At 42.7% G+C, this 236,646-nt stretch overlaps 7 protein-coding genes across 24 annotated transcripts in view; 3 read left to right on the plus strand and 4 right to left on the minus strand.

Annotated features, from left to right (window-relative positions):
- Positions 1–23,265: 23,265 nt before the first annotated feature.
- On the plus strand, positions 23,266–104,373 carry LOC110491061 (synaptotagmin-6-like). The gene is made up of 7 exons (XM_036946970.1): positions 23,266–23,573; positions 93,914–94,355; positions 95,603–96,161; positions 97,964–98,084; positions 99,443–99,614; positions 102,189–102,339; positions 102,597–104,373. Exons 1-7 carry the CDS (start codon positions 23,417–23,419, stop codon positions 102,666–102,668), a joined length of 1,674 nt encoding a protein of 557 aa, XP_036802865.1. The 5' UTR covers positions 23,266–23,416; the 3' UTR covers positions 102,669–104,373.
- A 4,827-nt stretch (positions 104,374–109,200) lies between these two features.
- On the minus strand, positions 109,201–115,949 carry LOC110492068 (olfactomedin-like protein 3B). The gene is made up of 3 exons (XM_021566060.2): positions 115,647–115,949; positions 112,649–112,955; positions 109,201–110,668 (listed from the first exon to the last, which is right to left on the minus strand). Exons 1-3 carry the CDS (start codon positions 115,755–115,757, stop codon positions 109,884–109,886), a joined length of 1,203 nt encoding a protein of 400 aa, XP_021421735.1. The 5' UTR covers positions 115,758–115,949; the 3' UTR covers positions 109,201–109,883.
- A 30,763-nt stretch (positions 115,950–146,712) lies between these two features.
- Positions 146,713–176,461, minus strand: LOC110492069 (adipolin). Of its 3 annotated transcripts, none has more exons than XM_036946974.1 (8): positions 176,276–176,461; positions 160,548–160,652; positions 160,042–160,153; positions 159,524–159,714; positions 158,372–158,480; positions 158,045–158,138; positions 151,381–151,459; positions 146,713–148,077 (listed from the first exon to the last, which is right to left on the minus strand). In XM_036946974.1, the coding sequence occupies exons 1-8, from the start codon at positions 176,387–176,389 to the stop codon at positions 147,979–147,981; spliced, it is 903 nt and encodes a 300-aa protein (XP_036802869.1). In that variant the 5' UTR covers positions 176,390–176,461; the 3' UTR covers positions 146,713–147,978. The 3 variants fall into 3 exon arrangements, with proteins under 3 accessions (XP_036802869.1, XP_036802868.1, XP_021421736.1); XM_036946973.1 differs by lacking the exon at positions 176,276–176,461 and adding an exon at positions 172,192–173,583 and having other exon boundaries at positions 159,524–159,711; XM_021566061.2 differs by lacking the exon at positions 176,276–176,461 and adding an exon at positions 172,192–173,573.
- Positions 176,462–176,467: 6 nt separating this feature from the next.
- On the plus strand, positions 176,468–187,838 carry LOC110492070 (45 kDa calcium-binding protein). 3 transcript variants are annotated; one of them, XM_036946972.1, is made up of 7 exons: positions 176,468–176,490; positions 183,132–183,506; positions 184,291–184,427; positions 184,793–184,906; positions 185,161–185,319; positions 185,560–185,735; positions 186,219–187,838. In XM_036946972.1, exons 2-7 carry the CDS (start codon positions 183,187–183,189, stop codon positions 186,393–186,395), a joined length of 1,083 nt encoding a protein of 360 aa, XP_036802867.1. In that variant the 5' UTR covers positions 176,468–176,490; positions 183,132–183,186; the 3' UTR covers positions 186,396–187,838. The 3 variants fall into 3 exon arrangements, with proteins under 3 accessions (XP_036802867.1, XP_021421738.1, XP_021421737.1); XM_021566063.2 differs by having other exon boundaries at positions 176,484–176,576; XM_021566062.2 differs by lacking the exon at positions 176,468–176,490 and adding an exon at positions 176,539–176,876.
- A 561-nt stretch (positions 187,839–188,399) lies between these two features.
- LOC110491062 (coiled-coil domain-containing protein 42) lies at positions 188,400–190,400 on the plus strand. Its single transcript, XM_036945775.1, has 6 exons — positions 188,400–188,480; positions 188,638–188,742; positions 188,862–189,062; positions 189,306–189,527; positions 189,727–189,891; positions 190,192–190,400. The coding sequence occupies exons 1-6, from the start codon at positions 188,400–188,402 to the stop codon at positions 190,273–190,275; spliced, it is 858 nt and encodes a 285-aa protein (XP_036801670.1). The 3' UTR covers positions 190,276–190,400.
- Positions 190,401–190,554: 154 nt separating this feature from the next.
- LOC110492071 (homeodomain-interacting protein kinase 1) lies at positions 190,555–211,158 on the minus strand. 8 transcript variants are annotated; one of them, XM_021566065.2, is made up of 18 exons: positions 210,624–211,158; positions 209,387–210,156; positions 209,066–209,257; positions 205,724–205,905; positions 205,381–205,504; positions 205,051–205,170; positions 204,777–204,869; positions 204,396–204,577; positions 196,769–196,919; positions 196,463–196,667; positions 196,027–196,145; positions 195,630–195,758; positions 194,525–194,691; positions 194,108–194,245; positions 193,767–193,928; positions 193,346–193,548; positions 193,045–193,178; positions 190,555–192,903 (listed from the first exon to the last, which is right to left on the minus strand). In XM_021566065.2, the coding sequence occupies exons 2-18, from the start codon at positions 210,152–210,154 to the stop codon at positions 192,511–192,513; spliced, it is 3,462 nt and encodes a 1,153-aa protein (XP_021421740.1). In that variant the 5' UTR covers positions 210,155–210,156; positions 210,624–211,158; the 3' UTR covers positions 190,555–192,510. The 8 variants fall into 8 exon arrangements, with proteins under 8 accessions (XP_021421740.1, XP_036802866.1, XP_021421739.1 ...); XM_036946971.1 differs by having other exon boundaries at positions 204,783–204,869; positions 210,624–211,156; XM_021566064.2 differs by having other exon boundaries at positions 194,525–194,694; positions 210,624–211,156.
- Positions 211,159–215,111: 3,953 nt separating this feature from the next.
- LOC110492072 (arf-GAP with coiled-coil, ANK repeat and PH domain-containing protein 3) overlaps positions 215,112–236,646 on the minus strand; it is a 109,242-nt gene continuing 87,707 nt past the window's right edge. For 2 of the 7 annotated variants that reach the window (XM_036946980.1, XM_036946975.1), the window contains 19 exons: positions 235,617–235,800; positions 234,732–234,776; positions 234,509–234,604; positions 233,824–233,898; positions 231,580–231,591; positions 225,876–225,991; positions 225,496–225,547; positions 224,940–225,040; positions 224,582–224,693; positions 224,155–224,363; positions 222,586–222,750; positions 221,988–222,205; positions 221,736–221,837; positions 221,504–221,605; positions 221,068–221,297; positions 220,567–220,676; positions 220,174–220,284; positions 219,907–219,968; positions 215,112–216,476 (listed from right to left, as the gene is read on the minus strand). In XM_036946980.1, the coding sequence (XP_036802875.1) occupies positions 216,370–216,476; positions 219,907–219,968; positions 220,174–220,284; positions 220,567–220,676; positions 221,068–221,297; positions 221,504–221,605; positions 221,736–221,837; positions 221,988–222,205; positions 222,586–222,750; positions 224,155–224,363; positions 224,582–224,693; positions 224,940–225,040; positions 225,496–225,547; positions 225,876–225,991; positions 231,580–231,591; positions 233,824–233,898; positions 234,509–234,604; positions 234,732–234,776; positions 235,617–235,800 (2,209 nt within the window). In that variant the 3' untranslated portion in view covers positions 215,112–216,369. Of the gene's footprint in view, positions 216,477–217,406; positions 219,969–220,173; positions 220,285–220,566; positions 220,677–221,067; positions 221,298–221,503; positions 221,606–221,735; positions 221,838–221,987; positions 222,206–222,585; positions 222,751–224,154; positions 224,364–224,581; positions 224,694–224,939; positions 225,041–225,495; positions 225,548–225,875; positions 225,992–231,579; positions 231,592–233,823; positions 233,899–234,508; positions 234,605–234,731; positions 234,777–235,616; positions 235,801–236,646 lie in introns of those variants that run through there. The other 5 variants (XR_005036524.1, XM_036946979.1, XM_036946977.1 and 2 more) reach the window with 5 other exon arrangements.

A 236,646-nucleotide genomic window follows, 5' to 3' on the forward strand; every position in this document is an offset into this window, starting at 1 on the left:
TGTGTGTCTAGTTTGTCTGTTTCTGTGGTTGGCCTGATATGGTTCTCAATCAGAGGCAGGTGTTAGTCATTGTCTCTGATTGGGAACCATATTTAGGTAGCTTGTTATGTGTTGGGGTTTGTGGGTGATTATTTCCGTGTCTGTTTCACCACACAGGACTGGTTTCGGTTTTCACATTTATTGTTTTGTATATTTGTAGTGTTTTCTCGGTATTAGTCTTTATTAAAGATGTTTAACCCTAACCATGCTGCGTTTTGGTCTGCCTCTCCTTCCCAGGAAGAAAGCCGTTACAGACACTTCATGTTATCTCTGAGACCCTTGGGATGATAAATCAGAGCAAGATTTCAGAATATAAGTACACATTTCACCTTCCAGAGGTGAATTTATCAAACCTATTGCGGTGAAAAAAAAAGTTTTGTTGTTAGGAGCTCTCCTCAAACAATAGCATGGCATTTTTTTCCCAGTAATAGCTACTGTAAATTGGACAGTGCAGTTATTAACAAGAATTTAAGCTTTCAGCCGATATAAGACATGTATAGTGGGAGAACAAGTATTTGATACACTGACGATTTTGCAGGTTTTCCTACTTACAAAGCAAATAGAGGTCTGTAATTTTTATCATAGGTACAATTCAACTGTGAGATGATTTTTAAGTAATTAATTAGCATTTTATTGCATGGCATAAGTATTTGATACATCAAAAGCAGAACTTAATATTTGGTACAGAAACCTTTTTGCAATTACAGAGATCATACTTTTCCTGTAGTTCTTGACCAGGTTTGCACAAACTGCAGCAGGGATTTTGGCCCACTCCTCCATACAGACCTTCTCCAGATCCTTCAGGTTTCGGGGCTGACGCTGGGCAATACGGACTTTCAGCTCCCTCCAAAGATTTTCTATTGGGTTCAGGTCTGGAGACTGGCTAGCCACTCCAGGACCTTGAGATGCTTCTTACGGAGCCACTCCTTAGTTGCCTTGGCTGTGTGTTTCGGGCCGTTGCCATGCTGAAAAACCCAGCCACGACCCATCTTCAATGATCTTACTGAGGGAAGGAGTTTGTTGGCCAAGATCTCGCGATACGTGGCCCCATCCATCCTCCCCTCAATACGGTGCAGTCGTCCTGTCCCCTTTGCAGAAAAGCATCCCCAAAGAATTATGTTTTCACCTCCATGCTTCACGGTTGGGATGGTGTTCTTGGGGTTGTACTCCTTCTTCTTCTTCCAAACACGGCAAGTAGAGTTTAGACCAAAAAGCTCTATTTTTGTCTCATCAGACCACATGACCTTCTCCCATTCCTCCTCTGGATCATCCAGATGGTCATTGGCAAACTTCAGACTGGCCTGGACATGCGCTGGCTTGAGCAGGGGGACCTTGCATGTGCTGCAGGATTTTAATCCATGACGGCGTAGTGTTACTAATGGTTGTCTTTGAGACTGTGGTCCCAGCTCTCTTCAGGTCATTGACCAGGTCCTGCCGTGTAGTTCTGGGCTGATTCCTCACCTTCCTCATGATCATTGATGCCCCACGAGGTGAGATCTTGCATGGAGCCCCAGACCGAGGGTGATTGACCGTCATCTTGAACTTCTTCCATTTTCTAATAATTGCGCCAACAGTTGTTGCCTTCTCACCAAGCTGCTTGCCTATTGTCCTGTAGCCCATCCCAGCCTTGTGCAGGTCTACAATTCTATCCCTGATGTCCTTACACAGCTCTCTGGTCTTGGCAATTGTGGAGAGGTTGATTGAGTGTGTGGACAGGTGTCTTTTATACGGGTAACGAGTTCAAACAGGTGCAGTTGATACAGGTAATGAGTGGAGAATAGGAGGGCTTCTTAAAGAAAAACTAACAGGTCTGTGAGAGCCGGAATTCTTACTGCTTGGTAGGTGACCAAATACTTGTGTCATGCAATAAAATGCAAATTAATTACTTAAAAATTATACAATGTGATTTTCTGGATTTTTGTTTTAGATTCCGTCTCTCTCACAGTTGAAGTGTACCTATGATAAAAATGACAGACCTCTACATGCTTTGTAAGTAGGAAAACCTGAAAAATCGGTTTGGGATCAAATACTTATTCTCCGCGCGCTATACAGTATGTACCGACGTTTGTTGTTTCTCTAAAATCTGCGATCCTGACACACGGCGCTAAATGATTTACAACTGCCCTGTTGACGGGACGCCTATCCCTAAGAAGTTTTTAAGCATCTCAATCGCGTGAAGGGGAAAGAGTTCCATTAGGGCATTTAGCGACCCCCGTTACAAAATGAATGACAACTCAGAAATCTCTGCAATGTACACAAACTAAGGACAACACCATCTATATTGCTCAATGAAACTCATATCTCCCAATGTCACAAACCGAGGAGCAAATCAAATTTAATCAACTCAAGCAAACCACCAATAGGTCAACCTGTGCATGAGAGGGAGCCAAGCTTGCAGAGTAGCCTATGCTAGTATTTCAGTATAATAAAGGCTATTTATCATAATGTGCAACTGATTATTTCTTAATAATGTAATCTTATCTCGTAATAATTAAATCAACAACAAAAAAATCGTAGTGGCAGCAATACACCTAAAACATGAAAATTAGCATTTTATTTTTTACATGTAAAATGTTCCTTCTTTGAGACACTAGATGGAGATATTCTTCACTTTTAGTTTTTTGGCACCCTCGTCTTTCTTGAATGCTCAAAATTGAATCAAGAGCTGTAGGAGAAGCATTGGAAGGTAAAATGATTTATTTCCAGCAGAAATTACATGAGGCTGTGTTCAGTGAACAAAAACAATTCCCAGGCAGATCTTTTGCTTGCCTCTTTAAAATGGCTCATATTGTAGTGCAATATTTTGTAGCCAGTGTCCAAAACTCACAAGCCCCAAGATCACACGTTTACATTTCTCTTTCAAACGTATGGCTTCTAAGTACACTGCCAGTGATATTAATTGTATCTGTAAAAAAAGATATATTCTTAGCTTGCATTCATCACATTCTACATAGAGTAGATGTATAATAATTTATTCTGGCAGCAGGATATTACCAGAGGTAAAAAGCCCATCGTTAAGAACTTTGACTGATGGCCTCCTGACATCACTAGACACACTGCAATATGTCTCTGCTTGATGGAAATGTACGAGAATACCTAACAACAATTAAAGGGCATGTCATGAAAATAGATTATTCCCTATTCAGTTAACATTTTGTCAAATGTAAAAAAAAAAAGAAAAAAAAAAAAGACTGAGCATTTTTTGGGTGCTTTATGTGTAGTGTTGTCATTGACATATAATTATGCATTTATAAAGATGCACATTAGACTGTGGTCGTGAATCAGCCGAATGGACGCGACGTCAAAAGAGTGATTATACACACACACACACACACACACACATCTGTAAACCACACATAATTCCAGTTGGTAGTGGGATGTTACAGCAGGACTTGCTAGACATCAATCCGGATGACGTTGTTCCCATGACGTTGACTCCAGACATTTAAGAATTCAGCACAGTCGAATTGTTAATTATTATTAATATGACATTGCAAGTGTGGGATTGAATATCAATACACACCTCTGGAGGGAGAGGTGGTAGAGAGAGGGGGGGGGGGGGGGGGGGGGGAGAAAGAGAAAAAGATGGACAGAGAGAGGGAGGGACTAGGAAAAACCCAGTATGGGGTAGGAGCAGATAATCATAACCTGCTGAGCTAGTACACTTTAATTTCAGACAATAGTAATCATCTCCCCGTGCTCTGATGTGCTTTGCTTAATTAAATGCCATGCTAATTGTTTCATAGTATGGCTCTTCCATGGGGTGGAAGCTTTAGGGAGTTTGTAATAACACACCTTGGCTTTCCTCTATCAGGCAGACAAAAAGTGTGAATTCCTGTGAATCTCCAAGGAAATGCTTGTTATGTATGAACTCATGTGGGGTGGATTTTATGGCTGCCAACTGGAATATAGGTGGTTTCTTCTATGAGCTCCCCATCCAAGTGGAGCACCAAGGGAGCATTTTCACTATTCATCAATGCCGAACAACACCTTGTTGATTTGGTCATTTTAAACCTGCCATTGTAGATGCACTTGATGTCTTAGTTCAATAAAGAGGAATAAGCAGTATGCGGATTTACACCACACTGCTTCAGCACCCTCTGCAAACCAGACCCGAGTTTAAATACGTGTATATGAATATTTGTTATAAAAAAAAAACATTCTGTGTATTTGAGTATTTTAAAATACACAGCCCAAAACAAGTAATTTTATTTGAAAGGTTATTTGGTTAAATTTTTTTATTTTTTTTTAAACATTTTTCAAATACTATTAAATACATTTCAAATTTGATTTGTCACATACACATGGTTAGCAGATGTTAATGCGAGTGTAGCGAAATGCTTGTGCTTCTAGTTCCGACAATGCATTAATAACCAACGAGTAATCTATCTAACAATTCCAAAACTACTACCTTACACACAAGTGTAAAGGGATAAAGAATATGTACATAAAGATATATGAATGAGTGATGGTACAGAGCGGCATAGGCAAGATGCAGTAGATGGTATCGAGTACAGTATATACATATGAGATGAGTATGTAAACAAAGTGGCATAGTTTAAAGTGGCTAGTGATACATGTATTACATAAAGATGCAGTAGATGATATAGAGTACAGTATATACGTATACATATGAGATAAATAATGTAGGGTATGTAAACATTATATTAAGTAGCATTGTTTAAAGTGGCTAGTGATATATTTTACATCAATTCCCATCAATTCCCATTATTAAAGTGGCTGGAGTTGAGTCAGTGTGTTGGCAGCAGCCACTCAATGTTAGTGGTGGCTGTTTAAAGAGTCTGATGGCCTTGAGATAGAAGCTGTTTTTCAGTCTCTCGGTCCCAGCTTTGATGCACCTGTACTGACCTCGCCTTCTGGACGATAGCGGGGTGAACAGGCAGTGGCTCGGGTGGTTGTTGTCCTTGATTATCTTTATGGCCTTCCTGTGACATCGGGTGGTGTAGGTGTCCTGGAGGGCAGGTAGTTTGCCCCCGGTGATGCGTTGTGCAGACCTCACTACCCTCTGGAGAGCCTTACGGTTGTGGGCGGAGCAGTTGCCGTACCAGGCGGTGATACAGCCCGACAGGATGCTCCCGATTGTGCATCTGTAGAAGTTTGTGAGTGCTCCTGAGGTTGAAGAGGCGCTGCTGCGCCTTCTTCACGATGCTGTTTGTGTGGGTGGACCAATTCAGTTTGTCTGTGATGTGTACGCCGAGGAACTTAAAACTTACTACCCTCTCCACAACTGTTCCATCGATGTGGATAAGGGGGGTGTTCCCTCTGCTGTTTCCTGAAGTCCACAATCATCTCCTTAGTTTTGTTGACGTTGAGTGTGAGGTTATTTTCCTGACACCACACTCCTAGGGCCCTCACCTCCTCCCTGTAGGCCGTCTCGTCGTTGTTGGTAATCAAGCCTACCACTGTTGTGTCGTCCGCAAACTTGATGATTGAGTTGGAGGCGTGCGTGGCCACGCATTCGTGGGTGAACAGGGAGTACAGGAGAGGGCTCAGAACGCACCCTTGTGGGGCGCCAGTGTTGAGGATCAGCGGGGTGGAGATGTTGTTGCCTACCCTCACCACCTTATCATAAATACCTGGGTTAAATGCATGGGAATGTATTTAAGTATTTTCAAATACTTTCCAAGTGTATTTCCAAATACATTCCAATATTATACTGAAATAGTATTTCAATCCAGGTCTGCTATAAACACATTGACATAATCTGGGTAGACATGCCGGAGAGAATGTACATAGGGTGGAAGACCAAACATACAGTATAATAGTGTTTGTTGTCTTTGACATGGAAACACTGCTTTCACTTAACAGTGGTTCCTTCTTTTATGCATACAGTGTCACCTAAGCAAACCTGTTATTAAGATAACATTCATATTTTAATTAATACGTAATTCCCTTCAAGGCAGATTATATCTCACCAGCCCAGGTCAGGAACAAAAAAAGAAAGAGACAATGAATTTAAGACCCTTTGTAACATCTGAGTTGTTTGGATTCAAAATCTGAGTTGTTGACCAATAGTATTACTGCAAAGTTAACCTCTAATCAGATATCCAACCTACAGTCCTGTAAAGACACAGAACCCTTGCTTCTCAGAGGTGTGACAATAGGGGTTGGCAAGAGCAACACAGAGAATGCTGAATTCCTAACACAATACAGTTGATAAGATTCCCTTCGGGGGCTGGGCCGCCCTACTTAATTTTAGGGTCAGGTGGGTGACCCGTGTGCTCACTTGGTTGTTTGTTGTTCCATGCAGCCTGAGCCCATACAGTTAGTTCTTTGTCAACCATGTCATAAAAGGATGTTTTTAATTTAGAGGACAAAACAACTGCTTTTGTTTCCTGATGCCTCATTGGATGGCAATCAGAAGCCAACGATCTGTACCCTTGTGGTCGATTGCTGTCTGTCAGCCCTTGTTTTAAAGACTTGGTACTCATTATCACCTACGTCAACAAAACAAAGGAGATGATTGTGGACTTCAGGAAACAGCAGAGGGAGAACCCCCTATCCACATCGACAGGACAGTAGTGGAGAGGGTAGAAAGTTTTAAGTTCCTCGGCATACACATCACGGACAAACTGAATTGGTCCACCCACACAGACAGCGTGGTGAAGAAGGTGCAGCTACGCCTCTTCAACCTCAGGAGGCTGAAGAAATTTGGCTTGTCACCAAAAGCACTCACAAACTTTTACAGATGCACAATCGAGAGCATCCTGTCGGGGCTGTATCACCGCCTGGTACGGCAACTGCTCCGCCCACAACCTTAAGGCTCTCAGGTCTGCACAACGCATCACCGGGGGCAAATTACATGCCCTCCAGGACACCTACACCACTCAATGTCACAGGAAGGCCATAAAGATCATCAAGGACAACAACCACCCGAGCCACTGCCTGTTCACCCCGTTATCATCCAGAAGGCGAGGTCAGTACAGGTGCATCAAAGCAGGGACCGAGAGACTGAAAAACAGCATCTATCTCAAGGCTGTCAGACTGTTAAACAGCCACCACTAACATTGAGTACATGTAAAATGTAAAAAATCTATCACTAGCCACATTAATCAATGACACTTTATATAATGTTTACATACCCTACATTACTCATCTCATATGTATATGTATATACTGTACTCTGTACCACCTACTGCATCTTGCCATCTTTATGTAATACTGTGTATCACTAACCACTTTTAACACTGCCACTTAATATAATGTTTACATACCCTACATTACTCATCTCATGTATATGTATATACTGTACTCTATATCATCTACTGCATCTTTATGTAATACATGTATCACTAGCCACTTTAAACTATGCCACTTTGTTTACATACCCTACATTACTCATCTCATATGTATACTGTACTCGATACCATCTTGCCGTTCTGTACCATCACTCATTCATCTATCTTTATGTACATATTCTTCATCCCTTTACACTTGTGTGTATAAGGTAGCTGTTGTGAAATTGTTAGGTTAGGTTACTCGCATTGTCGGAACTAGAAACACAAGCATTTCGCTACACTCGCATTAACATCTGCTAACCATGTGTATGTGACAAATAAAATTAGATTCGATTTGATTTAACGCCCCTTATTCCCATATGCATTACATGTTTAAATACAAATTACACACACACACACACACACACACACACACACACACACGGGATGGTATTCTTCCTCTCAATACAACCATTCAACGCTTGCCTGAACAGTCTGGTCTCATGTAGTTTGTCATGAAAAAAGCACACAAGTCTGCTTTATTATCCTGATAAATCATGTCTGATGTCAGATTTGCTGATGGTGTACTCGTCATAATCAGTAACTGAATGAGAGCATGGTGATGTGCATAACGTCTGCAGCCACCGAGTCCCACTGCAGGGAAATAAAGGAATAAATATGGATGGAATTAGGGAAAATGTTCCTCTGTCTTTGAAATTACATTTTGAAGTTTATACTGCCTATTCCGAACACCATCAAAAAGCTCCAACAGAACATTAGAAGTCTTTATATTATGTCCAGTCCCTTAACTTCGTAACGTCAGCAAAAATCTTATTTTTTTATACACACATTCATCATATTTCCGTCTTGTCTACTTCAGACATGGGGAATAAAGAGCCACTGCTGCTTCCATTGAGGCCTCCCACCCACTGCAGAAACTCAGCAGACGTTCATCCCTTACATTATCCCTATCTCCTCTCCATTAACACTGCACAATCAATCATCCATGTCACATAATGTATGCAACTGTAGAGGATGGCCCAGGGTAACCTAGCTCAGAATGACACATTTAAACAACAGAGAGGAGGTTTAACTGCCACATTGACTATACCCTTCCAGAGGAAATCTGCAGTTGATACATCCATTTTTGGACTTATAAATTAATGAAATGCAGAGGCACAACTTTCCCGTGGGACAGGGGGACATGTCCCCGCCACATTCTGACATTGCATTTTTGACCCCCCCCCCCCCCCCCCCCCCCCCCCAGTTTTATCATTGTGATGCAAAATGAGGCAACATTGTGCTTTAGGACCATGCAGATGCCTCCGGGCGGTCGGGTAGGCTGTTTGGAGTATTTATCCAAATGGATTTTTTTTTAAAAATATCCCCCCCCCCCACTTCTAAAACCAAAGTTGCGCCCTTGATGAAGTGCACCCATTGATTGTTGAAGAACTTAACTTACAAATGCCTCATGAGCTTAGTTCAGCTGTTGTAGCCCATCAGAATCCGAAAGTTTAGTTTTTTTTACTCCAATGTTTGTAAACAAATTAAAAGTAAACAAACACGGTATAGCCTCAACATGATTAAAATGTTCATTTGAACACCTTGCATCTATGGCACTGTCTGAATTTGAGAGTGGTTACATTTCTCCAGACACATTACTCAGCTTTATACCGAAACAGTGGTGAGGATTACGTTTTTCTATTGTTTTAACTCCGGATTACTCCTTCAAGTGGAATGTTTGTGTATTGACTGTGACTTTTGGAATTAAAATCTGATACACTCTCGTGTAGTTTTATGCAGTTTATGAAGTCAGTCATCATCATTTTCATAATTACTTCCAATGTACTAAAAGATTTATACGTTTTGCCATAATGAGAGATAATGAGGGAGGAGATTTATAAATGGAGACACTATCTTTGACCCATCTCGGAATGTGGAACTTGCAGAATTCAGAACACGGAACACTCTGAACACTCTCAACAAGTGAAAGAAAGTCAAGATATTTTTTATAAACTCCACGAAGAAGTCAAGTGACTGTATGATGAGAAGGAAGTTTGCCGAAAAGAGAGACATGAAAGGAATCACTGAGAGATGTCTGAACGTCTTGTACTCACCATGTTAAACCGACTCAGTAGGGTGCAGTGGTGCATGTGCTTAGCTCCAGGCCCTGTCATGGCTGCTGCTGTGACTCACTGGAAGCAGAATAATGTATGTCCACAACAAGGTACACTGACTCACTGACTGACTGAGCCGGCCAAACACAGGGCTTCAGCTAAAGGTCAAGAGGTCAAATAATCAGTGTCGGTGGAGCAGACATGGCAAAATGTCACAGTGACATTATATGTCAAGCACCGGTTTAAATTCCTAAAGGAGCATTAGAAACTACCATTGCATATTGTATTAAACTTGGAAATCATTGGGTGAAAGCTACTATGTTGCTGGAATGTTCTCACTGGTTTACTTATTATGCAAAACCACAACACTGCTGGACGGCATGTTATGCTACGTCAACCATGTGAACAGCTCATAATCACGAGGGAAATGTGTTCCCTGCGTTCCTCCCAACAGACTAATTCCCTGCATGTGGAATGAAATGACACCGACATGACAGTGGCTCTGCTGCTAAAGTGTTCATTCTGGTTCAGTTTGTGGAAAATAACAAGACATTAAACTCCAGGAGGCGTCGAGAGCTGGATGTTTCTGCTTCACAGACTGTCTATGGAGTGCAGCTTCGCCTCTCATCACTAGAGATATATATATACACACAAACACACACACACACACACACACACACACACACACACACAGTCTCTCACACACACACAGTCTCACACAGTCTCTCACACACACGCGCACACACACACACACACACACAGTCTCACAGTCTCTCACACACACACACAGTCTCACACACACACAGTCTCACACACACACACACACGCACACACACACTCTCTCTCACACACACACACACACACACACACACACACACACACACACACACACACACACACACACACACACACACACACACACACACACCCCGAAGACACTTGACACTTACCATAGTGGCTCCTGCCATATTGTAGAGGCAGCTGTGTTATTAGGACGTTGGATGGCGCTTGTTGAGTCTTGGTGGGCTGGAGAGTGACTCAACTGGTCATTAGCTAGGAATAAAAGAACCCTGCAGCACTAACTACTGGTGTGTTTGGTGTGATGATTATCTGCTGCATGGGTGCATTTAGGTTTCAATGGCTTTCGTGCGAGCTTACTGCCTGCCTTGTGCTGTATTGTAAAATGTTGCTCATGGCAAAACATTGTATATTATGTTTGAGTGGAGCAGATTCATAACACAGCAATATTAAATAATTAACTGGCTAGGCACAAAAAAAACATGACCTCAAATTGTAAAAGTTACATCAAAACAAGATGACTTGTGAGATGTTTTCATCCAGTAGAAGATGTGATTATTTCCTGCCAAACACACTTTAAAATTGAAATATAAGTGTTTGCGACAGTCTCAGAGAACAGTGAGGGTTGGGTTTATCCACACAGAAAGAAATCTCATACTTCTGCCTCGGAGCCGACTATCAGATCATTCTGCCCCAGTAATTTCACACACCGAAAATGTGAAATTAGACACAATGCATCAGGTAGGGAGAGCAGGGTCTGCACTTTTCCAAAAAGGGTTCTTCCTAGAACCCTAAAGGTTTCTTCAGCTTACAAACACCCTAGTGCCTAATTCGCTGCACAGTCTGCTCTTCATTGCTGCTTAGTTGTGTCCAATGTCATCACCACACTCCCAATGGGATGCTTCAATGAATCCCATATCCATTTGACTCCCGAGTGGCAGAGTGGTCTAAGGCACCGCATCGCATTGCTAGAGGTGTCACTACAGACCCTGGTTCGATCCCAGGCTGTATCACAACCGTCCGTGATTGGGAGTTCAATAGGGTGGCGCACAATTGGCCTAACGTCGTCCGGGTTTGGGGGAGGGTTTGGCCGGGGCAGGCCATCATTGTACATTAGAAATTGTTCTTAACTGACTTGGTTAGATAAATACATAAATGTACATAAACTCTGAGGAGTGTCTGAATTGGCTCAGACTTATAATTGTTTGAATCAGATGTTTTCATGAAGTGGAATGGAGTCTGCTGTGAGAAAGAATTGGACTGAAAAGGTTTTGATGTTTTTTCCTCACAAGATATTATATTTGAATTTCTCAATGGATAGTAAGTAGGCTTATCTCATGAGTAATTTAAATCAAATCAAATCCAATCAAATTTGATTTGTCACATACACATGGTTAGCAGATGTTAATGCGAGTGTAGCGAAATGCTTGTGCTTCTAGTTCCGACAATGCAGTAATAACCAACGAGTAATCTAGCTAACAATTCCAAAACTACTACTTTATACACATAAGTGTAAAAGGATAAAGAATATGTACATAAAGATATATGAATGAGTGATGGTACAGAGCAGCATAGGCAGGATACAGTAGATGGTATCGAGTACAGTATATACATATGAGATGAGTATGTAAACAAAGTGGCATAGTTTAAAGTGGCTAGTGATACATGTATTACATAAAGATGCAGTAGATGATATAGAGTACAGTATATACGTATACATATGAGATAAATAATGTAGGGTATGTAAACATTATATTAAGTAGCATTGTTTAAAGTGGCTAGTGATATATTTTACATCAATTCCCATCAATTCCCATTATTAAAGTGGCTGGAGTTGAGTCAGTGTGTTGGCAGCAGCCACTCAATGTTAGTGGTGGCTGTTTAACAGTCTGATGGCCTTGAGATAGAAGCTGTTTTTCAGTCTCTCGGTCCCAGCTTTGATGCACCTGTACTGACCTCGCCTTCTGGACGATAGCGGGGTGAACAGGCAGTGGCTCGGGTGGTTGTTGTCCTTGATGATCTTTATGGCCTTCCTGTGACATCGGGTGGTTTCGATCCATTTTAAACAAAACAGCACATTTAGAATAACCCGCGTTTCCTCTTTCATGAAGAGGGTATGATGACCATTGTTTTTCCCTGTGACTCTAGAAAGGTATGAACTCTCAGCAGTCAATCACTTATTTGGAATCATCATTGTTATCTATTCTTTGCTGTTATCTTAGAGGATTTTTTTTTTCTTGTTGAATTCTTGGAATATAGAACCCCCTCACCCCTCCCTCCTCTCCCTTTGGGATCCGTTGCCATGGTGATGACTATAAGCATTTTATCCTGAGGAATGCGAAATGTAGCCTCTCATTTCCTGTTGTAGCTGCTGGTACCAGTCATTGGTATGAGGCTCCATGCATCTTAAATCCCTTACAAGACAAAGCATGAGCAAAGAGATGCCTACTAGTCCAGAGGCCTAGAATCCTAGGAAATTAGAAAACCATACAACCATTCTCCAATGGACAGGATACAGCATTAGGGATTTCGTTCCATTTATAACATCTGAAGGTGTAACTTTTTCAAACCAAAACTAAACACCATGGACCTATAAACAATACCAAGTTTACAGTAACCTGATCACCCAGGCTCGATATCCACAGGGTGTCACAGCATCTAAAGGCTTTGGATGAGACTCATTTAAATAAGAGAATTCCTGAGAGGACAATAAAACCCTTTGCATAGAGTCATTTAGAGTTCACCCTGCACATATACAACTTTCCACCGATATCATACATCTATATAGATGGCATAAACGTTCTCCTCAGAGGACAGGTTTTAGACAGATACCAGACATGACTGCTATAGTATTATTCTATCACACGTTCCAGTAATCAACCCTCTGGATACTGTAGAGAGAGAGAAATACATTTTGGCCCCTCAGAGAGGGGAAGGTCATACTAACCCTTAGGCATTGTCTTGGGCCATTTGCCATGCAGCCGGTAGTGACAGAGAGCACATAAATTAGGGCTAAGCCTAAAAGGGTGCTGGCTGACTGGGGTCGCTGACTGGAGTACTTTAATTGTTAATAATAATAACAATTATTTAGCTTGAGCTTATTTTCAATTGTGTACATTTTCACTAACTGGTTTAAAGCAATCTTTTTAAGTGGTTGTGGTAGTCGCACAATGTTTCTGTGCATATAGATGCGATAAAGTGATCAATGGAATTCGACCATAACATTGGAAATGCCACAGAAATGCCACTCATGCAGAACAAATAGGAATAGCTGATTGGCAGTGGAGAGGCCAGGTGCGTCAGTGCACATGAAAGAACAGTGAAGACATGAGACACGCAGCTCAAAAGTCTCCCCTAATGATCTTGTTTAGGGACAAAATTCTACTCTAGGCTGCAGTGAAACTGTAATTTGAATAACTGCACAAAATGTTCCATTCCATTCGCTTCATTTGGATCAGCTTTACGTGTCCCCAACCAATTGTGTTTTTTTGTTAGTTTATTTCCATTGTTTGTAACTTAATTTTTTAACTTATTTTGTACATAATGTTTACTGACACAAATCCTTTTTTTCCTTTAACGAGTCTGGCGAGCCTGACGCAAATTATATACTGCTTTCTCGGGAACAGGCCTAGATCCCGTGGTTTGTGTGAAGAGGAAAAAGGGGCCAGAGGGCAAGCTGCCTAATGAGAATTCGATCGAATAAACCCCCACTTCCTTCCATTCTGCTAGCAAACGTGCAATCTTTGGAGAATAAAATCGATGACATATGCGGAAGATTAAACTACCAACGAGACAGTCAAAACTGTAATATCTTATGCTTCACGGAGATGTGGCTGAAGTACAACACTATCAACATACAGCTGTCTGGTTATTCGCTGTACCGGCAGGATAGAACAGCAGGTAAGACAGTCTGGTAAGACAAGGGGCGGCGGACTACGTATTTTTGTAAACAACAGCTGGTGCACGATATCTAAGGAAGTCTCAAGCTATTGCTCGCCCGAGGTAGAGTATCTCATGATAAGCTGTAGACCACACTATCTACCTAGAGGGTTTTCATCTGTATTTTTCGTTGCTTTTTACATACCACAACAGACTGAGGCTGGCACTAAGACAGAATTGAATGAGCTGTATTCCGACCATAAGCGACTAGTAGCGACTAGTAGCCGGGGACTTTAATGCAGGGAAACTTAAATCAGATTGACCAAATTTCTATCAGCATGTTAAATGTGCAACCAGAAGGAAAAAAAACCCGGACCACCTATTTACTCCACACACAGAGACGCATACAAAGCTCTCCCTCTCCCTCCATTTGGTAAATCTGCCATATTTCTATCCTCCTGCAGGAAGCACCCGTGGCTAGATCAATAAAAAAGTGGTCAGATGAAGCAGATGCTAAACTACAGGACTGTTTTGCTAACACAAACTAGAATATGATCCGGGATTCTTCTAATGGCATTGAGGAGTACACCACATCAGTCATTGGCTTCATCAATAAGTGCATCGATGACGTCGTCCCCACAGTGATCGTACGTACATAGCCCAACCAGAAGCCAGGGATTACATTATAATTATAATTCCAGCATCCAAACTGTGCAGCAGCCATTTTTTATTTTTATTTTTTTATTTCACCTTTATTTAACCAGGTAGGCAAGTTGAGAACAAGTTCTCATTTACAATTGCGACCTGGCCAAGATAAAGCAAAGCAGTTCGACACATACAACGACACAGAGTTACACATGGAGTAAAACAAACATACAGTCAATAATACAGTATAAACAAGTCTATATACGATGTGAGCAAATGAGGTGAGATAAGGGAGGTAAAGGCAAAAAGGCCATGGTGGCAAAGTAAATACAATATAGCAAGTAAAACACTGGAATGGTAGATTTGCAATGGGAGAATGTGCAAAGTAGAAATAAAAATAATGGGGTGCAAAGGAGCAAAATAAATAAATAAATTAAATACAGTAGGGAAAGAGGTAGTTGTTTGGGCTAAATTATAGGTGGGCTATGTACAGGTGCAGTAATCTGTGAGCTGCTCTGACAGTTGGTGCTTAAAGCTAGTGAGGGAGATAAGTGTTTCCAGTTTCAGAGATTTTTGTAGTTCGTTCCAGTCATTGGCAGCAGAGAACTGGAAGGAGAGGCGGCCAAAGAAAGAATTGGTTTTGGGGGTGACTAGAGAGATATACCTGCTGGAGCGTGTGCTACAGGTGGGAGATGCAATGGTGACCAGCGAGCTGAGATAAGGGGGGACTTTACCTAGCAGGGTCTTGTAGATGACATGGAGCCAGTGGGTTTGGCGACGAGTATGAAGCGAGGGCCAGCCAACGAGAGCGTACAGGTCGCAATGGTGGGTAGTATATGGGGCTTTGGTGACAAAACGGATTGCACTGTGATAGACTGCATCCAATTTGTTGAGTAGGGTATTGGAGGCTATTTTGTAAATGACATCGCCAAAGTCGAGGATTGGTAGGATGGTCAGTTTTACAAGGGTATGTTTGGCAGCATGAGTGAAGGATGCTTTGTTGCGAAATAGGAAACCAATTCTAGATTTAACTTTGGATGGGAGATGTTTGATATGGGTCTGGAAGGAGAGTTTACAGTCTAACCAATTTAATGAATGGAAAAAGACATCTGTTACATCACACCAAAAAGTGTATCATTTGGAGATTGTCAAGACAAGCTTGGATACTGGGTAGTTGTGCAAGGTAGGGAGGGATGTATTTTCTGTTGGTCGATATTGACATAGTCTATTTGATCATGGTGTTGAAAACGCAAACCGTGATATTGAAGCGCCCAAAGTCTGTATGCTTTGCTTATTGGTTATGTGGTGCATTGGTGGAAAATTAATTGCATAGGCTGATCATTGTCTGCAGCTGGCTCTGATCATGGTGTAAATGAAACAGGCAGGGAGAGTGAACTCATCCGTGGTGGTCGACAAACCCTTCTGGCCCATAGTCCTGCATTGTATCAACTGTGCCACAAAAGCATGCTGAAGTGGCAAAGTCCACATTTATAAACACAGGATCACTACAGTTATTGTTATTTGTGGTCGTGAACATTATTTTGAGGGGGGAGGCTGTGCAATTTGTTTTTTACAGTACAAGCTGAGGGTCATGTAAAACATATTTTATACGTTGGGGACGAGTTGGACCAGCAAACAACATAGCTTAGTATTTTAATTATATATTTTATACAGTGATGTTTGCTAATCTTTGCTCATAGTTATCGAAATGGGATTTTAGTAACCACATTAAATCATGATGTAATTTTACGAAAATCTACTTTGTTCGAACAGATTGTTTTAACGGCTGCCAATGACGTCGTCCTTGCGCTCTTTACATAATGGCTGCTGACAATACATAGGCACATACAAAGTTTTGTAGGACTTTTGTGTCTTTACCTATGTCTGCTCTTTACAGTCAGTGTTCAAGGACGACAGTCATCAAACCACTGAATTATTGATTCATGTATTATTATTGATTCACCATTTATTTTTTGGGTCGGCAGGTAGCCTATAGGTTAGAGCGTTGGACTCGTAACCGAAAGGTTGCTAGATCGAATCCTCGAGCTGACAAGGTAAAAATCTGTCGTTCTGCCCCTGAACAAGGCAGTTAACCCACGGTTCCTAGACTACCATTGTAAATATGAATTTGTTCTTAACTGACTTGTATGTACAGTAGATAAAGGGTTTTGTGAATATAGGATATTCCGTTTTGTATACAGATGTGTGTTTTGGTGGCAATTGTTATTATAAAAATGTAAAAACCTTTATTTATCACCTTCAGGTTTCTTCAGCATCCTGTGTTCAATACACCAGAGATGATGGTTAGAATGACAAATAGATTGTTAAATGCTGTGATGAGGACTTGGTATTGTGATATGGCTGATAATGTTCCTATTGAGTTGACATTTAGAGGGAGTAGGGAATAGCTCCTTACCAGACAGATCATGATTATTGGTCCTCGACCAATACGGGTAGAAGGTTTATGATCATTCTAATCAATGCAAATCTCCTGATATACGCTATAATCAAATACATTTTGTCTTAGTACAAACAACACAAGCTTTCAATATAAGTAGACTTACTTCCTGCAGTGGAGCTGCACAGTCATATCATTAAAGTTGAGAACTCAAATTATTCCTTTTAAAACAGACAATATTGCCATTATCATTCTTCTTACACCATGATGTGGAGATAATGTAATTCTGTTCTGGGTTACCAATCCTGGAAAATGTTTAATGTAACATCCTTCTATTCCTGAATTGAGACATTATTGTGTGTCAATTGTCAACAATCGACCACACCATAATAATCTTCCCTCCGATGACATGTAGGACACGTTGGTAGAGGTACTATGAAGTAATACTGTGAACGTCTCGCGGACTGAGACGCGTCATGTTGCTGTGACTATTGTTATGTCTCTCTCTACACCAGGATGTAATGCATCCCCCATACATCACTGTATACAGTCTTAGACCCACATGTACAGTAGCCTACATGTAATTAATGATATTTTATGAGTACGTGAGTCACCCTGAGCAGTTCACTGAAACAGTATGTCTGTATTCAACTGCAAATCCTACGAGTTTATGTAATCTTCAATGACAGGTTAATGTGTTCATAGATCATTTCCCCCCCCTCATTTGACCTATTTACTAGTAGCTAGTAGCCAGGGAACTCTGACATATAGTCTGGGGGTGTCAATAATGAGCTTAACTGTGAGTCAAAATTGAAATATCTTCTGATTCCACTAAAGCTAAAGTTCAAAACGTGTGACTAACATACTGTGACAGAGTGCCGTACATGCGAATACTCACTCAAATAATTAATTCCCATTCAACATCCTATTTTCCCTCGCCCCTTAACCTAACCCTAACCTTAACCCCAAACCCCTTAACCTAATCCAAAACCTAACCCCTAATTATATCTCTAAGCCTAATTGTAACCCTAATCCTAAACCTTACCCATAAACCTTAATTAGCCATTTTCCTTGTGGGGACCAGCGAAATGTCCCCACTTGTCAGAATTTTTCCTTTTTTTTTACTATCCTTGTGAGGACTTCTGGTCCCCACAAGGATAGTAAAACCAAAAACACAGACCGACCGACACACACACGTGTTATGCTCTATCGTCGTGGGGACCTAAAGTTTTCCCTAACCCTAGACCTAATCCCAACCCTTATCATAACACTAAACTTAACCCTAACCCTAATCTTAACCAGTAACCCTAACCCAAACCCTAAATCTTAACCTAAACCTAACTCCTATCCTAAGGGGTCAGCATGCTTCAGTTCGGCTGGCTCGGCTAGGTGAACCGAATGAGTGTGCTCGCATACTCCCTTAAAAGACATTTGCTTGAAGAACAAGAAAAAAGCAGCAATAGTAGTTTGTCCATTTTGAGAAGCCGTTTTCAGTATTTTTCCTCAAAATTAATTTATGAATTTAAGATAACTCAAGAAATCTGTCATTAAAGATGTTTGGTGCAGAGTTTCTTAATGAAAAAATGTGCATGAAAATGAGTCTTCTCTCATTGAATGACAACAAAGACTTTATTCAAGAATCCCAACTGTTGACCAATCACCAACGAAGGGGCATAGACTTCGACGACAGACTTTGGCTTGCCTCAAGAAAAAAAGTTGTGCCAGGTGCACAACTTTTTTTCTTGAGGCAAGCCAAAGTCTGGGTTAGGCAAGCCAAACAGCTTAAAAAACTCTTGCCCAAGTCCAAAACGAACAAAAACATCATCAAAGTATGTGCACAAACTCTTCCGAACTGTATCGGCTGGGAAGCATGTGGACGCCTTAACCCCAAACCTAACCACTAACCCTTTACCATTACCCTAATTCTAACCCTAATTCTAACCCTAGACCTACAGTAACCCCTAAACTTAAAATAGCCTTTGTCCTCATGGGGATGTGGGATATGTCCCCATGAGGGAGAATTTTCCTTGTTTTACTGTCCTTGTGGGGATTTATGGGGATTATAGGTCCCCACAAGGATAGAATAACCAATCCCCCCCCCCCCCCTCCCACACACACACACACCATATACAAAAATCATCACATGGCTATCCCTCAGGTCAAGTTCATAGGAGTGCTGATGCTGATTAGCATAGCTTTGACTGAGCGGCCCCTTTGTCATGCATTTGCCACTCTGAATCAAGTTCAACACCTACAGCCACAGACCTGTCAGAGCACAGAGATTTACCACGCATGATGTTGACACAAAACCCCATTTACATATCAAAGTGAGGACCTCGTGCAGCAAACTCCCTCATTTACTGAGAAGAATAATGCCCAAGCACACCTGCTACACAGTGATCAGTATTAGTAACCAGTCCTCATTATTTATAGATAGCCTAGCCTGACATCTTGGCCAGAAACGTAAGAGAGTGTGTCCCAAATGGTATGTATTTCCCTATATAGTGCACTACTTTTGACCAGGGCGCATAGTAATACACTAGGGAATAGGGTTCCATTTGGGATGCAGATTTTGAATACAAGGATGGGAAGGTTTAATGCTGAGGCTGACTGGATTAGCTTTGAGTGCTCTTAGCAGTGGCATGGAACCTTGATTAACACTTGCATTTGTCATTACCATACAGCAAAGTTTCCTTTAATGCTAAGTAGTTCTAAATAATTCAGAGAGTAGAATTATAGTATTTCAATTCAGTCAGTTGCTATACAATGCAATATTGTGATCTTAAAGATGAATGAATAATGAAGAAGCTGGGTTATACATTAAATCTGTTATGTTTAATCAATGTTGTATTCTGTTTAACATATGGGGGATGGATGGTCATTACAGGGCTGGTGGTTCACAGGAGATGGAGAGGAAATGGGGAGAACGTGGTTAGAAATGTAGGTAAATGATACTTAAGTTGTTAGTAGTTTGTTTCGGGCCCAAGCTAACTTTGTGTATCACTTTAAGAACAATTTGCACCCACACTATTTGTGGACCGAAATGCCCCTATGAACAGCCCATATGTTATAAATGCCATGCTGCACTGTATTGTAGGTAGTACGCCTAATGAACGTTTTGAGATGAATAGGGTGGCATAGCTGTTTGTGTTGTATCCAATTCACCTCGGTGAAGCATATTACTTCAGTCAGCTGTCACAGAATTATTAAATATGGGTATACGTGGATTAAAAAATATATATATATTGCAATGGCACTATTTGTTTATATTAAGTCTGGATACTGCCAGTCAGCAAGGCTGTAGGGCAAACAGGACTGTCACATCCACAAGTCTATTTCTCTCTCAAGCGCATTAGCAAAATACAGCGCCGTCACACCAGTCTATCACCATGCTTAAATGAATGGTTTTCAGCAGTGGCAGACATGAGGCTGCTCTGTCCCGATAGTAATAATGTTATATTATTTATATATAAGCATTTTAATCTTTTAATTAAGTAGGGACAGACACAATTGTCTTCCCTTTATACAGTGTATAAGCAACAGTCTGATGCATTATACCATTAGTATACCTTATACCTTTAGTTTACGCCACTTTCCAGTGTTTCCCACTGCTCCCATATACAGTAATACCGACCTTATGGCTTGGGCAACAGGTGGCTGGTGAGTGACCCTCCAGTATTAGCAAGATACACCACAGGTAAATAAAGATGACCGGATCAGCTTGAGCAGATGGAGAAAGTAATTGACTCCTTTGAAGAGGTGCCTCCGGAAATTATTTGTTGTCTGAGCAGATCCAATCCTCATTACCTGGGAGTAACCCATGTATCCAACCAGGACCGGAGGAGACGAGGGGGCGAACAATGACAGAGATAAGCGTGCTATTATCCTAGCAACCATCTGAAGAAACACCTGCCAAAAATGGACACGACTCTTTCAACACAGCCCTCTGTCTCCAGCCAGGTCACGCCATTTGTCTCGGCTCAGTCAAGTAAGGGAATCTAGGCCGGTCCAGCCTCAATATGATTTTGTATGTAGGCTAGAGGAATTGTTTGCTCCATCCCATTCTTCATTAGGTTGATTAAATCCCAATTTAATAATGTTAAAGTCAGTATCAATGTAATTAAGGCTCAGCGTCAGGGAAGTTCATGAAGAGTTTTACTATGATTGTGTGGAGACTAAGTCAAGTCAATTAAAACACGTTTCTACTGACTGTAGATTCATGCAAATGAATGATTCATATAAAATATATCTCGAGGGTCCAACCCTTATCATAACAATGATCTGAAAATAAACCCAGTATTGTGTTCAGTCAACAGTTGAATCAAATATTACCAAGAGAATGTAGCTGTTAGTTTTAAAGGAATCCTAACACAGCAAATATGGGCAGTGTTCTAATATAACATATCGATAAAGCATCTAAACGTACACCTGCTCATACAGACACACTCACAAGATCGTCTCGTTTACCAATACACACATGTGCAGGCAAAAACACTTAAACGGCTATTAAGATGCAGCCACTTGCAAAAATCACTCCGAAGTCGATACAGACAGGGATTAGGTCGGGTGATATGTCTCCCATACGCAGTCAGTCCCTCTTCCTCCTCTCTCCTCCTCCACCCTCCTTCTAACTATTGTAAACACTCAGCACGCTGAGCAGCAACCTGAATTCAGGGCTAGACGTAACATAATAAAGTTAATCCGGGACACTCAAATTAGTATAATATGTTAAGGTCCGTATGGTATGTAATTCATTTGTGGATGTCCATCATACATTTCGTATGATATGTTTTGAATTACAATTCAAATGATATGTTATGAATTGCATTTCGTTCAATATGTTATGAATTTGCTAAACATATATGTTCCGAATTCCAATTTGTTGTGGCTATCGTTAGCTAGGTGGCTAACTTTAGCTAGGTGGCTAACGTTAGCTAGGTGGCTAACGTTAGCTAGGTTAGGGGTCAAGGTTAAGGTTAGGTTTAAGATTAGTGTTAAGATTTGGGTTAGGAGTTGGGTTAAATGAATTTAGTTTAGGGGAAAGGTTAGCTAACATGCTAAGTAGTTGAAAAGCTGGTAATTAGCTAAAATTGTCTGTGATGAGTTTCGAACACACAACCTTTGGGTTGCAAGATGTTCACATTAACCAACCCATCCACCCTGATCAACTACTCTACTTTTGTTTTTGCCTTAAGTAACCTTCTCTAATATGTAACCATACCAAACATAACATATCACACTAATTTGAGTGTCCCGGATGTACTTTTACTATGTTACGCCTAGTCTGTGATACCAGGCTATAAGCACAAGCAATCGCGTTATGGAGGGGAGAGAGGGAGAGGAGAGGAGCAGTGAGCAGTGCCAGACACAGGGGATTTATTTTAGCCCAGGGATGGAGCGATACCGGAGGGGAGTGAAACCAGAGGGGAGACCCGGAGCGGAGGGATCAGCCGACCTGAGAAAAACAAGCAGCCCACTGGTCCTAATGAGAGGCTTTTCATTACTACACACACACACAGACAGAGACAGAGGTAGTGGCATGGCGTGGGAGGAAGGGGGAGGGGGGGAAACAAGGGGAGGAGGTATTTAGTATCCATATGAAGGTGTTGCTGGGTAAACTCATCTGTTGTGGTTCTTATGAAGGGGGTTAGACTGAGGGAGGGATGGGAGAACGGGGGAACGGGGGAGTGAGGATGCACAGTTCCTATTCAATTGTTGCCGAGTGAACTCATCTGTTGCGTTCCATTTGCCAGAGCTTCAGAATAAATGTGATGCAATTATTCTGTCCCTAGAATACCTGGGGGCATAAATGATAAATTAAGCCTTAGCCTACACACTTGTACACATATGCTGTCCCCAACCGTAAGCCACATGTGGGCATACACACATACATATACACACACAAAATACACATGCACACAAACTTGGCCAAGATCAGACATACACACACATTTAGACATGCACATACACACTAACCTCCACACTGTCACACACACACACACACACACACACACACACACACACACACACACACACACACACACACACACACACACACACACACACACACACACACACACACACACACACACACACACACACTCTTGAAAGACAGTACAAGACAGAACAACAAGAATCAGCCGTACGGACAGAGACAAGTCTCGTTTATCTTCTGTCTATGCCGGGCGGCTGTGTGTCCGATTGCCTGGGTGCAGTGCTGCATGCGTTATGTGGCGTGAGTCTCCTTAGAGGATCACGTTGCTGAGATACAGTGCTGAGCGACAGAGGATGCAGCTGGGAGCATGAGTCCTGACGGAGAGGAGCATGACATGTTCTGTCAGAAAGCTGTGACCCTGATTGTTGACCTCTGCCTCCAGAACCACCAGTTATTGGACCAGGACACCTGCCAGGACTTCTTGTTTCTGTTGTCCAACCAGAACTCGGACTACAAGGATCCAGGTAAGAACATTTAGAACATTTTAATAGAACATTACGCACGTTCTATTATGGTGTCTATATTCCAGAATATTCCAGGCACTATGTTTCTGCACTGTGTGAGTTGGTGACTGTAATTGGTTTTCCCTGCTGTCACTACTTTTTGTTTCTGAAACAGTGAGCTCATATTTGTGACAGTAGCGCTGAATGTGCCTTTCTTGAGGTAACAACTTGTATATACAGTACAGTATGATTGGGACTTTGATTTAATTACATTTTATATGTAGATGCAATTTTCCAGAACTAATGTATTTTTTTGAAGAAAGAAATCACACATGCACGCGCACACGTTCATGCTCACATTCGGTATTACTTTTTTTCTTTCACTTTTGTTTTTTTACCACCCAGTCGATGGTTGCTTGGGTAGGGGTCAGGCTGTGCCTTGGACCCATCTAAGGAGTTTGTGTGACCGCAGGGCAGAGCAACCATAAGTATAGAAAAATATACTCAGAGTGACTTTTTAGTTTGTCTGGGTGAACAGAGCTCCTATAACACTAACAAATCAGCCTTTAGCTGATTAATGACTAAGCCTTTAGCTGATGCTGTCCTGATCACTCAACCTTAATATTAGCATTATACAGTTGTACACCCACAACTTCCTGCCACTGAATTGAATAATATTCCGTGGTGTAAAGTACTTAAGTAAAAATACTTTAAAGTACTACTTAAGTAGGTGTTTTTTTTTTATATCTGTGCATTACTTTACTATTCATATTTTCGACAACTTTTACTTCACTATATTCCTAAAGAAAATAATGTATTTTTTACTCCATACGTTTTCCCTTACACCCAAAAGTACTCGTTACATTTTGAATGCTTAGCAGCACAGGACAAATGCTTTATTTGTAAATGATGTCTGAGTGTTGAAGTGTGCCCCAGGCTATCCATGAATGAAAAAAACAAGAAAATGGTGCCTTCTGGTTGGCTTAATATAAGTAATAAGAAATGATTTAAGGCCTCCTGAGTGGCGCAGTGGTCGAAGGCACTGCATCGCAGTTGTTAGCTGTGCCACTAGAGATCCTGGTTCGTCATCTGGGTTAGGGGAGGGTTAGGCCGGCAGGGATGTCCTTGTCTCATCGCGCTCTAGCGACTCCTGTGGTGGGCTGACACGGTCGCCAGGTGTACAGTGTTTCCTCCAACACATTGGTGTGGCTGGCTTCTGAGTTAAGCGGGCATTGTGTCATGAAGCAGTGTGGCTTGATTGGGTTGGGTTGTGTTTCGGAGGACACATGGTTCTCGACCTTTGCTTCTCCCGAGTCCGTATGGGAGTTGCAGCGATGAGAAAAGACTGTAACTACCAATTGGATACCATGAAATTGGGGAGAAAAACGGGTAAAAGAAAAAAATATATAAAAAAATACACTTTGACTTATACTTTTGATGCTTATGTATATTTTAGTGATTACCTATACTTTTGATACTTAAAACCTTTTGTGACTAGGGGGCAGTATTTTCATTTTTGGAAAAATAACGTCCCGCAGTAAACGGGATATTTTGTCAGGACAAGATACTAGAATATGCATATAATTGACAGCTAAGGATAGAAAGCACTCTAAAGTTTCCAAAACTGTAAAAATATTGTCTGTGAGTATAACAGAACTGATATTGCAGGCGAAAGCCTGAGAAAAATCCAATCCGGAAGTGACTCATCTTTTGAAAGCTCTGCGTTCCAATGCGTCCCTATTGAGCAGTGAATGGGCTATCAACCAGATTACTTTTTCTCCGTATTCCCCAAGGTGTCTACAGCATTGTGAAGTAGTTTTACGCATTTATGTTGAAGAATACCCGTAAGCGGCTACATTGCGCAACTGGTCACCTGATGGCTCCCAGAGTGATTCTCGCGTAAAATACGGAGGTAGCCATTATTCCAATCGGTCCTACTGAAAACCCAATTGTCCCGGTGGATATATTATCGAATAGATATTTGACACCTTGAGGATTGATTATAAACAACGTTTGCCATCTTTCTGTCGATATTATGGAGCTAATTTTGAATATTTTTCAGCGTTTTTGTGACTGCAATTTCCGGGCAATTTCTCAGCCAAACGTGAACAACAAACGGTGCTATTTCGCCTACAAAAATAATATTTTGGGAAAAAAGGAACATTGGCTATCTAACTGGGAGTCTCGTGAGTGAAAACATCCGAAGCTCATCAAAGGTAAACTATTTAATTTGATTGCTTTTCTGATTTCCGTGACCAAGTTACCTGCTGCTAGCTACCTGCTGCTACCTGCTGCTAGCTGTTATGCTAGGCTATCGATAAACTTACACAAATGCTTGTCTGGCTTTGGCTGTAAAGCATATTTTGAAAATCTATGATGACAGGGTGATTAACAAAAGGCTAAGCTGTGTCTCAATATATTTCACTTGTGATTTTCATGAATAGGAATATTTTCTTGGAATATTTATGTCCGTTGCGTTATGCTAATTAGTGTCAGTCGATGATTACGCTCCTGCACCGGGATGGGGAGTTACTAGAGATTATTAAGTATATTTAAAACCAAATACTTGTAGAATTTTACTCAAGTAGAATTTTACTGGGTCTTGTCATTTTCTATTAAGATATCTTTAATTTTACTCAAGGATGACAATTGAGTACTTTTTCCACCACTGACAATATTGACACTTGGATGGAAAAACGTAATGAGAGGACTCATGAGAATCTAGACACACTTTACTTTAGTGAAGAATCTCACAAAATGCTGACAGGTACTTTCAAAAGTTCTCAAATGTCCCACTGTGATCCGTTATAGGAGTCATCCCAATCATTAATTATATCATGTACACACTGTCTATTTTTCCCATTAACATTTATAATTTATCTGAGGGCCTATCATAATGAAAAAGATGACTCATCCTACATTACAGTCATCTGCATATTGTTGGGCATTGAAATGGCTAGGAAGAGTTCTGCTCATACATTTAACATAAGTGTGCAAATGTTAGCTTTTGATGACATAACCTGTAGGCCCATACATTGCAATCTATTCCAGAGAGTTTTAGAACAACATAGCCATTTATATAACAGCTCATTATAGGAAGTTGACTGATTTACTATTCATATATTTGACCATTAATTGTATTCATGATTATAAAAGATATTGAAATATATATACGATGTTAACTTTAAATGGTTTTGTAAATGCTTATGCGTTGATGAATACATCAGTGAAACATAGAGCTACAGTATAAGACATGTTTGAAGAGCCAGCCAAAGAATTGGGACTGTAGGCAGGTACACAGCAAATGTCATTCAGCTATGTTTCTGCTAAGATGAGTCCCCCGAGGGCATGCGTCACACCATTCCAGACAAAATCCTGTGTCACTCCGCATTATCCTCAGTGAGGGAATCGAACATACTTCACCGTGCCATGGGCGTCCGCCACTAAGCTGTAGGGGCATTAAATGCCATTGCATGTTATTCACTCATCACTGCCAATCTCTTCTGCCACATGAAGGCTAAACTGAAGGCGTTTGTCTTTCTTATTGTGTGGGAGAGATGTAGAGGGGAGATATAGACAGAACTCAGATCAGGCGAAAGCCTGACACTTGCTACCTGGGACTGTGTTGGGCAACTGTAGGATACTGTTTACTGTATATTGACATACCAAAGGAGAGGTGACTTAGAACGGTTTATTATAAGACATCCACTTTGTATGAGAGGCTATATATCAAATCAAATGTATTTGTCACATGCGCAGAATACAGCAACTGTAGACTTTACTGTGAAATGCTTAAGGTGGCAAGAAAAAGTATGTGAACCCTTTGGAATGACATGGATTTCTGCATAAATTGGTTATCAATTTGATCTGATCTTCATCTAAGTCACAACAATAGACAAACACAGTGTGCTTAAACTAATAACACACCAATTATTGCATTTTTCTTGTCTATATTGAAAACGTCATTTAAACAAATCTCGGTATGCGATTTGGAGTGTGTCCAGTTTTTCTAGGATGATGGTGTTGATGTGAGCCATGACCAGCCTTTCAAAGCATTTCATGGCTACAGATGTGAGTTCTTGAGCATGTGGACTATGGTTGTCTGCTTGTTAAATGTGGATATTTTAGACTGGGTCAAGGAGAAGTTGAAAATGCAATTGAAGATACTTGCTAGCTGGTCAGTTCATGCTCTGAGTACTCATCCTGGTAATCTCTGGCCCTGCGGCCTTGTGAATGTTAACCTGTTTATTGGTGTATGGTGTTACTCACATCGGCTATGGAGAGCGTGATTACACAGTCGTCCAGAACAGCTGATGCTCTCATGCATGGTTCAGTGTTGCTTGCCTCAAAGCAAGCATAGAAGGCATTTACCTGGTAGGTTCGTGTCACTGGCCAGCTCGTGGCTGGGTTTCCCTTTGTAATCCATGATAGTTTGCAAGCCCTGCCACATCCAACGAGCGTCAGAGCCGGTGTAGTAGGATTCGATCTTAGTCATGTATTGGCGCTTTGCCTGTTTGATGGTTTGTCAGAGGGGGTGTCTGGATTTGTGTCCAACCCCTTGAAATTGGCAGCTCTAGCCTTTAGCTCAGCGCAAATGTTGGCTGTAATCCATGGCTTCTGGTTAGGATATGAATTTACAGTCACTGTGGGCACTGCGACGTCGATGCACTTATTAATGAAGCCAGTGACTGATGTGGTAAACTCCTCAATGACATCGGATGAATACCGGAACATATTCCAGTCTGTGCTAACGCAACAGTCCTGTAGCTTAGCGGCCACTTCATCGGACTTCTTCTGTATTGAGCGCATCATTTGCTTGTAAGCATGAATTAAGAGGATGGAGTTATGGTCAGATTTTCCAAATGGAGGGCGAGGGAGAGTAGAGGTGATAGAGTTGTTTCGCTACTAATTGCACAGGAGACAAGCTGGTAGAAATTAGGTAAAGCGGATTTCAGTTTCCCTGCATTAAAATCCTGGCCGCTAGAAGCGCCGCAAATGGGTGAGCATATTCTTGTTTGCATCGATTTGTGATGATAAAAAGACAGCTACAAAAAATATAGATAAACTCTTGGTAAATAATGTGGTCTACAGCTTATCATGAGGTATTCTAACTCAGGCAAGCAGAACTTCGAGACTTCCTTGATATTAGAGATTGCGCAACAACTGTTGTTGACAAATAGACAAATAGAGATTGTGTGTCACTGGCCGACACGATACACTATAATGTCAAAGTGGAATTATGGTTTAGAAATTTTTACAAACGAATTACAAGTAAAAAGCTGAAATGTGTTGAGTCAATACTTATTCAACCCCTTTGTTATGGCAAGCCTAAATAAGTTCAAGAGTAAAAATGTGCTTAACAAGCCACATAATAAGTTGCATGGACTCAGTCTGTTTGCAATAATAGTCTTTAACATGATTTATGAAAGACTACCTCATATCTGTACCCCACACTTACAGATAATTGTAAGGTCCCTCAGTCGAGCAGTGAATTTCAAACACAGATTCAACCAATTCAAGACCAGGGAGGTTTTCTAATGCCTCGCAAAAGAAGGGCACCTATTGGTAGATGGATACAAATTTGAAAAAAGCAGACACTGAATAACCCTTTGAACATGGTGAAGTTATTATTAATTACATTTTGGATGGTGTATCAATACACCCAGTCACTACAAAGATACAGGCATCCTTCAGTTGCCAGAGAGGAAGGAAACAACTCAGGGCTTTCACCATGAGGCCAATGGTGACTTTCAACAGTTACAGAGTTTAATGGCTGTAATATGAGAAAACTGAGGATGGATCAACAATATTGTAGTTACAGTGCCGTGCGAAAGTATTCGGCCCCCTTGAACTTCGCAACCTTTTGCCACATTTCAGGCTTCAAACATAAAGATATAAAACTGTATTTTTTTGTGAAGAATCAACAACAAGTGGGTCGCCAGGTGTATGATGTTTCCTCCGACACATTGGTGCGGCTGGCTTCCGGGGTAAGAGTGCATTGTGGCTTGGTGCGGTTGTGTTTCGGAGGATACACAGCTCTTGAATTCCACCTCTCCTGAGTCCGTACGGGAGTTGCAGCGATGGGACAAGACTGTAACTACCAATTGGATACAACGTCATTGGGGAGAAAAAGGGGGGTAAATAAATAATAAAGATTTCAGACAAGGATATTTTCTGGTCAATTGTCACTGCCAGGCCGGCTGGGACTGGACGATACTATAGCTATGCGACATAGCATAATCATCAGAGTGCTCATAGTATGTGTCATAAGAGTGGGAGGCTCTTGTGGACAGTACAACAGAATCATCTGATTCAACATCTACAGTGCCTTGCGAAAGTATTCGGCCCCCTTGAACTTTGCGACCATTTGCCACAGTTCAGGCTTCAAACATAAAGATATAAAACTGTATTTTTTTGTGAAGAATCAACAACAAGTGGGACACAATCATGAAGTGGAAAGACATTTATTGGATAATTCAAACTTTTTTAACAAATCAAAAACTGAAAAATTGGGCGTGCAAAATTATTCAGCCCCTTTACTTTCAGTGCAGCAAACTCTCTCCAGAAGTTCAGTGAGGATCTCTGAATGATCCAATGTTGACCTAAATGACTAATGATGATAAATACAATCCACCTGTGTGTAATCAAGTCTCCGTATAAATGCACCTGCACTGTGATAGTCTCAGAGGTCCGTTAAAAGCGCAGAGAGCATCATGAAGAACAAGGAACACACCAGGCAGGTCCGAGATACTGTTGTGAAGAAGTTTAAAGGCGGATTTGGATACAAAAAAAACCTGATGGAGTCTGCAAAAGACCTGAGACTGGGACGGAGATTTGTCTTCCAACAAGACAATGATCCAAAACATAAAGCAAAATCTACAATGGAATGGTTCAAAAATAAACATATCCAGGTGTTAGAATGGCCAAGTCAAAGTCCAGACCTGAATCCAATCGAGAATATGTGGAAAGAACTGAAAACTGCTGTTCACAAATGCTCTCCATCCAACCTCACTGAGCTCGAGCTGTTTTGCAAGGAGGAATGGGAAAAAATGTCAGTCTCTCGATGTGCAAAACTGATAGAGACATACCCCAAGCGACTTACAGCTGTAATCGCAGCAAAAGGTGGCGCTACAAAGTATTAACTTAAGGGGGCTGAATAATTTTGCACGCCCAATTTTTCAGTTTTTGATTTGTTAAAAAAGTTTGAAATATCCAATAAATGTCGTTCCACTTCATGATTGTGTCCCACTTGTTGTTGATTCTTCACAAAAAAATACAGTTTTATATCTTTCTGTTTGAAGCCTGAAATGTGGCAAAAGGTCGCAAAGTTACCGAATACTTTCGCAAGGCACTGTAATCTATAATATTAACCCAAATGACAGTGAAAAGAAGGAAGCCTGTACAGAATAAAGTATTCCTAAACATTCATCCTGTTTGCAAAAGGAACTAAAATAAAACTGCAAGAAAAACTGTCTTGAATAAAAAGCATTGTGTTTGGGGCAAATACAACACATCACTGAGTACCAATCTTCATATTTTCAAAATGGTGGTGGCTGCATCATGTTATGGGTATGCTTGTCATCAGCAAGGACTTGGAGTTTTCTTTAGGATAAAAATAAACGGAATAGGGATAAGCACAGGCAAGGTCCTGAAGGAACATCTGGTTCAGTCTGCTTTCCAACAGACACTGGGAGACAAATTCTCTTTTCAGCAGGACATTAACCTAAAACAGCTTGACATTAGAGTATTTTCTGTAGATCGTTGATAAAAAAAAAGACAATTAAATACATTTTAATCCCACTTTGTAACACAACAACATTTGGAAAAGTCAAGGGGCGTGAATACTTTCTGAAGGCACTGTACATACATTGAATGGTATACCTTGAAAAAGATGGCTCGAATGGGTTTATATAAGATATCCACTTATTATTAGAGGCTATCCTTTTCACCTTCTAGAACATGCTTTGAGGATAATTTTTAGTGGCAGAGGATTTCAGCAGAAATGTAGTGACTTGTACACTCTAGATCCATCATTGTTGTGTAGAAACTCTTTATAGTTCATGTCTTAAAAATGTTTGACAGTGACATGAGGATTGAAGCTGTTCAGTGAAAGGAAAATGCCAATGGGAGGTCTTGATTCAACTCATTATTGTTATTTGTCACTCCCAGGGAATGTATTTTAAAATAACCTTATTGTGTTGTGTTTACCTTTTTGCTGCTGCCTTTGGAGAGATAGGAGGGTATGAAAAAGCTAATGTATTTTTCTGCTGCTTTTCATGGTGGTGATTGAAGTCATTTTCTTCTTTGTGACAAAGCTCAAGAACTACGGCTTTGGGTACAAACAATCATATATCTTCAACTGTCAGATGGCAGACGCACAGCAGCAGTGGTAATGTACAGGCAGGGGAATTTCCCAGAGAGCACTGTGCTTCTCGTGTAGGTTTAATGTTAGTCTTTCCTCATTTATTCAAATGCTGTTAGATTTCTAATCATTTCTAAATGTATCCTATGTGCATTCTTTACAGAACAGGGTCTTGATATTGCTTTAGAATATTGATCTTCGTGTATGGTGTTGATGGGGCTAATTTCTTGAAATTGAGTTTGGTTGTATTCCTATGAAAATGGTCATATAGAGGGACACACCTGCTGCTTCGTATGAAAAAGAAGACAACGCTGTTTAATAAGATGAATGAGAGAACAGAAAACCATCTCAGACAGATACTACTGAGATAACATTAGATTTCCCAGTTGGCAACTTCCTGAACTGACATTTGTTCAGTTGATGATACAGGCTAGAAATGATACAGACTAGAAAGTGTGTCACTCAAGCTGTGGCGCATTGGTCAATGACTAGTAGCGAGCTTTTCCCATTCACTTGTGGAGGCTCGCACACACATGAAATGTTTGACTGATTTCACCGTGAATTCACGTTATTTGACAAGTCAACCAAATGTAAATCAAAACACGACGTTGAACTGACGTCTGTGCCCAGTGGGTCAGGCTTAATACATATGCAGGTCTCATTACTAGGCACAGCTTCAGGTGGGTGGGCTTGACAAGGCTTATGTGATCACATCGTACAGTATCTCACTCGCCTCTGTCATTGTATTACCTTTATGACTTTGGTGCCATTTTTACGAGTATGTGGTATATTTTCACAACTCTAAGCACAAAAATCTAAACCGATCATCAAAATGGCTCGTGTGTCATAACTCTACGCACATTTTCAATTGACTGTAGAACAAACAAATTCACAAAGTCACTTGTTCACTGCACCAAATCACTCTTTCAATTTGATTACAAGTATCTGCTTTTCAAAATGCAATATTCACATTACTTTATGATTTGTTAACAATATATTTAACCAACAATTCATTAAAATGTGTATGTGTGCCATTCCGATGGTGAATGGGCAAGACAAAATATTTAAGTGCCTTTGAACTGGGTATGGTAGTAGGTGACAGACCAGGAGTAGGGGTTTGTGTCAAGGATTGCAACGTTGGAGTTCACTCTCAAAGGTTTCAAGAATGGTCCACCACGCAAAGGACATCCAGCAAACTTGACACAACTGTAGAAACTACTGTATGAAAAATGGTTTACCATTGACTATTCTTTGTATTCAGCACTTCATAAATAACCGTTTTGAAATGTGTATGTTGTATTTTTTGCTTTCGGATTAAATGTTAGCGAAATGACTAAACAGTGAGCCTATCATTAGCTGTTGTATTGGTGACTAAATTAAATGTTCTCATGGTATTTCACAGGAAACTTGGATTTTGCATGATTGACTCAGGGTTAAAAGGTGTGTTCAACTCTGATGAATGCATAATCGAAGGTTCTGAACCTAAGATGGGGGCATTAAAAAAATGTTATCAGTTTAGACTTTCGTACTTAGAGTTTTGAAAATATATCACTTACATCTGAAATATGTGCCAAAGTGATTGGCATCACCTGGGGTGCATCCCAAATGACACACTAAAAGTGCACTACTTTTAACCAGGACCCATAGAGTTCTGGTCAAAAGTAGTGCAATATATAGGGAATAGGGTACAATTTGGGATGTAACCCAGATCATTTATTTATGATGTTCTGGTCACCCCTCAGTCATCTATTGGCAGGCCAGGAACAGATGACGCATTGCAGGTGAAATCCAAAACAACAAGACAAGAACATCAAACTGTGGAGATTACTGTAGAACACCCCAGAAGAACTACCCTTCAATCATTTATATTCATACACCCACACTGACTTTGTGTTTTACAGAGACAACATTTCACAGTGAGTACACAAACACACAAAAAAAACTTTGAAAGAAAAGTGAGACAACATAGTGATTGATGCCTATGCCTCATTATTACGACATGAGCACTGCTGTGGTAGATCTTCCGACAAATACAGAGTCTGATCGGTGACAACATCACGGGTGGATTGCAATGAAGACGCTGAACTTCGCGTGGAGCACTGTGTTAGCACTGGTTCTTAAACTTAAGGCTAGGCGTCCCGCTAGCGGGAATGGAGCACTGTGTTAGCGCTGGTTCTTAAACTTAAGGCTAGGCGTCCCGCTAGCGGGAATGGAGCACTGTGTTAGCGCTGGTTCTTAAACTTAAGGCTAGGCGTCCCGCTAGCAGGAATGGAGCACTGTGTTAGCGCTGGTTCTTAAACTTAAGGCTAGGCATCCCGCTAGCGGGAATGGAGCACTGTGTTAGCGCTGGTTCTTAAACTTAAGGCTAGGCGTCCCGCTAGCGGGAATGGAGCCTGTGTTAGCGCTGGTTCTAAAACTGGCGTCCCGCTAGTGGGAATGGAGCACTGTGTTAGCGCTGGTTCTTAAACTTAAGGCTAGGCGTCCCGCTAGCGGGAATGGAGCACTGTGTTAGCGCTGGTTCTTAAACTTAAGGCTAGGCGTCCCGCTAGCAGGAATGGAGCACTGTGTTAGCGCTGGTTCTTAAACTTAAGGCTAGGCATCCCGCTAGCGGGAATGGAGCACTGTGTTAGCGCTGGTTCTTAAACTTAAGGCTAGGCGTCCCGCTAGCGGGAATGGAGCCTGTGTTAGCGCTGGTTCTTAAACTGGCATCCCGCTAGTGGGAATGGAGCACTGTGTTAGCGCTGGTTCTTAAACTTAAGGCTAGGCGTCCCACTAGCGGGACAACTTCCGGTGACACTGGAGGGCGCAAAATTCTAATAAATAATCATAAAAATTATGGATATTAAACATTTAGGTACATACAAGTGTCTTATATCGGTTGAAAGCTTACATTTGTGTTAATCTAACTGCACTGTCCGATTTACAGTAGGCTTTACAGTGAAAGCATGCCATACAATTGTTTGAGGACTGCGCCCAACATCAAAATATTTTTCCACCGGCACAGGTTTCATAAATTCACAAATAGCGATTCAATATTCACTTACGTATCTTCCTCTGATTTGTCATCCAAAGGGTCCCAGCTATAACATGTAATGTCGTTTAGTTTTTTAGTTTAGTTTATTAATTCGACCATTTTAAACAACAAGCACACAAAACTTAAAAGCCATACATGCACATGAATAAAATCATTGAGGGTAACACACAATAAAGTCTGGGACTTATTTCCATTCTGGTCCTCTTGAGACAAGATGGCTAGACAAGATCAAACACAGTATGGCAGTGAAATAATAAAACAAAAACATAGAAGAAGAACATCTCTCATCATTCCAGTTACATCATAGGGGCACAGAAGACATCATGTTACGGTGCGTGAATGAGGACCCAAAAGCGAATTAACGTAAACAGAGCTTCTTTAATAACAAAACAAAACGTAGGCTCAGATGGACCGGCAGGTTCCGACAGGACAGGACAAGGTTGCAGCAAACATGACGATAGTCTGGTTCAGGCATGAACAACACAAACAAGAATCCGACAAAGACAGGAGCAGAAACAGAGAGAGATATAGAGGACTAATCAGAGGGAAAAAGGGAACAGGTGGGAAAAGGGGTGACGAGGTAGTTAGGAGGAGACAAGGCACAGCTGGGGGAAAGAGGGGGAGAAAAGGTAACCTAACAACGACCAGCAGAGGGAGACAGGGTGAAGGGAAAGGACAGAAACAAGACACAACATGACAGTACATGACAGTACCCCCCCACTCACCGAGCGCCTCCTGGCGCACTCGAGGAGGAAACCTGGCGGCAACGGAGGAAATCATCGATCAGCGCACGGTCCAGCACGTCCCGAGAGGGAACCCAACTCCTCTCCTCAGGACCGTACCCCTCCCAATCTACTAGGTACTGATGACCACGGCCCCGAGGACGCATGTCCAAAATCCTACGGACCCTGTAGATGGGTGCGCCCTCGACAAGGATGGGGGGGGGGGGGGAAGACGAGCGGGGGCGCGAAGAACGGGCTTGACACAGGAGACATGAAAGACCGGGTGGACGCGACGAAGATATCGCGGAAGAAGAAGTCGAACTGCGACAGGATTAATGATCCGAGAAATACGGAACGGACCAATGAACCGCGGGGTCAACTTGCGAGAAGCGGTCTTAAGGGGAAGGTTCTGAGTGGAGAGCCAAACTCTCTGACCGCGACAATATCTAGGACTCTTAGTTCTACGCTTATTAGCAGCCCTCACAGTCTGCGCCCTATAACGGCAAAGTGCAGACCTGACCCTCTTCCAGGTGCGCTCGCAACGTTGGACAAAAGCCTGAGCGGAGGGGACGCTGGACTCGGCGAACTGAGATGAGAACAGCGGAGGCTGGTACCCGAGGCTACTCTGAAAAGGAGATAGCCCGGTCGCAGACGAAGGAAGCGAGTTGTGGGCGTATTCTGCCCAGGGGAGCTGTTCTGACCAAGACGCAGGGTTGCGAAAAGAAAGACTGCGTAAGATGCGACCAATAGTCTGATTGGCCCGTTCTGCTTGACCGTTAGACTGGGGGTGAAAGCCGGAAGAGAGACTGACGGAAGCCCCAATCAAACGGCAAAACTCCCTCCAAAATTGAGACGTGAATTGCGGACCTCTGTCCGAAACGACGTCTGACGGAAGGCCATGAATTCTGAAAACATTCTCGATGATGATTTGTGCCGTCTCTTTAGCAGAAGGAAGCTTAGCAAGGGGAATAAAATGAGCCGCCTTAGAGAACCTGTCGACAACCGTAAGAATAACAGTCTTCCCCGCTGACGAAGGCAGTCCGGTGACAAAATCTAAGGCGATGTGAGACCACGGTCGAGAGGGGAAGACGAGCGGGGGCGCGAAGAACGGGCTTGACACAGGAGACATGAAAGACTGGGTGGACGCGACGAAGATATCGCGGAAGAAGAAGTCGAACTGCGACAGGATTAATGATCCGAGAAATACGGAACGGACCAATGAACCGCGGGGTCAACTTGCGAGAAGCGGTCTTAAGGGGAAGGTTCTGAGTGGAGAGCCAAACTCTCTGACCGCGACAATATCTAGGACTCTTAGTTCTACGCTTATTAGCAGCCCTCACAGTCTGCGCCCTATAACGGCAAAGTGCAGACCTGACCCTCTTCCAGGTGCGCTCGCAACGTTGGACAAAAGCCTGAGCGGAGGGGACGCTGGACTCGGCGAACTGAGATGAGAACAGCGGAGGCTGGTACCCGAGGCTACTCTGAAAAGGAGATAGCCCGGTCGCAGACGAAGGAAGCGAGTTGTGGGCGTATTCTGCCCAGGGGAGCTGTTCTGACCAAGACGCAGGGTTGCGAAAAGAAAGACTGCGTAAGATGCGACCAATAGTCTGATTGGCCCGTTCTGCTTGACCGTTAGACTGGGGGTGAAAGCCGGAAGAGAGACTGACGGAAGCCCCAATCAAACGGCAAAACTCCCTCCAAAATTGAGACGTGAATTGCGGACCTCTGTCCGAAACGACGTCTGACGGAAGGCCATGAATTCTGAAAACATTCTCGATGATGATTTGTGCCGTCTCTTTAGCAGAAGGAAGCTTAGCAAGGGGAATAAAATGAGCCGCCTTAGAGAACCTGTCGACAACCGTAAGAATAACAGTCTTCCCCGCTGACGAAGGCAGTCCGGTGACAAAATCTAAGGCGATGTGAGACCACGGTCGAGAGGGGAAGACGAGCGGGGGCGCGAAGAACGGGCTTGACACAGGAGACATGAAAGACCGGGTGGACGCGACGAAGATATCGCGGAAGAAGAAGTCGAACTGCGACAGGATTAATGATCCGAGAAATACGGAACGGACCAATGAACCGCGGGGTCAACTTGCGAGAAGCGGTCTTAAGGGGAAGGTTCTGAGTGGAGAGCCAAACTCTCTGACCGCGACAATATCTAGGACTCTTAGTTCTACGCTTATTAGCAGCCCTCACAGTCTGCGCCCTATAACGGCAAAGTGCAGACCTGACCCTCTTCCAGGTGCGCTCGCAACGTTGGACAAAAGCCTGAGCGGAGGGGACGCTGGACTCGGCGAACTGAGATGAGAACAGCGGAGGCTGGTACCCGAGGCTACTCTGAAAAGGAGATAGCCCGGTCGCAGACGAAGGAAGCGAGTTGTGGGCGTATTCTGCCCAGGGGAGCTGTTCTGACCAAGACGCAGGGTTGCGAAAAGAAAGACTGCGTAAGATGCGACCAATAGTCTGATTGGCCCGTTCTGCTTGACCGTTAGACTGGGGGTGAAAGCCGGAAGAGAGACTGACGGAAGCCCCAATCAAACGGCAAAACTCCCTCCAAAATGGAGACGTGAATTGCGGACCTCTGTCCGAAACGACGTCTGACGGAAGGCCATGAATTCTGAAAACATTCTCGATGATGATTTGTGCCGTCTCTTTAGCAGAAGGAAGCTTAGCAAGGGGAATAAAATGAGCCGCCTTAGAGAACCTGTCGACAACCGTAAGAATAACAGTCTTCCCCGCTGACGAAGGCAGTCCGGTGACAAAATCTAAGGCGATGTGAGACCACGGTCAAGAGGGAATGGGAAGCGGCCTGAGACGGCCGGCAGGAGGAGAGTTACCGGACTTAGTCTGCGCGCAGACCGAACAAGCAGCCACGAAGCGACGCGTGTCATGCTCCCGGGTGGGCCACCAAAAGCGCTGGCGAATGGAAGCAAGCGTACCCCGAACGCCAGGGTGGCCGGCTAACTTTGCAGAGTGAGCCCACTGAAGAACGGCCAGACGAGTAGGAACAGGAACGAAAAGAAGGTTCCTGGGACAAGCGCGCGGCGACGGAGTTTGAGTGAGTGCTTGCTTTACCTGCCTCTCAATTCCCCAGACAGTCAACCCGACAACACGCCCCTCAGGGAGAATCCCCTCGGGGTCAGTGGAGGCTACTGAAGAACTGAAGAGACGAGATAAAGCATCAGGCTTGGTGTTCTTAGAGCCCGGACGATAAGAAATCACGAACTCGAAACGAGCGAAAAACAGCGCCCAGCGCGCCTGACGCGCATTAAGTCGTTTGGCAGAACGGATGTACTCAAGGTTCCTATGGTCAGTCCAAACGACAAAAGGAACGGTCGCCCCCTCCAACCACTGTCGCCATTCGCCTAGGGCTAAGCGGATGGCGAGCAGTTCGCGGTTTCCCACATCATAGTTACGTTCCGACGGCGACAGGCGATGAGAAAAATACGCGCAAGGGTGGACCTTGTCGTCAGAGAGGGAGCGCTGAGAAAGAATGGCTCCCACGCCCACCTCTGACGCGTCAACCTCGACAACGAACTGTCTAGTGACGTCAGGTGTAACAAGGATAGGTGCGGATGTAAAACGATTCTTGAGGAGATCAAAAGCTCCCTGGGCGGAAACGGACCACTTAAAGCACGTCTTGACAGAAGTAAGGGCTGTGAGAGGAGCTGCCACCTGACCGAAATTACGGATGAAACGACGATAGAAGTTCGCGAAGCCGAGAAAGCGCTGCAGCTCGACGCGTGACTTAGGGACGGGCCAATCAATGACAGCTTGGACCTTAGCGGGATCCATCTTAATGCCTTCAGCGGAAATAACAGAACCGAGAAATGTGACGGAGGAGGCATGAAAAGAGCACTTCTCAGCCTTCACAAAAAGACAATTCTCTAAAAGGCGCTGGAGGACACGTCGAACGTGCTGAACATGAATCTGGAGTGACGGTGAAAAAATCAGGATATCGTCAAGGTAAACGAAAACAAAGATGTTCAGCATGTCTCTCAGGACATCATTGACTAATTCCTGAAAGACAGCTGGAGCGTTAGCGAGGCCGAAAGGAAGAACCCGGTATTCAAAGTGCCCTAACGGAGTGTTAAACGCCGTCTTCCACTCGTCCCCCTCCCTGATGCGCACGAGATGGTAAGCGTTACGAAGGTCCAACTTAGTGAAAAACCTGGCTCCCTGCAGGATCTCGAAGGCTGAAGACATAAGAGGAAGCGGATAACGATTCTTCACTGTTATGTCATTCAGCCCTCGATAATCTATGCAGGGGCGCAGGGACCCGTCCTTCTTCTTAACAAAAAAAAACCCCGCTCCGGCGGGAGAGGAGGAGGGGACTATGGTACCGGCGGCAAGAGCTACAGACAAATAATCTTCGAGAGCCTTACGTTCGGGAGCCGACAGAGAGTATAGTCTACCCCGGGGGGGAGTGGTTCCCGGAAGGAGATCAATACTACAATCATACGACCGGTGTGGGGGAAGAGAGGTGGCCCTGGACCGACTGAACACCGTGCGCAGATCGTGATATTCCTCCGGCACCCCTGTCAAATCACCAGGCTCCTCCTGTGAAGAAGAGACAGAGGAAACAGGAGGGATAGCAGACATTAAACATTTCACATGACAAGAGACGCATGACAAGGGAAGGATTATGACAAACTAGCCAGGGATGGCCCAAAACAACAGGTGTAAAAGGTGAACGAAAAATTAAAAAAGAAATGGTTTCGCTATGATTACCAGAAACAGTGAGGGTTAAAGGTAGCGTCTCACGCTGAATCCTGGGGAGAGGACTACCATCCAGGGCGAACAAGGCCGTGGACTCCCTTAACTGTCTGAGAGGAATGTCATGTTCCCGAGCCCAGGTCTCGTCCATAAAACAGCCCTCCGCCCCAGAGTCTATTAAGGCACTGCAGGAAGCTGACGAACCGGTCCAGCGTAGATGGACTGACAAGGTAGTGCAGGATCTTGAAGGAGAGACAGGAGTAGTAGCGCTCACCAGTAGCCCTCCGCTTACTGATGAGCTCTGGCTTTTACTGGACATGAAGTGACAAAATGACCAGCAGAACCGCAATAGAGACAGAGGCGGTTGGTGATTCTCCGTTCCCTCTCCTTAGTCGAGATGCGGATACCTCCCAGCTGCATAGGCTCAGCACCCGAGCCGGCAGAGGAAGATGGTAGTGATGCGGAGAGGGGGGCAACGGAGAACGCGAGCTCCTTTCCACGAGCTCGGTGACGAAGATCAACCCGTCGCTCAATGCGAATAGCGAGTTCAATCAAGGAATCCACGCTGGAAGGAACCTCCCGGGAGAGAATCTCATCCTTTACCTCTGCGCGGAGACCCTCCAGAAAACGAGCGAGCAAAGCCGGCTCGTTCCAGCCACTGGAAGCAGCAAGAGTGCGAAACTCAATAGAGTAGTCTGTTATGGATCGATTACCCTGACATAGGGAAGACAGGGCCCTGGAAGCCTCCTCCCCAAAAACAGATCGATCAAAAACCCGTATCATCTCCTCCTTAAAGTCCTGATACTGGTTAGTACACTCAGCCCTTGCCTCCCAGATTGCCGTGCCCCACTCACGAGCCCGTCCAGTAAGGAGAGATATGACGTAGGCGACACGAGCAGTGCTCCTGGAGTAAGTGTTGGGCTGGAGAGAAAACACAATATCACACTGGGTGAGGAACGAGCGGCATTCAGTGGGCTCCCCAGAGTAACACGGCGGGTTATTGATTCTGGGCTCCGGAGATTCGAAAGCCCTGGAAGTGGCCGGTGGATCGAGGCGGAGATGGTGAACCTGTTCTGTGAGGTTGGAGACTTGGGTGGCCAGGGTCTCAACGGCATGTCGAGCAGCAGACAATTCCTGCTTGTGTCTGCCTAGCATCGCTCCCTGGATCTCGACGGCTGAGTGGAGAGGATCCGAAGTCGCTGGGTCCATTCTTGGTCGGATTCTTCTGTTACGGTGCGTGAATGAGGACCCAAAAGCGAATTAACGTAAACAGAGCTTCTTTAATAACAAAACAAAACGTAGGCTCAGATGGACCGGCAGGTTCCGACAGGACAGGACAAGGTTGCAGCAAACATGACGATAGTCTGGTTCAGGCATGAACAACACAAACAAGAATCCGACAAAGACAGGAGCAGAAACAGAGAGAGATATAGAGGACTAATCAGAGGGAAAAAGGGAACAGGTGGGAAAAGGGGTGACGAGGTAGTTAGGAGGAGACAAGGCACAGCTGGGGGAAAGAGGGGGAGAAAAGGTAACCTAACAACGACCAGCAGAGGGAGACAGGGTGAAGGGAAAGGACAGAAACAAGACACAACATGACAGTACATGACACATCAAACATATTTTTACTTTATTTTTAAAGCTGTCCAGAGAGGATGTTGTTTTTATAGGCAGAGGCAACTCATTCCATTCTGAGGCTCCAGTATACAAGAAAGTACCTTTCTCAGCATTACTCCTGAACCTGTATAAGGACACATCAGCAACACCTGATCTGGTGCTGTGATTGTGTGCATCCCTAACACGAGGAAAGTAATCACTTAGATATCTGGGTGCAGGACCATAAATACTCCTGTAAACCAAACCTAGTCTAATCTGGGACACCCTAGCCTCAACAGGCAGCCAGTTTAGTTCCTGAAAGCAGCTCCTGCTTATGTGAGTACGTGGACTCACCTTCAAAACTACCCTGATCAGCTTATTCTGGGCTATCTGGAGCTTCCCCTTCATAAGTTTAGATAAGCCCCCAAACCAGGAAATACTAGCATAGTCAAAATGGCATTGATTGAGGGCAGTAGCTAGCACTTTCATGGAGTCCTTATCAAGCAGCTTGGACCTTCTAGCCAAAAACATTAACCTTCCCTAGCACCTTATTGGCCATGCTCACACCTCCCAAGCTTCCATCAACGATACATCCCAAGTAGCTAACAGAGGTTTTAGTAGTCAGCACCTCACCCCCTAACTCCACTCTGATTTCAAACGACCTACACAATTTAGGTCTGGATCCAAAAATAATTGCACCATCGATTTGAGTAATCCACCCGTTCAACATGCCAAGATAGGATTCAGAAAATCTACCCCTAAACTTTGTTTCAACAAGTCAAAATACGTTTATATTTAATCCTCAGATACCCTAAAATGTAATCAAACTGCACTGCTCAAAAAAATAAAGGGAACACTAAAATAACACATCCTAGATCTGAATGAATGAAATATTCTTATTAAATACTTTTTTCTTTACATAGTTGAATGTGCTGACAACAAAATCATACAAAAATTATCAATGGAAATCAAATTTATCAACCCATGGAGGTCTGGATTTGGAGTCACACTCAAAATTAAATTGGAAAACCACACTACAGGCTGATCCAACTTTGATGTAATGTCCTTAAAACAAGTCAAAATGAGGCTCAGTAGTGTGTGTGGCCTCCACGTGCCTGTATGACCTCCCTACAACACCTGGGCATGCTCCTGATGAGGTTGCGGAGGAGACAGGAGACCCTCAGGAGACCATCCCAGACCTGGACTAAAGCATCCGCCAACTCCTGGACAGTCTGTGGTGCAACGTGGCGTTGGTGGATGGAGCGAGACATGATGTCCCAGATGTGCTCAATTGGATTCAGGTCTGGGGAACTGTTGGGAAATTATGATTAAAAGACTGAACAAATCATTTTAAATGGAATTGTAACTAAGTAAACTTATACTCTGTTTTATTATATCTGATTAACAATATGAGTTCATAAGAAGGGATTGTGTGACACAGACAAGGAGTAATTCAAGTTAATGAACACCATTCCAACTAGGAAGAAACTAATGGGTTGGGGACTATGTAAACAAACAAGGTCGTTAGCCTATGGTTGACCCTACAGAAACTTAGCTCTGGGGTTTTTAGATAAGACAGTGAGTGCATTCCTAAGTTTTCTGTTAATTAGAACTGTCAGTTCAGTGGTGATCGATAATGTTGAGGGGTCAAAAGTTATCTGGGAGTGTGTTAGTAAGTTAGAATGAACTTTTCACCTCACTTTGTCCCGGTTGAGAGGAGGGGATTCTGTTAAAGCAATGAAATGACGTCATGATCTGTATATAAACTGTTGTTTGTGATTAAGTGGGAGCGTGCTCCGAGAATAAATTATATTACCTATTATTGAAAGACTGGTCAACGTCTATTTTATGCAAACAAGAAATCTTAGAAATTCTCATAAAATAGATTAAGGGCTTTCAATTGATGAAAGCACATTGGCATAATTCAATTACAGTAACAGGAACGGGCGGGCCAGTCCATAGCATCAATGCCTTCCTCTTGCAGGAACTGCTGGCACACTCCAGCCACATGAGGTCTAGCATTGTCTTGCATTAGGAGGAACCCAGGGCCAACCGCACCAGCATATGGTCTCACAAGGGGTCTGAGGATCTCATCTCGGTACCTAATGGCAGTCAGGCTACCTCTGGCGAGCACATGGAGGGCTGTGCGGCCCCCAAAGAACTGCCACCCCACACCATGACTGACCCACCGCCAAACCAGTCATGCTGGAGGATGCTGCAGGCAGCAAAACGTTCACCACGGCGTCTCCAAACTCTGTCACGTCGGTCACATGTGCTCAGTGTGAACCTGCTTTCATCTGTGAAGAGCACAGGGCGCCAGTGTCGAATTTGCCAATCTTGGTGTTCTCTGGCAAATGCCAAACGTCCTGCACAGTGTTGGGCTGTAAGCACAACCCCCACCTGTGGACGTCGGGCCCTCATTACCACCCTCATGGAGTCTGTTTCTGACCGTTTGAGCAGACACATGCATATTTGTGGCCTGCTGGAGGTGATTTTGCAGGGCTCTGGCAGTGCACCTCCTGCTCTTCCTTGCACAAAGGTGGAGGTAGCGGTTCTGCTGCTGGGTTGTTGCCCTCCTACGACCTCTTCCACGTCTCCTGATGTACTGGCCTGTCTCCTGGTAGCGCCTCCATGCTCTGGACACTACACTGACAGACACAGCAAACCTTCTTGCCACAGCTCGCATTGATGTGCCATCCTGGATGAGCTGCACTACCTGAGCCACTTGTGTGGGTTGTAGACTCCGTCTCATGCTACCACTAGAGTGAAAGCACCGCCAGCATTCAAAAGTGACCAAAACATCAGCCAGGAAGCATAGGAACTGAGAAGTGGTCTGGTCACCCCCTGCAGAACCACTCCTTTATTGGGGGTGTCTTGCTAATTGCCTATAATTTCCACCTGTTGTCTATTCCATTTGCACAACAGCATTTGAAATGTATTGTCAATCAGTGTTGCTTCCTACGTGGACAGTTTGATTTCACAGAAGTGTGATTAACTTGGAGTTACATTGTGTTGTTTAAGTGTTCCCTTTACTTTTTAGAGCAGTGTATAATATTTTCCACCATAATTTGCAAATAAATTCATGAAAAATCCTACAATGTGATTTTCTGGATTTTTTTCCCTCATTTTGTCTGTCATAGTTGAAGTGTACCTATGATGAAAATTACAGGCCTCTCTCATCTTTTTAAGTGGGAGAACTTGCACAATTGGTGGCTGACTAAATACTTTTTTCCCCCACTGTATATCCTACGAACGGGACATTAAAAACGAATATCTTATGTTTCACCGTGGAGTCGTGGCTGAATGAAGACATGAATAACATGCAGCTGGCAGGTTATACACTGTATCGGCAGGATAGAACAGCAGCCTGTGGTAAGAGAAGGGGTGGTCGGTCTATGTATATTTGTAAACAACGGCTGGTGCACAAAATCTAATATTAAGGGAGAACGTTTTCCTGTTTGCCTTAAGCGAACATGAAAATGCTCATCCAGAGGTGGCGCTCCTAGTGGCCGGGGACAAAACAGTACAGGACTGTTTTGCTAGCACAGACTGGAATATGTTCCGGGATTCTTCCGAGGTCATTGAGGAGTAGACCACATCAGTCACTGGCTTCATCAATAAGTACATCGACGGCGTCATCCCCAAAGTGACTGTACTTTCATACCCCAACCAGAAGCCATAGATTACAGGCAACATCCACACTGAGCTAAAGGGTATAGCTGCCACTTTCAAGGAGCGGGATTCTAACTCGAAAGCTTATAAGAAATCCCGCTATGCCCTCCGATGAACCATCAAACAGGCAAAGCATCAATACAGGACTAAGATCAAATCATACTAGACCGGCTCCGACGGATGTGGCAGGGCTTGCAAACTATTACAGACTACAAAGGGAAGCACAGACAAGAGCTGCCCAGTGACAGGAGCATAACAGACAAGCTAAATTACTTCTATGCTCGCTTCGAGGCAAGTAACACTGAAACATGCATGAAAGCATCAGCTGTTCTGGATGACTGCGTGATCACGGTCTCCGCAGCCGATATGAGTAAGACCTTTAAACAGGTCAACATTCACAAGGCCGCAGGGCCAGACGGATTACCAGGACGTGTACTCCGAGCATGCGCTGACCAACTGGCAAGCATCTTCACTGACATTACATTTTCAACCTCTCTCTGTCTTGTTAAAAGCAGACCACCATAGTCCCTGTGCCCAAGAACACTAAGGTAACCTGACTAAATGACTACCGACCCATAACACTCATGTCTGTAGCCATGAAGTGCTTTGAAAGGCTGGTCATGGCTCACATCAACACCATTATCCCAGAAACCCTAGACCCACTAATTTGCATACCGCTCCAACAGATCCACAGACGATGTTCTCTCTATTGCACTCCACATTTCCCTTTCACACCTGGACAAAAGGAACAGCTATGTGAGAATGCTTTTCAGTGACTACAGCTCAGCGTTCAACACCATAGTGCCCTCAAAGCTCATCACTAAGCTAAGGACCCTGGGACTAAACACCTCCCTCTGCAACTGGATCCTGGAATTCCTGATGGGCCGCCCCAAGGTGGTAAGAGTAGGCAACAACACATCCGCCACGCTGATCCTCAACACAGGGCTGGTTGAGAGAATGTCAAGAGTGTGCAAAGCTGTCAAGGCAAAGGGTGGCTACTTAGAATCTCAAATATAAATTCTATTTAGATTTGTTAAACACTTTTGGTTACAACATGATTCCATATGTGTTATTTCATAGTTTTGATGTCTTCACTATTAATCTACAATGTAGAACACTGTAAAAATAAATAAAAACCTGGAATGAGAAGGTGTGTCCAAACTTTTGACTGGTACTGTAAATAGCACTTTTCAGTAGTGCTCAAAGCATGCCATTCCATGAGCCCAGAATTTTTGCTCCAACTGTAATCAATGAGCCCAATCAGTCCTCCATGACAACAAAATCATAAACAACAGAGTAGGGCTGGCTAATAAATCCTTAGTTTTGAGGTTATGCTCAGGTAAAGCAAAATTGGCTAATCTATACTTCCATATTTCCAAGTCCTATTCTTGAAGATCAAGATCATATTGGAATGACTGAGATACTGATAATTGGTTTTTAAAGATACGATTAAATTATATCATATGTAGTAGAAATCAATGGGTTTAGAAGAAGCCTACATAACCAACCCATAAAGTAAAATTTAACATCCATATGTGGCCAGCTATGTAAACTTTAACATTGATTTATCCTACAATAGCTGTTGTTCAATTGTTAACTGGTCTTCTAATGCCTCTTAAGGGGAAAGTAATCCAAAAGTAACTGAATGTAATCAGATTCCATTCAGTTTGGGTAATCCAAAAGTTACATTACTGATTGAAACTTTGGACTGTAACGGATTACATCTAGAAAGTAACCTACCCAACCCTGCTTACCAGAAATTCGACTTCCCCGTTCACCATTGGCTCCAATTTCAATAATTTGATTAAAATGTTATATGCCAATCCTTCAGCCATAGTTCTAACAGGCAATCACTGCCCTACTCTGTTCAGAATGACTAGAAGCAATAGACAGTACAATCCAATTTTTCCTTTGCTATTTTTATTATCCATGGCACCCAAGGCAATAACACTAATTTGCTTAAAATCTATTGATCACTTCACCTAATTATATGCAGACTATATTTCAGTAAATCTAGACAATGTATCTGAATCGCATCCAAACAGATTGAAGTTTATAAATCAATTCAAATTCGTCTCAAGTTATAAAAATGGATCTAACCAAATTAGCCTTGCTGCCTCTCAAGACCCTGATGAAGGATCTCTACTTATGGAATCCCAATCGTTTCCCAGTTTAAATACTTGGGATTAGATATATTTCCTTCTTTAGATAAAACCATTGACAAAACCTTTACAGAAAGCGCAAATCAATTCAATACGATCTCGTTAGATGGAATAATATCCCAGTTGCTTTAACAGGCAGAATATTTATAGTCAAAATGAATACTTTGCCACGACTTCCCATGGCTATTGGGATAAAATTCATAGTACGGTTTCAAAATGAAAATGAAATCTGTACCCTTGCCGATATCATATAATGATTTGAGAACATTCTAAGATTTGAAAGATACATACTAAACAGATATAAAGCCCTCCATCACCCCCCCCCCCCCGACAAATCAGACTATGCCTCCATCTTACTTCTTACATTCAAGCAGGAAGTACAAAAGGTAAGATCTGTTCACCGCTGGTCTGACCAATGAGAACTTATGCTACAAAACACCTTTGATCACATGGACTGGGAAATGTTCAAGGTCGCCTCCGACAATGTCAATGTGTATACAGACTCAGTCACAGGGTTCATCAGGAAATGCACAGGGGATGTTGTCCCAATAATGACTATCCCAACTAGAAACCTTGGGTAACTAGCAACATCAGCACAAAACTGAGAGGATGGACCAACGCATTTACAGTGCCTTTGTAACAGGTATGAAAAGGCTAGCTAGTAAGAGGGGTGTGCGCTAATAGCGTTTCAATCGGTGACGTCACTCCCTCTGAGACCTTGAAGTAGTTGTTTCCCTTGCTCTGCAAAGGCCGCAGCTTTTGTGGAGCGATGGGTAACGGTGCTTCGAGGGTTACTGTTGTCGATGTGTGCAGAGGGTCCCTGGTTCGAGACCAGGTAGGGGTGCGAGGAGCGGGACGGAAGGAACACTTGCATTCATGCTGTTGACCCGGATCACTGGTTGCTGTGGAAAGGGGGGGAGGGGGTGAGTGAAATGGTTAGCGGGGTGCATGCTAATAGTGTTTCAATCGGTGAGGTCACTCACTTAGACCTTGAAGTAGTTGTTTCCCTTGCTCTGCAAGGGCCACAGCTTTTGTGGAGCGATGGGTAATGATGCTTCGTGGGAGGTAGTTGTTGATGTGTGCAGAGGGTCCCTGGTTCGGGGTGAGGAGAGAGACAGAAGCAATTCTGTCACACTTTCAGAAAGTATTATACCCCTTGACTTATTATTTTGTTGTGTTACAGCCTGAATTCTAAAATCTACACACTGAATTGTGATACAGTGAATTATAAGTTAAATAATCTGTCTGTAAACAGTTGTTGGATAAATTACTTGTGTCATGCACCACGTAGATGTCCTAACCGACTTGCCAAAACTATAGTTTGTTAACAATACATTTGTGAAGTGGTTGAAGAAAGAGTTTGACTCCAACCTAAGTGAATGTAAACTTCTGACTTCAACTGTAAGTCAAAACTGTAACTAGGCTGCTCAGGAACAGTAAATGTTGTCTTGTTAAGCAGCTCCACTATATATTTGGCCTTGTTTTATGTTATCGTCCAGGTGATTTTGTCTGTGCTTAGCTCTATTCCATTTATTTTTATCCCTAATCCTTGTTGATGACAAGCATACCCATAACAAGATGCAGCCACCACCAACCACCATGCTTGAAAATATGAAGAGTGGTACTCAGTGACATGTTTTGTTGGATTTGCATTCAGGACATACATTTTAATTTCTTTGACATTTTTAGCAGTTTTACTTTAGTGCCTTATTGCGAACAAGATGCATGTTTTGGAATATTTGTATACTAAACAGGTTTCCTTGTTAGGTTAGTATTGTGGAGTAACTACAATGTTGCTGATCCAGCCTCAGTTTCCTCCGATCACAGCCATTAAACTCTGTAACTGTTTTAAAGTCGGCATTGGCCTCATGGTGAAATCCAGGAGCGGTGTTCTTCCTCTCCGCCAACTGAGTTAGGAAGGATGCCTTCATTAAGTTTGCCTATGACATGACGGTGATGGACCTGATCGGCGACGAGACAGCCTACAGGAGGTTAGAGCCCTGACGGAGTTGTGCCAAGAGAACAGCCACTCTGTCAACATCAGCAAAACCAAGGAGATGATCGTGGAAAAAAGGGGGAGCACATCCCTATTGTTATCGACAGGGCTGCAGTGAAGAGGGTAAAAAGCTTCAGGTTCCTTGACAAATGACCTGACATGGTCCAATCACACCACAGCCGTGGAGAAGGCACTACAGTGCCTCTTCAACCTCAGGCAGCTGAAGAAATTCGGCATGGGCCCCTCAGGTCCTCAAGAAATTCTACAGCTGCACTATCGAGAGCATCTTGACCGGCTGCATCACTGGTACAGCATACATCACTGGGAGGGAGCTCCCTGCCCTCCAGGACATCTACTCCAAATCGTTAAGCACTCCAGTCACCTGAGCCACAGACTGCTCACTCTGTTACCATCTGGCAAGGGGTATCAGAGCATCAGGTCTCGGACCAACAGGCTCCGAGACAGCTAGTACCACCAAGCCATCAGACTGCTGAACAGCTAATCCCAGCTGTCACCCTGCACCTTAGAGATTATTTGCAATGACTACCCACACATCCAACCCTTACACACAAACCTATACACAAACACATGTGCACTCTCAAACACACACACACCCAGCCAACACTCCTGTCCTATTAGACAGCATATTATTTATTCCAATGCGTGACCAAGTCACTACCTACTTTATATTTGTGAATACAGCCCTATATTACTATCCATACTGCCTCTTATTACTTATATTACTTGTTATCTTTTGACCTGACTCTGTTTATTGTTATTGGCTGAATTACTGCATTGTTGAGGGAGCTACTACATAAGCATTTCACTGCACCATTTATACCTGCTGTAAACTGTATGTGACCAATAGATTTATTTGATTTGAAGAATTATATGACCTGTATAGAAATACATGCATGCCTGTATCTCAACTAGAAGAATTGCATTATCTCCTCAATTTTCTCATTTACAACTCACATCCGTGCTTTGAACTCAACTCATTTTCCCAGAGATGTAGATTAGTCACCGCCTATGCTGCTGACAACGCCACGGAGAGAGGTTGGGATTGTTGACTTGGCTCGAAGCAGACAGAGTTTGCATCTCAAATGCCACCCTATTCACTTTATAACACAATGACCAGGGCCCAAATAGTGCACTATATTAGGGAATGGGGTCCCATTTGGGACACCAACAGTCATTCTATTCTGTTTCCCCATCATCAGGACTGCTCTATGCAGCCTTTCATGCTGAAAGCTATAGCTCCAGCTAACCCTCTGGGGGTAACTCCTGCAATGCTGCAATGCTCACTGAGTTGATGTAGAAACACTTACAACCAGACGTGGGCCCCCACTTCATCAACCACATTGATGTGCGAACATTAGACACACTTGATTTTGTCTTAAAATGTTAATGTATCCAATCAACTTGGATTTGATCTTGGAGTAGGCAACATTTCGGTGAGACTTAGAGTAGATGCCTTAGCCAAATCTGGCCTCTTCTTAGTGTTTTGGTGAATCTTGAGGATGAGGCTGTAGCCAAATGTAGCCCATTCTTCTTACATTGGTTTTGCTTGCAGTGAGGTGGCATGGTGTTATGGCTGTGGGCAGAGGGAAGTAAGAGAGCTGTTATTTACATGCACTACATTAGAGCCCTGGGGGTAATACAGGGGTATGGCAGTATAATGAAGAGGAGGTTAACATTGTCAACACCTTATTCGCTAATTGGATGAAAACGTTGTATGCGTGAAAGAACGTAATTAGTTACAAAATATCACAGCTTTTTCAGGGGCAAGCCAAGGGTATAATGTATTACATGTTGCTGGATGGTCAGTGTTGTCTATTGTTTAAGCTACACAGCAGAGCTCGTCTTGTTTTATCATCTATCATTACGGAGTGGAACTGAAAAGCAGATTAAGCATGCTTTCATTTTATTCAATCATGTTTGATAAATACTTACAAATTCTCTGCCATTTATATGCACGTATATTACTCTTACTCAAGATATGTAATGTTCGTGCTCAATACTTTGTTGTAGGGTAAGTTCATAGAAACGGGGTTACTCAGCACACCTCCTGCACCCGTTGCCATTGGCCCTTTTATTTCCTGGTATCTTTCCTGGTTCCAATTCTGTGTTTTCCCTTATAGTCCCATTAACTGTCCCCTGAGGAAATCTTACTCCAAAACAAGTGTGTGTGGAAAGAAGCACTTTTCTGCTTATGAGTGAGCCAGAGCATTTGAAGGGGTGGTGTTACATTAAAGCTAATGGCAATATGTTTGTCTCACTTGCAAAGACAAAACGGAGGGGCAAATTAAGGTTTGTTGTGACATATTATTTCTTGATTGTATTAGAGCTCTGTGCAAACCGGCTAAAGCATGAAGTGATGTTACCCAAGCTGACAGGAATTGATGGAATGACCTTCTAGCTTGTTAAACTCCTGATAACCTCTCCATGGGACACTGAGAAACACGTGGAAAGAGACAGTTATGCCTCTATGATGAATTTGTCACTTATGTTCTACCTACAAAACACGGAGGTTGCATGGCCACAGGAGATTTGCGAAGCATACTGAACGAAAGGTAACTAGGGAAACAATGCATTAAGTAATGGTATTGGCTACATACAGCCGGATCTTGGATTGTCATTTAGCTGTGTTGATCTTGGCTCATTTTACGTAAATGCTGGAATTATGAAAATGTGTTACCCTGTTCATTGGCTATGCCATTTATAGTAATTTTGTTTGCACATTTAACAGTCCAAAACATAAAAATAAAAATCACACTATTGTAGTTCACATTATCAGCTTCCAGAAAATGTGAAAAACCAGTCAAACCAATTTACGAGCTGTCAATAATGACCTGGGCTCAGTGTGGGAAATTCCTTCATGTTAATATATCACAGATGACAATCTGCCTGAAAATGAATTGCCTTCTCCACAAGGTAATCTGCAATGAGGTGTGTAATTAAGAACATGATGAGGACGGTGCTACGCGACATAATTTGTGTGTTTTTAGTTTAAGCGATCACTGACTAAACAAGTGGAAAACTGATGATGCTCTCAAACCCTTCAGATTATGACAAATACATTGGAAGAGGATAGTAATTAACTGCTGCACTGAATGTTTCTAGTACTAGGATGTTCCTGTAACAGATTCAAGTTGAGAATATTCGAGCAACGCTCAGAAGCCCAGGAGCATATTGAATTAGTCAGGAAATGAAGTGAAACATAATCCGTGACAATAAAAAAATAAAAAATAAAATCAAGCTTAAAAATGTCTCCTTTAATGTTAATATCAGTTTAGTGTGAATCCCTTTTAACGTCACCCAACACAGGATTTAATGTTCTCCAGCACACAACATGGGACCCACCCTTGGCCCTGCTCTAGTTTGCTAACCCCTCTAACGGACTCTACTGCTATGGGACAAAATAGGGTGGGGGGGGGGGGGGGGGGGGGGGGGGGGGGAGACAGACAACGTATAGAAAGGGGGTGACAGTAACCAGGCTTCGCCCACGGAGGGGAGAGGGAGCTGCTGGATGGTTGACCGTTCACACCCGGTCGTAAATTCAAAGAGAGGGAGACTCTCTCCCTCTTTATCAACCAAAGGAATGCCTTTTTCTAGAGAAACCTCTGCCCGCCCAAAACTCTAAAGTCCATAAAGTGAATGGAACAATATCTCTAATGGAACGATGTGGGAAAATGTAGAAAACTAATGTAATATTGGTTTTTTATTTTGTAATGTTATAAAAAAAAAACGGTATGGACTACATAGTGTAACTTGGAAAGGATACCCCTTATATCTGTCAAGTTTTCATACAATGTGTTTTGCATACAATGTGAAAATAACGTGTTTTTGTTGAGATAGGAATGTGATTTTCTAATAATATCCTTTGCACATTAAGTGGCCACTCCCCGAGTGAGGTCAGAAGAGCGTGTCAGAGGGACAGAGCCATCTCCTTTGGCCATAGTGCATAATAGCCTTGGCAACGAAATTAACATTAGACCAAGAAACGTGAAGCGAGAACTACATGTTTTAAATGGTCGAAACTCTGAACCTCAACACAAGGTGAAGAAATAAACTCACCTTCCTTTAGACCAGAGAGAGGAACAGCTTCAGCTCATGTCTATCATGTTCCAAATCCAACACAAGGAGGAAGAGGCGAGAAGCTCACCTCAGACAATCACTGGGACAGCTGATGAGATGGCATCAGATATCAAGAAAATATTACCTAAACAACTATCCTACTATGCTCATCACCAATGGGAATCATTGACACGGCTGATTAGCCTGTCTTCAGAGGACCAATCTTCCAGAACGAGTGGAAGGGAACAGTTCCACTCGTTCTGCCCCAGACTACATGACAAGTCATTGAAGCCACAGACAACTACGGACATTGACCTCGTGGACAATCAGAGCCTTACACCCACAACTTTCCGAGAAGGCATGGTTCCGACTGAGATACACGACGAATGAAAGCATTTCACACAAATACATTGATTTTTTATTCCAAACAGGCGGCGGTTCATGTGCAGAAATTACACCAATTGCTCTGGTAATAAATAATGCGCAAGGCTGAGGTTTTTGCAGATCCAAGGTTATGAGCATTCAGAATAAGTATCTGATAAGAGGTAATGATTAATAAGGTAACTATATTTATCTATGTTATAGGTAAAGACCTTAGTTTTATTCGGGAGATGGTAACTCTAAACAACTTCTACCGTGGTGCCCCAAATCCTAATTATTTAATTGTTACATAATCATTTAATCAGGTAACAATTAAACAGTTAGTGGATTAAATAACAGTCATCAGAATGTGGGGATAGGCTCTCGATTTCTAGGGCCCAACGATGCCCCACAAAATAACAGTCTGTATGGTGATATCCAGATCCGCACGGCTCCCTGTCCTGGACCTCGAACGGTCTGAGACTCTGCTTGGCGACGTCACCGATGGCCCCGCCTCAATCAATAGTGGCTTTAGTGCCATCAATAGTGGGGCTTTCAGTACTGTGGAAGAAGATAGCCCAGAGAGAGAAGAGTAGTGTAAGGGGAACAGAAAAAATCACATCCCTTACTTGGTGGAGTTAAAGCTCCTAGATCTGCACTGTACCAATGCCTCTCTCAGTCCTCTGCTTTTGGATCACCTCAACTCCACAGCCCCAGTTCGTCAACAGCACAGCCGCCCACTTTCTCACTTGATTTCGCCAGGAAGACTTCTCATCCCGCAGACACTGGTCCAGTGCAATCACAGCAAACACCCAAGACATGGCCACTTGCATATGGGACCGATCCCCAAAAAGAGACATTATCCACTCAACTCCCAGCCCCGAACAACACAAAACACAGGGCTTTTAAAGGACAGCTACCTGTCTGATTAGCTAACTCGCTGCTGGTGCGTCTGATCACACCAGCCCTGCCACCCACTTATCCACATAACTACCAATCCATCTCGTGACATTATCATACAATCAAGTTGGACAAAAGTGAAAAATAAACTTCTGCTCTCTGTTAACTGTTATTATGTTTTGTGCCTGGTTTGTTAATGCAGTTAAGCCTCCACATGTGTTAATGTTAACACATTACAGTAATAAATAACACAAATATATGAGAACAATATTTTTTGGTGAACAAATTTTGGCGTTATAATAACGTTGCAACGTAGCAACATGGAAAATCATTGTGGAAATCAGTTGCATCTAAAGTCAAAATCCACAATGCAATGCTCTCTCTGTAGGCTGGCTGGCTAGCTAGCTAGGATTGTCTGACATTCTGCTGGGTGGGGCGTTATGTGTTCCTTCATTCATTGGATTCCTATCTCCTTTCTATAATATCTCTGGTAATGGCACCATGCAATGCACCCTGGACGAAAGAGGCAGACAAATAGGAAAAATATGCTAGAGACGTCCTTGGCATTCAGAGCAGATAGGAGGGAAAGATGGGTCATCATAGGAGCACAGCATACAGAAATCTGTGGAGGTAGTCAAAGTCTTTTTTAACTGTAATGCAGTTCATTGGTGATGATGACATGAACATGTGTTGGGGTTGACATCCATACAGCATTATACTTTGATTTTAACCTCAACATAGTGTGAAATACACATGTAAACAGCCTAAATGTAAGCAAATTTTGCCTGTGGGGCAATGAGGAGATTCATGATCTTTCCCCACAGTATCATTCCCCCTCTCGTTTCCATGGCATTTCCATTGTTTAGGTTGAGTTCCAATGACCTATTTACCACATCTATTTAGCTTATCCAGTTATTTTTGTCTGGTTTCATGGTCAATAAAGACATGGGATGAAAATGTATTTATGTTGTCCCATTGTAATCCCATTTTTTTGTTGGTTTCATGGTCAATAAAGACACGGCAAATTTAATAATTGAAATGTATTGATCTACTGCTTAAATCTTTTAACGACAACTGCTCAGCAATAATATATCCCAAAAATATTGTAGGCCTATTTATTTAGACAGCATGTTTTTATCAAACAGGGCTCACATGCATTGAAATAAACAAACACTGCAAAAAGGTAGAATATCCATGTATTGGTCTTTTTTCCGCTTTCTATGAAAAAAGCCCCTTGGTAGAGAAGATGAGTAATGTTAATGTCAGGGACCGCAGCACTGCTGTAGTCACAATGTCACATATAATCTACACTGTCCGCTTCAGTGGTTTCCCTGGTAATTCATATCACAGATTACTTTCAACTGTGAGCAACACTGAATTAATTGCAGATTTGTTTGCTCGTACTACAATATAGGCTGGTGTGATACATATCATAGGGCCATTACAGCTTTCACTGATTACATTTGGAATGAATAGACCCCCCCCCCCCCCCCCCCCCCCCCCCCCCGTCTATTGTCAATTGGTGTGTTTCTGAAAGTCACAGTTTGTTCCAAACACTGTTTAGAGATAAACATTGGTTAGATACTGTAGCTCTAAATCCCCTGAAAGGAAAGGGCTGTAGACATTAAAGCCACCCCCATCCTCCATTGTGTATGAACTCCCTCTTATCATGCCCTTCTTTCGCTAATCTCTGCACTGCCTCAGTCCTCAGTCCGTTTTTTACTTGGGTCTGTCCTCTACCTTCTTCTCTTCTTTCCCAAGTTAACACACTGGTCGGGTTTTGTCAACAGATCGGAAGGATTTTGAAGGAGGCTATATTAAATCTCTCGAAAGGCGTCTTTGAATAACTGAGTGGATTTCGATTTCGATTTCGATTCGTATTCTCAGAGAGCAGTTCCAAGAAGGACACATCTCAACCCTGGGCTGAGCTTTCCCTTTGAACCTCTGTTCTTTAGATTCCTGCGGTAGGGTTTCAGGTACAGAGTGATCCGCAAGCCGTTCATGCCTAAGATGACAGAGGCTGTTGATGTATTGTTCAGTAGAAAGATGAATGGTGTGGAGCTATATGCTTAGAGAGGCCTGACCCGGAGATGTGCCTGTAGTTCTACTATGTATTCAGGGCAGAGCGCCTTCCCTCTACTCGGATTGGCAGGCCCCATGCTTCTTCCATGATCAACTGACAGGTACCATGTTGAATCTCTAGCTACAGACACAATGAAAGAGGCAAGTAAATCCATGCACAAGGGCAGATCATGAATCAGGCAGCACACCACTAGCACATGGCACACCCCCTCTACAAGGCAGGGATACGCAACTGTCCCTATGAGTCATTTCAAGTTGATAGGAAGTACGCTTGGAGAATGAATTATAATACCTGCCACTAAGTGAGACATTGTTAATAGGATGACTTGTCGTCAAGTTTAGTCATGGATTGTATTCAGCCAGTGAATTTGCTTCATACGGTATATGGCACTGTAAAGGGTTCAATATTAAACCCTTTTGTAGTCTATATAGAACCTTTTGGCTGTATACCTATGGTCAGAATGTAAGAACCCTTTTTGGAAAAATATTCTATATAGCCTACGAGGGTTCTACAGGTAACTGCCAAAGTAAAAGCATCGGCAACATAAAGTGTCTTAATAGGGCGTGGGGCCACCACGAGCCACCCGAACTGCTTCAATGCGTCTGGAACTCTATTGGAGGGAAGCGACACCATTCTTCCAAGAGAAATTCCATAATTTGATGATTTGTTGATGGTGGTGGAAAAGGTTTTCTCAGGCAGCGCTCCAGAATCTCCCATAAGTGATCAATGGGGTTGAGATGTGGTGACTGAGACACACACACACACACACACACACACACACACACATACTCTTTAACCCATAAGAGTCAAAGCCCTATCTAAGCCGGGGGGGGGGGGGGGGGGGGGGTCGATTAAGCAATATGGAATTGTTTTAAGAAGGTTATACCAAGGGTCATTTTGCTATTTGAGTTTGAATTTGAAGACCACTTGAATTATAAAAAAAAAAATTGAAAGAATTCTTTGATAAAATATTTTATTTGGCCTTACTGCTTTTAGCCCATACAAACGACAGACGCATTGAATAACATATTCACGACATGGAACAACAGATAGTCCCAAATACATTTCAAAAGGAAGTTTGTCCTAAAATGTCTCTCCTATATCTGAGCGATATAAGGAAGGTCATGTTTATATTTATTTAACCCCATATTTTTGGCATTAAATAGTCTCCATATATACTTCCATTCACTTGTTTTAACTGGTTCCAGGGGCCTTCGGACGAGTCTTGTGAGGTGTCCTAGAGCAAAACAACCAACATGTTTGTGAAAGTCTCACCTTTGCTCAGAGGGGTCATATTAGTTTGGACGCGACAGAAGTTGGCAGATTGGCTGTACCGACTTCAGACGAGTCTCCTGACACTTGTGGAGGTCTTAAAGCAAAATGGAGAACACCATTGTGTTCGTGAGAGTCTCGTCTTTCCATAATAGTTTGTAGGCCAAAATGTTTGGATGCTACTGACGATTTTGTGAGAAGACCGATTTTCATGGTCCGACAAACACCGCTCTAGCTCTGTCACCTCTCACCACAGATGCGGAAATTTGACATAGGCGGATGTGGTGGATTAAAACACATTCCATGCAAAAATGGACATCTCTAGTTTAAACTGATGGATTTTTATGGTGATTTTTTTTTAAATTCGAAACTATTGTAAACCTATGCTCATTTCAGACCCCTCTTTCAAAGTGGACATTTTTATACACTAAGCATGGTGGGATGCTAAGTGCTTAAGTAACCTGCTTCCTTTACTCAAGTGTTTCCTTTATTTTGGCAGTTACCTGTATATAGAACCTTACAAAGTGCCATATATGAAGCAAGCGATAGAACCCTTTTTCGTTCTATATAGAACCCTGTTTTCTAAGAGTGTACTAAACCTACAATATTCTAGAATATTCTATTTTTGGACTGAGGGTTAAGGCTTTGACTGAGGGTTGAGGCTTTGTCATTGACCTATCACTTCAAATGCACAGTTGTGCCTTTACTACCCTGTCAAGTGTCAGTCCAGCTGTTGTCAGCTCACTGTCATAAGGTCCCTGCCCTTTTGAAGTTTTCTGCCATGAATAGTTTATACAATAAATAGCACATTTGACTCCATATCAATTTAATTTAGTATAACATATTGCTCAGATGCTCTGTGAATTGACCTGTCTATTTTCCATTAGAGGTGCAATTTCATTACATTTTAAACATGTTTGGTGCTGCTGTAAGTAGAAAGGCAAGGACAGTGTCTGTTTTTACATCTAGTAGAACAACATTTATTTGTTGTGCAGCATCCTTCAAAATGCCAAGGCATGTGTCTCCAGTAGCCACTGCTTCTAAGAGTTGGCAATGTGTGATAATGTAATCTTGTGTATTAATCAGTGTACTAGGCATTGGTGTTGGTGGACATACTGTACTGCAGACCCAAGATGGTAAATGAAACTTGCAGTGGTTCTAATCTCTGCTCTGACACCACTGAGTAATGTTCACCATAACTGTTATTACCCTGTAGTAATGTATAGTGTGTGTGTGTGTGTGTGTGTGTGTGTGTGTGTGTGTGTCTGCAGCATGTTGGTAATATGTCAGCAATGGTACGGCAGAGACTCCTCCAAGCAGGCCATGCAATAGTGGTCGAAGTTGGCATATCGTACATGACATTAGGTCCATTTTAATCTAAACTTTAACTCATACGTCTCCATAGGGAGACTCCACTGCAATGCTAGCAGTTAATGTAAGCAGCTAAGGGATGCTCCTCTCATCTGCTCCTTCAGTACAAATCCCTCTTCTAAGGGTCCCAGTTTGAGCACCTGCCACCGTATCATAAATGAATGCATCTTTAAATCTGATAAATCGGTGTATTTTCCCGTGTGTAGTTGGGTATTTAATTGATTTCAGGCTACCTTCACTGTGGCTGCTGGCTGCTGGTAAGGATGTTTCTCTCTGTGCAGAGTCGACTGCATCGAGGCTGCTCAAGGCTAAACTGATGCCAGTGGTGTAGTGAAGGGTATATACCGTATTTTTCACTGGGCATTGCGTATACTCCCTTCTTAATCCCCAGGATGCGTATCCTAAGTAGTGTAGTGGAGGTATGCACCGTATCAATTAATACGGCTGATGGAACAGATCAGAATGTTTAGCTTAAGACGTTCATGAACTGTTATTTGTTCGCATTTTAAAGGCAGCATTGTGCACGCGGTGGTAGGTCCAAGCATGAATGTGCACCGATCATGCAAGTGGTTTCATGGACAGAGATGGAAATATCCATTAAGAATTTAGAGAGGGTAGATCTAAAGATTCAACAACTATCATGGTTTTCTGTCACGACTTCCGCCGAGGTCGGTCCCTCTCCTTGTTCGGGCGGCTTTCGGCGGTCGACGTCACCGGTCTTCTAGCCATCGCCGATCCACCTTTCATTTTCCATTTGTTTTGTCTTGGTTTCCCGCACACCTGGTTTGCATTCCCTCATTACTCGTCTTGCATATTACCCCCTGTTTCCCCCCATGTCTGTGTGTGGAATTGTTATGTGTAAATGTATGTGTACTCCAGGTTAATTCGCGCCGGGTTATTGTAACCTGTGTGCGTTTAGTTTTCTTAGTACCGTGTTCTGTTCGACCTCAATAAAGGGCTCCGTTTGCTCCCCATTTCTGCTCCTGACTTTGCTGCAGCCAGTTACGCACACCTGTACAGTTTCTAATGTGACTAGGATCATGCCGTTGGCTGCTAGACAGTGAAAGAAAGTTTAATGCATGTGCGGAAGTCTTTATAAAATAATTGTGTCTACATTTCTATGGTGGGATTTTGTGTATAGGCTACTTTGAGGCAATGTAAGACATGCCTCATAATATTACAGGCCTAATCTTCTCCTGGTAGATGGAAAGCCTTTCCCAAAAATATTATCTTTTAAATGTTAACTAGCTGTGCCTGGCAGAAAGATATCATGATTATTTGCATCAATCCATTTGACCACTTGTTTTCGAACTCCATCTCATGTTCTACAGAAACATTGCTAACCAAACAACAGCGCTAGTTGCCTGAACACTTGTCTTAAAGGGTAACTACATTAAAAAATCTCAAAAGTGGTTTCCTAATGTGGTTTTAAGCATTGTTAAAGACATAGAACATCCACTTGTCTTTTTACTGAAAGAAAAAGTGTGACTTTCAGAGCGAAAGCCTCTGATACCCGGGAATTTCTGACTCAGTTAACAGCCTCATTTATCTGTTTCAATAGTAGGCCTACTATTAGCTTACTGCAAAGTACAGCTTGGGTTGGCCTGACTCTGAAAGACCAATATGGGATTTATCCTTTGAGATCATTCAGCGTGTGTCACTGTTTCTCATATAATTTCTCACAAGGGGCGCATTTCCTTTGCCGGGCGGGCCATTGGGGAATTGTTTGGCAAAATTAAAGTATACCCACTTCTTCAGGCACCACTACACCAATGACTGGTGCTAAGCTCAACAGAGAGAGGGGGAGGCTAGGAGGTATTGCTATCTCTCTCTCGCTCTCTCGCTCTCTGTGCTGCAATATCTTCTAATCTCAGACAGAGCTATCGCTGCAGACTGAGGCAAAATGTCTCCCAAGCACGTTCAATCGATGTTGTATGGTTCTTGATTTGGCATGTGGATGTACATGTATTCCTCACAGCAGATCATCTCGATTCTAGAACACTAAGGGGAACAAATGGCCACAGTGTTCCATGTATTCATAGCATCATAAAGAGTCCCTTTTATCTTCATCTGACACATTTGCTTAATCTCATTCAATCTCAAAATAAAACAAACCTTTGGAGAATCTGTTATCTGGGCATCTATTCAAAAAGATGTTTGATATTCATAAGAGAACGTCTCCTTTATTGATATTCATTCCGTCTAAACTTCTGTGTGTCTTCCTCCTCCTTTTGTCACGCATATATTCTGTGCACAACATACAGAGTACTATTTACAGAGTATGTTATGTTATGTTTTGTCACCCACTACAAATTCACATCTATTCTCCACACACATACTCTCTTCATTTGATCACTCTGTTGTCGCAGATTATTTGCCTGCATAGCAGGAAATGCTAACTGTACTGTATTCAAGGTTAACAAGGCTTCTAAAGTTTGTAATTTCCAATTTAAAATGTCCATTTTGAAAAAAGTCCCGTAAAACCCTTGGCCTACAATTTCCACACCTCTGCAGAAATCTAATTAACACAATCAAAAAATCCCTATCAAAATCTATTTCTTTAAAACTAGAGACATCCGTTTTTTTTGCATGGGCTGTGTCTCAATCCACTGCATCTGCCGATATATAGCAGTGTTTGTCAGCCCCTGTGACATCCCGAAAATCGGTCTTCTCACAAAAAGTCTGTAGTTTCCGACCGGTTTGGCCTACAAACTATTGTGACCACTCTATAGAGACTCTCATGAACACACCCACAAGCCCATAGGATGCCCACAAGCCTCACGGGACTCGTCTGAAGGTCCCTGCTACCAGTTTAAAAAATGAATGAAAGTACAGTGCTTTCGGAAAATTATTCAAAACCCTTGACATTTTTTACATTTTGTTACGTTACAGTCTTAATCTTTTTTTCTTCTTGTATTTTATCCCCCTTTTTCTCCCAAATTACAATCTTGTCTCATCGCTGCAACTCCCCAACAGGCTCAGGAGAGGTGAAGGTCAAGTCATCCTCCCGAAACATGACACGCCAAGCCGCACTCCGTAACACCCGCCTGCTTTACTCGGAAGCCAGCCGCACCAATGTGTCTGAGAAAACACAGTTCATCTCAGTCAGCCTGCAGGTGCCCGGGCCTCCACAAAAGAGCTCCCCAGCCAAACCCTCCCCTAACCTGGATGACGCTGGGCCAATTGTTTGCCGCCCTATGGGACTCCTGGTCACGGGCGGTTGTGACAGCCTGGGATTGAACCAGGGTCTGTAGTGACACCTCAAGCCACTGGGCCAAGCCACTGGGCCACTCGGGAGGCCCGTTACAGCCTTATTCTAAAATGGATTCAATGAAAGAAAATCCTCATCAATTTACACACAATAAACCATAATGTTTGCAAATGTATTAGAAATAAAAACAGAAATACCTTATTTACATAATTATTCAGACCCTTTGCTATGAGACTTGAAATTGAGCTCAGGTGCATCCTGTTTCTATTGATCATCCTTGAGATGTTTCTATAACTTGATTAGAGTCCACCTGTGGTAAATTAAATTCATTGGACGTGTGTTGCAGCACCGAAGGTCCCCAAGAACACAGTGACCTCCATCATTCTTAAATGGAAGAAGTTTGGAACCATCAATACTCTTCCTAGAGCTGGATGCCCAGTCAAACTGAGCAATCTGGGGAGAAGGGCCTTGGTCAGGGAGGTGACCAAGACCCCGAAGGCACATGACAAAGCTCTTAGAGTTTGCCAATAGGCACCTATATTAATCTGAACCTAGAGGAAAGTCTTTGTCCTCAGGTCTGGAGCGAAGCTGAAGTAATTCCACTACCCAAGAGTGGTAAAGCGGCCTTTACTGGTCCTAACAACAGACCTATAAGCTTGCTGCCAGCTTTTAGCAAACTGTTGGAAAAAATTGTGCTTGACCAAATAGAATGTCATTTCTCTGTAAATAAATTAACAACAGACTTTCAGCATGCTTATAGAGAAAGGCACTCAACATGTACTGCACTGACACACATGACTGATGATTGGTTGATAAGAAGAAGTTTGTGGGAGCTGTACTGTTAGATTTCAGTGCAGCCTTTGATATTATTGACCATAACCTGTTGTTATGCTATGGCTTTTCAACCTCTGCCATATCGTGGATTCAGAGCTGTCTATCTAATAGAACTCAAAGGGTTTTCTTTAATGCAAGCGTCTCTAATGTCAAACATGTGAAGTGTGGTGTACCACAGGGCAGCTCTCTAGGCCCTCTACTCTTTTCTATTATTACCAATGACCTGCCACTGGCATTAAACAAAGCATGCGTGTCCATGTATGCTGATGATTCAACCATATACGCAACCACAGCTAATGAATTCACTGAAACCCTTAACAAGGAGTTGCAATCTGTTTTGGAATGTGTGGCCTTTAATAAACTGGTCTTGAACATCTCTAAAACTAAGAACTAAGAACATTTGGTACAAATCATTCCTTAAGTGCTAAACCTCAGCTGAATCTGGTAATGAATGGTGTGGCTGTTGAACAAGTTGAGGAGACTAAATTACAAGGCATTACCTTAGATTGTAAACTGACATGGTCAAAACATATAGATTCAATTGTTGCAAAGATGGGAAGAGGTCTAGCCGTAATCGAGATGCTCTGCTTTTTTGACATCACTCTCCAAAAAGCAAGTTCCGCAGGCTCTAGTTTTGTCTAATTTTGATTATTGTCCAGTCGTGTGGTCCAGTGCTGCAAGGAAAGACCTAGTTAAGCTGCAGCTGGCCCAGAAGAGAGTGGCACGTTTTGCTCTTAATTGTAATCAGAGGTCTGATATAAATACTCCACATGCCAGTCTCTCTTGGCTAAGAGAGACTGGCAATCCCCGGTTTAGACAGCGATTGGACTCCAGAGGGTTAATTATAATCCACTAAATAAATCACATTTCTTGTTGCTGTAGGGTTATTTTCTGCTGTGAGAATCTGGTCAATTTAAGATTGTACACCTGTACACACCACTATGTGAAAGCAAACTGAAGTGACTTGAGTGGGGGGTTGATCACAACAGGAATTAGGCTATTTGTGAAGTGAGTGACTATAACTGCTCTGGACTGAGTGAGGAGGGATCTGCCCCTAGACATTTTCTACGGTACAATATCCTGCTGACTGGCTTGCTCTCGCCTCGCAGTGCCATAGAAACGGCGTTCCTGAGTGCAGTGGAAGCGCATTCTGTCTAGGAGCTAGCGAGGGAGGGGATCGAGAGGAGAGAGAGAGTGTGAGAGAGAGAGGGACTGAGTGAGTAAAGAAGAGAGAGTGAAAGAGAGAGGGAACAGGGAAACATAGTGAGAGAGACAGTCACCGGTGAGTACCATGCAAGCTGTCACTTTATATTGGATGAGTTTGTGAAAATCCTTTGCTTTGAGCTCTTTCTTTCTTTTGATCTTTGATTTCTCCAGGTGGTTTTCTCTGATGGTATGGCTGTGTGAGAAACAGGTTGTCAGTTTTGGGGGGATGAGAGGAGAGAGAGAGAGAGCCTAGCCCTGTCTTGTCTGTGTGATGCTTTGGTCTTCGAGGCAAGCGGATGGACGGTACACCTCTGGCTTTTGTTTGCTGAATGGCTCAAGTTCATTATTGTTGCATAATTAAATTGTGTATGCATGTGGCACAGTGTGTGTGTGCGTGTGCATGTGCGTGTGCATGTGCATGTGTGTGTGTGTGCGTGTATGTGTGTTTGCCTCTTCAAAGAGGGGGCTATCCACTGATCCTTTTAAGCGGGGACAGACTGCTCACTTCTTATTTGTTGATTATGTTTTGCCACTATTTCAATCCAACCAGTGTCAAATCAGTGTCTTCTTGGCTGTGAAACAAGTCTGACCTTCTATTTCGAATAGTGTCTCTTTCTCTTCTGTATCATTTATGAAGTACTGTGTAAATATTTGATAAGAATGATTTTCTACTGCCACAGCTTTTGGCCGCATCTTTTTTCACACCTTAGCTTCAACCTAGGGTGAATTTGCCAAAATCTGACTTATTTTCTGTCTCTTGTATCTATGTAACTTTTGTATATCTCGTGTATTTACTGTATTTTGATCAATATACAGTACCTGCAGAGTCTATATCTCTTGTGTTTTCTAATGTATCTCTTGTGCATCCATAACTACGTAGTCAGTGGTCCTGTACAATAGTACTGTAGCAGGGGCACATGTTTAGCTGCATAGCAGGAAATGTACAGCAGAGAGTCAGGTTAGTCACAGGTGTCTGCTATTGTTTCCTCCCATCAGGTAGTTAACCCATGTTCTCTGTGGACACATGAGCCGTGCATGGGTTTCATTATCAAACCTCAGCAGATGGATCAGGGCTCTGTCACATTGATTAACGCTCATGGTCTGCTGCCAAGCTAATGTGAGAGACGGACCAGGGTGCCCTTTGCTTGCTTTCATCTGTAGCTAGCACATGTACAACACAGATCGGACAGAACATCATTATGTAGTTCACTGTGTATTAGGTTATAGAAGTCACTGGGGTAAGGTACTTATAACTATACTGAACAAAAATATAAACGCAACTTGTAAAGTGTTGGACCCATGGTTCATGAGCGGATATTGAAGTCGGAAGTTTACATACACTTAGGTTGGAGTCATTAAAATTCGTTTTTCAACCACTCCACAAATTTCTTGTTAACAAACTATAGTTTTGGCATGTCGGTTAGGACATCTACTTTGTGCATGACACAAGTCATTTTTCCAACAGTTGACTGTGCCTTTAAACAGCTTGGAAAATTCCAGAAAATTATGTCATGGCTTTAGTAGTTGGCTAAGGTGTATGTAAACTTCCGACTTCAACTGTAAATGACCCCAGAAATGTTCAATATGCACAAAAAGCTTATATATTACCAAGATAATCCATCCACCTCAGAGGTGTGGCATAACAAGAAGCTGATTAAACAGCATGATCATTGCACAGGTACACCTTGTGCTGGGGACAATAAAAGGCCACTCTAAAATGTGCATTTTTGTCCCATAACACAATGCCACAGATGTCTCACGTTTTGAGGGTGCGTGCTATTGGTATGCTGACTGCAGGAATGTCCACCAGAGCTGTTGCCAGATAATTTAACGTACATTTCTCTACCATAAGCTCCCTCCAACGTCATTTTATAGAATATGGCAATACATCCAACTGGCCTCACAACCGCAGACCACATGCAACCATGCCAGCTCAGGACCTCCACATCCGGCTTCTTCACCAGCGGGATCGTTTGAGTCCAGCCACCTAGACAGCTGATGAAACTGAGGAGAATTTCTGTCTGTAATAAAGCCCTTTTGTGGGGAAAATCTCATTCTGATTGGCTGGGCCTGGCTCCGCAGTGGGTGGGCCTTGCTCCCAAGTGGGTGGGCCTATGCCTTCCCAGGCCCACCCATGGCTGCGCCCCTGCCCAGTCATGTGAAATCCAGACCAGGGCCTAATTTATTTATTTCAAATGATTGATTCCTTACATGAACTGTAAACTGTAAAATCGTTGAAATGGTTATTTTAAATTTAAATTTTATGAATTGATTTGCATTGGTATTTATAGGGATAGGATCTCTTGTTGGCAGTGGATTGTGTCTATAAAGAATTTTTCTGCCAACCTCAAATTGCTTTAGATTGTTTGTGGATGGCTGGGCATTCAGTGAAGAATGATGATTGCATCTCTGTGGTAGGTATTGGTCCCCCATAGAGATAAGACTTTTTTATCTCTGGGTCCCCCACATACCTTCACCTGTTCCTACGGTGCTGTTCCAGGCTGCCCGTCACTCTGTTCCCAGCAGAGTACAGCAGTAGGAGGGAGCCTAAACTAAATAAATCCTTTCCTGCCTAATCAGTTTTCCTTTGAGTCATGCCAAAGACTGGACCCTGGTGGCGTACGAGGCGGGCAAGCGGGCAAGAGGCTGGCGGCGTGTGTGCAGGCAGGCAGCAGCCGTGACATGATTGTGGTTGATTAGAATGACCGCAGGGGTCTTTCTCTCTCTCCCTTTTTCTGAGGAAGAAAACAGAGGGATGGATGGTCTTTTTTCTTCATGCTGCACATTTGACAACTTCTTGTTAAAATGTCACTTGCCTGTAAAAAGCCCCAGTGAGGCAGCTCAATGTGTGACTAGTGATGCACAATGGAGCAATAAACGTCACTGAGTAATGTGCGTGTGGTACGGTTTTCCACAGTTTCCAATGGCCTTTTGGAGATACAATCTGTGGATGCAGCGCTGACGCTGTCAAACGTGCCCTTCTGGGTGATACATGATGAAAGGCTCGATGGTGATGGTAGCCATTCCTCGAGTTCATTTTCACCTTCAATGCATCATGATGACGTTGCCCTCTGACTCCGACCACTGTGGCCCTCTCATTGGTTCAGAGACTCACAACGATGATGCATCAACATCATCTCTGTATGCTGGCTGGAAGTTGTGTTTCACGGCAGAAGACCAAGGTCAGATTACATCAAGGCCATTGTAACAGATGTCATCGTTAACTCTCTTGCGTTGTGTAATAAAGAAAGGAATGCCGGCCAGTGGCCCCAGTTGGTCCCAGCACATTAGATGTGCAATGCTTGATGTTGTTGATGGCTGTAGATAACATTAACCCCTTGGATAGAATTTTCAGACTGGGATTTGCAATAATCAATGACAAAAATGAAAACAATATGACAAAATACAACATGTGTAAGTACCTCATAATAGATAGTGACAGCACATTAGATGTGCAAAGCTCAATTTTGTTGATGGCTCGATTGCATGAATCTGTAACTCTGTATTAGCAGGGAGCTAAATACAGTTAGAGACCATTACATTTAGAGCATGCTAGCTAACGTGTTCATACAGCAATAACATACAAAAGCACATCACAGGAAGCCCCCAATATCTAACAAGTACCATACACATATACATCAGGAAATGTACACAGAATATAGTATTTCAGACTGGGAAGAATTGGCATTCGCAATCTCCCTCAATCTGCAAGCGTAGCCAATGACAGTACAGTTATTGAACCAACCATTTGGAATACATAAACACTGAAAACATATTGCTGCATTGGGAAGTGGAAACATAACCAACCCTTTTACACCGCTATAGAAAACAATATTTAACAGCAGTTTGGAGTAGTGGCTACTGACTAAGGAATGGCTTATTCAAAGACGTTGTGAGTTTTTCAACACAGGATTTCAATGGACTGAAAAATGGATGTAAGCTGTCAAGAAGGAGGCACATGAAGGTTGTCAAGCGTCAGAATTCCAAACTGACCATGACTGGTCCTGTTGAATACGTTTAGAATGAACATGAAACACTCTTGATCAAAAGGAGTAAGTAGGCTACTCGTCTCATTTTGAACTCTGCAGTGGACCTATATGCGGTGTGGGAGTGTAATGATTGTCGTTGGGAGAAGGAGAAGAGGACCAAAGTGCAGAGTGGTACGTATTCATAATGATTTTAATAAAGATTAATACTGGAACAAAAACAACAAACCGACAAACGAACAGTTCTGCAAGGTGCAACAAAAACACTAAACAGAAAATAACTACCCACACCCATAGTGGGAAAACAGGCTGCCTAAGTATGGTTCTCAATCAGAGACAACGATTGCCAGCTGCCTCTGGTTGGGAACCGTATTAGGCCAAACACATAGAAATAGAAAACATAGAAGACAAAACATAGAATGCCCACCCCAATTCACGCCCTGACCAAACTAAAATAGAGACAAAAAAAAGGAACCAAGGTGACGTGACGTGACCAAGGTGAACCAAGGTGACCAACGTGACAGCACCTCCCCCCCAAAGGTGCGGACTCCGGCCGCAAAACCTAAACCCATAGGGGAGGGTCTGGGTGGGCATCTGTCCGCGGTGGCGGCTCTGGCGCGGGACATGGACCCAACTCCACCATAGTCTTGGCCCACTTAAGGGGCGCCTTTGGAGCGGCGACCCTCGCCTCCGACCTCGGACTGGGGACCATTGCAGCGGGCCCCGAATAGACGGGAGACTTCGGCGGAGCCGGAGTGAAGGGCGTCTCCGGCAGCTCCTGACTGACGTGCGGCTCCGGCAGCTCCTGACTGACGGGCGGCTCCGGCAGCTGGAGGGAGACTCTGGAAGCACCGGACAGGCGGGAGAACCTGGAGGGAGGAGACGGAGAGACAGCCTGGTCCTCGGAGGAGGCACAGGATAGACCGGGCCGTGGAGGCGCACTGTAGGTCTTGAACTAAGGACCTGCACAGGACGCACTGGGCTGTGCAGACGCACTGGAGACACAGTGCGAAGAGCTGGCGCAGGATAACCCGGGCCGAGGAGACGCACTGGAGACCAGACGCGCTGAGCCGGCTTCATCCCTCCTGGCTTGATGCTCACTCTAGCCCGGCCAATTCGAGGAGCTGCGATGTAACGTACCGGGCTGTGAATGTGCACTGGCGACACCGTGCGCTCCACCGCATTACACGGTGCCTGACCAGTACGACGCCCCACCCGGTAAGCACGGGGAGTTGGCTCAGTACTCCTACCTGACTCCGCCAATCTCCCCGTGTGCCCCCCCAATACATTTTTGGGGCTGCCTCTCGGGCTTCCTTGCTCGCCGTGTTCCCTCAAATCGCTGGCTCACTTTTCCTGCTGCTTCCACGCTCCTGGCTGCCTCCACCTGTTCCCATGGGAGGCGATCCCTTCCATCCAGGATCTCCTCCCATGTGTAGGATCCCTTGCCTCCAGAATGTCCTCCCATGTCCATTCCTCCTTATAGAGCTGCTCCTCCTTACCACGCTGCTTGGTCCTTTGGTGGTGGGTAGTTCTGTAATGATTGTCGTTGGGAGAAGGTGAAGAGGACCAAAGTGCAGCGTGGTATGTATTCTAATAAAGATGAATACTGGATAAAGATGAATACTGGAACAAAAACAACAAACCGACAAACGAACAGTTCTGCAAGGTGCAACAAAAACACTAAACAGAAAATAACTACCCACACCCATAAAACATAAAACAGGCTGCCTAAGTATGGTTCTCAATCAGAGACAACAATTGCCAGCTGCCTCTGGTTGGGAACCATACCAGGCCAAACACATAGATATAGAAAACATAGAAGACAAAACATAGAATGCCCACCCCAACTCAAGCCCTGACCAAACTAAAATAGAGACATAAAAAAGGAACTAAGGTCAGGACATGACAGGGAGGTTGAAACCTAAAGAGATAGTGAGAGGAAGCAGAAAGCCCATGACCTGAACTTTGAGTAGCCTCACCCACAGCCGTTGATTGAAGTGGTGTCAATCATCGCAACACTATACTGAGAGCATTTGAACTAGTCTAATGCACCACATGCTCTCGTCTTAATGCATCCTCATGCTGTCATTTGCAACATCCCCCTGTGAGGATGTCCCTTTATCAGTGTTGTGCCTGTGCGACTTCGGGGTCGTTGTCACGCTGGCATAAAATGTCGGGAGACAGGTGCAGGAATGCGTAATGTTTTTTAAATTATACCCAAATTACGGCGAAAACCAAACAGACACTATACAAAACAAAAGGGCACACTTATACTAGTACTAATCAGTGGGAATGGGTGACAGGTGTGCGTAATGAAAGTTCCCGGAGGGATCCGTGGCAGTACCCCGACACGCGGCACCAGCAGTGCAATGACACCAGCCTCGGGGACGCGCACAGGAACGCAGTGCGGGTCGATCAGGACCCGATGCAGCTGCCGAAGTTGCGTAGTTGTCAGAAGGGCCAGTAGCAGACGGACAGGTTGTGGCGGCATCGGACGGCCCAATTGTAGCTGCTGAAGTTGCGTGGTCGGAAGGACTCCTTGTGGCAATCCTTGTGGCAACGTCAGACGACCCAGTTGCAGCTGCCCCAGTCGCAGCGTCGTCGGACGGGCTATTCCCGCTGTCTTCCTTAAAGGTCCATTATTCTGTCACGTTGGTATGAAGATGAAGTTGATGAAGTTGATGAAGATTAAGTTTTTTATTAAGCCCAAATTACGGGGACGAAAACCAAACAAACACGTAACAAAACACAGGGTAGAATCCCAAAACAAAAGAGCGAGGAGTACTTCGAATAAATAACACACGCGCACAGTGATTAACTCACAGGACTAGACCCGTAATTATCTGCGCAATCGACAATGGCACGAAAGCCAAAACACGCAGCACAGGTATTCACACGCACCGACAGACATTGTAACAATAATCAACAGGACACTGGTAAACCAAGAACACACTTATACAATTACTAATCACTGGGAATAGGGGCCAGGTGGGCATAATGAAAGTTCCGGAGGGATCCGTGACAGTCGTCTTAGACTCCATTAAATGTCCATCTAGCTTAGCGCTTTAATAAACGATCAAGATGTGTTAATAACCTAATAATAGGAAGCAAGACTTATCTCCATTTTTATTATATTCATCCACATATCTTTTCATACCCAATCAAAGGCAACAAGAAACCATCTGCCTTTCCACTCTATGTACCAGCACTCATATCTTTATATGTGACAACTGGTAGTTAGTGGTTATTCATTGCTGAGAAATGGCTTGTTTTTTGGGCAATAAAGCATTTTGTGGGAATTAAGCTTTTTTTCTGATATCTATTTAGATGGAAAATGGGCTTAATCTATTTTTTATAGCAGCTCGAATGAGACCTGACAGTTTTATTGTGATACCTTTGGAAATTAAAACCTATGAAGTGGCATGGCACAGCGTTGGGCTGGGCTGCTGCAACCTGATCTCAGAGCAAAGGGTTTTATGTTTTGCTAAAAATGTGTGCCACTCCATTTAGTATGATATGCTACTTTACTTAAGGTTGCATTACATTGTTCTACCAATGTAATAGTGGTCACATTTGACACGTTTAGGATGATATATTGCATTCAACTGCTTTAGTATGATATGCTACATTAGGTTAGGGTTTAAGGTTAGGGTTAAGGTTAAGGTTAGGGTTAGGAGTTAGGTTAAAGGGTTAAAGGGTTTTAAGGTTAAGGTTAGCGGAAGGGTTAGTTAACACACTAAGTAGTTGCAAAGTAGCTAAAAGGCAGTAAGTAGTTACGAATTAGCTAAAGTTTTCTGTGATGAGATTTGAACATGAAATCTTTGGGTTGCTAGACGTTTGCATTGTATGCCTACCCATCCATCCAACCTGACCAATCACCCTCCTTTTGTTTTTGCCTTAAGTAACCTACTGTCCATTCCAAACGTAACATACAGTATCAAACTAATTTGAGTGTCCTGGATTTACATTTACAAAGTTACGTCTAGTCAATGTAATGTAGCCTAATGTAAAGTAAAATATCATGCTAAATGGAGTGGCATGAGTGAGTGAGTGAGTGAGTGAGTGAGTGAGTGAGTGAGTGAGTGGTTAACAGGAGGGGCTGGGTTTCAACGAGGCTAAGTCATGATACTCCCGTACTGTATAATCAGTTATGATCTTCTCATATGTTGAAGTTATGCAGAGTGTGTCAGGAGTTGACATTTCCTCACAGAGGATGTAAGCAATTGTATAGAATGCATAGAAATAGAATGACTAGAACATGGCATCATTGACTTGAATGGTGACGCCCGTTTGATTCCTTTATTCGTTGTATTCATTTATTCTATTTATTCTATACTTTTAATCCTATCTGATTGCCGAAATCCGATCAGATAACTTTTAAGAAACTGGGTCTTGGAGATAAAAATTAGGAATAAAAGCAGGGTTGGCATGCCGAATGGCACAGGCCCCCTCATTTTCTTTCCATTTGTACACTGAAAATGCACAAGAGAGCCTATTATTTATTATACACATAATTATTTCAAAAACAACATATTTTTGCGCCTCTGAATAATAGGCATTATGAATTTAATATGAAGTAGACATGACCAGAGGGCTATCATTGTCAGTTTATTGTCCTCGTGAAAGCAGGGCGTGGAATTTACATGTACACATTTTATGTCATTTCGCAGACACTCTTATCCAGACTTATTTACTGGAGCAATTAGAGTTAAGTGCCTTGCTCAAGGGCACATCGACACATTTTTCACCTTGTCGGCTCGGGAAATTGAACCAGCTGCCCAAACGTTCTAACTGCTAATATACCTGCCGCCCTATACATATATTACAATACATATAATACACCATTAATTTCTATTGGGCGCAACATCATCTGAAACACAGCTAAAACAAGCTGCAAATGCATCCAGCAAATTTGTAGAGTCACACACGTGATGTAGTCATTGCGTGCTAGGAATAGGGGACCAAATACTACACTTTTGACTACTTTAATACCAGACTGGCCTCAGAGCCATACGAAACACATTCCACGTATTTCTGAACACCTCCAAGACGTATAATATCTACTAATAGAAATGAAAGAAGGGAGGATGGGTGGGTGGGTGGGCATAATCTGCGACCGTCTAGCAATCTAAAGGATGCATGTTCAAGTCGAATGGGGAACAACTGTAGCATTTTAGCTAACCCCTCCCTTAACCCTTATTTTTAAACTTAACCCAATTAATCTAAGCTTCTACATACTGTAAGTTCACAGAACCTTTGTCCTTTTAATTCCCGTAACCTTTCACGTAAATTACCCTAACCTTTGTTGTTAGTTCACCTTACCATCAACGTAAATTCTCACCGTAATTGTCCTTTGTTGTTACCACGCAACAAGCAACCTGGTCTCAGAGAAAGACATACTGAGTGTACAAGATATTAGGGTCACCTTCCTAATATTGAGTTGGACCCCCTTTTGTCCTCAGAACAGCCTCAATTCGTTGGGGCATGGACTCTACAAGGTGTCGAAAGCGTTCCGCAGGGATGCTGGCCCATGATGAATCCCAATGCTTCCCACAGTTGGGTCAAGTTGACTGGATGTCCTTTGGGAGGTGGACCATTCTTGATACACATGGGAAACTGTTGAGCATGAAAAACCCAGCAGCGCTGAATTTCTTGATACACTCAAACCGGTTCGCCTGGCACCTACTACCATTCCTCGTTCAAAGGCCTCCTTTAACCGGTTTCCTCCCCTTCATCTACACTGATTGAAGTGGATTTAACAGTTGACATCAATAAGGGATCATAGTTTCCACCTGGATGCACCTGGTCAGTCTATGTCACGGAAAGTGTTCTTAATGTTTTGTACACTCAGTGTATGTTCTCAATTTAAAATGATATCAGTAGACATTTGTATGATATTGTACAACCGCTATTCCATTCATTATGTAAGCTAACGTAACATATCATACTAAATGCAGTGTCACAGATTTAAGTACAGAATAATATGAATTGCCCTGAGACAACGTTGTTAATACACATATAAGAGAATTTCTCCAAATACGTAGGACTAGATACATGAAGTGCTGTCATTTCTAAACAGTAAAACAGATATGCATGAAAATACCCTAAAATACCAAGTGACATTCTGTACTGTCGCCTTATTTGAAACGTTTGATCTCAAATCCAAAATGCTGGTGTATAGAGCCTAATTAAAAGTTTCAGCTTCACTGTCCAAATAAATACGTAGGGAAGTGTATTTAGGGCAGTCCACTCGGTGACAGGGTTGAGCACAGGGCAGGGCTGAAGGCTGTAAGCAAGACATGAAGCAGAGAGCCAGGAGGAGCAGAGAGCCAGGAGGCAGGCAGGGGACACGGCAGGGGGAAAGTCAACAGACTGCAAGGGCTGGTCAGGCGTTAAGGCTTAGGTATGTAAGGGCTTGGCCTAGTGCTTCCAGGATGGTCCAAGGTCTGAGCTGGGCAGGTATGGAGTGTTCTCTGCTAGCTGGAGATGGGAAGAGTAGGGGGATTGCTTTCAGCAGTGGAGAGAAAATAAATAGGAATATGGAATAAAAAGGTAGTCTAGTGCTGGCTGGAAGGATTGTCCAAGGTCAGGCTCATCTGGTAGCTGGAGACTGAGTACAGTCAGGTGTAAGGGAAACATTGCACTGTAAACAAGCTTATATCTTTAAATACAAAACATTCATCCATGGAATGACTTCAGTGCCTTCCTCTCTGTGTGAACCTGTGAGAGAGAGCTGGGGCCTCATTCATCAAAGGTTGGTATTTATACTTTTTTTTTAACTTGACTGGAAAGTGTGAGTACTTCTACACACTTTTTTTTTTTAAACACGTACGCACAACTTTTAGTGGTTGGTCAATTGTATTGCAAATATTATTATTTTGGGGGGGAAATGGAGGTGTTTGATCCACAGGAATTATAATAATGCTAGGGTAATACAAACATTAAAACATAGGCCTAATGATAAAACAGATGCATTTGCCAATGGTAAGAAGATCGCATAGCAGCATGTAGCCTAATAAAAGTAACTGCCAAAATAATGGTAACACTTAAGTAAATGAACGATACAAATCACAAAATCAGGTGCTTCCACACAGGTGTGGGTCCTGAGTTTATTAAGCAATTAATTAATTTAATCTCAGAGCACATACCAAGGCAGGACATTTTCCCACCAGAAAAATGTTTCCATCAAATTGAAATGTTGCGGATAAAAGGCTGCGCGTGATGACGTAGTGCACAAACAAAATACTTTCGATAAATACAAGTTCAATGGGTATCCGTCACGTTTTGAACTTCACTGCTGGTTTTCGCACATACAATATTTTTGAGTTATATAGCGAGCTGGCATTGGCGCATGCGTTCTAGCCAACAGCTAGCATATACAGTGTGGGTATAGCCTACATGATGCAGACAAGCATCGATGATCACGTCACCAAGAATACGAGCCTTGATATTTATCGGAAAGGAGCATCTAGCTTATCACCTTGCACCTTCACCACCCTGTGAAATTCATCACTTGTTTCATCTGTAGCCTAATGAACTGCATTTTTTCCCGAGTCGTGGTGGGAGGAACACACAACATGTCATTTAATTCCATATGATGGTTATTACATCAATATCTGGCCTGTCATTTAAATGTTTTATCCAACATGTACTTCACTCGCTTGGAAAGGTTGGATGGAGACCTGGTTATAGAAACCAAAGAATGTATTGATGAACAAAATATTGTGTGTGGAGGAAATGGAATGGGATAATGACAAGGAAATATGATGATGGCCTGGAGATGGTGGGTGTGAGTATGTGGGTCTGGGCAGGTGTGATGTAGTTGATTGTTTAAAAATGTGGGCTGTAGCGTTTAATTTTAAATGGTTTGAATAGGCAATCAATATTGCAGAATACGCTGCCAGTGTTTGGCACTCGCTATAGGAGGCATGCATTTTTTTTGTCAAAGGCCCAGTTCCAACTTTTCCAAATCATATAGCAAATGAGGGCATTTTTGCTACCATAAAAGGTGGGCTTTTTCCAAGCGAGGTTGCAACGCTCATTCATGAACACACAAAAATAGTAAGGCTCTGATGAAAATGTGTATATGTTGCGCACGACAGTTTAATAAATTGCAATAATTTGTTGCTCCCGCAAATCCTAGGATCTCCACATATGCCAAAACTTTGTGAGAAATGTACACATGGTTGATTCATGAGGCCCCTGGAGAGGAGCTGGAGAATCCTGGCAGCCGGTTAAGAGGGCCTGGCTTGCACACCAAAAGCTGTTTGTCAGAGATAGAGGCTCCTGGTCGGCAGGCAGACTAATTGCCTGATAGGACCAGGGGCCTCATTTATCAATCATGCGTAAATCTCACAAAATTGTTGTGGTCCTTTGTAACGTAGATGGTAGAGCAAGGTGCTTGTAATGTCACGTTGGAGGGTTTGATTCCCAGGATCCCCGAAAACAGAAGGTCCGGGACAAGGTAGCACATCCGGTGAACAGGTCAGGGTTACATAGCCACAAGCAGAACAGTTGAAACTGGAGCAGCAGCACGGCCAGGTGGACTGGGGACAGCCAGGAGTCATCAGTCCAGGTAGTCCTGAGGCATGGTCCTAGGGCTCAGGGTCATCCGGGAGGGAAAGGAGAGAGGGCGAGAGAGAGAATTAGAGGGACTATACTGATATTCACACAGGACACCAGATAAGACAGGAGAATTACACCAGATATAACAGACTGACTCTAGCCCCTTGACACAGACTATTGCAACATACAGTGCATTCAGAAAGTATTAAGACCCCTTGACTTTTTCCACATTTTGTTATGTTACAGACTTCTTCTAAAATGTATTCAATTTGTTTTTTTTCCTCATCAATCTACACACAGTACCCCATAAGGACAAAGCGAAAACAGATTCTAGACATATTTTAGACAAATGTTTTACAAATAAAAAACAGAAATACCTTATTTACATAAGTATGCAGACCTTTTGCTATGACACTCAAAATTTAGCTCAGGTGCATTCTGTCTCCATGGATCATCCTTGAGATGTTGCTACAACTTAATTGGTTGGAGTCCACCTGTGATAAACTCTATTAATTGGACATGATTTGGAAAGGCACACACCTGTCTATATAAGGTCCCACAGTTGACAGTGCATGTCAGAGCAAAAACTAATCAATGAGGTTCAAGGAATTGTCTGTTGAGCTGTTGTTGTCTTTCAGAGGCAGGGACTGGGAGAGTAGTCATGATCGAGGGAAAGATGAACGGAGCAAAGTCCAGAGAGATCCTCGATGAAAACCTGCACCAGAGCACTCAGGACCTCAGACCTTTAAATCATCCCTTCACCTTCCAACAAGAAGACGACCCTAAGCACACAGCCAAGACAGCACAGGAGTGGCTTCGGGACAAGTCTTTGAATGTCCTTGAGTGGCACAGCCAGAGCCCAGACTTGAACCCGATCGAACATCTTTGGAGGGACCTGAAAATAACTGTGCAGCAAATTTCCCCATCCAACCTAACAGAGCTTGATAGGATCTGCAGAGAAGAATGGGAGAAACTCCCCAAATACAGGTGTGCCAGGCATGTAGCGTCATTCCCAAGAAGACTTGAGGCTGTAATCACTGCCAAAGGTGCTTCACCAAAGTACTGAGTAAAGGGTCTGAATACTTATGTAAATGTGTATACATTTGCGAAAAATTCTAAAAACCTGTTTTTGCTTTGTCATTATGGGGTATTGTGTGTGGATTGATGAGGGGGGAGGGGAATGATTTAATCTATTTCAGAATAAGGCTGTAACATAACAAATGTGGAAAAAGTCAAGGGTTCTGAATACTTTCCAAATGCACTATATGTACAGCAGGACCAAATCGGAGAGATAGTTAGGAACAAGCCCATGCAATGCTTTGTAGGTTAGAAGTAAGACCTTTAAATCATCCCTAGCCTTAACTAGAAGCCACTGTAGAGAATTTGCTGCCATCAACTTCCTTATGTCTAAAACACAGGCTTCCAGGGTAGGCCATTTTTGGTCTTCAACATGTTTCATCGAAATGTACAGCTGTGTGTCGTCTGCATAGCAGTGACAGTTGACATTGTGTTTCCGAACGACATTACCAAGAGGTAGAATATATAGTGAAAACAATAGTGGTCCTTAAAAGGAACCTAGAAGAACACTGAAACGTACAATTGATTTGTCAGAGGACAAACCATCCACAGAAGCAAACTGATATCTTTCTGACAGATAAGATGCAAACCAGGCAAGAAGTTGTCTGTGTAGAGCAATCAGGGTTTCCAATCTCTCCAAAACAATGTGGTGATCGGTGGTGTCAAAAGTGGCACCAAGGTCTAGGAGCACGAGGACAGATGCAGAGCCTTGGTCTGGGGCCATTAAAAGGTCATTCACCACCTTCATAAGCACAGTCTCAGTATTATGATGGGGTCTAAAACCAGACTGAAGCATTTCGTATACATTATTTGTCTTCAGGAAGGCAGTGAGTTGCTGTACAACTGCTTTTTCTTACATTTTTGAGAGGAACTTGGTCAAGGTTTGGCTTTTTCAAGAGAGGCTTTATTACTGACACTTTCTGTGAGTTTGGTACACATAGTGAGCCGTTTATTATGTTCAACATAGGAGGGCCAAGCACAGGAAGTAGCTGTTTCAGTAGTTTAGTTGGAATAGGGTCCAGTATGCAGCTGGAAGGTTTAAAGGCCATGACTACTTTCGTGAATGTGTCAAGAGATACAGGATAAAAAACTTCAGTGTGCCCATTGATCCTAGGTCCTGGCAGTTCTGTGCAGACTCAGAAGAACTGAGCTTTGGAGACAATTCATGAATTCGTCTCTGCTGAAGTGAAATCGTCTCTTGGGGAACGATGCTTTTTAGCTAGTTTTGCGACAATATAAAAAATACATTGGGGATTGTTCCTTTTCTCCACAATTAGATTGGAAAAATAGGCTGATCGAGCAGCAGTGATGTCTCTTCGATACTGCAGGGTACTTTCCTTCCAATCTAGTCAGAAGACTTCCAGTTTGGTGAAGCGCCATTTCCGTTGAAGCTTGCTTCAGGGCTGGGGTATTTTCTGCATACCAGGGAGCTAATTTCTCGTGACAAATGTTTTTTGTTTTTAGGGGTGTGACCGCATCTAGGGTATTATGCAAAGTTACATTTAGATCCTCAGTTAGGTGGTTAACAGATTTTTGTACTCCGACGTCCTTGGGTAGGTGGAGGGAGTCTAGGAATCTTTGGGTTGTCCGAGAATTTAAAGCATGGCTTTTGATTATCCATGGTTGGGGTCTGAGCAGATTATTTGTTGCGATTGCAAACATAGTAAGATGGTGGTCCGATAGTCCAGGATTATGCAGAGAAATCCACAATATTTATTCCAAGGGACAAAACTAGATCCAGTGTATGACTGTGGCAATGCGTAGGTCTGGAGAAATGTTGGACAAAACTCACTGAGTCGATGATGACTCCAAAAGCCTTAAGGAGTGAGTCTGTGGACTTTTCTATGTGAATATTGAAGACACCAAAATGTGAATATTATGACTACAAGGTCCGATAGGAATTTAGGGAACTCAGTGAGGAATGCTGTATACGGCCCAGGAGGCCTATAACCAGTAGCTATAAAAAGTGATTGAGTAGGCTGCATAGACTTCATGACTAGAAGCTCAAAAGACGAAAACATACAAAAATGTAATGTATAGAAATGTTTTGTCGTAAATGTTAGCAGCACCTCCGCCTTTGTGGGATGTGTGGGGGATGTGCTCACTAGTGTAACCAGGAGGAGAGGCCTCATTTAACACAATAAATTCATCAGGCTTGAGCCATGTTTCAGTCAGGCTGTCACGTTCTGACCTTAGTTCCTTTGTTTTGTCTTTGTTTTAGTATGGTCAAGGCGTGAGTTGGGGTGGGCAGTCTATGTTTGGCCTGGTATGGTTCTCAATCAGAGGCAGCTGTCAATCGTTGTCCCTGATTGAGAACCATACTTAGGTAGCCTGGATTCACTTTTGAGTTGTGGGTGATTGTTTCCTGTGTCTGTGTGTTCCACACGGAACTGTTTCAGTTTGTTATTTCACTTTGTTGTTTTTGTATTTTGTCGTGTTCAGTTTGTTCTATTAAATATGGACACTTACCACGCTGCGCATTGGTCCTCCTCTTCTCCTTCATACGATGACTGTTACACAGGCCAATCACATCAAGGTTGTGATCAGTGATTAGTTCATTGACTATGACTGCCTTGGAAGTGAGGGATCTAACAAACCTCTACAGGATTGGTGGGTCCCTCTCAGGTTGAGCTAACGTAGGCTAATGCGATTAGCATGCGATTGTAAGTAACAAGAACATTTCCCAGGACATAGACATATCTGATATTGGCAGAAATCTTAAATTCTTGTTAATCTACAGTAACTGCACTGTCCAATTTACCGAAGTTTACATACACCTTAGCCAAATACATTTAAACTCAGTTTCACAATTCCTGACATTTAATCCTAGTAAAAATTCCCTGTTTTAGGTCAGTTAGGATCACCACTTTATTTTAAGAATGTGAAATGTCAGAATAATAGTAGAGAGAATGATTTATTTCAGCTTTTATTTATTTATTTTTTATTTATTTTTTTCTTTCACCACATTCCCAGTGGGTCAGAAGTTTACATACACTCAATTAGTATTTGGTAGCATTGCCTTTAAATTGTTTAACCTGGGTCAAACGTTTGGGGTAGCCTTCCACAAGCTTCCCACAATAAGTTAGGTGAATTTTGACCCATTCCTCCTGACAGAGCTGGTGTAAGTGAGTTAGGTTTGAAGGTCTCCTTGCTCACTCACACTTTTTCAGTTCTGCCCACAAATGTTCTATAGGATTGAGTTCAGGGCTTTGTCATGGCCACTCCAATACCTTGACTTTGTTGTCCTTAAGCCATTTTGTTACAACTTTGGAAGTATGCTTGGGGTCATTGTCCATTTGGAAGACCCATTTGCGACCAAAGCCTGAACTGATGTCTTGAGATGTTGCTTCAATACATCCAAATAATTTTCCTCCCTCATGATGCCATCTATTTTGTGAAGTGCACCAGTCCCTCCTGCAGCAAAGCACTCCCACAACATGATGCTGCCACAGTTGGGATGGTGTTCTTCGACTTGCAAGCCTCCCCCTTTTACCTCCAAACATAACGATGGTCATTATGGCCAAACAGTTCCATTTTTGTTTCGTCGGACCAGACCAGAGGACATTTCTCCAAAAAGTATGATCTTTGTCCCCATGTGCAGTTGCAAACCGTAGTCTGGCTTTCTTATGGTGGTTTTGGAGCAGTGGCTTCTTCCTTGCTGTGCGGCCTTTCAGGTTACTTCAATATAGGACTAGTTTTACTCTGGATATAGATACTTTTGTACATGTGTTCTACAGCATCTTCACAAGGTCCTTTGCTGTGGTTCTGGGATTGATTTGTACTTTTCGCACCAAAGTACGTTCATCTCTAGGAGACAAAGCGCGTCTCCTTCCTGAGTGGTATGACGGCTGCGTGGTGCCATGGTGTTTATACTTGTGTGCAATTGTTTGTACAGATGAACGTGGTACCTTCAGGCATTTGGAAATTGCTCCCAAGGATGAACCAGACTTGTGGAGGTCTACAATTATTTTTCTGAGGTCTTGGCTGATTTCTATTTATTTTCCCATGATGTCAAGCAAAGAGGGACTGAGTTTGAAGGTAGGCCTTGAAATACATCCACAGGTACACCTCCAATTGACTCAAATGATGTCAATTAGCCTATCAGAAGGTTATAAAGCCATCACATCATTTTCTGGAATTTTCCAAGCTGTTTAAAGGCACAGTCAACTTTGTGTATGTAAACTTCTGACCCACTGGAATTGTGATACAGTGAATTATAAGTGAAATAATCTGCCTGTAAACAATTGTTGGAAAAATTACTTGTGTCATGCATAAAGTATATGTCCTAACCGACTTGCCAAAGCGATAGTTTGTTAACAAGAAATTTGTGGAGTGGTTGAAAAAAGAGTTTTAATGACTTCAACCTAAGTGTATGTAAACTTCCGACTTCAACTGTATTACAGTGAAAGAATACCATGCTATTGTTTGAGGAGAGGAGAGTGGAATAATGCATTTTTAGCCAGTTAGATTTGCGTCCTGAGCTACTGGCAGTTAGATTTGGGTCCTGAGCTACAGGCAGTTAGATTTGGGTCCTGAGCTACAGGCAGTTAGATTTGGGTCCTGAGCTACAGGCAGTTAGATTTGGGTATGTCATTTTTGTGTCGAAAATTAGCCCTATTTTATATGTGAGATATCGCAATCTCTTTCAATAATGACAGGAATGGAAGAGGTCTTTATTCCATTGAGATTGCTAAGGCGAACACCGCCATGTTTAGTTTTGCCCAACATAGATCGAGGCACAGACAAGGTCTCAATGGAAATAGCTGAGCAGGCTGGCTAAATGCCTGCTACCTGGCCTGCACCCTATCTCAATGTGGAGCTAAGCTAGAGGAGTTAGAGCCCGATCTATGTTGATAGATAATATGAGAGCAACCCTCCAGGTAGGATGGAGTCTGTCACTTCAGCAGTTCAGACTTGGTCCTGCTTGTGGGTGAGTCCAGACAGAGGGCCAATTATCTATAAATTCTATATTTTGGGAGGGGCAGAAATGGGCTTCCAACTCGGCTATCCTCACTACAAGGCAATAGTTCTCCTGTGTATTATGAGTACAGCAACTGCAATTAGATGGCATGGCGTTGATGTTACTACTTTTTGTTGTTTATCATGTCCAGATAAGGCGTCCGAGGTGAAAAACGTTGATTGAAAATAGTAGAGCGAGGAAAAACCTATGACATTGGTAAATGTGTTAAATGCAAAGTTTTGACAAAACGGTTATTAAAAGTAAACAAACAGCAACAGCAGCACGGAGACAACGTGGTGTGGGCAGAATGTTTTTTTTTTTAATTAACAATTATTGTGAGGAACTTTGTCTTACATTTCCTTTCAATCATCCCATCCCGTTTTCCCCCACACAAAATCAGGGATGCTGCTACTATGGATTCCATCTAGCCCCAACCCTAAATAACACCATTATCTAATAGTAGACCTCACCCCAGCTCAGTGTGAGAATGAATGTTACTGTGGGGGTGTCTTATATTCTTTCCCATAATCCATTCCCATTTGCTCCTCACACCTCTAGCAGGCAGGCAGATTCACTGGACATTTACGCACACCTCTGGCAGGCAGGCAGGCAAGCAGCTATGTTGGAGCCTAACCCTTGTCTTCCTTGCATGCTGTGGAGCTTAAGGATTTAGGGATGCAGAGGATTAGAGGATTTCAGATTGCGGAGAGGAAGAGAGAACAAAAAAAAAGAAGAGAAAGCCCTGAAATGCAGCTGTCTAAAAATGGCTCAGGTGCTGCAGCATCTAGATCAGAACCCATTATTTCACCCCCTGAGGGAGAGAAGAAAGAGAAGCCACCATTGAGAGCCCATTGTTGCATGCCTGGGAGGGCGTGCTTTAGAATACTTAGAAGTAAAGGAGGTAACAGGAACATGGGAACCCTACCTTTAATCTTCTTGTAGTTTCCTGGGTAAACTACTCTTCAATTATACTAGTATACTATACAAATGATGTGATCTTTTTCATGTTGTACTGTGTCTTAAGATATTTGCATTTCTTGTGAACGTTGAAATTGTGTGAAAACAAGATTGGAAAATACCGCATTTTAAATCACAAGTCTTTCAAAGCCAATTTCACTTGGGCAGTTTGGAAATGCCACAGTTGCACATCTAAATAGTACATTTTAACAGTAATATTAGGGTTTCACAGCTGTCTGACACAAAGCAATGAAATGGTTGGAATCATATCCCAACAAAAGAGCCATCCTACTGGGCACACACTGGTTGAATCAATCTTGTTTCCATGGAATTTCAAATAAAATCAAATTGTATTAGTCACATGAGCCGAATACAACAGAACAAAATGCAACAAAATATGGATAAGAATAAGAAATAAAAGTAACGTAATTAAAGAGCAGCCATAAAATAACAATAGTGAGACTAAATACAGGGGGGTACCGGTACAGAGTCAATGTGCGGGGGCACCGGTTAGTTGAGGTAATATGTACATGTAGGTAGAGTTTTTAAAGTGATTATGCATAGATGACAAGAGTAGAGAGTAGGCCATTTGATTAGGTGTTCAGGAGTCTTATGGCTTGGTGGTAGAAGCTGTTTAGAAGCCTCTTGGACCTAGACTTGGCACTCCAGCACCGCTTGCCGTGCGGTAGCAGAGAGAACGGTCTTTGACTAGGGTGGCTGGAGTCTTTGACAATTTGTAGGGCTTTCCTCTGACATCGCCTGGTTTAGAGGTCCTGGATGGCAGGAAGCTTGGTCCCAGTGATGTACTGGGCCGTTCACACTACCCACTGTTGTGCCTTGCGGTCGGAGGTCGAGCAGTTACCATACCAGGCAGTGATGCAATCATTCAGAAAGCTCTTGATGGTGCAGCTGTAGAACCTTTTGAGGATCTGAGGACCCATGCCAAATCTTTTCAGTCTCCTGAGGGGGGAATAGATTTTGTCGTGCCCTCTTCAGAGATTACATTGAACCAACATGGAATAGAAGTTAAATTGATGTCTGTGCTAGTGGTGCACTGGTCAGCTGTTTGTTCACCCGCACCCAACCGCAATTGCTAATAACCCATCCGCAACGGCCGACTGTATGTGATAAAGTGAAAATCTTTAGCAGATACTTTTTCTAAACCCGAAAAGGGAAAACTTCTAAATGTTATTCAGCGAAAAAGGCAAATATCCAAATCGGATTTTAGTAACCACATTGTGGGCCTGTACATCAATCATGATGGATTGACAAATATCCACTTTGTTACATGTGCAACAATCAAGCATCCTTCTGTCCCCCACGTTCTGCATTCCATTGACCTCTTTACCACATCTATCCCCATTACCTTCCCTATGTCTTTCCAGGAGTTCAAACAAATTTTTGTGTCTTTGAAATCCAGACACAAGGTATCATAAAGGTGTTTTTTGTTCTTGTTCTGATAGCCTTCTGTTAAAGTTATACATGTTTGTTATCAAGGAAGTTGTTAAGGAAGTGAGTTTGTGTTTAAACAGGACGTACCGCCCCCCCTACCGTCAACCAATCATGTCAATGTGGAGCTATGCAGATTCCTCTGCAATGTTACAAACTTCGGGCGGTGCTCGGCATGCTAGGTTGCTTCTGCTTATAATTTGTAGGCTATATGTCAGTCAACTTGTCTATAATTAGGTAGGCCTACATACAGCTTCTCTTCTGTTGTTATACTGTACAATGCCCTAGAACAGAGTTTCTGTTTTGGTTTTAGCCCTAGCACTACACAGCTGATTTAAATAATCAAAGCTTGATGATGAGTTGGTTATTTGAATCAGCTGTGTAGTGTTAGTGCAAAAAAACAAAACATGCAACATGTAAAGTGTTGGTCCCATGTTTCATGAGCTGAAATAAAAGATCCCAGAAATTTTCAGATGCAAAAAAAGCTAATTTCTCTTGAATTTTGGGCACAAATTTGTTTAAATCCCTGTTAGTAAGCATTTCTCCTTTGCCAAGACAATCCATCCACCTGATAAGTGTGGCATACCAAGAAGCTGATTAAACAGCGTGGTAATTACACAGGTGCACCTTGTTCTGGCGACAATAAAAGGCCACTCTAAAATGTGCAGTTTTGTCACACAACACAATGCAACAGATGTCTCAAGTTTTGAGGGAGCATGCAATTGGCATGCTGACTGCAGGAATGTCCACCAGAACTGTTGCCAGATAATTTAATGTTAATTTCTCTACCATAAGCCGCCTCCAATGTAATTTTATAGGCCTGCATACTCACCAGACATGTCACCCATTGAGCAAGTTTGGGTTTCTCTGGATCAATCTGTACGACAGCGTGTTCCAGTTCCCGACAATATCCAGCAACTTTTCACAGCCCTTGAAGAGAAGTGGGACAAGTTTCCACAGGCCACAACCAACAGTCTAATCAACTCTATGTGAAGGAGATGTGTCGTGCTGCATGAGACAAATTGTGGTCACACCGGGCACTGGCTGGTTTTCTGATCCACTCCCCTAACTTTTTTTTAATGGTATCTGTGACCAACAGATGCATATCTGTATTCCCAGTCATGGAAAATCCATAGATTAGGGCCTAATTTATTTATTTAAATTGACCGATTTCCTTATGTGAACTGTAACTCAGTAAAATCTTTGAAATGGTTGCATGTTGCATTCATATTTTTGTTCAGTGTAAGCTGACATCGGTAAAGTTTTCTCTGTCATCTCTGCTTCTTTCCCAGAGAAAATACATGAAGGTACCGGGGGATAAAATGCAATAACGGAAAAGAAAAGGGAAATATTTTCTGTGCAACATTTCTAAATGACATCAGTTTGACTGGTTGTAAGGAAATACAAAGCTGTGCAAACTACCCAACATGTTTCTGATAAGATTTCAGTTCGGCTTGGATGCATATTTTAGGTGGTTGATATACTATCAGCTTTTAATATGCTGGTAAAGACAGCACCTCTACAGATGGTATCTAACTGGGCATTGGCATTCTCTCAACAAAAAATTTTCTCTTAACGAATTAAACTCCGTAATCCTTTTTTCCTCTTTGGATCGACATGAACCTTTTCTGCCCTGAAAGCATTTGGGGATTGGTGTGTAGGCTATTTGGCACGCTTTGTGCACTTACAGTTAGGACCTAAGATTTAGGCTTATGCACCATTGCCAGATTGCCTAAAACAATTAAAGAAAAACCTCAGTGTAGCCTATAGATATAAATTGCTCAAGAATGATATATTTATGAATTTGTTAAGGTATTGTTTTTCCCTTTATTCAACCCGCCACCCACCCATCCTTCATCCACGCAATATTTCATGGCGGGTTATGAGTCAACCCGTGCATCACTAGTCTGTGCCTAGTGGGATGTCTAGGAGATGTGATATTATAGCACAACTGAATGCTCCTGTCTTTGATAGCAGCGTGACTCTGAGCCACTCTCCATTGCTGTGGCTCCCCTCTCCTTCGCAGGGAAATATCAGCTGTCATGGGGATGTGTTGTTGGAGGGAGAGCCTTGAGTTGTAATTGAGGGGCACAAGGCAGGGATAGAACCGCTGCTCCCACCTCCCTCAGAGATGTCCCTTTCCAGAAAATGAGCGAAGCAAGACACGCCAAAGATTTTAATTCATTTGATCACCACGGATACTTAAGGATCTTGAAAGATTTAAATCCAAAAGGTCGACCTTGGCTTATCATTAAACACTCTCCTTGTTGCATTGTGGACTGCAACATGTGTAATACAAGTTCGAATGCATCATTACTAATGCAATACAACTCATGTTGTGCACTGCAAGCAGTGTATTTGGTATCTCTCGCACCGTGTCGTTAGGTCTTTGCAAAGATGGACTGGACAGTCTTGTTTTTGCTGGAGAGCTGAGTCGATTCATAACAGCCAGGAGAGAGAGTGCATACATCTGTCTAATGACTAGGTTTCTATGGAAACCAGGTTATATTTTGAAGGCACTTGAGGTGAAAAACCCCAGGGCTTCCGTTTTTCTCTTTGACTCTGCTTCAAAACAATGCTTAATTAAATTAGTGGGCTATTCTGAAAGGCTGCATATGCTCCAGACAAGGCCTAGCTTGGTAGCACTTTATATTGGCTGAGGTCTCAGTCAGCCCTTTTTATCTTCCATTATCCTTATATTTAAATAGGCTACTTTACAGTAGAGCTTTTTACCGGGCCTACTGGCGCCAGCGTTGAGCGTGATGTTGATATAAATGTATGTTGGAGCTTCTGAGCTTTTATGACAAAACAATACAAATACATTTAAATTATGAATCCTTTTTTAAAATTATAAGTCCAGAAACATGACATATTCTGTCATGTGGTCTTTTGATACAAGGCCTTTGTAGGCTAAAACACATGGATTGATGTTGTGGGTTGAATCACAGCTACAGTGGCTTGCAAAATTATTCACCCCCCCTTCGCATTTTTCCTATTTTGTTGCCTTACAACCTGGAATTAAAATAGATTTTTGGGGGGTTTGTATCATTTGATTTACACAACATGCCTACTACTTTGCAGATGCAAAATATTTTTTTATTGTGAAACAAACAAGAAATAAGACAAACAAATCTGAAAACTTAAGCATGCATAACTAATCACCCCCCCCCCCCCCCCCCCAAAAGTCAATACTTTGTAGACACACCTTTTGCAGCAATTACAGCTGCAAGTCTCTTGGGGTATGTCTCTACAAGCGTAGCACATCTAGCCACTAGGATTTTTGCCCATTCTTCACAGAAAAACTGCTCCAGCAAGTTGGATGGGTTCTGCTGGTGTACCGCAATCTTTAAGTCATACCACAGATTTTCAATTGGATTGAGGTCTGGGCTTTGACTAGGCCATTCCAAGACATTTAAATGTTTCCCCTTAAATCACTTGAGTGTTGCTTTAGCAGTATGCTTAGGGTCATTGTCCCGCTGGAAGGTGAACCTCTGTCCCAGTCTCAAATCTCTGGAAGACTGAAACAGGTTTCCCTCAAGAATTTCCCTTTAGCGCCATCCATCATTCCTTCAATTCTGATCAGTTTCCCTGTCCCTGCCGATGAAACACATCCCCACAGCATGATGCTGCCACCACCATGCTTCACTGTGGGGATGGTGTTCTCGGGGTGATGAAAGTGTTGGGTTTGAGCCAATTTTAGTCTCATCTGACCAGAGTACCTTTTTCCATATGTTAGGGGAGTCTCCCGCATGCCTTTTGTCGAACACCGTGTGTACGGCTTGAGTGTATGGCTTGAAGTGGTCCTATGGACAGATAGTCCAATCTCCGCTGTGGAGCTTTGCAGCTCCTTCAGGGTTATATTTGGTCTCTTTGTTGTCTCTCTGGTCTCTTTGTCGCTCCTTGCCTGGTCTGTGAGTGTTGGCGGGTGGCCCTGTCTTGGCAGGTTTGTTGTGGTGACATATTTTTTCAATTTTTTAATAATGGATTTAATGGTGCTTCGTGGGATGTTCAAAGTTTCTGATATTTTTTTAGAACCCAACCCTGATCTGTACTTCTCCATGACTTTGTCTCTGACCTGTTTGGAGAGCTCCTTGGTCTTCATGGTGTCGCTTGCTTGGTGGTGCCCCTTGCTTAGTGGTGTTGCAGACTCTGGGGCCTTTCAGAACAGGTGTATATATACTGAGATCATGTGACAGATCATGTGACACTTAGATTGAACACAGATTGGTTGCACCAGATCTTATTTAGGGACTTCATAGCAAAGGAGGTGAATACATATGCACGCACCAATTTTCCTTCTTTTTTTTTAAATACATTTTTTGAACAACTTTTTTTTTTCATTTCACTTTACTAATTTGGACTATTTTGTGTATGTCCATTATATGAAATCCAAATAAAAATCAATTTAAATTACAGGTTGTAATGCAACAAAATAGGAAAAACACCAAGGGGATGAAAACTTTTGCAAGGCATTGTACATGTACCACCACTGCACTAGCTGTCGTTAGTATTTACTGTGGTTGGACCTTTCTCATTTACATCATGGTGTAATGTTATGAATCAAAAAATATTGGCCCAGGGAGAGCCAATAATTCAAGACACCATATTGATGTTTAAACCATTGGGAGTACTCCAGCTGGCTTAGAGATAAAGCACAGATGCTATGTCTGTGCTATTCAAATAGCAATAGTCAATCATCTATCACTGCATCATACCTCAATATTTTCTTCATCACCTTTCTAAATCCACACCTGAAGGAGATCTTCACACAGTCGTGTCAACATCTGAGAGTATCGATTGAGTAGCCTAAGCTGACTGGTTCTGTCATGAGAAGGCGTCCTGAACAATTCCTGTTGGTTGATTGTAAAGCTGATCCGTCTTGGGAGGATGTGATCATCAATAGTGTTTTAAATGCTGAGGTCAGTCCGTTCCCACGCTGTCTGTCTATCTATCTGTCTGTCTGTCTCAGTGTGGTTGGGCCCAGCACCCCACTTGGAGTAACGGCCTCACACTGCTCTGCTTCCTTACCCTATACTATTTGTTTGTCGGTTTGGGAAGGAACACCACCCTTGCACCATGACCAATACTCTGTGTACCTCCCAAAATGGCACCCTAATCCCTATATAGTGTACTACTTTTGACCAGAGTCCATAGATCTGGTTAAAAGTATGGCACTGTATTGGGAATAGGATGCCATTTGGGATGCAGCCCCTGCCTGCCTGTCTGTCTGTCTGTCTGTCTGTCTGTCTGCCTGCCTGCCTGCCTGCCTGCCTGCCTGTCTGTCTGTCTGTCTGTCTGTCTGTCTGTCTGGGAAGGAACACAAAAGACTGCACCATGATCAGCCCCCAGTGGGCCTTGGCCTCGCTGCCCAGTATCTACAGCTGCAGCACTGTCTAGTGTGTACATTACATCACACAGAGAGAAAATAGAACTTCACTGCCTCTAAAGCTGTGGGCGTACATCACTGTCTCTAGTGTGGACACCACTGTATGTAGAGCAAATAGAGCTCTGATAACTGTATGTCAACGATCTAATGTGCGGAAGTGTCTTGAGACAGACTGTCAGTGCACGCAGTATTTGGCTCCGTGTTCCGATGATTCAACGTCCGGTTATGCTGTCATATTGGGGAATAAATATGTGCTTAGGATAATTAATCGGATACTAACTATCCCTTTATCAACCAATTGGTAATGTGTTTAATGTTATCGGTGGTTACATATCTTGGGGAAATTCTTCTCAGCCATCGTAGACCATTTCAGCAACATAAAATATCCAGTCTATGCCCCCTTCAGATAGTCAACATAAACCATCAATCTACTGTATCTTCTCATTTTTCATCACAGCAACTGAAAAATGTGCCAGTGATAGGTTGGTCAACACTGTCCTTTGTGCAGAGCTGTGAGGAATGGTAGTTGACCAGGAGAAGTCATGGCTGGGGATAATGTTGAAATCCCCTAGGAGCAGAGGCACAAATCCCCCAGTCTTGGAAATCTAGTCTCCATCTTGAATAAGCCTAAAGCGCTCCGTACTGGACACTCAATTTAAAAAATGATTTGATGGATGGTTTCTGAACATGAGAGTTTTCGTCTGAGTAAAAAAATACCGTTTTTATCTGTGGACATTTGAAAGTTATAAGTGCACTCGAAACCGTAAAGCATGCATGAAGATATCTAATAATAATAATACAAGATCAGGTAAAGTGTGAAAGGATTCTGAAAGGATCAAATGTAGAAAAAGAAGAATCCGTGCTGATATTGCGTCCATGTTTCATTTGAACCACTTGCAAATCTTCCTCTTTAAATATTATGTCATAGGCTATAATGTAACTGTTGAACAAACAAATATCCTGCAGTAATAATGTTTAACATATGCTCATATTTGTCCATTAAACTGAGAAACAGTTGAGCCAGCTGAATTTATAAAAGGAACTAATTGAATCTGCCTCGGAGCAGGTCGTCTTATCTATCTAACAGTTGGGAATTATGTTGAGATTGGAGTCAGAATACACTTAGAAAGCCCCAAGATGCTCAGGGACTGTTCAGTGTGAATTATTGCAGACAAATCAGAGTAATCAAGACTGCAGTAGCAAAGAACGAATGCTGCAGCAAACCGAAGAAATAAAAGTCAATTTCCACTGTGGAAGTATGGAAATGTTGGCAAGTATCAGGTGGAGAAAAATAATTACATTGCATCAAGAATATATTTACTGTATAACACTGGGTGAAGCCAAGCCAACAGTGTGATGTTTTCTCTATGCCTTCTCAATTCATATTAATGTTTGCTTGGTGCTGCCTGTCAGCATTTTCGTTGGCTCTCCAGGTCTTTGGATCCCATTTGTTCTTCCAGAAAGCATATTCATAATATTGAAAAAGAAATGACTTGGGTTGTTCCAAGCCCACCCCACCCCCGTCTCATCTTAACACCCACACACGTACAGATAGGCTAGAAACACACCCCATTCATTGATGCAACTATCTCTGCGGCAGTTATCCCAAGAGTCTTTGTTGCTATTGAAATAGATGATATGCCTATTTATGATTTATCAGAGTTAACTGTAATTACTTTTTTTTTAACTCAGTTGCAAGTCTAACAAAGTGTGTGCTACTGCGATAACAACTGTGTGTGTGTGTGTGTGTGTGTGTGTGTGTGTGTGTGTGTGTGTGTGTGTGTGTGTGTGTGTGTGCGTGTGTGTGTGTTACTTATCTTTTTACTGCTTTAAAGCTGTAATCCTTAATGGGGGAACTGCCACATTCGTTTGGGATATTACAACAACAAAGAAGTTACTGCAAACAACCAACACTGTTTTTCCCCCCTGGGCATCATTGCACACGTGATAGAACAACAAAATATGTACAGCAATTTTTGTGGACCACACTGCTCGACGCACCTCACCTCTGTTTCGTTCACAAAACAAAAACAATAACAAAGGTGCTGGGGTGAACAGTGGCACTTTATCCCCTCATGCCGAGTCCATTTCTAAGGATGAGCTTTTATGTATTCATCACACACATCCATACAGCAATGAAGACAAATGTATGATATGATCATCAATCTTCCGAAAACAGGTTGGATAGTAAACATTTGGCTGACCTACCGCCAGTATCTCATTGCCACTGATACAGCAATACCAATCTACGGTGTTAATGTGATGCTGCACCCGCTGTGCCATACTGATCTACTGTTCCATATTTTGTGTTTCAATCTAATTGATTCTGATTTTCTTCTCACTGTCTCCACCATCTGTTTGTCCATATTGTGTGATCCTGCGTTTGGTCCCTGCGGATCTGCTCCAGATGTCACTTTTGGCCTCCTACTCAGCGTGTTTGTGGTGTGCGGACTTGTCCTGTTGACTCTTTGTGCCTTCGCCTCCTGGAAGCTGTGCTGGGTGCCTTACTGGCAGAACAAGGCGGCAGCAGCCCTTTCCTCCAGCTCTGCAGCCCTGACCCCGGCCTGCGGTCCACCAGACGACTGCCCCCCCTTCCACCTCCACATCCACCCTCCTCAGCCCCAGCATCAGTTCCTCCCAAGCCCCAACCAGCAGAAGTCACCGGTCACCATGGCAACGGAGAAAGTGAAGGACCCGATGGGTTCCGTGGGTTTCCTGGAGGCTGCTGTGAAGATAAGCCACACGTCACCTGATATCCCAGCGGAGGTGCAGCTGTCAATGAGGGAACACTTTATGAGGCGCACTCAACGCATGCAGCGGCAGGCCACTGAGCCTGCTTCCTCCTCCAGGTTAGCACACACTCGCGCCATCGACATGAATACATAAACACACAAACATACGCACACACAGAGGCGTGGTCAGAAAACTAAAAGGCTCAGTTAGTTAGCAGAAATATCAATAGTCAGTTCTAAAGAATCCCAGGAATTGACAACCCTCATAGGAACCTGACAGTACAGGCCAAATATTCACATAATGGCAACAAAGATAGAAAATGCACTTTTAATCTACCTGAATCCACTTGAGTATTCCACAGCCGCACACACACACGCACACGCACACACACACACACAAACACGCACACGCACACGCACACACACACACGCGCACACACGCACACACACACACACACATACACGCACGCGCACACACGCGCACACACACACACGCACACGCGCACACACACGCAGGCACGCACGCACACACGCGCACACACCAACATAGACACACAAATACATACAGAAAACTGAATGGGTCTGGTAGTCAGAAATATCAATCGTCAGTTATAAAGAATCCTCATAGGGACCTCACAAATCTCCTAATAACTGCACTAAGAAAGTTGGTCATTCATTTTTTATCCGAATCCAATTTGTTATTCCGCAGCCATTTAAAAATACAGTTTCTGCATGATTATCACAGTGCAAAAAGGCAATTAAGTTTAATTTTGTTTTGGTCCTCCCAAGCCCATATACTTTCTGCCTGTGAGCCATTTGGTGCTGTTAATTTAAAATATGGTAATTAACATCTCCAGATCACTTCATGAGAAGTAATGGAATACAGTTTAGCGTGGGGGGAAACACCAGTAAAACAATCCCACAGCTATTATTTCACATAGCCACAACTCCAACAGGGGGTCTGATTATTGGATGTATCTCAAATTGTATTTCAATAACATAATCTCTATGTGCTGTTGTCTTGTAAGACCCCATACCCGTATTGAATAACAGACCCTAAGATGAGGACCATTTGTACTACTGAGTAAAATAAATTGCATCGAGGACCATACGCTTCTTGGTTGCAGAAACACTATTAAGATTCAAAAATCACTTGGAATTGAAATCACCTGCTGGGCAATCAAGCACAATTCTTCAAACACTGACTCCTCCAGGCACCATAATGAAGCTGTTTATATTTCCCCCTCTCTCTCCACTGTCTCTGCTTTTGTATACACTGCCCTTTGCTACTGCCGATTGCATGGTTTTATAAGGTTCTCGTATTTTTCCCCCCTCTCTCTCCTCCGTCTCCTCTGTCTCTGCAGACACAGCTCGTTCAAAAGGCACCTGCCCAGACAGATGCAGTCGATCAGCCTGGACCTGGGCAATGACTATTTGGATGAGGATGAGCAGCCCACCAGCATCGGACGCATCAAACCCGAGCTCTACAGACAGAAGACCCTGGACACTGACGAGTCCGCCAAGAACAGCAACGCCAAGAACTGTGGGAAGATCAACTTCTCACTGAAGTACGATTATGAAAATGAGGCCCTCCTGGTCAACATCCTCAAAGCCTTCGACCTGCCTGCCAAGGACCTGTGCGGCAGCTCCGACCCCTACGTCAAAATCTATCTTCTCCCTGATCGCAAGAAGTTCCAGACGCGCGTCCACCGGAAGACGCTTAACCCCACGTTTGACGAGTCCTTCCAGTTCCCCGTGCCTTATGATGAGCTGGCTGTTAGGAAGCTCCACATGAGTGTGTTTGACTTTGACAGGTTCTCCAGACATGATATGATCGGGGAGGTGGTGGTGGATAACCTCGTTGAGACGTCAGACCTCTCCAGAGAGACGGACATTTGGAGGGACATTCAGTACACCACAACTGTAAGAAGATATGTCTGTTTGTCTCTCACTTAAAGCAGAGTTGACATAGTCTGGTCCGAGATCTGTTTGTGCTGTCTCGCCAACTCCTATGGCCATTGTTTGGCATAGGAGGTGGCAAGAGAGCACAAACAGATTTGGGACCAGCCGAGAGTTAACATTGTTCACATGTGTAACCAGTTAGAATAATAACCTCATTCAAATCATTATGCCCCCCAGAAAAAAAGATGAACATTTTATTCAGTGTGTCATAAATACTTTTCTAACGTAAGATGTTGTTCTCATCATAGTTATAAGCTAAAGGCATAACAAGTACTTGTAATCATCACAAAGGTCGTGAAACTGTGAAGAAATGTGATCCTTCAAACGACATACTAAAAGTGGTCATTAATTTTTACACTAATCCTTTTTTGATGGTGTCATGAGGATGTCTTGTTGTGCTAAGTGCAGTAGTGCACTATGTTGTTGGCATATGGGTTGGGAATCTATTCGATGCTTCTTTTCACTGGAAGGCACTTCAGTCAGAGTATTGTGGCCCTTATTGTTGAACTTCAGCTGCCTTTGGAGGCACCGCTCAATAATCTAGTAGTTATTGCTAAAGTGGCAGAAAGCAGTTGCCTCGTTGCTCAGCACACACATTTTATTGAACAAGGAAATGACTCACTGCCAAAACTCCATAGCTCACCATCTTGCAGGCAATTGCAAAGTTAAGTACGCAGTATGCAGACAAGGTGGTTCGAAATGTCTCATGAATTGTTTCATTAAGGACGCAGTAGATTAAGCAATACCGGGGTTTAGGAGCATGTACATATATAACATGAGCCTGAGCCTTGGGATGGACGAAAGGACTGTTTACAAATGTAAATGTTTAGGGCTGAGAATAGAGCTGAGAACCCCAAACGCTGGTCAGAGGGGGGTTTGTGTGGAGAAGAGTATCAGCCGGCGGCTTTACTCTGTTAATAGTTAATAGATCATGGGAATGTATCGATAATACCAACCCACGGGCATTAGGAAGATAAAGAGTCTAGAGGGGGCGGGCTGGGAGAAGGACGGAGCGAAAGAATTATTGGCATCAGGCAGTGTCTTAGAGCATGTTTGATCCGTACAAACTATTTCGGGAGATTAATCCATATCTGTAATACATAATAGAAATGTGTAGGTAGGCCCACTGTTTCCACTGCTTCATCCCGTGGTGACATAGTACTAAATGACAGTGGCTGACTTGAACGGGTGTGGTTGTATTGCTTCAGAACTCCAAAAAACGATCTGACCTGAGCCATATCTTAAATTTGCTATTTTCCCAAATAACATTGACACTTGCAGCCCATGCCTTCGCCCCACACCCAACCCCTGCTTTAATCCTTGCCCTTTGGCTACAACGCTGCACTAACACCCTGAAAAGTAATATTTTTTTACTGAGAGGAGGCATTAATAACAGGTCATATTGCCTTCAGACAGAGAGGGCAAAGGGGCAATGCTTAAACTAACTGATTTGAGAACATTACTGCAGTCTCCACATAGTTCCTTAGCTTCGTTTCCTGTAACCCACTATAACTTTCTATGTTGTATGTCTTTAGATGTGTAATTCCACAAAAGGGCCATAGAGTGCCCATTTGTCACTGTCCTGCAGATTTTTCATTATAACTTCTTGAGCGTGAGCCTGATAGTCAGTTCTGCGTGCGATGGCAGCGTCACACAAATATAGCTCTTGAGGGATATTGTAATGACTTCGTCTTTAGGGCCTGAAGGAATCCTTCCAGTGCTGTGTGTGTGTAACTTTCATTTTTTTCTGTTTGTTCCCACAGGAGAGTGTGGACCTGGGAGAGATCATGTTCTCACTATGCTACCTGCCCACTGCTGGACGACTCACTCTCACGGTCATCAAGTGCAGGAACCTTAAGGCCATGGATATCACGGGATACTCAGGTAGGTATGTATGTGTGTGTGTGTGCGCGTGTGCGTGCGTGCGTGTGTGCGTGTGTGTGTCCATGTCTACGTGCATATGTGTGACTCATTGTTTGTGGTAATGACCCTGACTGTTACATACGAAATTATAAATACAGTCACATAAAATGTAAAATAAAAACAGCAAACTAAGTGAAGTCCTCTCTACCGCTTCTAGTTCTGTGGGAATCTATTAATATTCATCAGTGGCAATATGAAGATGTCATCTCCAGCAGCTTATTTCTATGAGGTTTCAGGCGGTGTTCATTGTTATGTAAGTTTGCATCCCAAATGGCAGCCTATTCTCTATATACTGTATGAGCAAAAGTAGTGCACGATGTAGGGAATGGGGTGCCATTTGAGACACAACCTAAAAGTCTGCTGTTCCATATTCCATGTATGTTATCAATAACCAGATACCATTGCAGGAAATATGTTTGCTTCGAAATGAAAGTGACATTCACTGTGAGTTAAATGTCATGAATCGGGTTGTATTCATTCAACCCAAAATAAGACATGTTATTATTTACCTCTCATCTTTATTCACATTTGACAAGTTATACATCCCTCCTCAGAGGATTTACATGTCTCCCAGTTGTTGCTGAATTAAACTGGGTCTGTGTGCAGTAAACCATGGCTAATCAACGGTACCCTGAAGCATATTTGGTTGCAAAGCAAGCCCTCCTTATATTTTGTTTATGAATCGAGGGCAGCTTACATCTGACTATTATACTGGCATAATGTATCACAGGAGCTGACAGATGAAGATTGAAATCAGTATTCACCACAATAATGTTTCACTTTATCCCGTTAAAGCACTCTGTCAAATGCCTTCACTTCCTCCGCTTTCAACACTTGAGGTGTTGACTCATCAATATTTAATGTACAGTGAATTATTCCAGACATTTTCAAGGATGATTTTGCTATATTTAGGTTCAAGTAGAGCAGGAGTGGGAATACACATGGGAAATACATATGGGAAATGAAATTGATCGCCGCAGCTGCTGTATCAAAACTGATGTGTTTGAGTTAAGGTGAGGTCACTGTAGGCCTACAGTAATTAGAATAATATTTGATTCTCAAATGCTGAGACAATGCCTGCATGTCAAGTGTTATAGAGGTAGATCTACCCTATCTCTATCGAAAAATCACACTAACAGAGACTAACATCCAAGCATTGAAAGACAAACTTGTCATCTCATTCTCTCAGCATGTCTCTCGTGACAGACTGTTTGCAGGAAATTTGATTTGAGGATTAATCTCAAGATAATGTAGCTATGGAATATAGAATTTAGATTCGTTATAAGCACCTCATACCTTTCCTATTCTCTCATTGGCAGATCCCTACGTCAAAGTGTCTCTCGTCTGTGACGGGAGGCGTTTGAAAAAGAAGAAGACAACCATCAAGAAGAACACTCTGAACCCCACGTACAACGAGGCCATCATCTTCGACATCCCCCCAGACAGCATGGACCACGTCAGCCTGCACATCTCAGTCATGGACTATGACTTGTACGTACTGTTTCAAAAATATATATTGGCACCTACAGTTGAAGTCGAAAGTTTACATACACCTTAGCCAAATACATTTAAACTCCGTTTTTCACAAATCCTGACATTTAATCTTAGTAAGAATTCCCTGTCAGTTAGGATCACCACTTTATTTTAAGAATGTGAAATGTCAGAATAATAGTAGAGAGAATGATTTATTTCAGCTTTTATTTCTTTCATCACCTTCCCAGTGGGTCAGAAGTTTACATACACTCAATTAGTATTTGGTAGCATTGCCTTTAAATTGTAACTTGGGTCAAATGTTTTGGGGTAGCCTTCCACAAGCTTCCCACAATAAGTTGGGTGAATTTTGGCCCATTCCTCCTGACAGAGCTGGTGTAACTGAGTCAGGTTTTGTAGGCCTCCTTGCTCGTGCACGCTTTTTCAGTTCTGCCCACAAATTTTCTATAGGTTTGAAGTCAGGGCTTTGTGATGGCCACTTGTTGTCCTTAAGCCAGTTTGCCACAACTTTGGAAGTATGCTTGGGGTCATTGTCCATTTGGAAGAGACGTGCGACCAAGCTTTAACTTTCTGACTGATGTCTTGAGATGTTGCTTCAATATATCCACATAATTTTCCTACTTCATGATGCCATCTATTTTGTGAAGTGCACCAGTCCATCCTGCAGCAAAGCACCCCCACAACATGATGCTGCCACCCCTGTGCATCATGATTGGGATGGTGTTCTTTGGCTTGCAAGTCTCCCCCTTTTTCCTCCAAACGATGGTCATTATGGCCAAACAGTTCTATTTTTATTTCATCAGACTAGAGGACATTTCTCCAAAAAGTACAATCTTTGTCCCCATGTGCAGTTGCAAACCATAGTCTGGCTTTTTTATGGCGGTTTTGGAGCAGTGGCTTCTTGCTTGCTGAGCGGCCTTTCAGGTTATGTCGATATAGGACTCATTTTACTGTGGCTATAGATACTTTTGTACCTGTTTCCTCCAGCATCTTCACAAGGTCCTTTGCTGTTGTTCTGGGATTGATTTGCACTTTTCGCACCAAAGTACGTTCATCTCCAGGAGACAAAACCCGTCTCCTTCCTGAGCGGTATGACAGCTGCGTGGTCCCATGGTGTTTATACTTGCGTACTATTGTTTGTACAGATGAACGTGGTACCTTCAGGCATATGGAAATTGCTCCCAAGGATGAACCAGACTTGTGGAGGTCTACAATTATTTTTCTGAGGTCTAGGCTGATTTCTATTTATTTTCCCATGATGTCAAGCAAAGAGGCACAGAGTTTGAAGGTAGGCCTTGAAATACATCCACAGGTACACCTCCAATTGACTCAAATGGTGTCAATTAGCCTATCAGAAGCTTCTAAAGCCATGACATCATTTTCTTGAACCCTCAAAGGTGTTTAAAGGCACAGTCAACTTAGTTTATGTAAACTTCTGACCCACTGGAATTGTGAGACAGTGAACAATTGTTGGAAAAATGACTTGTGTCATGCACAAAGTAGATGTCCTAACCAACTTGCCAAAACTATAGTTTGTTAACAAGAAATTTGTGGTGTGGTTGAAAAACGAGTTTTAATGACTCCAACCTAAGTGTATGTAAACTTCCGACTTCACTGTCAATACAAATCTGCCGTGCACACTTTCCAGCCACTTGGTGGGAGTCTGTCAAGAGAGACAATGTTTGATTGAACTCAGTTTTACGTCTGCTGAAACATTGTCAAAACATTTAACTCAGACGCTTCTCTCAAAGGAGTATTCTGTATCTGTGCAGTTTGCACGATACGCCTCCTCGAATAGAGCACTCTGTGTGTTGTCTATTTCTTTTTAAACAAACTGGACAACAAAGAGAAAGAAAAGGTCAGGAGTCAGGACATTCGCTTCGCTGGCTGAAGGGATGCTCTGAGGGTCGTCTTTATCAACAAGCATGGCTGGTTAAATGGGTGCAGGTGTGCTAGTTCATTAACACGTGTGTGTGTTGCTAACTGGCAAACCGAGTCGACTGTGGTTATCAAATTGTCCTTGTTTTGTTTACTAGTCAGTCCCTTCGATCTAGGATTATATTGTGGGTGTAGGGATTATGACGAGGGAGAACAAACATCACCATTGGTCTGAGCCAATCCAGAGAGGAGTTTGTTGGTGCCGTTATCGTTTGTAGTTGTTGAGCACAAACCCTTTCTTCATCGCATTTACATTTCAGACATAATCTCTCAAAGAGATATGGAAATGTCCCCTTTTAACCACCTAGATGACTCAGCTCTATTCACGTGAATTACAACCGCGACACGATCACCTCACCTCTCCCTTTCACTTCTTGCAACTGTATCCTCTGATAACAAAATGTATGTAATAAGAGTTGGAGATGCCAAATTAGTTTATTTAAGGTGAATTCCACTATTTTACGTTGGTGGGTTCACAGAATATTTCTTTTCTCCATTTACACCGCTGCATGTAATACAAATTCAGCTATAGAATCAACCCTGCATTTTGTAATGTAGTGTGTCTGAAGAGCAGGATTAGCTGTAATGTTGTGTTGTCATTGTGTGATGTTGTGTGATGTTGTCTGGCCCCTGCAGGGTTGGTCACAATGAAATCATTGGTGTGAACCGTGTGGGGTGCAGTGCTGAGGGGCTTGGCAAGGGCCACTGGAACGAGATGCTGGCGTACCCACGCAAGCCCATTGCACACTGGCACCCCCTACTGGAGGCCAAGAAATCAGAGAAAGAGGTTAGTTCGTACAGCACTTTGCAGTGTGTGAAGAATAATGTGTAGACTATATTTACTATACGTACTATATTGTATATAGTAAAATAAACTTTTTTTCAACGATCACATGTCGGATAAAATCAATGTCAGATATTGTAACAGTGTAATATCTATGTTCTAACTGTGTGTGTGTGTGTGTGTGTGTGTGTGTGTGTGTGTGTGTGTGTGTGTGTGTGTGTGTGTGTGTGTGTGTGTGTGTGTGTGTGTGTGTACTGCAGTGGAAAACGCGGACGGCCAGTTTTGACAGCCAGGGCTCCTGCCCCTCCCCCAGGCGTCCTGCTAGCCCCTGAGCAGAACCACATGTGACCCTAGCGGAACGGCCCAGGTTTGGTTTGGGCCTCTTCTATCTCTCCTACTGATCTTACTTCCTGTCTGTTCTTTCCGCCTGAGCCCAAGGAGAAACATAACCCCACTGAGTCTCTCTCTCAGTCTTCACTTTCCCTCAAGTGTAGCCACAGAGTGCTCCCAGTCCTAAGACCAGATCCTGGATCAGCATCGTCAGTTATTTGTGAAAGTAACGTTGTTTTAAAAAAAAATCAACATTCGAATGACTGATCTGGAGTCAGACCTAGTACTTCGGAGGCTTTGGTTTGGTTTTTATCCTGAGCTGATCTTTTCACGTGAGTCCCCAAAGGGGAAGATTGTTGTCTGAGTGGAACAGCAGACTGCCGTTTTCCAGTGTATCTATCTTTGGGTTGAGGCTGATGGAATGTGATCACAGCGCTCTCACAGGGACTCGGTCTAAACACACTGACGTTTCTGCTCAGCACTGCAGAGCTCTTTGATGAGAGGCCCCACATGGAAACCACACTTTGAATGCAGTTGATGTTCCCCAGAGAGACAGAGAAAGAGAACTGAAGGATATGGGGTAAGATAGGAACTGAAGGAAAGTGGAAGGAACTATGGAATGTCTAAAGCCGTCTGCCCTTCCTTTCTCCTTTTGTGCGGCAGTAACAAAAAAAACATTGTGACACAGTCAAATGTGTAGTTCTTTCACCAAACATTAACTGTCATAGTAACCACGCTAAACAAGGCAACAAACTCATTTGAAAATAGTAGCTATGTTGTATATCTTCTCGACATAAACCATTACATTTTCAGGAGTAATGAACAAGAGCTTAAAGGGGTGGTTTGAACCAGTCAAATAGTGGTTCATTGAATCAACAAATATGATTAGCACATAATACGAGCACATTGCAACAATGTTGGAGCACAGCACCTGAGTGTCTTTCTATGGAACAACGAAGAGTTGACTAGCACACAGACTCCGAACCACCCTTACCTCTCGCTTTGTTTTCTCCTAGTCGGTCTTGGTTCTTTTACCTCTTCCATCGAAGTGTATTCTCATTACTCCTGTTCCCATAGTTTTCCTCTCTCAGCTGAACGTACCGCACTTCTTCAGCACCTTCTTATCGTGTTCTGTTCTCTGGGGTTGGTTTGAAACTGCACAGCACAGTCCTCTATCTGCTCATGTAAAGTTTGTATTTCCCGCCAGAATACAAATTAGGTATAGAACTAGCATTGTTGTGTTTTGGGAGTTTTCCTTATCCTGCAGCGTCCAGACCTCTTCTCCAGAATAGGAGAATATGACCCTCGGTGGACCAATAATCAACTACTCATTTCTCATTTCTTTCTTGTCTATCATAAGCCAGAGGTACACTGGAGCAATTTGTAATGGGGTGACTTTCAATCTGCTCTTTATACAAGGATGAGTTTATTGAATATTGTTGAGGAGTTTGATCTAAATCCAAACATATGATTTGCGTTATTGAACATTATTCAACAAAATCCAATAAGTCAGCGTTTACGGTACATGTAGGCAGTCATGTAGCTACTTCTTCTACTGTTTTTTTAATGGTTGTACTGCTGGATATTGGACAGATATACAGTACCAGTCAACAGTTTGGACACACATACTCATTCAGGGGTTTTTCTTTATATTTTACTATTTTCTACGTTGTAGAATAATAGTGAAGACATCAAAACTATGAGATAACACTTATGGAATCATGTAGTAACCAAAAAGGTGTTAACAAATAACTGTTTGCCTTGATGACAGCTATTGCACAGTCTTGACATTCTCTCAACCAGCTTCATGAGGAATGCTTTTCCAACAGTATTGAGGGAGTTCCCACATATGCTGAGCACTTGTTGGCTGCTTTTTCTTCACTCTGCAGTCCAACTCAGTCCAAACAATCTCAATTGGGTTGAGGTTGGTTGATTGTGGAGGCCAGGTCATCTGATGCAGCACTCCATCACTCTCCTTCATGGTCAAATAGCCCTTACACAACCTGAAGATGTGTCTTGGCTCATTGTCCTGCTGAAAAACAAATATATGCGGATATCATCTGTTCACCTACTCTGCGTCTCACAAAGACACGGTGGTTGGAACCAAAAATCTCTCAAATTTGGACTCATCAGACCGAAGGACAGATTTCTACCAGTCTAATATCCATTGCTGGGGTTTCTTGGCCCAAATAAGTCTCTTCTTCTTAATGGTGTCCTTTAGTAGTGTTTTTATTGCAGCAATTCGACCATGAATGCCTGATTCACACAGTCTCCTCTGAACAGTTGATGTTGAAATGTGTCTGTTACTTGAACTCTGTGAAGCATTATTTTGGGCTGCAAACTGAGGTGCAGTTAACTCTGATGAATTTATCCTCTGCAGCAAAGGTAACTCTAGGTCTATGGCAGTCCTCACGAGAGCTAGTTTCATCATAGCGCTTGATGATTTTTGCGACAGCACTTGAAGTACCTTCAGGTTGACTGACCTTCATGTCTTAAAGTAATGATGGACTGTTGTTTCTCTTAGCTTATTTGAGATGTTCTTGCCATAATATGGACTTAGTCTTTTACCAGATAGGGTTATCTTCTGTATACCACCCCTACCTTGTCACAACACAACTGATTGGCTCAAACGCATTAAGAAGGAAAGAAATTCCACAAATTAACTTTTAACAAGGCACACCTGGTAATTGAAATGCATTCCAGGTGACTACCTCGTGAAGCTGGTTGAGAGAATACCAATAGTGTGCAAAGCTATCATCAAGGGAAAGGGTGGATTTGTTTAACAGTTTTTTTGGTTACTACATGATTCCATATGTGTTATTTTATAGTTTTGATGTCTTTACTATTATTCTGCAATGTAGAAAATAGTAAAAATAAAGAAAAACCATAGAATGAGTAGGTGTGTCCAATCTTTTGACTGTATAAAAAGTTTAAATAATATTGGTTTGATTATAATTGTTATTTAGTCTATTTCTACATTGTGGTACTATGAGTACAATCTAATAATTGATGTCATCTCAATACCTAAATGTGTATCAAACAAACAAAAGAAAACAACCCGATTGGTGTATAGTTTTTTGGTGCCAAACGTGTTTGTAGCAAAGGTAAACTATAATTTGTTCTGTCACAATAATGATTAAAGTAATGTCAGTCATTGAAATTCCCAACCCACCCTTTCGTAAAATGTCTGGATAAAAGAGTCTGCTAAATGGCATATGTTATATATTATTAATTCATGTTTTCTTTCCAGTGAGACTCATTATATTCTGCGCTATGTAGTAAATGTATTGTTTCAATTATTAGAGAAAATACAGCAGGGATTACAAATAGTTTTTAATAATAACTTGTGCAACCAAACATGGGCTACCAATTCATTGATTTATTTTCCATCATTGTAATTGTCTGCATTATTTCCAATCCCCCACATATATATTTTTTTAAATATATATGAATATATATATATTTTTAAAATATATTTTCCTTTATTATTTTCCCTAACCCTACCACCTCTCTCCTAATTGGGGTAAAGTAATGGACAACAACACTGAGGCTTCTACTTCCAGCTGATACTGTACATACAATATACATTTTATGAACACAGCATATTTTACAATAGCTTTCTTTTGTTTTTAGTCCCAGTCTTCAGATACCCTCAACCCCTCCCATCTATCTCTGAAGACCATCCAGTTTTGATTTCTATTTGCCATATATTTTTCAACTGTGCTCTGATGTTTCACAAATGTTCCAAACCTTTCAATTCTCATAGTTTCTACAGGTTGTAAATTAAAGATACCAATTTGATTGGATGGGTTCTTGTTTGACCCAGTTGGGTGATGTAAGATGTAATAGAAATCAGGAATCTTCCTTAATGTTATTTTATGTTGACCATGACAGTGTTTTGATTATTTTACTAATTGACAAGCACATGTTTGAAAGCACATAGAGAAACAGGTTGGTATAGTGGGTATCAGGAAGTGGGTGTTGTTTACAGAATGTAAGGAGCGGTTTTAAGAGGCACCTTCTCTAATTTAAGCTCTTGAGTGCCCTAAACCAAAGCCTCTGCATTAATGTATCCTGTCAACACAACATTGGCACTGTGTTTATGTAGAAGTAGTTGTTTGAACTCTTTCTCCATGCATTCTATCTACACAACTTTGGCACTGAGATTTGGTAGTAGTAGTTGTTTTTTAACCCAGGGGGTTATAGTGACTTAATGATAGTACTGGAATGGCCATCCAGATGACAATGTGGCTTCCGCCTGACTACAACTATGCAGCAAAAGCATGTTTGAAGATGGTATAAATCAAACAGAGGATGCAGAAGAAGCATGGTAAAAGTGAACAAATGTACTTAACACACACACATCATATTACTGTTTTAGCCATTTCCTTCCTCTAGAGAGCGCAGGCGTTTACCTCATTTCGTCTGGGAGACAGACAAAACGGACAGACAGAGATACAGACAGATAGTCTGGGGGAAACTAGCCTAGAGATAGTCGCAGGCCAATTTCTTGCAGTGAGTCAGTGACCTTTCTCTAATTAGCAGTTGGTAGGTCTATGAGACACAATACAATGAGTCACTTGATGGATTCCCTCACACCATTATTGTGTCTTTCTTCACAATAGGATTGTTCAGGTTTCCTCACATACTATATTTACTGGTTACAATCGTGATAAGATCCTTCCTTCCATTACTGGTAGACTCCTCATATCTGACTCACTCCAGTTTGTTTTTAAAAAAGTATGGTTTTATGTTTTCTCACATATATACAGTAGGTATACACTTGTTGATTACATTTCGGATTAGATTTATGTCATTTATTTTAGACTCCTGATATTTGACTCCAAGTTTGTTTCTATTTGACAAAAATGTATGAAATAACTGACTGTAGTTTTGTTCTTCCTCTGTTTCAGTGGTGTGTTTAATGATGATGATGATCTTCTGTTCTGACAATATGGACTAGTGTGTTTGTATCCATGGTACGTAATGATATCATGTTATATACATTTAGCCTCAGTTTATGTACTGTTTTAAAGACCTTTATCTGTTGTTATTATTATTGTTGTGTTTCTCAATATGATCTTGTATCCTGTCCATTCGTCATGGACAGCACGGACTTTCCAATTTTTTATTGAAGATTTGTACTTGTAATATAACTGTTTTGACAACTGTTCTTGTAATTGAAGCCTGTTAGGGTTGATTTATTTCTGTTTCCGTTTAAATCCTGAATTGTTAATGACTCATAACATGAGGTCCAATGTGTAATAAATTGAACAAAAAACGAATGATCTGTTGCGTATTTACATTTTTGTTTCATTTCAATTTATTTTGCAAGAACGAAAGACAGAAGTTATGAATTATGGTGGTGCAAAGTTACATTTAAAGATGTACACTACCGTTCAAAAGTTTGGGGTCACTTAGAAATGTCCTTGTTTTTGAAAGAGAAGCACATTTTTTGTCCATTACAATAACATCAAATTGATCAGAAATACAGTGTAGACTTGTTGTAAATGACTATTGGAGCTGGAAATGACAGATTTGTTTATGGAATATCTACATAGGAGTACAGAGGCCCATTATTAGCAACCATCACTCCAGTGTTCCAATGGCACGTTGTGTTAGCTAATCCAAGTTCATCATTTTAAAAGGCTAATTGATCATTAGAAAACCATTTTGCAATTATGTTAGCACAACTGAAAACTGCTGTCCTAATTAATGAAGCAATAAAACTGGCCTTCTTTAGACTAGTTGAGTATCTGGAGCAACAGCATTTCTGGGTTCGATTACAGGCTCAAAATGGCCAGAAACAAATAACTTTCTTCTGAAACTCGTCAGTCTATTTTTGTGATGATAAATGAAGGCTATTCCATGCGTGAAATTGCCAAGAAACAGAAGATCTCGTACAACACTGTGTACTACTCCCTTCACAGAACAGAGCAAACTGGCTCAAACCAGAATATAAAGAGGAGTGTGAGGCCCCGGTGCACAACTGAGCAAGAGGACAAGTACATTTCAGTGTCTAGTTTGAGAAACAGATGCCTCACAAGTCCTCAACTGGCAGCTTCATTAAATAGTACCCGCAAAACACCAGTCTCAACATCAACAGTGAAGAGGCGACTCCGGGATGCTGGCCTTCTAGGCAGAATTTCTCTGTCCAGTGTCTGTGTTCTTTTGCCCATCTTAATCTTTTCTTTTTATTGGCCAGTCTGAGATATGGCTTTTTCTTTGCAACTCTGCCCAGAGGGCCAGCATCCCGGAGTCGCCTCTTCACTGTTGAGGTTGAGACTGGTGTTTTGCGGGTACTATTTAATGAAGCTGCCAGTTTACAGCTGTGCTAACATAATTGCAAAAGGGTTTTCTAGCTTGGATTAGCTAACACAACGTGCCATTGGAACACAGGAGTGATGGTTGTGGATAATGGGCCTCTGTACGCCTATGTAGATATTCCATAAAAAAAACTGCCGTTGCCAGCTACAATAGTCATTTACAACATTAACAATGTCTACACTGTATTTCTGATCAATTTGATGCTATTTTAATGGACGGAAAATGTGCTTTTCTTTCCAAAACAAAGACATTTCTTAGTGACCACAAACTTTTGAACAGTCGTGTATGATGAATTATGGGTGGCACACATAATATATATATTTTTTTATTCATGTAAGATTTCTCCTCTGTAAAGTTTTTGTGACTTTCTATTTTTCTCTGATTGTGCCGATGAACTTTAGCCGGAGACTGTCACTTTCACGACTACGTATGTCAAAGTGAACAACAAAGCAGGGAAGCAGCAGGGAAGAGTAAATTGGATGAACTAAAACAAGTGGAATGCAAATAGCCAAATTAAATCTTGAGGAGAGCTGGGCCATACATTCCATCAAGGCATTCAATTATACACCGTTTCTGATCTCTGCCCCGAATAAATCCAGTAGTTGCGGACATATTACGATTCCAATCTAATTCAAAGCTCCATTCAACATCAACTGGGGTAGCAATAATATGTTTGGTAACGGGCACCTACAGTACAGTAATTCAATGCATTATTTCAAGTAAAAAAATACAGAGGTACATTTTCCTGTAGAGACAATGTATACAGTATGGACTATGGGGTGAGTGGTATCAAAAAACAAATATGTCTCCAGTGATAGTCTTCATGTTAGAATGTTTTCTGGTCTCGGACTAAAATGTTATTTGACTAAAATGCCCACTAGTCCATCCACTTAAACCATTAGCTTCCTCGTCATGGACAGTTTGTAAAGGATCAGGTAGCCGTCGTCCCAGGCATAGATCTGTTTCTCCTGAGGGTTGTACTTAAGGCTGGCGTGGAGTCCATACCTCCTGGGGAAATACAGTAGCGGAGCCTCCTCATTGGTCACCGCATCGTTTACGTCAAACACACACTGAACACGAGAGCGACTAGGCACCCTAGTGTTGTAGACCACATAGACCGTCCCACAGACCACAAAGGCTGCCTCCGCATTCTCCTGGGGACACTGTGTATCCCACATCTGCTCGATATCCAGGCTGTCTGGGTCCATCTTAGCCAGGTTGATGGACTCACTCTCCCTGGTGGTGTAAAGGGCCCAGAGGCCTTCCTCATCGGCAGCCAGGTCCACAGCAGTCTCTGGGTTGAGGCTGTAGACGGGTCTATGGTCTGCCACCTCCACTGGGAACACAGCACTGTCTGCCAATGTGCCATTCGCCAGGTCATACTTAATCACCTGGAGCTCGTCGGCCCCCTCCATCACGTAGTAGGCATAGCCATTGTAGACGGCACATCCAGTGCCACTCCACAGAGAGGGCAGTCTTATAGGCCTGCTGTGGGCCACTCCTGGGTAGGACGAGAAGTCTAGAACAGAGCTGAACTGGTACACGGTGTCCTCTGCCGTGCCGTTGAAGACGTAGACCTTAGAGGTCCTGGCGTCTTTAGTCCACATGCCCTTGGGGCTGCCCATCCTCTTCAGGATCTTCATGGCTCTGATGCTGGAGATGATGTCTATACAATCTGTTGATAGGGAAATGGAGGTGGTGTCGTGAAAAGCCGTTTTCATGAGTGGTCTTAATAACATTGTCAGATGTAATGAAAAATCGGGTAATTATGAAGACCTTTGTGTACAGTATACTGTATAAAATGACAACAGATAATTATTATAACATATCAAATATTACTATTATAAATGTTAATGGTCTATTTGTAGTTTTTAAAATCAAAGATGAGTTCAGGCTGGTCAGGCTGGGTCTCATAGCCTAGACGTAACATAGTAATTGTAAATCCGGGACACTCAAATTAGTATGATATGTTACGTTTAGTATGGTTACATAAGAAAGATGTTTACTTATAATGCAAATGTCTAGCAGCCCAAAGGTTGCAAGTTTGAATCTCATCATGAAAATTTTAGCAACTTTTCAACTGCTTACTACTTTTTAGCCACTTCCAAGTACTTAGAATCTTAGCCAACCCTTCCCCTAACCCTAACTTTAACCCTTTAACCTAATTCCTAAACTTAACCCTAATCTTAACTCCAACCCTTAACCCTAACCCCTAGCCGAGCTAACATTAGCCACCTAGCTAACGTTAGCCACCTAGCTGGAATTCGTCAAATATCATGCATTTTGCAAATTCGTAACATATAATACAAATTGTCATTCGTAACGTATCATTGTCAAATGTGATGGACATCCACAGATGAATACATACCATATGAAACATTACATATCATACTAAATGGACTGTCTCGGATTTACTGACAGAATACGACTAAATGCTCTGAAACCAGGTTGGTTAGCATCCAGGCATCCAGTTCACATTTCCTTCTCGTGTTGCGTTAGCATGCCTCCTTGCCCACCTGATGTGTCCTTGCCCACCTGAAACATGTTTTGGTGTCTACTTCAACATGCAGGGCACATCATGTACCCCGCAGGCTGCAGCAGGCTATTTCAATGCAGTCCAAATGAAAATGAACTCGACACAATCAAAGGGAAGTGGAAGAAACAGCTACATTGTGCTTTGGAAAATGGGAAAGATGGGCGACACAGATATGCTGCAGTATAGCAAAATGGTCTTTTGCTGAAAGAAAGTACATTTTAGCTCTCAAGACAACAAAGAGACTTACTCTTAATTAGGATAGAGTGTGTCCAAATCATTGACAATGGGGGAGGGGGGGGGGGGGGGGTTTGCTGTTCCGTATGCATGGAACACTCCTTGAATATGGACTTTCAAAGTATTGCCACTGACCTGAGGTCAGCTTCTGGTTCCCCCTTTCAGGTAGAGTTAGAGCTCCTGGTAAACACTTTACATTAATGTTTATTTGAAATGTATACACAAATAATTAACGGTTTATAAACTACTTCTAAACCTTTTATAAACCTTTTTTTTATGTTAATGTGCTACCGAACCTGAAACTCTTAGTGAGACGTCTGTTTGCTCTGTGTTTTACATGAGGTTATACAGTTGACTAAATGAACCTACTGTCTGTGAAATAGAACTTTGAATTGCAACATTATTTGTACCAACCCGCTGTGAGTCACATCGTAGGTAGTAAAGCCAGACTACTCGTGTCCATGAAGTACAAATTGGAGACTGGTTCCCCCCTTGAAATAAATGACTCATAGCCAACTAGCGATAAATCCATAGGAAAATAAAATTAATGACTAGCCTACCCAGTGATGCAAAATGTAGCTCTAAATTGCAAAAAAAAAAAATGACTTGAAACAAATCTTTGTTTCCTACCTCTTTTCCTGTGGAATGGGTTTTCAGGGGAGGACACCAACTGCCACGAGTGGTAAAGAGCTTACTGTAAGCCTAAAAATACTGTAACCATGCTCCATAAGCCAACAGGTCTCCCTTAGCCAAGTCTCTTTCAGGCAGGGAAATGAAGGCACTAGATCAAAGGCGGTCATCCTGCACAGGACGTCAGAGCTCTACGCCTCACGCTCCCCCCCAACTCCCCCCAACTCCCCATACACTGCTCCTCTCTCTACTCACCCAAGACTCTGGAGTACCCATCTTCCTCTCCCCCTCTCTTCCTCTCCTTCACCCGCTCCTTCACCTCCAGGTCCACATCCACCATTCTGTCTGCCTGGTTCACACAGGGCTTAGCGGGGTTTTGGGTTTCGATGTAGTCCATCTCTCTCTCGACGCGGTCCACTCGTACCCCTGTCCCCTCCAGGTCTTGGCGCAGGGTCCCGTGGTCCTGGTTTAGTCCCTTTATAAACTCAGCAGTCTGCTTCTTGAAGTGCCGCAGCTCTGTGTTGTAGCGGTTCGACTGCTCGTGCCATATGAGCATACGATCCTGGGGGAGCATAATGTGTTATCGAGGACGTTGATTTGGTGTGTGGCCGACGATTGAGGATTACTGTAATGTTGGGTGAATGTAATTGTCCTAGTATCAGACTCTAGTTCATTCCAATCGCACAGGTCTTAGGCACAAGGACAACACTATGGACAGAGTTCTGAGAAAACTGTATCAGGTGTTGGTGTTAGAACGCGTGTCAAACCAAGGTCATCGTGATCATTTATCGTGGCAGAAGGTATCAGCACCCATCAACATCAATTCCACCATCAAAACCTCACAAGAGGAAACAAGTGTGTTGTTTATTATCACAATGTTGTTCAGTGATCTGGTTCAGTGACAGTGAACCACAGAGGTTGACTCATGCTAAGATTGACGAAAGGTCAAATAGGGGGTGCGTTACGCCAATGGATCATGTCATCGAGAGAGGTTGAGAATAACAAGGAATAACAACGGATTATTTCTCCTCTGTCTAAGACCCACAGTTGAATTTTCTCTTTTTTTTTTTACTACTGTACTTGAGTGAGTCCTTGTTTGGATTGGAATAAAAATACTAAATGAAAATAACTTTCTGAATTGACTTATTCTAATTACTAATGTAAGAGTCGAGCCAGCGGCATCACGGGAGGGAGATTATTTTTAAAAGATCAAAAGAACAGGAGGGGGTAGGAAGATTTGAATGATAAACAAATGATTCATTTCAGTCAAGTAAATGTTATTTGTATTCTCACACTATTTTCCCAATTTTTTTGGGTGCTATATTCGAAAATGCCTCGAAAGAGGAAACTGGTGACATGGTCATAATGAATGGATAGATTGGTGCATATAAATAATACAGTTTTTCTCAATTGCTAAAACTCAACTTCTGAAACCTTGCTCCATTTCCTGAAAACATTAAACACAAAACCTCATCTTCAAGCGCTATTTACATAACCTCTGACTCCTCTTGCAAAATGAAACGTTCGCCTGAAAAACAGTTTTACCTGTGTTCAAAATCAAACACTGCTCTCAAATCATAAACAAAGTGATCAAAATGATATACACTCTCAAGCAGTCAGCAAACAATACACCGAAAAATAGAAAACACATTGTTCAAAACATATAATTCTCAGGGAGAAGTACATTTTTTATAAAAAAAAATATTCATATTTTTCCATCATTGTCTTTTGATGAACGGAAACATGTTCTATCATAGTAGCTCAAAATTGATCAGAAATTACTACTCTGCTTTGCTCTTTGCAATTTTGTTTTTTGTTCTTCCTCCTCCTTGTACCCCTATTTTTACAGTACTGTACCCTGCATCTCACAAACCTGTCCTTTGTCTCTGTGATACTGTAATTCTTGTTCTTTGTTGATATGAACCTGCAACCAGTCAAAATCTATTGAGCAGTCAGTACTGTTAATAAATGGAAAGGACAATGTTCAGGGCCATACAATTTGTCCATTGTACAGTATACAGCCTACAATGCACTGTACTACAGTATCCATTCTCAGACTTTCTCCTTCCCACCTTCAACAACCTGCTTGCTCTCTGAACTGGCTTATATTGGTTGTGTCGCATCATTTGAAACAGGTTAAATCACTTTTGAGTGGTTGTGTTCAATCAATGACATATGTTCTCTATTTGTATTTGATTGTGGCCACTTGTGTTTACCAGTATGGACGACATGTGCATTAGAGTGCAGAATGTGTTTTGAGAATGAGAATGTGTTTAGAGATTTGCTGAAAAATCTAAGTGAGATCTGCAAATTGTGTTTTACCATGTTTAATGGTTTAAGGTATTGACAACAGACTGCATAATTAGCTAAATGAGTCCAGGCAACTGAGAACTTTGTTCAGCCAATGGGTTTTAGTGTTTTAGCAATAGAGAAAAACTGTAATACTGTAGGATCTAAAGCAGACAGAATGGAGCTGCATTCCACTACTTGGACACTTCATCACACAACATATACTGTAAGCAAACTTGGCATAATCAGTATAGAATAGCTGCAATATAGGAGGAGTAGAACACACTCCCACAAACCTGGCATATTATATTTGACAAAATGAATATTGTACAGTGCCCCAGACAGCCTTTTCATTTGGCCAAGAGAAATTGCAAGGCACACCTGTTCTTGCTTATTCTAAAGAATATGATTTTACCATTATCACTTTTTGTCAGTAACTGCTGTAAATGTTCCTATTGTTTTCATTGTCAACGTGTTGTCATCTTTGCGCCTCATGAAGAGTTTCACACGGCTTAGTGTGTATTCTGAGAAGGGGAAAGAGAATAGGAGAAGTACTCGGGCATAGATACGACAGCTCACGGCCACTGATATTCTCTAAGGGCCTTAGCCCGAGAAGTTGATGAGTCAAACAGAGATTGTATTAATTGGATTGCTTTAGTCAACACATAAAAATATATAAATAAAAAGAAACCTTGCCGGCAGACACTGAGCGCGAACTAAAGTTTTGCAGAATGCCAGAGATAAAGCCTGACACATGGCCTTGAATCTCTGTCCTTGATTTCACAGTAACTGCTGTTTGCTGTTCTTTCAGAAGGATGTTGTCTCACTAGCATTCAAAAAGAAAACTTGATTCACCATAGTTGCGTCATTGATTCGATTCCTGTTCCTTGCCTAAAACTTGTCCTACACCACTTTAGGTGGAGTTGTGCGGTGTAAAACGGTTGTTTAGGAGTTTGTCTCTTACCTCAATGGCAAGGAATCTGTTCTCCAGATAATCCATGAGACCCTGGTAGTAATACTGACCGTTGGTGAGGACTAGGACTAAGGAGAGGAGGAAGGGGACAGCCGTTGTCATGGTTGATAGATCCAAGGGACAGTCTGGGCGTCCTGTACGTAAGTCCAGGTAGCAAAAATACTTCCTCCTGTCTGGTCCGGTCTCCTTGTGGTCTACTGATGGTTGGTTTCCTACAGAGTGTGAGTGTTCGTGAATAACTCTGTGTGTGTGTGTGTGTGTGTGTGTGTGTGTGTGTGTGTGTGTGTGTGTGTGTGTGTGTGTGTGTGTGTGTGTGTGTGTGTGTGTGTGTGTGTGTGTGTGTGTGTGTGTGTGTGTGTGGAGGTGAGAGAGAGAGAGAGAGAGAGAGAGAGAGAGAGAGAGAGAGAGAGAGAGAGAGAGAGAGAGAGAGAGAGAGAGAGAGAATGAGAGAGAGAGAGAGAGAGAGAGAGAGAGAGAGAGAAGGGCCAGGTTCTTGGGTTTCAAACTCTTTGGCTCGCTCACGTAGCTGGAATGTTTTCACAAACTCCCAGGGAGGAGCCTTGTTCCTCTAGCCCCTTTCTGTCCTCAAAAAGTGAATGTACTGTTGTACTGGACACTGGGCAACACTGTGTGTGTGTGTGTATGCGTGTGTACATGTGCTTGCGTGCAAGCGAGTGTGTACGTGTGTGAGTGTGTACGTGTGTGGGGGTGTACGTGTGTGGGTGGGTGCGCCCGTGCATGACTGTTGATAGACAGTTGTTTATGGATTTAAAAAAAATAGTAACAAGGCTATATACAGGTGGTACCGGTACAGAGTCAATGTGCGGGGGCATCGGTTAGTCTAGTTAATTGAGGTAATATGTACATGTAGGTAGAGGTAAAGTGACTATGCATAGATAATAAACAGAGAGTAGCAGCAGCGTAAAAATGGGGCAGGGGGTGGTCAATGCAAATAGTCCAGGTAGCCATTTGGTTAGCTGTTCAGGAGTCTAATGGCTTGGGGGTAGAAGCTCTTAAGAAGACATTTGGACCTAGACTTGACGCTCCGGTACCGCTTGCCGTGCAATAGGAGAGAGAACAGTCTATGACTAGGGTGGCTGGAGTCTTTGACAATTTTTAGGGCCTTCCTCTGTCACCGCCTGGTATAGAGGTCCTGGATGGCAGGAAGCTTGGCCCCAGTGATGTACTGGTCCGTACACACTACCCTCTGTTGTGCCTGGAGGTCAGAGGCCGAGCAGTTGCCATACCAGGCAGTGATGCAACCCGTCAGGAAGCTCTCGATGGTGCAGTTATATAACTTTTTGAGGATCTGATGACCCATGCCAAATATTTTCAGTCTTCTGAAGGGGCGTTGTCGTGCCCTGTTCATGACTGTCTTGGTGTGTTTGGACCAAGACAGCTGGTTGGTCATGTGAACACCAAGGAACTTGAAGCTCTCAACCTGCTCCACTGCAGCTCTGTCGATGAGATCGGGGGCGTGCTCGGCCCTCCTTTTCCTGTAGTCCACAATCATCTCCTTTGTCTTGATCACATTGAGGGAGAGGTTGTTATCCTGGCACCACACGGCCAGGTCTCTGATCTCCTCCCTATAGGCTGTCTCGTTGTTGTCAGTGATCAGGCTGTTGTGTCGTCGGCAAACTTACTGATAGTGTTGGAGTTGTGCTTGGCCATGCAGTCATGGGTGAACAAGGGGACTGAGCACACACCTCGAGGGGCCCCCGTTGTTGAGGATCAGCATGGCATATGTGTTGTTACCTACCCTTTACCACCTGGTGGCCCCGGGGTCCTTAGCTTAGTGATGAGCTTTGAGGGCACTATGGTGTTGAACGCCGAGCTGTAGTCAATGAATAGCATTCTCACGTAGGTGTTCCTTTTGTCCAGGTGGGAAAGGGCAGTGTGGAGTGCAATAGATATTGCATCATCTGTGGATCTGTTGGGGCGGTATGCAAATGGTGTTGATGTGAGCCATGACCAGCCTTTCAAAGCACTTCATGTCTACAGACGTGAGTGCTACGGGTCGGTAGTCATTTAGGCAGGTTACCTTGGTATTCTTGGGCACAAGGACTATGGTGGTCTGCTTGAAATATGTTGGTATTACAGACTCGGTCAGGGATAGGTTGAAAATGTCAGTGAAGACACTTGCCAGTTGGTCAGCGCATGCTAGGAATACACGTCCTGGTAATCCATCTGGCCCTGCAGTCTTGTGAATGTTGACCTGTTTAAAAGTTTTACTCACATCGGCTACGAAGAGCGCGATCACACAGTCGTCCGGAACAGCTGGTGCTCTCATGCATGCTTCAATGTTGCTTGCCTCGAAGCGAGTATATGAGTCATTTAGCTCATCTGGTAGGCTTGTGTCACTGGGCAGCTTGCGGCTGTGCTTCACTTTGTGGCCCGTAATAGTTTGCAAGCCCTGCCACATCCGACGAGCATCGGAACTGGTGCAGTAGGATTTAATCTTAGTCCTGTATTGACACTTTGCCTGTTTGATGGTTCGTCTGAGGGCAAAGCGGGATTTCTTAAAAGAGTCCGGGTTACAGCTCTACCCTTTAGCTCAGTGCGGATGTTGCCTGTAATCCATGGCTTCTGGTTGGGTTATGTACGTACAATCACTGTGGGGACGACGTCATCGATGCACTTATTGATGAAGCCAGTGACTGGTGTGGTGTACTCCTCAATGCCATCGGAAGAATTAGGGAAATATTCCAGTCTGTGCTAGCAAAACAGTCCTGCAGTTTAGCATCTGTATCATCTGACCACATTCTGACCACTTCCATATTTCGTCACTGGTACTTCCTGCTTTAGTTTTAGCTTGTATGCAGGAAGCATGAGGATATAGTTATGGTCAGATTTGCCAAATGGGGGACGAGGGAGAGCTTTGTAACAGATCCACCAACGTGTCGGCGTCGAGTAATTGTCTCTGGCCCCCTCCCAGTTAGGGGGAGTGATGAGCTCTACAGCAGAGTCTCACAACTCAATCGCTGGATGAAAACTGTTTTCTGCCCCTCCCAAAAGATAGAATTTGTAGATAATTGGCCCTCTTTCTGGGACTCACCCACAAACAGGACCAAGCCTGACCTGCTGAGGAGTGACGGACTCCATCCTAGCTGGAGGGGTGCTCTCATCTTATCTACCAACATAGACAGGGCTCTAACTCCTCTAGCTCCACAATGAAATAGGGTGCAGGCCAGGCAGCAGGCTGTTAGCCAGCCTGCCAGCATAGTGGAGTCTGCCACTAGAACAGTCAGTGTAGTCAGCTCAGCTATCCCCATTGAGACCGTGTCTGTGCCTCGACCTAGGTTGGGCAAAACTAAACATGGCGGTGTTCGCCTTAGCAATCTCACTAGGATAAAGACCTCCTCCATTCCTGTCATTATTGAAAGAGATCATGATATCTCACATTTCAAAATAGGGCTACTTAATGTTAGATCCCTTACTTCAAAGGCAATTATAGTCAATGAACTTATCACTGATCATAATCTTGATGTGATTGGCCTGACTGAAACATGGCTTAAGCCCGATGAATTTACTGTGTTAAATGAGGCCTCACCTCCTGGCTACACTAGTGACCATATCCCCCGTGCATCCCGCAAAGGCGGAGGTGTTTCTAACATTTACGATAGCAAATTTCAATTTACAAAAAAAAAAATGACGTTTTCATCTTTTGAGCTTCTAGTCATGAAATCTATGCAGCCTACTCAATCACTTTTTATAGCTACTGTTTACAGGCCTCCTGGGCCATATACAGCGTTCCTCATTGAGTTCCCTGAATTCCTATCGGACCTTGTAGTCATAGCAGATAATATTCTAATCTTTGGTGACTTTAATATTCACATGGAAAAATCCACAGACCCACTCCAAAAGGCTTTCGGAGCCATCATCGACTCAGTGGGTTTTGTCCAACATGTCTCTGGACCTACTCACTGTCACAGTCATACTCTGGACCTAGTTTTGTCCCATGGAATAAACGTTGTGGATCTTAATGTTTTTCCTCATAATCCTGGACTATCGGACCACCATTTTATTACGTTTGCAATTGCAACAAATAATCTGCTCAGACCCCAACCAAGGAACATCAAAAGTCGTGCTATAAATTCACAGACAACACAAAGATTCCTTGATGTCCTTCCAGATTCCCTCTGTCTACCCAAGGATGCCAGAGGACAAAAATCAGTTAACCACCTAACTGAGGAACTCAATTTAACCTTGCGCAATACCCTAGATGCAGTTGCACCCCTAAAAACTAAAAACATTTCTCATAAGAAACTAGCTCCCTGGTACACAGAAAATACCCGAGCTCTGAAGCAAGCTTCCAGAAAATTGGAACGGAAATGGCGCCACACCAAACTGGAAGTCTTCCGACTAGCTTGGAAAGACAGTACCGTGCAGTACCGAAGAGCCCTTACTGCTGCTCGATCATCCTATTTTTCTAACTTAATTGAGGAAAATAAGAACAATCCGAAATTTCTTTTTGATACTGTCGCAAAGCTAACTAAAAAGCAGCATTCCCCAAGAGAGGATGGCTTTCACTTCAGCAGTGATAAATTCATTAACTTCTTTGAGGAAAAGATCATGATTATTAGAAAGCAAATTACGGACTCCTCTTTAAATCTGCGTATTCTTTCAAAGCTCAGTTGTCCTGAGTCTGCACAACTCTGCCAGGACCTAGGATCAAGAGAGACGCTCAAGTGTTTTAGTACTATATCTCTTGACACAATGATGAAAATAATCATGGCCTCTAAACCTTCAAGCTGCATACTGGACCCTATTCCAACTAAACTACTGAAAGAGCTGCTTCCTGTGCTTGGCCCTCCTATGTTGAACATAATAAACGGCTCTCTATCCACCGGATGTGTACCAAACTCACTAAAAGTGGCAGTAATAAAGCCTCTCTTGAAAAAGCCAAACCTTGACCAAGAAAATATAAAAAACTATCGGCCTATATCGAATCTTCCATTCCTCTCAAAAATTTTAGAAAAGGCTGTTGCGCAGCAACTCACTGCCTTCCTGAAGACAAATAATGTATACGAAATGCTTCAGTCTGGTTTTAGACCCCATCATAGCACTGAGACTGCACTCGTGAAGGTGGTAAATGACCTTTTAATGGCATCAGACCGAGGCTCTGCATCTGTCCTCGTTCTCCTAGACCTTAGTGCTGCTTTTGATACCATCGATCACCACATTCTTTTGGAGAGATTGGAAAGCCAAATTGGTCTACACGGACAAGTTCTGTCCTGGTTTAGATCTTATCTGCCGGAAAGATATCAGTTTGTCTCTGTGAATGGTTTGTCCTCTGACAAATCAACTGTAAATGTCGGTGTTCCTCAAGGATCTGTTTTAGGACCACTATTGTTTTCACTATATATTTTACCTCTTGGGGATGTCATTCGAAAACATAATGTTAACTTTCACTGCAATGCGGATGACACACAGCTGTACATTTCAATGAAACATGGTAAAGCCCCAAAATTGCTCTCGCTAGAAGCCTGTGTTTCAGACATAAGGAAGTGGATGGCTGCAAACTTTCTACTTTTAAACTCGGACAAAACAGAGATGCTTGTTCTAGGTCCCAAGAAACAAAGAGATCTTCTGTTGAATCTGACAATTAATCTTAATGGTTGTACAGTCGTCTCAAATAAAACTGTGAAGGACCTCGGCGTTACTCTGGACCCTGATCTCTCTTTTGAAGAACATATCAAGACCATTTCAAGGACAGCTTTTTTCCATCTACGTAACAGGCCTCCCAATTGTCCCTAGAATTTCTAAGCAAACAGCTGGAGGCAGGGCTTTCTCCTATAGAGCTCCATTTTAATGGAATGGTCTGCCTACCCATGTAAGAGACGCAAACTCGGTCTCAACCTTTAAGTCTTACTGAAGACTCATCTCTTCAGTGGGTCATATGATTGAGTGTAGTCTGGCCCAGGAGTGGGAAGGTGAACGGAAAGGCTCTGGAGCAACGAACCGCCCTTGCTGTCTCTACAGGGGCTGAGTCAGTGGCTTACTGGGGCTCTTTCATACCGTCCCTGGGAGGGGCGCGTCACTTGAGTGGGTTGAGTCACTGATGTGATCTTCCTGTCTGGGTTGGCGCCCCCCCCCCCTTGGGTTGTGCCGTGGCGGAGATCTTTGTGGGCTATACTCTGCCTTGTCTCAGGATGGTACGTTGGTGGTTGAAGATATCCCTCTAGTGGTGTGGGGGCTGTGCTTTGGCAAAGTGGATGGGGTTATATCCTTCCTGATTGGCCCTGTCCGGGGGTGTCCTCGGATGGGGCCACAGTGTCTCCTGACCCCTCCTGTCTCAGCCTCCAGTATTTATGCTGCAGTAGTTTATGTGTCGGGGGGCTAGGGTCAGTTTGTTATATCTGGAGTACTTCTCCTGTCCTATTCGGTGTCCTGTGTGAATTTAAGTGTGCTCTCTCTAATTCTCTCTTTCTCTCTTTCTTTCTCTCTCTCGGAGGACCTGAGCCCTAGGACCATGCCTCAGGACTACCTGACATGATGACTCCTTGCTGTCCCCAGTCCACCTGGCCGTGCTGCTGCTCCAGTTTCAACTTTTCTGCCTCATTATTATTGGACCATGCTGGTCATTTATGAACATTTGAACATCTTGGCCATGTTCTGTTATAATCTCCACCCGGCACAGCCAGAAGAGGACTGGCCACCCCACATAGCCTGGTTCCTCTCTAGGTTTCTTCCTAGGTTTTGGCCTTTCTAGGGAGTTTTTCCTAGCCACCGTGCTTCTACACCTGCATTGCTTGCTGTTTTTTTGGGGTTTTAGGCTGGGTTTCTGTACAGCACTTTGAGATATCAGCTGATGTACGAAGGGCTATATAAATAAATTTGATTTGATTCGATTTGTATGTGTCTCTCTGTGTGGAGTAAAGGTGGTCTAGATTTTTTTCCCCCTCTGGTTGCACATGTAACATGCTGAAATGAGGTAAAACGGATTTAAGTTTCCCTGCATTAAAGTCCCCGGCCACTATGAGCGCCGCCTCTGGATGAGCATTTTCTTGTTTGCTTATGGCCTTATACAGCTCGTTGAGTGCGGTCTTAGTGCCAGCATCGGTTTGTGGTGATAAATAGATGAAAGCTTTCTTGGTAAATAGTGTGGTCTAAAGCTTATCATGAGATACTCTCTCAAATGAGCAAAACGTAGAGTCTTAATATTAGATTTCGTGCACCAGCTTTAATTTACAAATATACACAGACCACCCCCCCTTGTCTTACCGGAGGCAGCTGTTCTATCTTGCAGATGCACGGAATGTTGACAGCATATTGTTCCCTCCCACACCGTTAATGAGATTACCTCTCTCCCACTTCAAGGCGATTACATTTCTCTGATTTTAGAGAGACGAGCAGGTACAATACACTTTGAGTCACTGTTCACATGCTGTATTTCATCGCACAGATAAGTATGGAGGGATAAGTACATACCAGGCCTCAATGGAGCAGGGATGGAGTGTGGAGGGATGGACAGATGGAAGGGTGGAGAGATGGAGGAAAAAAGAGATGCATGTGTAACATGAGCCAACTTTGTGATATTGTCATTTGCTCAAGCAGGAGTGACCCCTTCCGGAAGCATCTGCATATAGCTATGGGGCACACCTGAATGTACCTGCATAGAATGTTGTATTTCTGTCTTCAATCCCAGTTGCAGATCACAGGCAGCTCTCCCCCAAACTACCTTTAACACGGCTAAACAACTACATCTAACAGACCCTGTATACCAGCCCAACCTGGTCTCAGAGTATTTCATATTATTCTATAAGTAAATCCGAGACACTCCATTTGGTTTGATATTGTAGAGACCCTGGGTTTATAAGCGCGGAAGTCGACTCTGCCGCCCGAGCATGCTTTTGCGGCACAGTCGATAGCGCTCCGGACCTCGGGCTCGAAGGTCGAGGATACGAGACCTGCTCCCTGCTGTTTCATTACACTGGTGTCAGAAGTGATCGGCCCTCGCATCCACGACAATGCGTGTGTTTGGCCGGTGAGCGCATTCCTGTAAGACGTAAAGTCGCAAGCTAGCGCGAGGACGCGCTCTTTGAAAGGAGGGAGTAGTGTAACGACCCTGGGTTTATAGCGCGGAAAACGGCTCTGCCGCCCGAGCATGCTTTTGCGGCACAGTCGATAGCGCGCCGGACCTCGGGCTCGAAGGTCGAGGGTACGAGACTTGCTCACTGCTGTTTCATTACAATATGTTACATTTCGTATGGTACTGTATGTATATTATAGCATATTGGATGACTGTCACTCATATTCCATTCACCCATGTCAATGTAACATTGATAGGTTTAAGCTACTACGTGATACTGGAATTTTCCCTGTACCCATTATGAGGTTGCTAGAACCTAGCCTATGAATGAAAGTTTACAACGTATGTGCACCTGTTGAGAGAATTTTGAGTAATCAAGGTGACAGACAGTTATACATTCAATACCGCCTTCCACATGGTTGCCTGCATCTAGCTAATCTAGGCTGTAATCATTAGTCCAACAGTTGCAAATTAAAGTTTCTATTGGACAAATTCAACCAAAATGGCAGAATGAATACACCCCTGATCAAACGCAAACACAGTTCACTTTCATAGCAGCCACATAAAAACAGAATGATCACTTTGCTCATTGCATATATAATTCCATCTCGCAACTATTCTCCTCCTCCCACCTTTTCCTTTAGCTTGTGGACTTCAGTGCACAACACATCAGCTGTCTGTGACCAGGCGAGAAAAAAAAAATCCAAGCCAAACCTTCATATCATGACCGCTAACCGCTACACACAGCCTATATCAATGTCACATCATAATCTACTAGAACTACTAGAACTAACGGGTTAGTAAACCCGGTACAATCATGCAGTAGAGTGTACAGTCAGAAAGTAGTTTAGAAGTTCCATCAGTGGGCCCCGGTGGCAATAAATTCCTAAAACCAAAAGCTTACCTTGACTTGGAAGAGTTCCAGTGTTGGATAGCCATAGCCAGCTAGCTAACATAGCACCCCTCTCTTTTTGAGCCAGGTGTTTGAGTAGGCTAAACTAGCTAGCTGAATTAGCTTGCTATGTGAAAGTGAAAGAAAAATACAACCAAATATAGTTTTCTCGCTCGCTCTCTCTCTCTCTCTTTCTCTCTCTCTAGCTTCTTCTTAATTTTGGAAGAAATTAATTTGTTCAAACTATTCAACTATTGTCTTTCTCTCTCTTTGAGTCAACTACTCACCACATTTTTTTGCACTGCAGTGCTAGTTAGCTGTACAGTAGCTTATGACAGTGCTAGATTCATTATCTGATCATTTGATTGGGTGGACAACATGTCAGTTCATGCTGCAAGAGCTCTGATAGGTTGGAGGACGTCCTCTGGAAGTTGACATAATTACCGTGTAAAGTCTATGGAAGGGGGTATTGGTGTCAATGAACCCAGAGGAGGACAGAAGGTAGCTGTCCTCCGGCTACACCATGGTGCTACCCTACAGAGTGCTGCTAAGACTACTGTAGACCATTGCAAAACATAGTTTTAATATATTACTTGGTGCATGTGAATATATTTAGTATAGTTGTATCTAAAAAGGAAAACTTTTTTCATGTTTCACTATTTTAATTTTTATGAAATTCACTGAGGAGGATGGTCCGCTCCTTCCTCCTCTGAGCAGCCTCTATTGGTATGTATTCATTTGTGGACGTAAATCACTCATTTTGTATGATATGTTACAAATTACAATCCGTATTAGGAAAGGGGGATACCTAGTCAGCTGTACAACTGAATGCATTCAACTGTAATGTGTCCAACCCCTCTGTATGTTACAGATTTGCAAAATGCATGATATGTCATGAATTATAGCTAGGCTAGGGGTTAGGGTTAAGATTAGGGTTACATTTAGGATTTAGGTTCAAAGGTTAAGGTTAAGGTTAGGGGAAGTGATATTTAAAGGGGCAGGGTTAGTGTTAGCTAACATGCTGAGTAGTTGCAAAGTAGCTAAAAAGTAGTACGTAGTTGAAAAGTTGCTAATTAGCTCAAATGCTAAAGTTGTCCATGATGACATTTGAATGCGTTATATGCCCACCCATCCACCCTGGCCAACTACCTTACTTTCATTGTTTCCTTAAGTAACCATCTGTCTTATGTACTATACCAAACGTAACTTATCATACTAATTTGAGTGTCCCAGATTTACATTTACTAAGTTACTTCTAGGGTAGCCCACTGTTATTTGAGGACACACATCTGGCTGACTGTCTGGCTAGTTTACACACTGTGTCTGAAATGGCACCCTATTCACTATATACTGTATACACAGTAGTATTATTTTACTCGAGGGTGGCAGGTAGCCTAGAGGTTAGATTGGGCCAGCAACCGAAAGTTTGCTAGTTTGAATCTCTGAGCCGACAAAGTGAAAAATCTGTTGATGTGCCCTTGAGCAAGGCACTCAACCCTAATTCCTCCAGGGTCGCTGTTGATAATGGCTGGCCATGACCCCACTCTCTCTGAGGGTGTCTCAGGGGGAATTGGGATGTGCAAAAAAAACATTGAAACACATGAAACAGGACAAATAGAAGCACCCACCAAATTGTTATTATAAACTAGCGTACTATATAGGGAACAGGGTCCTATTTTGGATGCATCCATTGTGTTTATCCCCCTGGGTTCTATGTGGCTCTGTTTAATTATAGCATATGATTGATGTGAATCATTCGATTGTAATATCGTTTTTATCTCTCACTGATTACATTTTTGACGCACAATTTCATAGTGTCTGGGTCTCTCTCTCTGTGTGTGTGTGTGTGTGTGTGTGTGTGTGTGTGTGTGTGTGTGTGTGTGTGTGTGTGTCTGGGGTCTATTTTGTTATTTTATTCATGATCTGCATAGTTGAGTCATTGATTGGTTTGATGTGATCATAGGGCAACCGTTAATAATTCATTAGAGTCTGTTTAGTAGAGGCATATTACAAGAACCTATTACCCCCTGGCTGGGTGCAGATGTGTACTGAATACGGGAGATTTATTACCAGCTGAGAAGTGGTTTGTATACCCAAGTGCTTCAGTATATTCTGATGTGGATTGTTTGCCCCTTCTGTGCATGAATGGGTTCTACTAAGGGGACATGACTGGCCCTAAGCCAAAACCTTCACCCTAGCCATAACCCTAACACTAACTTAATGTTCACATCCCGGATGATAACCCTACCCATAACCCTTACCCTAGCTCCATGTCCACACCCTGTCCGATAACCCTACCCATAACCCTTACCCTAGCTCCATGTCCACAACCCATCTGATAACCCCAGCCATAACCCTAACTTCATGTCCACATCCCAGTTGATAACCGTAGCCATAACCCTAACCCTAGCCATAACCCTAACCCTAGCCATCTCCCCTTGCATGACTGGGGTAGATTAGATTTATCTCCATGCACCTTACACTGCTCTCCACTAGATGGCAGTAAAGGTTTGACTGAGTATTGGTTGACCTGATGTGTGGCAACAAGGCAAGAAGACATAACTTCAGTGTAAAAATGATCTGGTGTTTTGGCTGTTGAACAATAGTTGTTCTAATCAGATGAAATAGAAAGATATCAAAGATGGAGATGAAGAAATGCTCTGTGATTGGGTAGACCTATGACTTCAGAAGGCGTTTGCAGCCTTGACTGTAACCTTGCCAAAAGTCACAAAATGTTTTATTATATACAACATTCCCTTCTACTACCCCCACTACAATCACTTGTGCACCATATTGAATAAGCTACTGTTAAGAGTATGCATACTATTGGAGAATAACAAGGGAACGTGTGTGCATTATTTATTTTTGACCTTTATTTAACTAGTCAACTAAGAACAAATTCTTATTTACAATGACGGCCTACACCGGCCAAACCCAGACGACGCAAACCCGCGCTATGGGACTCCCAATCACAGCCGGTTGTGATACAGCCTGGATTCAAACCAGTTGGTCTGATGTGACACCTCTAGCACTGAGATGCAGCGCCTTAGACCGCTGCGCCACTCGTGAGCCAGGTATCATAGACAGTGTTATATATAATTGGTCATGTGTATGCATGTTGATCGTTGCACTTACCTTCACACAAGGCCCATGGAGCCACTAATAAAAAGACAACCCTCTCTCCCACAACACAACCAGAAACCAAACGCAACACACTGATAAATATTAAGGAAAACATTCTTTATTGGCCTTGCATATTGATTGAGTGGATCAGAAAACACGACCACCTAGTGCCAGGTCGTATAATATAGCAGGCCATTACGAGGAGTAGCCGTAAATCCTTTGGACTCTTGTAAATAGCTTTAATACACCCAAGGCGCCAAATCACTTGACCTGCGTTAGCCCCGCAGTTTGGGAGCTTTCTGGCTGACTGAGTGCTCTGGAGCCAGCCCCTCTCCTCCCATTCTCTGGCTGTCAGTCCAGGTAATAGTCAAGGCCTTATTAGTAACATGCTCTCTCTGGGCTTCTTTTCCCTGGCTCCAACTTCAGGGGCACTCGTGCATTTAATCAGTCACTGAGAGGCAAGGAGAGAGGCAAGGCGGCTGCTTCTCTGACCCCTGGTGCCCCTGTCTCTCGCTCTCTCGCTCTCTCTCTCTCTGAGTCTCTCTCTCTTTCCCTCACTCTGTATCTCTAGTCTGGCCTCAGAGCCATACTAAACATACTTTACGTATTTGTGGGTTTTGGGTCGCGTCGGGGACAACTGTAGAATTTTAGCTAACCCAATTCCCCTAACTGGCTATGTAAATTATCCTAACCTTTGTCTTTAGTTCACCTTATCACCAACGTAATTCTCCTTTGTTTTTACGATGCATATTTTGCTGGGTGGCCTATGTCCATATTAGAAATACTGGTAGGTCCATTTTGTGTATATTTTTCCAAGTGGTATAAAGAAAACCAGTCTAAACATTCACCTTCGTTTTGGTGCTACTACTGTGAGCCATTGCATGTGCTTAGCTTGCTGAGCCGTTGAAGCCTATAAGACTAAGGGGCTGTGGACAGGACAGCTGCTCAGAGCAGAGGGGAAAAACACTGACAAAGCAGCATTTATCCACGACGCGCGCCGAGCGCTGCGCACAGATCCAGCAACAGCAGTTTGACCACTGGAAATAAAGACACAGTATGTGAGAATATCCAAGGAAATGCCGTCAGAGCCAGTTGTCCCGAGACAGGAGCACACAGCTGTTAGCCATACCCTCTCGCTCTCTCTCTCTCTCTCTCTCTCGCTCCCACTCTCTCTCTCGCTCTCTCTCTCTCTCTCTCGCTCCCTCTCTCTCGCTCCCACTCTCTCTCTCTCTCTCTCTCTCTCTCTCTCTCTCTCTCTCTCTCTCTCTCTCTCTCCCTGTCTCTCATTCTCTCATTCTCTCTCTCTCTGTCTCTCATTCTCTCATTTTCTCTCTCTCTCTCTCTCTCTCTCTCTCTCTCTCTCTCTCTCTCTAACGCTATGCTCTGCTATACTGTACTGCATGTTACAGCCTTTGGCATGGCTGGGAATCAAAAACAACGTCAGTATCAAAGCCAACTGTGTCTGTTGAACCTCACAGATGTTTTCTAAGGTAATTCATATTAGGGGGAAGCAGAGTGGTGTGAATTACTGTACAAGAAGCATTTACAGTTTGTCTAAACAGCTGTAAACTACACTGAATTGCTACATGATAGGTTTACTACAAGATGAATAGATGTAACGAAGGTGGTTCTGTAAATCAAACTCATATGACTGGTAACCTTACCTGACACCTGAAGACGTGTGTTAGTGCTCCAAGATAATAACTAGGCTTTAACTCAGCAGGCTAACACAGTCGTGTGATGCTCAGGAGACCTTGGCCACATAGACATGGACCTTAATGAAGGTATCACATGAATACGCTTTTGTACTGCATCCATGTGATGCATCTACTGTATGCGCAACACAACGCAGCTTTAAATGAGAGTGTTCCCAGGTCTCCCTCTCACCCTCTTACAAGTCTGCTTGACATGTTTCAGCATTGTTCTTGTTGCTGTTTCTCCCCTGGGAGCTGAGTGAGTGGGGGGGGACATGAGCAGGGGGCGGACCTAGCTGTCCATTCCATTATATCACACAAAGCACTCATTACAGGAGAACTCCCATCTCCTCCTATACCAGCAGAACATGTCACCTCATGTTCCCCTCCGCCTGTTCCAAGCACCACACCGCAGCTCGTCCCCGCAGCGCTCATCCTCGGGACCTCCTTGGCACGGCTCTCTGTTCCTTACTGTGATTCACCTGAGTGAAATGCCTCCAGCTCTGATTAATGACGGCTTTATGGGTGCCAGGTAGGTTGTGAAATTAACAGGGTTGTATATTTATGGGCAAGGCTGCCTCTTCCTGTAAGCCGAATGAGACGTGCAGAGAGGTCCAAATCCTGAGAGAGGTTAGTCTTGCTTGCCAGACTGCATGTTCTCAATGTCTTTCTCCTGAGCTACGGCTGGGCCTAGGTAGGAATCTCTTATCTGAACACCAGTGTCACAACAACAGCATCCCTGTAGACTGGTCTGGAGTAGAAGGCGCGGGGAGAGAGAGACTTGTCAGCAGCTGCTTCAGCCTGTTGGACGGTGTCGAATACCTCTGTCATAGCGTACCTAATGGTAATTGCCAGGAGCGCTAAGAGCCCAGTGTCTTGTCTGTCTTGTCTGTTTATAAGGGACAGATCATCTCTATAGGGGACACATCATCCTTAAAGGGGACACATCATCTCAACGATGGGTGTGACTGTGGAGAGACAGACAGAAGCTTGGTTCCTCCTGCTAGGGTTCAGACCGCTTTAGCATCTGGGAGCTACGTAGATCAGAGTGCTGCAAACTAAGTGAGCAAAAAAGAGAGAGAGAGAGAGAGAGACTGGGAAAGAGAGAGAGGGTCGGGGAGAAAGAGAGATGGAGAAAGTGTTAGGGAGAGATGCCGCCTGCCCGCCACAGCCAGTCAGACTGTCTGGCTGCACAAGGATCTCCAGCACTCAGCGTCATATGATTCCCGGGTCAAAGGTTATCCCTACTGATGAATATCGGTCTGAGGCCAGTCTCTTGCTCCTCGACCACAAAAGAAAGGGAGTTGTTTTCACTCCCAGGGTCTGGACAGTTTATTTCAGGAATTCATTCTGCCAGCATGAGACTGTAAACCTGTCTGAAGCCAGGAGAGTTATGTCCACAAATATTATATTATTTTCTAAAGTTTTATCAGCCTGCCAAGAGATCTAGACAGTCTTTTTCATATAAATACATCGATTTAATATCCAAAAGGACTCATCCCACACCCTATCGCACTAGAGCCCATGTCTTAGCCAGCCTCGCTGAGATACTGTGAGTAAACCGCTACGAACAGAATAATCACAAGGTTTTTTTTTTTTAAAACACGGTCAACAAGATTTCAACTAAAAGCTTCTGAAAGATTACAGCGTCTCCGCACGTGACTTCTGATGTATGGGATGAGACGTTTAAAAATGGATGGTAGAGCAGCGAGGGCATTTATGGGGCTAGATCAGACACAGGTTGGACATACACTATATACAATCACGACAGCTTTGATTTTTAGGACTGAAATACTATTGCTGATTCATTACCCCCTCTGGACCAGAGTGAAAATGGTGGTATTCATTTGGGCGAACGTATAAAAAATGAGTGCAACAGAAAACAAGTGTTTCTTATTGGACAAGTTCAGACCATTTTCTTCTGTTTCGTGCCTAGTGAACACAACCCTGTTCTTGTCCGACTCTAGGCCCAGGATGATGGGAGCTCCCTATGGACTAGATTCAGATTCCCCCATCTCCATCTCTCCATTCCTTCTCCCATCCCATTAGAGGCAGAAGCACCGTCACCACATAGCATAGTTTAGCCTTTCCCCCCCCCCCGCCCCACAATCAAACCTGAGAAGGAATGAATGGTGCTCACACATTTTAACGAGGCAGAGTGTTGCCAGGTTTAACGTTTGCAGTTTATTAACACGGTAACAAGGAGAGGAGTGAGTGATGGCGGGTTGAGGGAGATGGCAGGAAGGCTGTACAAATCCACGCCAAGCCCAGTCCACATTCCATCACCATCCGGAGAAGGAGAACTCTAGTTGGATTGTTGACAGTGAACTTTTTAGAGGAGTGTAGTGGCAACATATCAACCAGCTCATATAACTTTCACTCACTTTTTCCCTCTTTCCTGTAGCTGCTCAGGGATTCTGTAAGTCATTTACAGCTCCAGAGTTCCTCTGTGGAGATGAGGGAACCTTCCAAAAGGAAAACCATCTATCTCTGCAGCACTCCACCAATCAGGCCTTTATGGTAGACTGTCCAGATGGAAGCCACTCCTCAGTAAAAGGCACATGACAGCCCACTTGGAGTTTCTCCTAGTCTGAGAGCGCCTAAAGGACTCTCAGACCAGGAGAAACAAGATTCTCTCATCTGATGAAACCAAGATTGAACGCTTTGACCTGAATGCCAAGTGTCACATCTGGAGGAAACCTGGCACCATCCCGATGCTGAAGCATGCTGGTGGCATCATCATGCTGTGGGGATGTTTTTCAGTGGCAGCGACTGGCAGACTAGATGAACGGAGCAAAGTACAGCGATATCCTTTATGAAAACCTTCTCCAGAGCGCTCAGGACCTCAGACTGGGGCAGAGGTTCACTTTCCAACAGGACAATGACCCTAAGCACACAGCCAAGATAATGCAGGAGTGTCTTCGGGACAAGTATCTGAATGTCCTTGACTAGCCCAGCCAGAGCCCAGACTTGAATCCGATCGAACATCTCTGAAGAAACCTGAAAATAGCTGTGCGGCAACGCTCCCCATCCAACCTGATAGAGCTTGAGAGGATCTGGAGAGAAGAATGGAAGATACTCCCCAAATACAGGTGTGCTAAGCTTCTAGTGTCATACCCAAGAAGACTCGAGTCTGTAATCGCTGCCAAAGGTGCTTCAACAAAGTACTGAGTAAAGGGTCTGGATACTTATTTTTTAATTTAATACATTTGCAAACATTTCTAAAAAACAGTTTTTGCTTTGTCATTATAGGGTATCGTGTGTAGATTGCTGAGGGTAGAAAAAACAATTTCATCCATTTTCGAAGAAGGCTGTAAAATAACAAAATGTGGAAAAAGTCAAGGGGTCTGAATACTTTCCAAATGCACTGTACATGATTACATTGTGCATGTTCATTTGTACAGTACTTATTATTCAACATGTTCTCACCTTTGATTTGAACTCACAGCCTCTTGGTTCATGGTTGCAATCTTGGTTCCAATCTTCCTGCTACACCACCATGCCTGTGTCAATGGCTGAGCGCACCTGTACTGCTACACTTTGGAATTTAACTCAGTTCTGTTACAAATACACTCAAGAACAACAGTGTTATTGATCATAGTGATTAAGGAGTAACATAAAAACAGAGTAAAATTCCCCACCAACGTTAGACAACTATACAGAAATGCCTCAAATTGCTGTGATAATGATGAGAGAATAGTCAGATTAACTGATAACTAGAATAGCAGTGCCGACAGCACTATTTTTCTAAGTGCAGAGATATATTCTAGGTAATAACTGTGTTGGGGACTTTTGAGAACGCTACAGACTATGTGGCACTGCAGAACGATCAGCATTCAGTTCAAAGCCCATGTGAGGGTCATATTAAAAAGTCAGTATTAAAAAGATGTCATTGTCCCACTTACATAAAACCCCCAATTCCATTCCATTACTTATAAAACAAATGTCCCGAGAATGTCTTAAAAAGGTCCTGACATTGTCCTCAACGACGTCCTGGAAACGTACAGGGAACTAGACAAAGCTCCCCCCAGAGAATATTCCCAGAGGAACATCATGCGATGTCCTGACGACTGGTAAAACAAATGTCATGAAAACGGCTTAAAAATGTCCTCACATGGTCTTCATCAACATCCTGGTAACTTACAGGGAAGTAGACAAAGACACCCCAGAGAAAGTTCCCTTGGGACTAGAAACATTTATGTCCTGAGAGTTCCCCTTGAGAATCCTTGACACAACATCCTGGCTAAAGCAAACTAGGACATGTGTGGAACATCCTTTTGTGCTCGTTGAATGACACGAGGAGAACGTCATGTCGTGTCTCGGCCTCCCGAGTCTAAGGTGCGGCAGGGTAGCCTAGTGGTTAAAGCGTTGGACTAGTTGCAAGTTCAAACCCCCGAGCTGACAACGTACAAATCTGTCGTTCTGCCCCTGAACAAGGCAGTTAACCCACTGTTCCTAGGCCGTCATTGAAAATAAGAATTTGTTCTTAACTGACTTGCCTAGTAAAATAAATAAATAAAATCGTGGCACTAGAGATTCTGGGTTTGAGTCCAGGCTCGGTTGCAGCTGGCCACGACCGGGAGACCATTGCAGCGGTGCACAGTTTCAGCGTTGTCCGGGTTAGGGGGGGGTTTGTCCCGGCAGGGATGTCCAATCGCGCACTATTGACCCCTGAGGGCGTGTACGGGAGTGTATGCTGACACGGTCGCCAGGTGTACAGTGTTTCCTCCGACACATTGGTGCGGCTGGCTTCCGGGTTAAGTGGGCCTGGTTGGGTTGTGTTTCTGAGGAAGCACGGCTCTTGACCTTCGCCTCTCCCGAGTCCGTACGGGAGTTTCAGCGATGAGACAAGATTGGAAACCATGAAATTGGGGAGAAAAAAGGGGTAAAATAAAAGAAAATAAAGAAACAGGGTCATTCAAAAACCTTATTGTACCATACTGCCAGAAGTAAACCAGGAACGGTACTGATGTTTGCTGAATGTCCTGTCTAAAACATCTCCTTGTGGTCCTTGTGGTCAATGAAAACTTCATGTCAGAACTAGAGATTTGACATTTTCCCAAAAATCTACCAAGTTTCAATACCAGGAATAATTTGTATTTATCCAGAGATCACCGGGAAATAGAGCAAAAAGTTGGCAGCTCTCTGGGCCCTCTAATCTTTTATTAGCGATCCTATTAAATCTAAATCAAGTGAAAGTGTATCTAACCAAGATATGGTCACTCTGCCAGGGTTCTCCCTAAATAAGAAGGCGCTGCGCCACTATGTAAAGATTTCAGAGCAAATGAAACTGATACTTAGTAATAATAAACTATCTTTGAAAAAATACATATTTATCAAAAACGACTGCTTTCCGCACCTAAAGAATAGTAGGCCACAATTACACAGAACAATGTCGTATTATAAAAATAAAAAATAGGTCATTTTATCTGCCGTCGGAGCTCCAGTCTGCCCACACTAGTCGCCGCTCAACTCCATCGTAAATCGTGGAGTATAGCGTTGTCGAATCATACAAACTTTGTAACGGCAGTTGAAGAAAAGTCAGGTGACCAAAGTCGCTAAGCTTGCTAGATAACCTCCTTCAGCGAATGACAGAATATGTCCTATATTTGGCTAAATTGAGCTGATGATTATAGGCCTACAGATAGCAGACCAGCGCATGGATTACACGCAGGGAGATGAAGAGTATAAATAGTTTAAATATCAAAGTACAGTGCCTTGCGAAAGTATTCGGCCCCCTTGAACTTTGCGACCTTTTGCCACATTTCAGGCTTCAAACATAAAGATATAAAACTGTATTTTTTTGTGAAGAATCAACAACAAGTGGGACACAATCATGAAGTGGAACGACATTTATTGGATATTTCAAACTTTTTTAACAAATCAAAAACTGAAAAATTGGGCGTGCAAAATTATTCAGCCCCTTTACTTTCAGTGCAGCAAACTCTCTCCAGAAGTTCAGTGAGGATCTCTGAATGATCCAATGTTGACCTAAATTACTAATGATGATAAATACAATCCACCTGTGTGTAATCATGTCTCTGCATAAATGCACCTGCACTGTGATAGTCTCAGAGGTCCGTCAAAAGCGCAGAGAGCATCATGAAGAACAAGGAACAAACCAGGCAGGTCCGAGATACTGTTGTGAAGAAGTTTAAAGCCGGATTTGGATACAAAAAGATAAGCTTTAAACATCCCAAGGAGCACTGTGCAAGCGATAATATTGAAATGGAAGGAGTATCAGACCACTGCAAATCTACCAAGACCTGGCCGTCCCTCTAAACTTTCAGCTCATACAAGGAGAAGACTGATCAGAGATGCAGCCAAGAGGCCCATGATCACTCTGGATGAACTGCAGAGATCTACAGCTGAGGTTGGAGACTCTGTCCATAGGACAACAATCAGTCGTATATTGCACAAATCTGGCCTTTATGGAAGAGTGGCAAGAAGAAAGCCATTTCTTAAAGATATCCATAAAAAGTGTCGTTTAAAGTTTGCCACAAGCCACCTGGGAGACACACCAAACATGTGGAAGAAGGTGCTCTGGTCAGATGAAACCAAAATTGAACTTTTTGGCAACAATGCACAACGTCATGTTTGGCGTAAAAGCAACACAGCTCATCACCCTGAACACACCATCCCCACTGTCAAACATGGTGGTGGCAGCATCATGGTTTGGGCCTGCTTTTCTTCAGCGGGGACAGGGAAGATGGTTAAAATTGATGGGAAGATGGATGGAGCCAAATACAGGACCATTCTGGAAGAAAACCTGATGGAGTCTGCAAAAGACCTGAGACTGGGACGGAGATTTGTCTTCCAACAAGACAATGATCCAAAACATAAAGCAAAATCTACAATGGAATGGTTCAATAATAAACATATCCAGGTGTTAGAATGGCCAAGTCAAAGTCCAGACCTGAATCCAATCGAGAATCTGTGGAAAGAACTGAAAACTGCTGTTCACAAATGCTCTCCATCCAACCTCACTGAGCTCGAGCTGTTTTGCAAGGAGGAATGGGAAAAAAAATCAGTCTCTCGATGTGCAAAACTGATAGAGACATACCCCAAGAGTCTTACAGCTGTAATCGCAGCAAAAGGTGGCGCTACAAAGTATTAACTTAAGGGGGCTGAATAATTTTGCACGCCCAATTTTTCAGTTTTTGATTTGTTAAAAAAGTTTGAAATATCCAATAAATGTCGTTCCACTTCAGGATTGTGTCCCACTTGTTGTTGATTCTTCACAAAAAAATACATTTTTCTATCTTCATGTTTGAAGCCTGAAATGTGGCAAAAGGTTGCAAAGTTCAAGGGGGCCGAATACTTTCGCAAGGCACTGTATCTTAACTGGGACTAACACTGTTAATAAATATCCATGTCTTTCCTCATACCTTTTGTTAACCACACATTCTCTAATGAAGCTCGCATATGGGTAGCAAGTACGAGACAGCACAGAGAAGCAGAGGAAATGGTATAGCAATATTTTGACATGCATAAGATGTGCTTTGAAAAGGCATTCTACGGATCACAGAATTTCCATGCGAGACAGGAGTCAGGAGTTTGGGTTTCAGTGGGTTTGGGACTGGATAGGGAAATAGCCTAGGCTCAGGACAGGAGAAAATCGAATTTTCCCTCATGCATCTCTGAATTGTTAACAGACTTCATGTCTGTGACAGATAGGCATATGTAGTAAATTGCGCATTGGCCTATCAAATGTGTGACTGTCGGAACAGTCACAATGACAGCTTAAAGAGGCACACGTTGTTGTATAGGCTATACTGTATGGGTTTCCTGTAGGGTTTATTAACTGCATTCGGGTCGCGTCAATTATGCGTGTGGTTTGAATTCATGGCGACTTTGTTTGCAGTTAATAGGCTAGGCTAGAGGCTTCCATCCGACAACCTGTTTGGATAATGTGCTATTTTATTTTTTGTTAATCCGCTGCTGTGCATGTTGTCTATTTTGTGGAATTGCATTAATGCAATTGGTAATTTTGTATGTAACTTTCAGTGTCTTCTCATTTTATTTTTAACATTCACTAGTGAACATCAAAATACTTTATTGTAGCGTTTTAAGGCGACTTAATGTACTGAACGTCCCTTTATGGTCCTGAGGTGAACGTCTAATTTTAATGATCTTAGAACATTCTCAGAACAGTGGGATAACATATTGCCACAACCATAAAAGGGACCTAATGGGAATGTTGCCTAATGTCCTTAGGACATCCCCTGTTTGCTGGGGGAGCACCTATGCTACCATGTCTGTTTTTCATGTCCAGGGATTATCACTGAGTCTATCAACTCATATTGGTCCAGAAGAGGTCCAGACCAGGACACTTCCATCCACACCAGCCCAGCCCCTCTCTACCGCTACCCCAGTCTCACTCCCTATTCTCAGCCCCCCAGCCCCCCAGCCCCCCTACCTTCTAACATAATACCAACCCCCTATCCAAGTCTCAGTCCCAGCTTCTCTACTCCTTAGCCCCTCTACATCCCTTATCAGTCAGGGGAGACATAATGAGGGGGAGATTTAGCCTTTTTAGTGCCATTAGTTCTATTCCCTGTCTAGTCATAATCAGACCAGTGAAGATGCTTGACATGTTTTTCATTACGACATAGCTTAGTGGCGCTGTCAAATTAGGTAATCAGCTGGTGCCAGGCACGCAGGTACACCACACATGCACGCATGCACATATAAACACACACACACACACACACTGAGCGAGGGTGAACAAAAACTCAGCCCAGCCAGGTTCCAAACAGGGCACATTGTCTCATGTCTGTGTGCTGCGTCTGCAATTGTCTCTAATTCAGAAATTCTGACATTGATTCAAGGAGCTCTACATTCCATTGGCTCTTATGGTTTTTCCCGCTATGTGTCTTGGAGCCTTGGCCCCCATTAACACGATACCAATCTCACCAATGGCTCCAGTCAGTACGGGCCTCTAGCTCTCCCATGGGCTCCTCAATACAACCTTTCCGACTCCAGTCTAGGAGGATCCAAACATCCCCCACCATCCCTTTCCACTCCCCAAGGAGGTGGGCATCAGGACAAACAATCAATGTCAGTGACAGATCCACGTCAGACAGATGAGATGGAGGGTAGGAGGATAATTATGGGAATGTTCTGAAAGACACTCTCTGTGTCATTATGACTTTGTCCACCGTCTTCAGTCTAAACCCAGGACAGGAACCTTGTCTCGACCTGGGGTAAGAGAGTCGGGGACAAATGGCCTTGTTTTGTTGTGCTTCTGTAATATATTTGGCTTTGTGTCCTTACACAATTTGTGCACTACCCAGAACCATAGTATGGAGAAACTGGGAGCTGGGAGCTGGGACGGATGGTTTGTTTTGTCGCGCTGTTGTGATGTCTCACAATACAGATGGGGATGATTTCGAGATTGTTTTGTGTTCTTACACTGTTTAGTACATATTGCATGTTGCATTTGAAAAAAAAATCTAAGGAGACTGAAGATAATTTGATGTGGGAAGGCCAGAAACAGGCACGGATGGAGCGTGTGTGTGAAAGTCGTATGAGAAAGTACGAAACTATAAATGCACTTGACAGCTGTGTAATTTTAGAATTGAAATGACAGGAAATTACACTATTATTGCTGTCTGCTCATAAAGAAAACGTTTCCTCAGAAAGGCAGATGTAAAACAGATTTGCTAAATGAAGATACGAGAGATAGGATGGACAGTTTGAATTGACTTTATCATGGAGGGGATGAGTGTGCAATTTGCAAATATTTTGCAGGTATGAGTGGCCAGATATAATTACCAGTACTTCCCCTAATAAGCCACAGAAACCTTTGCAAAAGCAAAGGACAAGAATTCATAATAATGAACTTGCAGTTAGTTGGGAAGGTTTCTTTGACAGACTGGAAAGAGAAGTGTAACCTAGGCAAGGTATCTATATCTATCTAGGAGCTATGGTTACTGTAAATAAATGACCAACACGTACACCAACAATCTCTACCTTTCTGTCTAACTCTTTACATGGACTGATATGGACAGACAGAGGGGTTAGGTACTGTAAGCAGAAAAACGTCTCTCAGTCCTCCTGGCAAGGTGTGGATGCCTTCCTGGAGTCTCCAGGTCTGAAAAACAACCCCTGCTTCTGCATCTAGAGCACAATTTATAGAAAAACCTAGCGTTGCTCTCTGGCTGTGTACTTTGCTCATTCCAATCTTCCAATCTTCACTGAGCTGCATGTTATAATGTAAGCTTTGTAATGTAAGCTTTGACTAGGGGATCATTTACCAGCCCGCCCGACTAAGTAGCAAGAAAGAAGTAACGGGGGAGAGAGAGAGAGAGAGAGAGAGAGAGAGAGAGAGAGAGAGACTCCCCAAAGAGAAAGATAGTAGAAAAGCTTAAGGAATGCCACACATGACCCCTCCATTGCATTTCCTTTCACCTTTCTTTTCCGACAGAGAGACAAGAGAAAGGACTTAGATACCAAGCTGGTGTCATAGCAACAGTTGTGTTTAGAGCACAGGAGGCTGGTGGCACCTTAATTGAGGAGGACAGGCTCGTGGTAATGGCTGGAGTGGAATTAGTGGAATGGTATCAAATACCTCATTACATAGGGAAAACCCGTAGAAGCCTTAAGACCCAGATCAGTGAGCACCGCAGCAACATACGGACAGGTGAGACACAAAATCTGGTTGCTGTTCATTTTGTACAAGCTGGACATCCTATTAGTTCTCTGAGATACATTGGGATGGAAATGGTCAAGATGTCACGCAGGGGAGGGGACATTGAGAGGAAACTTCATCAAAGGGATTCTTTCTGGATCCACAGGCTGAACACACTGTCTCCTCTTGGCCTTAAAGAGATTTTTGACTTTGAAGTTTTTGTGGTTTCAAAATGTCAAAATGATTGTGTTTTTTTATCCTAATTGAATAATGTGTGTATATACAGTACCAGTCAAAGTTTGGACACACATACTCATTCAAGGGTTTTTGTGTGTATTTTTACTATTCTCTACATTGTAGAATAATTGTTGGCTGCTTTTCCTTCACTCTGCGGTCCTACTCATCCCAAACCATCTCAATTGGGTTGATTTCAGGTGATTGTGGAGGCCAGGTCATCTGATGCAGCACTCTATCACTCTCCTTGGTCAAATAGCCCTTACACAGCCTGGAGGTGTGTTGGGTCATTGTCCTGCTGAAAAACAAATGATAGTCCCACTAAGCGCAAACCAGATGGGATGGCGTATCGCTGCAGAATGCTGTGGTAGCCATGCTGGTTAAGTGTGCCTTGAATTGCCACCAGCAAAGCACACCCACACCATCACACCTTGTCCTCCATGCTTCATGTTGGGAATCACACATGCGGAGATCATCCGTTCACCTACCCAGTGTCTCACAAAGACACGGTGGTTGGAACCAGCAATCTACAATCTAGACTCATCAGACCAAAGGACAGATGTCCATTGGTCTAATGTCCATTGCTCATGTTTCTTGGCCCAAGCAAGTCTCTTCTTATTAATGGTGTCCTTTAGTAGTGTTTTTGCAGCAATTCGGCCATGAAGGCCTGATTCACACAGTTTCCTCTGAACAGTTGATGTTGATGTGTTTGTTACTTGAACTCTGTGAAGCTACAATCTGAGGTGCAGTTAACTATAATGAACTTATCCTCTGCAGCAGAGGTAACTCTGCTTCTTCCTTTCCTGTAGCGGTCCTCATGAGAGCCCGTTTCATCATAGCGCTTGATGGTTTATGCAACTGCACTTGAAGAAACTTTCAAAGTTCCTGAAACTTTACTGATTGACTGACCTTCATGTCTTAAAGTAATGATGGACTGTCATTTCTCTTTGCTTATTTGAGCTGTTCTTAACATAATATGGACTTAGTCTTTTACCAAATAGGGCTAACTTCTGTATACCATCCCTACCTTGTCACAACACAACTGATTGGCTCAAATGCATTTAGAAGGAAATAAATACCACAAATTGACTTTTAACAAGGCACACCTGTTAATTGAAATGCCTTCCAGGTGACTACCTCATGAAGCTGGTTGAGAGAATGCCAAGAGTGTGCAAAGCTGTCATCAAGGCAAAGGGTGGCTACTTTGAATAATCTCAAATAAAATGTATTTTGATTTGTTTGACAGTTTTTGGTTACTACATGATTCCATATGTGTTATTTCATAGTTTTGATGTCTTCACTATTATTCTATAATGTAGAAAATAGTAAAAATAAAGAAAAACACTTGAAGTAGGTCTGTCCAAACGTTTGATTGGTACTGTATATTACTGTAAATACTGATCACATTCCTTGTGCATGATCATATATTTTGATACACTGAATGTCAAATAATATTGTTAATATTATTTGTACCTCCTGTTTCAGGAAGTGATGTCACTGAGTACTGCCCCTATATACAGTGGCTTGCAAAAGTATTCACCCCCCTTGGCATTTTTTCTATTTTGTTGCCTTACAACCTGGAATTAAAATAGATTTTGGGGGGGGTTGTATCATTTGATTTACACAACATGCATACCACTTTGGAGATGCAAGATATTTTTTATTGTGAAACAAACAGGAAATAAGACAAAAGAACAGAAAACATGAGCGTGCATAACTACCCCCCTCCAAGTCTCTTGGACATGCCTCTATAGGCTTGGCACATCTAGCCACTGGGATTTTTGCCCATTCTTCAAGGCAAATCTGCTCCAGCTCCTTCAAGTTGGATGGGTTCAGTTGGTGTACAGCATTCTTTAAGTCATACCACATATTCTCAGTTGGTTTGAGGTCTGGGCTTTGACTAGGCCATTCCAAGACATTTAAATGTTTCCCCTTAAATCACTTGAGTGTTGCTTTAACAGTATGCTTAGGGTAATTGGCCTGCTGGAAGGGGAACCTTCATCCCAGTCTCAAATCTCTGGAAGACTGAAACAGGTTTCCCTCAAGAAATTCCCTTTAGCGCCATCCATCGTTCCTTCAATTCTGATCAGTTTCCCAGTCCCTGCCGATGAAACACATCCCCACAGCATGATGCTGCCACCACCATGCTTCACTGTGGGGATGGTGTTCTCGGGGTGATGGGAGGTGTTGGGTTTGCACCAGACATAGAGCTTTCCTTGATGGCCAAAAAGCTCAATTTTAGTCTCATCTGACCAGAGTACCTGCTTTCATATGTTTGGGGAGTCTCCCACATGCCTTTTGGTGAACACCAAACGTGTTTGCTTAATTTTTTCTTTAAGCAATAGCTTTTTTTCTGGGCACTCTTACACAAAGCCCAGCTTTGTGGAGTGTACGGCTTAAAGTGGTCTTATGGACAGATAGTCCAATCTCCACTGTGGAGCTTTGCAGCTCTTTCAGGGTTATCTTTGGTCTCTTTGTTGCCTCTCTGATTAATACCCTCCTTGCCTGGTCCGTGAGTTTTGGTGAGCGGCCCTCTCTTGGCAGGTTTGTTGTGGTGATATTATTTTTATTTTTTAATAATGGATTTAATGGTGCTCCTTGGGATGTTCAAAGTTTCAGATATTTTTTTAGAACCCAACCCTGATCTGTACTTCTCCACAACTTTGTCCCTGACCTGTTTGGAGAACTCCTTGGTCTTCATGGTGCCGCTTGCTTGGTGGTGTCTCTTGCTTAGTGGTGTTGCAGACTCTGGGGCCTTTCAGAACAGGTGAATATATACTGAGATCATGCGTCAGATCATGTGACACTTAGATTGCGCACAGGGGACTTTATTTAACTAATTATATGACTTCTGGAGGTAATTGGTTGCACCAGATCTTATTTAGGGGCTTCATAGCAAAGGGAGTGAATACACATTTTGCATTTTTTTGCATTTTTTTAAACAAGTTATTTTTTTCATTTCACTTCACCAATTTGGACTATTTTGTGTATGTCCATCCAAATAAAAATCAATTTAAATTGCAGGTTGTAATGCAATAAAATAGGAAAAACGCCAAAGGGGATGAATACTTTTGCAAGGCATTGTATAGGACCTTTCACCCCCATCTGGGATATGGATGCCTGATGAAGACCTAAAGTTCGAAACGTTGTTACAAATAATATCAGCTCAGAGCATGAGCAGCAGTGTGCAGCGTTGTGCTTTCTGTTTTCCATCAAATACATCAAACACATGGTTTCCTTGTGTTTGATGCCATCCCATTTGCACCGTTCCAGACATTATTATGAGCCGTCCTCCCCTCAGCAGCCTCCTGTAGTTTAGAGTACCCTGCCTGTATCAGTGGGTCTTGGACTGAGTAACTGTTTGGAGAAACTTGGGTTGCTGTGAAAAAATTCAAAGCATGCACAAAACATAATATACAGGAGCTTGGCGTGCGTCTCCAAGGGAGAGACAGTCTCTCTGACTGTGTCCCAAATGGAACCCTATGCCCTTTACAGTGCACTACTTTACCATGGCCCATGGTCAAAAGTAGTGCACTATGTAGAGAAGTGGGTGACATTTAGGACACACACTCTGTCTGCTCTGCTCTCTGCAGGTAGCCTTGTTTGGAAGTGCTGACAAATAGGAGAGCGAGACAGAAAGCCACCTCTCATCCAAACAACGTCCTCTCTGCATTGTTCAGCTGCAATCTAGTTTTTGAAAAATTCCTATCTGTATTGTATGATTGGGAGAAAAAATGTTTTACTACATTGCTTGTTACAATGAAGGGAGAACAGAGGAAGCACCCTGTCTAAAAAGCAGGTTGGCTTTTATTGGGATGATTCATGTACTAGAGGCAGCTCTGCAGAGTAGTCCCTAGCTTGCACAGTCAAAAAGTCATAAAATTGTATTATAAACCTAACCCTAACCTAAACCCTAACGTTAACCACACTGCTAACATTATGCCTAACCCTAACCCTCACCTTAAAATAAGACCAAGAGCAACTGTTTGTTGTCAAGAATTTTGACGATATATAGGGGGGCTCCCGAGTGAACGGGTTTCCCGAGTGGCACAGCGGTCTAAGTTAATGCATCTCAGTGCTAGAGGCGTCACTACAGGCCTTGGTTCGATTCCAGGTTGTATCACAACCAGCTGTGATTGGGAGTCCCATAGGGCGTGGCACAATTGGTCCAGCATCGTCCGGGGTTTGGCCGGGGTAGGCCATCAGTAAAATAAGAATTTCTTCTTAACTGACTTGCCTAGTTAAATGACTCTGCCTCCAGGACAGGGTACATCCCAATAAATATCAACCTGTTTTAAAAAGGCAAGCTACTTCACCAGATAAGACCTGAATAAGTAACTGAAATGTGCATTATCATTTTCCTCTGTGCCAAGAAGCCGAAATAAACCACTCACGACTTTGCAGTTCGATGCAAATGAACCATTTCAAGACAGGGACACAACCCATTAGTGCTTCGCTTCTACAAAACCTGTCTTGATTTATTCCTTGCAGAGACAATGATGCACAACACTGATAATGTTGCATTGGTACTTGGCACACGAGTAGGTAACCATTGTCACGAGCTGCCATAGATTTCTGGTGTGAATCACTGCCCACCATGGGAGGCACTCTGCTAAAGCCGTCACACCATCACCCCACAGACCCCAGTACGCTTCTAAACAGGGAGGAATCCTGCTAGCTAACTAAAGCCTCATTAAAGCTATACAGGCTTGTTTACATAACCCTGAACCAGTCAGACAGCCAGACAGAAAGACAGAAACCTCACAATTTCACAATGGGCCCATTCATAAACTCAACCTCTCCTCTCTGGGATAGGATAGGAGGTGGAAAAGGAGGAAAAACGGTTGCTCTTAGCATTTGGGCAGATGTAATTGCGATCACTCAGCTCGTCTGATGCTGATAATGGGGCGATGGGAAATTCCTGTCAGGGAGTCTCAGTCGAAGACGTGGTTTTGCAACCGCTTTGGCAGGCAGGTTATTTCGTGTGTGTGTGTGTGTGTGTATGTGAGGGTGCGTATGTTAGATGCCAGGACAGAGAATGAGTCGCAGCATGCTCACAAAGCTGTCCTTAAACACATTTTAGAAAAACATAAGACAATCAAAACTCTCAAGTATGTGCCTGGCATGGCATTCAACTCTCAAGCAATACAGAGGACATCTATTGCTGAAATGGGGTGCCTTTCTCTTACCCCATTTCTTGGAACCCTATGGTATGGCAGATAAAAGATGTATGAGTTTTGGGAATTGCCCCTCCCTCTCATGACATCATTTTAAATACGGTAAGTCATTTGTATACCGATCCAGTCTTCATCCCTGTCCCAAACACACTAAAAGTCATGTCAGATTCACCTGTATAAGAAATGACAGGTTAGTGGTTAGTCTAACACAATTAACACAGGCAGTATAAATACTGGTAGAAGGGTCTGATACAGTCCAAATCCAGGCTTTAGATGCAGCCGAAATGGAATTTAAAGGGCTTTCCCTTGGATCAGCAGATTACTGTTGTAGTTTGACTGGTGTAGATAAAGTCTTTGTGTTTGGTGTGTGTGGGTACAGTGTATGGCACTTTGGGCTCAACAATGCTTCCATGAGCAGAACTCTCTTATTAAGGCATTCATGACTTGATGCTAACAAGCTCGTACAAGTGGCTGGACTGACATTTGTGCAATGGAGGCTAAAAGCTGCTTATTAGGGCCTTGTGATACACAGACCACCCAAGATATTTAAAAAAATATTTAAAAAATATCCATACCCTCATTATAACTCCATTATATGACTGGTCGAGGTGGTAAAAAGGCTTGCAATCCTCTCTGTAAAATGCTTTGATTATTGATACTTTTAGTCTTCTCCAATATACACTGAGTGTACAAAACTTTAGGAACACCTGCTCTTTCCATGACATAGACTGACCAGGTGAATCCAGGTGAACCCTATGATCCTTTATTGATCTCACTTGTTAAATTCACTTCAATCAGTGTCGAAGAAGGGGAGGAGACTGGTTAAAGAAGGATTTTGAAACCTAGAGACAATTGAGACATGGAATGCGTATGTGTGCCATTCAGATGGTGAATGGGCAAGACAAAATATTTAAGTGCCTTTGAACAGGGTATGGTAGTAGGTGCCAGGCGAACTGGTTTGAGTGTGTCAGGACCTGTAACACCGCTGGGTTTTTTTCACTCTCAACAGTTTCCCGTGTGTATCAAGAATGGTCCACCACTCAAAGGACATCCAGCCAACTTGACACAACTGTAGAAAGCATTGGAGTCAACATGGCCCCCCCATCCCTGTGGAACGCTTTAGGCACATTGTAGAGTCCATCCTCCTGGCGAATTGAGGTGGTTCTGGGGGCAAGACGGGAGGCAACTCAATATCTGGAAGATCTTTACACTCAGTGTAAATGGCAAGCTTGTTTCAGCACTAACGTGTATTTAGTAAAGACAGAAATAACATAATATTTGACCATAGTTTAATTTTGATCTCATTACAATATATCATACTGTATTAGTTATTAAAAAGTAAATCAGTATAAGACATAATGGTACTCCAATCTGTGCTAGTCTTGAAACTTTATATAACCTGTAAATAAATCCCTAGGGTGAGAAAAGATATGAATATCCATTTGTGGTTACATTTGAACATAAACTCCATGTACGTCCAAATTCAATTCTTAACCATGTGTATTAATTAAATATTATAATAATTTACAGAAAAGTTCATCAACTACATGGCGGGGAAAAAAAACGTATAGATATACACAACACAAATCTTATATGTGAGTATTTTCTAATTGAATAGATAACATGATCAGTCTCTTTTGCTGAAACAACTGGCATTTTATAAAACAATATTTAACATCTTTTCTGCTTGACCAAGCATAACCTGGAAACACTGTATATTAAATACATCGGTATAAAACCGAATGGCCAACACACTCGCATTTCATTTAAACGCTCTAACCAAATTGGTTAGTTTGGATTTGAATCCCACAAAATAGTTCTAGACAGAAACTAATCTCTGTTAACCCAGAAGTAAAATGTTGTGTAAATTTGGTCAGCTGCGTGATTAACTTTTGTGTTCATACGTGTTAGAAATTGAGAGTTACAGCAAAAATGAAGTCTCCACCCTCACAAAAGGAAACTCTCAGCCAAAGCCCCCCCCCCCCCCCCCCCCCCCCCCTTCTGATCCATGTGGGCACACGCACGAAGCACTCGAGGCGAAACAGTTTAAGCACCGCCTTCGCCCAATCCTGATAAGTCCAAATAACCAGTGACGAAACCCCCAAAACCGGAACTAATGTTGCTCTCATGCATCTCGTACAATGCATCTGAGCATCTTTGCATCATCCAGTGTATATACACACTCACAGGTCTATGTACTGTACATACTTACTGCCATACAAATTAATAGATTGACATAAAAAACCTTTCAAATAAAAACATTTCATTGAGTGATTTGAAGTCTTGTCTATTAGGATTTGTCTGTTGGAATGTACTTAATGTCTTTCTTGGCCCAAGGGAGTGCTTGCTTTCATGGTGTCTGTGGAGAGACACAGTCCCTAAAGCTTTCAAAACGGTACTTTCTCCTCCATGGATGGTGATAGGCCAGTAGCGTCTGTTAGTAGTCCAATTAGATACAGATGCCTTGCGTGGCCAGGGCCCTGGTGTCCAATGGGAAGAGGTAAGGTATACCCCCAGCTCCAAGGCCAGGACGTAAGGCTATACACCCAGCAACATTCCCATGAAGTCAGAGCCATTCTGTATTATGATGGATGCCCCAGCTCCATTGTCCACAAATATTGAGGTGTACTGTCCAACCTGAGGAGACACAATAACATTTTAAATACAAGAATATGATTACTATTTGTTTTGTTATAGTGATAATACAACTCATTATACAGTCATGGCCAAAAGGTTTGAGAATTACACAAATATTAATTTTCACAAAGTCTGCTGCCTCAGTTTGTATTATAGCAATTTGCATATACTCCAGAATGTTATGAAGAGTGATCAGATGAATTGCAATTAATTGCAAAGTCCCTCTTTGCCATGCAAATTAACTGAATCACAACAAAAACATTTCCACTGCATTTCAGCCCTGCCACAAAAGGACCAGCTGACATCATGTCAGTGATTCTCTTGTTAACACAGGTGTGAGTGTTGACGAGGACAAGGCTGGAGATCACTCTGTCATGCTGATTGAGTTTGAATAACAGACTGGAAGCTTCAAAAGGAGGGTGGTGCTTGGAATCATTGTTCTTCCTCTGTCAACCATGGTTGCCTGCAAGGAAACACGTGTCGTCATCATTGTTTTGCACAAAAAAGGGCTTCACAGGCAAGGATATTGCTGCCAGTAAGATTGCACTTAAATCAACCATTTATCGGATCATCAGAACCTCAAGGAGAGCGGTTCAATTGTTGTGAAGAAGGCTTCAGGGAGCCCAAGAAAGTCCAGCAAGTGCCAGGACCATCTCCTAAAGTTGATTCAGCTGCGGGATCGGGGCACCTTCAGTACAAAGCTTGCTCAGGAATGCCAGCAGGCAGGTGTGAGCGTATCTGCACGCACAGTGAGGCAAAGACTTTTGGAGGATGGCCTGGTGTCAAGAAGGGCAGCAAAGAAGCCACTTCTCTCCAGGAAAAACATCAAGGACAGACTGATATTCTGCAAAAGGTACAGGGATTGGACTGCTGGGGACTAGGGTAAAGTCATTTTCTCTGATGAATCCTCTTTCTGGTTGTTTGGGGCATCCAGAAAAAAGCTTGTCCGGAGAAGAAAAGGTGAGCGCTACCATCAGTCCTGTTTCATGCCAACAGTAAAGCATCCTGAGACCATTCATGTGTGGGGTTGCTTCTCAGCCAAGGGAGTGGGCTCACTCACAATTTTGCCTAAGAACACAGCCATGAATAAAGAATGGTACCAACACATCCTCTGATAGCAACTTCTCCCAACCATCCAGGAACAGTTTGGTGACGAGCTCGGGGAACAAAACATCGATATTTTGGGTCCATGGCCAGGAAACTCCCCAGACCTTAATCCCATTGAAAACTTGTGGTCAATCCTCAAGAGACGGGTGGATAAACAAAAACCCACAAATTCTGACAAACTCCAAGCATTGATTATGCAATAATGGACTACCATCAGTCCAGAAGTTAATTGACAGCATGCCAGGACGGAGTGCAGAGGTCTTGAAAAAGAAGGTTCAACACTGCAAATATTGACTCTTGGCATCAACTTCATGTAATTGTCAATAAAAGCTTTTGACACTTATGAAATGCTTGTAAATATACTTCAGTATTCCATAGTAACATCTGACAAAAATATCTAAAGACACTGAAGCAGTAAACTTTGCGGAAATTAATATTTGTGTTATTCTCAAAACTTTTGGCCATGACTGTACAATAGTCATTATACAGTGCCTTGCGAAAGTATTCAGCCCCCTTGAACTTTGCGACCTTTTGCCACATTTCAGGCTTCAAACATAAAGATATAAAACTGTATTTTTGTGAAGAATCAACAACAAGTGGGACACAATCATGAAGTGGAACGACATTTATTGGATATTTCAAACTTTTTTAACAAATCAAAAACTGAAAAATTGGGAGTGCAAAATTATTCAGCCCCTTTACTTTCAGTGCAGCAAACTCTCTCCAGAAGTTCAGTGAGGATCTCTGAATGATCCAATGTTGACCTAAATGACTAATGATGATAAATACAATCCACCTGTGTGTAATCAAGTCTCCGTATGAATGCACCTGCACTGTGATAGTCTCAGCGGTCCGTCAAAAGCGCAGAGAGCATCATGAAGAACAAGGAACACACCAGGCAGGTCCGAGATACTGTTGTGAAGAAGTTTAAAGCCGGATTTGGATACAAAAAGATTTCCCAAGCTTTAAACATCCCAAGGAGCACTGTGCAAGAGATAATATTGAAATGGAAGGAGTATCAGACCACTGCAAATCTACCAAGACCTGGCCGTCCCTCTAAACTTTCAGCTCATACAAGGAGAAGACTGATCAGAGATGCAGCCAAGAGGCCCATGATCACTCTGGATGAACTGCAGAGATCTACAGCTGAGGTGGGAGACTGTGTCCATAGGACACAATCAGTCGTATATTGCACAAATCTGGCCTTTATGGAAGAGTGGCAAGAAGAAAGCCATTTCTTAAAGATATCCATAAAAAGTGTTGTTTAAAGTTTGCCACAAGCCACCTGGGAGACACACCAAACATGTGGAAGAAGGTGCTCTGGTCAGATGAAACCAAAATTGAACTTTTTGGCAACAATGCAAAACGTTATGTTTGGCGTAAAAGCAACACAGCTGAACACACCATCCCCACTGTCAAACATGGTGGTGGCAGCATCATGGTTTGGGCCTGCTTTTCTTCAGCAGGGACAGGGAAGATGGTTAAAATTGATGGGAAGATGGATGGAGCCAAATACAGGACCATTCTGGAAGAAAACCTGATGGAGTCTGCAAAAGACCTGAGACTGGGACGGAGATTTGTCTTCCAACAAGACAATGATCCAAAACATAAAGCAAAATCTACAATGGAATGGTTCAAAAATAAACACATCCAGGTGTTAGAATGGCCAAGTCAAAGTCCAGACCTGAATCCAATCGAGAATCTGTGGAAAGAACTGAAAACTGCTGTTCACAAATGCTCTCCATCCAACATCACTGAGATCGAGCTGTTTTGCAAGGAGGAATGGGAAAAAATGTCAGTCTCTCGATGTGCAAAACTGATAGAGACATACCCCAAGCGACTTACAGCTGTAATCGCAGCAAAAGGTGGCGCTACAAAGTATTAACTTAAGGGGGCTGAATAATTTTGCACGCCCAATTTTTCAGTTTTTGATTTGTTAAAAAAGTTTTGAAATATCCAATAAATGTCGTTCCACTTCATGATTGTGTCCCACTTGTTGTTGATTCTTCACAAAAAAGTACAGTTTTATATCTCTATGTTTGAAGCCTGAAATGTGGCAAAAGGTCGCAAAGTGCAAGGGGGCCGAATACTTTGTAAAGGCACTGTACTTCTCAACCCTTCTTAAAGGCTTTATATTCAGCTCAACCCTACTGGAGAATCTAAATGGTGAGCGTGGTTTGATAAATATAAGCCTACCTGTAGCTCTAGTAACCCTTGCACATTCACTGTGAAGATCTTGCTGTTACTTTCCAATCCAACAATCATCTCTAATGACCTGCAATGACGAAGAAAACAAAAAATGATTGACAATTAATCATCATCTTTTTTTCCTGAACTTTATATTTGTTCTAAATAACTTTTCTTAATCCATACACACCTAACAGGTTCTGAAACGAAATCATCTAATTGCATGATACTTCATGCAAAATGTGTTTTTGTGCACATTAAATAAACGTGCCGTTGCTTCATTTTGAGTCTTGAATCATCATAATCATTACAGTGAGTCTTTAATGAAGTCTGCAGTGCAGAGAGTAATATGTAATAGAGTAGGCGTGGAGTCTAGTCGTTACAACTCTTGCTGAGACCACTGGCTCCTGTTTCGTGGAAAACGCAACATTTTTATGGTGAATCAATCATGTTTGTCTTCACTTTAACTGCCATCGCAATGAGCCTCATTTCACATTCTCTGCATTTTCATGTGTGGGAGAGCGAGACAGGCTGGAGGCATAGGGGTGGAAAGGCAAAAAAAGAATGAGCCCACTTTTTCGGATAACAATATTATTTATACATTTCTTTCATAATACCAGGTTGTGAAGCAAGGTTGTTGGCCTGTATATATGGAGGAAATCTTGGGTACTGTTCGTTTCAACATTTCAGATTTTGCTTACTTTATATAAACAAAAAAGGCCAAAGTATGTGAACAACAGTTCTCATATCACCGAAAATGGGTGTGTAATATTCTGGTATTTACAAATGAGTGTGTAAAATTCATCCTTCACACATCCCAAAAAGGGCATTTCTCTATTCAGGGTCATATTCAATAGACAACCAATTTTTTAAAAATAGGACTGAAACAGGGAGGGACTACCTGAACCTTTCCAATATGAAATGTTCCTTTTCTTCATTGCAAAATGTTTTGCTATGATGAAAACGACCCTGGCCTGTGGTGTTGGAAGCAGCAGCAGGGTTTCTCAGGTGTCAAAGGTAAGTCTAGAATGATTTTGGAGGCGAAAGGGACCAGGGGAAGAAGTGAGAGGACATTTCATTTATTAAAGCTGTGCTTCACTTTTACACAGGAAATGCCTAACTTGTTCCACACAAATCATAACAAACAACTTGTTTAACAACTCATAAAACTGGCATTAAACTCTGATTATCACGCATGGATTCAATGACTGCTGTCAATATAGAGCCTCAAGAACACGACAAGAAAGGCTGCCCTGGCAGACAATAGAATGGATTAGCTAACTCTTTTGGGGGTAAAGCAAAAATAGTTTTGGTATTGTTTTGTTTTTACTACACTCCAAGTATGTTGCAAAAGCCAGAACAAATCAGAACCATATGGTCATATGTTGAAAACGTTTGGAGTGGGATGACTAGATATTGAAGGCATTTTCAATCAGGATCTCAGCGATCACTGCCTCATTGCCTGTATCCGGTATGGGTCCGCGGTCAAACGCCCACCCCTCATCACTGTCAAACGCTCCCTAAAACACTTCTGTGAGCAGGCCTTTCTAATCGACCTGGCCCGGTTATCCTGGAAGGATATTGACCTCATCCCGTCAGTCGAGAATGCCTGGTCGTTCTTTAAAAGTAATTTCCTCACCATCTTAAATAAGCATGCCCCTTTCAAAAACTCCCTGGCCAACAGCCCCCCCCCCCACCCCCACCCCACAGCTACTTGCCCGAGCCTCCCCAGCTTTCCTTCACCCAAATCCAGATAGCAGATGTTCTGAAAGAGCTGCAAAACCTGGACCCGTACAAATCAGCTGGGCTAGACAATCTGGACCCTCTCTTTCTAAAACTATCCGCCGCCATTGTTGCAACCCCTATTACCAGTCTGTTCAAACTCTCTTTCATATCGTCCGAGATCCCTAAAGATTGGAAAGCTGCCGTGGTCATCACCCTCTTCAAAGGGGGTGACACCCTAGACCTAAACTGTTACAGACCTATATCCATCCCGCACTGCTTCTCTAAAATCTTCGAAAGCCAAGTTAATAAACAGATCACTGACCATTTTGAATCCCACCGTACCTTCTCCGCTGTGCAATCGGTTTTCTGAGCTGGTCACGGGTGCACCTCAGCCACGCGCTCAAGGTACTAAACGATATCATAACTGCCATCGACAAAAGACAGTACTGTGCAGCCGTCTTCATCGACCTGGCCAAGGCTTTCGACTCTGTCAATCACCATATTCTTATCGGCAGACTCAATAGCCTTGGTTTCTCAAATGTCTGCCTCGCCTGGTTCACCAACTACTTTGCAGACAGAGTTCAGTGTGTCAAATCGGAGGGCCTGTTGTCTGGACCTCTGGCAGTCTCTATGGGGGTACCGCAGGGTTCAATTCTCGGGCCAACTCTTTTCTCTGTATATATCAATGATGTCGCTTTTGCTGCGGGTGATTCCCTGATCCACTCTACACAGACGACACCATCTGACCCAACAAGCTTCAATGCCATACAACACTCCTTCCGTGGCCTCCAACGGCTCTTAAACGCTAGTAAAACCAAATGCATCATTTTCAACCGTTCGCTGCCCGCACCCTCCCACCCAACTAGCATCACTACCCTGGACAGTTCTGACCTAGAATATGTGGACAACTACAAATACCTGGGTGTCTGGCTAGACTGTAAACTCTCCTTCCAGACTCATATTAAACATCTCCAATCAAAAATCTAATCTAGAATCAGCTTTCTATTTCGCAATGAAGTCTCCTTCACTCACGCCGCCAAACTTACCCTAGTAAAACTGACTAACCTACCGGTCCTCGACTTTGGCGATGTCATCTACAAAATAGCTTCCAATACTCTACTCAGCAAACTGGATGCAGTCTATCACAGTGGCATCTGTTTTGTTACCAAATCACCTTATACCACCCACCACTGCGACCTGTATGCTCTAGTCGGCTGGCCCACGCTACATATTCGTCGCCAGACCCACTGGCTCCAGGTCATCTATAAGTCTATGCTAGGTAAAGCTCCGCCTTATCTCAGCTCACTGGTCACGATAACAACACCCACCCGTAGCACACGCTCCAGTAGGTATATCTCACTGGTCATCCCCAAAGCCAACACCCCATTTGGCTGCCTTTTCTTCCAGTTCTCTGCTGCCAGTGACTGGAACTAATTGCAAAAATCGCTGAATCTGGAGACTTATATTTCCCTCTCTAACTTTAAACATCAGCTATTTGAGCAGCTAACCGATCGCTGCAGCTGTACATAGTCCATCTGTATATAGCCCACCCAATCTACCTACCTCATCCCCATATTGTTTTTATTTACTTTTCTGCTCTTTTGCACACCAGTATTTCTACTTGCACATCATCATCTGCTCATTTATCACTCCAGTGTTAGTCTGCTAAATTGTAATTACTTCCCTACTATGGCCTATTTATTGCCTACCTCCTCACCCCATTTGCACACACTGTATATAGACTTTATTTTCTATTGTGTTATTGACTGTACGCTTGTTTATTCCATGTGTTGCTGTGTTGTTGTTTGTGTCGCACTGCTTTGCTTTATCTTGGCCAGGTCGCAGTTGTAAATGAGAACTTGTTCTCAACTAGCTTACCTGGTTAAATAAAGGTGAAATAAATACAATTTAAAAAACTTTATCATACTGATTTGTTGATAGATGATCAATAGACTGAGACGGTAACACTTCACTGTAGGTGTCCTTATGAATGCATTCATAAAGCCTTCACAACAGCTATATAGCACATACCATTTGTCAAAAGCTTCCATAAGTAGTTCTAAATAGTTATGAGTAACGGCATAAGCTGTAATTAAACTATTTTTAATGGGTGTTAGAGATGACTGTTCATCCTGTTGTCATATACTCTGTCAACTGTTAATAACAATTGCTTTTACACCATCTGCATGACAACTTATGTCATATGTTATTGCATGCTACATAGGAGTCTAAATACCATGTGTTATAACAAGGTGTTATGTCATTTACCAACCTCTGTGTACCATTATTACATTTCACGGAATGATCGATGTCATAACATGTCATCTGCCCTTAATATAATGTGCAAAGACACCATAAGTAAAGTGACTTTAATTTGAAGTGTTTAACAATGATACAATACACGTGTCTGAGCTGTAAAAAATGGACCACGTCCTGGTATAAAAAAATATGAAACGCAACATGCAACAATTTCAAAGATTTTACTGAGTTGTAGTTCATATAAGGAAATCAGTCAATTCAAATAAATGTGTTATGCCCTAATCTATGGATTTCACATGACTGGGAATACATCTGTTGGTCACAGGTATATTAGGAAAAAAGATAGAGGCGTGGATCAGAAAACCAGTCAGTATTTAGTGTGACCACCATTTTCCTCATGCAGCGCAACACACCTTCACATAGAGTTGATCAAGCTGTTGATTGTGGCCTGTGGAACCTTTTCTCACTCCTCTTCAATGGCTGTGCGAAGTTGCTGGATATTGGCGAGAACTGGAAAACGCTGTCGTATACGTAAATCCAGAGCATCCCAAACATGCTCAATGGGTGATACCTCTGGTGAGTATGCAGGTCATGGAAGAACTGGGACATTTTAAATGTCCAGGAATTGTGTACAGATCCTTGTGACATGGGGCTGTGCATTATCATGCTGAAACATGATAATGATGGCGGCGGATGAATGGCACGACAATGCACCTCAGGATCTTGTCACGGTATCTCTGTGCATTAAAATTGCCATCGATAAAATACAATTGTGTTCGTCGTCTGTAGTTTATGCCTGCCAATAGCATTACCCCACCGCCACCGTGGGGCACTCTATTTACAAGGTTGACATCAGCAAACCGCTCACCCACACAACGCCATACATGTGGTCTGCGGTTGTGAGGCCGGTTGGACGTCCAGCCAAAGTCAAGGGTTATGAATACTTTCTGAAGGCACTGTATATTATGAAAAAAATGGCTTGTTAGTCAGGTAACTAAGTAATAAGTAGTTGACGTTGCAATTGCGTTATTTTTACAACCAACGGATGGCAGTGGGGAACCGTCAAGGCAATCTCTACATTCAGAGAAGGCCCAATTATAAAATAATTATTGTATTTTTTAAATATAAATGTCGTTTTCATTTCAATTGAATCTTTTGAATAATATTTCAATGGTATTCTGAATATATTCTTCTTTTCAATTACATTTTGATATAATCTCTTCCGTTTTTGTTGGAAAGGGTTAAAACTGAGGAGAAAAAAATATCTAATCAGGATTTTTCATTGATGGTTTCTGTTGAGATACATCTAGCTAGATAGCTCACCAGGCGCTAAGCCCTCAGAAGCTCGATAGAAGACGTCTGCCATTCAACTGAGCAGAATTTTGTAGTGACAATGGAATCAACCAATCACATTTTGACTTGTAATGGGTGGGAACAGTTTTTTGTATTGCAGCTCACTTGCTGTTGTTAGCTATCTCTGAAAAGAATGCATTATGTATGTGAAATGTTGTTTCATTTAAACTTTAGCTCACTGGTTACTTTATGTTCTGAACTGTTGTCACTTTTGGTAATAGTGTTATATTGATGGCGTTAGGTGGGTTACCATAAGTTAATGTAAGCACTGTGGTTGTTGTTACTGGTAATGTTAGTGTGGGTTCTGTCTCTGTGATTTTCTTGATTATTTAATTTGGTACAAAGAAATTTCCCCCACTGAAAGGCAAGGTTCAATAGCCACGGTTCGAGGCTGATGGACGGCTTTAGCTATCTAGCTAACGTTAGCTATCTGCTAGCACTAGCCAGCTAACTTCACTAGCTACAGGTGCAATAAAAATTTAAAAAACATACTCTTTGTCACGTTACACATTTACATCCTATTTTACTTGCACAATTACCTTTTCATCTTAACAAATCTTTTTTAACTCAACCTAACTGGGTCATTATTATTCAGATGGTTTACAAATCACAAATCCTGTTGTGCCCCAGCAACCTTGATTTTGTTGTAAAATTCTATTTGATTCCATTTCGTTTAAAAATGTTTGTGGGTTGTTGTTTTTTTGCAAGTTGATGGCATTATAATGTGTCCTTTTTTACATCTGGACATGGTCTAATTGGTTCAACTCGGAGCTGTTCATTGTCTCGTTGTCAACATAAAGAATATCTTAAGTACATATGTGCTCCCATTTGCCCATGTTTGTTAGAGATCCTTTGAATTGTAAAGTTTTATGATAGTTTCAACTCATCCTGTGGTATAAGCACACTCATAACTGTTTTATAACACTTCAAATTAATGTCATATGACATGGTCATGACATCAATCATTCCAGGAAATGTAATAATGTGACACAAGAGGTTGGTAAATGACATAACACCCTGCTCTAACACATGGTATGTAGACTCTTGTGTAGCATGTAACAACATAATGCATAAGGTGTCATTTGGACTGTTTAATAGCAGTTGTTATTAACAGTTGACATTAGAGCATATGACAACAGGGTGAACAGTTATCATTAACACCCATCAAAACAAGTTGAATTACATCTTATGCCGTTACACATAACTATTTAAAGCTACTTACGACAGCTTATGAAAAATGTTACATTGTGCTATATAGCTGTGATAAAGCCTTTATGAATTGATTCCAAAGGACACCTACAGTGAAGTGTTACTGACTGAGACTGATGGCACTCACGTATATCGATGACACAGGGATTCGATGCAGACCAGCACTCGCACATTGTCCCTGGCTCTCAGCTGACTCTTACTCCTCTTCACCTCATTGTGGTCTTCAGGGAGAAAACAGAGTTCATCTGAGGTCAGACATTATCCAGCTCAGAAACACCTCTCTGAATAAAAGGCCACAGAGTCCTCTGAAAATACATAATATTTTAGCAAAATATCTGTATAAATGGGGCCTCATTCATTGTCTCGATATTGAATTCCAACTTCCAAATCAATATATTTCCCAAGATGATTCCCTGTTAATTAGATTTCCTTATTGTAGAGAAGCATTCCCTACCGATATGAACATTAGCAGAGAACTGGTAGATCCCTGTGACGGGAGCCGTGAATCGTCCTGTGGACTGGTCCATTCCTGTCCCTCTGAGGAAGGCACCTTTAGCAAGAGGCTGGAAGGAAAAATACAATGTGACATGCGGAATGGAGTTATACAATGAGTGACAGATAGAAAATACCAAGTTTTACATCTCGAATTTGGGCTCAATTACTTTCTATACGTCTGCCAAAGTGAACACCGGAGAAATCAAATCCGAACTTTTCCAACTGACATTTCATAAACTTGGTATATGTCTACTCTTAAAGGACCAATCAGCAGTTGAAACAATAACAAAGCGTATCCCTGCCACTGTTTTGGTAAAATGCTGAGGGATGGGGCTGGAGAAATGTAACCACTCTCAAATTCATAGACAGAGCTATGGATACAAGGACTGACCATCCATGGTATCAAAGTTATAGTTTTAACCATGTTTTGAGGCTATACAGTGTTTGTTTACATTTACTTTGTTAACAAACATTGGAGTAAAACAAGCTTATATTTTGGGTTCTGATGGGGCACGACCGTTAAACTGAGCTCATGAGAACTGTATAAGATACATTCTTCAAGAATCAATGGGTATATATATCATTCATTTATAAATCCAAAAATGGATGTGGCAACTGCTGATTGCCTCTTTAACCTCCCGCCTCAGAATGTCCCTGGGCATAGTTCTTCCACTACAGCATGCTAATTTAAACAGTGTATAAATTTGTCCTCTCCACACCATATTCCAAGTCACAGACAGAGTGCCTTTTGTATGCCGACCCAGAAAGTGATGTGGAGCATTGCATTTTTGACCAAGGAGCCAGTCTGAGCTCCAGCCTGGTACTGCTTTGTCAGACTGTAGGGATGTGGTGATCCTTAAGGATTCCTGGCATCATTCTTATACATCATTGCTGGTTCAATCCTCAAACCCAATATTCAAACACGGCTAACAGAAAGAAAATAGAAAAATAGAAACCTGATTGTGAATATTAATATGGGCTTGATGTTGTGTGCTGAATGATTAAGAGTAAGACAAGAGGATCCAAAAGATGTTCAAGGGGGGGGGTGACCAAATACTTCACAAACGTCTACATCCTTTACAAACTTGTCGATTGTTCCTCCAAAACGTACCGTCTGAAAGTTCTGTAACTCCATCAGTGTCTTCTTGTCAATAACCACAGGTCCTTTGAGTTTACAGTGGAAGGCTTCCTCTATCCGCCTGTAAGAGGTCATTCCTTCCAGGGCGATGTGGGCCGTGGGTATCTGACTAGGACTGGTACTGGTCTGCCTGTCCACTGCAGCAGTTCTCCTCTCTGTAGCTTCTGATTAAAACACAGAAGGAATATGAGATCATCTCAACTAGAAAGATGACAATAATATGGACTTGACTTTAATCTTTAGGAAAAACGTTCTCTGGCACTACAGTACACCAATAGAGTAGTGAGCTTGCTGACCCAATATCTACCGTGGATGGTCAGGTACTAATGAAATACGCCCCCCTTCACTGAGACAATGATCCATCAGTAGTAACAATGCCATCACCAATGTCTTGAAATCAATGAGTCCTCTTATTCACAGTGAAGGCCAAGATCAGACTTTATCACATGTTGTGTCTTTATATGCCATTTTAGGACTTTATATGATGTCACCTTTTATCATCTTTTTGAACTCCTGGAGGAGGACTTCCTGGGTGACCTCTGCCCCGGGGGATCCAGGTGGTCCCTGGGGGCCTGGGGGGCCAGGAGGACCTGGTGGCCCGGGCTGACAGAGACCAGGAAATAATAACACATTACATAATAATATAGGATGATATGAATAAGAAGATAATCTGCTGTACAGCAGTGGAGGCTGCTGAGGGGAGGAAGGATCATAATAATGGCTGGAAGGGAGTCAATGGAATGGTATCAAACATGTGGTTTCCATGTGATTGATACCATTCCATTGACTCCATTCCAGCCATTATTATGAGCCGGCATCCACTCAGCAGCCTCCACTGCTGTGAACACGATTTGAAACAGAAACTTGTTTCAATATTCAAACAACCAATATTCTACTTATGTATCGTACTCGATGCTTCGTGACCAATGTAATGAACGAACCAGTGCTTGATCAGCTAGCTTCTTTGAACCACTACTGAAGCCATTGTGATATTTACCAGTGGCCTTTTGCGTTTGCGGCACTTCCCAGGGAAGTTGCCTACAGGTCGTTTCACAAAGTCCATCCATGATCCCAGGGGATCCACTCTCTGGTTGTCAGGATTCTATAGGATACACGAGACAGAGAAACCCATGAGACATTTTTCATTCAACATCAAACCACTTCAGAGGTCTGATTTTGCAACGAAGACAGACCTACTATGAATCAATGATGCCACAAGGAGAGGCAGGTGTACCTACATAAACCTGGCTGATTGATGGTGAGCATTTAAACAAGTGCCCAGTGAAATAAAGTGTGATTTAAGGGTTTTGCCAGAATGTACTTACAATCACGCTAGTCCCAGACTGTTCTTATTCCTCAATCAAAACGTCTCTTTAAGGAGAACAGTGCTAATTGTAAGATTCATCAGATATTTCAGTCTGGAATAATTTCGCCCACCGGCACACAATGCAAAGTATTGTAACTATGTAACTGAATCCAATGAGTCATAATTTCTGCTTATCCTCCATTGGAAAATCTTGCCTTAAGATACTATTAAATGGTGCCAGACATCAAGGCAGGTCACACTGTTAAGTGAACTCTCTTTCTTTATTTCTCTCTCTCTCTCCATGTCTCCTTGCCGATCTACTGCCATTCCAGAGAGAGGGAAGAAGGCTTTTTGTGTCGTATCTTTCACTTTGCCAATTAACATTTCCATGAGCATACCGTGCATTCAGGACTCCCTGAAAAATGACTCTATCCATAGGATATTTTAGTGACCAATTAGCCTACGACAAGATTTCTAAACATCCAACAACACTTTCACCTATACCTAGCTACAAACATACCAGCAATGATTTATTTATTTTTTGGCACACAATTGAAAATCTAAGCTATAACAGGAAGGAAATGACCAAAACAACCCTGATGAACACAATAATAGATATGGAGGCATACTATAAAAGTCAACAGAGGCTGCTGAAGAAGTGCATGGACGTACATGATTTCTAAGCGGAAACTCCCTCGTGCTCGTGGTGATGATTGCAGACCTGTGATTGACATGCAGGGATTCTGGGTGTGTGGTGATGCTATCCTTTTGTTGAAGAACAACACCCTCGCATATCTCATTTATCAAAAATGAAAGGCCTCTGCCACCAAATAATTCTAACCCTAACCCACCCTGGCTGACGTTATTTCATTTGGGTGAAAAGCGATGCTGTGTGAATTCCAATACCCACAAAATGCCTTGAATCCTCCCCAAGCAAAGGCCTTCTTCCTCCTCCCCAAACATCAAGTGACTGTGGTGGAGATAAAAGAGGAGATTAAGACAAGCCATGGAGGTGAGCTGTCTGAAATTGTATTTATTTAGGTTTGGCAGGAGGACACGGATCACTTATCTGCAAAACTAACATGCCCCCTTTTTCTTGACAGAAAGAGAGACTCACCTCTTGTTCTGTTCAAAAGCAACAAAGTAGCCCCTTGTTTGTCTTGTCTTCAATATACTGGAATAAAAAAAAGGTTTTATATTTTGGGTTTGTTTTTCTCTCTGTCTTCTCTCGTCTCTCTTTTCTTGTGACGGCAGACAAAATAAACAAGTTAAGTAACCCAGTGCCTTGTGCTTGTTAGACGTCTGTGGGTTTTTGTTGTGTTTTCGAAGCCTGGAGACAGATAAATGGCAGACAGATTTATTTTGTCAAGCCAAAGATACTGTTACTGCATAATCCACCACATCTTTTCCATAACACTGCAACACTGCCCGGGCCATTTAATTGGTTATACTGAACCTTTTTTTCTCCTTTCTACAGCTCATGCTGCATAGGAATTATCTCTAATTATACCTCTCACTTTCATACCGACCTTAAAAGCTCATAGGAAAAATTATTTGCGTTTGAGACGCCGAAAGAATCTGAAAGAGCTGCCTGCAACTCTATTCCTGAACCCCACGTTTGATTTAAACACCGACAATAATCGCTGAGGACCCTCTCTGACAACTCTGTTTGATTTAAGTGATGCACACTGAACATTGACAGCGGGTGAAACGCAAAACAAGGAACTTAACGCTACGCCTGGCGGTTCATCCTGCAAGTCTCAAAATAACTGCACCTCTCCTCTCACATTGATGTCATACATAGATCATCGTACTGTATGTCAGATGTTTTTAGACCACCTCAAGTCAGCCCACACATGCAACTTATAATTATATATGCTGCCGTAGCTATTCCCCGCATAATAATAGCACTGCCAGGACAGGAGGCCTCTCTTTCTGCTTGTTATCGTCTTGTATTGTTAGCACACGCATGTGTAATTAAACGTGGAAAACCGTGCCCTAAAGGATTTTCGATATTTTAGGAAGTTGGCCTGTAACCAAGGTAATTATAACTGTTATTCAAACTGCAAAATGGAGCAAATCACTTTTTTTTTGACACTTTTATACCGTGTGTAGTAACACAACATATCATGAGAATTGCTATTTGGTGTCAGGAGTGCATCCATCAGACATTAAATCATGAGGATTTTTAGATCTGTTCAAGTCTTTTGTCTTTCTAGTATGGACACACATTCCTTACTTTCATTGATCGCGCTGTACGTCTCTCAGCATAATATTTTTGCTACCATGACATCCAATAGTGATAGATGGTGGCGCTTCCCACAGCTGGCAAGAAATGATGATTCAATGCACCTCAGTCAAACTATCTTCAATATTCCCCAGATGAAGGACCGAGTCCATACACAGAGAAATTAAAATCCCACCGCATGACGAAATAGAAAAACTGTCAGTTACTGTATGTTCAATGCAGTTCCTATTGAGTTGTGGCGCAAATGAAACAATGTTCTCACTCACATACCTTTATATCAGCGCGTACAGCACATGAACAAAGTGAACAGGATAGATACAGGTATCAATCTGAACTTCCCTTTGATCCCGGCTGTTGTATAAGTGCCATCCAATGGCCGTGTCTTTCAACAGCTGTGAGAGCACACCACCCCAGTGGTGATTTGGAAAATGTGTCAGACATTCTTAAGGTGTTAAACTAAAAAGGTATTCCTAAGAACATCAAACACTGTTTGTCTGGCTCATCGGTGGGGGCTTTATTCATACTGAAGGGATGGTGTATATTGCAACATGCCCCGATCCTTATAGTGCAATGAACTTTACTTACAAATATGTAACCACTATATATGATGAACATCCCAGTTTGTATGCATGATGTACAATATCGTGACACTTTTGCAACACTATGTTGTTGAACATTGCATGTAAGGTTGCAAATATGTAATAGCCTACCTACAATGTATGCGATTCCCCAATTGTATTATTGCTTCATTATATCCATGCTCATTCAGGAAACAGTTGTGATGAATAATCCCTTTATTAAAGTGACTAGTGTTCCATTATTAAAGTGACTAGTGTTCCATTATTAAAGTGACTAGTGTTCCATTAATAAAGTGACTAGTGTTCCATTATTAAAGTGGCTAGTGTTCCATTATTAAAGTGACTAGTGTTCCATTATTAAAGTGACTAGTGTTCCATTATTAAAGTGACTAGTGTTCCATTATTTAAGTGACTAGTGTTCCATTATTAAATTGGCTAGTGTTCCATTATTAAAGTGACTAGTGTTCCATTATTAAAGTGACTAGTGTTCCATTATTAAATTGGCTAGTGTTCCATTATTAAAGTGACTAGTGTTCCATTATTAAAGTGACTAGTGTTCCATTATTAAAGTGACTAGTGTTCCTTTATTAAAGTGACTAGTGTTCCATTATTAAAGTGGCTAGTGTTCCATTATTAAAGTGACTAGTGTTCCATTATTAAAGTGACTAGTGTTCCATTATTAAAGTGACTAGTGTTCCATTATTAAAGTGACTAGTGTTCCATTATTAAAGTGCCTAGTGTTCCATTATTAAAGTCGCTAGTGTTCCATTATTAAAGTGACTAGTGTTCCATTATTAAAGTGACTAGTGTTCCATTATTAAAGTGACTAGTGTTCCATTATTAAAGTGGCCAGTCATTTCAAGTCTATGTATATACTGCCCTATATACATAGACTTGAAGTCACTGGCCACTTTAATAATGTTTACACATTTTTGCTTTACTCATCTCATATGTATATACTATATTCTATTCTACTGTATTTAGTCTATACCACTCCGACATTGCTCATCCTAATATTTATATATTCCCTAATTCCATTCTAGTACTTTTAAGTTGTGTGTATTGTTGTGAACTGTTAGATTATTACTGCATTGTTGGAGCTAGAAACACAAGCATTTCGCTACACCCGCAATAACATCTGCTAAACACATGTATTGTGACAAACAACAATTGATTTGATTTGTATGTTTGTGATGTAGCTTGGTGAAATTAGGTAGAATTTTATTTGAAGCAATGAAAGGGAGGGAAATATGTCCCTGGGGCAGCATGCCATCAAAAACACTTTGTGCGTTCCAAATGACCAGAGCTGGTCAAAAGTAGTACACTATGTAGGGAATAGGCTGCCATATGGCCATGGATCCTGATTAAAAGTAGTACACTATGTAGGGAATAGGGTGTCATTTGGAATTCAGCCGCAGACATAACTGTTAAAACTTGTCTCTTTGGCTGCAATAGATCCTCAACCATAACAGCACTCCACATAGCAGGTAGTTTCTGAATCCTTAAGAATGAGAAAGAAGCATCGCCGCCGCCTCTGTAGACATAACGGTATAGCACATAACTCTGAGCTTGTTCTAATTTAAATGTATTAACTTATTACTAAGTATCCATAATTTACTGCTTAAAATGCACCAACTAGTACAGAAATAAAAAAAAATACCTACACTGTGCAAACAATATCTTGTAATGTTAACTGACTAGTCCGTGACAAAGCTCTTAAAATAAAATGTTTGGAATGGACTCGTGTTTTTATCCTACTGTTTGTACCAAACAAATGTAAATGTGAGAGCAGGGTGCACCAGCCACACCAACAAATAAGCTTGTAAGATTATGTCTGATGTATGTTTTGTGAACAGGTACATATTTCGTTTGACGTGGGACAGGATGATGTAGAGGCGTCCTTAAATCCCTTGTTTTTACATCGTTATAGTCCTTTTGCAGTCATCCATGCATGCGTTTAGGAGGCTAACTAAGGGAGGGCCTATCGCATCCTGGGAGGCAGGGATCCCCAGGCTACAGTAGGGCTGGGCTAGGGGGAACCCACATGCTTCCCCACCGTCACGCATCCACCCGTTCCCCCCTAATGAGCATCCAATCCACCGCAGTTCTCCCCCGATGCACCTCATAGACAAGAGGATTTACCACCACAACACTAAATATGGTTAGACGTGCAACCCGTGCAACTGGTGCACCCTGCACGCAACGCTGCACTTTAACTTTGTAGAGATGTCACATAAAAGTTGTTGAGGATATGAGAAAAGTGTCGGCCTTTGCATATTAACCACGTGAAACGTAGACACCATTTTCATCTCTAGAGTGCTATCAAATGATCAAATGATAACGACTGTAAAGGATCGAGCCCATTTCAAGTCACAGTATTTGTGGGTATGCTGCACGTACACATATTCCTATGGTGTAGCCGTCATGTCATCTTTCTTTTCTTTCCACAAAACAACTGCTGCAGTGTCAACATGCCATAGATATTTATGCAAACATTGAATGTGCATTCCTTTCCAGTGAAGACATGTAAGAGCTACTAAAGCAATCAAATGTATTCATGAAACCTCCTAGGGAATAATAACTGTGCTTAAGTCCCAAAAAATCTGAAGAGAGTCTGATTGCTGACACACCTGCTTTGTGTTCAAATTATAGTCTTCAAATTGCTCAAATGGGGGCTATTTCCCCCTGTATCTGTGGTAGGTAAGAGGATCCATTAAAAATGACTCTGGCTCCACTTCCATATCAAACTGAAAACTGAACCATTTTTCCAGACCTAGGTTCAAATACTATTTGATGTACTTCATTTGTAGAGCACAAAGTTCTGAAAAACGTTTTGTGCTCGATTGAACTTGCAATGGAACTAATAGAGGATTCCCAAGCATACAAATCATGCCCACCAGGCACTCCAGAAAAACTTTGAGGGTAAAGCAAACACTCAAAGTATTTTCAAATATTTCAAATAGTATTTGATCCCAGGTCTGAGTTATGCTCCATGGTTTTATTCACTGTGGAATGCACCAGGTAGATACTGTAGATACTCATGAGATCTTTTCTACTCTTATGTGCTCCATAGCCTCCATTTGTGGTTCCGCTCTACCACATAAGTGCAGAGTCCTCCGTTCTGTTAGGTTTAAGCACTTTTATTGTGTAAGTACTGTGCTCACTTACTTTATGAGGTATTAAAAACATGTTGTAAGTAGAAAAGCACAAAATGTAAGAGGGAAATAAAAATGTAATTTATAGTTCATCTGAAAGGCAAATTTGAATAGATGCCAAATTCTCCCTGGCTTCAACACCAGTCAAATGTAGGTCTGATGTAAATATCACAGGAAGAAAAGAAATACATAACTCCTGCTACTAAACAACAATGGCTCTGAGAACGATTCAAGGATTGCCAACATTTTAACAATCATTTGCACGGCAGTAGGCGGAGACACCCTCATATTATTCTTTCTTTTCAAGACTCCAGTCCAATGTGAATCTGAGGTAGAGGAACATGATCAGCACATGATACGTATCAGGCAAGATTAAGGGATTTCTATAGATCTGGCATCAATTAGAAGTTATTCAAATAAGAGGTCATCCAAATAAAACAGGACCTCTTTGCCTCTTTTAAAGTTTTATTTCCAGGGGAATATCGTCCTAACAGTTGATTTTACTTGTAGATTGTAGATATAATGACAAAGGGCTGCTTATTGTTCTTATCGCTGTCTGTCAGGTTTTCAATGAGTGCATAAATTGATTGTGCAACGTGTAACTAAACAATGGTCATTACGACATGTTATAAAAGTCATACTCTCACTATGGGACCCTTGTTCTCACTGTTTCCCATCTTGTGGTTGGATATGGTGATGGGCAAGCTTAGTGGGCTATACTTCCTTTACCAGTGTGAGAGATGAGGTGTTTGTTTGTAACTTTTTACTACTTACCTAACTCTCTCTGTGTGTGTGTGTGTGTGTGTGTGTGTGTGTGTGTGTGTGTGTGTGTGTGTGTGTGTGTGTGTGTGTGTGTAGCCTATGTCTGTGTGTGTGTGCACCCATTGTGTCAGTGGGCCTAGTGTTTCCGGTGGGTGACGGGTCCGGTCCCCTGTGTGTGGGGCAATTCAAACGGTGCCACACACCCCTTCATGAATCATGGTGTTGGGATGAGAGAGGGGAAACTCAAGCCCTCCCCCAGGGCACTGATTAGCCATTACTCAACACGGTAGGTGTGATGTTTGATTTGACTGCCTCAACTACTGCCTTCACTGACCGAGCCCTTTGCTGCTCAACACGGACAGATTTCACTGCACTTTGGAAAGAAGTGACATACAAATGTATATATTGTTCACGCAGTTCTGCCCTCACAGTGTATTTACGGTGCTAGTCAGTGAAATCATGATAGAATGGACTGTGAACCATTACCCATCTATGTTATTACTTTGAGACATGCCCAGAAAGAATGGTAGAAGAAAACACATGTGTAGTGCTGTCAGCGATTTTAGCAGACATAATGTTGATTTTGGTGCAAAAGAATTACTGCTTGGAACAAAAGGTTACTGCTTTGTATCATCTCACCAAATTTCACAAAGTGCACCACTCCACACCTCAATTGTGATCAATTTCAAATGGAAAATCTCTGATGGAATGTGGTCTGCTGCATCCTGCCAACAGCGCTCACTGGGGTTGGGCCAGATACGAAATGAATGCCATCACAAGAAGACTTTCCACAGCATGAGCAAAAAGAAAAACATGCAAATGTAGAAACTGTTTGGCTTGTTTGAAGATACAAGCCGGTGTTCTCCTGCCAACATCACTTTAATAAGGAGGTTGTTTTCCCCAAAACATTACAGGTAGGGGAGAGTGGGGCAAGTTGAGCCAAAGGGGTTAATTGAGCCAAACATACACAAAATGAATAATTTGACCAAATATTTAGGAAGAGGGTCAGAATTTCATAAAGCCTGTGAAGGAAGAAACCACATGGAAAAAGTGGTTAGCAAGTTAGGTCCAAAAAAACAGATTTTCACCAAGTCAAATGAATGTATTGTGTTAGAGGTATCATCTAAACCAAAGTAGATCGTTTTAAGACTCTTCTATACATCTTCGATATAAAGGTCCTAAACCTAGTATGAAATTGTATCCTTGTAGCTGTGTGTGCTAATATGGTATAAATGTTTGCCTTGGAATTAGTTGAGCCAATGGTCATGGATTAATTTGAGCCAATGGCTGAGCAGATGTAAGTGTTTTCTTTGCAGTTGTAATGCAAGGCATTATCGCTGGGATATGAGGTAACAACAGACCCTGTGTTAAAAGTGTTTAAAAAGTACAAAGTCTGTGTTAAGGTGTAAAGCCTGTGTAAAATGATTCAAAAGATGAAAAAAAAAAGTGATTGTGGTGAATTGTGTTTGGGAAATAAAGATAGGCATGGTTTTAAAATGGTAGTGGTAACATTTCATTCAGTACAGAAATGTGTAGGCGGCTTAACTTAACCCTGTCCCACAGCTCAACTTACCCCATACCCGGGGGAAGTAGTGCCAAAAGACCCCTTCTCTTGGACAAGCTATGTTTTCAAAAACTGTAATGAATTTGGATTATCTTCAGGGATACACCACATCCTGAAATATACGTAGATATCTTTGTTAGAAAGAATGCTATATTTCCCTTGACTGAGTGAATGTAGAGGTGTGAGGATTAAGTGATACAACTTGAACAAACTAAGATTCCATCATGAAATAAAGCTACCAAACACCGCTTGCAGTTGGCATGGTAGACATTCGTTTTTTACTGGATACTTTTTCATTGAACTCTGGATAATACAGCATTCCATTTTGCTGTGACATTGTCCATACAAAATGCATAATAAGCAGCCTGGCCTCAGAGCCAATACGAAATATACTTGATGTATTTCTGAGCATCCCCAAGACATATGATACCTACTAATGGTCTAGTTACTTAAGACAGAAACTAATGTAGGGAGGTTGGTCGGAAAGATGGGTGGGCATAATCCGCAACACTCTAGCAATCCAAAGGCACACTCTAGCGATCCAAAGGTTGAATGTTTGAGTCGTGTCGGAGAAAACTGAACATTTTAGCTAACCCTTCAGTTAACCATTATTCTAAAAGTAAATTCACCTAATGTTTGTTGTTTTAGTTCTCCAAACATTTGTCATTTTAGTTCTCCTAATCTTTGTTCTTAGTTCCCCTAACCGCCAACGTAAATTCTCCCAGTAATTCTCCTTTGTTGTTACAGCGCAACAAGCAACCTGGTATCAGATAAAGATGTGCAATACTATACGTCCTCCAGGATGTATGATAAGTCACATGATTCAATTAATATGCTATTGTACGACCAGGTAAGATGTATGATACTATACGACCAATATTGCATTCATTATGTAACCTAATGTAACGTAACGTCATTTATCATACTAAATGGAATTTCACAGATTTACGTACAGAATTAGAAAAATATCCCTAAGACCACGTTACAATAAGAAGTGCTCAATTTCTGTAGCCTTAATGAGTCTTATGTAGCCTAAATTAGTTTTGTTGCATTGTCTAACCTTCAACATCTACACTCTTTAACCTTAGGTGTAAAGTCTAAACCCCAGGGTCCTCAACTAGAGGTGACAGTATTTGGCCGAGACACTATCTGCCATAACACAGGGTCTTAGGAGTGATTATGTCATTACCCTCAGATTGTGGGAGACAAGATGAAAAGAATGTAAGTGAGGGGGGCACAGGGGGCTAATCCTTGTCGAGGTGTCCTCTTTCAGGACCCTTTCTATGGGGCTTTGTGAGGGGCTTACACGGCACGCTGCCCCAGTTTTTCTGGGCCGCACCGCCCCTATCGGATGTCCCAGACACAGCGGAGTCAGACTGGCCCTGTGAATGACAGCATCAATAGGCTGGGAACAGTACTGCCAAAGCTCTTTAAATATCTGCCCACCTAACTTTCCCAGGAATTACATCATGGCAGTCTGCCTGTGGCCTGTTGCTGGACCATGGGGGGAGATGGAGGGGGGCGGAAGGGGGCTATGGAGACAGAGACACCCTGGGCTCGGGTTGGATAGATGGGAGAGAGAACTGAACAGATATATCCCAGTGGGGTGCAGAAATCCTCAGTCTTCAGCAACCTGGGGGTTGACACAAGGTCATCCTTCAGAGCCTTCTGCTTTTACAGGGCAAACCAAGTCAAATAAACACAGCCAGATCATAATGAGACAGGCTAGGGCTGACTAATGTGTTCTTCTTCTTGAGAATACAGAAACAAATCCTCACTCTATCTATGGCAAATAAAAGTAATAGGCTAACCAACCAACCAACAGGGCAGAGAGACAACCTGGTAGAGCTTGGACTGGGAGGAAGGGCTGGTATTGAGCGGATGGGGCAGTGAGGGTTGTTTGAGAATGCCAACACAATGGGTGGGCTCAAGGCAAAACAAATACCTCTTTGGAAACTCCTGGAAATATGTAATACCAGCAATAAACCAATAAATAAGAATGTGAAAGGTCAAATGCTGTTTTTGGACAGGGAAACATAAATGAAAAGTAGATGTATGAATCAGTGGCAACGGAGCATTTTGTGTTTACCCGAGTACCACATGGTCTATTTTCAACAGAAAACAACTTTTACTACACCTTTTTCATATTGTACTTTTGGTGTAAAAATACAAGTTTCTATCTGTATGCCAATTACTGTCCATATTTTATATTTAAATAAATACTATACTATGGCTACACATTTAGAGAATTTAGACTAAACTGTCACATCTTCTTATCCCTAATTCACGTTGATTCAATCCCTCTTGAGCCCCGATTTGTCAATATACAATCCTTAAATCTGATAGGCTGGGAAATTGGTGTTAGCCCCCCATAGTGAGGACTAATTGGTGCATTGATCATCCCACATTCCACACATTCTTCAGGAAGTCATCCATTTAGGTTTGCACACATTTCAGACACAACTCACTTTCTCAGGCTTGACCCAGTAGGGCAAACCTGTTCTACGCGGTCTATTGCCACTACACCACTACACTCATTCTCTCTATAAAACACTTTGATATGAATTATGCATTCATAAAGCCTGAATCAAGTCCAGATAAATCTGTCAGAGCATGTTACCTGCCATAGCCAGTCATTGCAATCCATAATTTAACAAGTTAATTATCAGCTCAAGTATATATCTCAGAATAGATTCCAAGGTTAAGAGAACGCGATCAGATCATAGCAGGTTGTTTGAATTTAGGTAGCACTACCGCAATGTTATTTTCTATGAGGTTTGTACTTTGATATTCATAAGATAAGGTTATCAAAATCAAAAGTCACAATCCAAAACCGCTAATAAAGTTCATGACATATTCCACATACTAATCATAAACATTCTTCTGATGTTCAGCACTCGTAGGATGAGACCAAATATACACATTTCGGACATTAAGTTTGAAATACACCAGCAGATTGACAGAGCAAAGAGGCTGGTGCTGGTGACTTCAAAACCAAATTTTTTGTCCGTTTCAAATCAAACATTACCTTGGTGCTCCCGCCGACCTCTTCGCTGTTGGAGAGGGTAGTGTTGTATGCCTCTGTGTGCTGTGGGGGGGTCTCCTGTGTCCTCTTCCTCTCCTTCTTGGCATCCACCCCTTCCAGCAGGACAAACTGGGTCCAGAACACCACAGCCAGCACGGCCAGCGGCCCACACCACATCTTCAACAAACACAAAATCAACCCAAAGATCCCTGAAACTTCGATCAACTGACCCAGTGGTCTGTCCAAACTGTCCAACGATTGGGAATAATAATGTTGTTGCCCGGTTACAAAAATGCAAGGACCCCAACCAAGATGATTGGACCTCAAACTGGAGGACTACAACAACACTGACTCCTGGTTTGGCTGCCTGCTGCTGCTCTCTTCCTGATGATCTTAGAGCCAGACAGCAGTGTGTTGCTGGAGCTGGAGCACAGCTAACTCTAGCCAGAAAGCCAGGCGGCTTACTCAACTATGAAATGTGGTCCCGGGGAATGACAGATCGGCACAGATCTGACAGCAAATAAACCCATTAGTGAGATTTTTCACGCTTTCTGCTCTGTGGGGGGGAGGAGGGGGATGCAGGGGGCAAAGGAGAGAGAGGCAGAGAGGAGGGGTGTTTGAAGCTGGGGGAGGGAGGGAACCCTTGGGTAGAAGTGGATGGTAGAGTTCTTTATCACCCTCTTTCTTGCTCTTTCTCTCACACTGAGCAATGGATCTTCCTCATAGCATTTCGATAGTTGGGTAAAGTGAAAGTCCCATAATAGTTGGGATTTTCTTCAGAGAATACCGCTTGGCATTCAATCCCTCAGTCCTCCTCACACGTGCTTCCTTCAGGAGTAGACAGAGAATGAAAAAAGTCCAAGGGGAGTTGGAGATGGTCCAATTTTCTTAGCCTTTGAGAGTTTCCTTCTTCTTTTCTCCTTAAAGGGTATAAAATTGGTCCCCCGCAGCAGCAGATCCAGAGAGAAAACCTCAAAGTGGTGTTAAAAACACTTTGAGGGTTATTAGCCACACAGTCTCTGCTGTCCAGGACACCCAGCTGTACATAACTCACTACTGCTCATTCATCAACCCAGTCCGTCTGCTCTGGGGTGACAAAAACATGTGCAATTTCACCTCAGAGAGCCCTGTTTGTCTGCCTGTGTGTGTCAGTGTGTGTGGTAGGTCCCTGTTGCTTGCTTGCCTCGTTACACACTCTCACTCTCTCTCTCCTTCTCTGTTGCTCTCTGTGACTGAGCTTACAGGAGTGCTCACAGTGGAGTTTTATCGTCACTCTCCCTCCCTCTCTCTCTCTTTCTTCCTTCCCCTAGCTGCCTCTATTTTTCTCATCAGTGAATTGGCAACCCCGCTGGCTTGTTCAGTCTCTGTTTTATCTCATAGATGAAATGCTTGACTCCTTTTTGGACAACTGAGGAGGTTCTTTGGCAGACAAACTACAGTGTGTGTGTGGTGTGTGTGTGTGTAGCTCTGTGTTTGGATCCAAATCATATTTAGGAATTTATATACGTACCTTGTGTAATCTGTTGTTTGACAAATTGCCAAATCTGACTGTCCCATGTTGGTGGGGGGGGGGGGCACATAGGCTACATGTACTTGTTCTCGTGATTTTAATAGGTGTTGAAATAGGATCTGCTTTTACAAGGAGTCGCCTCATTCAATAGTCGCCTCATACAATAGCCTGTCGGGAATGTTCTGGAATGTATTGTTCCTCACTTACTTTTGATTGTTACATAAACAAACACAGTATAAAAAGAGTAAGACATGGTTTATAGTAAATCTCTTGATGCTGATCCCTTTGTCAAAAAATGTATGTGGAGACCAGTTCAAATAAGGAATGATTCTCTTGAGAGCGATGTTAAATGTTTACAAAAGAAATGTATAATTTTATGCCAAGAGCAGAAATGTTTTAATTTCAAACAAATTCATCTCATGCATGGGATCCACACATACCTGCATTAAAGCTAGAATCCTTAATTGAAATAATAACAAATCGGACACCCTACCTCAGTTTTGGTAAAAAGCTGATGGATGGGCCTGGAGAAATTGAACCACTCGCAAATTCGTAAGCAGGGGCATGGACTGACCATCTATGATCTCAAAATGATTGTTCTAACCATGTTTTGGGGCTATAGGCCTACAGTGTTTGTTTACATTTACATTGTTTACAAATATTGGAGTAAAATAAGCTTAAATGTTGGGTTCTGTTGTGGTACGGCAATTGAACTAAGCTCATGAGGCATTTATAAGTTACGTTCTTCAAGAATCAATGGGTATACAGTGAGCTCCAAACGTATTGGGACAGAGACACATTTTTTACTGCTTTGGCTCTGTACTCCAGGACTTTGGATTTGAAATGATACAATGATACTATGAGGTTAAAGTGCAGACTGCTTTAATTTGAGGGTAATTTCATCCATATCGAGGGAACCGTTTAGAAATTAAAGCCATTTTTGTACATAGTGTGTGTGTGTGTGTGTGTCCCCCCTCCCCCATTTTAGGGGACCAAAAGTATTGTGACAAATTCACTTATATGTGTATTTAAGTAGTAAAAAGTTAACTATTTGGTCCTATATTGATAGCACGCAATGACCACATCAAGCTTGTGACTACATTGGTGTGGCAGGGTAGCCTAGTGGTTAGAGCATTGGACTAGTAACTGAAAGGTTGCAAGTTCAAATCCCCAAGCTGACTAAAAGTACTGTAATTTCTAAAACAGTTCACCTGATATGAATGAAATTCAAGCTGACAGTCTGCGCTTTAACCTCATATTTATTGTATAATTTCAAATCCAAAGTGCTGGAGTACAGAGGCAAAACAACAACAACAAATTGTGTCACTGTCCCAATACTTTTGAAACTGACTGTATATCATTAAAGGTAATGATGTTGCCACGAGCAGCACAGCAAATATTGAGATGAGCGAGATGTGAGACGTTGCTCTCACATAGTCCCACACAGTATCTGAGCATGTGCATGGGTTAGCTTCATGCTGTTCACAGCTTGGTATTGTTTTGTATTGTTAGGTATTACTGCACTGTTGGACCTAGGGACATAAGCATTTCGCAATAACATCTGCAAAATGTGTGTACCCTACCAATACATTTCCAAAAATAACATTTCTCAGAATTTCTTATCAACCACTGAGACCCTAGTGGTCAAAGTCTGCCTAAATAAAACCTGCATAGCCTAGTTACAGTTACACATACTGTACTTTTGAGGTGATGATCTGGATGGAGCCTCATCACTTATGTTTTGTGTAGAAATATAACTTTTGTGCACAGTGCCACCCAGAGGTGAAGTTTAAAAAAAGTGCACCAAACAATCGTAGCTCTAAAATCAGTATTGTTGTCCTACTAACTTGAGCATTACAGAGTCATAGTAATCAAGCATTATTTACATGTGAAAATGTAATTGGGTGCATTACATTTTATTAGTGACCAACTTGCACATCCACAATGTGGCTTTAAATGTGACAATTACCAACTCCCCCGCTAGTGGTCAGTCTACTGTAGATTGGTGGTTTTCAAATGCCATCTTTGTAGACTGGGTAACGCTCGTTTTGCCTCGACCGGTTCCCCTGATGCATGGAGAATTCTTTGTAGAATGGTCGTGAGTAAAACTCAATACCCCAGGGCACCAAGCGATTCAAAAACGAACGCCCCCAATTTCATCAGGAAGGACGAAATCACAACCTGAGTGACAACAGAGAGAAATAGGAAGAGAGGCCAACTAGGCAGAACATTTGTCTCTCTCCAGCAGATAGCGTTTGTTCGTTGTTCCGCCGCCAAGCAAGGAGTTTTTGTATGGAGATCAATGAGTTTCGAATTGGGGCAAAATAAAAATTAATGGCTTATTTACTGCGTGAGATATGAGTAGGGCACGTGACATCCCGGCAGCTCTTTAAAATAGCACTTAATATCGGAATTGTAAAGATGCCTATGCATATTCATGAGATGAGGCTAGTAGCGTAGCCTCTATGTCAAATCAATTGAAAGGGCTTTATTGGCATAGGAAACATATGTTTACATTGCCTAAGCAAGTGAAATATATTATAAACAATACAAAATTAAGATAAAAAGTACACTCACAAGTTTCAAAGGAATGGACATTTCAAGTGTCATGTTATGGCTATTGTATAGCGTTCTCTCTCTCTCTCGCTCCCTCTCCATTGAATACAAGCGGTTGACGTCAACAGCCCTCATCGAATATTAAAAAAAAATAATTAGAATAATGACACGTATCCACCAGGATAGGCGAGCGCTAGACATCCTGCCGTGCCGCTTTGTGCACAACGACTCCCATGGTAAGGGCGGAGACATGTATCTTGTCAGTATATCCATAATCTTTGGTCAGACGGCAACGTGGTGACGCAATCTGTGTACACACGGCGTGAGTAGCAGCTTGTTTCCTGAAAATATAAATCACCCAACTCACCTAATCAAACATTTGCTGTGTATGCGGATTGATTCGGTAGTTAGAGTGAGACGTTTGCTCCTGCGTGAAGTTCGTAGTGGCAGCCACGTGTACATGAAATATAACCTAGCTAACCGTTTTGTTTTGCTCGTACGACGATGCACTCTCGCCATTGCTAGGTGGGCTAGCTAACTAGCTAGTGCCTTATCTCTTCAATTGCCTGCAATTTATTTTGAGCAGCGGTCCAGATTTTGTGTCGTTGGAGTTCAACACTAGGTAGGTCATCAAGCCTTGTCCTCTCATCAGCTAACGTTAGCCGGCTTATTAGATATGCTGGGGTGTATTCACTAGTCTGATTCCGTTGCAAAACGTTTCGTTTGTTGTGAAATATTTTGCAACTGAAACCGTTTACTCCAAACGAAAACGAGAGTTTCTATTGGACAAATTCAAGTAGGACCCTCCCCGTGTCGGTCTTTTTGTTTCCTAGAGTAAACGGTTTCGTTGCATAATATTTATTTAACCAGGTAAGTTGACTGAGAACACGTTCTCATTTACAGCAACGACCTGGGGAATAGTTACAGGGGATGAATGAGCCAAATGTAAGCTGGTGATGATATGAGGGACAGCTTGGGAATTTAGCCAGGACAGTAGGGTTAACACCCCTACTCTTACAATAAGTGCATGGGATCTTTAATGACCTCAGAGAGTCAGGACACCTGTTTAATATCCCATCCGAAAGACAGCACCCTACTCAGGGCAGTGTCCCCAATCACTGCCCCAGGGCATATATATGTTTTTTTTTAAAGACCAGAGGCACTCTGCCTCCTACTGGCCCTCCAACACCACTTCTAGCAGCATCTGGTCTTCCATCCAGGGACTGACCAGGACCAACCCTGCTTAGCTTCAGAAGCAAGCAAGCAGTGGAATGGAGGGTGGTAATGCTGCAGGTTCATATAATGTTTTGAAGCCATACAGAGCTGGTTACGATTCCAATTTCATCCTCCAGATGGCTAAACTCCAATGTACTGATAGGGGAAAGACCAATTTTCTTAGAAAAAATGTATAAGGAAGGTATCATGTTTAAGGCTGCAATATGTGACTTTTTGGGCAACCTGACCAAATTCACATAGAAATGTGAGTTCTAGATGTCATTTTATTGAATGCAGTTCTGAGTGGTAGATGTGGTCTATGTGCACTATTTCTGTTTCCCGTTAAGTTTAGTTTTTGCTTCTTACTTTTGGTTTTGTACACCAGCTGAAAATACAATATTTTTGGTTATTGAAAATATATTTGACTATTTGATACAATGATTCTCTACACTTAACATTGCTTGTTTTGTCACAAACTGAAACTGTTACAATTTTAGCAACCAGGAAATGGTAGTGCGATTTCTGCATTTTGCACCTTTTTAATATAATGCAACCATTTGGCATTTTAGAGAGCTTGGTCCTTGTAACGCTTATCAGTCTAATGATCTAATACACTTGTTCAACTTGAATAATAGAATATAAGTTTCAATTTCTGAAGTTCTACATTTTCTGATCCACTCATGCGGGGTGGATTAGTGTTGCCTACACTATAAAATAAAGTGGTGTATTTAATGTAGTCCTTGGAGGCACACACTCACACCAGATATCCCCAAAGCAATGCTATACCATTCTAACAGCCATGGTGCATTGTCAGGACACCTAATGGAGTTAACTCTCTTGGTACTCTCACAGACCGCGACGACATGAAGTTGTGCGTTTAGACCCTGCAGGCTGCCCTTCAAATTCGCTACAACGTTATCCTCAATCCCCTGCGTATGCCAACACTTTGCATAGAGTCTAACAGCTAGCCTATATGTCGAAATTCCAGTGGCGACCTGTAATTTGTTTTTTTTGGGGGGGGCTACCTGTTTTACATGTTATTTTGGAATTAATATGTGTCACATTAGTTTGCAGACAATCCTTTTTTTAGTTGAGTTAATAAAGCTGCATATAAACTTGATCTCTCTTTTGCTTTCTTGAGTAAGGCAGCTCCAAAATGCAGGTGTTTCAGCCTAGCGCAGTGCCATCAGAGGCCATCAGACTGCTAAATAGCCTTCACTAACACAGAGGCTTGCTGCCTACATACAGACTCAAATCATTGGCCACTTTAATAAATGGATCAGGAGTTACTTTAAATAATGCCACTTAAATAATGTTTACATATCTTACATTACTCATCTCACATGTATATACTGTATTTTATACCATCTATTGCATCTTGCCTATGCCGCTTGGTCATCGTGCATCCATATATTTATATGTACATATTCTTATTCCATCCCTTTAGATTTGTGTGTATTAGGTAGTTGTTGTGGAATTGTTAGATAATACTGCACTGTCGGTACTAGAAGCACAAGCATTTCGCGACACTTGCATTAACATCTGCTAACCATGTGTATGTGACCGATAACATTTTATTTTATTTGCATTCTGTGGTGGTGGGACAGCTAGCGGGGAATACGGAGCGTAGGGGTTGGTAATGTTCTCTAGTTGTGCCGTGATTGGTTCAGTGTTCTGTCACTCATAGGGACACTACGTCACCGCCAAATGGTAGAGCTCGAAACTTCAAGCCCCTTGGGTGCTGCCATAGAGTTACATTAGAAGTGCCCATCCAAGAAAGCTCAAGGTCATTGGCCACAGATAAAATTACGTCAAATCACGTTATATCTTCCGCAGCTTTGATTGGACTGATCATTCTTTCAAAATATTAGCTAGCAAGCTAGCAGTCGTCATCGTGAATCAAGTCGACAATCTACTGGCAAATCCTTTTTAATTATTGTCATATGATGAGAAATTATAGATAAAACATATCGGTGCTCATCGGCCATTGGACATAAACATTACACAACAAGTTGGAAATCTCAAATTGAAAAATGAGTGGTTTGGAAGGAATCAGTGGCTAACTGCAAGCATTGCAAAGCAATCACTAGCCTGCTATTCAGTGGACTGGGTGTGTGGTCCCAAGTCTGGGTTTAAGGGTATTTTTCCAAGCTTAAAAGGATAAACATTCTACATTGGTCATGGTGACAATCCAGCATGACTTCTGCCTCACTCATAACATCTGGGAAATCTGATTTTAACGAGTTCAAGATAGAGGTCGACCGATTAAGATTTTTCAACGCCGATACCAATTATTGGAGGACCCAAAAAAACGATACCGATTAATTGGACGATTTTATTTATTTAGGCTTATTATCTTGTGAGTGTAGGCTAATGCACGGCTTGCGTGTCCCTGTCGGGCTCACGGGCTTCCCCTGAACACCTGTGATGGATGGGGCGCGGGGTCGGTTAAAGCGCTGGGACAAGGATTTTAAGGTCCATTATTCTAACCTATTACAGGCCTAGATTAGACACCAGCCTCTATGTTGAACAAGTAGCCGTTAGCAGTGTAGCAGAAACAAATTGCATAACGATGCCCCTGTTTTGGGATAACCTATGCATCCTTCATTCCTCCCATCCTTGAAGACATTTTTTACACTAGGCAACCAAGTCATGTCAGTTTAGTGAACATTTCTATAGCCTATGATCATTGATCTAATATCAAATCAAAGTTTGTCTTGTGTGCCGAATACAACAGGTGAACAGTGAAATGCTTACTTACAAACTCTAACCAATAGTGCAAAAAAGGTGTTAGGTGAGCCTGTTATATGTGCACAGTGGAGGATTTTAGCTTGTAAATCTTGGAGGGGCAAACTCAACATATTTATGTTTTATGCATGCCAGCAAAGCCACAACACTAAACGATACATTAATTGCACTATAACGGTGACAAACGGTGCCCACAAACTGTTAGGGCCTACATAAAGCTGTCCCAACAGCAGAGCTTTCTTTACAGTACCATGGAGTGAATCCTTACCACTGCTACACCTGGCTATCAGCGGAGCTTTGTCTGGCAGCAAACCAGTTCATTCAACCTAATTTACTGTGTTTTTAAAAAAGATAGCTGATATGGCTGACTTGCTTCAACAAATGTGGAGTCTACTGACAATTGAGATGTATAAACTATAGCACAAGGGAACAATGAGCGGATAGGAGGCAAATCCGTAATTTCGATTAAGACATTTTAATGAGCGAGCTAAGACGGACGTAGTCAATATAATTAACTGGATTGTCGTTTCTCTTTGCTTATTTGAGCTAGTCATGCCATATGATGGACTTGGTCTATCTTCTGTATAACACCCCTGCCTTGTCACAACACAACTGATTGGCTTAAACGCATTAAGAAGGAAAGAAATTCCACACATTAACTTTTAACAACGCCCACCTGTTAATTTCAATGTATTCCAGGTGACTACCTAATGAAGCTGGTTGAGAGAATGCCAAGCGTGTGCAAAGCTGTCATCAAGGCAAGGGGTGGCTACTTTGAAGAAGTTTTATATTTTAGATTCTTCAAAGTAACCACCCTTTGCCTTGATCACAGCTTTGCACACTCTTGGCATTCTCTCAAACAGCTTCACCTGGAATGATTTTCCAACAGTCTTGAAGAAGTTCCCACATATGCTGAGCACTTGTTGTTTGCTTTTCCTTCACTCTGCGGTCCAACTCATCCTAAACCACCTCAATTGGGTTGAGGTCGAGTGATTGTGGAGGCCAGGTCATCTGATGCAGCACTCCATCACTCTCCTTCTTGGTCAAATAACCGGTACACAGCCTGGAGATGTGTTCGGTCATTGTCCTGTTGAAAAACAAATGATAGTCCCACTAAGCCCAAACCAGATGGGATGGCGTATGGCTGCAGAATGCTGTGGTAGCCATGCTGATTAAGTGTGCCTTGAATTCTAAATAAATCACTGACAGTGTCACCAGCAAAGCACCATCACACCACCTCTATGCTTCACGGTGGGAACCACACATGCAGGGATCATCTGTTTACCTACTCTACGTCTCACAAAGACAGGCGATTGGAACCAAAAATCTCAAATTGATGAAATTAGCCTGTTCATGTAAAAATGACCAAATACACAGTTTATACTAAAACTACCAAAACGAGATATTATGGTGAACCTGAAAAAATAGAATCCGAATGATTTGAAAACCCCAATCAGCAGTTGGATGCGAGTTGTGTGTCTACTCCGGTAAAAGACCAGCGCATTTGGTAACAATGAACCAGCTAATTGCTTTGGCTTTCACTCAACTAATAAAGCCTATGCTTTACTAATGTAGCCTACGCAAAGCTATACCTGGCAAAAGCCAGGTGAATATCCTATAACAGGGATAGGCCTTGTAGACTAAACTCCACTCCATGGTGAAGGAAGTTAACCAAAGGCATACAGGCAAGACCAGGCGTTGTGGAATCTAGCAACATCGATTCGCCCAAGGTTAATACTTTTAAAAAAAAGAAGTGAATTATGAAATGCCAACCATGTACCTATATTTGTCCTCTGTAGTTACGTGCTTTTCTTTGCTGAAATCTGTACTTTTGCTGTTGCTGTTGCTCGGTAGTGGTATTTAAAATAACAAGGTGGGCGTTTTCATGATTCAAGTTTTTTAAAATATTGGTCTTCAGCAAATCAACGTAGTTGGAGCTAGATTCCACAAAGCCTGGTGTCGGCTCCAGCCTTTGGTGAAGTTCACCAGAAACTTCCTTCACCATGAAGTTGAGTTTAGTCCGCTAGGATAGGCCTACCTCGTTGACACGAGCAACTATGTCTCCCGCACTGTTCTTATCTGACAGTCGTAGTCAGTTACATGCATAAAAGTTCAATAGGCTATGAGCTGGACGCATAATTTCAGACACAACAGAGAATATATTTTCGGAATAAAACCATAACATAATAAAATAAAACCAACATTACTGAATGGTTATTCTTAACGTTTTAATCGGTTTTCTGACCGACGCTTGCTTAATTTGGATCCGTTTGGGCTCCCTCGGACTGATACTCTAGTATCTTAGGCACAGGTCCCCGGTTTAAATGTTTATCGGTGAACGTTACATCCCTAATGTGCATCTTTCCCTTTCAAGAAGATTTGTTTTGCATCTAGATATGTGGGGTCCATATGTCACATAAACACATTTTCCATTCAAAATGTAAATTGCTGCTGATGGAGCTCATTAGCTGGGCCTCTGAGCTGTGTGTGTGTGTGTGCAAATGATGTATGTGTCTATGGTATATGGAGGCACCTGAGCTGAATCATAAGGGAGGAAACTAAGCAATTACACCCCCCCCCCCACACACACACACACACACACACATATTTGATCTAAAATCATCACCCATTAATGAATTGTTATAACTAGTAATGACCAATATTTATCTTTAAAAATGTGCTATGACAGCCAAAGAATAGGCACAACTTTTGATTTCACCTCAGTCTCATAATCAAATGGTTTAAACCGTTTGGAAGTTTTGATGGACTCCAAGTGCGCTCCTCTTCTTCTCCCACTTTGACCATGCCGCGCTGTTGGCAAAAATGATGTCCTTGTTATGACTAGCGAGCCAAGAACAACACTATTGTAGTCAAGTGATGAGGCTATCCACCTTACCCAGTGTTGTTGTTGTAGACAGGTGTGTTCATCAGTCCGTGAGCAAGCAAGGACACTGAACCTGGAAGAAGCCATGGCTAACTACTGGAGGACGGCTTGGCGCAGACACCTTCTGGCTGTGTCCATGGCCCTGTTCTGCCTGCTCCACAACACCATGGACGTCCATGCCCGGCCAGCTAACATGTCATCCCTGAAGGACAAGAACAGCCCCACCAGTAAGGAGGAGAATGAGATCCTTCCCCCAGACCATCTGAACGGGATGAAGCTGGAGATGGATGGTCACATCAATAAAGGCTTCCACCAGGAGGTGTTCCTGGGTAAGGAGATGGAGGAGTTTGAAGAGGACTCTGAGCCCAGGAGAAACCGGAACAAGCTCATTGACATCTTCAGAAAGTAAGTGGGGATGACTGGCTTTCAATGTCTTGACTCATGAGTCATATACATACTCTCTGTGTTGTGTACATCCACCAGATGTTTCCAGTTTTAGCTGTGCAGAGTGCCTGCGTTGTGTTTCTATCATTTTGTGTGGGCCAAATTGTGAAATGGTGTGTAGGTGCGAGGTTGTAATTACGATAAATCCACATTTCTTAGTTGGGAGTTTGGATCTTGTCTAAGTAGCCTATACCCATCCAGTTAACGTGTACACCGTTCATGGTCCGGTTCCTATTCTAAAGGATAGGGTGGGCACGAACAAATGAGGCTAGATTATCTTTTATGATAAACAAAGCAGTGTTCCTGAGAATGGAGACGAGAGTGCACCGACTAGGTCAACCGCAGCAGTCTTAAGTAAATATCTGGCCTTATCCACCCCACACTGGGTAAGCTAGGTGTCAAGTAGTAAAAGCTAGGAGTCTGATTTTGTAAATACTGTTGAAGCGAAACAGTCCAGGTATTTTAGTCCGACTTGTCACCCTCGCCAAATTTCAAGGTGCCTTGACAAATCCTCACTACCGTTCCATTATCTTGACCCTATATGGCGAAGGAGTGACTGTGTTGGAAAAGCATGAAAGCTGAAACATTTTCAAAGCATATTTTGAGCTAAGGTTGCATCTTACTTAGTTAGAAAAATAATCTGGGTTTGTGGCTGAAGCAGATATATGAGAGTGGGTTTGAATAAACTACTTGAACTCGATATTCCATTTGAGTGTTTGTTTGAAAAAATGCTGACTGTCTTCAGGGTGGACTTTAATAAAGATAAGAGCGTCAGTGCCAAGGAGATGCAGCGCTGGATCGTGGAGAAGACAGAGGAACACTTCCAGGAGGCTGTGAGGGAGAACAAGATGAGCTTCCATGCTGTGGACCCAGATGGAGATGGTAAGTGAGACGACAGTCGTATCTGGATGAAAACAGACTGAAACAAACAGGGACTACCTGGACTTGTTCAGCAATAACCAATATTTTTCATTTTCTGTAGCTGTGGACTAATGAATACAACCCTGATACATAGCCATGATGGTGACCTATTCGTTGAGAGCAATGCATTTGTTACCGACACTGATGTCCTACTGTTAGGCCTCCGACCTGAAATGTGTGGGCCACAATACATCTCAGACCTGAAATGTGTGGGCCACAATACATCTCAGACCTGATGACAATACAGCACTGTTTACCAAAACTGCCTCAAAATCCTTCCTAAACGGTCTAGCCCCAATCCCTAAACTGTTATATTTTCGTCATAGGCCATGTGACATGGGATGAATACCGGGTGAAGTTTCTGGCCAGCAAAGGATTCAACAAGAAGGAAATGGCTGACAAGATAAAGAACAGTGAAGAACTGAAGGTAGACGAGGAGAGTAAGTTTATCCACAACAATACGACCTGCACAACACTATTCTGGTTGTAGTCCGTGCATTTCTACTGCTTAATCAGGAATTCTGGCTTTTCTGACTATCCTCTTTTCATACTATCATTGAAACTGACCTACCCCCAAACCAATATCATCCCCCCCCCCCCCCCCCCCCCCCCTAAGTTTTCCTGATCACATTCCGATAGTAGCCTATTGCCCCTAGCTCTGCCAGTGATGCTTGTACTTACTGTCTCTTCGCAGCCCAGGAGGTGCTGGAGAGTCTGAAGGACCGCTGGTTCCAGGCTGATAACCCCCCAGCCGACCAGCTGCTGAACGAGGACGAGTTCCTCTCCTTCCTGCACCCGGAGCACAGCAAAGGAATGCTCAAATACATGGTCAAGGAGATTGTTCGCGACCTAGGTACGGTCTTCTCTACTCGCTCACATTTAGTTTGGATTGGAATTCAGTTTATTGTTTCTATGTATCATGCTATACGTTTTAGTATAAGTGATGGTTAAGAGTATGAAAACGAGAATGAATTAAAGGTGGAAGACAAACATGCAGAATGAATACATAAGTTGTGGATGACCATGATCGATCATGAAAAGTGTTACTATAAAGCTATCTGAGTGTGATGTGTATTTTGTGTTGTTTTTACAGACCAGGACAGTGACAAGAAGCTGACTCTGTCGGAGTTCATCTCCCTGCCCATGGGCACTGTGGAGAACCAGCAGGCTCAGGACATCGATGATGACTGGGTACGAGAGAGGAAAAAGGAGTTTGAGGAGGTCATCGATGGCAACCATGATGGCATCGTAACCATGGAGGAACTACAGGTGGGTGCTGTGTGTGCTGGTTATACTGCAGGACCTGATGGCATGGTCTTTTCTAATAAAAAAGGGGTTTGGGTGGGCGTGGCTAAATTTGCCAGAACATTTCCTGCAGTTCTACACATTTTCCATGGAGCTGAGAGAAACTTTAGCAACTTTTGCAGTTTTAAAAGCAAATGTCCTATAAGCAACACATTTCCTCCCATTCTATGCATTTTGCCATGGCTAATGCTGTTTTTTAAATAACAAATAAATACTACTAAATTCATTGTTTTTGGAATTCTCAGTTCTCCCTCACTGTGTAGTTCATATTTTGGTGCTTGTTAGTTCTCAAAGATATTATACAAAAAAATATATATGTATATAGCTCCATTATCCATACTTTGTATATGATTTTAGTAGTTTAAGTTTACACAGTGTTTTTCCATCAAACATTCTTTTACAGTTTCCTTCTTCCCCTGTCTTTCCCCCGTGCTCTCTCTGCTCCAGGAGTACATGGACCCGATGAACGAGTACAACGCGCTGAACGAGGCTAAGCAGATGATTGCTGTGGCCGACGAGAACCAGAACCACAACTTGGAACTGGAGGAGATTCTCAAGTACAGCGAATACTTCACTGGCAGCAAGCTCATGGACTATGCCCGGAATGTTCACGAGGAGTTCTGAGCTCTAAAGACGAACTGTCCTACAAAATCCTTCCCTTTCCCTTCTAATGGGGGCATCCTGGTAAGTCTGCTCTAACGACAGGTCTGTCTTGAAAAAAAAGCTTCATGTTGGGATGTTTTAGTGTGCAATTGTGTTTAAATCCTAGTCCCAGCCGACTGACCCGCCCTGGCCTCCTCTACTGACTCTTAAAGTAAGGCCTAAAACATCCTTCATATCTGGACTGTCTGCCTCTTCTAAACATCCCACCAGAATTAACCATAGCCGAGGTCTGCCTTCTGTCTACAGTGGCACTCAAGTTGAATTGTCTTACCTCTATGTATTGGTCTTTTTCAGTGCATTCTAGACACTACGTCACCTTCATGGTTCATTTGTGTGGATGCTATATTGTGAAATGTATGTATATGAGGGATTCAAACAAGATTCCTTCTTCCCCCCCTCTATCAAAGTAGTGTAAGTTAATGATTACACAATCAAACCTATTATTTGTAGCAGGGCCTCTAATTTGACTCCAAACATGTTGATTTTAAACTCGCACAACAATGGTAAATCCAAAATAAAGAAAGTAATTACATCACATATTTTCATTGCCATTTCAAAATTAGCTATAGCCTACCTGTGTACCACAATGTTGCTTGGAAGTAACAGGTGTTTATGAAGTTAACAATCATGTCCATGATTGAGCTGAACCACAGTAACCACTGTATTCTCCACACTCACTGACTCCATAATGTGCTTGCTGCCCTTGTACTAAGGGTTACACTGGTACATTTTTAATAGGTGTTTATGATTCTCTGATCTGTCCTGTTCTTTACAATTTAGTGCTTATGTGTGATAATGATGTTTTAACTCCCTGCTGCAATAGGTCATATTTTTTTTTATTTCCAATACATTTGTTTACGTTTGTATCTATAATTCCAAATGGGATTGTTTGTGCATTTTAAGCATCTCCAAAATGCTAGTCGATTGTCAGCATCTCAGTTTAATGTTTGAAACTGGTGTAAGAAATTAACTTATTTATTTATTTGTTGTTGGTGTGCGTTTTTTGTTTTCTCTTAAAGACATTTTTATAAATCCAGTAAAAATTAATATTCAGTATTTTCCCAGTGTTGTATTTTGTTGTTCAATACTTCTGTTTTATTCAGGTTATATTAATGACATATTTTCCATACATTTCTGATGAATATGACTTAATTGTCATTAAGAAATCCCGTATTAGCCCTTGTCATGCTTTGCCAAAGCTCTATAATATGCATTCATCAATTGTTTTCCTGCTTCAAGGACAATATCCTGTGGAAATATCAGTAATTTGGATCCCTCTTGAGCTCCTGTCATCTCATGGAATTTCTAAAAGAAAAAGCTCATGCTATCAGAATGTGACAGCGCTTTATACATTGTATTCCCGATTTACTTGTAAACCAATAAATATTTCTCATCCATCTCTGACCATACTTTGTACCCTAATGTGTTATGCGTCCATAAATGTTTCATCATTGTAGCACACTAACTTGATGGCCAATAGGTTTCCACTAGGCTTGCCATGAGTGGAGCTTCCCTCATTCTGTTTTTATTTGTAGTAGTTGCTATGAGACCATTGTTATTTTCTGACTCAAAATTCTGTGAACCACATTGGCTTTCTACAGCCACCCACAGAAATTGTCAAAACAATAACATTAGGCCTTGAATTATCAATTATCTTATTTATGACCAAATATTATAAACATGTCTGTAAATTTGTCAGACTATTTCAAAAGCTATTTTGGCGAGAACCTTCGAGACCAGCTATTGTGAGTAAAAAAATATGACATTTAACCTAGATGTTGAAGGAACTTTTCGCCCTAAAATGTTAGCAGCTTCTATCTGTTCCATTTAATGTATGACTTTCCTCTCCCTACCCAAACACAACATTATCATTCGCAGAAGGCTCATGGTTAATGTTAAGAAGAAATAAGATAGTCAATCCCCACTGACCATTTTGACAGGAAGGCCACGTCCGCAGCAGATGAGATGCTGGCCCCCTCCTCCCGTCTACTGCAGAAGAGACGGGAGGCCATGGAGGTCAACAATGCTATGACGCTGCAAAGAGAGGTACAAATATATATATTTTTTTAATTCTCATTGTACCTCAAACCGACAATTCCTGGCAATAAAATGATATGACGAATTAGTACAATCCTCTTAGTCAAGTCTCCACACAATCCTCCTGTATGATATGGTCTCACTTTACATTCGGTTTGGGTTTCAGGATTTTGAGTCAACTCTCAGAGCCCTGAGAATCCGCAAGGATGAGCTCATAGAGAAGGAGGGCCAGATGAAGGAATATCTGCAGAAATTTGACAACTTTCTGAAGGTACGGTCATAGCTTCTGAACATCACTTCTTAGACTAAACTATTGACCCCATCCTGTAGTCTGCCCGTCAGTCAGACTTTGAGATTAATTGGTCATGCTCTACCGTGATCTCATTTCAGGAGAACGAGGTGAAACGATGTCGAGCTGTTAGGAAGGCCGGCCGAGAGAGGGAACTGACGAATCAGAAGCAGGTGGACCTGCTCACTCTCCAGGAGGAGACGAAAGCTCTCGTCAAAGAGAGGGACCGTCTGGAGAAACGAGTGCAGAAGAATGCCATATACCCCCATTACCTTGATAAAGTGGTACAGGCCAGTGAACAGGTAGGTCATCGTTAGGATTAGAACTCGAGGTAGTGTGTGATTTGACTGGCCTTCAGACAAACCAATCCCTAGCCACTTGTATCTGACCAGATTGGATAGCTCTAAGCAATATATTGGTGGCTCCATCTTGCCCTGTGATAAGCCAGGTGGAATATTGTAGCCTGTCCCATCCTCTTAGGGCTACACAAGAGCCTAAACCGTAGGGGTTAGGTGATGATTTGGAATTCCTTTTGTGCATCTCAGTTTCAGGAGGCCAGACAGGTGATGTCTCGCTACGACACGTTGATGCTGACCCGGGAGGACCTGGTACGGACCACCCAGCAGAACCAGGACAGCACGGAGAATGCCCGGGCCCAGCTGGCCCGCTTCACAGAGCAGAGCAATGACACCCTGCTGCACTACAACAACACTCTGGCCCAGCTACAGAGCCAGCTGGACAAGGCCCGTGCTGAGGGCATGATCTGGGTGAGACATGAGATGATCGCGCTCCCTATGGGTATTTTACAGCGATTGATCTCTGAGGGACAGTATCCCAGACACGGCTTAATAAAGCTAGTCCTGAACCTCCCCCTTTTCAGTTTGTGTCCGGGACACCAGCCCTGAGTGTCCTCAAAGGGAACCAAGTGTCTGATCAAAGGATGACCATTTCTCTCTTGATATACAGGAATCGAGATGGGCCCACATTCAGAACACAGCTGCCAAGAAGACACTGCTGTTGGGCACAATCAAGATGGCCACTCTTAATCTGTACCAGTGTGTGTGCAAGAGGGCGAAAGACACTGGGGAATCGCCTATTGCTCCAGAGGACACTATTAAGCAGCTGGAGAAGGTACTTTAGGGTACTGTTAACTCACAACTCATTATTACTCATGAACTCACAGCACATCATAGGGGGGTAGAAATGATTAGCATCCTGATATGTGACCATTGTGCTCTGATGCATAATTTGCCGGTCTCTGATCACAGGGATTTCCTTCATCTGAATATATAGCGGATATCATATATTGACTAGACATTTGCATAAATTGTGAATCCTCTATTACTCATTCATCAACTCTCAGGTATTCAGAGGGCATTTCCACTAGACCAGCGTGTTCAAAATCATAACTAATATGACTTATTTTGACAGATCCAGACCTTCCTAGCCGATCTGATCTGCATTTGGGAGGAGGTGAACAAGCCGGATCAGCCAGGGCCAACCGGACACAGATAGATGATCCGCGTCCATCAATAGAGCTGTTTTGTATGAAAGTTTAGATTCTATACTATATTGTCATTGCCCTTTGCTTATCAACAAAAAAGCATTATTGCACTGATCAGATCAAAACGAGACCTGGATAGTGTATTCTTTTTTTTTTGGGGGGGGGGGGGGGGATTTGGGATTGAACAGTTGGCAATAATACAATAGCTATCTAAATATATTGATTAGTGTGTTCTATGTAGCACTTCACATAGTAAGATTGTATGAATGACCGTGTCACAAACCATTCACTCTTATATCCAACAGCTATTTATATACTCATGAATCATTGGATTCAATACAATTCACCAAATGAATTCAAGGTTGACTGAATATCACCATTGGCAATGCGGTCTAATGGACTGTGGTTACTTAGTGTGAGCTGCCCAATCGGATTTCTACTTTACACATTAACAAGTTCACATACACCATCATTGCACATGACAAGACCCTAACTATCAACAGCACTATTGACTTATAAGGCCTAGACAGCCTACTAAACGGATCCTTAAGAATGACTTTTAACACACAGGGCTGGTTTCCTGGACGTGGAGGCATTCTCCATTGAACATACTTTTCAGTCCAAGAGTTAGCTTAACCAAGTTACAGGGGCCTATCAATAGGCGATGAGATGAGCACGTGATTGGTGTGTGGGAATCACGTGTTAAAGGGCCTTTGACAGGCGCTTCGGTGACATGCTGGAGAAGATGTCCTTATATGGACAGTGAAGCTGAAACTTTTAACATGGCTTTATTCTCTAGCATTTTGGATTTGAGCCAATGTTTATCAGGCGACATTGTCACCTTTTATTTGAGAGTATTTTCATACATCTGTTTCTCCGTTTAGAAATGAAAGCACTTTATATATGTAGTCCCATCTGAACACCAATAAGGTATAGCATTTTTTTTGGGGGGGGGGATATGATTTTACGCCTCTAAACTTCACTTGTCATTATTCACGGCAGCATCCACATTAATGTAGAAGTGTTCAGAAACATTCTATTATTTACAATAAGTGACTCAAATGGTACAATACCTTATTTACAATTCATTTCTATTGGGGGCACAACATAACACAATACATTATTTACCATTCATTTCTATTGGGGGCACAACAACTAAAACAAAATGCAAATGCATACAAGGTTAATGTAATAATTGCGTGCTAGAAATACAGGACCAAATACTAAACTTGACATGTAATTTGAACTTTTATTTAACTAGGCAAGTCAGTTAAGAACAAATTTGTATTTACAATGACGGCCTAGGAAAAGTGGGTTATAACTGCCTTGTTCAGGGGCAGAACGACAGATTTAACCTGGTCAGCTCGGGGATTTGATCTAGCAACCTTTTGGTTACTGGCCCAACACTAACCACTAGACTACCTGCCGCCCATTAATACGGGGGGGGAACGACGACTAGATGTATAAAGTGCATTCATATCTAAAGAGTTAAACATATGAAAATACCCTGGTGACGTTCTGTAGTCGCCTCGTATACAACATTTGATCTCAAATGCTTGAGTACAGAGCCAAAGCAAAAGTTTTAGCTTCATTGGCCAAACAAATAGGTAGAGGAGTGTACATGTCTAGGGAAGTGTTTCAGGTAAGGTGACATTTAGTCCACAAACTCATTATTTTATCTGTATTCTTTTACCACAGACACGGAAAACACACTTACGAAACAGAAACTCTGTTCAGAGTTATTTGCAATACGTAGACATTCAAAATAATGATAAAAACAAATAAATAAAAAAAAGGTCTTATAATTCTAGTACAATTTGATTAGCTGCAGTACATGGAAATAAAATGTCATGATAACGACAAAGGACACACGGGTTAGTGCTTTTACAAGCATAATATTCTAAAAACAAAGATGGCAAAATACTGGCTTTACATAAGACAAATGTTTAAAGGACTTTTTTGCACATAAGCGCGTTTCATTTAAGTAACAGGGAATGAAAAATATTTACCACTTGAAATCAGGACACTGCGAACAAAGCTGTTAAAATTATTCTAAACGAGGCCTTACTAAATTGCACATTTAAAAATATCAGTGGTATTTAAGTTTCATAGTGCCTGTGCTAAACTTGTGCAGTGCTGCGCCTTTATAGTCTTGGTCTCCATTTGGTCTTCCGCTGGGCTAGATAGCTGTTCTTTCCACAGAAATAGAATCTAGGATATTATATTTCTATGGCAGCCTCTATTCCTCACAGGTAGGGGTACTGACTGAGCTTCCTCTGGCTGAGCTGGTAGGCCGCTGCGCTGGACCGTGGGACGGGGTAAGGCTGGGCCGCCAGCTGCTGCTGCTGGTGGTACTGTCCCTGGGCATGAAGGAGCCCCAGGGAGGAGTAGGGCCCGCTGGGCCGGGCGTGTCTAGAAGAGCCCCCGGCGTGGAGCTGGTCCATGGCCTGAGAGACGGAGGCCAGGGCGGCAGAGGCAGGGTAGGCGTACAGGTTAGGGGTAGAGGTGAAGATGGAGGAAGCCTCTTGCAAACGGTAGGAGTGGGAGGAGACTGGAGGAGGGTAGGTGGGCTGACGACGCAAGGAGCTGCTGTTGCCTCCTGTTCTGTCTTGTGATGATGACAGCACAGACTGCTGTACCTGGGGAGGAATATAATTCTACATTATAATACGCTACTCGCATTTAGATACTTTCTGCCTCAGAGACTAAACTTGAAATAAGAAGAGGATAAACAAAAACCCTAAGACATGACAAGCGAGGTTAACCATATCGCTTTATACCTGACTCAGGTTGAGAGGTTGAGATCTGCTAGTTGTGGCCCTCTGATGGCGATCAGAGCTGGAAGCCCCTCCTGCCCTGCTGGACTGCTGAGCTGTCACCTTCTTGGACTTACCAGAGACATTAACGTGTTGATCTGAGAAACAAAAGCAAGAAAAAAAACATCCCACATACTTAATGCTGTGAGAATAGTTTAGTGTGAGAAGTTGCAGGTGGTACACAAAGTTCCCAAAGCAACAAAGCTAGAGGCCGCCCCACCTATACAATGGTAGGGTAAACACTAGGCTGGAGGTGTGTGCTAACCTGATTTGTGGGTCCCGCTCTCCCCAGACTGAGTCTTCACTGAGGGCAGGATGATGGCAAGGGACTTGGAGGAGGACTGGGATGAGGAGGAGTTGGTGGCAAGGCGCTTGGGGCTCAGGGGACTGCTGATCGACGAGTCAGAGTCATGTGAGTCGTGCACCGTCACACAGCTGATCACATTGGCTCGCTGGTTAACACCAGAGCTGTGACAGAGAAGAGAAAGAATACTTCAGAATTTTATTTTCAGAAAACAGATATTCATCTTTTACTTTCAAACCAGCCCCTTGAGAGACAGGACGCACATACCCAAAGGGGTTGAAAGCCAGGGTCATACACAGTGCTGGATTCAGCTACTCAAAACAGCAGCGTCTAATGAATTCACACAGATGGATGCATGAGATTACACAGGATGTGACCTCACCCGGCAGCAGGGAACTTCCTGTCATCTTCGTCCTCTGTGTCGCTGTGGATGGAGATAATGCTGGCAGCAGGGCTGGGAGTATCGGAGATGACGATTGGATCACCATTGAAGGCCGGGGTGTTGTCGACCACAGAGGCAGCTTGCTCCAGCGGCAACACAGGCCTGCAAAGGGGCAGCACTCCTTTTTAATGTAAAGTACACCGAGATGTTTCAATGCAATTAAAACATGTAAAGATTTAAAAGTGGTCCATCATAAAGCTCTCACTGATTCACATAAATGACATACATGGTGAGGAAGGGAACAATACAGTATAAAAGTCCCTTTTGGGTTTGAAAGTTACCTGGCCCTACTGTCGGCATGTCGAGCCTTACACCCTTTCCCCTGCTGGGGTCTTGCTTGGGAGGGGGCCGTGGGTGCTTGACGCCCCAGTGATAGGTCCTGCTGCATGATGCCATCGTACTGACTGCCATGACGACCCCTGGCATCACAACAAGTTGGAATTAGCTTCCCTAGCATATTGGAATCAGTACAACACGCTGGCATAAGTGGGTATTTATCTGAACCGCAGGATCGAATCCCCAAGCTGACAAGGTAAAGATCTGTCGTTCTGCCCCTGAACAAGGCAGTTAACCCACTGTTCCTAGGCCGTCATTGAAAATAAGAATTTGTTCTTAACTGACTTGCCTAGTTAAATAAAAAGGTAAAAAATAAGTACATTTGGTGACAGAGCCCAGAGGGACAGCCCTGCAGTACTCACCTCCGGTGTAATGCTTGTTGTCCTGAGCCGTCTCCACCAGAGAGAGGGGCTCCCATGGGAGGGTCAGGAACCAGTGTCTGGCTCTGGCTGGGGTTGTGAAGGGCCATGCCTGGCATCTGCTGCCACGTGGAGGGGATAAGGATCTGCTGGGTCCCTGCTGGCCAGCCCTGCTGTACACACACACACACACGTACAGACATTAACACAGTTATTGTAGGTTTGCTTCTCGAACAACTGATACATACTGCAAGTTGAACAGTCTGTTTTGAGAGAAATTGAAAAATGCTGTGCTAAATGGGAGTATGACAGTCAGACCACCACAGAATGCAGGTGCATGACGAGCACATGCAGTTCGTAGACAGACATGATTCGGTGTCTGTTCCCGGCACGCCCCCACTGAGTCAAGATCAAATTCAGAAGAGAAAGATACACTGAAAAAAAACACACAAAAAAACATCCAATGACCGGTCTCTGTTCCTCAGACTTCCAAAGCACGACCTAAACAATAGTTACTGCCGAGGAAAGAAATAGGATCGAAAATCAAAACACTATTAAAATGGGAACTCCAACTGGCAGAAGAGAAAACAGGTCATGCTCTCAAGCCAAGCACACATGTCCTGGAAGGCAGTCCTGTAGAACTGAGAAGGTCCGTTCAAGACACTGGTTTAAGACCTGGAACTCAGACGAATCTATGAAGAGCAGCATGACAGATAATCAAGAGGCAGCATTCCAGCGGGCATTTCCCATGTCTCCTGCACGATTCCAGGACCAACGCAACGGCGTTAATCATTGGAATTAACAGCAGGTTTCCCAAGGTTGCAGCGATGAAGGGCACATTTACATTTGGTTGAATTTATTTACATTTCAGCAAGACTTCCCGGAAACTTCAGCTGTCACTGTATAATAATGCAAAAGCCTTAATTTTTTTGGGGGGGGTGGGAAAGGGAAGAAGAGAAAGGGACAGGTGAGACGCTGCAAGCAAAAGCACAGACTATAGTAAGCAGCAGCACATGCATCCCATGCTCTGCACACCCCTGAAATGTGTCAGGGGGAGAAAGGGGTACAGGGAAGATGGGGGGTAGCAGGAGTGGTGTTTGTGCTTTACCAGCATGGTGGAGCTCTGATCCAGCAGGCCGGGCCTTCCAGCCCCACAGCCCAGGGGCACCGAATACAGAGGGGCCATTCCTGCCACAGGGGTGTGCAGAGTGGCTACCATCAAAGGATTGCAGGAGGCCTGGTGGGGGAGGAGGTTTGAGGGACGGGTGTAGGGGTTAGATAACTAGACATGGGGGGGGGGGACGACACAGATCTGATCGCCACATCCCTTCACCACAGTCTGAGATTTGATTCCCAAAGAAAGGAGAGGAACGTTAAAACAGGTTAACATGTTGTGATGAATCCTGTCTTTACTCTGGTGAGATACACCCAAGTTATTCATAGGATTCCAAACATGGAAGTCAGGCTGCGGGTGGGTGGTCACGCAGCAGTCAGCCTCGCTGTACCTGTGTGAGCATTCCAGGCTGGAGATGTAGAGGCTGAGTGGACTGGTTCTGGGGCCCCATGGGAACAGCGTTGTCCATCCTCACTGGGAAACCAGAGTGTTTGCCGGACGTCTGGAGGCCTACAAAGAAAGGAGGGAGGTAGGTTTGTTACAATGTCATGAATATACAGCTCTGCAGAAGCAGACTACAGACTTTACGGCTAATTTAAAGACAATTGGGCGGAATCAAAATGATGAAGTTCAGATCCTCCCGTGTTAATAGATCACATAAGGCTACGGACAAGATGTCCCACTGACCGTTGTCTCCCACATTACAACATATTTACTTAGCGGCGACATGAATTGGGTCTTCATACGAGCGCAAAAAGAGAGGCAAACAAACTATTGTTCTAACATTGTAACCCTGCTCCATACGGTTCCTTCTCTGCTCTGCTCACCCTGGATGGTGGGGGGGCAGACGATGAGAGTCTGCTGGAAAGGCTCAGCCTGGCCACATAGCTGGGTGGGTCTGGTCTGCAGAGGGACACTCTGCTGGGGGAGACCTGGGATGTTGATAGTAGCCTGCTGATACAGGCCCGGCTGGTAGTTCAGCAGAGGGACGTTGCTGCTCACTGACAGTGACTGGCCACCGGTGGACGCCATCTGACACGGCGGGGATAACATGACATGTGTTGTCAAATATGATTCACGTGTTGAAAGGACATCCTGAGGAAGTCTGACAATACAAGGCATTCGTTTCTCACCTGGTTGTGCTGGTTGAGCTGGCTGCTAAATGTAACAGTGAGGTTTGTAGCTGCACTGGGATTGTTGTTGCTAGAAAACAGATTCTTTCCACTCTCGAAAGCGCTGACCCTGCGCTTGCATATGTCCATGTTCTGGAAGCATGACTTCACACTGAAAAATAATCATATTTATCAAGGCACATGCAACTCTAAAGGAGCAAGGTAAACAGGAGAGGCCATGGGAAATCATAAAAGAGAAAAACAAGATTTGCAAAACTGTCCTAATCCTGGACTGTTGTGTGTAAGAGCTCTATGCCATTTACATATTATTATTTTTTAAATCAAATAGAACGTAAAGGTTGAGTAAGTTAGAATGTTGTCCACAAAATGTAGCCACATTTCTATTGGCTGAAATCTTTTCTTTATTTTCACAGCCATTTTAAAGTTGTCATTAGTTACCACAGCCACTAAGGCATAATTATGGCTTAACCCCCACCTCTAAAATGTATCTTATTAAAATCAGATTTTAAACCTAACCAAAACCTTAACTTTAACCACACTGCTAACATTATGCCTAGTCTCACGTTGCACCTCCATAATCAAGTTGTTGTCACGTCTCCCTTGGAGGTCTGGAGAATTTTGTATCGCAAAAAAACAGTTTGAATGATCCGGTGGTAGTGGAAGATTTTGATTGGATGTTACATTTCAAGAACCCCCTCGACCCGCTTATAGAAGGGGTGCGGTGTGTAATGTGCGTCACTGTTTTCTGTCCAGGTAGTTGTTGCTACGCTAGTTTCAAGTGGCCAAGTGTTGCCAACTGTCTGCGATTTATATGTATTGAAAGTAGATGACGCAGGTAAAGTCAAACGTCACAACATGTTCTAAAACGTTCTGGTGACAAAACACTTTTTGTCCTCGTCTCCATTCAGGACGTCCACATGGCTGCTGGTTGTGCTTTGCTACCACTGAACATCTCTTGAAGAGGGGTAGATCAGCTTTAATATTGCAGATCGATTGTAGCTTCCATCAATGTAATTGTCTGGCTCATTTCCAATCCCCCTTTAAAAAAAAAATATTTCCCTTTATTACCTTCCCCTAACCCCTTGTTATTGGAGTGAACTAATGGGCAACACCACTTCGGCCTTCTAGACACACTATAAACATTTTACAGGCACAATGTATTTTACAATAGTTGTTTTTAAATGCCACCCTTCAGCTACCCTCAGACCATCCCATGTATCTCTGAAGACCATCCAGTTCTATTTGCCATAACATTTTTTAACTGTGCCGTTTCACAAAAGTTATGAACCTAAATACACTTCAAGGACACAGTATTGTACATTAGCTGTTGTTTTTAGTCAAACTTTGTATAATAATTGACATGGCTCATCGCGCTCTAGCAGCTCCTGACCTCGGTCGTCAGTTGAAACAGTGTTTCCTCCGACACATTGGTGCGGCTGGTTTCCGGGTCATAAAACGTGGTTTGGTGGGTTTCGGAGGATGCAGGACTCGACCTTCGCCTCCCGAGCCCGTTGGGGAGTTGCAGCGATGAGACAAGATCGAAAAAGGGGGTAAAAATATATACACACAAAAACATTTGATTTTAACCACAGTATGTTGTAGTATTATTTGTTCTGTCTTTTCTGGTGGATTAAAGTGAAATTGCAACCAACTTCCTATGGGTTGTTTTAAATAGTGATATTTTGGAGATTACTTCATTTTCAAATAACCGAAAGTTAGAGTTTGTAATCTGAATAAAGGGAAAAACGGCCATTCTTGAACATGGGGTGAGGCATTCTTACTAATTTGCTAGGAGAACAAGTTTGGATTTAAGTATAACTTTTGAATGACTGATGCCTTTAGTGAGAGGTCTAATGCTTTAATATGTAATCATTTCTGCCCTCCGAATTCATATTCATTTTTTAAATAGGCACGTTTAATTTGTCTGGCTTGCCGTTCCTAATTTAAGGGAATCTTTTTTGCTCATATAATTTTAAAAAACAAGTCGCTAGGTGTAGACAAGCCCATAAGCAAATAGGTAATGACTAAAGAGTTAAATCACAAATAGACAGGTATTTTCCTATCCACGGTAGCAAGATCTTATCTGTGTTTGCTAACTTTCTATAAAAATGTATTGTAATGAGATCATTTCAATGAGAGCATTTCTTCCTTTCGGGATATGAATACAGAGTATGTCCACATCACCGTCAGACCATTTTATTGGTAAACTACACAACGATATAAAAAAGTTAGTGGTCCAACATGTAGTATAGTACACATTATAATTTGGTATTCTAAAATGGATTTTTTTATTTATTATCTGCAATCTACACACAATACCTCAATGACAAAGCGAAACAAGGGTTTTCAAAATGTTTGCAAATTTATTACAAATAATTTGGAGAGGCACCGACCCGTCTATGTAAGGTCCCACAGTTGACAGACCATGTCAGAGCAAAAACCAAGCCATGAAACCAAAAAGGAATTGTCCGTAGAGCGCCGAGACAGGATTGTGTTGAGGCACAGATATGGGGAAGGGTACCAAAAAAATGTATACAGCATTGAAGGTCCCCAAGAACACAGTGGCCTCCATCATTCTTTAATGAAAGAAGTTTGGAACCAACAAGACTCTTCCGAGTGTGGAGTGGCCAGACGAAGCCACTCCTCAGTAAAAGGCACACGACAGCCCCACTTGGAGTTTACCAAAAGGCACCTAAAGGACACTCAGACCATGAGAAACAAGATTATCTTGTCTGATGAAACCAAGATTGAACTCTTTGGCCTGAATGCCAAGCGTCACATCTGGGCACCATCCCTACGGTGAAGCATGGTGGTGGCAGCAGCATGCTGTGTGTATGTTTTACAGCGGCAGGGACTGGGAAACTAGTCAGGATCGAGGGAAAGATGAACGGTGTAAAGTACAGAGAGATCCTTGATAACCTGCTTCAGAGCGCTCAGGACCTCAGACTGAAATCTGTGAATGTATTGTAAAGTTTTTAAAAATTGTATAAACTGCCTTAATTTTGCTGGACCCCAGGCAGAGTAGCTGCTTCCTTCTTATCTAATTGCATGCATCACCAATGCATCCAGAGGCCTACAGTATTATGGCATTACTGTCATCTAAAGAAGCAGAGAATAGCTCAACTCACACATTGTTTACATGTTGAGCTATACACGAAGTGTACAAAACATTGACACCTGCTCTTTCCGTGACATAGCCTTCACCTTGTCAGCCTATAATCCCTTATCGATGTCACTTGTTCAATCCACTTCAAATCAGTGTAGATGAAGGGGAAGAGACAGGTTAAAGAAAGATTTTTAAGCTTGGAGACAGTTGAGATATGGACTGTGTGTGTGTGCCATTCAGAGGGTGAATGGGCAAGACAAAATATTTACGTGCCTTTGAACGGGGCATGGTAGTAGGTGCCAGGCACAACGGTTTGCTTCAAGAACTGCAGTGCTTCTGGGTTTTTCACACTCAACAGTTTCCAGTGTGTATCAAGAATGGTCCACCACCCAAAGGACATCCAGCCATCCTTGACAACTGTTGAAAGCATTGGAGTCAGAATTGGAGGCCAGAATCCCTGTCCAACGCTTTGACACCTCGTAGAGTTCATGCCCCAACGAATTGAGACTGTTCTTAATGTTTTACACACTCAGTGTATGTTCTCAATTGAAAATGATACCAGTAGACACTGTATATGACGCAAAGCATATACAGTGGCAAGAAAAAGTATGTGAACCCTTTGGAATTACCTGGATTTCTGCATAAATTGGTCATCAAATTTTATCTGATCTTCATCTAAGTTGCAACAAAAAATGATTGTATTTTTCTTGTCTATATTGAATACATAATTTAAACATTCAGTGTAGGTTGGAAAAACGATGTGAAACCCTAGGCTAATGACTTCTCGGAAAGCTAATTGGAGTCAGCTAACCTGGAGTCCAATCAATGAGATGAGATTGGAGATGTTGGTTAGAGCTGCCTTGCCCTATAAAAAACACTCACAAAATATGAGTTTGCTATTCACAAGAAGCATTGCCTGATGTGAACCATGCCTCAAACAAAAGAGATAGAAGACTTAAGCTTACCAAATGTTGACTTGCATAAAGCTGGAAAGGGTTACAAAAGTACCTTGAAAAGCCTTGATGTTCATCAGTCCACAGTAAGACCAATTGTCTATAAATGGAGAAAGTCCAGCACTGTTGCTACTCTCCCTAGGAGTGGCCGTCCTGCAAAGATGACTGCAAGAGCACAGCGCAGAATCCTCAGTGAGGTTAAGAAGAATCCTAGAGTGTCAGCTAAAGACTTACAGAACTCCAGAACATGCTAACATCGGTGTTGATGAGTCTACGATACGTAAAACACTAAACAAGAATGGTGTTCATGGGAGGACATCACGGAAGAAGCCACTGCTGTCCAAAAAAAAACATTGCTGCTAGTCTGGAGTTTGTAAAAGTGCACCTGGATGTTCCACAGCGTTACTGGCAAAATATTCAGTGGACAGATGAAACTACGGTTGAGTTGTTTGGAAGGAGCACACAACACTGTGTGGAGAAAAAAAAGGCACAGCACACCAACATCAAAATCTCATCCCAAATGTAAAGTATGGTGGAGGGAGCATCATGGTTTGGGGCTGCTTTGCTGCCTCAGGGCCTGGACAGCTTGCTATCATCAACGGGAAAATGAATTCAAGTTTATCAAGACATTTTTCAGGAGAATGTTATGCTATCTGTCCGCCAACTGAAGCTCAACTGAAGTTGGGTGATGCAACAGGACAACGACCCAAAACACAGAAGTAAATCAACAACAGAATGGCTTCAACAGAGGAAAATACACCTTCATGATTTCATGAAGACAAAGCAATCTTCAAAAAGATATGTAGTTTTATTGGGATTTGCAGCTGTTGTTGGTAAGTTAATGAATCTTACAGCTTTTGAAATAACTTATTCATCCTTAAAATTGCATTTGAAATAAATGCCTTTTGCGGCCTTCTCCCTGAGTGTGCTGCACAATCGAAGAGTCTCTCACTCACACGGCTCTCCATCACGTGAATCGGTCTTTCTCACAGGCTACAAGTTAAGACAGACACATCGGGGACGCAACTGCGCTCATCCTTATCTAATTCCGAGGTGCATATTAAAGATATTGGAAGAACTGTCCACATTTACTTTTCGTCAGCCAACAAGATGAGTAGGCCTAACGAACAGCAAAAGCACTAGCCTATGTCAATCTACTATCCACCATAGTACAAAAGTCAACCTATTCTTATCTGTGCGAGAAATAAACATTCCAAACAGTCTGGGCCAGTTGTGGGATGCGATAGATCCCAAATGAATAGAACCAATAGCATCCTCCCAAAAATGTTTATGCAATGTGGCTGACGCAACAGATCAGAACATTTACCTTAAAATGTTGATAAACTATTAGGCTATTTCTTCACATTATAAGCGCAGCAATGCGCACACGGCAGTAGGCTATAAGCACAAATGTTCCATTAGCAGGAAAACACCATTCTCAAAAGTGACCACAAATACAATTATGCATGTAATGATTTTATTATAAATGTGTATTTTTATAGTGTAAATTATCTTCCCCACACTTGAAACTCACGTGCTGCTTATAACTCAGCGAAAAAAGAAACTGCCCTTTTTCTGGACCCTGTCTTGCAAAGATCATTCGTAAAAATCCAAATAACTTCACAGATCTTCATTGTAAAGGGTTTAAACACTGTTTCCCATGCTTGTTCAATGAACCATAAACAAACAATTAATGAACATGCACCTGTAGAACGGTCGTTAAGACACTAACAGCTTACAGACGGTAGGCAAATAAGGTCACAGTTAAGAAAACTTAGGCCACTAAAGAGGCCTTTCTACTGACTCTGAAAAACACCAAAAGAAAGATGACCAGGGTCCCTGCTCATCTGTGTGAACGTGCCTTAGGCATGCTGCAAGGAGGCATGAGGACTGCAGATGTGGCCAGGGCAATAAATTGCAATGTCCGTACTGTGAAACACCTAAGACGGCGCTACAGGGAGACAGGGCGGACAGCTGATCGTCCTCGCAGTGTCAGACCACGTGTAACAACACCTGCACAGGATCGGTACATCGGAACATCACATGCGGGACAGATACAGGATGGCAACAACAACTGTCCACAATAGGCTGAGATAGGCATACAAGCCCTCAGACCAGCCTGTTGTAAGGCAGGTCCTCACCAGACATCACCAGTGTGTCACAGCATCATACGACTGTCTGCAATGACAACAAGCTCAATCTAAACGCAGTGCGTTACAGGGAAGACATCCTCCTCCCTCATGTGGTACCCTTCCTGCAGGCTCATCCTGACATGACCCTCCAGCATGACAATGCCACCAGCCATACTGCTCATGCTGTGCATGATTTCTTGCAAGACAGGAATGTCAGTGTTCTGCCGTGGCCAGCGAAGAGCCCGGATCTCAATCCAACTGAGGTTGGATTGGAGGGTGAGGGCTAGGGCCATTCCCCCCAGAAATGTCCGGGAACTTGCAGGTGCCTTGGTGGAAGAGTGGGGTAACATCTCACAGCAAGAACTGGCAAATCTGGTGCAGTCCATGAGGAGGAGATGCACTGCAGTACTTAATGCAGCTGGTGGCCACACCAGATACTGACTGTTACTTTTGATTTTAAAACACCCCTTTGTTGAGGGACACATTATTCCATTTCTGTTAGTCACATGTCTGTGGAACTTGTTCAGTTTATGTCTCAGTTGTAGAATAGTGTTATGTTCATACAAGTATTTACACGTTAAGTGTGCTGAAAATAAATGCAGTTGACAGTGAGAGGATGTTTCTTTTTTTGCTGAGTTTATATGCCAGTAAGGATCTACACCCGTTGTAAAGCGGATTAATGTGCTTAATTTTAAGAAGTTATTTTGCCATTTTAGTTGTGATACAAACCTTATTAAAACATATAGGCCTATGGGCTAGGCTACATAAGGTGTAAAACTATAATTCTTTTTTTTAAAAGCCATTGTTTCTTATGCTGGGCATCATTCACAAGTGATAATATATCGTTCACAAGTGTTAGGCTAATAGTCACCCATCAGGCTATTTGTTTTGTAATTTTGTCTTTACATATACTAAATAATATATGTGTGACATTTGTTTTGATTTAGAATAGACCATTATCATGCACCTGTATCAAAATAGGGGCAGCGGGGGAAAAAATGCATGTCATCTATGCACTTAAATAGCGAATGGAGGATACTTTTCTCCGTGGTTTATTTTCATGCCAGCCAGGTATACTATACTTAGCTATAGCTATACTCCTGTTGTAAATAAGCAATGTGATTAATATTAGGAAAGTTGAGAAATAAATATAGTAGGCCTAGCCAATAGAAAGCTGATGGGATCCTCCTCTTTTTATTAGCGGCCATCACTCGGTTTTCTCCCGCAATTGCATAGCCTATACAAATATAGCACATGAGCTCATGGGTGCTCATTAAGTGTTTGATTAGATTTTCGAATACATTTGCATTGATGTCAGAGTGATTAGAGGGACAATAGAGTGCTGAATACCAGAATTTGACTGCCTTCATGACTCGTGACCGCCGGTGTGGCGGTAATACGGTCCCCGCAACAGCCCTAGCCCTGACTCTACTTACTGTGAGCTGTGAGGAAAGTGCAGCAGATGTGTCATGGTGACGAAGGGGTGGTTGAGGGTCTTCATGGGGGTGATGCGTTTGTCTGCATCCAGCGTCAGCATTTTCTTTAGCAGATCAATAAACTCTCTCCGGTCAGCCTTCTCTGCCAGGACGTCAGTCCCCACCAGACTAGTCATGTTCACCTGCAACAAAACACAGAAAGTTGCCTTCTCTGGCTAAGAATGTCTGCTAAATGACTCAAATTTAAACATTAAGTCCCGCCTGACGAAATCAAATACATTTATGACATGAAACAAACCAATTTATTAGCATAATACAAAAACATTAAGACATCAAACGCAGAAGTGAGTTATTTAACAGAATGAATGGTAACCTGCTCACCCTCACCTGCATCATGTCATCCAAACAGTTGAAAATGTATTTCCTCGCCTCCTTTGACTTTATCCCCAGCTCTGCCTCATGCTCTGAAGGTGTCTACAGACAAAAACAAAATACAACAGAAGACTATTACGTACAGTAGCACTACACACTACTGTGCGGAATAAGGGAGCAATAATATGGTAATACATTGGAAACTAGTTACAACTAGTAATAACATGCTACCAAAAGTACTGTCTCATATAGGCCTAGCTACACTCATGAACAAAATATGTACCTTGAGCCTCCAGAGGGGGTAACTGGAGTCAGGGCCTCTGTTGAAAAAGCGGCTGGTCTTAGTGCCTGCACTCAGGAGGTACTCAGCAGGCAGGCCCTGGGTCTGGGAAATGTACCGGATCTGATGCAACCAAGGGAAATGCAAATCAGAGATTGTATTATGAGCGCTGCTTTTTTAGTACAAACAAACGCACATTGCATTAAAGACAATACTGTATAAAATGCTAGATAAAATACAATACTGTATAACTACAAAATGAAAGAGACAAATACTTGTCAACGATGGATGACAGTGTATTGTCTCACTGACAGTAGAATAATTGCTGCTGACCTGACCATACTCTGAGGCACCGGGATAAAGTGGCCAACCCAAGAACAGTTCAGCAATGACACAGCCCAGAGACCACATGTCGATCGCTTCACAGAAGGGAAGACCCAGGATGATCTCTGGCGCCCTGTAATAACACACACAAACCATTGGACATGTCCATAGTTGTACATTGAGCCTGCAATACATCCTCCATTGCTACTGGGACTCAGATTGTGCCCATAGAAATAGAATTACTAAAACTAGTATCCCCATTTAAGTAAATTGCAGTGGTCTGATGGGCTTTGCCTGTTCCAGTAATTCTATTTCTATGCTTGTGCCTCCCATGAGACAGTCAGACACTCACCGGTAGTAGCGGGACTGCAGGTAGGTGGAACACACGGCCTTGGAGACATGGCTGGCAGAGCCAAAGTCGATGACCTTGACCCTGTAGGGCTGTCTGAGAGGATCTACAAGCATGATGTTCTCTGGCTTCAGGTCAGCATGGATCAGACCTAGGCTCTTCAGCTTCATCAGGGCCGTGGCCACCTGATGGAACACAAGAGAGTAAAAAATACACTCCCTACATATTTGTTCCAGGCTGCATTACATCTTGGTGTGATTGGGACTCCAATAGGGCGGCGCACAATTGTTCCAGCGTCGTCCGGGTTTGGCTAGGGTAGGCCGTCATTGTAAATAAGAATTTGTTCTTAACTGACTTGCCTAGTAAAATAAAGGTGAAATAAGAATAAATCTTCAGACAGTGAAGCTAAAACTTTTTATTTGGCTCTATACTCCAGCATCTTGGATTTGAGACAAAAAAAATATATATATAACTATTGTAAAATAGATTGTGTCTGTAGAATGTGTATAAGATGTATTAACTGAAGGTAGAAGAATTAGGGTTTATTAGTTTACTCCAATTGGAATGCTTACAAGCCCTTATTTTTATACAGTGCCTTGCGAAAGTATTCGGCCCCATTGAACTTTGTGACCTTTTGCCACATTTCAGGCTTCAAACATAAAGATATAAAACTGTATTTTTTTGTGAAGAATCAACAACAAGTGGGACACAATCATGAAGTGGAACGACATTTATTGGATATTTCAAACTTTTTTAACAAATCAAAAACTGAAAAATTGGGCGTGCAAAATTATTCAGCCCCCTTAAGTTAATACTTTGTAGCGCCACCTTTTGCTGCGATTACAGCTGTAAGTCGCTTGGGGTATGTCTCTATCAGTTTTGCACATCGAGAGACGGAATTTTTTTCCCATTCCTCCTTGCAAAACAGCTCGAGCTCAGTGAGGTTGGATGGAGAGCATTTGTGAACAGCAGTTTTCAGTTCTTTCCACAGATTCTCCATTGGATTCAGGTCTGGACTTTGACTTGGCCATTCTAACACCTGGATTTGTTTATTTTTGAACCATTCCATTGTAGATTTTGCTTTATGTTTTGGATCATTGTCTTGTTGGAACACAAATCTCCGTCCCAGTCTCAGGTCTTTTGCAGACTCCATCAGGTTTTCTTCCAGAATGGTCCTGTATTTGGCTCCATCCATCTTCCCATCAATTTTAACCATCTTCCCTGTCCCTGCTGAAGAAAAGCAGGCCCAAACCATGATGCTTCCACCACCATGTTTGACAGTGGGGATGGTGTGTTCAGCTGTGTTGCTTTTACGCCAAACATAACGTTTTGCATTGTTGCCAAAAAGTTCAATTTTGGTTTCATCTGACCAGAGCACCTTCTTCCACATGTTTGGTGTGTCTCCCAGGTGGCTTGTGGTAAACTTTAAACAACACTTTATGGATATCTTTAAGAAATGGCTTTCTTCTTGCCACTCTTCCATAAAGGCCAGATTTGTGCAATATACGACTGATTGTTGTCCTATGGACAGAGTCTCCCACCTCAGCTGTAGATCTCTGCAGTTCATCCAGAGTGATCATGGGCCTCTTAGCTGCATCTCTGATCAGTCTTCTCCTTGTATGAGCTGAAAGTTTAGAGGGACGGCCAGGTCTTGGTAGATTTGCAGTGGTCTGATACTCCTTCCATTTCAATATTATCGCTTGCACAGTGCTCCTTGGGATGTTTAAAGCTTGGGAAATCTTTTTGCATCCAAATCCGGCTTTAAACTTCTTCACAACAGTATCTCGGACCTGCCTGGTGTGTTCCTTGTTCTTCATGATGCTCTCTGCGCTTTTAACGGACCTCTGAGACTATCACAGTGCAGGTGCATTCATACGGAGACTTGATTACACACAGGTGGATTGTATTTATCATCATTAGTCATTTAGGTCAACATTTGATCATTCAGAGATCCTCACTGAACTTCTGGAGAGAGTTTGCTGCACTGAAAGTTAAGGGGCTGAATAATTTTGCACGCCCAATTTTTCAGTTTTTGATTTGTTAAAAAAGTTTGAAATATCCAATAAATGTCGTTCCACCTCATGATTGTGTCCCACTTGTTGTTGATTCTTCACAAAAAAATACAGTTTTATATCTTTATGTTTGAAGCCTGAAATGTGGCAAAAGGTCGCAAAGTTCAAGGGGGCCGAATACTTTCGCAAGGCACTGTATATATATATATATATATATATATATATATAAAATATCTTAAAACGGCATTGTTGGTTAAGGGCTTGTAAGCATTTCACTGTAAGGCCTACATGGCCTATGGCGCATGTGACAAATACAATTTGTTCCCATATTCCTATCTCGCAATGACTACATCAAGCTTATGACTACAAACTTTTTTAGATGCTTTTAAAGTTTGTTTTGTTTGTGTTTCGGATTATGTTGTGCCCAATAGAAATTAATAATATATAATGCATTGTGTCATTTCGGAGTCACTTCTACTTTAAATAAGAATACAATATATATTTCTGAACACTTCTACATTAATGTGGATGCTACCATGATTATGGATAATCCTGAATAAATTGCAAATGCATCCAAGCGTCACAAGCTTGATGTAGTCATTGCGTGCTATAAAATACAAATACTAAACTTTTATTTTGTATTTTTTTTATGATAGCAAATTGGAAGCTACAGTCTTGTCCCATCGCAGCAACTCCCGTACGGACACGGGAGCGGCGAAAGTCGAGAGCCACGCGTCCTCCGAAACACAACCCTTCCAAGCCGCACTCCTTCTTGACACCCTGCTCGCTTCACTGCACACTTAACCCGGAAACCTGCCGCAACAATGTGTTGGAGGAAACACCGTACAACTGGCTGTAGTGACGCCTTAAGCACTGCAATTCGCCACTTGGTAGGAAAAATACAAAACTTTTGACAAAATGTAATACACTTTAAGGGAATTTGTCCAAATACTTATGACACCTTCAAATGGGGGGACTAGATACCTAAAGTGCATTCATTTTTAAACAGCAAAACAGGTATGAAAAAATAAACAAAAAAAAGGGGTAACATTCTGTACTGTAGCCTCCTATAAAAGCACTTAATCTAAAATAGAGACAAATTAAAATATTCACTGTCCAAATAAATACATAGGAGAGTGTATATATTATGTAGGTGGCTGTATGATATGTGTAGGATATGGGTAACGTGCAATATATGTATCAATGTATGTGTCAAGTGGGTAATGCAAAATGTATTGTGTTGTTTTGCATACAGTCAACAGCAGTACTGAAAAAGTGTTCAAGACCATTTTCCCCATATGGATAATAAAGCATATGGTGGACTGTATCATACCTGCTGCAGCACAGGCCGGATGGACTTGAGTAGCAGCGGGCTGAACTTGCTGTGCTTCAGGAAGTCATAGAGGTTCTGCTCCAGCATCTCAAACACTAGGCAGGTGTGGTTCTTGTGTTGGAAACACTCGTAGGAACGCACAAAGTTGAACTCGTCAGCATTCTCTGTGCTCAGTCTGCTCAGGATACTCACCTGGCAAGTGGAGAAGGGCAGACGTGTTCAATTATATTTATAATTATTCTTTCTCCTCCCAAACTTTTACAAAATGTTTTGGTTAAAGCTTACAAGAACGTCACTTTTGCTTAGTGATACAACACTAACCTCAATTTGACCTTGCCGGACATATGAGGGATGATTCTTCAAGATCTTGATGGCCACAATCTCATTAGTGCCACGCTTCCAGCATTTAGCCACCTGACCAAATGTACCTCTCCCTAGGAACTCCAGCACCTCATAACTGTTGGACACAGAGCACAGGATCTCATGCTGCACTAGCTGGTAGTCCCCCTCACTGTGGGAGTTACTACTCTTAGTGGTGGAGGTGGAATGTGCTATGGACTGGGCTGTGGTGGTCCCCCCGCCAGCAGCTGTGCGGTTGGAGAGCACAGGGGCCGAGAGCTCCTCTAGGATCTGAACACTGTCACTGCTGTCCACCTCCTCACTCTTCCTCTTCAGGCTGTTACCGTACTGATTTTGGTATAGGTCGCCTGGCTGGGAGGATGATGATGCGGCATCTTTGACAAGGCAACTGGCGGAAGAGGAGGAAGATGAAGAGGAAGGTGGTCCTCGGACGCTGCCGGTGCTGTCTGCCGCCCGTACGACCGTCTGCTCCCGGGAGCCTGCCCCCGTTGATGGGTACCCCTGGTTGGAGTTGGAGGAGTTGTATGCTGGGTTGAAACTTGATACAGGGGGGGAGGATGTGTTTCCATTGCCCTGGCTGGGGCCCTGCTGCTGGTAGTAACTGTTGTTGTCGTCTCCCACTTGGCTGCTCACATCCCACACACTGTTCTCTACCTTCAGTTTCTTGGAGCGAGTGTAGGCGCTGGAGGAGATTGAGGGAGAGGAGAACACCTGGAGCTCGGAAGCCATGTCTACACAAAATGGGAGGCAAATAGAGATGATTGCATTTTACATTTACATTTTAGTCATTTGGCAGTGACTTACAGTAGTGAGTGCATAAATGTTTCATGCTGGTCCCCCGTGTGAATCGAACTCACAACCCTGGCGTTGCAAGCGTCATGCTCTACCAACTGAACCACACGGGAAAATCAACAAACTGACAGCTGGTGTTAAGTAGCTAGTGGTCTTACATAGTTGTAATAGATCAGACAGTTGAAATCAGTTTAAATTAAATCACCTTGACAACTCATACCAAGTGAACTATATTTACAAACTGTAGTAGATCATCAGTGTTCTGCTAGCGGTGCCAGCCATGTTATTGCGGAACAAAGCAGCAGCCAAGCAGCCTAGGAAGCTATAGCTAGCTAAATGTTATGGAAAACTGGTTGTCAACAGCCGGAAAATAACATAATGTAAAACAAAAACAGATTAACGTCACCTGTTTGGTTTAGTCCCGCAGTTCCGATCGTTTTCCCGAAACAGCAGGCCACATTGTTCTTGGTCAATGAAGTGTTAGCTAGCTGCAGCTACAGCGAGGTTCACGTAGAAGACCTCCCCTAGAGATCTCTCCTCTGACGCGACATCATTTACACCATCAACCGGAACATCATAGTAGCATTAGCTACGGAGATATCACACATCATATCATTTGGAGGTACCTAGCTAGCTAGAAAATGACAAACTAATTCCAAAAACACTAGGAGAGACCATGATCCATCACTAGTATTACTATGCCAGCAGCACAAATGATGACGCCACTTTGTATAGTAATGAGGAAATCTTCAAAATAAAAGCCCACATTCTTTAGAGTCCAAATCAAAGAAAACCTTTCTCTAACTATTTGCCAAATCACGAGGTTTCGGCTTTGTGACACACTGCACACATGCTCTGATGTTGCTCAGTAATCATGTTTCCATCCTTTTTATGAGCGTAAAGTAATTTACACGTCGGTTCTACAGTTTCAAACCGTCAATGTGGTTGAAAGTATGGATTATTGCCGCGTTCTATACAACTGCGAACTCAGAAAAAAACGAGGTCAAATTATGATTTTCAGGTCGGAAAGTCGTTGCTCAAGAAAGAGGTTTGAGTTGGATGACCGTTAAAAAAGATTTTTTCCCAGTTGGAGCTCAATTTTTCCGAGTTCCCAATTGTTTTTGAACGCTCGGAAGTCGGAGATTTATGGTTCCCAGCTGTGAGTTCCCAGTTTTGAACGAGGGATATGTCCCTCACGCTCCTCGCAGGTTGAGTAATAATAAAAGCAAAGTCATGCCGCCATGGTTCATATAAAACCTTAGGTCAGACCATGTCTCCTATTTCTATTTGCAACGATACACTACATGACCAAAAGGATGTGGACACCTACTCTCGAACATCATTCCAAAATCATAGGCATTAATGTGGAGTTGGTCCCCCTTTGCTGATATAACAGCCTCCACTCTTCTGGGAAGGCTTTCCACTAGATGCTGGAACATTGCTGCGGGTGTAACAGTATAGCTTCCTCTGCACACATCAACCACAGTCACTCAGGAAGCATAGTTACCCATCACACCACGAAAGCCACATCGACTGAAACACTTTTAGCGCGCACCACCGCTAACTAGCTAGCCATTTCACATCGGCCACACTGGGACTTGCTTCCATGCAGCCACAAGAGCATTAGTGAGGTCGGGCAGAAACTGAATGGCAGGGGTTGGCCCTTGGCCAGTTTATACAGCAGCACCTGGCCTACTGTGCATCATACTCTTCTGACCCATGGTGAGGACCCTCTCACAGGGGTACAAGCTGCAGTTCTGACGCCAATCCCCACCATTCTCAGGGGTAAGTATGACCTCAGTCACAGACCCCCTGAAAGTTTTCACCCTCAGCCAGGAGATTACATCTCTCTTAGAGAAGGGCGCAATCACAAGAGTAAAAGCATCAGAACAGCAAGCTATTTCCTATTTCCTGGTTCTGAAGAAAGACTGAGGCTTTCATCCAGTTCTCCCCTTTCATATGTTTCGGATAGTCAACGTAAGGCCTGCTGTCTTTAAGACCACTTCAAGTGTGGTTCAACGAATTCCGCTTGGACCCCAAGCAGGACAGAAACACCAAAATCCGAGCGACAAGGGCGTGCTACTCTACTCTGTGGCCGTGGAAAAAGAGAACCTACCTGACTACAGGTATCCATCTCAGATCAATTCCATCAAGGCGGGAAGTAGTGATGACCGATGCTTCACTAACAGGCTGGGGAGCAGTGTGGCAACACAGGACTGTACGTGGAGAGTGGTTCCCCCACTGGAGGAAAGAGCACACCAACATGCTAGAACATCGGACAGTTTACCTCGCCCTGAAACACTTTCTGCCTGTTCTCAAACACAAACATGTCTTGATGCGATCAGAGGTAGGTCTGTACGGTCCCTACAGGTGGCTCAACATCTCCTGACATGGGCCCTACCACAACTGCCAAACCTATGAGACATCCATCTGCCAGGCAAGGTGAACGAGGTGGCGTATTTCTTGTTGGGACAGAAACCGCCCCCGGGGAAATTGAGATTTCACCCACAAGTAGTGAAGATGATATGGCAGCAGTTCAGAACAGCAGATATGTACCTGTTCGCCTCAGAGCAAACATCCCACTGCTCACTCTGGTTCTCTCTGGCAGAGACAAACAGCCCCCTGGGCATGGATGCCTTAGCGCACACATGGCCAGAGGGCCTGCTGTATGCTTTCCCTCCGACTACCCTTGATCTTAGAAACCCTGCACAGGCCCTGGTTTCCAACCCCCCTCAGTCTTCTGGAGGGAGAGCCATGGCAGCTGCCACCTAGACAAGACTTGCTCTCAAAGTTGGACCAGAGGATATGGCATCCCAGCCCAGACCAATTACATCTATGGTTGTAGCCTCTGAAGAGCCCAACCCTCTACTGATCGGCTGCGATCCCACTGTCATTGAGACTTTACAGAACGCCAGAGCACTATCAAGCAGGATGATGCATGCTGATCCCTGGAACCTGTTTACCAAATGGAGCTCTACCAGGGCAGAGGACCTCCTTGCTCCGTACCTGTCATACTGAGCTTCCTTCAGTCACTATTGGACACAGGTCGCTCTAATTTGACCTTGAAGGTGAATGTCTCAGTCATACCAGCAAACCATTTACGCATTGATGGTAAAGCGACGAGTCCACGGCCTCATCAGCAAATTCTTACAAGGTGTTTTTCCTGGGCTTCAGTGGGAAATCAAAAGGCATTGTATTGTCCAAGCAGAGGCTTTGACATTGGATTGTTGATGTCCCCTGCACGTTCTCAAGATTTTACAAGGTCAACGTCGCATCCTGCCAAACAATGGGGTCTACCATTCTCCCAGTGGCATCGGCGCATTAATCAAAGGTTAGTGGTTCTATTCCTCGAGACCTTGTTGGTATGAGTCATCCATACTTTCAACTGTACTGATGGTCTGAAAGGTATGAAATAGAACGGAAAGTTACGAATGTAACTATGTTTCAGCGAATACCTGGAAGACCATCAGTACTTTCCTGTTGCGCTGAGTCTTATTGATGTATGGTTTTACATGAAACGCAGAGGCACATCCTCCCAAACTGTCACATCACCGGTATGATTTCGTTGTTATTATTACTCAACCTTGTGCACTCTGGCCAACAGCCTGCAGATGCAGTGTGGGTATAGCCTACATGATGAGATTGTTATTGGCAAAAGAGCAAGATAATTTTTATTCGTCAAATGGCAGCCAAGCATCGATCATCATATTACCAGAATAAGAGTTTAAGACCCTCAATATTTATTGGAAAGGAGCATCAAGCTCATCACCGTGTACTTTCACCACACTGTGAAGTTCATTATAATTTATTACTGAGTCGTAGTGGGAGGACCACACAGCATAAACCACAAGTTTACTTCGATATGATGGTTAGGCTATATATGTGCATCGGGGCGGTTCCACTGCTATTTCTTGCATAATTTATTTTACTGACACAAAAAGATCCCTCCATATTGAACTAAATAATGATCTATCGGCATTTATAAAATTGTACCAACACTTCCAGTTTCTATCACAGCTGTCATGATTTTTTTATATATGGTACTCGGATGGAAATATGGTTAGTCTCTCAAACTGCCTTTCTATGCCGTGCTCTTCTGACTCTCAAACTCATCAGAGTGCTGCCAAAATATGCAAATTAGGAAATATATCATTAAATATGTGTCCATTTTCCTGGACAAAATCCATTTTCCTGGACACTGTATTGAAGCCAGTCAAAATATTTTGGTTTCGGACTTATCCAGAGCAGATTGTGGATAAATACTTTTTTTCATCCTTCTATTTGTAAAATAGTTAAAGACATGCTTGTAAAATGCATTTTTGGCAAATTCTTCCAAAGAAAATGTTATCTAGAATAAAGAATTGATAACATTTCAACAATTCCATCTGGGCAAGTCTGGAGAATACATCTATTTGGTGAATGCAGATGCTTCTGAAGAGAAAATGTTTCAGGAAATGGCAGTTAGACAAGAACACTGAATTTAAACTATCAAACGCTAGACCCAATCACCATCTCTTCAAAATAAGTTACTAAATATATTCCAGTTTGTAACATTCTCTATGAAATGGGCTTTTAAATTATGTGTAATTTAATGTAGTGAGCTTTGAAATGATTGAAAATTGATGACGGTAGTATGATGAACTAAAGAAAGTATTTATATTTTCATCAAGTTAACATTTTTATGTTTACTTTTTGAAAATACTAATATTGATGGACCAAAATACCAAAGAAATCTCAAAATTGGTAGATAGGTAGATGCAAAAATGTCATTTCAGCCTGTGGCGCCTGGCCTTAGACATAATTAGTTTCAGAAATATGGACACATCAGTCTTGTATAATTTGTTTAACTGCCAGTCAGGCAACAAACCATTGTGTCAACAAAAAAACAGTCAGATTTAAGAGACTTTCTTTATTTTCACCCTTCAAGAGGCATACATCTTCCAAAAATATTCATGACAAAATAACTTTCCTTTCAGATATATTAGCATTTTGCCTCTACAGCGTTTATATACAATATCTGCATTGAAATTCATAGTGGTATGAATATAAAGAGATTTTTCATTACATTTCATCAAAAATTAAGACTATACCAGCATAGTCAATATCAAAAATCACCTTCCATATAGTTCCAGGATAAAAACAAAACGTATTTTAAAAATAATACTGACATTATAACACATTTCAAAGAACTGGATGGTACACACAGTAAACAACCCTATCCATTTAGCCTATAGGCTGTAGTGTAGAGGCATTGCTGCTTAATTCAAGTTTGTTTATGTGTAAGAAATATAAAAATGGACCAAAGTCATGCATTACACACAGCTGAATACAAAAAAAAACGAAACATTTTGCGATGTAAATAATATGCTTATATTCCTATAATGAGTCAGGTACATTGAACAAATTAATCAAGCTGATCTGAGCACACAAAGAAAACGTATAATGCTTAAAGGCTCCTGACATCTATATCTAGAACACAGGATGAGAAACTGTTAAGTGCTAGGATTCATCTACAGTTGACGTTGAACAGCAACGCTTAAAAACGATGTCGTGCGGTAAATAAGAGAGGACAAGTCCAGCAAATCCTCATAAAGCGAGTACAGGCTACGTCACAAAACGTTATCAAAACAAAAGGATTGATTTGATAACAGAATACGCATCTCACACATTTGTAACATACAGCATTCTCCAACAAAATACGCTTCCCAATTGCTGAAAAGCATCAACATCTTCTGTCAAAGAAGTAATATGTGAACATCATCTAAGAATCCACAGATGTTTGTAGCACAGTGACAACAATTCTTGATAGCATCTCCCTATGCTTTCAGAGGCAACATTTCTAGGCATCTCCCATATACTATAGTGCATGTTGACAAAAGTAGTTTTACCAGTAAAATGAGCGGAGTAATTTAGTGTGAGGTGGTATTGGGATTATCAGTAGAGATAATAGCTGTTGTGGGGCAATTTGGAAGAGGGCAATAGTGGTTCTCATTTGTGAAGAACATTTATGTGTTGAGGATCTGAGAGGATTAGTGAAGTCAGGTTCTGAAAATGAGGGGGCTAGATTCACTGTGCAAATCTGTAATGATGTAAGGAAAGTGACTGTTGCACTCTTCAAGTATGACTTCCCAGACATCTCATCCCTCCGTGGGCTACCTGAAAGAGTGTCTGAAATGCACACTCCTCCGCTTCAGCTTCTCTGGGTTGTGTGAGGCCATGTGAGAAAACTCTCGGAAGATATCCAGGTAAGTAGTATCTCCTGAAAAAAGGATAGCAATGTAACAGAACATTATCATCAAGAATTGCATTAAATCGATATGGTAAATAACAGTAGGCCTACCGTACAATAATGTGGAATTTGTGTTTAAAAAAAACATGACATTGATTGTTCAAAACCTGAAACGATTTTCAAAAATGAGAGCCTCTAATCTAGATAAATCAACAGAGGAACAAAACCACAGTCTAGGCACCAAGACGCTCGTCTTCACTCTATTTCTAAATTCTCAAGCTTCAGTTTCCTGGTGACCATGGTTACAGCCAGTCGAACTCCTTTCGACCTCCTGAGAAATTCTCAGCTTGACTAATTAAAAATAACATTCCAGTCTCTTCCTGTGTGTGTGTCTGATCAATGGCTCATACGAGAGAAGACATCCTCCCGAGTTATGACATCGGCCAGTATTGAAATCTGACATGATGGATGTTTTCGCGATCTAAAAGTCATATTCCTATTAACTTCCAGTGTAGTGAGAGCGGCTTTGTCATGACGCTACGTCATATCAGCCAGATTTCTGCCTACTTGAACGCCAATAACTCAAGATACACGTGAAAACATGAAATGACCCCAGGAATCCCTCAGAGATGCACCAAAACAATAACATTCAAAATGGGTGAACCTTTTCTTTAAGCAGCACACCACCTACAGGTGAGAAATTGAAAACAAAGCGCTGAAACAAGTAAGGTTTTGTAAATCACTAATGTTATAGGGGCAAACTGGATTCATCATAGAACTCATTTGAATCCATACGTGAGTTAAATGTCAGAGGACAACGTTTCTAATCTCTGAAAATGTGTTGACTAATAGGTACAGTGCCAGTTCAGGTTAATGCGGTTAGTTGTAGTGACAGAGGGAAAGTGTTAACGGTGATATATAAAAGAACAGAATAAATGAAGCAAGAAGCAGCGGGAGAAGTCAGGCTTTGAATCACATCTTTCATTTATTTTCAGTATTTTCTCATTTTAGAAGATATTAGGAAAAGGGAATGAACATAAAACGGTAGCAGTAGTGTAACTTGCACAAAGATATCCAGAGACACGTGTTCTCTAACAATATACAAAGAAAATGTACAGATTTAAGTCAGAAACACAAAAATGAAAATACAGAAGATAGAAGCAAGCAGTTTTAAGTGTTAATAGTTTTTAGCATATTTACAGCAGAACAGTCACCTAGTCAACCAATGGTTTAATCAATCCACTGACTCATACACTGTACAACATGTAAACCTTTAGTGGCTTGATGCAAATCATCGGCATTGTTTAGTCATAACATTGTTTCCCAGATATTTCATAAGAGTCACTACTCTTGGTCTCTTCTTTTCTACTCATTATTTTCTCCTCAAATGACTTGAACTTTGTGTGGTCTTTGGCTTGAAGTAAACTCAAGCAACACAAACACAATGCCAAACATAAGTTGTTACTAGCCTTAAGCGAGGACAACTAATTACATTTCGTGTTTAAGATGATTTCAAAATGGTAGTAAGCAACTGCACAGTATCAAATTAAACCTGGGCACTGTGGTCACCCTCTCACTATGTACACACGGCATATATAGTGTGTACACAGGCAGTGCTTACAGAGAAGGGGGTATTCTGTTGGTATTCAGAGGAGCTAGAGGGAAAGCTGGCATATTTGCATGGACCAATCTTTCTCTCCCGTTCTCATAGGCCTGGGAAACTATGCCTGTATATTATGGGGTATTCTATCCAATATATCTGTTTTTAGTTTCAGTTTGATTATAGACCACAGATCTAACTGATCTGTAATGTCTTTTTATGTACAGTTTTCTTGATTTGGCAGCACGTCACGCAGTTATTTTCTTTTAACAATCTATAAAATATTACCATACACAGATTAATGAAGTAAACAAAACCAACATGGCTTTGAAAGACCTGGGCACCGGCAACCCATGCACTATTCAACCAAGAAACCCAGAACTAATCTAATACTGTAAAGCCATGATACATCAGAATACCATAATAAGTCAATATTTTCGACAAACATACAAATACTGTACCCAATACATGTGAGTTTTCATATTATATATATATAAAAAAAACCTTCCATCTCATCGCAGTTTAAGGTAAATCTCGGTCATTTTCTATTATAAGATTGTGAGTTGTGGTTGTCTTTTCCAAGAAGAGAGGTGAAGAAATGACAGTGAAGGTTAACTGGCCTTGTGCGTGTGAGTGCTCAGGAAAATAAAATCTAACAAAATATATCCAGTTAAAAAAATACCATCTGCATCGTATTGATAAAATGAATACAAAAAATACAGAGTATCTGTATTTAAATTATCATTGCACTATTGCTCTGGGCAGTTCATCATAAATTAAGGGAGAAAACCTACTCTACTAAATGAAAATAACGAAAAGTAACTAAATGAAATTCAAATCATTGTTGGTAGGAAAAGTGCATAATGTCGCTTTAAAAATCTATGAAATGATAAAATAATCCATATCATCTACACTCAATCACAGTTGTTCCTTAGCTTCATTGTTATCCTGGCTAATCACCATAATGAAATTCACAAGTACACGCCTCTTTTTTTTCCCCACACAGCATGCGTGTACTGAAGAACCACCTCATGCCACAACACAACACAGCTGGGGCAGAACCGACAAGCTAGAACGACAACAACTTTACAGGCCTTGAAATGAAGGTCTGTTTTTATACCCTTGACAAGACTACCCATGTGCTGCTTTGGTATCGTTACATGAGCAGGCAGAGTAGCTTGATGAAAGTATCGTGCAGCATATTGGTCTGATCTGGTCTTTGGTTCGGAGCACACTACCCTACCTTGAAAACCGCACGCAAACACCTGTCCCCTCTCCAAATGAATAAAGAGCAGCTGAATTCATCCACTTGACATGGTTATTAGGTAGGTTACATTATGATTTAAATTCACTTAGAAAGTCGATTATAAAGTTGGTCCCTAACCATTTGTTGACAAATGACCTATCTCTGAACTAAATGTTGCCAGTCCAAGTCAACAGTACAGTTTTGACATCATGATAAGAGTTAATGATACTGACATCCTATGCCGTTGATAAGGAATAGTAGTTGGCATATTCTGGTCTGGCCTCGTTTGAACAATGTTAGTCTGCAGCACTGGGTGAAACAGGTTTTTTAAGAGAAGAACCATAACGCTGGGAGGGACAGCAGCGCGTAGGGAATCTGGTAGAGAAATGTGTGTTTTGGACTACGTTCCTTCCTGCACAAGATTCCCGACAGGCCTGTCCCGCCACAGTCCTGGTATGCTATTGGCTTCCCCTCCAACCATGACCAGAAAGGGAAAGACTGAATTGGACCAGGAAGTGTGACTGACTTCTAGCACTCAGCTATGTTGAGACAGATAAACTCTTGTATGCATTTCTTATACTGCTGTTCAGTGGGGCTGCTGGTGGGGTATTGACCTGGCTGGCCGAACGGTCCCTCCGACTCCCGCATCTCCTCGTTCATCCTGGCCAGACGCAACCTTGGGGGAAAAAAGGGAGGTGGGGGAGAGAAGGAAAGAGGGAGGGATGGAACACAACATGTCAGATGGATCCACTCATACTAGCCAGAAGTGAGGAGCTACAGTCGTCTAGCAAGCTAACCCCCGGTCATAACATGCATTTCAAAGGACCGTGTGAGGCTGAGTAAGTTGAGGGACAAGGGTGTTGTGTCCCACTGAAACTCACAAGGTGACGATGTCTGCGTTGGCTGCCTGCACAGCGATACTCAGAGGGTCCTGGCCATCCTCGTCCCCGTCGTTCTGCGTGGCTCCTCTCTTCAGGAACAAACACACCTGCCTGTAGAGGGCAGCATGGAGACGGATCAGACGGGAACATGTACTGAACGCTCCCACATTTTAATCAGCATGAAAAGAACTGGACCCTGCAGCTTCGTCCCTTATGCCATCTAGCCCGAGGAACAATGTGAATGTAAAAAAAAAAAAAAAGAACCGAACAATAATCTGTTACATCATTGTCCATGAAAACTATTCTTTAAAAATGTTCACGAGTGACTCAAAAATAACATTGACAATAGTAAAGAAAGAAACAGGGAACGTGTTATGCCTTGGCACTACTCACCCTGTGTGTCCCAGATATGTGGCGTGGTGCAGTGGCCCCCTCCCCTTTGCGTCTCTTTGGTTGACGTCAGCTGCATTCTGGAGCAGGAACTCACAGGCTATCAAAGAGCCCTGGAATGGAACACACACACACACACGTTGTGAGGCTCTCTTCCATATGGCCAAATAAAGCGCGTATAAAATGTGACAGAATATTGTGGTCAGTAAAAACGCACAAGCTGACACACACAAAAATGTATTAAACTGTATTAAAATAATTACAGAAAGTCGCACACTCTAAATATGCTCCCAATACATTGTGCATATTTAGAATATTGTGATCATGCATAGACATTCTGTATGGGATAGATTCACACATTCATGTATGTTGCAGTGCTGTCAGTTGAGGCCACTGAAGAATAATATTTCAGCAAGATGCCTCCAGCGCTATTCATCGTGAACGACAAGGACTGCCTTTGCCAGTGTACTAAGAACAAGCCTGCCTGTTATTACAATGGCTCACCCCAATCACAGCCTGTATGAGTGGGCTCTTGCCATCATCCTCGTCGTTGACGGAATTGACCTCAGCCCCGTGGGCCAGCGCCTCGGCCATGACGGGCAGGTTGCGTGCCTGGGAGGCCTTGTAAAGCAGCGCCCCAGGGTGGAGCTCACGCCTATCCTCTGGGTCCGACTGGGTCTCAGGCTCCGGCTCCATCTCAGCCTCTCCGCTAGAGTCCTCTGACACCTCACACTCTGCAGAGACAGAAGCAGCAGAGTTACAAAACCAGAACAACAACTAGGATTCAATACAACTTTATTTATCCCCTCAAGGGCAATTAAGGATGATTGAGATCAATTGTCAGGTTTTCTGAAAATGGCGTTTCAAAACGATGGCTGAACATATATGTTGCACATTTTTTCCCCCCATTCCATCAGTTACCCGTATGTGTTTCTCTTACCCTCCTCTGTGACACTGTCCACCACTGAGCCAAACACTAGGATGTCTGTGCTGCCGTCTGTACTGCCACCCAGGCCACTGTCACTGCTCAGACCTGCAGGGCCAATAGGAGCCAAGCCATGGGCACGTTAGCGTTGCTTCTAGTTATTTAATTTTACACACCACATAAAGGATTCAAGTATCTCTGTGGTTTAGGGTGTAGTGTTTGTATATTAGACGGGTAGGTAACTTACTACGAGGCCCAGATCCCGTGTCGAAGTAAGAGAAGAGGTTGTCCAGCTCATCTGGACAAAACAGTGACTCTCGCCGGAACTTCCTCTCTAGAGCTGAAGCCGCTGTTAAGCACAAGGAGGGAATGTGTAAATGTTAAATGTCTTATGTACTGGGTTGTCATTGTCAACTGATGGTTTAGCACGATTGGGAATAACAAATACAAAGATAAACAAGGTATCCTTTCTCTAGTGGCAGGAGAGCAATTAGAGTACCCGAGGAGAGGGTGGCAGGGGAGGCGCTACCAAGCTCCTGGCGATATTTTCGTCGGGTCTTGGGCACTGTGGTGGCACTGTTGTGTCTCCGGCACTTCTTCACACTCCACCGGCGCGCTGACTTTCGCCCGCCGTTCACCAGCACCTCGGTGGCCCCCAACTTCTTCAGGAACTTCTTCTCCACGTACTTAGATTTGATCCACGCCTCCTTCTCTTGCCTGCAGAAGATAGCATGGAATATTGATTGATCACAATGACCCTAGCATCTAACCATCAAATATTTTTTATTTTTTTTTACCTTTATTTAACCAGGCAAGTCAGTTAAGAACAAATTCTTATTTTCAATGACGGCCTGGGAACAGTGGGTTAACTGCCTGTTCAGGGGCAGAACGACAGATTTGTACCTTGTCAGCTCGGGGGTTTGAACTCGCAACCTTCCGGTTACTAGTCCAACGCTTTAACCACTAGGCTACCCTGCCGCCCCATACACAGTTGCTCAGAGGACATTCCCATTCTCCACCAATAATCTGGGGGGAAATAATTGATAATCTAAATATTCAAGGGGTTGGGCATTTGAATAGGGTGTGGCAGTTCTTACCTGGAACTTGAGGGCCCTGGTTTCTTCAGACCCTGCTCCTCACATGCTCCCTCAAAGATGTGGTTGATGACACTGTTTCCCAGCTCGCACATTAACTTGAGTAACTCAGGTTCCCATGAGTCCAACGTTAGAGAGCGCACCTTGGAGCAGTGAACCCCCAAACTCCTGCAACAGAGACCGAGACACAACTAGTCTTAACGTGATGGCATTTGAATCCTGTATGTCTTCAAGTTCCGTGGCTAGAATTATTATTGGGTAAGAAGCATTTGAAGTTAGTGTTGCTAACAACACGACGCACATATTTTTTTCACCCTTGCTTTGCTTATAACAACATTAAGAAGGCAGACGTAATAGCCTCCCCTAATAAGCAACACAGGAAGCTCCATGACAGTTGAAAAGCTGCAGTAGGGGTTTCAAATCACACGGGCGTTATCCCCTTGGAAACAGAGTAGCTGCCCTCAATGTCATGCAAATCTCCGCTCCACGAACAAAACCTTTTGGTATCCAGGCAACTGCTGCACGGCATACCAAAAAAGAAAAACTGTGTGAGAGAGTGTCTCTGTATCCCTCCGCCACTCTAATGGGAAACCTCATGTGATCTCATCTCAGCACTGTGAGAAGACAGGCTCTGAGAGAAACAGATCATGAATATTCAGCAGATGGTCCAGGGGAGGTGGTGATTACATAAGCGTTGATAATTGCTGCATCTCTGCAGTAAACTGTAAATGGAGGAAAACTTTCCCCATCTAGCCTAATGCTTGACAAATACCCTAGCGGGGTACAGCTATGATGAATGCAGTTCTAGAGTCAACAGAGCCACAGTATTTAGGACAGACAGGTATTTAGACAGGAATCTTTGGCTTGCTTTGGCCCGGTTAGTCAACAATTGCGTACTTTCACCATTAAAGGGATGCCATTATATTCAGAGTGTCTCAGTGCTGTGGTGCTTATCGTCTAACTCCCATCCTGTCTACTCACTCAATGAGCTCTCCCAATCAAACACAGCGTGATCCCATAAGTAGAGTTAAGCAGCCTAGCAAACCCAGTGGGGGGGGGGGGGGGGGGGGGGGGGGGGGGGGGCAGAACGTGCCCTATACTAGCAGATGACAAGGTAAGGCTAAGGCACCCTTTTGGTCATTGGGACTCTTTCATATTCTCAGAGCCAAGAGACCAGCACATGGTAAGAAACATGGTCTGAAACAGTCACAAGTGACCCCTTAAAATGATCCCTCGCCCTACGCTACAATCTGCTGCTACTACATTACATCCATTGATCTACAACCAAAAGGAGCTTAGGTCTAGAGTAGACCATACAACAGTATGCGTGGCCAGTGTAGTATGCCTTTATGTAGTCGCTCTCGGCAGGCCAAGCTAGCTATACTAAACTTATACTAGCTAAAATAGAGCTATACTTTTTGAGCTAATATATATAGAATATAACTCATAAGACTATAGCTTTTATTATGCTCTATATAAACTGAGGTGACTCAGATGTCTCCAGTCCATCCAGACACAGTGCCTGTGGATGCCAGAGCAGGATGCCCTGGCCTCTATACAAACTGACATTACCTGTGGATGCCGGAGCACTCGATGCAAAGCAGGATGCCCAGGTTAATGGAGGCCCAGCGCGGGTCAGCCTGGCCACAGTCACAGCAATACTCGTTGCCCGGGAGACACTGGATGCGGTGCAGAATACTCTCCCCCCTCATGCTACGCTCCCGAGGCTCACTGGCCGAGTCGATACTGCTGACAGACGGCGAGGCGGTCCTGTCCAGGCGCTAGTGGTGAGACGAGACACGCGCACATGGCAAACGGAGCATAACAGAGGCATGCAATCATTCTCTTGAGGCATGAGACTCTTGATTTTAGATAGCTCACAAATGACTATCACTTCATGCAAGCATATAAGCTTATAAATGACGTGTCGTGGTGAGAAAGTGAAGAGAATATCATTGTTTGTTTGACAGTTATGTTTACGATAGATGGACCAACTGACCTCGACATAATGGTAGTCTGGGCTCTCCCTGTATGCCGAGGCAATGCTGGCCTGCACTGCTTGGATCCAGGCTAGCCGAAGCTTGTCCGACTCCGCTTGGAGCATACAGCTCCTGTAGAATGGAAAGACAGCCCCATATTACAACACACGGTCTCTCAACAGTACAAAACGATAGCCCCTTGGCCCTCTTAGAAGGAGGCGAATGATTTAGAAGAAATCTTATTGGACATTTTCTTAAAAAATGTCACCTCAAGGGATTTAAATAAATTGAATGCATGTGTAAGACAAATCCCTTGGAACAAAGGTGAATTGAGTTTACAGCTCATTCCTTAATAGAAGGGCACGAAGAAGAACATACTTGGTGGGGGAGACAACCTCGAAGCAGAACCTCCTCTCGATGTCCTCACAGGGCTTGACAGAGCAAAGCCTGAGGTCCTCCACCACCACCGTCAGGGAATCCTATTGGTCAGTAACAGTGAAAAAGGCCCGGTCAGTCAAATCAGTTCAATTATTCATCACACCAACATTATGTCCAATGTGTCCTGGAGTAAAGTAAGACATGTCGTTTGGATTCCCAAGTTGAGCACCTTTCCCCTTTTGAGCCAATGTGCATATGAGTACACTGACGCTCACATTCTATATCCCACTATGGATTCATGCGAGGGTCGATGTAAGGCCGTAGGATGGGGTTAACACACACAGCCATCCATCGCAGTCTTTGGACAGGACTCTTGAGGAGTATCCTGTAACGGTCCTCTGCCCTAATGCAGTCAGTGTTAAATGAGGGAGGGTTGCGTTTCGCCAATGTAGATCACTGTGACTTTCAGAGCAGCTCTATACCCCATTAAAGTTGCACTCAACCCCACCCCCCCAGGGACCTATAAAGATGATAGCTGGTGGTTATGTGGACTAGCCTTCAGTTTCTTCTGATAGACCAGCTGACTGTTCTGGATGGAAAACCACCGCCTGAAAAACAAGAAATGAATAACAGATGGATGTCAAATGGATATGTTTCTACAGACAGTATATATTATAGATCTCCACTATGTCCTGCGATCGGGGTTTCTAACCAAGGTAACTCAATGCTAGCAAGTATGGCCATTGGTTTCCTAGTGAATAGACTGTATTTCTTTAGTTCCCTATGGTATGTCTTGATATCCTATACAATATCCACAAAACATACCATTGCCAAGGTAGAGACCAAATCAACAGGATTGCTGTCATACTGCATATATAGATTTGAAGCCAGAGTGTGGCTGGTTTAGTGATGGCTACTCGTCAGTCATCTAGTTACCGGTTCCAGGTCTTGAAAGCATTGCTGGCCCTCTTGAACAGGTACCCCTCCATCACCACGCCATTGGGAGCGTCCACGTTGAACAACTCCACCTTTGAGTCGTCATACGAGAAGTCCTGTCAGAGTTGAGAGAGACAAAAAGGGGACCCCAAGTTAACCCTGTGGCCACTCAACATAGGAAAAAATGAGGGTATTTCACTGATCAGTGAGGGAACGCATTTGAGAGGGACAGTGACTGAAGCAGTGGTTCTCAAACTCCTCCTCTGGGACCCTAGCCGTTCCATGTATTTGATCGATTCCAGAGCTAGTACGCCTGATTCAATTCGTCAACTATTCAACAATCCCTTTATAAAAGGAGAATCCGGTGAGATAGTTCAGGGCTACAACAAGATTGTGAAAAGTCTATGGGGTCCAAAGGAGAGGTTTGAGAACCACTAAAATGGAGTCTCTTCTGCGCTTTGTTGAACTATGACATCACATAAGATCAGGATGTGATATAAGCCCTCCATGAAAGATGCATAAAGTTGTGCAGTCATGTTAACACAATTCACGTGTGTGCGCATGTGATGGGAAAAGTGTGCCGTGCATCCTCACAGAGCGATTCACTGTGCCCTTTAGGAACTCCCATCTGAGATGTTCACTCTGACGCAAATGGTTGTGTAAGCATCTTCTGGCTGAAGAGAATTACCCCCCCCCCCCCTACCCTTTTCACAGATTCTTCATTTACACCAACTACACACTGAAAGGCAACTACTTGAGGTTCAGTGTCCTAGTGCAGTCCGTCGGCTCAAGTCTCAGCGGAATCATGAATCGTTGTGCCAAGTCAGACAGTCATTTGGTTTAATTTAGAAAGTAGTAGCTAGGTTGTGCATCCTTCTTGAAATAAAGGCATGGCTCACAACACAGACCAACATGTACAAAACCGTTACCATGCCTTCAACAGAAACAAAGAAACATTTTAGTGCCTGTGTTTAGTCTGGCCCATTAAATCACAGTGGTAAAGCTTCCTCTGCCAAGACACAATTGTCTCATTAATGATGAAAGAGTTCTCGGAGAAGGAATACGGAGGTCCATTGTGAGACAATTTTTTTATACCTTTATTTAACAGGCAAGTCAGTTAAGAACCAATTCTTATTTTCAATGACAGGTCAGGGATTTGAACTTGCAACCTTTCGGTTACTAGTCCAATGCTCTAACCACTAGGCTACCCTGCCACCCCAATGTTAAGAAAGAATCAAGTATTAAGAAAGAAAGAATAGGTATTAGATTAGAATCATTTGATGTCCTGAAACTTTGCCTGTGACACTCACCCATGGACAGGTGAATAGGTACAGAACATTGATCTAGCTTCAGTTTGGGTTCTTTTTCATGACAAATACACAAACAACCTATTGAACACAATCATCCCATCGTGGTCAAGTTCCATCTGAATACATTAGTTCTCTAATGAAAAGCAATAAAAACGGTGAAGGTTTGACGACTCTGTCCAATCTGTCATTTCTTTCTTTTAGGACGATTCAGAATAGCTCCATAGCTGACGGTGCACACAGTCAGATCCCATCCGACACTGTGATCAGTTGAGTTTCATAACGGGGTATTAGCAGCACTGAGCAGGGCAGCACGCCATTAACTACTAGTCACTCCATGTTTGAATGATACAACAACTACTCATTTTGACGTGCACAAATATGCGTTGTGCAATTTGTTGTTACAGTCTGATCTTACAATGCGTTGCTGTTGACCATAAACTAGCCTATTTCTAAATATGCTGTTCAATACTCCATGACACAAATGAACAAGTCATATTTTTACGACACAAAAAAATATCCGTATTCAAATTATGGGTCTCCTCTCTTCACAAAAGGTCAACTCTCCATAAAGCAACATAATGCAAATGCAATCAAAACAATACAAAGTAGAAGTGAAATAAAATGATTAATAGACTACAAAATAAAGCTCAACCCACCAGAGTGTGGTCCAACCGTCCAAATATCTTCATTTTCAAACGTTTTAAGTTATCCAGCATTGGACATGTAAATAGGCAAACCAAAATATAACAGAAAATGTAGGAACTCTAATCAAATGCTCAGTGAATAGGCATCGCTGTCGAGCTGCAAACGAAACGTCCGTTAAGTCCTCTGATCGCTGAACAATTCTGGGACTGTTAGTACCGCATCGTGAATAACTACCCTACACAGACATGTGCGCGCTCCACAATAGCACCTGCCTGCTGCCGTCACTGTGTGGGTCTTTGGATTAGATCTTATTATCATACAGCTGCCAGTTTATTCGCGGAACGTCGAACTTCCAAATCAGAGTCGCTCTAAACCCAAAGACTTGCAGTTTTGTTAAAGTGACAGCAGAATCCACGCTGCGCTGGTTGGACACTTTTACGACTCCTCAACACTCGGACACCGTGAGTGTTCTGCAGCGCGCAATAAATGGAGCCCGGCCCGCGTCCCTATGATTCCATCTGGCAACCAGCCCAGTTAATCAAGCAATCACCACTGAGAAGCTGAGACTTTGCCATCGACCCGAACAAAGAGTAAACTAACTAAATTGCAAGCCACTACAGAAAACATGTCAGTAGCAGCACATTTACCATATAGTGTAGTCTACACAAATATGCACTTATCAATTAGTCCAGTACCCTTCAATAACGTTTGTCCTTACCATAAACATAATGCCCTTAGAGTAACCCAACACATGTTATGAAAAAGGGAAGCAAATATTTCCTGTATGCAAGCTAACTGAACAATAAAGGCCATTCATTATTCCTGATCTGGCATCATGCAGAGGGGGAAATGACTGGCAGTTCAATAATTCAACAAGAATAGAAGCAGAGCATCTTGTTAGCAATGTAGTCAGGTGGGCCACCGTGAGACACCAAAACTAGAGACACCAAATGGTTCACAATAAAGGCTACTTTAACTTCCTTTTTATTTATTTATTTACTGTTAGAGCTTTGTTGTGTCCCCATAAACTTAAACGTAGGTTATATGAGCTGATCCTTGTCCGGATGCCGGCAGCAGCGGAGCTGTGCCAGATGAGGGGGATTGGGAGCTGTGGAATGTGAAAGGACGACGAAGGGGCAAAAGCAGCCTGTGAGATAGTCAGACATAGAGTTGTGTATCATGGCTCTGGTCAGACATATTACACCAATTAGTAGGTGCAGATAACTCAAAAGGAATCTAACTATTTACTGGTGCAATCCCATCTGTGCTTTATTTGATAAGTCAATTATTGAAAGGAGACTAGAATGGATGATGCATGGATGTTGAATGGATGTTGGATGCAGGTGAAAACCGTTAATTCCAGCAGCCATGTTCCACAGAGGGCAGAGGGCAGAGGTCAGAGGCTACTGAGTACAGAGCTGTGGAGGGCTTATGACAATGTTTTGCTCTCCATTCAAATAAGTTATGAGGCAAACTAACAACATATTTATGTAACTTTGAGAAGGAACCCCTCAACACTCTCCAATATCAAAGCCCCGGGTCTCCATCGGTCAGAGCAAAGCAACGTGGGTGTCCGACTCTCCACAGGCTTTCCTCTGGACCGACAAGGCCCACTATTGATGTACTCTGCCATTACCCCTCCCTTGGATATTGGATAGAGAGAGACTCTGCTTGACTGAAATGTGAGTGTGTAAGATATTAAGATCTCATTCTCATCATGAGCATCTCAGGATCCCTTGGTTAAGTATGTGCTAAGTTTCCTTGGAAAACCCCTCTCTGATATTGTTTCAAATACGACTTCAGGGGAGAGAATTTCAGGACTATCAAGGAGTGGCAGTTAGCGGCTGAAGGGGTAATAAAATGTGCCCTTTAGCCTCCCGAGCGTGTTCTTGCCCTAAAGCCATTTGAGACAGTTTACACAGAAATAAGTTGCCACTTCTTTACAACGGTTACTTATTCATGTCCATGTACTCATTCACCTCAGCAGTACATATGCCATTTAACAGTCCAGTCGCAACAGCAATCACAGCGGTGTGTGTGGCCTACATCATGCAGCTGATAAACAATACACACAGATACTACAAGACGGAGATTTTGATCAGGATCAGCCGAGGCGCATGTCAAATGAGGCAAGAACACGCTAAAGTCGACTACACTAAACTAAACAGACTGGGGAGGAACGTCCTGATATCTCGTCCACCTGGTAAAGGGAAAGGGGGGATACCTAGTCAGTTGTACAACTGAAGGCATTCAACTGAAATGTGTCTTCTGCATTTTACCCAACCCCTCTGAGACACATATGCCCCCTCACTCTTTGCCACATGGTCCCTGGCCAGGACAGGACAGTTGGTGGCACTGATTAGCCATTCTGTCTGCAGTGACATACTACACCACTATTGTCTGCAGCCAGCAAGGATCCTCTTGTCCCCTCATACCCGAGGTGTCATCTACCACTGACTAACCTGGCACCTTGCCTTACCAGCCCTAGCCTCAGCCCCACCCACAACACAACAGCCTGTCTGACCTAATCCGGAGCCCCACCTGGTTTATTTAGCTCTCCCTTCGCTGTTGCCACGAGAAACAGTTACCATGGAACCGAGCCCATCTTGAGTGCGTGGACACTGTACAACACTGGTGAAAAAGAACTCCCACATTCTCATTCCCCTAACCACGACCTTCACAGACAAATTAGCCGATTAAGTCTTTGAAATCGCAATCCTGCAATATACTGCTAATGCTGGTAAAAGCCTCAATTATAAACGAGATTGTGTACAGAAACCTCAGGACTCCTGAAATCTTGAATATTAAAGTACTGAAAAGTTTTTTTTAATGATCAAAATGTATATATATATTTTTTTTATCAGCCTAATTCATTAACAAGCTGTGTGCTAGAGGAACAGTAGCCCAGAATGTTGTGATGGTACCGAATTAGTGTTGAGCTGGAGAGATCAAACTTGGCCAAGGACAGAATTCCTCTATTAAACCCACAGTTAGAAATGAATAAGACCTCTCAGGGGGTTGACATTTACAGGCTTTCTCTGCTCTGTTTACCAGAGAGCTCCGGTCACACTTGGTGGCAGCACTTTGTTCTCATCTCTCTGCTGGTAATGTCAGGGATGCCCCATTGTCCCTTGTACCTTTACACAAGGGTTATTGCTCATGTCCAGATGTGATGAGAAGGACCATCAAATCCCTGTGATATTTAACCAGCTCAGAGCGGAGTATGACTTCGGGGAGGGGAGGGGAACACAAAATGGTGCCCGTTGTAATAAGGCCACTACTGATTTGTCAAATGCCGTAGTTGAGCTAGAAGGTGATGCTTGAAGTGGCGTGATAACAAACACATTTCCCAATAGTATGAAATTAAGAACAAATATCCATCAATAAGATTCAACCTTTCTTTGCCTCGGGAATCTACAAAACATCCAGAAAATAATTTGGCCGAACACTTCTGAACAGAAGAGAAATCTCATGGGAACAGAGCCATCCACTTCCGAACTAAACGGCTGTATATGCTATACTATCCTATGCTATGCCGATAGCAGTCAGCGCTGAGGAACTGATTGCGTCATATAAATGATTCACAGAGTACAGTTGTGTGCCTCTGCAGCTCCGCACACTAGTGCTTAAGATAACTTCAAAGGGGTTGGCTAATGTTCTCCAGAGGCACTTCTGAGCTGTGCTGTACGTCTGCATCAGTCTCTCACAAGAAGCAGACAACAAGCATGTGAAGTATAAAATGTACTCACCTGCATGAGAGTCTGGTAGAGCAGATCGCAGCATGGTTAGAGAGAGAGAGAGAGAGAGAGAGAGAGAGAGAGAGAGAGAGAGAGAGAGAGAGAGAGAGAGCGAGAGAGAGAGAGCGAGAGAGAGAGAGAGAGAGAGAGAGGGCAGCATTATAACACGCAAGAGGACATAGCAGAGACCAATCGTGGGGTGATAATACAATAATCTCAACTGCTTCATTGTACCTCAGATTATAATTCTATTTATTGGCCTTCCAGCATCTCATAATCTGACTCTAGAAGACATTGTCCCTGATATTTGAGCTCCTCTTTAAAATGACCAGCCCTATAAAAACATAGCCTACATTTTATTTGTGACCAGATGCTGACATTATGCTCACTGGCTAACATGCTCACAGACTACCACTTTCCAATGGAGTGTGTTAGTTTGCCGCTTGCATGAAGAAAAAAATAACAGATTTTCATACATAAACAGATTTTTAAAAACTGCTAGGCCCTTATCCAATCTGCCACCTCCTGTTTCTCTGTCTGTGTCCAGACTACAGGCAGTGGCCTGGTGATAAATAGGGTGTCCAGGGCTGCCTGTCTAGCTGCCTGCATGACTGTCTGCATGGCTGTCTGCCTGGCTGTCTGTAGGCAGATGGACAGATGGCCACTGATCCTTCCTGAGGTAAGTAAGTATTGTTCCTGGGGCTCAGTACCCTGAGACTGGAGACTGCAGTGTCTCATTCATATGGAGATCGCGAGGACCTCAGGAAGTCCCACTCAACAAGCCAGGGATTATTCATTCACAACCAGAACAGGACTAGCCTGGTCCCAGATCTGTTTGTGCCTGCCTTGCCAACTCACGGTAATCGTCCTAGACGTTGGAGGACAGCACCAATTTTTTTCCCTTCTAATTTCAACTCGCCCCAAATGTATCTGTGTGTTTTCTGCCAGTTTCACAGCAAACTGACAGCCCACAGACGGATACATTTGTATCAGTAAATATAGCATGGCACAGTGGACCTGTATCTGAGACCTAAATGATCCGTTAAAGCACTAAAATAACATCAGAGGCATTACATCTACACCCTAACTGTCTGTTTAAAAAAAAAAAGTGGGTTCTCTCCGTTCTGTACTCCTAGGCTGCGTTTACACAGGCAGCCCCGTTTCGGATATTATTCTCCACTAATGGGTGTTTTGACCAATCACATCAATTCTTTTCACATCCAATCTTTTTCGGAGCTGAACGGATTGGTCAAAAGACCAATTTGTGGGGAAAAAAATATTCGAATTGGGCCGCCTGTGTAAACGTGTACGGAACGGAGAGAACCCACATTTCAAATGTCAGCAAAAAAAAAAAAAAAAAACATACAGTTCGGGCCACAAATCTCAATGATTAGCTAGCCTAGCATACACCGAATTTGCTGAACATTCTTATTTACAGTGGACAACACTGGGATTAGCCTCTTAAAAACACTTAATTCCACTTGGTTTAACGGTTAAACCAACGACTGGCCTTTCTGAGGCAGACTAATCAAACGCTGACCAGCCTCCTCCCTAATCCCCCAGTCATAACAGTAGCCAGGTGGTGAATTTAGGATTGGAGGGAGCTCTGATGTGTTTCCTAAACCACTAGCCAAACTCCCAGCCTAGTCCCAACACAGACATGGCCAACTCACAGAAGACTATCCTATCCCTTGTCCCCTGCAACTCTTCCATCGTTAACAAGCACAGGAGGCTGCTGAGTGGAGAACGGCGCATAACAGAAGGGCATCAAACACCTGCAAACCATGTGTTTGATGTATTTGATCAAATCAAATCACATTTTATTGGTCACAGACACGCGGTTCAGACACGAATTGCTTGTGTTTCTAGCTCCGACGGTGCAGTAATATCGAGAAAGTAATATCTGACAATTTCACAACAATACACACAATATACACACATCTAAGTAAAGGAATGGAATTAAGAATATTCAAATATATGGACGAGCAACGTGAGACCGGCATAGACTAAGATACAGTAGAATAGAATACAGCATATACATTCTGTGTTCATTTACACGAGCCCGTTCTCCCCAATTTAAGGTGCCACCAACCTCCTGTGCTATCAAGCCATACATGCGCGGTGCATGGCAACGATAGAGAAGTCATGGCTATGGCACACACGATATGGGACCAGGCTAGCAAACTCAAGATTCCCCAGACCCCTGGGTAACTTCCAGAGGAGAGGCAGAAAGAGTGAAATGGCTGCTTGCTTTACCCTCTGCTGTACGGTGGCGTGCTTGTGTTCCATATCCCTCTTCTCCATGGCCGAGTCAATCACCAACTGATCCAACTGGAAACAAGATTCACAAAACACACATAGCTGAGACTTGTGGGTAGAGAAGAGGCCAAGGCAAGGAATGTCCACGGAAGCGCCTCGTTTTAAACAGAGGCAACGTGAAGGAATTGCCGTCAGACAGAGTGGAGCTCAGAGACGGAACTGCCACACTTTGAACTGGCAGCATCCGGGGGGGGGGGGGGGGGGGGGGGGGCGTGTGAGAGGTCAATGTTTTGTCACGAAGCGTCAGATCGAGTCTGTCTCACTCTTCTGCATGCTGGACGTGTGAGAGAATACCATGCCGCGGAAGTCTTTGACTAACACTGTTATGGTTCTAGTACTACAGTATATCTGCTACATCTACCACCCAGCACAGTCAGGGATTTTCAACAGATAATGCCCCTGGTTTCACACAGTCCAATCAGAAGGCTAATGCACTGTTATGTTAACAGACGGCACAACAGCGGACAGAGGATCGGTGATGCAACTCTGCCTGGGTCGATATTTTCCATCGGAGCCAATCCAATACCAATCAGGAACCGGGGTTTAGGGCCCGGCGGAACAGCAAAGCTGTAGGCTGGCCGTGGTTCTGGATGAGGGCGGTGAGGGTGATAGTGATGCTCACCTCAGCAGCCAGCTTCTTCATGTAGGGGTCAATCTCATCCAGCAGGTTGTAGCCCTGCTGAAAGAGGGAGTACTGGGCATGCATGAAGGACAGCATCTGCAGGGGAAACAGAGACAGACAGAGGAATACAAGCAATCTATTATTGGTATTTTTTTTACCAACGGCAAAACACTTTACAGAGCTGTACTCCATGTTGTTGGGACTGATCGTTAAGGGCACTTACAGCATCTAGGATCTCAAACTTCTTCTTGGCTTGAAGGACGTTAATCTGCAGGACGGGAGAGAAGTGGGTGACAGTGAGTAGTAATATGGTATGTTACAACTCCGCCAGAATCAGCCTGATCTGATACGGCCGTGCATTGAAATATCTCCCTCTTGTGGACAATAGTTACACTTCACTGATGTCAGAACAGTGACCAACCGTTTACGACACTAGAGAGTGCTGCATGTGTCCTGCAGTCCTGCCCGTCTCTCAGCTTTTATGTATGTTACGAACAAAATAACATTACATCAACATGATACTGCAATGACCTTTATATGAACCAATTATGGTCATCATGTTGGCATTTAAGAAGGAAAAAAACATTAATTCAGCTCATTGGCTATCTTAATGAATGATGCAAACCTAAATGAGATCTTGCGCTACATTTGAGGGGTCACTAGAATACATCTCCAGACACAACCGTGACCTTCTCTGCCTTCAGCCAATTAAAACCACACAGGGTCACAAACACACACACTGCAAAATTAGAGCAGAGAGGACGTTAGTGCCGGGAGACATATTGCAGACAGAGGGAGCCACAGAGATCACACCACATCAATTCTCGTTTCCTAAAGATAGACATAGTAGCTGTCTAGAGACTGAGTGGAGAGGAGACAACATGTGTGCATGCAGAGCTAAAACCACGCTGAACCACAATATGTGACTACAATTTCCTAACTGAGTACAATGTCATAGCTACTGTACCACCATCTTTAAGGGCCTGCCAGTGAAATCACTAATCCAATTGGTATTTTATTCTATTCTAGACCTACAGAATTCAAAGGCATCTCATCTGTCTAAATTCCTCTTGTCATATATCCCTGGTTACGGTTCTCTATCGCTGACCTGAAGTACGTAGTCGAGGGCCAGGTGTCGGAAGCACTTCCTGGTGATGCTGAGTGTTCCGGTGGCCTCCTCCACCTCGTGAGGTTTGCTCCTGGGGGCCTGGGCGTTCTTCACCTGGGCTATCTCCAAGTCCTCACGCACACGGTCAAAGTGCTTCTTGGTCTCCTTGAATTTACGGACATCCCTGAGAATGAGAAATTGGGGACACTGAGATTGGGTCCTAGGAACAACAGATACTTCATGTGATTTCTATAGTTGCACCTGAGCAGATAACAGGAGTGACGTTGTCTGCTTGCTTCCCAGTCGAAACAGTTCGGAAGAGTTAGTGCATATATTGTCACAACATTTTGGGATGCTTCTGTTTGTTTTGGACTTCGGGAAGGGTTTCCGGGCACACAAAATGTCTCTCGAGTCTACGCCCCCTTCGTCCATAATTGGTCAACTGTAGGGGTTCTTCAATAAAGTCTTTGTTGTCATTCAATGAGACACGTCTTGTTTTCATGCACATTTTTTCTTTGAGATATACTGCACCAAACATCTTAAGATGTAAGATCTTCTTGGCACAAACTTCTAAAATAAATATGACTATTTTGAGGAAGTGGATACTGGCTACGGTATCTCAATAGTGACAAAAAGTACTATTGCCGCTTTTGTCTACTTTTTCAAGCAAAGGTATTTTTAGGGAGTATGCGAACACACTCGTTGGCTGGCCGCCAGCCGAATTGAAGCATGCCTTCTACATGGTTGAAAATGACAATACTGTATAATATTATGATTGAAAGATTCACTAAGGACTGGTATGTTGAATACATGGTTGAAAATGGCAATACTGTTTGTGGTTGGAGGATTCAATAAGAAGAATTCAGTTTGTTTGACACATGTTCCTTATTCTCCCACCCAGATCACCCCAGTTCACCTTCCTATTGGTAGTGGGTAATAAATCCCTGAACCGTGGTTTCAGTCTGCTGTCAGACTAGGGGTTTTCCCAGGAGGTTGTAGTTAAGACAACAACAAGGGCAGGGTCATGACA

Source organism: Oncorhynchus mykiss, chromosome 16 (genome assembly GCF_013265735.2).
Source record: "Oncorhynchus mykiss isolate Arlee chromosome 16, USDA_OmykA_1.1, whole genome shotgun sequence".
Classification (NCBI taxonomy): Eukaryota; Metazoa; Chordata; class Actinopteri; order Salmoniformes; family Salmonidae; genus Oncorhynchus; species Oncorhynchus mykiss.

Coding starts and splice junctions, on each gene's coding strand:
- LOC110492070 (XM_036946972.1), top strand. CDS start 183,187: ATGGCTAACTACTGGAGGACGGCTTGGCGCAGACACCTTCTGGCTGTG. Junction 183,507..184,290: donor CTCATTGACATCTTCAGAAA/GTAAGTGGGGAT, acceptor GACTGTCTTCAG/GGTGGACTTTAATAAAGATA. Junction 184,907..185,160: donor ACTGAAGGTAGACGAGGAGA/GTAAGTTTATCC, acceptor GTCTCTTCGCAG/CCCAGGAGGTGCTGGAGAGT.
- LOC110492068 (XM_021566060.2), bottom strand. CDS start 115,757: ATGACAACGGCTGTCCCCTTCCTCCTCTCCTTAGTCCTAGTCCTCACC. Junction 112,956..115,646: donor ACAGATTCCTTGCCATTGAG/GTAAGAGACAAA, acceptor ATGCTCCCCCAG/GATCGTATGCTCATATGGCA. Junction 110,669..112,648: donor TGGGTACTCCAGAGTCTTGG/GTGAGTAGAGAG, acceptor CCCTATCAACAG/ATTGTATAGACATCATCTCC.
- LOC110491061 (XM_036946970.1), top strand. CDS start 23,417: ATGAGTCCTGACGGAGAGGAGCATGACATGTTCTGTCAGAAAGCTGTG. Junction 99,615..102,188: donor TCAGTCATGGACTATGACTT/GTACGTACTGTT, acceptor TGGCCCCTGCAG/GGTTGGTCACAATGAAATCA. Junction 102,340..102,596: donor CCAAGAAATCAGAGAAAGAG/GTTAGTTCGTAC, acceptor TGTGTACTGCAG/TGGAAAACGCGGACGGCCAG.
- LOC110492069 (XM_021566061.2), bottom strand. CDS start 172,365: ATGTGGTGTGGGCCGCTGGCCGTGCTGGCTGTGGTGTTCTGGACCCAG. Junction 158,481..159,523: donor AGTTACAGAACTTTCAGACG/GTACGTTTTGGA, acceptor TTTTCCTTCCAG/CCTCTTGCTAAAGGTGCCTT. Junction 158,139..158,371: donor CTCTGCTAATGTTCATATCG/GTAGGGAATGCT, acceptor TTCTCCCTGAAG/ACCACAATGAGGTGAAGAGG.
- LOC110491062 (XM_036945775.1), top strand. CDS start 188,400: ATGCTGGCCCCCTCCTCCCGTCTACTGCAGAAGAGACGGGAGGCCATG. Junction 189,063..189,305: donor TGGTACAGGCCAGTGAACAG/GTAGGTCATCGT, acceptor TGTGCATCTCAG/TTTCAGGAGGCCAGACAGGT. Junction 189,892..190,191: donor CTATTAAGCAGCTGGAGAAG/GTACTTTAGGGT, acceptor TTATTTTGACAG/ATCCAGACCTTCCTAGCCGA.
- LOC110492071 (XM_021566064.2), bottom strand. CDS start 210,154: ATGGCTTCCGAGCTCCAGGTGTTCTCCTCTCCCTCAATCTCCTCCAGC. Junction 209,258..209,386: donor TCCGGCAAGGTCAAATTGAG/GTTAGTGTTGTA, acceptor TCCACTTGCCAG/GTGAGTATCCTGAGCAGACT. Junction 196,668..196,768: donor AGCTCAACCAGCACAACCAG/GTGAGAAACGAA, acceptor CCGCCGTGTCAG/ATGGCGTCCACCGGTGGCCA.